Consider the following 288,358-nt stretch of genomic DNA (forward strand, 5'->3'; position numbering starts at 1 on the left):
CCAATCCAATCATCTTGTTGTATCTGGGCATGGTTTAGCACAGGGCTAAATAGCTGGCTTTTAAACCAGACCAAGGCAGGCCAGCAGCACCATTCATTTCCCGTACCAGCGTCCCCGAACAGGCGCAGGAATGTGGCGACTAGGGGCGTTTCGCAGTAACTTCATTTGAAGCCTACTTGTGACAATACGCGATTTTCATTTCATTTGATCCCTGTGCAGAGGTTCCTGATTCCAGTAACGATTTCCCACTGCACGACTGATAATAAGCTCACATTGACTCAATACTCGTACAATCATTCCCAACTCTTTAGTCTATGCTACTGAACGACTTTGACAGGTCGAAGTTTCACGTTTGCTGTTCCCATAAATGTAAGCTTGCATTCATCCACCTTAAAGTCCACCCTTAATTCGCCCACCTACTGTTAACACACCTTGGATGCTATCGACCTGCCTTCTCAGGTACTGTCGGGAAATATGACTCGGCGCAAATTAGGCCTGGGATTTGGCCAAGGCTTTAGTTTGTGGAGGCAGATGTGGGAAAATGAGGTTGCAATTATCCTGCAGCTGTAACATCTCTTGTGAAATTGTTTCCACAATTGACAGTGAAGTTACAGGACATGAACTGAGTGCGATTCCAACCCAACCCGTCTCTGGAGCCCTGTGACCCAATTTGCCTGCATTACAGTGACTGCCTTTCAAATCTACTTTGGGCATTTCGGAGGACTTTCTCATCGCTCTTTCTCTCTCTCTAGGGTTTTTCAAGCCGGTGTGTAACTCCAGCGCAGATTGTTAAAATCAAGTTCGAGGGGCAATGTTAAATGTGCCCGGAGCTCTGGGCGTAAATGTTTGGAGGTGTTGATCGCCCTGGTTCCAGCGAGCTTTAAACATTGAACGATCTCTGCTGGGCAGGATTTCGGTGGGTTTTAGAGAATGGGCAAAGCAGCCGCCGCTTTGCAGACTCGTATCCACTGTTACTCCTTACACGTCCCCATCAAATCCTTCTTGATCGGTCTCTGTTTGATCTCGAACGGCTAAAAGCGGAAGGAACGACCAAGAAGTCGGTTTCAATCTGCACTGAACCTTTCGCAGCTCCGGGGTTTTTGTTCTAATGCCTCTGAAGTGTTTCTTGGGAGCGACCAGGTTTCCTGTCCACAGGGGAAGATGTGAAAGTGCACAGTGCCAGACGCGCCACATACCCCTTCCCCGCTTCCTACCTTATGTTGGGAAACCTTCCCATTCACAGCGCCTCACAACACACAGCAGCTCCAGCTTCTGACCGACCACACACCCCGTGCGGCTAGAACACTCATCCCCCAAAGCCTGGAGTCAGACAGACAGACAGCAACCAAACAGTAAATGCTGTACCATCCCAGCAGGTCTGAGAGAGAAGGCAGCTGACGGGTTCGAGCCTGGATGACTCTTTGTGAAAGTAAAAAATCTCAGCTCCTCCGTCCGACTTTCTCGCCAAGTCGTGGTACTTACAAAAGCAGATCCGAGTGAGAGGGAAAATGGACTCTCGCCGCGATCACTAAGAATTATAGTGCACAGGAGACCGGTAGCTTCATTATAGGTGTCTCACTCCCCCCCCCCCCCCAACCATGTGTCCCACAGGGAAGCCTTCAGCGCACAGGGGCGTCTCCACAAAGTTTGGCCACTCTTGACTAGCAACAGAAACTGTAACCAGTCGATCAGAAGGAGCTCCCTTCCACTTGAACTGCAAGTTCAGTCCAGTGTGTGTGATTTTAAGTGTGAGCAGTGCGGCTGGGAGCTGTCCTTTTCCACTCCCCCCCCCCCCCCCCCCCCCCAACCAGGGCAGAGGATAGGGACTCTGTACCTGCCCATCACCCTCTCTCCCCCTTGGCTGGGACCGCAGGAAGCAGTGGGTGGGCGATCACAGAGACTGGCCATATTCCGCAGTCGCTGCCCCTGCGGGGTGGGGGGGTCTGCGTCACATTCTGAATCGGGATGGGGAGAGGGGGTTCTCTGCCGCGAAGATTGTGAAGAAGCCAAAGGAGCGACTGAGAGGGAGGATTTCACCCTGTGGACTCTGGTTGTGGGGTGGCGTCAAGGTGCCGCCAGCTCCCGCGGAACCTGCGAGTGATCCACCCTGTAGATGTTCACCTCGACTTCACCACTTTCCAAAGTGAGGGTAAGTTTTGAGTCTTGCCAAGCAAATCCTTCCCGAGCTCCGGGCGCTTTCCCGCGGTCCCCGCATCACCCAGCCATCCACCTCTTTACTGTTTATTAATGATTGCAAAACAAATGTTGCTGGCTGCTTATCGCCAAGTGTTGACAACAATCACTGACATTGCCCCATCTCCAGACTTCCCAGGAGTTGTTCACAATGTGCGTGTGGAGGGGCGCTCTGTAAAATAGCTTCAGTAGAAATTGCTGAATTATCTTTTAATTGTGATCGGAAAGGCGTTGTTCTTTTTTTTTAACGAAAACAGAAAGCGCCCACAACCTGCAAACAAAAACCCCTCCATCCCAGCTCGGGGATGCTTCCCAATTTCCTCAGGCGGGGCTGAGCCCGGAGGTCAGGGCGGGGGTGGGTGAGCCTGAGGTGCGGTTTGGCGGGAGACCGGATTTTATTATACTAAAGGGACACTTCGTTAGAGAGAGAGAGAGGGAGGGAGGGAGGGGGGAGGCGGTGGCGAAACGACCAGGATTCCTCCTAGGTTCCAAAAACAAGTCGTGACCCCAATCTTGAGTCTAACTGGGTGAAATTCCGCCAACAACACGCTGGGAATCTGAAGTTCAGGAGAAGCAGGGTTGGAAATCGGCGGGAGGACGGCAGCCTGAGAGGGCGTGGGAGTGAGGGAGGGTGAGGGGAGTGTGAGGGGGAGGGAGGGAGGGATAGTGAGTGAGGGGGAGTGAGGGAGGGAGAGTGTGGGGGATGGAAGCAGGGAGAGTGAGGGAGGGGGAGTGAGTGGGAGGGACCTCGAGTTTAACTTTCAGGTCAATGACTTTTACATATTTCTATCAATTTGTCCCAGAGGACAGAGACTTGCCTCCCCCCCCCCCCCCCCCCCTCACACACTTCATGTCACTCAGTATCCTTCGCTGTTGGCTCTGATTATTGGATTTTAAATCTGCACTCTCGCCCCTCTGTCTAACCCTGTCCTTTAACGTTTGCAGATGGCCGCGCCCGGGACACACTGAGCTCACCGCCATGCCCATCCTTTCCCGGAGCAGCGAAGACTACAGTAACCTGAGCGACTCTTCGTGCAGCTCGCTCGACCACATCGTCCCGCGGGCGCGGGCAGAGGCGCCTCCCGCCAAAGGAGCCTTCTACCAGCGCGGCGGGCGGGATTCCCGCCCCGGTCCGGCGAGCGGCGGCTACAGGCTGCCGGAGCCGCACCTCCTGGTCAACGTGGGCGGCGCCAGGTACGCGGTGCCCTGGCGCGCCCTGGACGCCTTCCCGCTCAGCCGCCTGGGCAGGCTCCGGGGCTGCAGCAGCCGCCGGCTGATCGCCCGCATCTGCGACGACTACGACGAGTCCTCGCACGAGTTCTTCTTCGACCGCAGCCCGTGCGCTTTCCGGATGATCGTCACCTTCCTGGCGGCCGGCAAGCTGCGCCTGCTGAGGGAGACGTGCGCCGTGTCCTTCCAGGAGGAGCTCCGCTACTGGGGGCTGGAGGAGGGCCACCTGGAGTGGTGCTGCCGCCGGAGGCTGCTGCAGAAAGCGCGGGAGCTGGCCGACATCAGGAGCGGCCAGGAGCTCGAGGCGGAGAAGGAGGGAGCCAGCGTGCGGGCGCACAGCACCAGGGTGGCATACTACATGGACAAGCTGAGGGACATGGTGGAAAACCCTCAATCAGGACTGCCCGGGAAAGTGTTTGCCTGTCTCTCCATCATATTTGTCACCATAACAGTCATTAGTATTTGCATTAGCACCATGCCAGAATTAAGGGCAGAGGACGAGAGGGTAAGTGTCCTTATTTCATTCTTTAAATATGTATGTCAAAGCCCCACTGGAGTCTTGCAGTCAAGACGTACAGAAAGAGGCAATTCGACGCATTGAACACAATCTTCTCTCTTCTCTTTTTATCAGTGTCGCAGGTTGGCACTACCAACTTGCGACACATTACATTAACAACACTGCAATGAAGTTACTGTGAAAAGGACCCGCTCCGCAATCCAATACGATCATGGCTAGCAAGATTTTTTATCCTTTCCGATTAAGGGCCAATTTAGCGTGACCAAACCACCTGCCCTGCACATCGCTGGGTTGTGGGGGTGAGACCCACGCAGACATGGAGACAATTTGCAAACTCCACACGGACAGTGACCCATGGCCGATCGAACCCGGGTCCTTGGGCAGCAATGCTAACCACTGCGCCACTGTGCACCCCCCCCCCCCCCCCCCAGTACGATCATGGCTGATCTCCTCGGCCTCAACTCCAATTTCCTGCCCGTTCTCCATAACCCTTCAATCCAAAATTAATTAAAAATTTGTCGTCTTCTTAAATTTACTCAAAGGTCCCAGCATCCACTGGACTCTGGGTTCGTGAATTCCACAGATTCATTGACTCATTGGCGGCTCTTTGCAGAACAACTCAGTCACTCTTATTCTCACTTTATCCCCCTGGCCCTAGTTTAACTTCCATTACATTTGGGTGTGAAAATTCTTATATACTGATTCAATTTCAACATTTTTAAAGTCTGGCTTCATAGAGTCCCTGCAGATGGAGGCCACTCGGCCCATTGAGTCTGCACTGACCCTCTGAAAGAGCACCTCCCCAGCCTATCCCCGCAACCCACCCTAACCTGCTCGTCCTTATATTTTCCTGCACTGTTTCCTTATATTAGTATCTGCCTTTGCTTCCAAGTGGATTCCAATATATTCGATTAATTAATTTCACTTTCCCTGGTCTTATTAAGAATTATACCAACCAATATTGATGTTGATTTTGAGTAAAAGTATAATTCATCTGTTTAAATTATGTCCCAGCCAAAGATGGCAATTATTGAAAATAAGTTTGGCAGCTGTGGCCAAAACCATTGTTATGTGCCAATCTAAATATTGTGTGAAGAATTCTAAACTAATGTATTAATTACTTTGCTAAGAATCTTTCCACCCTGAATTTGAAGGCTGCGGGTGCAATTGCCACTTCAGAGACTTGAGCACACAATCCAGGTAGACATTTCAGTGCAGTGCTTTGGGAATGGGACTCTGTCAGCGACCCCGGCTTCTCATTCCTTTTCAGGTGATCTATTCAATTGTTCTTTGTAGGACCTTGTTGTGCCGTTTCAATGCTGCGCAACAGAACACCTCACTGCCTGTGAAGCCCTTTGGGATCTCTTGTGGCCATGAAAGGCGCAGGCTAGGTGAAAAATGTGTTTCTTACTTTCCTTTTCCTATTTGAAAGTTTTCAAAAGCTTTAAACAGCTGTGGGGCAATACAGAACTTGAATATTGCTGGAAAGAGAGACATGTTGTCAAGGACTTCCATCCTGCACTATCAGGGCAAAACGTGAGAGTGCCAAATTTCAGACAACCACAATAATCGATATTACAGGAGAAAACAGGCACTGATAGGTTAGCAAGTCAAACATGCTGTTTGATTTGATCAGCCAGTTGTTGGGTCTACCAAATAATTGAGCAACATTGTGTATGAACCTCAGTGCTAAGTTATGTAGGTCATGTGCTCCAATGATTGGATGATCGAATCAAACAGGCTCCAGACTGTCTGTTCGTAACAGACAGAGTTCAGACTGTACTCAACAATGCTCACAAAACCCAAAACAAAGCATCTGCTGTTAGGTATGATTCCACAATTGGGAAACACTTGCTGAACAATTCTGAGTGCTTTAATAGCTATACTAATAAGCAATTTAAGATAACCAATAAATGTTTTGTTTTTTTAAATCCGATAGTGCTATTTCAAGGAAGAGCAATAGAATTATCCCTGGTGTTCCGGCCATTCTTTATCAGTCAATCTACAATGCAAAAAAAAAGATCTGGTCATTCTCACATTGCAGTATGTAAGAGTTTGCTGTGCATAAATTCACTGCCATGTTTCCTACATCACATCAGTCAGTATACTTCAAAATTACTTCATTGTCTGTAAATTTGGGACATCCGGAGGTCATGTTATATAAGTCTTTCTTTCATTTGGCAAATTGTCACAACAACAAATCTGCCTTTTGAATCTTAGGTCCAGACAGATGGGCTTCAGAAATTTCATCCTATTATAAAATGTTCACGTCTGACTAAATTAATTTTCCTAGTTCTCATTCCACATATCCTTTGTCAAATTAGTGCCAATCACATTCCTGTTGGAGGGAGATATATCAAATTTGTACTGCGGGTTTGTCTGAGATCTGGCAAATTAATTTATATTGGAATCAAGCACAATCCCACCTTTCCATGGCAGTTCTGAACCCAGCACTCTAAGGGGAAAATGACTCACTCATTCTGAGAATTTTCATTCATGAATAATTTGAATTAAACCTGGAGGAATGAGGAAGTTGTTTGTTTCTCACTCATTTAAGCCTTCAGCTAATGGAGCATAAATCTGACAGTACTGCACGGTGCAAATTGTACAGGAAGAGTAAATGATTTCAGCAAGAGATCATAGAATTTATCATAGAATTTACAATGCCATTCGGCCCATCGAGTCTGCACCGGCTCTTTGAAAGAGCACCCAACCCAAGCCCACATCTCCACCCTATCCCCATAACCCAGTAACCCCACCCAACACTAAGGGCAATTTAGCATGGCCAATCCATCTAACCTGCACATCTTTGGACTGTGGGAGGAAACCGGAACACCCGGAGGAAACACACGCACACACAGGGAGAACGTGCAGACTCTGCGCAGACAGTGAACCAAGCCGGGAATCGAACCTGGAACCCTGGAGCTGTGAAGCAATTGTGCTAACCACCATGCTACCGTGCTGCCCTTAATCTTTGTCTGTCTCATCCAGGAAGTTGTACATCACAAATAAATATGTTAAGGTGTATTAGTTTTGACAATGACACTATTCAGCTTGATGTGCATACCTCTTCATACAAATATAAACTGATGCAAAGATCCTTCAAAAGTTTTCTCAGTTTTTTTGGCACACAAAAGGTGGATCTTGTGCCCCCCACAGCTCCCATGGCAAACTTGATTGTGGGGGTATTTAAATCAGGCAGAAGAATGGCCAATTTCTTGCCTCCACCCCAATTAAGTCCATGGCAGGGAGGCCCATGGGCAGCCTTCCTGTCCCACCATTGTTTGAGGCTCTTAAATGGGCAATTAATGCCCGCTTAAAGGCCTCATCCCAACCTCGCTAGTATCAACCCAATAACGGGCAGGGAGCTCGCCATGTGGGCCACATGGCAAGCAAACGCATACAGGGTTGTTTGCATCATGCTTACAGATGGGGTGTTGGTTGGGGGGGGGGGGGGGTGTTCCCAAAGACACTCAGTGCCTTAATGAGGAATCCACATCGGGAAAGCAGAAAGTCAATCCCTTGCCTTTGTTGCCCAACTACTCCCCTGCTCTCAGAGCGACAACCCACCCCCCTCCCCTCCCGGTGTCACCTACCTCTGACACGGGATCCAATGATGGTTGTCGGCTTCGGTCGGAATGTCATGGTGGCAGTAGCCACTGCCTCCCTGGTGTCACTGATGTTCAGCAGCGTTGCCGGCCTCCGTTTGGCCGGCTGCTCTTAGTGGACTATACATTGCTCACTCATAGATTTTGGACGCTGTTACTATTCACACAGCTTCTAGGAGTTACCAGAGGAGACCCGCACTTTGATAAAGGCAAATTAAAGTGGATGCTGGAATCTGAAACATAAACAAAAAATACTGGGCAATCTCAGCAGGTCTGACAGCATCTGTGGAGAGAGAAGGGAGCTAATGTTTCGAGTCTTTGTCAGAACTAGAGAGAACTGGAAATAGAGTCAGATTTATACTGTTGTGGGTGGGGGGTGTGGAGCAATGGGCCTGGATAGGGGGCCAGTGATATGTAGAGATTGACAAAGGTGTAGTGGACAGAAAGCCAAAAAAAATGTAAATGAGGATGATTAACGCTAAGAAGGGTGCTGATAGTGGCACATAAAGAGATTAGAATGTGTGAATGGAAGAACAAAGGTGAGCAGTGTGTCAAAGGGCAACTAGGAACAAGGGCCAAGTGGGTGAGGGCAGGTGGACAATGGTGAGGGGAAAACAACTCAATGGAAGAAATGAAAAATGGATGGAAATAAAAATGGGGTGAAGGTGGAAGAGAGAATTTACAGTCTGAAGTTGCTCTGTTAAGTCCGGAAGGTTCTAACATGCCTAATCGGAAGATGGGGTGCTGGTCCTCCTGTTTGCTTCGGGCTTCACTGGGACATTGCAGCAGGCCAAGGACGGACATGTGGACCTGAGAGCAGGACGGTGAGTTGAAATGGCAGCGACAGGAAGGTCTGGGTCCTGCTTGCGGACGGACCAAAGATGTTCAGCAAACGGTCACCCAGTCTGCATTTAGTCTCTCCAATGTAGAGTAGACCGCACTGAGAGCAGCAAATGCAATTTGTATGTTCCTTCTGTTTCTGTAATGAAGTACTTACCTTGTTTTCGTAAACCGCTGAATAACTTTGCAAATTACAAAGCAAATAATGTCAGGATTTTTGAGTACTTTAATAGGTCAATTCTCATACTTGCACCAGAATTCTTTATTTAACGTCTTTGTGGAATGTTTGAAGTTTTATACAAATAAGCAGACTTTCGAGCTGTCCGGGTAACGGTAGAGCAAAAGACATTGAAAAGCACAGAGCCATTGTTACTTCACAGAGATGGGTTACATGACTACTGTTGTGATAAAAGGAAAAACAGAGAAGACAAAGCAATTTCATTGCTGAAATATTCCCGAGGACACCAGGACATCGGTGTATTTACAGGCATTATTGCACATTATTTTTCTCTTAAGAATTTTTAGGAACATGTAAAGATTATTAGGCACAGACATCAATATATTTATACTGAGCAATGTCTCTTGGCTCCAGATCCTTCAGCTCCCTCTCATTCCAAGAAATGTTTTTGATTGGTTTGCCGACCTACATTTCAACAAATCTCACCCTCATTTTCAAATCCCTCCATGGCTTTGTCTCTCCATGTCTGTGTAATGTACTCCTGCCCTAAAATCCTCTGAGTTATCCGCACTGCTCAAATTGCACACGCCTGAATTTATTGTTCTCCCATTTGCAGGCACGCTTGCAGCTTCCCAGATTGTAAGCTCTGTAATTCCCTCGCTAAACCTTTTTGTCTTCCTTCCTCTCCACCTTCATGATGCTTCTTAACACCCAAACCTTTCAATAATCTTTGGTGACTTGTCCTTATTTCTCTTGATGTGGCTCAAGTACGGCTCAAGTCCACAACAAACAGGGCAAATCCAACCTGGTCAAATTACTGCGGCTGCTGGAAACTGAAACAAAAACAGAAAACTGGACAAACTCAGCAGGTCTGACAGCAAGTGTGGACAGAGAACCGAGCTACCGTCTCGAGTATGGATGACTTTAGAGAGAGAACGGAGCTGCCGTTTCGAGCCTGGATGACTCTTTGTCAGCTTTGACAAGGAGGCCTGAATTCTCCCGTCATTGCAATTCACTTTTACCGCGCATTTTCGCCAGCGGGTTTTGTGGCAGCGTGGATAGTTACAATTGGATGATAGAATCCCACCGCCAGCGAATGGCACGCCTCCGAGAAACGCGTGGCTGGGTGACCGAAGAATGTCGCCCAGAGTCATCCGGATACAAAGCATTAGCTCTATTCTTTCTCCACAGATACTATCGGACCTGCTGTGATGGTCCAGTATTTTCTGTTTTTGTACCATCCTATCAGCCTGCTCTCGATTATCACCAAAGTAATGGAAGATGGTGCCGCCAGTGCTATCAAGTGATAATTAACTGGCTCACTCATGCTCAGCTTGGATTTTGCCACGGTTCATCAGTTCCTGACGCCGGTACCGACTTGGTCAAAATAGGGACAAAAGAGCTGAACTTTAGAATGGATGTGAGAGTGACAGCCCTTGACAGCAAAGCAGCATTTGATCACCAGCATCACTGCCTGAAAGTTCCCCATCAAGCCTTACACCATCCATTATAACGCCATTCCTTCACCGTCACTGCGTCAAAATCCTGGAACACCCTTTCCTACGACTGTGGATATTCCTATACCACATGGACTGCCGCAATTCATGGAAGTGGCTCAGCTCCACCTTCTCGAGGACAATTAGGGATGGGTAATAAGTGCTGGCCTAGCCAGTGACGTCTGTATCCCATGAAAGAATAAAAAGTGTCATATTCTTTTTGATAATCTCTCCTGCGAAGCTGTTTGAGACATTGTGCTACACCAAAGGCAAGATATAAATGCAAGATGTGATGGTTGTTAAACCCTTGTATCCTCTTCAGTATGTTAATCCATAACTTTGTCACGATTCAGGGGAACACTATCCAACTGACCGCCCCCTGTTAAAGGTACAGTACCTCAAATCCCACTCCAAAAACCGGACATTTGTGAAGTGACATGCTGGTCTAGTTCCAGGGCCTGTTTTAGGTTCAGGACCTTCCACGTTTTCTTGTTGTGGAACAGAAACATTCTCCCAGTCTTCCGAGGGAACCTTTCCCTTGGGGCTTCCTTGATCTTGGTTCTCCTGTACAAGGCAGCGATCAAGTGTGGATGAGTTGATGGCAGCAGGCATGAGGGAAATGCATGACTGCTGGAAAACGCGGTGTGGCTTGGCCAGCCTCAGGGTCACCACTGGCACCTGCAGCACTGCCCATGGAGGGCGCTCGTGCTCTTGAACCTGCTCCTTCTTTTGCAGTTTGACACCTCTGGCGGGGTAGGGTCCAGGGCTCATGGGAACAGCGAATGGAAGCATCTTCATTTGGGTTAACCTGGATCCCAGTCGCTCTAGTATTTGCTTCAGGACCTTTATTCTATTCATGATCTTTATTATAATTCAGGGACTTTATTAGTTTCAGGTACTGTACAGGTTGGATGTTCAAAAGCCTGGATAATCCAAAATCCGGCAGGTCTCAGTCCCAAAGGTGTCAGATTTGGGACGCTGTAGCTGTACTTGTAGATTCCTAAATATTAACTCATACGTCCTGGGTATTTGCAGTGATCTGTTTTGTCAGTCTCCTTCATACTGCTGAACAGTTCTGTTGGGCTGCCTCTCTTCCAAAGTAAACAAGTCCAAACTCCTTCACCTTTCCTGATACCATATATTCCTGATACCCAGAATCATCTATATTGATTTGATGCAATAAAATGTCAGTGAGCAAAGCTGAATTGAAATGTCTCCACAGCTAAAAGTTGCTCGATATGAGTCATGGCATCGGTGATCCTTTGCATATAAATTTTACAGAGCTTCAAAGTAACTGTTCAACATGTAGAAACATCAAAGCTGGAATGTTGCTGAGGAAAAGTATCATGCTCTGATTTTTATCTTAGTGAAGACAACTTTGTGCTTAACTGTTACATTTCACTTTTTCTGCTTAAAAGAGTCATACATGCTTTAGTTAATAATGCATTGTTCTGAGTAATGATTTGTTTTATTTATTACATGGAAAAGCCAACATTTTGCCTGTACAGAATTACATTTGGAACAAGGTATTATCGTAGACTCACTACAGTGCAGAAGGATGCCATTCAGCCCATCGAGTCTGCACTGGCCCCTGTTCCGATAGAGCACCCTAACTAGACCCAATTCCCCCGCCCTATCCCTAACCCCTTTGGGCAATATTAGCATGGCCAATCAACCTAATCTGCACATCTTTGGATTGTGGGAGGAAATCGGAGCACACGGGGTGAACATGCAAACTTCACACAGTCGCCGAAGACTCCCTAACATTCCTGCAACACGTGGAATACGGCAGCTCAAGGAAGCAACTCACCACAATCTTCTTGAGGTAGATTTAGGGACAAGGAATGCGATGCCCACATCCCGTGAAAGAACTAAAAACCTTCAGGACCAGTATCTGGGTGAAAATATCTGCAAAGCTAAACCAAGACAAAATTGTTTAATATTTTGACAGTCCACACTTGAAAATTCAATTTCTTTTGAGTTGACTGTGGAGCAAATCAACTTGTGGAACATCAGTGCATGATGTCGCATTTGGCATGCTAAACGTGAATGCTAAGACAGGAACACAGAATAAACAGAGCACAGAAGCTACTTTCACTTGTGTGCTGCAGCAAGACTGGGTTTTCTCATTCTATAGTTCCAACTGCACAGAGTAATAAAATAGATCCATTTCGCCTTCTCTGATATTATTAGCCATGATGGCTCTTTATTTTTTGAGATCCAAATTCCACATCTGGGGCGTCATTCTCCGACCCCCTGCCGGGTCGGAGCAAGGCCGCCGTGAATCCCGCCACCGCCCCCCGCCGAAGTCTCTGGTACCGGAGATTGGGCGGGGGCGGGAATCGGGCCGCGCCGGTTGGCGGGAACCCCCGCTCAATTCTCCGGCCCAGATGGGCCGAAGTCCCGCCCAGAAATTGCCTGTCCCGCCGGCGTAAATCAAAGCTGGTATTTACCGGCGGGACCAGGCGGCGTGGCCGGGGTCCTGGGGGGGGCGTGGGACGATCTGGCCCCGGGGGGTGCCCCCACGGTGGCCTGGCCCGCGATCGGGGCCCACCGATCCGCGGGCGGGCCTGTGCCGTGGGGGCACTCTTTCCTTTCCGCCTCCGCCACGGCCTCCACCATGGCGGAGGCAGAAGAGACTCTCCCCACTGCGCATGCGCGGGAAACTGTCGGTGGCCGCTGACGCTCCCGCGCATGCGCCGCATTTCCGCGCCAGCTGGCGGGGCAACAAATGACATTTACGCCAGCTGGCAGGGCGGAAATCCCTCCAGCGCCGGCCTAGCCCCTCAATGTGTGGGCTCAGCCCCCAAAGGTGCGGAGCATTCCGCACCTTTGGGACGGCGCGATGCCCGCCTGGCGCCAGTCGGCGGACATCGCGCCGTTGGGGGAGAATTTCCCCCCATGGGGTGATTCTCCAGAGCGGCGGGAACGGGCCAGTCGAGTTTCGCAGGCCGGAGAATCGCCGGAGATACCCAAAATGGCGATTCTCCGGCACCCCCGCGATTCTGAGGCCCGGATGGGCCGAGCAGCCAGGCCAAAACGGCGGGTTCCCCCCAGCGCCGTCCACACCTGGTCGCTACAGTCGTGGGTGGTGCGTGAATGCTGGGGGGGGGGGCGAGGGGGGATCCTGCACCGGGGGGTACCTTAAATGTGGGGTGGCCCGCGATCGGTGCCCATCGATCGTCGGGCCGTCCTCTCTGAAGGAGGACCTCCTTCCTTCAGCCGCCCCACAAGATCCGTCCCCCATCTTGCGGGCGGATGTGGACAGGACGGCAACCACGCATGCGCGGATGTCCGTTATGCGGCACCGGCCGCGTCATCCAATCGGCGCCGCTTTTACGCGGGCGACAAGGCCTCGCGCGGGTAGATGACGCGGCCCCAATACTGGCCCATTGTCAGAGCCTGAATCGGTCGCGACTGGGGCCGTTCCGCGCCGCCGTGAACCTCGACGGCGCGGCCACTTCGGCGTGGGGGTGGAGAATCGCGCCCACCAGCTTTGATTTACGCCGGCGGGACAGGCAATTTCTGGGCGGGACTTTGGCCCATCCAGGCCGGAGAATTGAGCGGGAGGTCCCACCAACCGGCGCGGCCCGATTCCCGCCCCCGCCCAATCTCCGGTACCGGAGACTTCGGCGGGGGCGGTGGTGGGATTCACGGCGGCCAACGGCCATTCTCCGACCCGGCGGGGGGTCGGAGAATGACGGCCCCTGTCTCCTCATCTTTTAAAAACATCGCTTCACAAATAATTATCCATCTCATATTTAAGCACATCAGTTGACTGCATCTGTCTCCTTCTGAGGCAGCATATATGCAGAATGCCTCTGTTTGAAGAATTCTTTATGGATTCAGTTCAAGCCTACTTCATTCAGATTCCATAATACATTCATACCCAAGGCTTTCTCGTGCAATACATTTGAGAATCTTTGTTGCTTTGCAGTAAACAAATTTGAATGAGATGTCCTGATGGGTTGGATGGCTTCGCTACTTTGAACTGTCAAAGCATCAATCTTTGAATTCCAAGTGAGAAGGTTCCTCACCTTTATTTCTGAATAAAAATGAATTCAGTGAACAGTGTGAGACAAATCTTTTGAGTCTACAGAACAAAAACATACCTGAGATACAGATACCATAGAATCCCTCATAGTTACCTCTTTCAAAATGCTCCAAATTCCTAGACGTAAGGTATGTATGGTTCTGTCAGTATATTCCACTATTCTGGAAAATGAGATCAATCTCTTGAGGTTTCTCATTCACATTAATACTCTTGTTTTTCAATAAGCAGCTAGTATGTCATGTTGACAGTGTGCTAGCGCATACCCCTGACAGATCCATCGCATAATATGGCTAACAAGTTTAATTATTAAATAGCCTGCACTGCCTGCATAGTCTAAGTAAAATAACATTTTCATTCCGGAATTATTTGAACTGGGGAAATAAAGCCATTTAGGTTCCACGTGGATCTTTTGAGGCTTCGCAGTACAAAGGACCACTGAAAATGCTTTTCATGTCAGCCAGGTTATCGTTAGGGTCGCTATTGAGTGCTCCCTTTTCGAAGTAAGATCTAAGCACAGTAATTAACTCTGCACAATGGGAATATGGCACACAACTTGCCAGCACATATCTATTACGTGGCAGCCTAACTGCCAGTACTTAAGCAGCACAAAATCCGCATTGATCTCCAGATGATGAAAGAAGAGCTGATTTCAATTGATTTTCATTCTTTGAAAGTCTGTCATTAATGTGAAATCATTGATCATTCTGATCCCCAAAAGACTTAAACCCTATTTCAGGATACATATTCATGTAGAATTGCTCTATCTATTTTAGTGGAGGTGTATATCCAATTTGTTGTTCTTATTAAGTTGTTTAAAGTCTCCATTACGATATCACACAGAGAAATGTGATCTGAAAATATTAAGAGCTTGTCCTCTAATCACTCTAATATGCGATACTAGAGTGTAATCTTTGAATTCTCCGCATAGTCTGATGTTTCATATGCATTTTGTGAAAACTGGAATATTTAAAATACATTTGCATTTATAGAATGTTTTTCAGAGCCTTTGGATTCCCAAAGTAATTCTCTGGCAATGGATTACTTTTAAATGTCTTCACTTTTGTAATGTTGGAAAACACAGCAGCTGATTCACACATAGCAAGGTCCATATTCAGTAATGACATAAATGACTGGATAATCTCTTTTGGTGCTGTTGCTTGAGGCTCAGATTTTCACCAGTATACCAGGTTACCTTCCTTTTCTTCAGATTCTCCTTTGGGATCTTCTATATTTGTCTGTAAGAACAGATGGGCTCCTTATATATCCCTATCGTCAATGATGGGAGAACCCTACACATCAGTGCAAAAGACAGAACTGAAGCATGTGAGACCATCTTCAGTCAGACGTGCTGAGTGGTCCGCAGGTCCCCAGCACCACAGTGGCCAATTTAATTCACAACATGTGAAATGAAGAAACATCTGAAAGCGCTGGTTACTGCAAAGGCCATGGGCCCTGACAATATTCTGCCACAGTACTGAAGACTTCTGCTCCAGAAATAGCTGCACACCCTAGTCAGGATGTTGGAATGCAGCTACGATAGCACATCATTACAGCTATGATACCAGAAACTTAGGGGGAGATGGTGGGATAGTGGTAGCGTCACTGGATTAGTAATCCGGAAACTCAGGCTAATGCTCTGAGGACATGGGTTTAAATCCGACCGCGGCAGCTGGTGGAATTCAAATTCAGGGTGGCACAGTAGCACAGAGGTTAGCACTGCTGCCTCACAGCTCCAGGATCCCGGGTTCAATTCCGGTCTCGGGTGACTGTCTGTGTGGAGTTGCACGTTGTCCCCGTGTCTGCATGGGTTTCCTCCGGGTGTTCTGGTTTCCTCCCACAGTCCAAAGATGTGCAGGTTAGGTGGATTGGCCATGATCAGTTGCCCCGTAGTGTCCAAAAGATTAGGTGAGGTTACTGGGTTACGAGGATAGGATGGAGGCATGGGCTTAAGTAGCGTGCTCTTTACAAGGGCCAGTGCAGACTGGATGGGCTGAAAGGCCTCCTTCTGCACTGTAAAGTCTATGATTCTGAAACTACCTGGCAGTGTGGCAATGTGGGAAATTGCCCAGGTATGCCCTGTACACTAAAAGCAGGATAAATCCAACCTGGCAATTACCACCCCATCAGTCTACCTCTGATCATCAGCAAAGTGATGGAAGGGGCTGTCAACGGTGTTATCAAGTGGCACTTACTCGGAATAACCTGCTTACTGACGCTCAATTTGGGTTCCATCAGGGCTACTCAGCTCCTGACCTCATTACATCCTTGTCCAAACATGGACAAAGGGGCTGAACTCAACAGGTGAGTTGAGAGTGACTGCCCTTGACACCAAGGCAACATTTGACTGAATGTGGCATCATGGAGTCCTACCAAAACTGGAGTCAGTACGAATCAGAGGAAGACTTACCACTGGTTGGAGTCATACTTGGCATAAAGGAAGATGGCTGTGGTTGTTGGAGGTCAATCATCCCAGTCCTTGAGTATCACTTCAGGAGCTCCTTAGGGTAGTGTCCTATGCCACTCTATCTCCATCTGCTTCATCAATGACATTTGTTATGGGCCAGGGTTTAGAAACTCCAAAGTATATTATGGAGTTTACTTGACTTATAATGTTTGTTGAATTTGGCTAGGATGAGCACAATAGCCTTCACTTGAGGTGTGATTCAACAGTCTGCCTATACACTTTAATCAAAATAAGCTTTTTTCTCAGACGTTAGTTAACATTTTTATATAAACAAACAGCAAGAATTTTCATCAATTACAAACAGAAAGACCCCACACAGCTACAGTAATCTATTTATAACACTTAATGAATTCCCCCTTAACTGTTCCAATTCAAAAACTAAATCCCATAAACCAAAAACAACTTTTCAAGGGCGTGGCCCAGCACTTTGCATTCTCACTTGGATAAGACTGGCTTTCCCTGAGATTCTGACCCCGTCTCACCAGTAGGTATAAACCATTCCGGGAAGCAAACTATCTCTTTTAAGTTACCAAAACAGCAGGTAGCTATAATCAATGTTTTTTTTACTGGAACGGATATTTAAAATGAAAATAGAGAGAGACAGGCCAAAACACTCTGTTCTCTGTCTGAGTCCACAGCAGCTAAATGTGAAAGCGAAACCAAAAACAGCTCACAGACCCACCGCTCAACTCCGCCCACACAATGACATCACTGAAGCCATGTGATTAGACAAAAACCTTTCTTAAAGGGATACTTCCATGACACCTTCATAATGTCAGAAGTAGGCTTGTTCACTAATGATTGCACATTTATGACTCCTTAGATACAGTCCCAATCCATGTCCATATTCAGTAAGGCCGGGACAACATTCAGGCTTGGTCTGATAACTGGAAAATAACATCTGTGCCACACAAAGACAATGTTCATCTCCAACAAGAAAGAATATAATCATCTCCCCTTGACATTCAATGGGATTACTATTGCTGAATCCCCTATTAGCAACATCCTGGCAGTTACCAATGACTACAAGCTGAACAGGACCAGCCAAATAAATACTGTGGCTACAAGAGCAAGTCAGAGACTGGGAATCCTACAATGAGTAATTCACACCTGATTTTCCAAAACCTGTTCACCATCTACAAGGCACAAGCCAGGTGCAATCAAATAGCCTCCACTTTCCTGGATCAGTGCAGCTCCACCAACACTCAAAGAAACTCAACACCAGTCAGTTCAAGAAGACAGCTCCCCACAACGTTGCCAAGGGCAATTAGGAATGGGCAATAAATGCCGTACAATATTAAATAAAAGTAAAAGCAAAATACTGCAATTGCTGGAAACCTGAAAAGAAATTTTTTAAAATCCTACTTTAACATTTCATCCAAAATAAAGCCCCTCTAACAGGGAGAAGGTCGGATGGGGGGGTTATTTTGTAGTGCACTTAAGTTTCAACCTAGACTATGTGCTCAAGCTTTTGAATGGGGCTTGAATCCATAGATTTCTGCATCATCAGAAATTGCGCTATCACTGAATTAATGTATTGAGTTTAATATTGTGCTTTTGATTACAGTTTGTAATGAAACAAATATCTGCCACATATCCTTAAACACTAGCAATCAGTAATGTTCAAGATGAATAAATGATTGTTAGATTTAGCATTTTTTAAGTGAAAAAGGAGGAAACATTTGAATTTCTGAACCTCATTTTATGGTTAGCGGAGAAACGACACTGACAGCGAAGAAAACTGTTTTCACTGGTTTAGCAATCTATGTGGCCAATATGTACCTGGATCCAAATCAATGGGATCTTCAGCAACCCAACAACAACTGTGTTATTCAGCAGGGTACCCAACAATCACATTGAAGAACTCTGACAGACATCAAGCCAGAAAGTAAAGCCCATTGATTATCCTTCACTTTTAATTTAAATCTTACAGTGAGCAAAATATAGATTGGGATATACACATTTGGAGCCAAGTTACAACAAAATGATTTTAAGGAGTATTATTATTAAAATACCTGTAAATTTTTACGATAAAAGATTGGCAGTACATAAATATGAAATTAGCTTTCCAGTGCCAGAGAAGTTGTTCAAAGGTAGTCATGCTTTGTGCACTATTAAAAGCACCCAGTTGCACCTCATTAACAAAGTGTAACTATTTCTGAAGGATTTAATAGTGATAGTACAGCACAAGAGGGGAAGTTCTCAGTTCGATTAATTATAAGGGTTGTTGTTTGTGGGAACCTCAACAGTACAGCGACTGGAGGAACAAGAAATCACTAGCGGTAATTCAGGATTTCCGCATTCAGCTGCTGGTCCATGCATGCCAGAAGTTGCTGCCAGTTTCACAGGGCAATGGCAGCACATATTAAGACCATAAGACAATTGACATTAAGAATATTGACAATTTCCCTGTCATTCCAGTTGCAAAATCTGGGCTAATGCCTGCATGGAATTCATAGTTTATTACTGTTGACTTAAATAAGGCATTTATCTGTTATTAATGCTATATAATTCTTGTTTTTTTACATTTTTGTCTGCAGGATAAATGCTCCCAGAGGTGTTATAACATGTTTATAATAGAAACGATCTGTGTGGCCTGGTTCTCCTTGGAATTTGTCCTGCGGTTCATTCAGGCACGAAGCAAATGGCAGTTTCTGAGAGGCCCTTTGAACATTATTGACATGTTGGCAATTCTACCATATTATGTTGCACTTGTGGTTGACAAAGGCCCTGCAGACAGCAACAAACCTTCAGCAAGTAACATCTATTTGGAAAAGTTAGGCCTGGTCCTCCGAATATTGCGTGCCTTGAGAATTCTATATGTCATGCGCCTTGCTAGGCACTCCCTAGGACTTCAGACATTGGGTCTTACTGTCCACCGCAGTATTCGTGAGTTTGGACTCCTGCTCCTTTTCCTCTGTGTGTCTGTCACACTGTTTGCACCACTGGTATTCCTTGCAGAGAATGAGATTGGCAAAGGGCAAGACTTTAGTAGCATTCCTGCATCATACTGGTGGGCTATCATCTCCATGACAACAGTTGGATATGGTGACATGGTACCTCGAACTATTCCTGGTCAGGTGGTAGCTCTAAGCAGCATCCTTAGCGGGATTCTAATAATGGCATTCCCCGCAACATCCATTTTCCATGCATTTTCCCGTGCATATTTAGAGCTAAAACAAGAGCAAGAGAGAGCACAGGCCCGTCTGAAGTGCATCCAAAAGACAGCAATGCAGAGAGAGAACCAAGGTTTAAATGACACAAAGAATATTGGCTTTGAAGACCCAGATTGCTAATGAAGCTAATGATGCAGAGAAAAAAGTATTTTAATTACTTGTAAGTTTATCGATTAATTCAGTGATGTTTCTTATTGTATAGACTGTAACAGCACAGAAACAGGCCATTTAGCCCATCTAGAATGTGCTGATGCCTGTACCTACATGATGCTCCTCCCATTCCATCTACCTCAACTCAACGCTTCAGTACAGTGCATCTTTCTATTCAATTCTCTCCCAAGTACACAATTCCTTTTGATAAAGGCTAAGCTACTTGCCTCAACAACTTCCTGTTGTACTGAGTGAACATTCTAACTACGGTCGAAGTAAAGACATTTTTCATTACCCTCTTGGATACATTAGTAACTATCTTATATCTTTGACCTACAGCTTTGGATTCTCCCACAAGTGGGAATGTGTGGATTTGTATGGTGTAGGAAGTTGAAATGTTAAAAATCCGAAAGAGGAGAGGAATCCGACCTACCTCGAAACTTCTACTTCTGCTTTCACCAGAGATGGGATAAGTGGAAGGCGACCAATCCTCTTTTCGGAGATGAGGCAGTCAGTAAAACCGTCTAAGGTTTGCCTCCACCTTAACAGCTTGAACTCATGTAGGCTAGGTTTCCCAGGGCTCAGGAAATCCAGCAATAAAAGGAAGTGGGAAGGACTGGATCCCTCAGGTAAATGCCTCTAAGCCCTGCGTGAGGGTCGGGAGGGTCAGTTCAACAAGCTTATCCAGTGAACTCGTAAACTGCCTGCCCTCTCTGCGATCAGGCCCCACCCGTTGACCAGCATTTCCACCTTTCCACAATTGCAACACTTGAGCACCTTCTCCAAACTCAGCCATGAATCGCCTCACCCCCCACTGCAAACTCCTACACCCAACCACCAACTCCACTCCCTGGCTGGGATTTTCTGTCCCTTTCTGCTGGCAGGATCTTCCAGTCCCAAAGTGGGTGCCCTGATGGGGTGACCCGCGAGCAACATAAATGGCCATTGGCTTCAGCGGGGCATGAAGATCCCGCTAGAGACAAATGGCAAGTTGCCTCTGCCGGCGGAAAACACAATGTGTAGGGGCGGGAGCCGCTGACAATCTCCCCCACCCACCACCACCACATCCCCCAATCATGATTCCTCCCCTGACCATTAACTCCAAGATTTCTCCCACTGGTACTGGAACTCAGACATTGATCTCTCCCTACCTGGTCCTCTGCTGTGTGCTGCAGGAAACCACACGGGCTGCTGGGTGGGAATCCTGGAAAAAAAATTAAAAGACAGCCTCCATCATGATCTTCAGGAAACCAGTACTTTCAACCGTCCCATCCTAACTCCTCCCCACACTCCGGAAATCCAACTCTATAAATCATAGAATCCCTACAGTGCAGAAGGAGGCCATTCAGCCCATCGAGTTTGCACCAATCCTCCAAAAGAACACTTTACCTAGATCCACTCCCCCACCCACCCCGACCTATTCACCATAATCCTGTAGCCTAATCTACGCCTCCATGGACACTAAGGGTCAATTTAGCATGGCCAGTCCACCTAACCTGCACATTTTTGGACTGAGGGAGGAAACTGGAGCACCTGGAGGAAACCCACGCAGACACAGGGAGAGCATGCAAACTCCATACAGTCAGCCAATGTCAGAATCGAACCCAGGACCCTAGCGCTGTGAGGCAGCAGTGCTAACCACTGTGCTGCCATTCGCAGATTCTCACCATCCCTAACCTGTCCAACCCATTCATAATTTTAAAAAACCTCTGCGATGGGTCCTTTAAGATATCGCTGTTCTAAAGAAAAAGCTCCAACGTCTTCAAACTTTCCCATAATGTCTGATCTTGTACCAGCCTTTTAAATATTTGTTGCACTTTCTGGAGGGCTTCTATGTATTTGTATAGTATGTAGAGCAGATCTGTGCAGTATTTGAAAGATAAGCTGACTTGGATCCTGTACAAATGTAATGTAACTTTACTACGTTTGAATTCTACTCCCCTAGATTTAAATCCAAGAGTTTTATTACCATACTTACTTGTCTTCCTAACTGGCAAAGCGGCTTTTAATGATTTTCTTCACTTACGTCCCATTGCCATTTTACCCCATTCAGTTTGTTACTTTCTAAAGGTGTTGGTGATCTTCCTGTTTTTCCTACCAAAGTATATCACCTCACATCCATGTTAAACAGTTCATTTACCACTTGACAACCCGTTCTACAAAATTGCTAATGTCGGGGAAAGCAGAACTAGGGGGCATAGCCTCAAAATAAGGGGAGGTAGATTTAGGAAGGAGTGTAGGAAGAACTTCTTCACCCAAAGGGTTGTGAATCTCTGGAATTCCTTGCCCAGTGAAGCAGTTGAGGCTCCTTCTTTAAACGTTTTAAAGAAAAAGATAGATGCCTTTCTAAAGAATAAAGGGATTCGGGGATATGGGGCGAATTTCTCCGGAAACGGCGCGATGTCCGCCGACTGGCGCCCAAAACGACGCAAATCAGACGGGCTCCGCATCTTTGGGGGCCGAGCCCCAACCTTAAGGGGCTAGGTCGGCGCCGGACGAATTTCCGCCCCACCAGCTGGCGGAATAGGCCTTTGGTGCCCTGCCAGCTGGCGCGGAAATGACATCTCCGGGCGGCGCATGCGCGGGAGCGTCAGCGGCCGCTGGCGGCATTCCCGCGCATGCGCAGTGGAGGGAGTCTCTTCTGCCTCCGCCATGGTGGAGACCTTGGCGGAGGCGGAAGGGAAAGAGTGCCCCCACGGCACAGGCCAGCCCGCGGATCGATGGGCCCCGATCGCGGGCCAGGCCACCGTGGGGGCACCCCCCGGGGCCAGATCGGCCCGCGCCCCCCCCCCCCAGGACCCTGGAGCCCGCCCGCGCCACCTTGTCCCGCCGGTAAGGTAGGTGGTTTAATTTACGCCGGCGGGACAGGCATTTTAACGGCGGGACTTCAGCCCATCCGGGCCGGAGAATCGCACGGGGGGGCCCGCCAACCGGCGTGGCGCGATTCCCGCCCCCGCCGAATCTCCGGTGCCGGAGACTTCGGCAACCGGCGGGGGCGGGATTCACGCCAGCCCCCGGCGATTCTCCGACCCGACGGGGGGTCGGAGAATTTTGCCCATGGTGTACGGGCCGGAGAGTGGAGCTGAGTCCACAAAGATCAGCCATGATCTCGTTAAATGGCAGAGCAGGCTCGAGGGGCCAGATGGCCTACTCCTGTTCCTAGTTCTTATGTTCTTATGTCACAGACTTCCTGGTTCCAGCGGTGCACTTGGCGGGGGCGGAGGGGAGCCCCAACGATGCGCGCGCACCATCCAACCAAAGCGGTCACACACACACGCAGTCCCAGCTACCCCACACCGATGCGCCGGGAGTGCTCTGTGCTGCTCCCGTCTCACCAGCCTGGGAGCGGAAGGCGGGAAAGGGGTTTTGGAATTTCGACGAGGGCAAGTCCATCCAGAGTAGCCGGAGATTGCTCCTCTGAGGACGTTATGGGCCAATGTCTTCTTGTGTTATGTTGTGTTATTCCTCAGTGTTTCATCAGTTTGATAATCATCTGCAGGTTGATACTGAGTTACTTGTTCTGAATTTCAAATTGTCTATGTAAATTATAAATAATGGTGGTTCCAGTAATGATCCTTACGGGATGCCACTTTTTATCACCTCTAATGTACTCCTTTTGCTTATCCAATCTGTTCTTGTTTATTATCCATTGCAAGATTTAACAATGATATTTTCCCTTGTTGGGTTTTTTAATGTAAAAGTTCTATTCCCTTGTCTCCTTTTGCTACACCTTCTTGCCATTTTATTTACGGTGATTGAAATTTCCCAAGATTATTATTCTATGCTTGCAGCTCAGCTCATAGATTTGCCAACACATTTCTTCCTTCAATTCCCTTCCACTATTTGGAATACACCTGTTAGGATCGTGGATTTTTTAACTTAACAATATGGATTCTCTATCTAACTTATTACATTCTAATACTCTATTTGTTACTATCATTATGTTATCTTTAACTGGGAAGCCACTCCACCTCCCTTCCCTTTCCTTGCAAAATACGTTACAACTTACAATATTTAACGCCAATCTCGTTATCTATGTAGCCATATTTCAGTTATTCCTCACTTTTTACACATCACTCGCACAAATTGTTGTCTTCAGTTCAACTCTGTGGCTGAAGCCTCATTTTAAAAAAGGTTTGCATTCTTCATTTTTCTACATTCAGCTGTGAGTGCATCAAAGTCAAGAAGGGACGTGTTTTCATTTGGTTTTAGTTATTCAAACATTCTATTCAAAATAGATATAATCTAAAACGGGCTTCGCTGTGAACTATTTAGTGAACCATCAGGCGGAAAAGGCATGGTTGTGCTCCAACATTATTGATGCTTAAGGTGAGAGCATAAAAAGGGGTTCAAAATGGGCGATGGGAAATTCCATTAACCATGCAGCGCTCTGCTGTTATTATGCGTATAGATGGAACTGAGAATCAACTTCAGAAACATAACTAAAAGTTACCTTGGAGTTTCAGCATAAACAATTCCTTGTGCAATAGAACTGCACCCTGAAGCACACCATCTAAGTTACGTCACTTGAAATATGTAATCCACCCAAAATTACAGAAAATAACAAGATTATAGCCTTGTTAGGAATCCAATTCTTTGATTGGGCCCACTTCAGTATGTTTCCAGTTCACAGTGCCATCATTCCAATAAATCTTTTGTTTCTTTGTGAGTTCGGTCCTCTTCTTGGAAACAAATGAGAAAACATTGATTAAATACTCTGAACAAAACAGAACTGCAGCAGCATCGAAGTAATTGCTCCAAATGTAAAACTCAGTTCTATTCTCTTTCTATTTTCATTAGCGTCAATCGCCTCCAGGCCAATTATCATGCAGCACTGTGATTGTCTATAAATTTACATTATACCCTTCATCAAGCGAGGTGATCATTTGCAATTTACACAATATTGCAACAGTTTGTTTATTAAGTAAAAGAGTTGATTTGTGTCACTAATTCCCAGCTGTTGAGTAATCGGCAGTTGTGATGGACTGAGGCTCAACATTTCAATGCTGAACAAGATAAACATCTACACCCGTATCCTTTTCTTATGAGAAATAAGAAGCAATCACACATTTTTGATATGAGGGGGAAAAAATACACCTTAGCAGAAAACAACATGGTATTGTCTAAACATGTAACAATTTACCATTTTTGTGGAATGTACTGACATTTGTCAAAATAGACATTTTCAGTGTTTTTACTTCCTTAAAAATAAAGTAGTAGCTGACACAATAAACACTTTATTATAGTACCTAGCCAAGCTCCTTTGTTAAGTTGTAGCACGTAATGAGCACACAGTGGAGTAATTCAATGCTATCTCACCAAAGCTTAACAACATCGGCAAAGTAAACCGTTAGGGCGATGTCAAAAGTTGCCGTAGGTGTAAAGTGTCAAAAAATACTGCAGTTGTTATTCATTTTGAATAACAAAAGCTTGTTTCTTAGATTTACACGTTTAGATCCATGCTTTGTGCGTGTTGTCACTCTGAACACGATGAAACTCTTTCAAGGGTGGGAGGAAATCTGGAACATCACATCCTTCCCAACCCCTTGGGCGCTTCAGTCAGCTTGCCTGTTCTCGCTGCTGCAGGTGAGCTGCCAAAGCTCCTCCCGGGCCCTCCCCTTGAGTCAACAGCCTTTGTCAGGGTCAGTGACGGAGTTCACCAGCAGGTACGATTAAACAGAGCTGCTGAGATTTTGATCTTTCAGACACCGGGCTGGGTGTATAATTACCTCGATGTTAATCCTGTGGTTGAACCTATCATACACAGCATTTTTGACCAAAGCAATTTTACCATGAGTCATATTTTCTACTGTAGATTATTTTTAACAAAAAAGTAGATGTGGAAAAGTAAGGGAATATGCCCAGTAGACACCGATGATGGATCTTTCATCCATTTTTCAACATCATGACAAATTCAGGCAGAATTTCACATGGGAAATATGAATGGAACTGATTCCTAAACTTAAGCTCATAAATGTTGGAAGTCAGTTGTACACAAAGGGAATGAATTTCTCGCATCGCCACATTGTTGGGTCGAATAACACAGGTGTTTTCAGCCCCAGAGCAAGAGTACGGATGCCATTAGCTATTCCTTACTGCAGAAGGAGTCCTAGGAGAGGTATAGAATCATAGAATTTACAGTGCAGAAGGAGGCCATTCGGCCCATCGAGTCTGCACCGGCTCTTGGAAAGAGCACCCTACCCAAGGTCCACACCGCCACCCTATCCCCATAACCCAGTAACCCCACCCAACACTAAGGGCAATTTTGGACACTACGGGCAATTTAGCATGGCCACTCCACCTAACCCGCACATCGTTGGATTGTGGGAGGAAACCGGAACACCCGGAGGAAACCCACACACACACAGGGGCGAATGTGCAGACTCCACATAGACAGTGACCCAAGCCGGGAATCGAACCTGGAACCCTGGAGCTGTGAAGCAATTGTGCTATCCACAATGCTACCGTGCTTGGGATCATAAAAGGGATGTTGGAGAAACAGGTTCAAAGAAACTACCCCCAGCAGGAAATCTATCACAAGCAAACGGCTATTGTGGCTATAAACTGTGAGTGGGTTATCCAATAATGGCAGTGCACTGCATATGATTTTCTGTCCAATGACAGAAAGGCATAATCATAGAGTTTTACAGCACATCCTCAAATCCCCTCTAAATCATCTGCCCACTACCTTAAATCTCTGCCTCCTAGTTATTGACTCCTCTACTAAGGAGAAAGATTTCTTCCTAACTACCCTATCCATGTCCTGCAATTTCATCCATGGTGCACTTATGTTTTTTTTGATAAAGTACCTGCTGCATATGAGACTCGGTCAGTGATGGAGGGGCTGGGGTAGGGCTTGGATAATGTGTCCTATATAAAGAAAATGCATGAAAATCATTGTGTCAGCTTGAAATTCAGGCTCAACAGAGGGGTCGGAACAGGGGTGTGTGTCCGCAAAGATCTGCAAGAATGAGTTACTCAATTTGGTTGTCCCGCAGCCTCGCTTTCTACCCATAACCCAGCACGTTAGTCCTCTTCAAGTTTATCTCCAATTTACCTTTTTAAAGTGACCTGAATTTGATTCCACCACCTGTTCAGATGGTGTGTTCCAGATCTTAATGACATTCTGGATGAAAAATGGCTCCTCATTTTGCCCTAGCTCTCCTGCCAATTATTTTAAATCCCTGTCCTCTGGTTATCAACCCCGCTTCCAGAGAAAACAGCTTATTCTTACTTATTCTATCAAACTCCTCATAATTTTGAATAAAGATCTCTGCTTAACCCTTTCTATTCATGAAGGTCAATCCCAGCTACTCCAGTCTAGTCACATTACTGAAGGTCTTCATCACTAATCTCATTCTGCTGAACCTCCTTTGCACCCTCTGCATGGCTTTGGCACTTTTCCAACATGTGAGGCACAGAATTGTACCAGATACATTAGCGAGGCCTACTTAGAGATTTACAAAGGTCTAATATGACTTTTTTTTGTATTCAATGCCCCTGTTTACAAATTCAAGTATCCAATACATTTTCTTAAATGCCTTATCGACTTGCTTTGCTACCATTCCTAGATTTGAGAATAATAACCCTAGATCCCTCTATCCTTCCATCACCCTATCCGCTGCAAAACACTGACACTTAGATTGTCCTGTCCCACCATTTGATTTTTCCCAAATGGGTCACTTCAAAAATTATTCAGATTAAATTGCAGCTACCATGCGTCTGTATGTTTCACCAATCTATGTGTGGAACTATCCATGCCGAACAAGCCCCCCACCCCTCTCCGGGCAGGATTTCCTGCGGTGGCAGTGGCTCCCCCATCCCACCACCAGGAAACCTGTGCTGGGGGTCAACATTGGTGGGATTGGAAGCTCTGGAAAGGACCAGAAAATACCCCCCTACATCTCCCTGAGGTCTACTACTATCCTGCTCATAACCTATTATTTTGCCAAGTTTCTCGGTCAAAAGAATGTACTAAAGATAATTTGCAAGAATGAATTTCACTTGGACAATGATCGGTTAATCATAATCAGGTCTTAAGGGCAAATAATCTCTGACCAACTTACTAAGTTCTTTGATGAAGTAATCGGGAGGGTTGTTGAAGATAGTGTACAGATGGACTTTCAACAAGCACTTTTTAAAAGTATAACACAACAGATTTATTTAAAAAATGGAAGCACATGGTATAGAATTTTATGGTTCCCCTCCAGAAGGTTTACAGGCAGTGAGGAGTTGTAAAGTTCTCCGGTGTCCTTCCCGCCACCTATCCTCTGCCCTGAACCTGGTAGCCATTTTACAGAGGATGCCGGGGCGGGGCCTACTCCCCCCCAACACCCCCCCTGCCCTTGCTTCAATTGAGGCCTTACGATATTGCCTCCATTCTGATCAGCCTTCAATGTTTAGTGCCAATTAATATTGAATGATAGACTATGTTGTGCAACCTTTTGGATAAGATTGAAATTATCCAAATGTTTTTCAATTAGGGCCATTATAGAAGGTGGAAATTAGGAACTTTCATCCCATCAGTTTGGATTGGCTTCAAATCCTGGTCCCCGAGATTAAAGTGGTAAATGACAGCAGTGCACAGTTTCTTTTCTTTCCTTTTTTTTGGGTGGGGGGAAGACATTTGTTCATGAGCTGCTCTAGATCAGAATTTGCTATTGTCCTTTGGGCTTTTTTGAATGCAATTGGTAATGCTGATTAGATATGCTGATTTTAAAAAAAGACAAACAAGTTTGAATGCAGCGAAATAAACTGCTGTGCAAAAAATATACATTATGATTTATGATGATACCCAAACATTGAAATCAACCATCTTTCTGGTGTAGCAATTCTTGAAAGCACTCCATCCAAAAAATACCCATTGCTAGAAACATGCACCATTTGATAAGCTGCAAGGACTTAAAGTCAGCTGTACTATATTTATCATGCCTTGTGCATGGCTTTTTAATAGAACAAATGCATCAATAATCTATAACTAAATACAGGAGATAATTTTTCTAGCTGATTAACTTGGGACTCAAAGTCATCCAATGACATCTTCAACTGATCTCCTCAAATGGATTGTTGTTCAGATAGTTGCTGAAATAATGCACAATTTATTGAAAGCCCTCGGGGTCCAAAGATCATGTTGATATCGAGACCTTGATATTTGTTGCTAAAAAATGCATTCATAATTCCAATATTTGTACGACACGTTAAGCACTATTCAATCCTCGCAAGAGTGGATTGACAGTTGAGTTCACTGTTAGATTATGAATATATGGAGTTTTGTTTATTTTAAATAAAACTTTTGAATTTGCTTCTGTTGTTATCTGCTCATCTCTTGATTTCATATCATCACTTGGATGTGCAAAAAAATGGAAGCTTCAAAGGCTGAATTGAATTGTGTTTTTCCATCCTTCATATTCTTCCTCTGTGATGCACGAATATCGTTCATTTATTTTATTTTTCTTCAAACAAAAGTGATTTTAAAAATACCAACATTATTTATTGTGTAAATATTGCATCATTTGTTGCAGTACCACATTTAAACAATGGCTAACCTCATTGTAATCATCTTCAGCCCTCCCTATAATTCTCAAGAACTTTGTGTACTGCAATTCTAGTCTCTTGGACATCCCTACTTTCTCACCATTCCACCGGTGACTGTGCCTTCAGTTGTCTGAACTTGAAGCCCGGAGGATTCTTTCCCAAACCTCTTTGTCTCTTTCCTCTTTTAACATGCCCCTTAGAACTTGAGCAAGCTGGACCACATTGAGGCATTGAGTGTAATGAGAGCTGGAGATGAGCTTGAACAAAGCTAGGAAGCACTTTATTTGAGATTAGTGATAGGGGTGGCCCGAGGAGGCTCGCAGAGGATGTGGGGTTGTGGCGCAGAAGGAAGTTGCATCAATTTTATACTAGAAAAACAATTTTTTGTATAAGGCATTGGTTATACTGCATCTAGAATACTGTATCCTGTTTTGGTCCTTTTTGGTCCCCTAACATGGTGGGGGATAGATAGGGGAATAAATGTTCAGAGGAGGATTACTGAATTTATACCTAGTGTAACCTCAGTTACCCAAATAGGCTAGCACAAGTGGGACTTTTTAACTTTGGCAAGACTTAGAAATCAAGGCGATTTGATTGAGTTCTTTAAATTAATGAAGGGGCTAGACCCAGTCCAGATGGATAGGCTATTCAAGCTGGTTGAGGAGGATCAAAAAATACGTTATGAAAGCAAAGGACTTGGATCCATAGAATCTCTACAGATGAAATGCAGAAGGAAGTACCTCTGAAAGAGCACCCTCCCTAGGCCCAATCCCCCACTCTCTCCCCGTAACCCCACCTAGCCTGCACGTCGTTGGACTGTGGGAGGAAACTGGAGCACCCGGACGAAACCCTTGTAGACACGGGGAGAACGTGCAGACTACGCACAGTCACCCAAAGCTGAAATTGAACTCGGGTCACTGGTGCTGTGAGGCAGCCGTGCTAACCACTGTGCCTCCGTGTCACCCCTTAGATGCTGGTGGCCACTCTTGCTGAAGAATCATCAACCTCTGGTAAAGTGTTGGTAGGTGTTTCTGTAAGCAGAAGGAGTTTCTGAAAGAAGCTAATACATCTGCAAATGAAACAAGTTATTGGGAGTTGAGTCACAAAGTGATTATGCTGCCCTGTTTTGAAAGTTAGGGAGAAATTAGCCATAACTGTGTGCCTGCAGAGCTGAAGCTGCACCACGCCAGGATGGACTAGGCATGACGGACAAGCTAATCTTATCCTTTTCCTATGTTCACAGGCCATCGGAGAAAAGGATCTGTTATAATGCTAACAGCAGACAGTGATTAAAAACCACCCAAGGATAATCCACCATGAATTAATACACATTCAAGGAAAAATAATGGGAGAAATTGGAAAAATATTTCACTATGAGTACCAAGGGCTTCCCTTAGTTCACCATTGAAATTAATATAGCACAATGTAGAGAAATAACCAATTAGTATTTCACAGCATCACATTATTTATGGATCTTCAGGCCTTTTCTTGCTCAAACTTGTATTTATTTTGTTTTATTATCAGTCCCAGAACGGCAGCTGTATTTCTGCTAATTCCCTTGTCTTTTTATCTGGATGCAGTTGCTTTTTTTTTTAAACAAAGGATAGCCAAACACTTTGGGCGGGATTCTCCATCAGCTGACACTGAAATCAGGTAAGGCGATTGGGCAGAGAATCGGTCTTTATGGCTAAATCGTGGCGGGCGCTGAGTTCACAACCCTGCTATGGCAATCTCTGCAAGACGTGCCAGATCATCGACATGGGTACCACCATTACACGTGAGAACACCACCCACCAGGTACCTGGTACATACTCGTGCAACTCGGCCAACGTTGTCCACCCCATACGCTGCAGAAAATGATGCCCCGAAGCGTGGTACATTGGCGAGACCATGCAGACGCTGCGACAATGGATGAACGGACATCGCGCGACAATCGCCAGGCAGGAATGTTCCATTCCAGTCGGGGAACACTTCAGCAGTCAAGGGCATTCAGCCTCTGATCTTCGGGTAAGCGTGCTCCAAGGCGGCCTTCAGGACAACGCAGAATCGCCGAGCAGAAACTTATAGCCAAGTTCCGCACACATTAGTATGGCCTCAACCCGGACTTTAGATTCATGTTGCATTACATTCACCCCCCACCTGGCCTGGGCTTGTGAAATCCTACCAACTGTCCAGGCTTGAGACAATTCACACCTCTTTAAACTGTGATTACCCCTCTTTCCAGTTGCTCCGTCTGGACCTGTAGACTTAATTTCCTGGCCTCTATTAGGCGACCCCGCTGGGAGGAGGGGTTTGCTCCTGGGCAATGGGTTTTCCGCTGCAGTCATGACTGATGATGCCTATCCAGAGGCCACAGACTGACGCAGAGACCCGCTACAACGATGCCCATGCAGCGACCATGAGAGTGATCGAGCGGTGCTTCAGCGTCCTGAAGATGCGGTTCAAGTGCCGGGACCGCTCTGGATCGGCCCTCAAGTATAGCGCGAAGAGGGTCTACCACAGTCATCGCGCGGCAGAGGGGTGACGTGCTGCAGGAGGAGGATAAATGTCAGTTCTCGTCCTACGAGGAGGATGCAGGAGAGGGTGAGGATGGGCAGGACGTAGAGACCGGACAGGCATGGGAGCCTGTACAACGCGTGCGCCAGGGTCAACGTGCATGGGACGCTCTGATTGTCTTCAGGTTCACCGACTCGGGGGACTGGCCAGGGACATGGACATCGCATCCTTGCACCACCCCCCCCCCCCCACCACTTGCATCTCCCTCTGTGATTCCTGCCTGCCTCACTACATGCTGTGCGCCCTGGGCTGCAGTAACAGCGGTCTGGTCCATGGGATTGAGGATGATGACAACCTGCTCTGGGATGAGCTCTGGTGCTCTGCATCATTTGACAACGTCTGACTACTGCCAATGGTAACAATTACCTCTGTCCACTTGGGTGATCCCTGCATGCGAGCTGACCATTCCATCACACAGTCCCATTGAGTCCCTGGGGTGGCGGAGGTGGGGATGGTGGGGGAAGAGGGGGATGGGCGTTGAAAATCGGAGGTGAACTGCAGTCCCTGGGCCAGGTCCACCCACAACATCCGCCCCTTCCTGCCCCCTCCACCCCTTCCCTGCCCCCCCCCCCCCCCCCATACACTGTGGCCAGTAAAGACCAGCCCATCCCTCACACTCTTCTGACAGAGCACCGAGACAGGTTTTAACATTGTGCACAGGTGTTTAATGTGAACAGGTATATCTAGCTTTGTGCCCTGCACCCATGTCCATTGAACTGGTGTCTACTTTCCTGGCCTTATGGGCCCTATGCTACATCTCGGTGGAATCCCAGGTAGTAGGTCAGGAGTGGAGGCAGCCTGCTGCGATTCCCGCCCTGTGACCTGGGTGCAGCCGTCTTCTGGGGCAACCGGGCCTGGATGGGCCCGGCTGCTGCTCGGGTGTTCCAGGTGGCATGGCGTTGCCCTGTATTGCCCATTGCCCACCAGATGCACCAGGGACAAGGCGGGGGGAATTCCGAGGCACTGCAGTGTTCCGGCACCTCCCTGCAGGAGTCACTGGTACAGGCCCAATTGCCTCCTTCTCCCTCAGAGTTCCCGATGGCTCCCGGGCTGCCCCATGGGACAGGGGTGCGAGCGGAGCTAAGCCCCGAGGATCCCCTGCCACCTGGCGCTGCCAGTCCTGGGGGCTCGCTCTCATCTCGAGGAAGGTCTGCATGCTTGCGGCAATGGAGCACCTCCATCTGGGACTGCGCCACATCACCCAGTGACTCTGCCACCACCTTCTAGCTGTTGCCACATGATCCACTGACTAAGCCACCTCCCTCTGGATCTGTACCATGTCGGCCAGTCCCTGGCCAATGCCGCTGATGCTGTCAGTCATGGCCCACTGTGACTAGGCCACACTCTGAAGCGCCTCTGTAATGTGCAAGAGGCTCTGGTACATAGCTGCCTGTGGTAAGGCAGCCCTGTCCTGGGCCTTGGAGATGTTGACAGGTGCTGGATGTTCACTGACAACCCCTCATGTAGTCCCTGGCTCTGTGACTGTATGTCCACAATCGATGAGACCGTCTATTCCAGAAGCCCGAAACCTGTCTGGATGCCGATAATCCCTACTATCAGCCCACACTCCGATCATCAGCCCCATCTGGAGTTCCTACCTCCACCATTGATGTACTTGAGCATCTGTGTGGTGCGCACCAGATAGTGCCCCAGGAGCTCTTCACTAAATTGCCAAATCAAGGTGATTGTTTCTGGAATGATGGAGGGTGTTGGAGACAACTGTGATGGGAAGTCAGTGTCTTCCCTGGACCCGCGCTCCAGGGTGTCACAGGATGCTGTTTGAGGTGGCTGGTCGCCACCTGGGATTGTGGCTCTGGTTCGGGGTGGGGGAGGGGTACTCCAGAAGGGCAGCAGCTCCTGCAAGGCACAAGACAAGACACATGATTGCATCGCGGCCCAGGGGAAATGGGGGTGTGTGGGGGAAGAGGGGGCGGTGAGGAGGGGGTGGGGTGGTGGAGATGGGGTGTAGGGGCAGCGGTGGGTGGAGGTGTGGTGACACACATGCCATGGTGAACCGCAACTCGGTGCGGTCTCACTTCCTCGCCCGATGCCAACCTACGCTCCAGCGAGTGCCCTTTTCTCGGGCCCTCTGAACCCGGTGAATCCGGCACCATTTTCCATTGGAATCGATCGTGTTCCAAGTGGCGTCGGTGCTAGCCCCTTAATGGTCGTTGAATTGGTCCAGCTGCTGCGCCAGTTTTTCTGTCGTTTCCGGCCCATTAACTTTCCTTTCATTTTCTAGGAACCTTATTTCCTCTGTAGCGCACAAAGACTCCGTGAGACGAATAGAGTGAAGTCGATAAGGCTTTATTAAGCGTGTCTATTCCCCCGCAGCTCGATAGTAGAATGGCCTGCGGGGGAGGACTCCGGCTTCTTATACTCCGCCTTCAGGGCGGAGCTAGAGGTCAACGGCCAACCAGGACCCGGGATCTGTCAGCCAATGACATTAGGGCTTCCAGTCCCACATGACCCCCAATACATACTACCACATTCACCCCTTGTCAAAAATGAACCCGGCGGGGTGATGCTTCGTATGGTGGTAAGGGTTTACAGGGCTGGTCCTGGGAGGAAAACATTCACATGGCAATACAGTATTGTACAATTTTGTCCTGTTTCAACTATTTACAGAAGGTATCGGGAGAAAAGCAAGATGTTCTTGTGAAAAGTCCATATATTGATTTAGATCGACGCCACGAGTCGGTCAGGCGGTCTGGTCGTCCGTGTCGATCGCCTCGGCCCCGGTGGTGGTGGTGGTGCTTGTACCGGTGTTGTCGTCTCCGGGAGCCTTACGGTTTCAGCTTGGGCTTTATTCTTGGTCGGGCCTGAGGGGAGGGGTACCGATCCTCCTGGGAAGGGGGCGGTTGCGGGGTGCGGCGGTGGCAGGAAGGTGGGGGGTTGGGTGAATGGTGTCGGGGGGTGTGTGTGTTGCCGGCGGGCGCCAGATCCCGCAGGGAGACCGTGTCCTGTCGGCCGTCGGGGTACTCCACGTAAGCGTACTGCGGGTTCGCGTGGAGGAGGTGAACCCTTTCGACCAACGGGTCCGCCTTATGTGCCCGCACATGCTTTCGGAGCAGGATGGGTCCTGGGGCCGCCAGCCAGGTCGGCAGCGACGTTCCAGAGGAGGACCTCCTAGGGAAGACAAGGAGACGCTCATGAGGCGTTTGATTAGTGCTCGTACATAATAGCGACCGGATGGAGTGGAGAGCGTCCGGGAGGACCTCCTGCCACCGTGAAACTGGGAGGGCCCTGGACCGTAGTGCCAGTAGGACGGTCTTCCAGACCGTGCCGTTCTCCCTCTCTACTTGCCCGTTCCCCCGGGGGTTGTAGCTGGTCGTCCTGCTTGAGGCTATGCCCTTGCTGAGCAGGAACTGGCGCAGCTCGTCACTCATGAAAGAGGACCCCCTGTCGCTGTGGACGTATGCGGGGCAACCGAACAGTGTGAAGATGGTGTTCAGGGCTTTAATGACTGTGGCCGCGGTCATGTCAGAGCAGGGAATGGCGAATGGGAAGCGGGAGTATTCGTCCACCACATTAAGGAAGTATGTGTTGCGGTCGGTGGAGGGGAGGGGCCCTTTGAAATCAAGACTAAGGCGTTCAAAGGGGCGGGAAGCCTTAATCAGGTGCGCACCATCCGGCCTGAAAAAGTGCGGTTTGCATTCCGCGCAGATGTGGCAGTCCCTTGTGACTGTACGGACCTCCTCTAAAGAGTATGGGAGATTGCGGGACTTGATAAAGTGGAAAAACCGAGTGACCCCCGGGTGGCAGAGGTCCTCGTGGAGGGTTTGGAGGCGGTTAATTTGTGCGTTGGCACATGTGCCGCGGGATAGGGCATCGGACGGCTCGTTCAGCTTTCCGGGACGATACAAAATCTCGTAGTTGAAGGTGGAGAGCTCGATCCTCCACCTTAAGATCTTGTCGTTTTTGATTTTGCCCCGCAGTGCATTATCGAACATGAAGGCTACCGACCGTTGGTCAGTGAGGAGAGTGAATCTCCTGCCGGCCAGGTAATGCCTCCAATGTCGCACAGCTTCCACTGTGGCTTGGGCTTCCTTTTCCACTGAGGAGTGGCGGATTTCTGAGGCGTGGAGGGTCCGGGAGAAAAAGGCCACGGGTCTGCCCGCTTGGTTAAGGGTGGCCGCTAGAGCTACGTCGGAGGCGTCGCTCTCGACCTGGAAGGGGAGGGACTCGTCGATGGCGCACATCGTGGCCTTTGCGATATCCGCTTTGATGCGGTTGAAGGCCTGGCAAGCCTCTGTCGACAGAGGGAAGGTCGTGGTCTGTATTAGGGGATGGGCCTTGTCTGCGTACTGGGGGACCCACTGGGCGTAGTATGAAAAAAAACCCAGGCAGCGTTTCAGGGCTTTTGGGCAGTGCGGGAGGGGGAATTCCATGAGGGCGCGCATAGGTTCGGGGTCGGGGCCTATTATCCCATTGCGCACTACGTAGCCCTGAATGACTAGCCGATTTGTGCTAAAAACGCACTTGTCCTCGTTGTACGTGAGGTTCAAGGCTTTGGCGGTCTGGAGGAATTTTTGGAGGTTGGCGTCGTGGTCCTGCTGGTCGTGGCCGCAGATGGTTACATTGTCGAGATATGGGAACGTGGCCCGCAACCCATGTTGATCAACCATTCGGTCCATCTCCCGTTGGAAGACCGAGACCCCGTTTGTGACGCCAAATGGGACCCTTAGGAAATGGTATAATCGCCCGTCTGCCTCGAAGGCTGTGTACTTGCGGTCACTTGGGCGGATGGGGAGCTGATGGTAGGCGGACTTGAGGTCCACGGTGGAGAAGACTTTATATTGGGCAATCCGATTGACCATGTCGGATATGCGGGGGAGAGGGTACGCGTCTGGTTGTGCGTACCTGTTGATGGTCTGGCTATAGTCAATGACCATCCTTTGTTTCTCCTCTGTCTTCACTACTACCACCTGTGCTCTCCAGGGACTATTGCTGGCCTAGATTATGCCTTCCTTTAGTAGCCGCTGGACTTCGGACCGGATGAAGGTCCGGTCCTGGGCGCTGTACCGTCTGCTCCTAGTGGTGACGGGTTTGCAATCCGGGGTGAGGTTCGCAAACAAGGACGGGGGTTGCACCTTGAGGGTTGCGAGGCCGCAGATAGTGAGTGGGGGTATTGGGCCGCCGAATTTGAACGTAAGGCTCTGTAGATTGTATTGGAAATCTAATTCCAGTAAGGTGGGGGCGCAGAGTTGGGGAAGGACGTTTAGTTTGTAGTTTTTGAACTCCCTCCCCTGCACCGTTAGGGTAACTATGCAGAATCCTTGGATCTGTACGGAGTGGGATCCTGCAGCTAGGGAAATCTTTTGTGCGCTGGGATAGGTGGTCAAGTCGACTAGGCATGGTGTCTTGTGGGCGTTTATTAGCACCGTTGTCGTCGTCGTCTGGAGTGTCCGGGCAGAGCTTGATCGAGCGTAATTGAAGCGAGACGTGGTTGTAGTAGTGGAGTGGGGTCCGTTGTTGCCGTCCAAGATGGCGTCAGGGATGAACAAAATGGCTGCCCCATACATCGCACATGGCTGGGGGTCACAAGATGGCGGCGGGGGTGGACAAAATGGCCGCCCCCACGCGTCGTACAGGTCTGGGGTGGTCCAAGATGGCGGCGCCCTTCCTCCCCTAGTGGTGGCCGGGACCCAAAACGGCGGCATCTGCGGGTCGCACATGGGGCGCTGGGGGGGTTGGGGAGCGTTAGGACCGCGCGGGGCTCCCTCATCTCTGGGGACAGCGGTGGTCGGGACCCAAGTTGGTAGCGCCGGCGGGTCAGACGTGGGGCGCGGGGGGGGGGGGGGTTTGGGGGGGGGCGTTAGAGACGCGCAGAACTCCCTCTTCTCCGGGGAGAGTGGTGGTCGGGACCCAAAGTGGAAGCGCCGGCGGGTCATACGTGGGGCCGGGGGGGGGGGGGGGGGGCGTTGGGGAGCGTAAGCGGCGCGCGGGGCTCCCTGTTCTCCTGGGACCGCGGTAGTCGGGACCCAGAGCGGCTGCGCCTGCGGGTCGTACATGGGGCGCTGGGGGGGTTGGGGAGCGTAAACAGCTTGCAGGGCTCCCTGTTCTCCCGGGACAGCGGCGACCTCGTGGGACCGGCACACAACCGCGAAATGGCCCTTTTTCCCGCAGCTCTTGCAGATTGCTGCGCAGGCCGGGCAGCGCTGCCGGGGGTGTTTCGCCTGGCCGCAGAAATAGCAGCGGGCACCCCCGGTGCGACTTGGCGTTTGGACCGCGCATGCCTGTGGGGTGTCCGGTGGTGGGGGGTGGGTTTGTCGCGACGGGTACGTACGGAGTCCAATGGGCTGCCGCGTGGTCGGGGCCGTAGGCGCGGGTATTACGCGCGGCCACGTCTAGGGAGGCTGCTAGGGCCCGGGCCTCTGAGAGTCCTAGCGACTCTCTTTCTAGAAGTCTTTGGCGGATTTGGGAGGAATTCATACCTGCCACAAAAGCATCGCGCATTAACATGTCCGTGTGTTCATTTGCGTTCACCGAAGGGCAGCTGCAGGCTCGTCCCAAAATCAGCAGCGCGGCGTAGAATTCGTCCATCGATTCTCCGGGACCTTGCCGTCTCATCGCGAGCTGGTAGTGAGCGTAGATTTGGTTAACTGGGCGGACATAGAGACTTTTCAGTGCTGCGAACGCCGTCTGGAAATCCTCCGCGTCTTCGATGAGGGAGAAAATCTCCGTGCTCACCCTCGAGTGCAGGACCTGTAGTTTTTGGTCTTCTGTGACCCGGCCGGTGGCCGTTCTGAGGTAGGCCTCGAAACAAGTCTGCCAGTGCTTGAAGGCTGCTTCCACGTTCACTGCGTGGGGGCTGATCCTCAGGCATTCCGGAATGATCCTGAGCTCCATAGTCCTTTTTAGGCACGCTTAATAAATTGTAGCGCACAAAGACTCCGTGAGATGAATAGAGTGAAGTCGATGAGACTTTATTAAGCGTGTCTGTTCCCCCGCAGCTCGATAGTAGAATGGCCTGCGGGGGAGGACTCCGGCTTCTTATACTCCGCCTTCAGGGCGGAGCTAGAGGTCAACGGCCAACCAGGACCCGGGATCTGTCAGCCAATGACATTAGGGCTTCCAGTCCCACATGACCCCCAATACATACTACCACACTCTCCAGCAAACCGTATTTGTGCTATGGATACATACGCCAATTACCCAGATTTCCTGGTGAGTGTTGACGTGACAGTGCATGTTGCTGACCTCGAAGACAGCTGCCTATAGAAACCATGTACGTTCAGTGGCATGGAATCTACCTCATCCATATTAATATCATTCTGACACCAGCTGTGGGAATCTCCTATGATGGGAATGTCATCAAGGATTTTCACAGTAACTTCATTGCAGTGTTAATGTAAGCCTACTTATGACGCTAATAAAGATTACTAAAGCAGACTAAATAGCAAATCACACTGTAGAATTCTCACAGACAGCAAACTCAGAAATAAAAAGCACTAATTACCATTCACTTTTTAATAATTTTACAGAGTGAAATAAAGATTGGAACATTTACGTGGGATATAGGTAGAAGCGTAGAAACACAGGGCAGGAATCTCCTCTCTCTCCCACCAGTGGGATCTTGCTCGCCCGCCGAAGTCAATGGAGTTTTGAATGACTCACCGCCTCCTCCAAGGAGAAACCCGCCATGTTGGCGCCAGAATGCTCACAATGGAAAAATTTTATATTTTCAGGGACGTTATTTATCGATAATTATGACTTAGTGCACTGTTAAAAGCCCAATTGCACCTCATTTAAAAAGGTCTAACTTATTCAAATAAAAACAGAATATGCTGGAGATATTCAGCAGATCTGATATCATCTGTGCGGACAGAAATAGTTCACGGCCAGAATTCTATTTTGCCCCGGTGGATGCCCGCCCGGCCTGGGAGCACGTGAAAGCTCACAAAAAGATGTCAGGCGCATGTCACAACACCATCGCTCACTCGCAATAATTCAGTCGGCAGGCACACGCAAGAGTTGGAAGCCTGCCCGCCAACAATCAAGTAGCCAACTAAGGGGCCAATTGAATGTAATTTTCCATGGCCTGTCTGATTTTGTGGTCGGTGGGTGTGGCCAATTGGCCAGCCGGCCTTTACGTTTTAGCTTCAACCTCGATCCAGGGTGGGGTGAACTGTCAGGGCTGAAGTAAAACTTACTAAAGGTGTCTAGGGACTGAGGTTTGTATTTGAACGTGTGTCTAGGCTCTCTTTGCATAGTATTTTTTTACCGGTCTGCAGTGGTTGTCCCCCTGAGGTAGCACATGAGAAGCGCCAGATCATGACTGAACTCTACTTTCCCCAAATCTCTTCATTCCCTGAGTATCTAAAGATCTGCCAATCTCTGTCTTGAATAGAGTCAACGATGGAGCATCCACTGCTCTCTGGGGTGGGGAATTCCAAAGATTCATGACTTTTTCGATAAAGCATTTTGACTCGGCTCAGGCCTAAATGGCCAACTGCTTTTCTCAACCTGACATCCTGGTTCTACACTCTTCAGCCAGGGGAAACATCCACCTTGCATTTATCCTATCAAGACCTTTATAAATTTTATATGGGACCACCGCTTTTTCTGTGAAACACAAAGAATTATAAGCTAGTCTGCTCAATCTCTTCAACCTATGTAGCCTGCAATGTTCATATTTAAGACCCTAATTTTGAACTTAAATGAATCACTCTAAGCTGCTTGAAGCAGTGCTGCAGACACATTTCTGCCCCTTTCAGTTTTGCTGCCATGTGCAATGCTTCTACACATTCACCTCTGAAAGCCAAAAACCTTTCACCACCCACTGTCACTGAGGGAAAGGCCCAGAGAACCAAAAAGTAACAATACTTACTCAGAGCACTAAGAGGTAAAAATAAAATAGTTGTCTTTTATCTTAATCCGGTCCCAAGATTTTTTTCTGAGCAAGTGCCACTCAAGGTGGCAAGCCATGTGGTTGATGAAATGAATGGGGAAATTGTGAGGTCACTGGCAAACACAATTGATTTTAGAAGCTGAGATGAGACTGCAGTGCAGGGACATATCTCTTCTTTCAGTCCCTCTCAGTAACAAACACATTGCTTCTAGATGCCGATGATGTTCTCCACCAGACTTTGACTGGAAGCAGGAGCTTTACTGCATCTGTGCTCTTTCTCTCATGGGTTCTTCATGAGTTTCTAAAGTAATTTAATAGCAAGAATTGTACTGGGAACTTACGGTGCCCTCGCCACTATTCATCTAGTTTGTCTGTTCCTTCAAATCATTATGTTACAGTGGATGGACACAAAATTAAGATATTCAAATGCAAGATTATGTTCTAAGAGCCTGCACATTAGCAAATTGGAAATCTTTCCTATTTATATGAACCATGGGGTCTGATAACTACATGTAGGCCTTTAGTCATCTGCAGAGTCTTTTGCTGAAGCTGATAAGAATACTCTGTCCACGCAACTGCCATCCATTCATTGGCGAAAGTGTGGAAAATGTTTCCTGTGACAAAGAAGGTTTAATTGTTCGATGAACCAACAGGAGACTGCACAATCTAACAAGGGGCACCGGTGGTTGTTCAGAAAGGATTGCTTGTCAGATTTAAGCAAGGCAAACTCCCATATGCACTGTCACTAAATTGGCCTTGAGGTGTATCAGTGCCTTTTAATTGACTGAAATTTCACAGGAACTAATTAGAATGCCTTGCACCTGACAGACCTATTGAAAAAGCAACCAGATCTTCCCTATAGCAAAAATACTGCAGATGCTGGAAACCTGAACGATGCTGGAAAACACTCAGCAGGTCTGGCAGCATAAGTGGAGATAGAAACAGAGTTAGCGTTTTGATCCATATATGGAGGAGCGATGCACCAGCCCTTTTAGCCTCAGGTGCAAATTCTGCTGGGCCGGTGAATTAATCGAGAGGCCCGAAGCAGGATTTGTGCCGGGCGTTAATCAGATCATGTTGCTCCCAACCCGCTCCAGCTGGCATGATCAGGATCTCACCCAAAAAGGGCGAGAACCTGATCAGAACTCATTTGCATTCATTTTAGTCTCATTAGAGAGATGTAGGTAGAATGCAGCGGCAGCGCCCCCCCCCCCCCCCCCCCCCACTTCACTCCAGCAGGAAGTCACCCAGGCGCAAAGCACTGCAGGTCCTTACAAGTGGGGACCAGGCACCATGGACTCCGAGGGGGACCAAGGATCTGCACATTTACCTCCAGGGTGCCCATGGGCAAAGCAGTCGCTGCTAGCGTGCAGGGGTGGGGGGATTCCTCCAAGGAAGGTGGGGTTTTGGAGGCTTGGGCTGGACTGGAGGGGTTCAGCTTGGGGGTCTCCAAGAGATGTGGCCATGAGGCTAGTCTTCTGTCTGTTGCCTTGAAATGCTTTGTTCACGTGCCATTTCAGCCTCATTAACATTTACAAGTTCTGGGCTCATGCAGAGTAACATGGGTCATCTCAGCCTATCTCAGCTCTATTTAAGAAAGGGGCTTCAAAGCACACTCACAGTGATCTTTGCACACGAGCAGTGGGAGACCACATGTTGAGTGATACACAAGCCAGAGCGAGTTTGAAACTCGGGAATTTGAAACAGAGTGGAAATTTGGTGCAGAGCAGGAAGAGGTGCTTTTTACTTTTTCTCCTTCCTTTGTGACTTTTAAATCTTCAGAGAATGGTCTTGCCATGCAGCAGCTTAGGCTACAAGGGAGAGAGCTGATTGGTAAATAGTGGGTAAGGTCGGTGAGTCTTTACAACTTTTATCACTTATAGTTTCAAAATACATTTTGTGACTTATAATCTGTAAGGTCTATAACTGGTAGTAACGAGGGCAAGTAAACAAGGGCCAATAGTGAACTGGATATAATCTAATATCAAGCATCTTCCGAAGGTTTAATTTAAAGGGGGAAGTCATGGCAGGCGAGCTCAAAGCCTTGGTTTGCTCCTCTTCCTTCATGTGGGAAGCGGGAACATTTTCAGTGCTCGGGACCAGCATTTGTGCAGGACGTGTCTCCAGCTGCAGCTCCTGGAAGCCCGGGTTACGGAGCTGGAGCAGCAGCTGGGGACACTGTGGAGAATCCGTGAGGCAGAGAGTTGTCGTGGATACCACAAAAAGGGAGGTAGACACACCGCAGGCTCAGACTACACAGGCAGGAAGGGAATGGATGACCACCATGCAAAGTAAGAGAGCACAATAGGCAGTGCAGGAATCTCCTGTGGCCATTCCCCTGCAAAACAGATATACTGCTTTGGATACTGTTGAGGGGATTGACTTCTCAGGGGAAAGAAGCAACAACCAAATTTATTGCACCGTGGTTGGCACTGCTGCACAGGGAAGGAGTAAAAAGTGTGGGAATGCAATAATTATAGTGGAATTAATTGTAAGGGGAATTGAAAGATGTTTCTGTGGCCACAAACAAGACTCCAGGATGGTGTGTTGCCTCCCTGGTGCTAGGGTCAAGGATGTCTCAGAGAGGTTGCAGGATATTCTGGAGGGGAAGGGTGAACAACCAGTGGTCGTGGTGCACATGAGTATAAGCAACATAGGTTAAAAAAAAAGGGATGAAGTTCTAAAAGCAGAATATAGGCAGTTAGGAAGAAAGTTGAAAATTTGGGCCTCAAAGATAATGATCTCAGGATTACTACCAGCGTCACATGCTGGTCAGAGTAGAAATAGCAGGATATATCAGATGAATATGTGCCTGAAGAGATGGTGTGAGGTGGAGGGTTTCAGATTCCTGCGACATTGGGACCAGTTCTGGGGGAGGTGGGACCAGTCCGAACTGGATGGGTTACACCTGGGCAGCCGGTGGACTGATGTCCGAGGAGGAGTATTTGCAAGAGTGGCTGGGGAAGGTTTAAACCAAAAAAGCAGGGGGATGGGAACCTATGAAAGGAGTCAGAGGAGGAGGAAACAAGGACAAAAAGAAAAGACAGAAAGGGGAATAAGAAAAGTGAGAAAATGGTCCTTCAAATCCATATTACGATCTGTGACACAGTAATGATTGTAGAAAAAGGCTTCTGGTCAATTTGGCACTGAGCCTAGCAGAGTAGTCTCTTCAAATTGGGGGGCACGGTAGCACAGTGGGCGGCATAGTAGCACAGTGGTTAGCATTGTTGCTTCACAGCGCCAGGGTCCCAGGTTCAATTCCCGCTTCGGTCACTGTATCTGTGCAAAGTCTCACGTACTCCCCGTGTCTACGTGGGCTTCCTCCTGCTGCTCTGGTTTCCTCTCACAAGTTCCGAAAGACGTGCTTGCTAGGTGAATTGGACATTCTGAATTCTCCGTCAGTGTACCCGAACAGGCGCCGTAGTGTGGCAACTAGGGGATTTTCACAGTAACTTCATTGCAGTGTTAATGTAAGCCTTCGTGTGACAATAATAAAGATTATGATTATTAAATATTGAATGACAAGCGGGAGAGCTTGTTGCTGGAGGTAGGACTGAAGGGGTGGGTTGGATTCGTGTTGCTGAAGCGTATACAATTCAATGACACACAAAATGTCTCTGGCACATGGTGGCAGAAGGTGAGTTGAGAATTTCTCAGCTGTTGACCGACAAAACTCTTGCTATGATCCCAGCTGATACTAATACTGGACGAGCCAGATCCTCGAGTGAAACCTGGCTTGATAGATCCTAACTTTGTTTTTTTATGTAGAAACCATGGAGGTCAGTTATTGAACACATTGACAAGAGTCTGCGAGTGTGCTTTTAACAAAAGGAATAATTTTTTTATTCAACAAAAAAACAAACTATATCACACTAGACATAAAGGTTGTAAAGATTTCAATACAATCCCCAGAAAAATGATTCAGACTCACACTGTTCCTTTTATTCAAGCAATATCCTTACAGACACAAAACCCCAGGGAAGATTTACCTCTATCACAACAACAAGTTTTCTTTCTTGGGATGGCTCAGTTGCAAGTAGTTTTCTTCCAGATGACCTCTGTGCATTCACACAATGCTTTCCCAAGTGGCACCTCTCCCTGAGTCACCCAAAGAAAATACAATCTGAATTCACAATTACTTCAACTTCTGAGGAACCATCAGCTCCCTAAAGTCAGTTCCCCAGCAGTCTTTTAGGATCTCTTACCAGAGATTAGAACTTCTGAATTCATTCTCTGGCATACACACACTGGCTGATCGGCCCTTCTGTCTTTCCCTGTGTCTTTGCGTATCCCTGGATACCTGTCATTCAATATAATAGCCCTCACGAGACTTACGGAGACACAGATTGATCTCCCTGTGGGGTTCATAGAATATGAGCTCCCCCACAAGGGGAGCTGGAGCTCGTAAATTCTACCTTTAAAAACTGGCCCAGACAAGGGCCGGCACTTCTGGTAGACCCGGTTGTGACCTCTGAGCTGTAAGCCACATTGTGGCCGTTACTTTATTTAAGAATTAAATCTTGTTTAATTCACCTTCTCGGGCCTTCTGAACGTTTATATTGGCGATGAGGAAAAAAACTGAAGCTGTGATTATGGACATCCTGATAACACCAGAATACCCTCGCACAGGAGCGAGGACAGTGGGATTTTGCTGCTTTTTGGGAGGCTAGAGGCCTTTGACACAGGCATAGAAGACTAGGCCCAGTGTACCAAAAAGATGCGGTATTTCTTCCAAGAAAATGGTTGACAACCAAGAGAAAATAACGCTTCAGACCGGCTGTGGGGCCCCAATATTCAGCATAATCAAGAGCCTCACCGACCTGGCAGTCCCGGACTCGAAATCCTCCCGTGAGCTTGTCGCAAGCCGTCGGTAATGATGCTGAGGTACCAGTTCAATACGGCCGGACAAACCCTGGGGAATCGATGACAAATGTTCTGTCACACCTTCATAAGCTAACAGAACATTGTGACTTCCATCCATCCCTCTACAAGATGTTAAAAGATCATTTGGTGTGTGGAATCGCCAATGTGACAACCCTGTGGAAGCTATTGGCGGAGCCAGCCTCAGACCTGACAAGTGCCATAGAATTGTCGTTCTCCCACGGGACTGTGGAGAAGGGGGTCCAGGAGCTCCAGGCTTGTGTGGACTATGGTTTACACAATGTTGGGCGGCCCCCATTCCAAAGAGTGCCCCCCCCCCCCCCAAGGTCAGGGCTCATGTGATCCAGTCACCACCAAAACAAAATCACGGTCATGCCCGATGGCCAAGGCCACCATGGTCTGCTGAGATATCTTCTCAGAGGATGAGGAGGAGTACCCACAATAAAGTTACACTCGTGGTTGCTCGACCCGCAGCAGTTGAGACTGCCAGAATCAAAAGCGAATGTATCACCATGGCCCGTTGACACAGATGCCCCGAACCAGAGCTTTGCTTATTTTCCCACCCATGGAGGAAGACCTGATGCAGCGAAACTGCACCACGGCCGCCCAATAGCCCCAATTAGGATAAAGCTTCAAATCAACAATCACCACCTGGATATGGAAATCGACACAGGGGCTGCTGTCTCATCAGGAAACAAACTTCCCATAGGTTCCGTATGGGAATTCTGCCCCTGGGTTTGAGTGATACCAAGGCCTGGCTGGCAACATACACCGGGGAACTGTTGCCCATCATCGGTAACACCGCGACCCCAGCCACCTAACTCATCTCCTAACCCAACAAGCAGAGTTTTAGGCTGTGACTATTTATAGGGGGCTCAAAGTGAATGGTTATCATTTCCATATAATTAAACATTAATGTACAATTAACAACCATTGCCCCCCCCCCCCCCCCCCATCAAACATCTTCACCATTTAAATGGAATGACATTTTTTTTTACAATGCACTGTTGTTCAGTGACTCTGTAAATCTTCCACATGAATACTATGTTTGGAATTCACCTCACAGGCCGTTCTTTCAAACTCAGCCCCGGGCATTCCTGGGTTTCTCTGGAAACTCACTCTCTGGTTGCATCAGCTATCCACTGCCACTCGGAAAATCCCCCTTGGTTACTTCCTTCACCTGTTTCTGCCAAGACTGGTCCAGCAGAAACTAGCACACACCACCCTGGAGAAGCAGCTCATTGGCAGGACGAACCTCAGATATAAGAGTATTGACGTATTTTGAGCACCAAGCTAATAATTTGTGAGAGCCCTGCGTTTTGGCTAACAGCTGTGAAAGTTAATGGTAGCGAGGGTGATGGATAGCAGCAGGTGAGAGCATTTATTTTCTGCTTTCTTTTATTTCTTCCACATCACTCTTACCTCTCAGCACCACATCATTTTCATATTTGGTCTGTATTTAGTATTTCACTGGAAGCAAATCCTGGCTTACTCCTGGCAGTTGGCAACAGAGTGTTCTGCAGGAAAATCAAATAAGCTGTGGGGTGTATTTGTACAACTACTTCAGGATAATTTAATTGCAGGAGCTCATGCCGGAGATTTCATTCCAACCGAACTTCAAGTAGCTTCAATTATACATCTTACATTTCCTACATGAGTGATATGGTAATTTATAAAATGTAACATTATTCTGACAGTCTAATCGAATTACCAGCTACAAAAAATGAAATGTACTAAATAGATCACTCTTTAGTTTAATGCTCAATGCTTCCCACCACCCAAACTCGATTTATTTCCTGGTCTTTACCGTAATGGGATTATAGGCAGGGTACATGAAAAACACGGAGGAGAGCATCAGGATGGCTTTAGGACAAGTTGCCATTGCTTGGGAAATTATCCTAGGGATGGGAAGGTAACAGGTTTGTCTGCCTGCCCTATGGAGGTAGCAGCCAATTAGGGTTTTTAATGCCCCAATTGAGGGTCAATTCTGCAGGGTCGCCAGAACTTTCTCACTTGTGGAGTGGCACTCCACTACATGCAGAGGTTGCCAGCTCATTGGAAGAAGCCTTTCCCTATGGTAGGGCAGGGAGGCATGCTCTCAATAAGGACATATTGAATACTGTTTCAATGTAATTTTGTTTCGCTGTTAGTTTCTTTTAAATTAACTGGACAGGAAATTCATACCCATAGCACTAATGGAGATGGCCAATTCCTCATCCCGCAGAACCACTTCAGGCATGGCCCCCACATGGTGAACTCTCATGACAAGGACGCTTTAATGGTCATCTCCTGCTTGGGCATCCCCTGCGAGCGCTGGAAGCAACTGAACTATACCTATCATGATGTTATTCCGTTCCAACAGCTGGTGTGATGCTCATTGTCCAAATTTTAAACTGAGCAGGTCCATTCCACTAATTCGCACATCACTTAACAAGAGATCAAGTACTCCGCTTGTAAGAAGGATCTGGTACTAATCCTATATAAAGGGCCAGGCATTTAATTTGCAAGTATGGTAACTTTCAATAAATTCTGCTGCTGCTGTAGAGGGTCTGAAAGTGCCCTGGAGGTGTTGTGGTGAGTTGCTGAATTTCTTCGGGAATGTTGCTGGATCCTCACAGGGAGGTTTTGTGGACTTGTCCACATAAAGGCTACAAGAGCTTTGGGGCTGAAGGTGCAGTCCCTTTGGGCCCACAACACAGGAGGGAGATGCAGCAGAGGTCATAGAGTGGGCAAACACCGTACCATCCAATCTCCCAAATTGGAGTTGGACTCTTCCCCAGTGAAGGAGGTTTGCCGGCAGGCCTGCAAACCTCCTCTGAACTGCTTCTAATGCATTTACATCCTTCCTTATGTTAAGATCCCACCTGATGTTTCCTACTGGACAGGAAAGTCCCAGAATGAAACCCTAGCTCAATGGACCATAACTTGTACTTTTATTTTGGAAACGTGGATGAGCAGAGTCACAAGACTGCCAAGTAGCTTTTAAGAACTGAATAAAACAATTATTAAACATGAAAAGATTAACTCTAACACAATACTCCTTCAATCCACCTACATCTTCACAAGTGCACACAGATGTTTAAGGATAACTCAAGTTGCAGAATATGTCTACTATATTGTTCTCAGAATGTGCACAGTCCCTGTAAACCAACAGGCCAACTATGGTCAGGTGCACCCCACTCTGAAACCGAGTGACGGGCGCCACCCAATACAACTTCTGTGGATTCCTCATAAAATTCCCTCAGATGCTTATCACACTGGGATCCATCTGGTCTCTGATTTGCGCATGAGTGTTTCCAAGCTCCACGCGAAAAGACACGGCTCAGAATCTTCTCCCAAACGATGTTTTCTTTCAGGGGCCTTCACCAAGCTTCCACTGCCAGGATTTCTCCTTTCCGGATTTCTCTGCCTTGAATTCCCACTGCATTCAAGCTTACATACAATCCCTCAGGCACCCAGCCATGCCAAAAGAACACCTCTGCTTCACACACTATATGAAGGTATCACCAACCTCAGGATTATTTCAGATGTCTGTCTTTTTGCTAGCCAACTTCATCAGGTCTGCATCCCTCAGGTCTGTATTTAACTGGGAGCCTCTGTCTGCCCCTATCTTTACTTATAATTTCCAATTCCTTTTGTCCCTTTGATTTCAGTCTTCCTGCACCTTGCAATTTCATTCCCTGATTTCTAGGTTCTGGGTTTCCTGGCAGCGGAAACCCTGTTGACAACAACGGGACCAGAAGATCTCGCCAGCCAATGGCAGGCCACCTCTGTGGCACACGCCGTGAGAGGCGTGAAAAATCCCACCCTTATTTCTAATGACCAAAAAATGCAAATAAAGATTATGTAAAACTATGATTGTTACCTGACACTTAATTAAGGAGGACAATACTGTACCCAGTACTTCAGATGAGGCCTCACCAGTGCCCAGCATAACTGAAGCATAACCTACCTTCACATTGAATCATAGAAAAGTTACAGCACAGAAGGAGGCCATTCGGCCCATCTTGTCTATACCAGCCCGAGGACACTCAGGTGCCCTTTCAAATCCCACCCTCCTGCACCCGGTCCATAGCCCTGCAGCTTACAGCACTTAAGGTGCAGACCCCATTACTTTTTAAAAGAGTTTAGGCTCTCTGCCTCCACCGCCAACTCGGGCAACGAATTCCAGACACCCACTACCCTCTGTGTAAAATGTTTCCCCTCATGTCCCCGGTACACCTTCTGCCACATATCTTGAATCTATGTCCCCTGGTTCTAAAATTCTGCATCAAGTGAAAACATTTTATCCTGCCCACTCTCTCTTCCCCTCATAATTTTGTGCACCTCAATTAAATCACCCCTCAGCCTTCTTTGTTCCAAGGAAAATAACCCCAACCTATCAAATCTCTCCTGGCAGCTACACTTTTCTAGCTCTGGTAACATTCTTGTGAACCTCCTCTGCATTCTCTCCAGAGCAATGTGGTGACCAGAATTGCACACAATACTCCAGTTGTGACCTCACCATGTCTAAACCTTTCCTATCCATGTATCTGTCCAAATGCCTTTTAAATGTGGTCAATGTCCCTGCCTCAACCACTTCCTCTGGCAGCTCATTCCACATATGTGTAAATATGTACACATTCCACCCTCTGTGTGGAAAGATTGCTCCTCAGGTTCCCATTCTATCCCCTTAACTTAAATCTATGCCTTCTAGTTCTCGATTCCACAATACTAGGAAAAAGACTGACAGCGGGTTTCTCCCTTCTGGGGGACTAAGTCCCCAAGCCGGCGGGAGAACCGACGCCAACTGGCGTCAACAGCCCCCGAAAGTGAGGAATTCACAGCACTTTCAGGGGCTAGGTGGACGCCGGACGGGTTGGCGCCGCTCCAGCCAGCGCCGAATGGACTGTGCGAGTTCGCACATGTGCCTAAGGGCCGGCGTGATCTCACGCATGCGCAGAACCGCCAGCGTGGTTCTGCGCAAGCGGCCGGCGTATTTTGGCGCATGCACAGGGAATTCTCTTCTCCCCGCCCTCGCCGACTTACCTGCCAGGTCCCACCGGTACGTGAGTTGAGCGATTCATGCCGGCGGGACTGGCCAAAAACGGACGTCTGCACGGCCCATCGGGGCCCGGAGAATCGCCGGGGGGGGGGGGGGGGGGGGGGTGAAAGGCTGTCAACGGCCCCCGACCGGTGTGGCGGAAATCCCGCCCCTGCCCAAAAAACAGTGCCGGAGAATATGGCAGCTGGCAGCAGGGCGGGATTCGCACCCCCCCCCCCCCCCCGGGTGATTACTCCTAATCAAACTGTGCCTTTCCACCGTGAGTGCATTCACCCTATCCATGCCTCTCATGATGTTACACACCTCAATAAGTTCACCCCTCAGTCTCCTATGCATCAAAGAAAAAGGTCCTTGCCTGTCCACTTTCTGCCTATAACTCAGTCCCTTGAGTCCTGGCAACATCCTTATAAATCTCTGCTACACTTTCTCCAGTTTAATAACATCTTTCCTATGGCAAGGTGACCAAAACTGAACACAATACTTCAGGTACGGCCTCACCAACGTCCTGTACAATTGCAACATAACTTCCAAACTTCTATACTCAATGCTCTGACTGATGAAGACCAGCATGTCAAAAGCCTTCTTCGCTGCCCTATCTACCTGTGACTCCACTTTTAGAGAACCGTGCACCTGAACTTCAAGGTCCTTCTGTTCCATGATACACCCTAAAGTCCTACCTTGATTTGACTTTCCAAAATGCAACACCTCACACTTATCTGTATTGAACTCCATTTGCCATTTCTCAGCCCATTTCCCCAGGTGATCAAGATCCTGCTGCAATTTTTGATAACCTTCCTCACTGCCTACAATACCACCAATTTTAGTGTCATTTGCAAACTTACTGATCATGCCCTGTACATTCTCACCCAAATCATTGGGATAGATAACAAACTGCAATTGGCCCAGCACTGACCCCTGAGGCGCATCACTAGTCACAGGCTTCCAGTCCAACAAGTATCCTTTCACCATTACCTTCTGTTTACGACCATCAAGCCAGTTGTATATTCAATTTGCCAGCTCTCTCTAGATTCCATGTAATCTAACCTTTCAGAGCAGCCTACCATGTGGAACTTTATCAAAGGCCTTACTGAAGTCCATTAGACTATGTCTACCATCATGCTCTCATCAATCTTCCTAGTCACTTCAGCAAAAAACTCAAACAAATTTGTACGGCATGATCTCCCATGCACAAAGCCGTGCTGACTACTCCTAATCAAACTGTGCTTTTCCAATTGCCTGTATATATTAGCCCTCAGAATTCTCTCCAGTAACTTACCCACCACAGATGTTAGGCTTACTGGTCTATAGTTCCCAGGTTTTTCTTTGCAGCCCTTCTTAAACAAGGACACAACATTCGCCAACCTCCAGTCTTCTGGTACCTCATCCTTGGCTAACGATGATGCAAACATCTTAGCCGGGGCTCCCACAATTTTTTCTCTAGCCTCAAACAGTGTTCTTGGATATACCTGGTTAGGGCCCGAAGATTTATCTACCTTCATACATTTTAATATGTCCATCACCTCCTTTACTGTAATGAGAACTGCCCCCAATATATCACCACTAACCTTCCCTCGTTCCCATGTCTTCATGTCTTTCTCCACGGTAAACAGAGGAGAAATATTCATTGAAAACCTCGGCCATCTCCTGCGGTTCCATGCATATGTGTCCACCTTGGTCCTTGAGGGTCCTATTCTCTCTTGAGTTATTCTTTTTCCTTTAATATACTCAAAGAATCCCTTTGCCAAAGCCAACTCATGCCCGCTTTTTGCCCTCCTAATTTTCTTGAGTATACTTCTGTATCCCCTGTACACTTCCAGGGAATCCCTTGATTCCAGCTGCTTGTACCTGAGCCACGCCTCCTTTTTCCTAGCCAAAACCTCAATATGTTTTGTTATTCAGGGTTCCCTACTCCTGCCAGCCTTACCCTTCACCCTAACAGGAACATAAAGACACTGAACTCTAGCTATTTCACTTTTAAAGGCCTTCCACTTGCCAGAGGTCCCTTTGCCCTCAAACAAGCTACTCCAATCAACCCTTCCATCAGAATTCACCTTGCCCCAATTTAGAACTTGCACCTGTGGACCAGTTTTGTCCCTTTCCAAAACTATTAAAAAATTAATAGAACTATGGTCACTGGTCCCAAACTGGTCTCCCACCGTCACCTCAGTTACTTGCCCTGCCCTATTTCCTAAGAGTAAGTCAAGTTTTCTCCTCCCTGACCTCCTGCAACAGCCTCAGAAACAATCCATCTGGCCCTGGCAACCTACAATTTTCAAGGATTCCACATTTCAAGTACCTCCTCGCTATGATTATCCCATCAAATATCTCACAGTGTTCCTCCTGGATTACTATATCTGCATGGTCCATTTTCTTTGTAAACACGGAGACAAATCCTTCCCACTCTCTGCATCTATACACAAATTCCATTTTTCATCTCTGATAGGTTCCACTTTTCCCTTAACTAACCTTTTACCGTTAATATATTGGTAAAACATCTTTGGGTTTTCTTTAACTTTACTTGCTAATCTTTGTTCATGCCCTCTCTTTGATTTCCTTATTTCTTTTGTGACTTTGTCCCTGCCCTTCCTGTACTCGTCTAGGCTATCTGCCGTGCTTAGCTCATTGTGCTTTTCGTACGCTTTATTTTTATTTTTGATCTTCCCCTGTGTTGCTCAAGACAACCAATTCTAGGAGTCTAGATTTGGCAGTACCACTCATATTTTTGGAGGGAACATGTCAACTTTGTACATTTTAGGATCTCGCTTTTTAGTGCTTCCCATTGGTTTTCCACTGATTTATCCTCTAGCTCAATATGTTTGAGCCAGTCCACCTCAGCCAAGTCCCTTCTCATTCCTGCAACATTTGCCTTACCCCAGTTCAAAACTTTTACCCCTGCTTTATCTCTGTCCTTTTCCATGATAATACTGAATCTAACTGAATTGTGATCACTCTGCCCGATATGGTCGGCAACTGTTACTTCGCCCACTTACTCTTCTTCGTTCCCCAAGACTAGGTCTAGAATTGCATCTCATCTCATTGGATTTGTCACTAATTGGTTGAAAGATTTTACCTGGACCCACTGCATGAATGTTTCCCCCTCAGTTCCCCTTATATTGTTTGAGTCCCAGTTGATAATGGGATAATTGCAGTCTCCTACTATTATTGCCCCCTTTGTACTTACAGGCAGAAATCTGCCTACATATGTATATGCATTAGGATTAAATCGTTTAAATATATATATATATAAATGCCATTAATATGAAATAAACGAGAAACAAATTTTAATTTAAGTATTTTAATACACTTCGATATTTTACTTCCATATCAGCAATGAAATATTAAACAAGTCATCAAAGTGGAACATTCTTAAGCTATTTAGCAGAATAATATACATTTGTAGAATGCAAGCTTTTGTTCCTTCCAAAACGACATTTGAAAGTAAACAGGATAATTCATAGATACATTCTTAAAAGTTATATTTGCCACGGAAGGTTAAAAAGAGACACAAAGGCAGTTTCTTGCACAGATCAATATAAACTTGTCTACAATGTCTGTGGACATATCAGGGGAAATGTTGCGAAGTTTCCAGCATGGCATGGTGCGTCACCAGATAAGGAGTGCGGGTCGGAAGAGGAGATGTCACACTATCAGATCAATCAGGTGATCCATTCATCTAGCGAGGCACCAACGCGCTTTCTTCACAAAATCACACCCCTGCACTATACTTGGGCACAATTCAGTGAACTACGAGGTGGAACCCCAGTGAAAAACTCTACAGGGGCATAACCAAATCCAACTGGAGGCAACTGGAAACATTTCAGATTTGACACCAGTGATGTTGGCAGCACAAGAAAACAAAACTGGACGTCATCAAACAAGTAGCAGTTTCATCATTGCCAAGTACACATTCTAGCAACCTCTAGCAAGCTATAAGTAACTAAGTACTGGATCTGAAACTCTCCACTCAAGGCAGACCTGGAGAGGACCTCATAGACAGGAACTACATATGAAGCTTCACCACTGGTACTTTGTATCATACAAAGAGCTGCGGTTGAAGTCCAGTGGCGCAGCATTTTTCTCTTGGCAGAAAGACAGAGGTCTGGCTCAAACTCTGCTGCTGCTTCAATGCCACTCTGAGAGTAGTTTCTACTTCAAATTCACCCAGACGTCTCCAGTATAAATATATATATATAAAATCACAATTCAAAGCAGAAATCTGATCGAGTACAGGCTTGTTCAATCACTCCGGACTGTATATTGTATCAAAAATGACTTCAAAGAAGTCTTGTTCCATATTAAAGCCTCTTAATATTACCACAAGCTGCTGAAAATAAAGTTCTGTTGTGCATATATGAATGAATAGCTGAACTAAACCGGACTGCTGTTATATCACATTCTGCATGATTGGTTTTTGAAGCAACTGGCTACAATTTCAAAATGCCTAATAAAACCAATCCTGCAATGACTGTCGGCATGTATTTGTTGCAAAATTTAAAAGAATAAAACGAAAATGTTTCAGGTAATACTGATTTAAAAAAATAACCAAAAACCTATTTCTGCACAGTGGGAGAAATGTGCGTTACTTCCAAAGGTTTGAATCATAGGGATTTGAATCATAGAATTTACAGTGCAGAAGGAGGCCATTCGGCCCATCGAGTCTGCACCGGCTCTTGGAGAAGAGCGCCCTACCCAAGGTCAACACCTCCACACCCTATCCCCATAACCCAGCAACCCCACCCAACACTAAGGGCAATTTTGGACATTAAGGGCAATTTATCATGGCCAATCCACCTAACCTGCACATCTTTGGACTGTAGGAGGAAAATGGAGCACCCGGAGGAAACTCACGCACACACGGGGAGGACGTGCAGACTCCGCACAGACAGTGACCCAAGCCGGAATCGAACCTGGGACCCTGGAGCTGTGAAGCAATTGTGCTATCCACTATGCTACCGTGCTGCCCACAATATTTTGTTAATTCAGAGGATCAACATCCTTAAATTATTAATAGGCTTTGGTAAAAGAATGATGAATTCATGTCAAATGATGGACTGCATAGAGACATGCAGCATTCCTGTATTATCTCGATATCATCTTCACCGTACAGAAGCATGAATTAGGCAACAGTTCAAAAACGATCGATCAGACAATAATTGACATCGACGTCCCGGGTAAATTCACTGCCAGTGTATGACCCATGCATTAAAAAAAACATGATGAATAATGTAACATAAAGTCGCCCAGCCCGGCTGGGGCCTCAGTAAAACTGAACCTGAGAATTAAAGCGGCAGTACATTCTGTAACAGCACAGACTAAAAGGAAATAAAGCCTTTCAGAAAGGTGAGGAAAAACTTCATCACCTATAATGGCATACGCACAAACCATCTCGATATTAATTTTTTTGCATTGCACCGCTGGAGTCTGCTTTTTTCTACAATCTAAGTACATTTTTAAAGACCAAGCTGAATCTCGTGTGCAATTATTCACAGACCAAAAAATCATATGCAAAAGTTTCAAAATGCGCAAGTTGCAAACCCAGTAACTGTTGGTGCAGTAGCACTAAGTGTGCCACAGTTGTGATGGTGAGTAAGAGGGTACATCATATCTATAATGATAATAATCTTCATTGTCATAAGTAGGCTTACATTAACACTGCAATGAAGTTACTGTGGAAAGCCCCTAGTCGCTACATTCTAGCGCCTGTTTGGGTACACAGAGGGAGAATTCAGAATGTCCAATTCACCTAACAAGCAGTAAGTGAGCATCAACACCGTTGTGGCCATATCTCTGGTACTTGCCTGTCCCATGCGGTTGGAAGTTCAACTGTCTGATTTCCAAGCTCTGAACTTCATCAGCAAATGATGGCCTCATAACCTCTGGATATACTCCATAATCCTACCATTTGTACAGGCTCACAACCTAAAATGGGCGTAAGGAGCAAACTAAAGAAATAATTCTTGCCAATGAATCTGAACATCTATGTTATGAAATAGTGGGGGTGATTTTTAACTGCTCTAGTCGCCTGAAGTTCAGGCTGTGGTTAACAATTGAAAATCGCTCTACGAGGTGGGATGGATGCATGGAATCTTCACAATGGAGCTTCCAGAGGAGCGAGTATCCTGTCCAACTGAAACAGGGAGCAGAGTGCATAAGTTTGCAAATCAGTGCTTATGCTAGCTGGAGAGCTCAATTGCCGTTTTTAGGCCCAGACTGCATTGTCAAAGGTCAGGCCTGAGGGGGCTCATGACCATGAAAGGAGGGATAAGGGTGTATGAAGGATGGGTGGGGGGTGGGGGGGAGCGGATGTGAAGGAGCCTCTGAAAGATTGGGGGTCCGAAGGGTGGATGGCCTGAAAGGAGGCATGGGAAGACATGAAAAGGGAGGCCCTCGGTGACCCTCTAGGAGGGTGTCCTCACAGGGGTGTGTGGATAGTGCCCATTTGTGTGAAGGGTGGCATTGCCCGTGAGTGGGGGCTATGGGGCGGGGGTGGGGGGGGGGGACCCTCAGGCTCACTGAGAGATCGGGGCACCCTTCCAAAATGGTGGCCCGATCTCTGAGGAGCCGGCCTGGCCAGCGAGTCCAGCTCCCCAGTGTGGGCTAGCCCGGAGAGGAACTCGGAGAGGAAAAGTGACTAAGTGTCACTCGATCGCGGTGGGGAACACGCCCACAGAACCGGGGAGAAGCTCCCAGCAAAGCCCACCTGATTTGGATCTCGCCCGCGATCTAACCGGTCTGCACGGATCCTCGCCAGGCGCAACGTGGCCGTTAATTTGCACTCAGAATCTTTCAGCTACAAAGAATGTGGGACAATGAGCGCATTCACATAAGATTATTAGCTGCTTAACTAAACGAAAGGTGCACTGCGCAGCTTTTATGAACTAATTTCCTTAACTTTATCTTAAACAACAGTTTGGCAGGGGAAATCTTAATTCCCTTTTAAGATAGTCAAAAAATCCTACTAAGCTGGAAATATAATTTAAAACACTTTTGCAGTAATATGTTAATACTCCAAACTCTAGTATTTTCAACAATAAAACACATCCTTCTCACTATCATTATTCAAGATTACTTTTCCTCCAATTATCCACTCACAGGCTTCATTCAGTGCACATTACAGCAAATTGAATTTGCTGTGTACTTGATATGTTTGATTTGGACAATATAATGCTTGGGAAACAGGCCAGAGTAATGCCACATAGTTGTTGCATTTTGTTCTTTTTAAATAAACATTTGAGCCTAAGGATTCTCTGCGCCTGGTCCCACCACAGGCTTAAAAAACGGGAAGTAGAAATGTTGTAAAACAGTAGGAGCAACATCAATAATAAGCTATTTTCAGTGTTTCCAACAGACAAGAAACATCCTGTAACAAAATGCTGGAATTGATCCTTTCATAGATTCCATTGAAAAAATATGATCACACTGATTCAGGGTTCAAATCGGCAGTACTTTCCCAGAATTCCCAATCACTTTAAATGAAATTCTCCTCTATATAGTTTGGTTTTAAAGTATTGTCATTACGTGTGTGTCATGAGAATGGCGCTTTAAGAAATGGTTAGCTGCTCATGTTACTGCAGTGATGTCAGAGTGTGGGTGGAGCTGAGCTCTGGTTCTGCTTTTTAGTTTCACTTTGAGAAAAGCTTGGGTGTGTCTGTGTCTTTTTGGTTTCAGTGTGTTGCAGCTGAAGTCAGCCAAAGCAGCTGTATTGTTGAGCTCTCTGCCATGAAGGACTATCTCTTAATCATTTGGTGAATTCAGAATTATAAATGTTTTCAGTATTGAATGTAAACTCTGATGTGCTTCTGTTTAAAGGTTTGTTCAGTCCTTTGGGTGTAAAAGGACAGCATACAGGTTACTTAGTGTTGTATTCTTTGGGGCTAATCTTTGAATTAATGGTTGCTAAGATATTCACTGTTTGTTTTAAAAAGTTTAACTTGAGTTCATAGAATAAACATTGTTTTGTTTTTAAAAACACTGGTCCATTTCTGCTGTACCATGCCTGTAGAGTGAGCCGTTTGCTCCCCATACCACAATCTATTAAAAGTTGTGGGTCAGGTGAACTACATGATACACTTTGGGGTTCTCTAAACCCTGACCCATAACAGTGTGACACACGGAACGCTGTAAAGCTTATACAATCAGCATCAGTTGTATTTAGATTTTAAACATTTGTCAGAAAGTATGAAACGATTTAAAAGGGAGTCTTTTTCTGAATATGGACTGACGGTGGGGAACTGAGCCCATCACCTGTTCATAGTACAAAAGGACAGACTACGCATTCGCAGTGAGTAAAGCTCCCACCACCAACCTGTACACAGAAATTTTAGACTATAATACAAAATGAATATGATGTGAAGGCTTGAGTAGTTTTTTTAGAACCATTCCTATATTCCAGCAAGTCATCCTATCAGACCTCACTGTCTGCTTTCAACAAGGTGCCTACTTCTCTGTTTTTGTTGCTGCCGTTCTTGTTTGTCTATCCTTGCTGAGAGCTAAATCATAAAAGACATTTAAAGTTACCTCTTCCCACTGCACGTTGGAGGTGCAGTTTGGTTGTGGATTTGGAGACTTTAGACAGAATGCATCCTGTAGGAAAGAAATTATCACAAGAAATGTTTTCTTTGGTTAAGGCACTTTAGCTGCTGTAAATAATTTCACAGCACAGGATATATTCTTCGACAGAAATGGGAAGGAAAAAATATTCTAGCCACACTGTGCACAGTATTATACAGCCCAGGCAGTTATTCTGTGTCACTATGCAGTCTTGTTAGATGTATTTTTCATGCTCTCCTTGCCCATAAATGAATACCTGAAGGAAAATTGCAATGTCAATGCAAATCTGAACAGTTCCACAAACCCAGAATTGTACTGGAGCTGCATTAGTGATGAAGTACGTTGTCTTAAAGATATCACCAACAGTCCACAACAGCACCATCTTCACACTGGAAAAGGGATTTAAAGAAAGGAAAATTATTATGCCGCATTCAGGTAATGTGATTTGTGAAATGCAAATTTATATTCACAATATGAAACAGCAATTACAGCGACTTGCATTCTATATAGCATCTTTAACATAGAAAAATATTCCAAGTCACTTCATCGAGATGTAAGGAGATAAGAATGGGTAAAAATGAGCTGGAGGTTTAAAATCAAATTAACATCCCGCATCACCCAATTCATCACCTTTCTGGGGTTAATAACACAGTAAGAGGCCACAAAGCCCATCATGCCTATGCCTGTGCTTTGATGGAGCTGTGTAATTAGACCCACTCGCTTTTCCCACAGACTTGCAAATTGGGGTTGAGACATACAACCAATTATTTCCTTTCGAAAGTTACTATTGAATCTGCTCCCACCTGCCCAGCATTCCGGATCACAGCAACTCGATGCGTAAAACCAATTCTCCTCATCTCTTAACTCCCCTCTGGTTCTTTTGCCAATGATCTTCAGCTCCCACTCATGATGCATTTCACCTGTCGCCCCAGTATTGCTGCAGAGTGCTGAGCTCCACATCTTCGCCTTCACAACCTTTTCAGATTCCAGGATTTTCACTCAGCTCCTTAACCTTATTAATACGGTGTATGTCTCAGCCTCAACAGTTCCCCACCTGATCCTCTATCATTTAAAAAAAATCTGGGGGTGAAATCTAACTTCAACATGTGCACAAGAGGCAGTAGAAAAGGAAAATGGGAATTCAATGAGTGGTAGCTTATTTTCTACCACTCATTTTGCGCCCCCATTCCCCCCTCTGCTGAAGGTACCTTTCACCCCATCTTTTAACTGCAAGTATTGAAATGCAGAGTATCTGGTGTAAATCAAGAAACAGATCAGCAGCAATGGCTTAAAGAAATGAAAACTATGCTAATAACATATTGCGTACAAACTTATCATTAAATTCACACATTAAACTCTCACATTGCCTTTTTGATGTATCTTAATTTGTAGCCTACTTCAGAGTTTTACCAGATTTAAAATAAAACTTTATTTTATCGTTTATCATGACTATGATTAAGTGCAACGACTTAATAAAACAAAAAGACCTTCCATCAATGCTCACTACGTTGAGCTCGAGTCCTAGAGTTTCCATTCATAAGGAAGGCACACAGGCAGATAGTCAGGTCTGTTTATTACTCAATCACAATAATCAATCACTCTTGCTAAACAAGAAGCATTACTGTCTCGGGATCAAATCAGTTGTTTTTCAAATTACGCTAAAACTAAAATGGCTGTAGCATTTGTAATGTAATAGAATATCCCAAAGTATTTCACAGGAGCACCATCAAACAATGTTTGATACTGAGCCACATATGGAAGTATAAAGGTAGATATCGAAAGCTTGGTCAAAGGGGTAGGTTTTGTGCATCATCTTAAAGCGAGGTGGAAATAGACGATCCTGACCTATACAAGAAATCCTGGTACGACCTCCGCAAAGCCATCCGAGATGCCAAGAGAGAATATCAAACCTCGCTAGAGTCACAGACAGACTCTCGGCGGTTGTGGCAAGGACTAAACAACATAACGGGCTACAAAGCGAAGTCGAACAGTATCTCTGGCAGCAGCGCACCCCTCCACGATGAACTCAATGCATTCTATGCTCGGTTCCAGCAGGTAACCAACAATCCGCTGGCGAGTGCCCCAGCAGCCCATAATTCACCCATACCCACCATCACAGATTCCAAAGTCAGATTGGCCTTCCTGAAAGTGAACCCTCGGAAGGTGACGGGCCCGGACGGGATCCCTGGTCGTGCACTCAGAGCCTGCGTGGACCAGCTGGCAGAGATATTCGCGGACATCTTTAACCTGTCCCTACTCCACTCCGAGGTCCCCACCTGCTTCAAGAAGACCACCATCATACCGGTGCCAAAGAAGAACCAGGCAACGTGCCTCAATGACTACCGACCAGTGGCCCTGACTTCAGTCGTAATGAAGTGCTTCGAGAGGTTGATCATGAAGCGCATCACCTCCATACTCCCAGACCGCCTTGATCCACTGCAATTCGCAGAACGCTGCAACCGGTCCACATCAGACGCCATTTCCCTGGCTCTACACTCATCCCTAGAGCATCTCGAAAACAAGGACTCCTACATCAGACTCCTATTTACTGACTACAGCTCCGCCTTCAACACCATAATCCCAGCCAAGCTCATATCAAAGCTCCAAAACCTAGGACTTGGCTCCCCACTCTGCAACTGGATCCTCGATTTTCTGACCAACAGACCACAATCAGTAAAAATGAACAACAACACCTGCTCCACAAAAGTCCTCAACACCAGGGCCCCGCAAGGCTGCGTACTTAGCCCCCTACTCTACTCCCTGTACACACACGACTGCGTGGCAAAATTTGGTCCCAACTCCATCTACAAGTTTGCTGGCGATACGACCATAGTGGGCCGGATCTCGAATAACGACGGGTCAGAATACAGGCGGGAGATAGAGAACCTAGTGGAGTAGTGTAGCGACAACAATCTCTCCCTCAATGCCAGCAAAACTAAAGAGCTGTTCATTGACTTCAGGAAGCAAAGTACTGTACACACCCCTGTCAGTATCAACGGGGCCGAGGTGGAGATGGATAGCAGTTTCAAATTCCTCGGGGTGCACATCTCCAAAAATCTGTCCTGGTCCACCCACGTCGACGCTACCACCAAGAAAGCACAACAGCGCCTATTCTTCCTCAGGAAACTAAGGAAATTCGGCATGTCCACATCAACCCTTACCAACATTTACAGATGCACCATAGAAAGCATCCTATCGGGCTGCATCACAGCCTGGTATGGCAACTGCTCGGCCCAGGACCGCAAGAAACTTCAGAGAGTAGTGAACACCGCCCAGTCCATCACACGAACCTGCCTCCCATCCATTGACTCCATCTACACCTCCCACTGCCTGGGGAAAGCGGGCAGCATAATCAAAGATCCCTCCCACCCGGCTTACTCACTCTTCCAACTTCTTCCATCGGGCAGGAGATACAGAAGTCTGAGAACACGCACGAACAGACTCAAAAACAGCTTCATCCCCACTGTCACCAGACTCCTAAATGACCTTCTTATGGACTGACCTCATTAACACTACACCCTGTATGCTTCATCTGATGCCAGTGCTTATGTAGTTACATTGTACATGTTGCCCTATTATGTATTTTCTTTTATTCCCATGTATTTAATGATCTGTTGAGCTGCCCGCAGAAAAATACTTTTCACTGTACCTCGGTACATGTGACAATAAACAAATCCAATCCAATCCAATCCAGTATAGAGATTTAGGGAGGGAATTCGAGAGCAGCTGAAGGCACAGCCACCTCGGGAGCCATTAAAACCAGGAAGGCGGAAGAGACCAAAATTGGAGGAGTACAGATATCTTGGTGGGTTACAAAGATTACAAAGATTTTTTTTTAAATTTCCAGTACCCAATTTTTTTTTTTTCCAATTCAGGGGCAATTTAGTGTGGCCAATCCACCTAACCTGCACATCTTTGGGTTGTGGGGGTGAAACCCACGCAGACATGGGGAGAATGTGCAAACTCCACACAGACAATGACCCAGGGCCGGGATTCGAACCCGGGTCCTCAGTGCCACAGTCCCAGAGCTAACCATTGTGCCACAAGCCGTCCTAAGATTACAAAGATGAGGATGGGTGAGGGGCTATGGAAGGGATTTGCAAATAATGATGGGAATTTTAAAATCAAGGCATTGGGAACCAAGAGTAACAGCGACAAAGAAAGAACCCCAGTTTTAAATTGAAAATTTCACAGGTTACTCTTTACTACCTCCAGAAGCTGTTTAATAGCTCATGACCCCATATTGATTTAAATTACTCTATAAAAGAACAATGATTGCCTTGCAATGGAGATACTGCTGAATTCATTTCTCTGGCTGTAGGGGCTTACAGAATTAGAATCTGCAACTTCAGAGACGCTGAGAGTGAATTTTCACATGGGTTCTTCGATCCATGCCCTGTACCTGTGGTGGAAATCCCAGGAAAATGAAGCTATGGCAAATGAGTGAGATTTAATGCCCCTGACATTCAACAGCAGCACTCTCTGCCACATTATCGCTTCCCGAAACTGCAAAGAGCTGTGTGCCGTCTTCAAGCCTTCCACATAATCTGCTTTCTTGTACAGAGGAGCCTTTGACCTTCATAAACGTGCAATCAAGTCACTCTTTGGTAACTCTGATTGATAACATACTTAAAATCCTTGGAGTAGATTTTTTTTAAATCTGATATAAACAAAGGTCCACTTGACAAGAATCATGGTTTATTCCACAATTGGTATTAAATGTCACCAGCATTACTCCTGTGGATAAAACATTTCAAACTACAGGCAATTACTTTTACGGATACAGCAGCTATCTACTAGATTAAGTGGGTAATTATAAAGGCTATATAAAGTTTACTGAAGTATATCTCATTATATGCCTTCTGAGGTAACATACACCCTGAACAATTTTTCTCCGTAGAGTTTATTTTCTTCTCTCCGCTCCTAAAGCACTAACTCCTTGCTGTAGCAGAATAAGTTGCCGAAACAGTCAGTGGATTTCAGACAATTTTGGACAGTGGACCATGACTGTCAATGCCACCAAGACCAATGTTCATTCTCACACGCACACACTTCCTAGAAAGCCCAACATTATTTCCTTCGGTCAGCAAGGCATGCTGAAAGCTTAAGATCATCTTGCTTGAGATCAACAAAGTCAGCACCTTGCAAGGATCAATGCAGGACTTTCATGTCTTATGACTCAGCTAATCACTGAATGGAGTCACCAAAGAAGCCAAGCGAAGACTGGATTTCAAATGAACTATTGACAGGGATGGTGCCATGGCTGCAAAATGCCTGCAAATTCTATTCATTAAGTTGTCTCCCTCTTGTTCATTTATGGTATTTCAAAGATGCCCCCAGGCACTGAAAAATGCTGTGATAGGTTAGTTATCTTTCAAATGGTTAGTGTATTTTTATGTAAGACATAACTGAAAGTAGGAAGATATTGATAAATTGTGAACAGATTGTATTTCCCTTCTGCAATATTGGCGAGAGAGAAATAACTTGCAATTTATATGGTGGGCTATATTCTCCACTGGCGTGATTCTCTATTGTGCCAGCAATGCACTCACGTTCGGGGATTTCCTGACGGCGTGGGGAAACCCCATTGGCCGGCTGGCGGGATGGAGAATCCCGCTGCCGGCGGGGGCACAAATCCCGTCTAGTGTCTTTCATGACGTCGGCAAGTCCAAATGAAGTACTTTTGGAGTGTAGTCCCTGGCGTAATGCAGGCAAATCCAGCAGCCAATTTGCAAGCAACAAGATCCCACAGTCATTTGATAATGATCAGAAAATCTGTTTTGGTGGTATTAGATGGGACACACGAAGAATGCCCTGTTCTCATTCGGAGGGCACCATTGGCATCTTTTAGATTAATCTGAACAGATAAATTTGCTTTAATGTCTCATCACGTCAGCAACAAATGTAGCAGTGCACTTGTATGACATTGTTTGACTGCCACTTGTGTAAGGTGGTAACAGAGTTAAGCTTTATTTTACTGGATCTAATTTAATATATTTAAAACAAAAATTCCAATTAAGGGGCAATTTAGCATGACCAATCCACTTACCCTGCACATCTTTGGGTGGAATTTAAGTTGAAATCCCTGTGAGGTAAGAAAGGTGGAAAGGAGAACTATATACAGGCACAGAGGTCTCTGAAACAGGTCTTCACTCTATGACTCCTTGGTCCACATTGCCCGGGCCCCTGGTCCCAGGGCTCTGGGCTTTTTCTCCATTGGTCGGGGTTCGCCCGCTCAGGCACGATAGGCCCTAAGCCGGTCATATGGTCGGTGAGAGTTCGCCCCTTAAATGGCCCATGCTACCACAAAAACATTATATGTGTTCAAGAAGGAGTTTGGCCTACCTCTTGGGCTAAAGGGATCAGAGGAAATGGGGGAGAGCGGGAACAGGTTGCTGAGTTGGATGATCAGCCATGATCATAATGAATGGCCTATCCTCCTTTTATACGTTTCTATGTAACTCTGACTTCCGACTCAAGACAGTTAGAACCGCAATCGTGTTCTGATGACATCAGTTGAGTCGCTTAAAATCAGGAAGAGTCAGCTACTGTCATCTCCCATTGCAACCAGGTAATATGGGCAATTTTAACTGTCCACTAGCCAGATCGGAGGAGGAGGTAATTGCATTGCAATATGGACTAAAGGTGCTAAAGAATGCAGGAGTAGTATTTTTTAAAAGCATTTCAATGTGCACTGTATCATGCTTGGATATGAAGCACATTAACTGTTGACATGTGCTTTGATGGGTTGGCACAAAAATAGACCAATAAATTAACACACCCAATATAAGATAAAAACCGAAGACACAAAGGACTGATCACGAAGATGCAATCTGAGTTTCTGTTTTGAAAATGATGAACTCTGCACTCATACTCTGATTACCATCCTGAATGTGTGTCTGACATCCAATTCGGCCCCCTTTGCTGTTTGTCTTAGTTCTGTGTGCTGTACTCTGCACATGTGCCATGTAAATACCTTGCTACTTCTGAGATTTCAAACTTTTAAGAGCTTTCGTCCAGCGGCAATACATTTTTATTCATTCACAACTTGTGAGGAATCTCTGGCAAAGCCCATTCCTGATTGCCCTTGAGAAAGTGGTGGTGAGCCACCTTATCAATTGTTAACACACTTCTACAGGTCAGAGAAACCTTGGTTCATCCTGGCAATATATATATGAAAGCTAATGGCCACAAAAAGCTGAAATAGCAATCACTAAGTGCAACAGGGTTTTTGTAATTTAGAAATTTGTTTCTGTTCCTTGTGCCCCAAAGCACAGACTCCGAAAGCTGACTTATAGATGGAGTTGCTACTCTGGAAGAGCAAAGAAAAGGCATAGAATTTACAGTGCAGAAGGAGGCCATTTGGCCCATGGAGTCTACACCGGCCCTTGGAAAGAATACCCTACTTAAGCCCACACCTCCACCCTATTTGCGTAAGCCAGTAACCCCACCTAACCTTTTTTTTTGGACACTGAGGGCAATTTATCATGGCCAAACCACCTAACCTGCACATCTTTGAACTGTGGGAGGAAACCGGAGCACCCGGAGGAAACCCACGCACACACGGGGAGGATGTGCAGACTCCACACAGACAGTGACCCAAGCCGGAATCAAACCTGGGACCCTGGAGCTGTGAAGCAATTGTGCTATCCACAATGCTACCGTGCTGCCCACTAAACATTAAAGTCCAAAATATTTTAAAAGAATATATTTTTAAAATCTGAAGCATGATAATGCCAAAGAAATAGAAGTGGATATTTTAATAATAAAAGCCTTTTAGTTACTCATTCGAGCAGTTTCGAGTTGTTCAGAGACCAGCACCTGGACAGCAGAGAGGAGGGCAGCAGAGCACTGCAGCTCACAGGTGGCACTGCCCATAACACAGGGCGTACACAGTAAGAAGTCTTACAACTCCAGATTAAAGTCCAACAGGTTTGTTTTGAATCACTAGCTTTCGGAGCACTGCTCCTTCCTCAGGTGAATGAAGAGGTGGGCTCCAGAAACTTATATATCGACAAATTCAATGATACAAGACGATACTTTGAATGCGCGTCTTTGCAGGTAATTAAGTCTTTACAGGTCCAGACGGAGCAACTGGAGAGAGGTATCATCACAGGTTGAAGAGGTGTGAATTGTCTCAAGCAAGACTGTTGGTAGGATTTTGCAAGCCCAGGCCAGATGGTGGGGGGGGTGAATATAACGAATCCAAGGTTCCGGTTGAGGCCGTACTCATGTGTGCGGAACTTGGCTATAAGTTTCTGCTCGGCGATTTTGCGTTGTCGCGCGTCCTGAAGGCCGCCTTGGAGAACATTTACCCGAAGATCAGAGGCTGATTGCCCTTGACTGCTGAAGTGCTCCCCGACTGGAAGAATCATAGAATGTACAGGCAGAAGGAGGCCATTCGGCCCATCGAGTCTGCAATGGCTCTTGGAAAGGGCACACTACTTAAGCCCACACTTCAACCCTATCCCCTTCACCCAGTAACCCCACCTAACTTTTTGGGACACTAAGGGCAATATTTCATGGCCAATCCACCTAACCTGCACATCTTTGGACTGTGGGAGGAAACCGGAGCACCCGGAGGAAACCCACGCAGACACGGGGAGAACGTGCAGACTCTGTACAGACAGTGACCAAGCCAGGAATCGAACCTGGGACCCTGGAGCTGTGAAGCAACTGTGTTAACCACTGTGCTACCGTGGAAGGGAACATTCCTGCCTGGCGATTGTCGCGCGATGTCCGTTCATCCGTTGTCGCAGCGTCTGCATGGTCTCGCCAATGTACCACGCTTCGGGACATCCTTTCCTGCAGCGTATGCGGTAGACAACGTATGCCGAGTCGCACGAGTATGTACCATGTACCTGGGGGTACAGGGCGTACAGGCAGAGGCTGCATTTCCTTGACATGTCGGAACAGCGGTGCTTGAGGAGGTTCAGGTTGTTGCATCAGGTGGTGGTAATCTCTTTTTTAGGAGATAGGCTCCCCGCTGGATATGGTGACCATGCTGTCCACTGCCTGTAAATGTCAACATCACATTCCACCTTTTCACCTCTGGATTCGACCACGTCTCTGTTGGTGACCGATCCAGCATAAGCTACCTCCTCCTTCTACTATTCTTAAACTGTAAGTCGTACAGGAAGCTGCCTTCACTCACGCCAAGGCCGACACCTCAAGTTACCTTGTCCTCACCAAGCCATGGCTTCCTATGACTTCATTTTAAGATACAGACTTTATTTTAGAATCCCTCTGTGATCTTGTCTTCTCTGCCTCTGTTATTTCCTCCAAGGTTCTCTACCAACCCAATCTTGCCAGACAAAACTGTCCTCCGACAATCCAGATCCACGTTAAGCCTCTGGACAATGTGGGTCATTTCCCATACCACAGGAGCCTCCTCTCGGCATGAGCAGGCATTGGCGATGAAATCCAGCATTGACTCTAATGCACCAGTGCAGTCTTAATACACCTGAGGAACAAAGTTTCGAAGAGCGAGACTTCAAATCCAGCACCAGAACTGCCGCGCTCCACGGCCTCATCAGAAACATGGACAATGTACAGAAGGCACCTCAGATCCCTGGAGAGATACCATCAATGTTTCCTCCTCAAAATCCTTTAAACCCACTGGTACCAATGTGAGCGTCCTCTCACAAGCCAATATCCCCAGTATCGAGGCACTGGTCATGCTCGAACAACTGTGATGGGTGGGCCACATTGTCCTCATGCTCAACACAAGAAATCCGGTGCTCTACTCTGAGCTCGCAATGGCAAGAAATCACTAGGAGGGCAGAGGAAATGCTACAAAGACACTCTGAAAGCCTCCCTAAATAAATGCAACATCCCTATCAACATTTGGGAATCACTTGCGTTACAACATACAAACTGCAGAAGAAGTATCCGCGAAGGCGGAAATCACCTCGAGCATCGTAGGGTGGAGCATGCGGAGGCTAAGCGGAAACAGCGGAAAGAGAACGCGAAATCCAGAGTGTCCCACGCACCCTATCAAAAACCACCTGCCAAACCTGTGGCAAAGTCTCCGGATCTAGGATCGGACTGTGCAGCCACCGCAGTACCCTCCTCCGCGGATTGGAAGCAAGTCATCCTCGACCCTGAGTGACTGCCCAAGACAAGAAGTTCAACTGAGATTAAAGCTAGGCAACTTTGTTCCAGTACAGTTTGTATTCCACATCCAATCTTTCGCAGCATTTTAAACCCTGAGCCGTGAATACCTGGGGCGAAATTCTCCCCCAATGGCGGGATGCCCGCCGACTGGCGCCAAAGCCGGCGCAAATCAGACGGGCATCGCGCCGGCAAAAAGGTGCGGAAGTCTCCGCATCTTTGGCGGCCTAGCCCCAACATTGAGGGGCTAGGCCGACGCCGGAGGGATTTCCGCCCCGCCAGCTGGCGGAAATGGCGTTTGTTGCCCCGCCAGCTGGCGCGGAAATGCGGCGCATGCGCGGGAGCGTCAGCGGCCGCTGTCAGTTTCCCAGCGCATGCGCGGGAGCGTCAGCGGCCGCTGTCAGTTTCCCGCGCATGCGCAGTGGAGAGAGTCACTTCCGCCTCCGCCATGGTGGAGGCCGTGGCGGAGGCGGAAGGGAAAGAGTGCCCCCTCGGCACAGGCCCGCCCGCGGATCGGTGGGCCCCGATCGCGGGCCAGGCCACCGTGGGGGCACCCCCCGGGGTCAGATCGCCCCGCGCCCCCCCCCAGGACCCCGGAGCCCGCCCACGCCGCCTGGTCCCGCCGGTAAATACCAGGTTTGATTTACGCCGGCGGGACAGGCAATTCCTGGGCGGGACTTCGGCCCATCCGGGCCGGAGAATCCAGCGGGGGGTCCCGCCAACCGGCGCGGCCGGATTCCCGCCCCCGCCCAATCTCCGGGAGCGGAGACTTCGGCGGGGGCGGGGGCGGGATTCACGGCGGCCAACGGCCATTCTCCGACCCGGCGGGGGGTCGGAGAATGACGCCCAGAATTCCAACACTGGGAAAAAGTATATGCAAATATTCCATTTCCCAATACTAATGAACACCAAGATCCCTATCCCCAAAATCAGATTATACTGGCCTAAATTTTGCAGTTAGCAGTAATGCAAGGGCCCTCGTCACTGACCTCACAGAAAGCCATCCACAAAGATCTAGTGATCCCTGTACATGGTTTACCCCTTTGTTGATGATATCAAACCACAGAATCTCTTCCCTTGGCACCAAGCAGGTAAACAGCCAACCACATTGAAGTATTCACAGAAAGCACACCAGGAAATTAAAAAACACTTAACATCGTTCAGTTCTACTTAAAATTTCAGAGAGCAAAGTAAATGTTTATGATTGGATTAAGTTAGAATTTAAAATAAAGGTACTTTTGTTTTAAAAAAAAAGGAAAAATATGCTTTTTGAATTTAAAAATATGGATTACTTTTTTGCTTTTCGAGACATTTGACTTTCCACAAAAATATCAATTTTTCAGGGCCAGTGAGGGTGTTTAACAGGATCTGTGAAATTAGTAAACTGTTAAAAATCCAGTTACACCGCATTCAAGAAGGTGCAACATTTACAAGGATTTTTACAGCATGTCTGACAGCTCAGAAGTGGAAAGTTTTGTCAATGTTTGTTCTGGGAACAGCAGCCTGTGAGAGCCTGTATCAGACACTTGACAGAGCAGCAGATTCAGTGCATTTGCAGGCTCCCCAGACTATTGTCACTCTCAGTGGAGTAAAGACAGCGAACACTGACACTTTCACCATCATTACCACTACAAAAACTCAGCTCACTATATTTGTCATGAATAAGTAATGAAAACATGGATAGAATTAAAGTACATTATTGTAGATAATCTGTAAATGTTTTAACCTTTGACAATCTAGAACATTACAGTTACTTAGCGCGGATAAGTAGATGCATGGGATGGAGAGAAAATCTCTGTAAAAATGTTGGGCGCAAGAAACCACATTGTCTCCTTGGTTTGTGTTGCTGTATTTTTATTATCCTAAGGGGCAGCTAGAATCTGAATGAAATATTTAATTGAGGGACCTTGTCCCCACAAAGATGTCTTAGAACGTTACAATAAGGCATGAGGGAGGGTCTGAAGCAAATCACCAATCTCCTAAACTAGGAAACATTTGGTCCTGTTCTTACTCAAAGGACTGAGTTTGCATAGTTCGATATTCAACTTTACTAATTGCTGATGGAGAATAAAGTTGATTATGCAAAACTATTCATCTCTTGAGCATTTGACCACAACAATTCAAGGCGTCAGATCTGTGCCTCAATAATCTGTGATGCATTGTGCAAAATAAAATTAGAACTGTTGGGGAGGTTTTAAACTAATGTGGCAGGGGGATGGGAACCAGATTAGGAAGTTAGAGGTCAGTAAAGAGGCAGCAACTAAAGCCAGTAAGGTACTAGATAATAAACTCAATGTGACTAAGGGGGAGAGTAGACAGGGAAGAGATAATGAACGCAAAGGGACAGGTGGTCTGAGGTGCATTTGTTTCAATGTGAGAAGTGTAGCAGGTAAGGCAGATGAATTTAGGGCTTGGATTAGTACCTGGGAATATGATGTTATTGGTATTACTGAGACTTGGTTGAGGGAAGGGCAAGGCTGGCAACTAAATATCCCAGGGTATAGATGCTTCAGGAGGGATAGAGAGGGAGGTAAAAGGGGTGGAGGAGTTGCATTACTGGTCAGAGATGATATCACAGCTGTGGTTAAGGAGGGCACGATGGAGGATTTGAGCACTGAGGCAATATGGGTAGAGCTAAGAAATAGGAAGAGTGCAGTAACATTGTTGGGACTTTACTACAGGCCTCCCAAAAGCGAGTGTGAAGTAGAGGTACAAATATGTAGACAGATTATAGAAAAATGTAGGAGCAATAGGATGGTGGTGATGGGAGATTTTAACTTCCCCAACATTGAATGGGACTCATGTAGTGTTGGAGGCGTAGATGGAGCAGAATTTGTAAGGAGCATCCAGGAGAGTTTTTTAGAGCAGTATGTAAATAGTCCAACTCGGGAAGGGGACATACTGGACCTGGTATTGGGGAATGATCCCGGCCAGGTGGTTGAAGTTTCAGTCGGTGATTACTTTGGGAATAGCGATCACAATTCCGTAAGTTTTAGAATACTCATGGACAAAGACGAGAGTGGTCCTAAAGGAAGAGTGCTAAATTGGGGAAAGGCCAAGTATAACAAAATTCGGCAGGAGCTAGGGAATGTGGATTGGGAGCAGCTGTTTAAGGGTAAATCCACATTTGAAATGTGGGAGTCTTTTAAGGAAAGGTTGATTAGAGTGCAGGACAGACATGTCCCTGTGAAAATGAGGGATAGAAATGGCAAGATTAGGGAACCATGGATGACGGGTGGAATTGTGAGACTAGCTAAGATGAAAAAGGAAGCATACATAAGATCTAGGCAACTTAAAACTGATGAAGCTTTGGAGGAATATCGGGAAAGTAGGACAAATCTCAAACATGCAATAAAGAGGGCTAAAAGGGGTCATGAAATATCTTTGGCTAACAGGGTTAAGGAAAATCCCAAAGCCTTTTATTTGTATATAAGGAGCAAGAGGGTAACTAGAGAAAGGATTGGTCCACTCAAAGACAAAAGAGGGAATTTATGCGTGGAGTCAGAGGAAATGGGTGAGATGCTTAATGAGTACTTTGCATCGGTATTCACCAAGGAGAGGGACATGACGGACGTTGAGGCTAGGGGTGGATGTTTAAATACTCTAGGTCAAGTCGGCATAAGGAAGGGGGAAGTTTTGGGTATTCTAAAAGGCATTAAGGTGGACAAGTCCCCAGGTCCAGATGGGATCTATCACAGGTTACTGAGGGAAGCGAGGGACAAATTAGTTGGGGCCTTAACAGATATCTTTGCAGCATCCTTGAGCACGGATGAGGTCCCGGAGGACTGGAGAATTGCTAATGTTGTCCCTTTGTTTAAGTAGGGTAGCAGGGATAATCCAGGGAATTATAGACCTGTGAGCTTGACATCAGTGGTAGGCAAACTGTTGGATAAGATACTGAGGGATAGGATCTATTCTCATTTGGAAGAAAATAGACTTATCAGTGATAGGCAGCATGGTTTTGTGCAGGGAAGGTCATGTCTTACAAACCTAATAGAATTCTTTGAGGAAGTGCCAAAGTTAATTGATGAGGGAAGGGCTGTAGATGTCATATACATGGACTTCAGTAAGGCGTTTGATAAAGTTTTCCATGGCAGGTTGATGGAAAAAGTGAAGTTGTATGAGGTTCAGGGTGTACTTGGGGCTCGATGGATAAAGAACTGGCTGGGCAACAGGAGACAGAGAGTAGTGGTGGAAGGGAGTGTCTCAAAATGGAGAAAGGTGACTAGTGGTGTTCCACAGGGATCCGTGCTCGGACCACTGTTGTTTGTGAGAAACATAAATGATCTGGATGACGGTATAGGTGGTCTGATTAGCAAGTTTGCAGATGATACTAAGATTGGTGGAGTTGCAGATAGTGAGGAGGACTGTCAGAGAATACAGCAAAATATAGATAGATTGGAGAGTTGGGCAGAGAAATGGCAGATGGAGTTCAATCCAGGCAAATGTGAGGCGATGCATTTTGGAAGATCTAATTCAAGAGCGGACTATATGGTCAATGGAAGAGTCCTGGGGAAAATTGATGTACAGAGAGATCTGGGAGTTCAGGTCCATTGTACCCTGAAGGTGGCAATGCTGGTCGATAGAGTGGTCAAGAAGGCATATAGCATGCTTGCCTTCATTGCACGGGGTATTGAGTACAAGAGTCGGCAGGTCATGTTACAGTTGTATAAGACTTTGGTTAGGCCACATTTGGAATACTGCGTGCAGTTCTGGTCCCCACATTACCAGAAGGATGTGGGTGCTTTAGAGAGGGCGCAGAGGAGGTTCACCAGGATGTTGCCTGGTATGGAGGGTGCTAGCTATTTGGGTAGATTCAGATTGTTTTCGTTGGAAAGACGGAGGTTGAGGGGGGACCTGATTGAGGTCTACAAAATTATGAGAGGTATGGACAGGGTGGATAGCAACAAGCTTTTTCCAAGAGTGGGGGTGTCAATTACAAGGGGTCACAATTTCAAGGTGAGAGGGGGAAAGTTTAAGGGAGATGTGCGTGGAAAGTTTTTTACGCAGAGGGTGGTGGGTGCCTGGAAAGCCTTGCCAGCGGAGGTGGTAGAGGCGGTCACGATAGCATCATTCAAGATGCATCTAGACAGATATATGAACGGGCGGGGAACAGAGGGAAGTAGATCCTTTGAAAATCGAAGACAGGTTTAGATAAAGGATCTGGATCGGCGCAGGCTGGGAGGGTCGAAGTGCCTGTTCCTGTGCTGTACTTTTCTTTGTTCTTTGTTCTTAACAAGCTTTGTTTTGATCAAACGAAGTACAAAATTTTGTTGTTCAACAAATAAAGGAAATATAGCACACTATTCATAATTAAAATGTTTGTGAACCTACCAAAAATTCAAATGTAGGTTTTTCAAGAACAAATAGAACTAAATACCATATACAGAATTAGCAAAAAAGTGTATCTGCAGCGATCAAGATGACGAGTGCGATTCTCCGAGCCCCACGCCGGGCCAGAGAATCGCCGCAAATGCACCATGACACTCCAAAGCCGGTGCGGAGAATCGGCGCCATTTGCGCCGGCCGCTGGAATCGGTGGGGCCGCCGATTCTCCGGCCCAAATGGGCCGAGCGGCTGCGCGGATCCGACAGAGTCCCGCCGGCGCCGTTCACCCCTGGTCACTGCCGGCGGGAACTCTGCGTGAACGGTCGGGGGGCGGCCTGTGGGAGGGGGGGTGGGAGGGGGGCTCCTTCATCGGGGGGGGGGGCCTCCGATAGGGTCTGGCCCGCGATCGGGACACAACGATCAGCGGACCGACCTCTCCCCCACCCCCCCCGAGCCTACGTGCTGGCGCGGCCGGCCCCTGAACACGACGCCATGTTGACTCGGGGCCAGCGTGCTAAAGAAGTCCCCCGCGCATGCGCGGGTTGGCGCGGCGCCCATTTGGCGCCAGGAAAGGAGGCTGGAGCGGCGTGAACCGCTCCAGCGCCGTGCTGGCCCTCTGTGGGGGCAAGAATCGTTCGTACCCGGGCCGGTTTGCGCCGTCGTGAAACGCGACGGCGTTCACGACGGCGCAAACACTTGGGCTCCATATTGGAGAATCGCCCCCGACATCTTTAGTCTTAGAAGTAATATGCTTTATGCTCACTGATATTGGTAAATAGAATTAAATATGTTGCAACTGATTTCAAGTAATCATTTGAATCTTGGTGGAGCATTGAGGGTTTGAAGGGGAATCTATTCTAGAAATAGGTAATTTTGTAAATTGGTGAGAAAGAAATCTTAATTTTTGTTGGCCTACTCACAATGAATCTTCTACATTCTTTAGTATTGATGAGGCACTGCACGATGGTGCAATGCTGTTAATTTAGAATGAGACTAAGGTGCAGGCAGAAACAAACTAAGTAGGGAACTCACATTATTGACAAACTAATGGCTCAGAGAATATGTTACGGAAGCCAGAAGAGACACCAAAGGATATCTCATGCCTTAATGAGCACATCAATAACTTGGTTTTATCAGAAGTATGTTAACTGTGTATTTCAAATTGGTCTGCCAAGCTGTGTTGCTGCTATTCAACACAGTATGCTATAATGCAATTGGAATGGTGACTTTAAATTAGTTAAGTGGTTTATGCACCAGTAGCTATTTCAATCTGATGGATTGTTCAACTATAAATTTGTGCTTGAGTACAGAGTGAAACTTGGCACCAGTAGATAAATCCCAATGGTTTGGGTTGTACCAAGCCCTAAATAAAAAGATCTGTCTATTGATCTTTTATGCAGTCTACCCAAGAGAGGTACATATATTTCATCAATAAGCAGACACAAGCTTGTTGGAAGCCTGATGATGGCGCCAGCCCCGGTAACTGTCCAGTCTGCTTTCCCTTTGTATTGGTTTCAAAGGAAAGAAAAATTGACTAATGTGTGCAACAGGTGGCTGGTCCAAAATGCCAAGGTTATGACCCAGCAGTAAGCTTTCAACTCTGCCCAACCTGCTATTATTTATGTTTTGGTTAAATCTTCCCACTCCCTTCGAAAGGTCATTGAAAATATTGCAGACCGATGTCCACATTGGAATTGCCCGGCTTTGCAAACATCTTCCATAATTTTAATCTGGCAAAGCCTTGCACAAAATTTAAAAAAACACAAGCCCACTTGTTGTCATTTGTATTTCCAACTCTTTTTAAAAACAAATTTAGATTACCCAATTTTTTTTTTCCAATTAAGGGGCAATTTAACATGGCCAATCCCCCTAACCTACATATCTTGGGGGTTGTGGGGGCGAAACCCATGCAGACACAGGGAGAATGTGAAAACTCCACACGGACGGTGACCCAGGGCCGGGATTCAAACCCGGGTCCTCAGCGCTGTAGTCCCAGTGCTAACCACTGTGCCACCCTTGTATTTCCAATTCTTAACAAAAGACATAACGGGCAGGATTCTCCGTTTGGAAGATTCTGTTCTCCCGCCGGAGCTGGGCTGCCTCTGGTTTGCATTTGCACTGCGACTGGCACCCAGGGGAGTTTTAATGTCCCTTGCCATGCAGATTTACGCAAATCCTGCTATCGGGCCGCCATTTTGGGTGGCACGATAGCAAGGTATGAAGGCTGGCCCCCCTCTTCCCGGACAATGCCATTCTTGCCGTCCCCCCCCACACCATGGGAATTGCTGGGTCCCCCCTCCCACATAATGCACACATGAGAGTGACCCAACCCCCCCTCCACCTGAAGCCCCCAGCAGACACTCCCACCAGAGGCACCCCAATATCAGAGATCCCCCCCCCCCCATATCAGAGACCCCTCAAAATCAGAGAACTCCATATTAGATTTCCCTCCCCTTATCAGAGATACCCCCAACCCCCACATCAGAGATTCGGCCATATCAGAGATCCCCCTCCCCTCAGCAGTCACCCCTGCCTGGAAGCTGAAGAGCAGTCCAGACAGAAAAAGTAAAAAAAAAACACTGCTTTAAAACTCACCTGTCCCCTACAGCTGCTGCCTAAGATAGAGAAAGCAGCAGCTGTAACTTCATAGAAAGTAAAATCCACATTACCAGGGATTAAACCCCTTTGATCAGCAAGGTTTCTATGTACTTCAAAGAGAAAAGGTTTTTACTGGGCTGTAATTGACAGCTTCCATACAGCCAGATGTCTGGATTGTTTAGTTTCATTACCCTTGACGCTTGAATGGATCTCAAGTAACCTGCTGTGAAACTAACAACAAGGTTTCTAAACATCTAGTTGTGATTGACAACTCATGACCAGATCAAAAGCAGCTAAGAGCTTTCTGCTGAGAAAAAGAGGAAGTGACGGCACTTAACTCCTAAATGTTTATAAACATTACAGTCAGTTTCAAAGCAGGATGCTTGAGATGCATTCAAACATGAAGAAAAATGCTCTTTCGCTTCCAGGTAGGGCTGACTGATGGGGGGGGCTCTCTGTTATGGGAGGTATGTCTGTTGTGTGAGTGGTCTCTGTTAAGGTGGCGGTCTCTGCTATGGGGAGTCTCTGGTGGAGAGGGTCTCCAGTGTGGTCCTCTGGGAGGTTTCTTGTGGGATCCTGGGGGTGGGGTGGTTAGGATTTGCTTTGTGGGGGAAAGAGGGTCCTCCAATGGCCTTGGGGGATACCTACCTTAAATACTTACCCCAGTGGCCCACACGTCAGGATCGGGCTGGGAACTACTTGCACCATTCCATTCCCACATGAATCCCAACCCAGAGGGCTGGGGAATCCCGGAGGACAATCCAGTGCCAGGCCATTAATAGGAAGCAAATGGCTCAATTTGACCTATCCTCCTGCTGTGGCGTGAACCGCAATGCCACCGTCAGTGGGGTACTGGAGCATCGGGGGACCATTTCCGTTCTTTCATCGATGCTGGATTCTCCACTGCATCAGGAACTCCACCACTGGAGGTGGGTGGCGGTATAGGCTCATAGTGCTGGTATCATTCTTGTAAACCTTCCTTTCACTCTCTCCCTCTACATTCTTTTTACAATATGGCAAGTAGAAATGTACATAATACAGTGGGCGGGATTCTCCGAAATGGAGGCAGAGTGTTCGCACCGCATTAACGCCGTCGAAGTTCACAACGCCGCGAAACGGCCCCTATCCCGACCAATTCAGGGCCCGATAATGGGCTAGGACCGGCGCCGCGTCATTTACACGCGCCAGGCCTTGGTGCCGCGTAAAGGCGGCGCCGCATACATGACGCGACCGACGCCGCATAACTGGCGTCACCAGCGCATGCGCGGGTTGGCCGGCGCCAACCCGCGCATGCGTGGTTGCCGTCCTCTCCGGGTCCGCCTCGCAAGAAGATGTCAGACGGATCTTGCGGGGCTGTGGAAGAAAGGAGGTCCTCCTTCAGAGAGGTCGGCCCGACGATCGGTGGGCACCGATCGTGGGCCAGACCCAATTTGAGGCCCCCCCGGTGCAGGATCCCCCTACACCGCCCCCCCCCCGCCCCCCCCCCCCCCACAGGCGCCCCCCCAGTGTTCCCGCGCTGTTCCCGCCGGCAGCGTCCAGGTGTGGATAGCAGCGGGGGGAACCTGCCTTTTTGGGCTGGCCGCTCGGCCCATCCGGGCCTGAGAATAGCAGGGGTGCCGGAAAATCACCATTTTGGGTGTCTTGGGCGATTCTCCGTTCTCGCCGCTTGGGAGAATCACGGGAGGGCGTCGGACTGGCGTCGTGGGAAAATTTGATGACCCAGGCGATTCTCCCAACCGGCGAAGGAGCGGAGAATCGCGCCCAGTGAGTGTGGTCCAACCAAGATTTGATGCAAGTTTAGCAAAACCTCGCTACTTTTCTTTAGTTTTGTAAAATTGCAGTGGAACTGAGTAGGCAACAAGCATAGTGCACTCCTCCCCCAGCATGTCACCCATTTACACCACCATTCCCCACTCTCTCCTTCAGCCTGCTCCAGGGTGAGGAAGGTGGTTGCCTAAAATTCAAGCCATAGTATTCTATTTGCTTTTGTTATGATGTTTTGAGTTGTAACTTGTCATAACTTGTGGTGATTTGTGTATTTCTACTTCCAGAACACTTTGCTCCTCTATTCAATTTTGGTTATTCAGGGCTGGTTTAGCTCAGTGGGCTAGACAGCTGGTTTGTGATGCAGAACGAGGCCAGGAGCGCGGGTTCAATTCCCGTACCAGCTTACCCGAACAGGTGCCGGAATGTGGCGACTAGGGGTTTTTCACAGTAACTTCATACTTGTGACAATGAAATGTTATTATATTCCAAACAATATACAACCTCCTTATTTTGCTAACCAACATTTTCTACGTTGAAATTCATTTGCCAATTATATGTCCATTCTGCAAGTTTATTATTATCTTCCTGTACTTTGTGGCAGTCCTCCTCAGTGTTGATTATCCCATTCACTTTGTTGTCATTTGCTGATTCACAATTGCATTGTTGACTCCAAAGTCTTGTTAATATAAATTGTGAACAGGAAAAGATCTGTGTTGCAGTCGGCTCGTTATCCATTCTGTTACTTTTCCGCTCACTCCGCATGCTCCGACTTTATTCACTCGTCTATTATGTGGAACCTTATGAAAGTCTTTTTAGTTCTCAAGATATATTACATTTACTTCATTATACTTTCCATAAACTTTCAAAATGAATATTACTACTGTAAATAATCAAGCCTAGTATGTGTAGTAATTTTTAAGAACTTGCACAGTATTTGAGCTTTTATGAATAAGAATATCGTCTCACCTCATTCCTGCTGTTGATTTGTTCTTGAAGTTCCGGAAAAGCTGAGGTACTCCCAACATGGCTTCAATGAGGACAGCCAAGAAGCCAAGAGTTTCCACATAGAGTTGAGAGTCAATCAGGAGGTATGTAACAAAGAGGCACAGCACAGTGAAGGCTAAACAAAACTGGATGTAATCAAGGAAGCGGCTCCAGGCCCAAAAATATTTTGGATCAAAGTCTATGAAGAAAATACAAAACAATTTTCAATGGGCATGAACCTATAACATCAATATTAATTTATCACAAGACTACAATAGTCTCTAAGAGTCACTATATATATGCTTTTATTTGCTGTTTGATGTGAGGGACATAAGCCCTGTAGTTCACACTGAAAGTCTCACAATGTCTGGAGAGATTCTACACCCCTTCCTAACACCACTGGAGGTGTACAGCCAATGGACTACAGCAGTTCAAGAAGGCGGCTAACCACCACTTTCTCAAGGGTAATTCCGCAACAAGTCCTGGCTTAACCTGTGACCCTCACATACCAGCAAAAAGTTTTTTTAAATGTGCAGGTACGGTAAAATTTTAAAATTCCATCATCCCTCCCCCACTCTCCATACTCTTTGCCTCCTTAACCAAGAGTTCTAAAAGTTAAAGTATTGTAAGTGTCCCTCCTGTTTGTTTCCTGTTTATTCTCTTATTTCACCTTTTCTTTTTGCTATTGCCGCTTTGACCGATGGATAAGTAATGCGCCTGTGACTTTAATGCAGCCTGTATCTTTGCAAAAGCAAAAAGCAATGACCTGTGCTTTTAATTCAAGCAGGAAGCATCCAGAAGGCATCAGTGATGACTCGCTTTCATTGACTTGGCTGGTGGCTAATGAACTGGCCCAAAATGGTATGCTCTGCCCAGCAACAGGCAGTGATTGGATATAATTTCTCTGGAATGTCTTTCAGAGTCACAAGGCAGGAATTAGCTTCACTTTTGTTTGTGTCATAACAAAATACACATATATAAAACAGTTACACAGAAGCAGGTCCTTCGGCACAATGAATTATTTTTGTTATTTATCACCCATATAGGGCAGCACGGTGGCGCAGTGTGTTAGCCAGGTTCGATCCCGGCTCCGGGTCACTGTCCGTGTGGAGTTTGCACATTCTCCCCGTGTTTCCGTAGGTTTCGCCCCCACAACCCATAGATGTGCAGGCTAGGTGGAATGGCCACGCTAAATTGCCCCTTGGAAAAAATTAATTGGGTACTCGAAATTAAAAAACATTTTTTAATCACCCATATGAACAATTAGACTTCATCATATTTATAATATTCCGTCATGCAGTTTCCCTTCATTCACCAATCCAATTTAATCTTTAATCACTGCCCGGGTCATGCCCTTGGCTTCTCCTGCCCCAGGTGACACTTTGCCAAAATAACAGCAAAATTCCACCCATGGTCTCTGTCTCAGTCACTAACTCTGGAAATAAATTCCACAGGCCCCCAACTCTGTATGATGAAGTTAGTTCTGCTCAAAAGAATTTTAAGAATGTAACTGTGCGTAATATTATTTTACAGATCAATACAATATTAATGAACGGTTAACTCCCTAGGATAATTCATGGGCACCTATTGTTCTCCTAGTAAGAAGCTTCCCACCCTTAAAAGAAGTACTTACAAAGTATTTCTGTTTTGGGAGTGCGTTCTCATTACTTCTAACCAGACTGGGGAAGTGATGAAGCAATTATTCAATCTTATGAAGCACAGCAAGAAGCCTCAAGAATCGAGAGGCGAGACATGGCAGGACATAATAGAGTACGGAAACTGAAAGTGAATTATACTCAAACTAATGAACTCTTGTGCAATGTGAACAAAAACTTTAATCACCAGCCATAGGCAGAAACCATGATGTACACTGGATTGGCCAGCACAAGATAAGGAAACATTCTTTTTAAAGATTCAGTCATATAGGGCGGGATTCTCCGCAATCGGCGCGATGTCCGCCCAGCGGCGCCCAAAACGGCGCAAATCAGCCCGGCACCGTGCCGCCCCAAAGGTGCGGACTTCTCCGCATCTTGAGGGGCCTAGCCCTCACCTTGAGGGGCTAGGCCCGCGCCGGACTGATTTCCGCCCCGTCAGCTGGCGGGAAAGGCCTTTGGTGCCCCACCAGCTGGCGCGGAAATGACTTTGCCGTGCGGCGCATGCGCGGGAGCATCAGCTCACGGCATCCCCGTGCATGCGCAGCAGAGGGGGTCTCTTCCGCCTCCGCCATCGTGGAGACCATGGCGAAGGCGGAAGGAAAAGAGTGCCCCCACGGCACAGGCCCGTCTGTGGGCCAGGCCACCGTGGGGGCACCTCCCCCCGGGGCCAGATCGGCCCGCGCCCCCCCCAGGACCCCAGAGCCCGCCCGCGCCGCCTTGTCCCGCCGGTAAGAGAAGTGGTTTGATTCTCGCCGGCGGGTCAGGCATTCCAGCAGCGGGAGAATCGCCAGGGGGGGGGGGTCCGCCAACCGGTGCGATTCCCACCCCCGCCAAATATCCGGTGCCGGAGAATTCAGCAACCGGCGGGGGCGGGAATCACGCCAGCCACTGCCGATTTTCCGACCCGGCGGGGGGTCGGAGAATCGCGCCCCTGGTGTCAGTGTCTTTTACTGCAGAAAGTGTGATTCAACTTTGGACAGGATACATCAATCACCTTTGCAATATTAAGAAAACAAGAAAGACACATAATCGCATCCCTAAGGGTCCCTTCAAGAAAAAGAAAAAAAGCAATTAATCAAACCTTGTTAGCACAGTGCATTTTTAATACGGCCAGGGGAGCTGACAAATTATGCAAAGGTAAATTTTCTTTTGTTGCTCCCACGATGCATGGCAGTAGTACATGATCATCTGGATTTTGTGGTTGTCATGACAGCAAAACTTCCATGCTCAGCGACATTACAACTGTGAAGCTGATAGAAACTGCACTCTCGCAGCTAATGGTGAAAAGGTTGCTGACAGTGATGGACTGCTTCCCACAGGGTGTGCCACTGGAATCCTCAAAAACAGAAAACTTTAAAAATCACTGACCAGATGGCAAACCTCCCATTTTACTCTCGAATATCTCTGTTAAAATGCCTGAAAAGACTACAGGTGGGATTTTGCAGCTCTTCCCGCTGCCGGTATCTTCCAATCCTGCCAAAGGCGGGGGCAGGGCGGGGTGGGTGAACCACACAAAACGCGGTACGCACCGACAGGACTGCGCGATTCCGCCGGCGACCTGTACACACCATGGGGAAAGGGGTGGAAAATCCTGGCCTACCCTTTGTTGATCAGGTGTCAGTGAGGCTTTTTGCTCATCTTTCCTAATGTCTCCTTATATGGCTTGGTGTCAAACTTCACTCCTGTAAAGCACTTTGGGCGGAATGTTCCGGGTGGATCAAGACAGGAAAATTGGCGCAAACCCCTCACTGATTCTGGTACCGGTGAGGGGCTAGCACCAGCACCGCGTGAATCACCAACGGATCGCGTGGAAAATGGCCGGAGAATCGGCAGGTCCCGGGTCACACATGCGCAGGCCTGACGAGCAGTTCCGGTCACGGCGGAAAGCATGGCGCCGGCCATGCTGGAACCCAAATCTACTCGCCCTGACCCCACAGCCCACCCCCTGTCCCCCACCCACCACTCCCCCCAGCGCGAGCAGAAGCCCCCCCGGCCAGCGGCACGGATCCCGGACGAGTGTGGCGGCGCTGGATACTGTCCGCAGCCGGAACGCCGGGTTCCTGACCGCTGAGACCACACGTGGTCCGCACCATTGGGAACTCAGCCCATCGGGGGCAGAGCATCGCAGGTGGTCCGGCTGAAGACGCGGCAATGGCCTTGCAACTGCTCGCGCCATATGTCCCGATGACGCCGGTTTGAAGGGGGCGTTGCATCGCGAACCGACGTCAAACCGGGGCCTGCACCGGATCCGGCGTCGGAAGCCATTCTCTGCCCGATCGCCGATCCCGATTTCAGCGTTGGGCTACGGAGAATTCCGCCCCTTGTATTTCTGTGGCACTTAAGTATTGTAAATCATCATACGTCATTGACTTCGAACGTTGTGAGTTCATAGAGTACATTACCTAAAATAATACTCTGGTGCAGCACTGAGGGTATGCTGCATTGCTGGAAATGCAATCCTTCAGTTGAATCAATAAATCAAGGCCTTGTCTATTTGGTGATTTAAATATCCAAATAAGGTGTTGCGGCCGATGTAACCTTCTGTCCCCACAGAAATGTTTTTCAAATGTTTTTCAAATATTTAGCTCTTGGGCCCTCTTCTGGCGAGACTGACTGGGTGGCAAGATCACAACTATTTCCCTGCCTAGGCCCATCGTTAAAATGGTAGTCAGGCCTCAATGATATCAGTAGAAGAACGGTTTCAAATCGAAAACTGCAGGAAAATAATAGGGCATCACATGGCTTTTCCACTATTGGAAAATAGTGATGCTGCTTGCTTTTACGATTTAGTTGTTAACGACTCCTCTGTTGACAACTGAATTTTCAAAGACACATTAAAAAAAAATCACAACTACAATTGATGGGGACAGCTAACTGCTTTATTTCCCTGAGAAAAGGAACTGAAAACTGCCACATATCGTGAAGTGTAATAGTTGGTTCCATCTAAGCATTTTGTAAATAGTAATAATCTTGTCACAAGTACGCTTACATTAACACTGCAATGAAGTTACTCTGAAAAGCCCCTAATCGCAACATTCCGGCGCTTGTTCAGGTACATAGAGGGAGAATTCAGAATGTCCAATTCACCTAACAGTACGTCTTTCGGGACTTGTGGAAGGAAACCGGAGCACCCGGAGGAAATCCGCCCAGACACGGGGAGAATGTGAAACTCCCACGGACAAGATGGGCATTTCCCTCCCGATGTGTCTTTCATTTGCAGGATAGAGGGGCTGGGCAAAACAAGCTTTATAAAAAGTCTGTTCAGCAAAAAAGATGGGACAAAAATAAATGTATCTGTTCAAGTGTAAAATATACAACATTTGTCAATGTTTAAACACGGCATTGCTTACTTACTTATTGAATGCAATTTTAGAGACAATTCTTTTACATCTTAATAACAACCGTCCATTAGAAATTCTTTAATTTAATGTGCTATTGGAGTTCATACTGAGCTGTACAATGACGTGGTTCAGTGTGATCATGCTCTTCTTGTGGAATTTCAGTTCTAAAGTTTATTTCCATGGAGTTAAAGTTTGATCTCAATCACTGCTGTTGTTCCCACATGAGGTGCAGTGGACAAGCCAGGAACACTGATCTCTTTCTGGCTCCTTCTAACGGATACATGTGATGCACTATCAATTACGACGAGACGAGAGTAGAGTAATCGAGGCTTTATTACACAGAGATGTGTGGCCTCCTACAGCTGCTGCCGAAATGGCTGCAGTTCGGAGAGCACATACATTTATACTCCGCCTACTGGGTGGAGCCAGCAGGCAGGGATCTACCCCCATACCTGTAATACAGGGGCCTTACCATAATACCCTCGTATGCAGTGCAGTATATACAATATAATACAACAGTGGTGACGACCACATTCACCCCCTGTTAAAAATGAGTCCAGCGGGGGTGGTGGAAAACTATTTACATACAGGTTGTCATTAAAATTTCAGAGACGGTTACAAATTTAGACGGTTGGGCGCCTTGATCCGTCGTTGAGAGCGCCACAGTGCTGGTGGCGAGTCAGGCGTTGGCTCGGTCGTCGGTGACTCTGGGAGCGAGTCGACATCCTCTTCATCCCCGGGTGGGACCAAGGGGAGGACGGATTGTCCTGGAGCAGGGGCTGTGGGGGTGTGCTGGGGGAAGGGAGGGTGGCGCCGGGGCAGAGGGGGGGGGGGGGGACCCAGCTGGTGCCAAGTCCCTGAGGGAGACTGTTTCTTCGTGGCCGTCGGGGTACACTACATAGGCGTACTGCGGGTTTGCGTGGAGTAGCTGTACTCTCTAAACCAACGGGTCCGCCTTGTGGAGCCGCACGTGCTTGCGGAGGAGAAGGGGTCCTGGAGCTGCCAGCCACATTGGGAGCGAAACCCGGAGGTGGACTTCCTGGGGAAGGCAAAGAGACGTTCATGGGGGATTTCGTTAGTCGTCGTGCACAGGAGCGAACGAATCGAGTGAAGTGCGTCGGGGAGGACCGCCTGCCAGCGGGAGTCCGGGAGATATCTGGACCGTAGGGCCAGCTGGACGGCCTTCCAGACCGTCCCATTCTCCCGCTCCACCTGCCCATTTCCCCGGGGGTTGTAGCTGGTCGTCCTGCTCGAGGCAATGCCCCTGTTGAGCAGGTACTGGCGCAGCTCATCGCTCATAAATGAGGATCCCCGGTCGCTGTGGACTGAGGCGGGGAAACCGAACAGAGCGAAGATGGTGTTGAGGGCTTTGATGACGGTGGCAGACGTCATATCGGGGCATGGGACAGCGAAGGGGAATCTGGAGTACTCGTCGACCACACTGAGAAAATAAGTGTTGCGGTCGGTGGAGGAGAGGTGCCCTTTGAAGTCCAAGTTGAGGCGTTCAAAGGGGCGGGAGGCCTTCACCAGGCACGCACGGTGTGGCCGGTAGAAGTGCGGTTTACACTCCGCGCAGACTTGGCAGTCTCTGGTGACAGCCCTGACTTCCTCGATGGAGTAGGGCAGATTGCGGGCCTTAATGAAGTGATAAAAGCGGGTGAACCCCTGGGTGACAGAGATCGTCGTGCAGGGTCCAGAGACGGTCCACTTGTGCGCTGGCACATGTACCACGGGACAGGGCATCGGGGGGCTCGTTGAGCTTACCGGGGCGATATACAATCTCGTAATTAAAGGTGGAGAGCTCGATCCTCCACCGCAAGATCTTATCATTTTTGATCTTACCCCGCTGTGAGTTGTTAAACATGAAGGCAACCGACCGTTGGTCTGTGAGGAGAGTGAATCTCCTGCTGGCCAGGTAATGCCTCCAGTGCCGCACAGCTTCAGCGATAGCTTGGGCCTCGTTTTCGACGGAGGAGTGTCGAATCTCGGAGGCATGGTGGGTGCGGGAAAAGAATGCCACGGGCCTGCCTGCCTGGTTGAGGGTGGCGGCCAGAGCGACATCTGATGTATCGCTCTCGACTTGGAAGGGGAGCGTCTCGTCAATCGCGTGCATGACGATGCGGCCATGATACGGTTGAAGGCCTGGTGAGCCCCGGCGGTCAGTGGGAAACGGGTGGAGTGGATGAGTGGGTGGGCCTATTCCGCATAGTTAGGGCGTAGTACGAAAACAACCCCAGGCATTGTTTGAGGTCCTTGGGGCAGTGGGGAAGGGGGAGATCCACGAGGGGGCGCATACGATCGGGGTCGGGCTCTAGAACTCCGTTCTGAACCACATAGCCAAGGATGGCTAATCGGTTTGTGCTGAACACACACTTGTTGTAGGTTAGGTTGAGGAGTTTGGCGGCGTGGAGGAATTTGGAAAGGTTAGCGTCGTGGTCCTGCTGGTCGTGGCCGCAGATGGTTATCCAGGTACTGAAAAGTGGCCCGCAGTCCATACCGGTCAACCATTCGCTCCATCTGCCGTTGGAAGACCGAGACTCCATTAGTGACGCCGAAGGGAACCCTAAGGAAATGGTAAAGCCGGCCGTCCGCTTCAAACGTGGTATACGGGCGGCCCGCCTTGCGAATGGGGAGCTGGTGGTAGACAGATTTCAGGTCCACTGTCGAGAAGACCCGGTACTGTGCAATCTGATTGACCATATCATATATGCGTGGGAGGGGGTACGCGTCGAGCTGCGTGTACCGATTGATGGTCTGACTGTAGTCAACGACCATCCTGTTTTTCTCCCCCGTTTTCACCACTACCACTTGGGCTCTCCAGGGGCTGTTGCTGGCCTCGATGATACCTTCCCGCAGCAGCCGCTGGACCTCAGACTTGATAAAGGTCCTGTCCTGGGCGCTGTACCGTCTGCTCCTGGTGGCGACGGGTTTGCAATCCGGGGTGAGGTTTGCAAACAGAAAAGGTGGGTCGACCTTAATGGCCGTGAGGCCACATACAGTAAGGGGTGGTAGGGGCCCACCAAATTTGAGAGTTAGGCTCTGGAGGTTGCACTGGAAGTCCAGGCCGAGTAGCAAGACAGCGCAGAGGTTGGGGAGGACGTAGAGCCAGAAGCCGCTGAACTCTACGCCCTGGATGGTGAGGGTGGCGATGCAGTACCCCCGGATCGCCACGGAGTGGGATCCGGAGGCCAGGGAGATTAGGCCGTGTTAGGCTGATGGGGCTCCAATGTGAAAATGGTACAGGTTTGCCAATGCTGGCTTCAGCAGCTCTCTCAGATTCACAGTCGTTCTGGTTTGAAGTTAACAATTGCTCCTATATCTGTTGAGGTAAATATTGCAGAAGCCAAGTACTTTGATTCAAATATAAACTTTATGGATTCTCAACCAACTCCATCTTTATATTGATCTTGAATACTTGCTTTGTGCTGTTCAAAGGAAATGAATCCCTTTATGCTGATGTAACATCAAAACGATCGACCACCATCAAACAGAGTAGTGTTTCGAACTGATTCTCAAATTGGTGGTTTTTCAAGACTCAAACTGTGGGCAGTGCAAAAAATCCCTGATACAAACAAACAAAGAACAAAGAAAAGTGCAGCACAGGAACAGGCCCTTCGGCCCTCCAAGCCAGTGCCGACCATGCTGCCCGTCTAAACTAAAATCTTCCACACTTCCTGGGTCTGTATCCCTCTATTCTCATCCTATTCATGTATTTGTCAAGATGCCCCTTAAATGTCACTATCGTCCCTGCTTCCACCACCTCCTCCGGCAGCAAGTTCCAGGCACACACTTCCCTCTGTGTAAAAAGCTTGCCTCGTACATCTCCTCTAAACCTTGCCCCTTGCACCTTAAACCTATGCCTCCTAGTAATTGACCCCTCTACCCTGGGGAAAAGCCTCTGACTATCCACTCTGTCTATGCCCCTCATAAATTTGTAGACCTCTATCAGGTCGCCCCTCAACCTCCGTCGTTCCAGTGAGAACAAACCGAGTTTATTCAACCGCTCCTCATAGCTAATGCCCTCCATACCAGGCAACATCCTGGTAAATCTCTTCTGCACCCTCTCTAAAGCCTCCACATCCGTCTGATAGTGTGGCGACCAGAATTGAACACTATACTCCAAGTGTGGCCTAACTAAGGTTCTATACAGCTGCAACATGACTTGCCAATTCTTATACTCAAATACAGCTGCAACGTGATGTTGCTCTCTTTGGTTGTTTCGAAATATGGCGGTCAATATGGTCGCCTTCCTTAATTCTAATTATGTTTGCTTTGGAGTCGCCATGTATCTTTTGATACCGCCACAAGGTTCAAACCCGAATACTGATCAAAGAGTCGGTACACCAGTTAGTTCAAAGTCAATACTATTTATTTACACACACAGCAATATCTACTCATGCACAAAATACTACAGACTAAACTATCACTACTGCTAAAGCCTATACTTAGCTTCGGGCGCTCACTCAGTCAGAGGAACAATGGCCGTTGTTCGGTTCTGAGGCTGCTGAGGTCGAAGTGGTAGAGGGCAACAGCTAAGGTCGTCCGTCTGGTAGCGAGCGTTGACCTTGGACTTACTTGCTTCTGGTGTAGCAGGTGGACGGGTCTCTCCGCTGTGAGAGCCAAGTCCAAGCGAGCAATTCTCTCTTGGGGCCTTCTTCTTATACCCGAAGGGGGCTTCGCGCGCTTTTGGGCGGGCCTTGAACTTGGCCCCAATCAATTGGGCCGTTTCTTGATCATTCGCATTGATCCTGACCAATAAAGGGGTGGGTGCCCTGATGGCTGGGCGTGTCCTAGGTGGCCATTGGCCTGCTTTGTTTTCTGCTTTCGGTTTGGGGAACTGGTGCCGCGAGGTCTGGGACCAGATCAGTTACTTAAGTATCTTCCTTTGTTCCCGGAGATGGGCCATCCATATGCTCATGGGCCTACAGTTTCAGTCTCGTCTGTTTCTCCAATATGCAGACAGGCTCTGTGCCTGCTTTGTGCCTGCCTGCTTTCTTAGCATTGTCCATATTTCCCTGCAATCTTTGCAAATGTCCAATTTGTATTCTGGAAGTGGCCATCCCAGATGGCTACAATGACTTGCCAATACTTCGTCAAAGGACAGAAAAGTCCTGTTCTTGTTCATATTTCTTCTGTACAACAAGTGTTCCCAGATACATCTCATTAGGATTAAGATTGAGGTTTAGATTTGGGTGGGGCCTTGAAAACCACAAAATTACCTTCTTATAAATATTTCAAAAATTTTCAATAGTTGGTATTACTGTAACCTCTCTAACCTGCTGGATATTACTAACTGCACAAATAGGACGCTGTTAACTGAACACATTGGGCTCAATTTGAACTCTGTGTAAGTGGGTGGATCTTGAATGAGTTAAAATATTGCCCAATATTTCTGATGGGTTTGTCTCCTACGGCTGATGGCAAAACTAGAGGACACAGACGGATAATTCACAGACTTCAAATAAAGATTGAGTTGAAATGGATTTTTAACCTCATAAAGAATAACAAATCAGTGGAAAGCCTCCAAGGAAAGAGTCCTGCAAAATGTGAATGTCTGCAGCAGGCCAGATGTTTTAAAGCGAAATACTATGAAAACCGTGAGCCCTGAGGTGGCGAGAATTAAGTTCCTCCTCAAAATTAAATGACCCCATCAGAGAGTAATTAGGTCAGTCATAATTACAACAGCATATAGGAGGCTTGCACCTGGTGAGTTAGACTTCTCCAATGATTAATGTGAATTTTTACTGCATTGGGGAGGAGGGTCTATAAATACCAGCCTATGCTTTAGACCGGGTGCTGGAAGAGCAGATCTCATGGAGAAGGAGCAGGGGGAATGATGGAGCAGTGGCCAGGCAAAGGTGAAAGGGACAGTGCAGACAGGATAGGGAGGGAAAGTGCAGACAGGATAGGGAGGGATAGTGCAGACAGGATAGGGAGGGATAGTGCAGACAGGATAGGGAGGGATAGTGCAGACAGGATAGGGAGGGATAGTGCAGACAGGATAGGGAGGGATAGTGCAGACAGGATAGGGAGGGATAGTGCAGACAGGATAGGGAGGGATAGTGCAGACAGGATAGGGAGGGATAGTGCAGACAGGATTGGGAGGGATAGTGCAGACAGGATAGGGAGGGATAGTTCAGACAGGATTGGGAGGGATAGTGCAGACAGGATAGGGAGGGATAGTGCAGACAGGATTGGGAGGGATAGTGCAGACAGGATAGGGAGTGAAAGTGCAGACAGGATAGGGAGGGATAGTGCAGACAGGATAGGGACAGTGCAGACAGTCCAGGCAGGGATAGTGCAGACAGTCTGTGGAGGGATAGTGCGGCAGTCGGTGGAGGGCTAGTGCAGACAGTCTGGGGAGGCATAGTGCAGACTGTCTAGAGAGGGATAGTGAAGACAGTCTGTGGGGAGATAGTGCAGACAGTCTGGGGGGGGGGGGGGAATAGTGCAGACAGTCTGGGGAGGGATAGTGCAGACACTTTGGGGAGGAATAGTGCAGACAAGCTGGGGTGGGGGGATAGTGCAGACAGTCTGGGGAGGGATAGTTTCGACAGTCTGTGGAGGGATATGGGGGTAGTCTGTGGAGGATACGGCAGACAGTCTGGGGAGGGATAGTGCAGACAGTCTGGAGTGGGGGGATAGTGCAGACAGTCTGGGGAGGGACAGTGCAGACAGTCTGGGGTGGGGTCATAGTGCAGACAGTCTGGGGAGGGATAGTGCCGACAGTCTGGGGAGGGATAGTGCAGACAGTCTGGGGAGGGATTGTGCAGACAGTCTGGGCTGGGGGGATAGTGTAGACAGTCTGGGGTGGAGGAATAGTGCAGACAGTCTGGGGAGGGATAGTGCAGACAGTCTGGGGAGCGATAGTGCAGACAGTCTCGGGTGGGGGGATACTGCAGACAGTCTGGGGTGGGGGGATAGTGCAGTCGGGAGAGGGACAGTGCAGACTGTCTGGGGAGGGATACTGTAGACAGTCTGGGGTGGGGGGATAGTGCAGACAATCTGGGGAGGGATAGTGCAGACAGTCTGGGGTGGGAGGATAGTGCAGACAGTCTGGGGTTGGGGGATAGTGCCGACAGTCTGGCGAGGAATAGTGCAGACTGTCTGAGGTGGGGGGGGATAGTGCAGACAGTCAGGGGAGGGACAGTGCAGACAGGCTGGGGAGGGATAGTGCAGACTGTCTGAGGTGGGGGGGATAGTGCAGACAGTCTGGGGAGGTATAGTGCAGACAGACTGGGGAGGGATAGTGCAGACAGTCTGGGGTGGGATAGTGCAGACAGTCTGGGGAGGGAGAGTGCAGACAGTCTGGGGAGGGATAGTGCAGACAGCCTGGGGAGGGATAGTGCAGACAGTCTGTGGAGGGATGAGCAGATGGTCTGCGGAGGGATAGTGCAGACAGTCTGGGGTGGAGGGATAGTGCAGACAGTCTGGGGTGGGGGGATAGTGCAGACAGTCTGGGGAGGGAGAGTGCAGACAGTCTGGGGTGGGGGGATAGTGCAGACAGTCTGGGGAGGGAGAGTGCAGACAGTCTGGGGTGGGGGGATAGTGCAGACAGTCTGGGGAGGGATAGTGCAGACAGTCTGTGGAGGGATGAGCAGATGGTCTGCGGAGGGATAGTGCAGACAGTCTGGGGTGGAGGGATAGTGCAGACAGTCTGTGGAGGGATAGTGCAGACAGTCTGTGGAGGGATGAGCAGATGGTCTGCGGAGGGATAGTGCAGACAGTCTGGGGTGGAGGGATAGTGCAGACAGTCTGTGGAGGGATATTGCAGACAGTCTGTGGTGGGGGGAAAGTGCAGATAGTCTGGGGATGGATATTGCAGACTGTCTGGGTAGCGACAGTGCAGTCTGGGGAGGGAATGTGCAGACAGTCTGGGGTGGGGGGATAGTGCAGACAGTCTGTAGAGGGATAGCGCAGACAGTCTGGGCAGGGATAGCGCAGACAGTCTGGGGAGGGATATTGCAGACAGTCTGTTGCGGGGTAGTGCAGACAGTCTGGGGAGGGATAGTGCAGACAGTCTGGGGTGGGGGTCAGTGCAGACTGTCTGGGATGGGGGGAATAGTGCAGACAGTCCGGGGTGGGATAGTGCAGACAGTCTGGGGTGGGATAGTGCAGACAGTCCGGCAAGGGATAGTGCAGACAGTCTGGGGAGGGATAGTGCAGACAGTCTGGGGAGGGATAGTGCTGACAGTCTGGGGAGGGATAGTGCAGACAGTCTGGGGTGGGGGGATAGTGCAGACAGCCTGGGGAGGGATAGTGCAGACAGTCTGTGGAGGGATAGTGCAGACAGTCTGGGGTGGGGGGATATTGCAGACAGTCTGGCGAGGGATAGTGCAGACAGTCTGGGGAGGGAAAGTGCAGTCAGTCTGGGAGGGATAGTGCAGACAGTCTGGGGTTGGGGGATAGTGCAGACAGTCTGCGGTGGGGGAGGATAGTGCAGACAGTCTGGGGCCGGGAGATAGTGCAGACAGTCTGGGGAGGGATAGTGCAGACAGTCTAGGGTCGGGGGATAGTGCAGACAGTCTGGGGTGGGGGATAGTGCAGACAGTCTGCGGTGGGGGAGGATAGTGCAGACAGTCTGGGGCCGGGAGATAGTGCAGACAGTCTGGGGAGGGATAGTGCAGACAGTCTGGGGTGTGGGGATATTGCAGACAGTCTGGGGTGGGGGAATAGTGCAGACAGTCTGAGGTGGGGGGATATTGCAGACAGTCTGGGGTGGGGGGATAGTGCAGACAGTCTGGGGAGGGATAGTGCAGACAGTCTGGGGTGGAGGGATAGTGCAGACAGTCTGGGGAGGGATAGTGCAGACAGTCGGCGGTGGAGGGATAGTGCAGACAGTCTGGGGTGGGGGGATATTGCAGACAGTCTGGGGTGGAGGGATAGTGCAGACAGTCTGGGGTGGGGGGATAGTGCAGACAGTCTGAGGTGGGGGGATATTGCAGACAGTCTGGGGGGGGTTAGTGCAGACAGTCTGGGGTGGGGGTTAGTGCAGACAGTCTGGGGTGGGGGTTAGTGCAGACAGTCTGGGGAGGGATAGTGCAGACAGTCTGGGGAGGTATAGTGCAGAGAGTCTGGGGTGGGGGATAGTGCAGACAGTCTGGGGTGGGGGATAGTGCAGACAGTCTGGGGTGGGGGATAGTGCAGACAGTCTGGGGTGGGGGATAGTGCAGACAGTCTGGGGTGGGGGATAGTGCAGACAGTCTGGGGTGGGGGATAGTGCAGACAGGATGGGGAGGGATAGTGCAGACAGTCTGGGGTGGGGGGATAGTGCAGACAGTCTGGGGTGGGCGGATAGTGCAGACCGTCTGGGGTGGGGGGATAGTGCAGACAGTCTGAGGTGGGGGGATATTGCAGACAGTCTGGGGGGGGTTAGTGCAGACAGTCTGGGGTGGGGGTTAGTGCAGACAGTCTGGGGTGGGGGTTAGTGCAGACAGTCTGGGGAGGGATAGTGCAGACAGTCTGGGGAGGTATAGTGCAGAGAGTCTGGGGTGGGGGATAGTGCAGACAGTCTGGGGTGGGGGATAGTGCAGACAGTCTGGGGTGGGGGATAGTGCAGACAGTCTGGGGTGGGGGATAGTGCAGACAGTCTGGGGTGGGGGATAGTGCAGACAGTCTGGGGTGGGGGATAGTGCAGACAGGATGGGGAGGGATAGTGCAGACAGTCTGGGGTGGGGGGATAGTGCAGACAGTCTGGGGTGGGCGGATAGTGCAGACCGTCTGGGGTGGGGGGATAGTGCAGACAGTCTGGGGAGGGATAGTGCAGACAGTCTGGGGTGGGGGGATAGTGCAGACAGTCTGGGGTGGGGGGATAGTGCAGACAGTCTGGGGTGGGGGGATAGTGCAGACAGTCTGGGGTCGGGGGATAGTGCAGACAGTCTGGGGAGGGATAGTGCAGACAGTCTGAGGTGGGGGGATAGTGCAGACAGTCTGGGGAGGGATAGTGCAGACAGTCTGGGGTGGGGGGATAGTGCAGACAGTCTGAGGTGGGGGGATAGTGCAGTCTGGGGTGGGGGGATAGTGCAGACAGTCTGGGGAGGGATAGTGCAGTCTGGAGAGGAATAGTGCAACTCTCCAGCTGTTTATGTCTGGAACGCCGGGAATTTTATCCGGCACCTCTAGCTCCCCACCGGGCAGAGCATCGGTGTGGGGCAGCGCCGACGTTTTCATTGTAACACTAGATACTTCCTCCGGAGGTAGCCTCAAAATCGGAGAATCAAACCTTTGGTTTATTTACAAGTTAATTAAATTGGCAAGTGAATTAAAGGTTAAGGTGCCGGTGAATGATAAGAAGGCAGAGATATACAATGTATTAGTTGAGTACGTGGGTCTGTTAGAAACACATAGAGCCCACGAGCAAGTAGTCCGCGTAGTGCAGCTGCGGGTAAACCGATCTGGAGAGAGTTTGGTTGCAGTTAGAACATGAGAGGGAATTTTTAAATGTGGACATGTTCGTCTCTGCATCTCCATTCGATTTCTTATGGCTGAGCCCAGAGGCTCATCATCCGACTGGGGCTGAGCAAGAGTCTGGTCTTCGGCAGACCACCGAGTGACAACGACCTCAGCTGTCACTTCCTCCACCAGCTGTGGACCTGTGTCTCCAGATTGTGACCCAGAACGTACTCTGGAATATGCACCCACTGAGGTGAATGTCTCTGCATTGGTGGAGGGTGCAGGTGAATACCATGACCGTACATCCTCTGAGGCATCATCCTCAGAGGTGGGTTGGGGCTGGACCTGTGGCTGGTCGCCCTTATTTGCCTTCCCTTTTCTTGTTGGCAGTGGGAATGAAGAAAGAAAGATCCAGTGGATGCTTAAGCAGGCTCCTTTTTCTCACTCTGCGTGCGCATCTCACAATCGAGACTGGAAGCACCCTCACTGGTTTTCTAGGGGCTTTGCCGCAGACATCAGCCTGCTCCTCCCCTGCTACTTCTGTGGCCTCCTCCTCGAAGGTCATTTGAATTCTAATATCAGGCATGCCGCTGCTGTGATTGACCTACTCCCACCTATTTGGGGTATTCTGGTTCTGCAGTCAAACAAAAGGATTGATTGATTGTCACCCCACTGGGTGCACGAGCGGTTTAACAGCATGCATGTTTATAGCAGTTCCTGAGCCCTCCCCAGAGAGTGAATCATGCCCAGACCTTCAACCCCACACCGACTTCCTGCCTCCCCCACTGCGAGATTTGCACTGGTGTTCGCAAATGCATTTATGATGAGCTGAACAGCGCAAGATCGTATGTGGCCAGCCATCCCACCTCAAGCGGAAAACACTCTCACTTTCGCCCCCACCACCAAACTTACGACGCCAGAATAAAAACATAGAAAATAGGTGGAGTGGACCACTCGACCCTTCGGGCCTGCACCACCATTCAATTTGATCATGGCTGATCATGCAAACTCAATGTCCCACTCCCGCCTTTTCTCCATACCCCTTGATCCCTTTAGCCGCAAGGGCCATGTCCAGCTCCCTCTTGAAAATATCCAACGAACTGGCCTCACAGTTTTCCGTGGGAGAGAATTCCACAAGATCATAACTCTCTGAGAGAAGCTGTTTCTCATCTCAGTCCTGAATGGCTTACACCTTGTTCTTAGGCTGTGACCCCTAGTTCTGGATGTCCCCAACATCGGGAAAATTCTTCCTGCATCTAGCCTCTCCAGTCCCATCAGAATTTTATACGTTTCTACGAAATCCCCTCTCATTCTTCTAAACTCCAGTGAGTACAAGCCCAGTCAAGCCATTCTTTCTTCATATGCCAGTCCTGCCATCCTGGGAATTAGTCTGGTGAACCTTCGCGGGACACCTTCAATAGCAAGAATGTCCTTCCTCAAACTAGACCAGTATTGCAAATAATACTCAAGGTGTGGCCTCACCACGGCCCTGTTTCACTGCAGCAAGACATCCCTACTCCTATATTCAAATCCTCTCGCTATGAAGGCCAACATGCTATTAGCTTTCCTCACCGCCTGCTGTACCTACATGCCAATCTTCAGCGACTGTTCCACGATGACACCCAGGTCTTGTTGCGCTTCCACTTTTCCTAAACTGTCACCATTCTGATAATAATTTGCCTTCCTATTTTTGCCACCAAAGTGGATAACCTCACATTTACCCACATTATATTGCATTTGCCAAGTATTTGCCCACTCAACCAGCCTGTCCAAGTCACCCTGCAGCCTCTTTGCACCCTCCTCACAGCGCACACCGCCACCCCGCTTAGTGTCGTCTGCAAATTTGGAGATATTGCTTGCAATTCCTTCGTCCAAATCATTAATGTACATTGTGAGCAGCTGGGGTCCCAGCACTGAATCCTGCGTACCCCACTAGTCACTGCCTGCCACTCTGTAAAGGACCTGTTTATTCCCACATCGAGGTTTCCGCCCACAATTTGTATTTTCAATCGCTGTAGCCTAGTCCAGCCAGAAGAAATGTAAAAACCTGTCCAAGTAATTGGATAATTGTGCAGAGTACATGGTATCAAACTGATCTGTGCAAGGAAAGGATTCGATGTGCCAAGCAGACTTTCACACCCGTAGTATTAAATAGGGGATATTGTTGAACGGATTGCTTGATAAACGGATTACTATTGTCTGTCTATTGACTTTACCTTACCAAGCTTCATTACTTCATAATGATTACAGTCAGAAAAACATATTTATAATTATTATGGATCTCATGTTTTCCATGACATTGTGGCATCTCCAAACTGGTTCACCCCGAATTCATCAACTTTCATTTAAATAGCAGTCACTGATTCACTCATCCGACTGACAGAAGAAGTCAAAAGATCTCCTGATCTTGCACATTTTTATCAAAAGATTCCAAACAGCAGCCTGCTTTCTAGTGGATTGCTTGTTATTGATTTTACTTTAATGTAGTTACACTAGCGCACAACAGCAAGTCTTTGTGGCTTTATTCATAAATCAGTCAACCTTTGAAGTCAGCAGGGAAAACCACCAAAGTCCCAGCGCTTATTATTCTGCCAATTCTCAGAAGTTATACACGGAAGGCTTGAGGTATAAAGGAACTTGTATTTGTATGGCGCTCTCAAAACATCACAAAGTGCTTCACATCCAATTAGTGTCTGACGTAAAGTTTTGTGAGTGAATGTGTTGGCCAATTTGCAGACAACACTGTCAGACAGCAGAAAGGTGTTTCGGTGGCGTTTGCCCAGAGAGGCATGTTAGCCAGGATACCTACAGAGCTCTCTGCTCTTCTTCAATAGTACACCTAATTGTGCGACACTAGTCATTTTCTGATAAAGGACATTCAGATACCGCCATGAAAGATCTTTGATTAAAGTCCAAAGATGTGCAGGTCAGGTGGATCGACCGTGCTAAGTTGCCACTTAGTGTCCAAGGATGTGTAGATTAAGTGGGGTTATGGGCATGGTGAGGGGCGGGGGGGGGGGGGGGGGGGGCTGGATCAGGTGCTCCTTCAGAGGGTTAGTGGCAGATGAGATGGGCCGAATGGCCTCTTTCTGTGCTGTGGGGATTCTATGAAAAGAGAAAAACTTGGATTTAAGCTTTGAAATGTTAACGGCTTTGCAAGTTGTTTCTGCAAAGCTAGGTAGATGCCCTTTGTTGAATGAGACCTGAACTGACGCTACCAAGATGGTACTGGGATCCATCCCAGTGCTGATCCCAGTCTCACGAGAGGTCCGCGACTTTGGAAACTATTGCTGAGCTCTGCAGCTCCCTCCCTAAACTCCTCTACCTCTCTCTCTTCCTTCTAGATAGCCCTTAAAACCAAAGGACGGGATTCGCTGGCCCTTCCTGGCGGCGGGATCTCCCCCCCCCGCCAACCATCTACCTCCTGCCGTGGGTTCCCCAATGGCAGAGGGGGTGAACAATGGGAAACCCCGTTGGAAGATCCTGCCACCAGCCAATGGCAGGCTGCCTCCGACACTGCAACACCTCACAGGTAGGGGTGGGGGGGGGGAGGGATTTCCACCCTAACTCGTTCACCAAGTCTTTGGTCACTTGTTCTAATAACTCATTATGTGGCTCACGGTGCTGCTACAAAGCATCTTGGGATGTATGACTGTGTTAATGGTTCTACATAAATCCAAGTTGTTGTTTTTGTTGTTTTGATCATTAGCCACTGACTCTCGCTGGAACAATATGCCTGTGGGGTCATGAGTTGTGGAGGTCCAAGCTTGGCTTTGATGTCCATAACCTGGTCAGTGAGCTTGCAAATACTGACACATAATTAAAACACAATAATGACTAAATTTAAGCAAAAAAAAGACCAAATGGCAAAAAAGTTCCAAATACTCAAAGTCAATGTTGCTCCTAAAGCAGTCGAGTCTCAACTGTTCATTAATCAAAATATTAATGATGATTCGTTTTGCACTGTTTCATTTTAAATGTGCCACATGAACCCCCTTTGATTGCATATGTGCCTCCCTTAAAAAGGAGGCAATTAAACAAAATCTATGAAAATGCCAGTAAAGATTTCCCCCAAAAAATCTATTTGACTACAACACATAAAACTAAAATAACGACAAGAACCAAAGTTTTCCCCTTTCACAAAGATGTGAAGTAAACATAAATCTTAACATACTCCCAGAGACTTTTGCTGCAACAAAAATAATTAAGTTAACTTCGACTTCGCACTGACATCTATCCCAATCATCAGCAAAGGAACAGCTCAGTTTATTTATTTTCTTCAATAACCTGTTAAAAGCCTCCAGAGGTACTTGAGGCAGAATGTCAAACATGTGGAGAGAGAACGGAGCTAACGTTTCGAGTCTGTCTGCGGGTCGATTGCTCAACCTGACCTGTCCATGGCGGTCGCCATCTTGTCAAAAGTCATTCCAGACTCGGACCGTTAGCCCAGTTCTCTCTCCACAGGTGCTCCGAGACCTGCTGAGATTGTCCGGCATTTTCTGTTTTTGTTTCAGATTCCAGCATCCGCAGTAATTCGTTTTTACCAGTATTCTGGCCTCGCTTCTGACACACTCCACAGCAGCTATTCAAGCACCGCAGACAAAGATTGGAATTTAATCAGGGGTTTGGCATTCCTGACGACATAACTGCCAGTGGGTGCCACTTCTGCTTACGTGTCGGGAGGTGCCTCATCCGAAAATTGAAAGGGACAGTGGCGGGAAGATGAAGCATGTTCAAATGCGTGGCAGGGGTGGGTTTCCATTGGAGGATCCCTCTGGCAGGTGACAGTTCACCAAGTCAGGACAGGATATTAAAGAGCTGCCAGGAGAAGCAGAGAGGCTCTGCATTAAGGTGGTTCAGACCCACCTCCATTGGGTTTCCAGTTCGGTCACGGGCGGGATTCTCCGGCCCATCGCGGGGGGGGCGGCGTGAATCCCGCCCCCACCGGCTGCCGAATTCTCCAGCGCCGGAGATTTGGCGGAGGCGGGAATCGAGCCGCGCTTGTCGGTGGGCTCCCCCCGGCGATTCTCCGGCCCGCGATGGGGCGAAGTCCCGCCCGTTCTATGCAGGTCCCGCCGGCGTAAATTGGAGTAGGTCCCTTACCGGCGGGACCTGGCGGCGCGGGCGGGCTCCGGGGTCCTCGGGGCGATCTGGCCCCGGGGGGGGGGGTGCCCCCACGGTGGCCTGGCCCGCGATCGGGGCCCACCGATCCGCGGGCGGGCCTGTGCCGTGGGGGCACTCTTTTCCTACACGCCGACCATCAGCCTCCGCCATGGCCGATGCGTAGGTGAACCCCCCACCTGCGCATGCGCGGGGATGACGTCAGCAGCCGCTGACGCTCCCGCGCATGGGCGGACTCGCGCCGTCCGGCGGAGCCCTTCGGCCCCAGCTGGCATGGCGCCAAAGGCTTTCCACGCCAGCCGGCGGGGCGCCAACCGCTGCGGGGCGGGTCTAGCCCCTAAAGGTGCGGAGGATTCCGCACCTTTGGGGCGGCCCAACGCCGGAGTGGTTCACGCCACTCCGCCCCGCCGGGACCCACCGCCCCGCCGGGTAGGGGAGAATCCTGCCCCGTGTTAGCCTCCGCGATGGCCGGCGCGAAGGTGAACCCGCCCCCCCCACCCCGCCGATTCCCGGAGAATTTTACAATCCTTCATAACGCTCAGCCCCCCTCAAACTTAACCTCTCAAAGCGTCTTTCTTTTTGTTCTCCTTCACAGCTGCTCGTAATCCAAATTCCAACCACTGAGGACTGAGGACTCCACCTCTGGGTTCGATAACACTAGTGACGCAGAGTGCGCACTGTCACTGCCTCTCCCGCAGCCTCCACCAGCTCAGCTACACCTACCTTGGCGAGCACAGCATCGTCCCAGCAGCAGAGGGAGGCTGTGCAGCCGAGGTCCCATTCATAACTGGGATTGTCGGGTATCAGGCCCTCACTGAGCTGCTGATAGATCCCTTCTCAAGGCCTAAGAAGCCTGCTAGAAATGCGGCAGTGGTTACAGGAACATATTCCATTAATTCCATAGAGCAATGGCTGGGTTAGAGGGGAACCTTGACCTCCCTCCAGGTGCCCTTTCTCCTCAGGGAAACAGAGAGGTGCCACGGTCCACCAAATGGAGGAGGAGTATGTGCCAGTTGCACCAGGGGTATCCTCTCAGGGCAGCCACAGGGAAGAAGCTGCTCGTTTTCCCCAGTGCCATTGACCCCATTGCCTCCCGAGGTGTGGCCGGGGAGATTGTCCCTGCCCCCGTGTGGAACATCCCCACAAGCCTGAAACCCTCAAGGCCCCAGATCTCCAGAAAACGCAGACAACGGGGCATCACACTCAGCAGCCTGCCCCACTTCACCTGCTGATGTTGGGTTTGCACCAGGACGTAATGGTAGGAAAAGAATTAGGAGCTTTTGACATCACAAAGGTAGCACAGCTGTTTTAATCAAATTCAATTTGTCACATGGAAATATTGCACAATACAGTCTTTCCACTTTATTCATATGTGCATTATTATGCTTTTAAGGGACTTGTACAGTCAAAGAACAAAGGATACCGGCATGCCTCAAGACTGGCACTCATTGACGGCAGCAGTAAAATATTCGTCTCCTACTCAAGAAATACATATGGTGATGTTTGTTTGTGATCAGTCTTTATTTAATGTTCATGTGTATCATGGTCTCCTTCTGTGCCCCCACTGAGACTTAAGTTCACAAGGTCATCTTAGAAAGGTAGGCCACTCAACCCATCTTAATTCATTCATCCAGAACGATTGGCATTTGCCCACACACCTTACAGCAGTCTCTGATGTGGGTGAAGTTAAGAATCGGCATCGATAGATTGCTACAGTTTGAAGCTGTACACCATATATAATCGGACAATTGACTGAAGAAGAGTGCTCCTAATTCTGGAAAGCAGAAATAATCTGGACAGAAACAAGTATTTTAGGAGAGATAGGGCAAAATTCTCCAGAAAAGGCGCGATGTCCGCCGACTGGCGCACAAAACGGCGCCAATCAGACGGGCATCGCGCTGCCCCAAAGGTGCGGAATGCTCCGCATCTTTGGGGGCCGAGCCCCAACATTGAGGGGATAGGCCGACGCCGGAGGAATTTCCGCCCCGCCAGCTGGCGGAAACGGCCTTTGTTGCCCTGCCAGCTGGCGCGGAAATGACATCTCCGGACGGCGCATGCGCGGGAGCGTCAGCGGCCGCTGACAGTTTCCCACGCATGCGCAGTGGAGGGAGTCTCTTCCACCTCCGCCATGGTGGAGACCGTGGCGGAGGCGGAAGGGAAAGAGTGCCCCCACGGCACAAGCCCGCCCGCGGATCGGTGGGCCCCGATCGCGGGCCAGGCCACCTTGGGGGCACCCCCCGGGGTCAGATCGCCCCGCGCCACCCCCAGGACCCCGGAGCCCGCCCACGCCGCCTTGTCCCGCCGGTAAGGTGGGTGATTTAATTTACGCCGGCGGGACAGGCAATTTAGCGGCGGGACTTCGGCCCATCCTGGCCGGAGAATCGAGCGGGGGTGGCCCTCCAACCGGCGCGGCGCGATTCCCGCCCCCGCCGAATATCTGGTGCCGGAGACTTCGGCAACCGGCGGGGGTGGGATTCACGCCAGCACCGGCGATTCTCCGACCCGGCAGGGAGTCGGAGAATGTCGCCCATATTTACACATGGTCCAAGATAAATCAACACAATGGGCGAAATTCTCCTACCCGCCCCGCCACATTTCTGCTCTGACCGGCCGGCGGGAGTCTCCGTAACACCGGCCGGTCAATGAGGTTTCCCATTGTGGGGCAGCCCCACACCGTCGGGAAACCCCCGGGCGCCGGCAAAACGGAGACTCCCGCCGGCGGAGAATGACGCCCAATATGTTTCCCAAACTAAATTATGACATTTACATTTCACCCATGAAGTAAATAGCTCTGATAATTAATATTAAATGGTGGTGGAAGATACTCAAATTTTATTTTTGAATCACACTAATAAATAAAATGGGATGGCTTCTTCACAACTAAATTATTTAGGTGGGCGTTAATAATTTTTAAATTGCTTTCAGATTAATTAACGTCTCTGCCTTAATTCCGCCTTTGTTAAATACAACTAGTATTGCAGTGCATCGAGTAACAATGCATTTTGTGGTGGAATAGATACCCAGCTGAGTTCAATCAGTCTGCATTGTCCACAACTCAAAAACAAAACACATCAACATTTGTTTTTCCAGTTGCACAGAAAATTTATATTTTTCTTCAATCGTTTTTTTTCTCTACCAATAACGTTTCAAAATTATTTCTTGGTCACTACTTTATTCCAGTTCAATTTTGGTTTAGTTAGAACTGAGGCAGACTGACTGAAGCAATTGCAACATGGTTTATTCTCACCTGTTTTTGCATTGCACAACAAATACATCAGGTCCGGGATTCTCCGCTACCCGGCGGGGCAGGCCATACCTTCGCCGAGGAGTGGTGTGAACCTTCAGGGGCTAGGTCGGCGCCAGCGAAGGGCCTCCGCCGGCTGGTGCGAGTTGGCGCATGCCGGGGATCGCCAGCGTGTTCTGGCGTCATCCCAACGCATGCGCAGGGGGTTTCTTCTCCGCGCCGGCCATGGCGGGCCGTTACAGCGGCCGGCGCGGAGGGAAAGAGTGCCCCCATGGCACAGGCCCGCCCGCGGATCGGTGGGCCCCGATTGCGGGCCAGGCCACCATGAGGGCCACCCCCCGGGGCCAGATCCCCCCGCGCCCCCCTCAACAACTCCGCAGGCCGCCCGCAGAGCCAGGTCCTGCCGGTAAGGACCTGGTGTAATGTACGCTGGCGGGACTGCCCAACAACGGCGGCCACTCGGCCCATCGCGGGGCAGAGAATCGCCGGGGGGGGCCGCTGCCAACGGCCCGAGTGGCGCGACACGATTCCCACCCCTGCCGAAAAACCAGCGCCGGAGAATCCGGCAGCCGGGGCGGAATTCACGCCGCCCCCCCCCCCGGCGATTCTCCGGCCCAGCGGGAGGTCGGAGAATCCCGCCCCCGATCTGGAATTCTCCGTTTATGGGACTATGTTCTCCCGCCAGAGATGAAATGCGATGACTTGTTCTCACACTGGGAGCACATAACCAGAAGTGATTCACAAACCCTTGCCATGCAAATTTATGTATTGCGGGGTTTGCAAGGGATTTCCTAGAGAGTCCCGCTTTCGGGCCTCTTCCGCTTTTTTTCTGCAGAAAGCACTTCCTGTCTTTGATGTGGTCCAGGAGCTGTCAATTATAGCTAGATGTTTAGAAACGCTACAGTTAGTTTCACAGCTGGCTACTTGAAAGTCACTCAAGGGTGAAGGGAGATGAATTAAACCATCCAGACAGCTGGGTGTGCATGGAAGCTCTCAATCACAGCCTAGTTAAAGCCATTTCACATAGAATGAAATGCCTGCAAATCAAAGATCTGAGAACGTTTAAACCCAGCTGGGTGTTTTTTCTTTCCAGAAATTGATAGATGTTGCTTCCAGGCAGGGGTCTCTCTCATGGTTTGGGGGGTGGGGGTCTCTGGTGCGGGTCTCAATCATCGGAGGCAGGATGTCCCTCGTGGGGTTTTCTGGTGGGAGGGCGTCAGCAGGATTTGCATTGTAGGGGGGGGGGGGTGGAGGGTGGCCCTCCGATGGACTTTGGGGGCAATTCACATAAAATGTTACCTCCTTGGTCCACTGTGGGGTCCACCATGTCACGGCCACATTTGTAAATACCTGCACCATTTGTCACCCATGTCAATCTCGGGCCGGAGGACCGGAGAATCACGCAGGCTTGGGGAAAAAGGGCAGCATGGTAGCATGGTGGTTAGCACAATTGCTTCACAGCTCCAGGTCCCAGGTTCGATTCCCGGCTTGGTTCACTGTCTGTGCGGAGTCTGCACGTTCTCCCCATGTGTGCGTGGGCTTACTCCAGGTGCTCCGGTTTCCTCCCACATGTCCAAGGATGTGCAGGTTAGGTAAATTGGCCATGCTAAATTGCCCTTAGTGTTCAAAATTACGCTAAGTGTTGGGTGGGGTTACTGGGTCATGGGGATAGGGCGGAGATGTGGGCTTGGGTAGGGTGCTCTTTCAAAGAGCTGGTGCAGACTCGATGGGCCGAATGGCCTCCTTCTGCACTGTAAATTCTATGAAATCTATGAAATATTGTACCTGGCCGTTAATAGGATGAAAATGGGTCCTCCGGGGACTTTTAATGATGGGGTTGAGTGCGAGGTTGCGCCTTTGGGGTTGAGGGATGAGGGCGCTGGGCATAGCGATATCCGTGGGTGGGGGAGCCTCAACCTCATTTTGAAGTCTGGGCACCCTTTACAAATGGCGACCCGATCTCCGAGGAGCTGGTTTTCCCCACTGCAGAAAAAAATTCTAATTGTGGGATTTTCCAGTAAAGAAAGTCTCCAAGCTCCAAACAAATTGCGAAGTGCAGGAGAATACTGGTTTGGATCGCATGCAAGTACCCGACGGGAATCACCCTGTCAAACCCATCCAAAACGAACAGGTGCCGGAATGTGGCGACTAGGGGCTTTTCACAGTAACTTCATTGAAGCCTACTTGTGACAATAAGCGATTTTCATTTTTTCATTTCAATGGACCTTTACGTGGTCCGCGTCCTGCCCATGGCGATCTTGCGGCGGGCAGGGTGGTAGAATCCAGCCCGCAGCCATTTTTTGGGAGAATCAGGTTTATTACGCATTGCGCAGGTCAAGGACACACAGCCTGAGTGAGAGAGATACAGACCGAGTGAGAATTTGGTAATTTGGTGCAGTGAGGTAACCAGGAAAGGTAAATGGTTCATCTAATTTTGCTGTTTTTCAGTTAAAAGTGCAGTGTAGATTAGTGTCTGATTGGCTGAAGCTGCCCCCACCCTAATTGCTGAGAGGCAGTTATCTGGCAGTCACCTGAGGCCTGTTAAGGGGCACAAAGGTACACATTGTTTTCTTCTCTTTGAAGTTTTAGTGTGAGTCATCCTAAAGTCTGTATAAAGACAGACAGAAAGCGCACATTAGTAAGCATTGCGCAGGTCAAGGAGACACAGCCTGAGTGAGAGAGATACAGACCGAGGGAGAATTTGGTAATTTGGTGCAGTGAGGTAATTCGGTGAAGAGTGGGAGAAGGTGCTTTTTCCCGACTGTTCTGTTCTCTCTCTTTCTTTGGGCCTAATTTCGGGAGCCGTTCGGAGGAGGAGGAGCAGCCTCTGTGAGTATAAAAACCTAACGGAAACTTCCTGTTTTCCAGTTTTTTTCCCAAAAGTGACGTCAGAGGGAAGCTGTGATCTGAATGGTTGATAGCAAATCTGCCCCAAATTTAAAAAAAAAACACAGCTAAACTCATAAACTTAAATTAAACGAATTAATTAATTAGTGATGGCTGGTCAGGTGATGTGCTTGAGCTGCTTGATGTGGGAGCTGGCAGATCCCATTGCGAGCTGCAGCGACCACATCTGCAGTAAGTGTTGGCTGCTCGAAGAGCTCCGGCTCAGAGTTGATGAGCTGGAGTCTGAGCTTCAAACACTGAGGCACATCCGGGAGGGGGAGACTTACCTGGACACTGTGTTTCAGGAGGCAGTCACACCTGTCAGAGTAAGTAGTTTAAATCCTGCCAGTGGCCAGGGACAGCAGGGTGTGACTGCAAGTCAGGCAGGTAAAGGGAACCAGCAGTCAGGAACTCAGGAGCCTCAGCCCTTGACTCTGTCCAACAGGTATGAGGCACTTGCCCCCTGTGTGGATGGCGAACAGGGCTGCAGGAAGGATGAGTCAGCTGACCAAGGCACCATGGATCAGCAGGCCATTCAAGGGGAGGGAGTAAATAGGCAAGTTGTAGTTGTAGGGGATTCTATTATCAGGGGGATAGATAGTATCCTTTGTGAGCAGGATAAAGAGTCCCGCATGGTATGTTGCCTGCCCGGTGCTAGGGTGCGGGACATCTCTGACCGGCTTGAAAGGATACTGGAGAGGGAGGGGGAGGATCCAGTTGTTGTGGTCCATGTCGGTACCAACAACATAGGCAAGTCTAGGAAAGAGGACCTGTTTAGAGATTATAAAGAGCTAGGATTCAAATTAAAAAACAGGTCCTCAAGGGTCATAATCTCCGGATTACTGCCCGAGCCACGTGCAAATTGGCATAGGGAGGCAAGAATAAGGGAAGTTAACACGTGGCTGAAAGAGTGGTGTGGGAAGGAGGGGTTCCTTTTCATGGGACACTGGCATCAGTTTTGGGACAGGGGGGGCCTATACCGTTGGGATGGTCTCCACCTGAACGGAGCTGGGACCCGTGTTCTGGCGAAAAGAATAAATAGGGTGGTCAATAGGACTTTAAACTAAAGATTGGGGGGGAAGGGAAAGTCAGGGAACCAAGAGGTGAAGTAATCAGTGGGAAGTGTCGCTGCTTAGGAATACAAAAAAGCACGAAAAGACAAAACTCAGGAGAGGTTACGATAGTCCCCATCCCACAAAATATGACAGTGTATGGAAAGGCTCAGTAAACCAAGGTCCACCACACTAAGAAAACAAAAAGGGACGGTCAATAGAGAATTAAAGGTGCTATATTTAAATGCGCGCAGTGTACGGAACAAGGTAGATTCGCTTGTGGCCCAGATTGTGACTGGCAGGTATGATGTGGTAGGCATCACAGAGACATGGTTGCAGGGGGTTCAGGACTGGCATTTAAACATCCAGGGATTCACAACCTATCGAAAAGACAGGGAGGTGGGCAGAGGGGACGGGGTTTCCTTGTTAATTAGGAATGAAATTAAGTCAATGGCACTAAATGACATAGGGTCAGATGGTGTGGAGTCTGTGTGGGTAGAGTTGAGGAACCACAAAGGCAAAAAAACCATAATGGGAGTTATGTACAGGCCTCCTAACAGTGGTCAGGACCGGGGGCACAAAATGCACCACGAAATAGAAAGTGCATGTCAGAAAGGCAAGGTCACAGTGATCATGGGGGACTTCAATATGCAGGTGGACTTGGTAAATAATGCTGCCAGTGGACCCAAGGAAAGGGAATTCATTGAATGTTTATAGGAGGGCTTTTTGGAACAGCTTGTGATGGAGCCCACGAGGGAACAGGCCATTCTGGACTTAGTGTTATGTAATGAGCCAGACTTGATTAAAGATCTTAAAGTAAGGGAGCACTTAGGAGGCAGTGATCATAATATGGTAGAATTCAATCTCCAATTTGAAAGAAAGAAGGTAGAATCAGATGTAAAGGTGTTACAGTTAAATAAAGGTAACTACAGGGGCATGAGGGAGGAACTGACGAAAATCGACTGGGAGCAGAGCCTAGTGGGAAAGACAGTAGAACAGCAATGGCAGGAGTTTCTGGGAGTAATTGAGGACACAGTGCAGAGGTTCATCCCAAAGAAAAGAGAGGTTATCAGAGGGGGGATTAGGCAGCCATGGCTGACAAAGGAAGTTAGGGAATGCATCAAAGCAAAAGAGAAAGCCTATAATGTGGCAAAGAGTAGTGGGAAGTCAGAAGATTGGGACGGCTACAAAAACAAACAGAGGATAACAAAGAGAGAAATAAGGAAAGAGAGGATCAAATAAGAAGGTAGGCTAGCCAGTAACATTAGGAATGATAGTAAAAGTTTCTTTAAATACATTAAAAACAAACGGGAGGCAAAAGTTGACATTGGGCCGCTCCAAAATGACGCTGGTAATTTTGTGATGGGAGACAAGGAAATAGCTGAGGAACTAAATAAGTACTTTGCGTCAGTCTTCACAGTAGAAGACATGAGTAATATCCCACCAATTCCGGAGAGTCAGGGGGCAGAGTTGAATATGGTAGCCATCACGAAGGAGAAAGTGCTAGAGAAACTAAGAGGTCTAAAAATTGATAAATCTCCGGGCCCAGATGGACTACATCCTAGAGTTCTAAAGGAGATAGCTGAAGAAATAGTGGAGGCGTAGTTATGATCTTTCAAAAGTCACTGGAGTCCGGGAAAGTCCCAGAGGATTGGAAAATCGCTGTTGTAACCCCCCTGTTCAAGAAGGGAACAAGGAAAAGATGGAAAATTATCGGCCAATTAGCCTAACCTCGGTTGTTGGCAAGATTCTAGAATCCATTGTTCAGGATGAGATTTCTAAATTCTTGGAAGTGCAGGGTCAGATTAGGACAAATCAGCATGGATTTAGTAAGGGGAGGTCGTGCCTGACAAACCTGTTAGAGTTCTTTGAAGAGATAACAAATAGGTTAGACCAAGGAGAGCCAATGGATGTTATCTATCTTGACTTCCAAAAGGCCTTTGATAAGGTGCCTCACGGGAGACTGCTGAGTAAAATAAGAGCCCATGGTATTCGAGGCAAGGTACTAACATGGATTGACGATTGGCTGTCAGGCAGAAGGCAGAGAGTTGGGATAAAAGGTTCTTTTTCGGAATGGCAACCGGTGATGAGTGGTGTCCCGCAGGGTTCAGTGTTGGGGCCACAGCTGTTCTCTTTATATATTAACGATCTAGATGACGGGACTGGGGGCATTCTGACTACGTTTGCCGATGATACAAAGATAGGTGGAGGGGCAGGTAGTATGGAGGAGGTGGGGAGGCTGCAGAAGGATATAGACAGTTTAGGAGAGTGGTCCAAGAAATGGCTGATGAAATTCAACGTGGGCAAGTGCGAGGTCTTGCACTTTGGAAAAAAGAATAGAGGCATGGACTATTTTCTAAACGGTGACAAAATTCATAATGCTGAAGTGCAAAGGGACTTGGGAGTCCTAGTCCAGGATTCTCTCAAGGTAAACTTGCAGGTTGAGTCCGTAATTAAGAAAGCAAATGCAATGTTGTCATTCATCTCAAGAGGCTTGGAATATAAAAGCAGGGATGTACTTCTGAAGCTTTATAAAGCATTAGTTCGGCCCCATTTAGAATACTGTGAGCAATTTTGGGCCCCACACCTCAGGAAGGACATACTGGCACTGGAGCGGGTCCAGCGGAGATTCACACGGATGATCCCAGGAATGGTAGGCCTAACATACAATGAACATCTGAGGATCCTGGGATTATATTCATTGGAGTTTAGGAGGTTGAGGGGAGATCTAATAGAAACTTACAAGATAATGAATGGCTTAGATAGGGTGGACGTAGGGAAATTGTTTCCATTAGCAGGGGAGACTAGGACCCGGGGGCACAGCCTTAGAATAAAAGGGAGTCACTTTAGAACAGAGATGAGGAGAAATTTCTTCAGCCAGAGAGTGGTGGGTCTGTGGAATTCATTGCCACAGAGGGCGGTGGAGGCCGGGACGTTGAGTGTCTTTAAGACAGAAGTTGATAAATTCTTGATTTCTCGAGGAATTAAGGGCTATGGAGAGAGAGCGGGTAAATGGAGTTGAAATCAGCCATGATTGAATGGCGGAGTGGACTCGATGGGCCGAATGGCCTTACTTCCGCTCCTATGTCTTATGGTCTTATATTACATCAAATTGCAAATTAGAGTTGAAGGGCAATTCTTTCATGTTTCTCTTCTGGGATTTGGAATAACCCGGCATTTACCATCAACCCTGTTCTTAACACTCAGAACACATATTCTCATCCAGCTTTGCGTCATCCAAATCACTTACATATATTATGAACCTCTGCGGCCCAAGTACTGATCTTTACAGTACTCCACTAGTCACAGTCTGCAAACGTGAGAATGACCGGTGTATTGCTCCTCTGCTTTCTGCTGTTGACCAATTCTTCCTGTTAATCAATCCTGAATCCATGAGAGTACTGTTATAACCCCCGTGGATAATCAGATTGCCTCCACAAACCTCCACAGAATATGAACTTTTCTGGTAACGGAGGGCGGGGATTCCCCCAGAACAAGGTGAAACCTCATCAGTATATAAACCTCAACCTGGCTGCAGGTCAGGGCGGGAGACCCTTCGGGGAGTGGAGGTTATTGTACATCAAAATAGTTAAGAAGGCATATGGAATCCTTTCAATGATTAGCCAAGGCATAGAGTAAGCTGGGAGGTTATGCTGGAACTATATGAAAGTTAGATTACAACTTGAGTACTGTGTACAGTTCTGGTCGCCTCATTACAGAAAACATGTTAAAGCAAATAGAGAGGATACAGAGGGGATTTACAAGGATGTTGCCAGGACTGGAAAATTGAAGCTATGAGGAAAGATTGGATAGGCTGGAGATGTCCTCTTGGAACAGAGGATGCTGAAGGAAGATTTGATTGAGATGTGCAAAATTGTCTGGGAGGGATCTATTTAGTTTAGCAGAGAGATCAGTGACTAGGTGGCATAGAGTTAAACTTTAATTCATTCAAAATTTTTCTTCCTGTAACCTAACTCGTGACAACTTTCATTCACCTGTCACCTCTACACTCATTAACTTACACTGGCTTCTAGTTGCAACACGTGAAATTTAAATTTCTCATTTATGCGCTCTCGCCCCTCCATGTCCTTACCCCTCCCTAACCCTGTAACCTCCTCCAGCCTTACAACTCTCCAAGATCTCTCCACTTCTCCAATTCATCCACACTTTCTATCTGCCCACCCTTGTGGTCGAGTTGTCTAGCATCCAAGTTCTGGAATTTTCTACCAAAATGTTGCAGCTTCTAAACCTGACTGTGCTGCTCTTTAGAGACACTCCTTAAAATCTACTCGTTTGACTGAGCTTTTGACTGATTGTTCCTCTCAATGCCTTGGGGTGTTTTATTATGTTAACAGTGCTATATAAATGCAAGTTGTTGTTGTTCCATATTTCGACTAACACTGGCAAAGACACTGTTGTTTCACTTATCCAGTTATTATCACAGCTTGTAAAAAAAACATCATTCAAACTAGTTTTACAATTTCTTCTTGAATGTCCTGAAAGATTCTTACCATTTATAAATGATCATTTATAAGTCCCAGGTGCTTTAATAATAAAAAATCTTTATTGTCACAAGTAGGCTTACATTAACACTGCAATGAAGTTACTGTGAAAATCCCCTAGTCCCCACATTCCGGCGTCTGTTCGGGTACACAGAGGGAGAATTTAGAATGTCCAATTCACCTAACAGCGTATCTTTCTGGACTTATGGGAGGAAACCGGAGCACCTGGAGGAAACCCACGCGGACACGGGGAGAACGTGCAGATTCCGCACAGACAGGGACCCAAGCCGGGAATTGAACCTGGGACCCTGGCGCTGTGAAGCAACAGTGCTAACCACTGAGTACTTGCTACCATGCCGCTTTGTATATAAAAAGCTTTCATATCTTCTGATGTAGCAAGGTGTTCCTACTGGCTTCAAATCATTTTATCATAAATACGATGTGAAGAGGCCGGCGTTGGACTGGGGTGGGCACAGTAAGAAGTCTTACAACACCAGGTTAAAGTATAACAGGTTTGTTTTGAATCACTAGCTTTCGGAGCACAGCTCCTTCCTCAGGTGCCATAAATAAAAGTAGCTTTCTAACTACAATAGGCTGCATTCCTCAACAGCTAAAATGAAGTCCAACAAATGGTGTGCCTGTTCGGTCTATTGCGCCTGCCTCAAGCCTCAGAAGTACTAACTTTCCAGGTACAAGGCCACATGTCTGGGATTTTGATATTATCACGTATCATAGATTCTTGTTTAAATTCCAGTTATGCGCAGGTCTTTTCTCTCCAAACTCGACTGTGCGATTCTGAAAAGGGACAGATTCCAACTCCACTCGTGAACAAACTTCACAACAGAAGCAGATGAATACGAATGGACATTTTACTTTCTTTCATCAGCTCCAATATGATTTAAGCTTCTCTTATTTGGAATCTAAAATGACAATTATTTATTGCCACGTTGACATGATCAACACATGAAGGTACAAACCTGTAAAAAAGTGTCTGCTGGTGCTCATTCTGGAAGATTGCTGGACAGCACAGCAGAGGTTTAGCAAGGCCAGCATGGTGAATATCAAGACAATACTCTGCCATAGGAGGGTAAGTTCAAAATGTTTCCCAAACCTGTGGAAATGAGCGACCTTATTAGAAATTTCACGCATTGTAAGTTTTCTTTTTTTCAAAGTACCAATTTAACAATGACATCAACATGTATGACAAACAAACTCCCTAATGGTCAACCAGTGAGTGGCTAAGACTTCACATCCAGCGGTTCCAGCCTTAATTCCAGGTTTTGCTAAATGACCTCACCTCAACCAAGTTAGTACTATGACATGTCAACTGACCACAGGACTCCTGGGTGTAAAATGGGAAAATTAACCCGGTTATTCAATAATCCAATTGAACAAAGAACAAAAGAACAAAGAACAAAGAAAAGTGCAGCACAGGAACAGGCCCTTCGGCCCTCCAAGCCTGCGCCGAACATGCTGCCCGTCTAAACTAAAATCTTCCACACTTCCTGGGTCCGTATCCCTCTATTCCCTTCCTATTCATGTATTTGTCAAGATGCCCCTTAAATGTCACTATCGTCCCTGTTTCCACCACCTCCTCTGGCAGCGAGTTCCAGGCACCCACTACCCTGTGTAAAAAACCTGCCTCCTACATCTCCTCTAAATCTTGCCCCTCGCACCGTAAACCTATGCCGCCTAGTAATTGACCCCTCTACCCTGGGAAAAAGCCTCTGACTATCCACTCTGTCTATGCCCCTCATAATTTTGTAGACCTCTATCAGGTCACCCCTCAACCTCTGTCGTTCCAAACCGAGTTTATTCAACCGCTCCTCATAGCTAGAAATTGAAAGTGTATCAGCTAAATACTCAGCCAGGACACTCCATGAGCAGACTTCTCACACAACCTGCTGCATGTTTTGTGGCGGCGGCGGTGACGATCCGCTATTGGCCGGCGGTAAGATGTTTTGGTTCCACCATTATCTCATTGAAATTTACTCCTTGTCACCGAGAAATTCGCAACAGGAGTTATGCGGTCAGCGGGGCCTTCCAGTCCTGTTGGCACAAACAGCCGGAAGGTTCCGGCCCATATGGTTGAATAGTTAGTGTCAATTGCTGGAGAAGCTTGCATATTATATGTAATATAATCAAGGAGAGTCAGCATGGCTCCATGAAGGGGAAATCATGCCTGACAAATTTATTCAAATTCTTTGAGGTGGTAACGAGCAGGATAGATGAAGGGGAACCTGTAGATACAATACACATGGATTTCCCAAAAAACATTTGATAAGGTACTGGGGAAAAGGCTACTTAATAAGATAAGTATTGGGGCAGCACGATTGCACGGTGCTTAGCACTGCTACTTCACAGCTCCAGGGACCCGGGTTCGATTTCGGCCTCTGGTGACTGTCTGTGCGGAGTCTGCACATCCTCCCTGTGTATGCGTGGGTTTCCTCCGGGTGCTCCGGTTTCCTCCCACAGTCCAAAGATGTGCAGGTTAAGTGGATTGGCCGTGACAAATTGCCCCTTAGTGTCCAAAAGGTAAGGTGGGGTTACTGGGGTGGGGGGGAGTGGAATTAGTAGGATGCTCTTTCCAAGGGCCGTGCAGACTTGATGGGCAGAATGGTCTCTTTCTGCGCTATAAATTCTATGATTCTGATAAGAGCCCATGGTGTTGTGGGGGTAGTATGGATAGAGGATTGGCTAACTAATAGAAGACAAGGAGTTGAGATAAGAGAGGAATTTTCAGGATGACAACCTATAACTAGTGGAGTGCTACAGGGATCAGTGATGGAGTCACAATTATTTTCAATATATATTAATGACTTGGGTTAGGGAAGTGAATACAGTATTGCCAAGTTTCTGGATGACATAAAAATAGGTGGGAAGGTAAGAGGTGAGGATGACACAAGGACTCATTAGAGTGATGTAGACAGGTTAAGTAAGTTGGCAAAAACTTAGAAGATGGGATATAATGCAGGAAAATATGATGTTATGCATATGAAGAATAAAGGAGTTGAATATTATCTAAATGGAGAAAGACTACAGAAAACTGCAGCACAGAGAGATTTGGGACCCCTCGTGCATAAATCACAAAAAGCTGGCAACAAGCTCAGCAGGTAATAGGGGAGGCAAATGGAATATTTCAAAGCAAATGGGGTATAAAAATAGGGAAACCTTGCTGAAACTTTACATGGCACTAGTTAGACCACACTAGAAGACTGCAATTAGTTTTGGTCCCCTTATCAAAGGAAAGATATACTGGCATTGGAGGCAGTGCAGAGAATGTCTATCAATTAACTGTGTCTTAAATTTTCAAAAAGCCACAGCAATAAGAGTCGTACGTTTCGCCTTTCTGTGACAGGTTAAACAATAGCGGATAGATAAAGGTTGACATTCCAGTACAGTACTGAGGGAGCACTGTACTGTTAACATCTCTCTTTGAGGTGAGATGTTAAACTGAGGACCAGTCTGGCTGCTCGAATAATGGATCTTGCAACACTATTTCGAAGGTGAGCAAGGGAATAATCTCATGTGTCCTGGTAAAGGTTTATCCCTCGATCACTGTCACAAAATGAACAGGGGGCTGAATTCTTCGATTTTGCGGCTATGTCCAGAGGAAGCATCTGGTCTTATGACCAAAGAGTTGGCGCCGTCCCCGCGCTGATGTTTCGCCCTGTTGGGGGCCAACAGCCGCGCCACGTAAACCCCCCCCCGCTTTACCTGCAGATACGGACGTAGAATGGCTGGGTCTGTGGCCACGCATGGCGGTGGCCTGTGGCGGCCGCACCGTACAAAGTGGCATCGGCCACGCGCGGACCCGGACTGCTAGATAGTGCCCCCCTGTAATCCCCTCGCCACCCCCACGTGTCCCCCAATCCCCGCTGAAGCCCCCCCCCCAGCCAGTGGAACGGCTCCCGCGTGTCCCCCAATCCCCGCTGAAGCCCCCCCCCCCCCCCGACTGTGGCGCCGCTGGACACAGTCCGCAGCCGTCATGCAAGGTCCCCAAAAATTGAGAGGACACGCGAACGGCCCAGTTGGGAAGTCTGCCCATCAGGGGCAGAGCATCAGGGGAGGCCCTCAGGTGACGTCCCGAGACCGTCCCAACGGCGTGCGGCGTATTTGTCGAGTACGCTGTTTGTGAGGGGGCGGGGCATCGAAAAACGGCGCCCCCCCCCCCCCCCCCCCCTCACCGATTCCGGTGTAAAAACGGATTCTCTGGCCAATTGCCAAACACGATTTCTATGTCAGCAATCGGAGAATCCCGCCCAGGTTACCTCTTCAGTGTCACATCGATGTTTAGTGGAGTTTGCTGAATGCCTATTGGCTGCCACGTTTTCTACATTGTGTCATTGGTTGTAAAATGCTTTGAGGTGCCGGTGGCATGGAAAGCGCTTTGCATCAATGCCTTTTCTCTTCTACAGTACTGCTATTCTACAACCTACATCTGAGATGTATAATGCACTAACTGTTTTAATTTTGAAAGAAAAAGCAGTGACTCAGGAAGGGAAGAGTCATATTAAAGAACATCAATTCTTGTTTTACGAACAGTTGAAAATGAGCGGGGTCGGCCATTCGACCTCTCGAGACTACTCCGCAACTTAATAAGATCATGGCTGATCTGACCATAACCTCAAATCTGCATCTCGCCTCCCCCCCCCCCCCCGATAACCGCAGGCGGCACGGTGGCACAGTGGTTAGCACTGCTGCATCACAGCTCCAGGGACCCGGGTCCAATTCAGGCCTTGGGTGACTGTGTGCAGTTTGCACCTTCTCCCGATAATTGCGTGGGTTTCTCCGGATGCTCCGGTTTCCTCCCACAGTCGAAAGGTGTGCAGGTGAGGCATATTGGCCATGATAACTTGCCCCTTCATGTCCAAAGTTGATTTGATTTTGATTTGATTTATTGTCACATGTGCCGAAGTACAGTGAAAAGTATTTTTCTGCGGCCGAGGGAACGTACACAGTACGTACGTAGTAGATAAAGAGAATAATCAACAGAGAACATTGACAAATGGTACATCGACAAACAGTGATTGGTTACAGTGCGGAACAAGGGGCCAAACAAAGCAAATACATGAGCAAGAGTCGCATAGGACGTCATGAATAGTGTTCTTACATGGAACAGATCAGTCCGAGGGGGAGTCGTTGAGGAGTCTTGTAGCTGTGGGTTGTGCAGGTTGAGTGGCTTGTGGGGATATGGCAGGGGTGTGAGCCTAGGTGAGGTGCTCTTTCAGAGGGTCGATGCAGACTCAATGGCTTGAATGGCTTCCTTCTGCACTGTAGGGATTCTGCCACCACCTTGCTTACCAAGAAACTATCCACCTCTGCTTTAAAAATATCCAAAGACTCTGCTTCCACCACCTTTTCAGGGGGAATTCCAAAGACTCACAGCCCTCTGAGTGAAAGAATTTCCCCTCATCTCACTTTTAAATGGGAGACCCCTTGGCTGGGATTCACCAAGCTTCCGGGCCGAAATCGCGCTCGGCGCGGCGGCGGAGAATGGGGCATCAGACCCGCGATCGAGATGTAGTGATAGGGCCCGTAAGGCCAGAAAGTTAGGCGCCTCGTAAGTTGGCACAGGTGCAGAGCACAGGTTAGATATAGGGGCTAGGGCACATGTATAGAACTTTTGTTATTAAACAAACTGAAACCCCGATGAGAGCTGCCTCTGTGCTCTGTCCAATGTTTGCGGGGGTGGGGCGGGAACTGAGTGCCACAGTGTTGAGGGGTGATGGAATGTTGAGCCCCAGTGGGTGTGACGTGCGCACACCCCACACCCCCCCTCCCTGGACGTCCACGCCACCCCCACCCCCAGCGAAACGACAGAGTCATGTGATGGAGTGTCCAGCCCGCATACTACAGGGACCACCCAGGTGGAGGGTGTTACTGTGGCCATGAGTCAGACATTGTCTAATGATGTGGAGCCCAGAGCTCATGGCAGAGCGGGCTGTCATCATCTTCCATGGCATGGACCAGACCCCCTGTCACTAGCAACCGTGTGAGCCCAGCCCGATGTGCCGAAGGTGGATGTGTCATGAAGGGGTGGTGTGCATGTGGGTGTTGTGGTGGTGTGGGAGCTAAGGTTGGTCGGTAGTGGGGGAGGTGAGTCTCATGGGTGTTGTGGGTGGTGAGGGCAGTGGAATTGTGAGGGGGTGCTGTACTGTGGTGTCCGTGCCCCTGCTCAGCAACCCCCCCCCCCCCCTAGTCGGTGAAACGTGTGGCTATTAACTCGTCCCGTGTTTGCTGGCCCAGCCGGTGGCATTGGGCAGCCTCCCGTCCATGTCCAGCCCCCATGTCCTGTACATTGCCCCCCCCCCTCCTCACCATCCTCCTTATCTGAAGAGGCGTGTCCTTCGTCGTGATCCTCCCCCTCCCCCTCCAGCACATCGCCCCTCTGCTGGGCTATATTGTGGAGGACGCAGCAGACCACAATTATGTGGCCAACCCTATTCGACTGGTACTGGAGGGACCCTCCAGAGCGGTACAGGCACCTGAAGCGCATCTTCAGCAGCCCAAAGCACCTCTCGACCACACCCCTGGACCACAATGGGCATCATTGTAACAGGTCTCCGCGTCAGTCTGTGGCCTCCGTATAGGCGTCATCGGCCATGACCGCAACGGGTAACCCCTGTCACCCAGCAACCAGCCCTGCAGCTGGGGGAGGGGTGTCCCTCGAACATGCCAGGGATGAATGATTGCGCCAGGATATACGAGTCATACACACTGCACGGGTACCGGGCACAGACGTGCAGTATCTTTGTCTGGTGGTCACAGACCACCTGCACGTTCATGGAGTGGTACCCCTTCCTGTTCATGAACATCGGCCTGTTTTACGATGGTGGCCGCATGGCGACGTGCACCCCATCGATCACCCCCTATACCATGGGTACCATGGTTCTCGCTGACTCAAGGTGAATGTCCGCACTCTCTCTTTGTGCTTTATCCCCGCTGTCTCGTAGAATGAGCTCCTGCTCTCTCTGTGCATTTATCCCTGTTCTCGCCGACATCCCGCTCTCTATGCTTCTATCGCCGCTGTTTCTGCCGAGTCTCGGAGTGATCTCCCGCTCTCTCTCTCTCGCTGCGCTGTATCACCCAGTGTTCTCACCAACTCTGGGGGTGAACTCCTGCTGTCTTTCTATGCGCTTTAATGTGAAGCTCCAAGAGGTACCAGAACAGTCTGGTTGCCATGTTGCAAAATGGTTGTTTTATCATCTGTACCTATAATCTCTCCTGAGTCGTTCCACTCATTAAACCCATCTGTTTTCTAATGTGCCATGTCTCCCTGGAAATAGTTTCCATGAATTCTTGTTGAGACTTCTGCTTTAAGGAATGCATTTCTGCACACGTGGAGTCCATTCAGATTCTCAAAAAAGGTAGAGCTGACTTCCGGTGGCGGCCATGGAGTGAGAGGTCGCTGATTTGGTAGCTCCCGCTCGTGGTGGACCTTTGGACCTTTTCCCCTGACTTATGGGGGATTCGATTGGTAAAATTGGAGACTGGTGAGGTAGAGGAGAAGAATTCCTCCACCAGCTTATGGAGTCGTGGACCAGAAGTGGTCTACAAAGGAGAGATCGTTGGGCAAAGAAGGGAGTGAAGTCTGCAGCACAGGAAAACATGGCGAAGGTTCAGGGACTGGGATTGTCGGCCCAGTGGTCAACGCAGCAGCTGGTGGAATTTCTTCAGGAGAGCTTCGCCAAGCAAAGACAAGAATACCTGGACCCGATTAAGTTGGATTGACCGTGTGGAGCAAAGATTGGAAGCCCAAGGACAGGCGATCCAGAAGGTGGGAGAGGCGGTGGCTGAGCACGAGGACCAGCTAACCGCGATGGTGGCGGAGATGGGGATGATGAAGGACCACCAGAAAAGGCTGCAAGAGAAAGTGGAGGATCTGGAGAACAGGTCGCGCCACCCGGAGGGCATTGAGGGATCAGACGCAGGGGCATACGTGGCATGTATGTTCGAGAAGCTGCTGGGGGAAAGTGCGTTTACTCATCCCTTGGAAGTGGACAGGGCGCACCGAGCCCCTTGCAAGGAAGCCGCGGATGAATGAGCCACCGAGGGCGATGGTGGTACGAATGCACCGGTTCCTGGATAAGGAACAGATCTTGAGGTGGGCCAGGCAGACAAGGAGCTGTTCATGGGAAAATAACGAGCTGCGCATTTACCAGGACATGGGTGCAGAACTGGCCAAAACAAGGGCGAGCTTCAACAAAGTTAAAACAGCCCTCTTCAAGAAGTGGGTGAAGTTCGGCAAGTTGTACCCAGCTCGTTTGTGGGTCACTTACGAATGGCAAGAACTTTAATTCTGATCGCCGGGTGAGGCAATAAACTTTGTTAAGGACAGGGGACTGGCACGTGATGGAGGACATTGAACCTGGGGGCGAGTAATTCTGTGCCTGTGCTGCTAAAATTTATTTTCTTTTTTGGGCTGTGTATGTAGTGTTTTTGTACCAGTGTTTGGGCTGTTGCTCAGTTTTGTATGCGGGTTAACTTTGTTCTTATTGGGGGATGGTGGGTGGAATTTTCTTCTTTGTGTTTGTTGGGGATTGTTATGTTTTGCATAAGTATGTTTGAGCGGGGGGTGGAAGGGAGATTAATGGGGGCTAGGATGCTTGGCACCATAGGCGGTGCTTAACAGACTAGCTGAGCAGGCTAGCTCACAGAAGCACAGTGGGGTCGAGCAGGTGATTAGTTTAGTATGAGGGGGCTGGGATTATTATTTGTTAGTGGGGGGTAGGGGGGGAATTGTTCTGCTGACAGGGGAGGGACAGGCGTTGGGAGACAAATTGGAGGCCGATGACGGTGGGCGCCCGAGGGCGGGCCTGAGGAGGCGCGGGATACGAGCTGGAGGCTGGCCTAAGAAGGGTGATGTTTGTTCGGCAGGGTGGGGGGTGGGCGGGATTCCCCCCAACCAGGCTGATCACATGGAACATGAGAGGGCTGAATGGGCTGGTCAAGAGGGCTCGCGTGTTCGTGCACTTGAAGAGGTTGAAGGCGGATGTGGCAATGCTACAAGAAACACTCCTGAGGGTAGTGGATCAGACTAGGCTGAGGAAGGGGTGGGTCGGGCAGGTATTTCATTCGGGGCTAGATTCTAAAACTAGGGGGGTTGCGATCTTGATCAATAAGCGGATGTCATTTGAGGTAGGGAATATAGTGGCAGACTCAGGGGATAGGTTTATCATGGTGACGAGGAAGCTGGACGGGATGCCGGTGGTATTTGTGAATATTTACGCACCAAATTGGGCCAACGCGGAGTTTATGAGGCGGGTGTTAGAGAAGATTCCGGACCTGGACTCATAGGGGGGGGGGCTTCAATACGGTTATAGATCTGAGGTTGGATCGATCGAGTTCAAGGACAGGGCGGGTGCCAGCTGTGGTGAAGGAGCTAAAGAGGTTTATGGAACAAATGGGAGGGGGGTAAACCATGGAGGTTCGGACGACCAAGTGTGAAGGAGTTTTCTATTTTCTCCCATGTTCATAAAGTGTACTCCCAGATTGATTTTTTCATTTTGAACAGGGCTTTGCTGGCAGGGGTGATGGATGCTGAGTACTCACCGATTGTTGTGTCGGACCATGCCCCACACTGGGTGGATGTATGGGTGAGGAAGGAGGAGGTTCAGCGCCCGCAATGGAAATTGGATGTAAGACTGTTGCGGTTGAGGGGGTGTGCGGCGGGTGAGGGAGGCCATCCAGAACTATTTGGAGATAAATGATACAGGGGAAGTTTCAGCAGCAATGGTATGCGAAGCGGTGAAGGCAGTGGTTAGCGGGGAGCTAATTTTGATACGAGCTCATAGGGAGAAGGTGGAGCGCGCAGAGATGGATAGGGTGGTTAAGGAAACACTGCAGGTGGACAGAAGGTATTCTGAAGCCCCGGAGGCAGGTCTATTGAAGGAGCGGCAGAAGCTGCAGATGGAGTTTGGTCTGTTATCCACGGGAAAGGATGTGGGTTGGTTGAGGAAGACGAGGGAGGCTGTATATGAGTATGGTGAGAAGGCCAGTAGGATGCTAGCACACCAGCTAAGGAAAAAGGAGGTGGCCAGAGAGATAGGAAGAGTGAAGGACAGAGGGGGAACACGGCCTTCGACCCAGCGAGGATGAACGGGGTTTTAAGGAGTTTTACAGTTGGCTGTATGAGTCGGAGCCCCCAACTCAGGTTGAGGGGATGAGGCAGTTTTTGGATGGGCTGGAGTTTCTGAAAGTGAAGGAAGGGTTGGTGGAGGGGTTGGGAGCCCCGATCGGGATTGTAGAGGTAGTAGAGGTATTGCAGGCCATGCAGTCGGGCAAGGCCCCGGGACCGGACGGCTACCCAGTGGAATGTTATAAGATGTTTTCTGGATGCTGGGCCCACTGCTGGTGAGGGCATTTAATGAGGCAAGGGAGTGGGGTGTCCTTCCCCCAACAATGTCACAGGCTTCAATTTCACTGATCCTGTAGCGGGAGTAGGACCCAGAGCAATGTGGGTCATACAGACCAATCTCCCTACTGAATGTCGATGCCAAATTGCCGGCCAAAATTCTGGCCTCGCCTCGAGGATAGAGGACTGTGATCCGGGGGTGATAGGGGAAGACCAGACGGGGTTTGCTAAAGGTGGGCAACTAACAGCCAACGTTAGAAGGCTCCTGAAAGTGATCCTGATGCCTTCCGAAGTGGGGGGGCAGAGTGGTGGTCGCTATGGACGCGGAGAAGGCCTTCGACCGGGTGGAATGGAATTATTTGTGGGAGGTCCTGGGATGGTTTGGGTTTGGGCAGGGATTCAGTGATTGGGTTCAGTTGCTGTACCTGGCACCGGTGGTGAGTGTGCAGACGAACCGGGCGAGCTCGGACTACTTTAGACTGCACCAGGGGACAAGGCAAGGATGTCCCCTCTCCCCACTGATGTTTGCCTTGGCTATAGAGCCATTGGCTACGGAGCTGAGAGCGTCAAAGGACTGGAAGGGGCTAGTCCGGGGGGGTGGGGGGGTGGAAGACAGGGTCTCGTTGTATGCAGATGAGCTACTCCTATATACTTCTGACCCATTGGGGGGATGGGGAGATTATGCGGATCTTAGGGGAATTTAGCCGGTTCTCAGGGTACAAATTGAATATGGGTAAGACGAGGTTTTTGTGATCCAGGCGAGGGGGCAGGAGAGGAGACTGGGGGAGTTGCCATTTAAAGTGGTGGGAGGGAGTTTTCGCTACTTGGGTATTCAGGTGGCGCAGGGATGGGAACAGCTACATCAATTAAATCTGGCCCGGTTAGTTGAACAAATGAAGGAGGATTATCGGAGGTGGGACAAGCTCCCGTTGTCACTGGCGGGGAGGGTATAAACCGTAAAAATGACGGTCCTCCTGAGATTTTTGTTTGTGTTCGAGTGCCTCCCTATTTTTATACCAAAGGCCTTTTTTAAGCGGGTGAATACGATGATTTTTGGGTTTGTGTGGGCGGGTAAAACCACGCAAGTAAAGAAAGTACTGTTGGAGCAGAGCCGAGGTGGGGGAGGGCTGGCACTGCCGAACTATAGGAACGACTACTGGGCGGCAAATATAGCCATGATTAGGAAGTGGGTAGTCGGGTAGGGGTCGGGGTGGGAGCGGATGGAGGCAGTCTCATGTAAGGGCACAAATTTGGGGGCATTGGTAACGGCTCCTCTGCCGTTCACTCCGGCCCGGTACACCACAAGCCCAGTGGTAGTGGCGGCCCTGAGAGCCTGGGGGCAGTGGCGGAAGCATATGGGAGTGGAGGGAGTGTCGGTATGGACTCCAGTTTGTGGTAACCACCTGTTTGTTCCAGGGAGGATGGATGGGGGTTTCGGAGGTGGCAGAAAGCGGGGATTGAGAGGCTGGGGGATCTATTTATTGAAAATGAAATAAAAATTGCTTATTGTCACAAGTAGGCTTCAAATGAAGTTACTGTGAAAAGCCCCTAGTCGCCACATTCCGCCGCCTGTTCGGGGAGGCTGATATGGGAATTGAACCGTGCTGTTGGCCTGCCTTGGCCTGCTTTAAAAGCCAGCTATTTAGCCCTGTGCTAAACCAGCCCCGTTGGGAGCTTTCCCTGTTTGGAGGATTTGGAGGAGGAGTTTGAATTGCCAGGATGGAATGGGTTTCGGTATCTGCAGACAAGGTATTTTGCGCAAAGGCAGGTTTCGATTTTTCTACTTCTGCAGCCAGAGGGAATATAGGACAACGTAGTCTCTAGAACAGGAGTGGGGGAGGGGAAGGTCTCGGAAATCTACAAAAAAATTATGGAGTGGGAGGAAACCCAGATAGGTGAGATAAAACGTAAATGTGAAGATGAGTTAGGTGAGGAGTTAGAGACGGGTCTGTGGGAGGATGCTCTGAGCAGAAGCAACACGTCCTCATCATGTGCCAGGCTCAGCCTGATACAATTCAAGGTGGTTCACCGGGCACACATGACAGTGTTTCGGGCATGCCCGAAGCTTCGGAGATTCTGGCAGGGATTTTCAGATGTCTTGCCCACGGTACTAAAAAGAAGGGTGGTGCCGAGTCCAGAGGTGGCGATCTTTGGAGTGTCGGAAGACCCGGGAGTCCAGGGGGCGCGAGAGGCTGATGCTTTGGCCCTGGCCTCCTTGGTAGCCCGGAGACGAATATTGCTACCGTGGAGGGACTCAAAGGCCCCAAAATCAGGGCTATGGGTTAGCGACATGGCTGGGTTTCTCAGATTTGAGAAAATTACGTTCGCCCTGAGACGATAAACGTTAGGGTTCGTTCGGAGGTGGCAGCCGTTTATCGACTACTTGGGAGAAAACTAAACTGTTAGCAGATTCAACGCCCGGGGGGGGGGGGGGGGGGGGGGGGGGGCGGGGGGGGGTGTTAGGCTATTCTTTGTCTAGATTAGACGGGAACAGTATGAGATGGAGGGACGTGTTATGCACTGAACTATGTTTACATTTGTGTTTGTATTGTTTATTGTTATCAAACCATAAATGCCTTGATAAAATGTTTTATTTAAAAAAGAAAAGGTAGAGCTGATCGCAGTCCCGTCCCAAGCTAGAGGATGATCATTCATGAACATAGAACATAGAAAAATACAGCACAGAACAGACCTTTCGGCCCACGATGTTGTGCCGAAACTTTGTCCTAGATTAACCACAGATTATCATTGAATTTACAGTGCATAGAACATAGAACATAGAAAATACAGCACAGAACAGGCCCTTCGGCCCACGATGTTGTGCCGAACCTTTGTCCTAGATTAATCATAGATTATCATTGAATTTACAGTGCAGAAGGAGGCCATTCGGCCCTTTGAGTCTGCACCGGCTCTTGGAAAGAGCACCCTACCCAAACTCAACACCTTCACCCAACACCAAGGGCAATTTGGACATTAAGGGCAATTTATCATTGGCCAATTCACCTAACCCGCACATCTTACAGAAGGAGGCCATTCGGCCCATTGAGTCTGCACCGGTTCTTGGAAAGAGCACCCGACCCAAGGTCAACACCTCCACCCTATCTCCATAACCCAGTAACCCCAATCAACATTAAGGGCAATTTTGGACACAAAGGGCAATTTATCATGGCCAATCCACCTAACCTGCACATCTTTGGACTGTGGGAGGAAACCGGAGCACCCGGAGGAAACCCACGCAGACACGGGGAGGATGTGCAGACTCCGCACAGACAGTGACCCAAGCCGGAATCGAACCAGGGACCCTGGAGCTGTGAAGCAATTGTGCTATCCACAATGCTACCGTGCTGCCCTTCAGAACAAATACATCTACATTATATCATTTTACCGTAATCCATGTACCTATCCAATAGCTGCTTGAAGGTCCCTAATGTTTCCAAATCAACTACTTCCACAGGCAGTGCATTCCGTGCCCCCACTACTCTCTGGTTAAAGAACCTACCTCTGACATCCCCTCTATATCTTCCACCATTCGCCTTAAATTTATGTCCCCTTGTAATGGTTTGTTCCACCCGGGGAAAAAGTCTCTGACTGTCTACTCTACCTATTCCTCTGATCATCTTATAAACCTCTATCAAGTCGCCCCTCATCCTTCTCCGTTCTAATGAGAAAAGGCCTAGCACCCTCAACCTTTCCTCGTAAGACCTACTCTCCATTCCAGGCAACATCCTGGTAAATCTTCTTTGCACCTTTTCCAAAGCTTCCACATCCTTCCTAAAATGAGGCGACCAGAACTGTACACAGTACTCCAAATGTGGCCTTACCAAAGTTTTGTACAGCTGCATCATCACCTCACGGCTCTTAAATTCAATCCCTCTGTTAATGAACGCTAGCACACCATAGGCCTTCTTCACAGCTCTATCCACTTGAGTGGCAACTTTCAAAGATGTATGAACATAGACCCCAAGATCTCTCTGCTCCTCCACATTGCCAAGAACTCTACCGTTAACCCTGTATTCCGCATTCATATTTGTCCTTCCAAAATGGACAACCTCACACTTTTCAGGGTTAAACTCCATCTGCCACTTCTCAGCCCAGCTCTGCATCCTATCTATGTCTCTTTGCAGCCGACAACAGCCCTCCTCAATATCCACAACTCCACCAATCTTCGTATCGTCTGCAAATTTACTGACCCACCCTTCAACTCCCTCATCCAAGTCATTAATGAAAATCACAAACAGCAGAGGACCCAGAACTGATCCCTGCAGTATGCCACTGGTAACTGGGATCCAGACTGAATATTTGCCATCCACCACCACTCTCTGACTTCTATCGGTTAGCCAGTTCGTTATCCAACTGGCCAACTTTCCCACTATCCCATGCCTCCTTACTTTCTGCAGAAGCCTACCATGGGGAACCTTATCAAATGCCTTACTAAAATCCATGTACACTACGTCCACTGCTTTACCTTCATCCACATGCTTGGTCACCTCCTCAAAGAATTCAATAAGACTTGTAAGGCAAAACCGTGCTGACTATCCCTAATCAAGCAGTGTCTTTCCAGATGCTCAGAAATCCTATCCTTCAGTACCCTTTCCATGTCTTTGCCTACCACCGAAGTAAGACTAACTGGCCTGTAATTCCCAGGGTTATCCCTAGTCCCTTTTTTGAACAGGGGCACGATATTCGCCACTCTCCAATCCCCTGGTACCACCCCTGTTGACAGTGAGGACGAAAAGATCATTGCCAATGGCTCTGCAATTTCATCTCTTGCTTCCCATAGAATCCTTGGATATATCCCGTCAGGCCCGGGGGACTTGTCTATCCTCAAGTCTTTCAAAATGCCCAATACATCTTCCTTCCTAACAAGTATTTCCTCGAGCTTACCAGTCTGTTTCACACTGTCCTCTCCAACAATATGGCCCCTCTCATTTGTAAATACAGAAGAAAAGTACTCGTTCAAGACCTCTCCTATCTCTTCAGACTCAATACACAATCTCCCGCTACTGTCCTTGATCGGACCTACCCTCGCTCTAGTCATTCTCATATTTCTCACATATGTGTAAAAGGCCTTGGGGTTTTTCTTGATCTTACCCGCCAAAGATTGTTCATGCCCTCTCTTAGCTCTCCTAATCCCTTTCTTCAGTTCCCTCCTGGCTATCTTGTACCCCTCCAACACCCTGTCTGAACCTTGTTTCCTCAGCCTTACATAAGTCTCCTTTTTCCTCTTAACAAGACATTCAACCTCTCTTGTCAACCATGGTTCCTTCACTCGACCATCTCTTCCCTGCCTGACAGGGACATACATATCAAGGACACGTAGTACCTGTTTCCAAGTGAAAAGGACACATTTCACTTGTGTCCTTCCCTGACAGCCTATGTTCCCAACTTATGCACTTCAATTCTTGTCTGACAACATCGTATTTACCCTTCCCCCAATTGTAAACCTTGCCCTGTTGCACGCATCTATCCCTCTCCATTACTAAAGTGAAAGTCACAGAATTGTGGTCACTATTTCCAAAATGCTCCCCCACTAACAAATCTATCACTTGCCCTGGTTCATTACCAAGTACTAAATCCAATATTGCCCCTCCTCTGGTCGGACAATCTATATACTGTCTTAGAAAAGCTTCCTGAACACACTGCAGAAACACCACCCCATCCAAACTATTTGATCCAAAGAGTTTCCACTCAATGTTTGGGAAGTTAAAGTCACCCATGACTACTACCCTGTGACTGCTGCACCTTTCCAAAATCTGTTTCCCAATCTGTTCCTCCACATCTCTGCTACTATTGGGGGGCCTATAGAAAACTCCTAACAAGGTGACTGCTCCTTTCCTATTTCTGACTTCAACCCATTCTACCTCAGTAGGCTGATACTCCCCGAACTGCCTTTCTGCAGCTGTTATACTATCTCTAATTAACAATGCCACCCCCCCCCCCCACCTCTTTTACCACCCTCCCTAATCTTATTGAAACATCTATAACCAGGGACCTCCAACAACCATTTCTGCCCCTCTTCTATCCAAGTTTCCGTGATGGCCACCACATCGTAGTCCCAAGTACCGATCCATGCCTTAAGTTCACCCACCTTATTCCTGATGCTTCTTGCGTTGAAGTATACACACTTCAACCCATCTCCGTGCCTGCAAGTACTCTCCTTTGTCAGTGTTCCCTTCCCCACTGCCTCATTACACACTTTGGCGTCCTGAATATCGGCTACCTTAGTTGCTGGACTACAAATCCGGTTCCCATTCCCCTGCCAAATTAGTTTCAACCCTCCCGAAGAGTACTAGAAAACCTCCCTCCCAGGATATTGGTGCCCCTCTGGTTCAGATGCAACCCGTCCTGCTTGTACAGGTCCCACCTTCCCCAGAATGCGCTCCAATTATCCAAATACCTGAAGCCCTCCCTCCTACACCATTCCTGCAGCCACGTGTTCAGCTGCACTCTCTCCCTATTCCTAGCCTCGCTATCACGTGGCACCGGCAACAAACCAGAGATGACAACTTTGTCTGTCCTGGCTTTTAACTTCCAGCCTAACTCCCTAAACTCGTTTGGTACCTCCACACCCCTTTTCCTACCTACGTCGTTGGTACCAATGTGCACCACGACTTCTGGCTGCTCCCCCTCCCCCTTAAGGATCCTGAAGACACGATCCGAGACATCCCTGGCCCTGGCACCCGGGAGGCAACATACCTTCCGGGAGTCTCGCCCGTGACCACAGAATCTCCTATCTATTCCCCTAACCATTGAATCTCCTACAACTATTGACTGAAGGAATTTTGGATTTCTACCAAAAACCAACTGATGCGGGTTGTAGCCCCCAACATTCTTTGCATGCTAAAGCTGAAGTAAATTTGCAATTTGGCCTATCTGTCAAAACTTTATGAAGTATTTCATCTATCACAGCACGGTTCCTCTCACACAGCCTTTTACTAAATGGGTTTTCTGCATCTGAATTCATAACTATTATGCTCAAGTTCTCACACATATCCCGAAATTCACCATTAGAAAATATTCCCTCCCATTATCAGTGAGGGACTTTGCCGGTGGCCCAGTCCAATTCGCCATTACCCGTTCCACAATTAATTTTCTTTTCTTCACTGTGTCTTTACTCGCCTGACTAAACCTCATTGACAAGTCTACATAGTGTAAAATGAAAATGTTTTTATCTTTATCCCACACCTGAAGATAGATACATGGCCACAAAATCTCTCGCTAAGGGCACCGTCACTATGGGTTGGGATGGGGTTCTTCTATATTTCTTGCATATATCACATCTATTGCGTATCTGTTCTATATACGTTTGGTGTATTCTTCATCTCCTATACCCACATCCCCGAGCACAACATTTTTCACCATTGGAAAGACTGATGGGCAAAACTTTAACACAATCAACTTTTTGTTTTCTAGACTCCTGTTCCCTGATGCTAACAGTACTTCCTTAATGGCCAAGAAAATTTAGGATTCATTAACAGAATACAATAATGTCCCAACTGTGTAAATTGTAAGTCTGCGGTTTTCCTAAATATGACAGCCTTGTCGTTTTCCATGCCAAGTTTCATATGAATAGTAAACTCAATAGTAAAAGGTATTTTGCTGGGTATGATATCCGTGCTAATAAAATGATTTACTCTGCCGATTTTAAAAGGAATCACTATTCTTTTCAGCAATTTAAGGGAATTATCATCCCCCAAACCTGAAATTTGTGGAACTCTCAAATTCTTTACCTTTGTTCTGTCCTTTGTTAAGAATCCAGGTAACATTACAACCAGCCTATTCCACACACTGTAGATGTACATCCACTGTCTAATACAGCACAGTTGATGGACTCTGCAACCAGCACATGCATCACCGGACTGACATTTCTCGTAACTAAGTCAATGCCTTCTCTTTGGTCAATATCTCCCTCTTCAGTTCCTGAGTCTTCTGTCTCGTGTTTGATTTCAACCCCCCCCCATTATATTGCCTAGGACAGTTGACATTGCATGATGGAACTTCGAATCACATCAAAAACATTGGGCATTTTTGGGGTTAATTTTTCTGTTGACATTTCCCAATTCATTTCTTCTGCCAGAATTGTTATTTTTAGTTAAATCTTGTATACCTGCTGTGTACATCCTGACTTCCATCGTCTATCTTATTGCCAAACGACCCAATTGTGTCATAAACACCGCAGAGAAGGAATGCTTCCCCAGGAATTTCTTTAGATCCATATTCGTAATTTTAGCACAGCTTAAACGCCAGTATTGAACGTGATTATTGTTGGCGGGAATTTCTGTAATACAGTATAGTCTGTTGAATTCCATTATATATTCTTCTATGGAGGTATCCTCTGACTTTCTAAATTTGTCAAAGTCAGACCAGGCTTCACATGAACTTAATAAGTCACCCTTTAGGTAAAGCTTATCCATAAAAGTCATTCATGTCTCCAAACATTCATCTGAGTTCAAATGCTTCAGCTTCAGTTCCGAGAACACCTTGCATCGTATTTTGCTTCTGTACGGTATGAAAGTGCCAAGGCCATTCCTGTTTTTTTCCTTCGGTGACGACCATTGTCCACATATTAATTTCATTCTTCTACTGGTCATATGGTTGGCACTCATCAAACAACAGTGGGTAGTTATAACCCAATACTTTATCTACCCTTAGATTCAGTCATTTTCCTAAGTTAATTCAAGCATTTTTTCAGGTTAGAATTCAAAAGTGCAGTGTTTCCTCTGACGAAATCTTAGATTGCAATCCTTTTTGTTTTACGTATTAGTAGTATCCTCCACCACCATTGTTAAGCTTCAAAGGTAACACTATGTGGTAGTCGGTATTCGGGGTATTACGGTACCTAGGTTGAGGCTGTAAGATTATTGGTGTGGGAGGTACCTGAGATAGGAAGATCATTGGTGAAGCCTGCCTGCTGGTTCCGCCCAGTAGGGCGGAGTATAAGAGTCTGTGTCTCCCTAGCAGCTGCATTCTGTACCTGCGCTGCTGGGGGAAACATCTAGTCCAATAAAGCCTTCAATTGTCATCCAATCTCGCTTCAGGAGTCATTGATTGAGCATCAATTTATTGGACCAGATATTAAAGAATGGAGCTCCGAATCAAGCCGGAGTGTCTGCAACTCAGCCCCCACGCGGCAAACTCAGCGGCAACCTTCAAACACTGGCTGGCGTACTTCAACGGGTACCTCAGGACGGCCACGGCCTCACCCACGGAGGACCAGAAGATGCAAGTTCCCCACTAGAGGATGAGCTCAGAGATCTACACCCTCATCGAGGATGCGGACGAGTTGGAGGCCGCGATGGCCCTGTTGAAAGGACACTACATTCGCCAGTAAACCAGATTTACACCCGACATCTGCTAGCGACAAGGCGACAAATCCCGTGGGAATCGCTGGATGAATTCTACCACGCGCTCCTGGTACTAGGTAGGAACTGTGACTGCCCGCAAGTTTCAGCCAGCGATCACACAGAACTTTAAATCCGGGACGCAATTATTGCAGGTATGCTGTCCTCCCAAATCCGTCAGCGGCTGCTGGAGAAAGAGACACTAGGCCTCAAAGAGGCAAGGGCCCTTGCTACCTCCCGGGATGTGGCCTCCCAAAACACCCACGCGTACGTCCCCGACCGCACAGCAGCCCCTTGGGCAGCGTGGAACCCACCCGCGGCCGACCCCGATGCATCCCCCCTCCCCCCACAAGCTTGTGCCGTGTGGCTACCAGGCAACCCCGGGTAGCCCCGCTGTTATTTTTGCGGGCAAGCCAAGCACCCCCGGCAGCGCTGCCCGGCCCGCTCCTCCACCTGCAAAGGTTGTGGCAAAAAGGGCCATTTCGTGACGGTATGCCAGGCCTGGGCGATCGCCGCTGTCTCCGGGGGGCGAATCGGCGCCGCCACCACAACTCTCTCGATGGGCCACGTGCGGGCCACGGGCGCCGCCATCTTCAATTTCCCGAGCCACGTGCAGGCCCCGGGCGCCGCCATCTTGTTCCCCAGGGACCACGTGCGATGCGTGGGCAACGCCATCTTGCCCACCCCCAGCCATGTGCGACCCCTGGGCGCCGCCATCTTGGCTGGAGTCTCAGGACCCCGATTCGGATGACCACATACCACCCGAGGATAATCTTCAACTTTTATCACGACTCGCCTCGGTGACCCTGGACCAGTCTTGGCCCCGAACGCTCTCGACCGCGACAACGACCGTGCTCATCAACGGGCGCAAAACATCCTGCCTGATCGACTCCGGGAGCACAGAGAGCTTCATACACCCCAACACGGTAAGGCGCTGTTCTCTTCCCATACACCCAGTTAACCAAAGAATCTCCCTGCCCTCCGGGTCTCACTCTGTAGAGATCAAGGGATTCTGCATAGCAAACCTCACGGTCCAGGGAAGAGAATTTAAAAATTTCCGACTCTACGTCCTCCCTCACCTCTCCGCTGCCACGCTCCTGGGATTGGACTTCCAATGCAACCTCCAGAGCTTAACCTTTAAACTTGGCATTCCTATACCACTCCTCACTGTCTGCAGCCTCACGACCCTCAAGGTCGACCTGCCTTCCCTTTTTGTGAACCTCACCCCAGATTGCAAACCCGTCGCCACCAGGAGCAGACAGGACAGTACTCAGGACCGGACCTTCAGTAGGTCGGAAGTCCAGCGGCTACTGAAGAAAGGTATTATCGAGGCTAGCAACAGCCCCTGGAGAGCTCAAGTAGTGGTTGTAAAGACCGGGGAGAAGCACAGGGTGGTCATCGATTATAGTCAGACCATCAACAGGTATAGCCAGCTCGACGCGTACTCTCTCCCCCGCATATCTGATTTGGCCAATCAGATTGCACAATACAAGGTCTTTTCCACAGTGGACCTCAAATCCGCCTACCAACAGCTCCCCCTCTGCCCGAGCGACCTCAAGTACACTGCATTCGAAGCAGATGGGCACTTCCTAAGGGTTCCCTTCGGTGTCACAAATGGAGTCTCGGTCTTCCAACGGGAGATGGACCGAATGGTTGACTGGTACGGTTTGCGGGCCCCGTTTCCGTACCTTGACAACGTCACCATCTGCGGCCACGACCAGCAGGACCACGACACCAACCTCCGCAAATTCCTCCGTACCGCAAAAACCCTTAACTTAACCTACAACAAGGACAAATGCATGTTCAGCATCGACCGTCTAGCCATCCTCGGCTACGTAGTGCATGATGGAGTCATAGGCCCAGATCCCGAACGCATGCGCCCCCTCATGGAGTTTCCCCTCCCCCACTGTTCCAAGGCCCTGAAACGCTGCCTGGGATTTTTTTCATATTACGCCCAGTGGGTCCCCAATTACACGGACAAGGCCCGCCCACTAATCCAATCTTCGGTTTTCCCCCTGTCGGCAGAGGCCCGCCAGACCTTCAGCCGCATAAAGGCGGACATCACAAAGGCCACGATGCATGCAATCGATGAATCCCTTCCCTTCCAAGTCGAGAGCGACACGTCCGACGTAACTCTGGCGGCCACCCTCAACCAAGCGGGCATGCCTGTGGCCTTCTTCTCACGCACCCTCCATACTTCAGAAATCCATCATTCCTCTGTTGAAAAGGAGGTCCAGGCCATAGTAGAAGCTGTGCAGCACTGGAGGCATTACCTGGCCGGCAGGAGATTCACACTCCTCACTGACCAATGGTCGGTAGCTTTCACGTTCGATAATGCACAGCGGGGCAAGATAAAGAACGATAAGATCTTACGATGGAGGATCGAGCTCTCCACTTACAACGATGAGATCCTGTATCGTCCCGGGAAGCTAAATGAGCCTCCTGATGCCCTATCCCGCGGCACATGTGCCAACGCACAAGTGGACCGACTCCGGGCCCTCCATGAGGACCTCTGCCACCCGGGGGTCACTCGATTCTTCCATTTAAGACCCACAACGTGCCCTACTCCCTCGAGGAGGTCAGGACCGCCACCAGAAACTGCCAAATCTGCGTGGAGTGCAAGCCGCACTTCTACAGGCCAGAGAAAACGCACCTGCTAAAGGCTTCCCGATCCTATGAACGCCTCAGTATGGACTTCAAAGGGCCCCTCCCCTCCACCGACCGCAACACGTACTTCCTTAACGTGATTGACGAGTACTCCCAGTTCCCATTCGCCATTCCCTGCCCCGACATGACCGCAGCTGCCGTCATAAAAGCCCTCCACAGTATCTTTACCCTGTTCGGTTTCCCCGCCTACATACACAGCGATAGGGGGTCCTCCTTCATGAGCGACGAACTGCGTCAATTCCTGCTCAGCAAGGGCATCGCCTCGAGCAGGACGACCAGTTATAACCCCCGGGGAAACGGACAGATAGAGAGGGGAGAACGGAACGGTCTGGAAGACCGTCCAACTGGCCCTACAGTCCAGGAATCTCCCAGTCTCCCGCTGGCAGGAGGTCCTTCCCGATGCACTCCACTCCATCCGGTCACTGCTGTGTACCACGACAAACGATACACCTCATGAACGTCTCTTTGCCTTCCCTAGAAAGTCCTCCTCCGGGACCTCGCTCCCAACCTGGCTGTCAGCACCTGCACCCATTCTGCTCCGCAAACACGTGCGGGCGCACAAGTCGGACCCATTGGTAGAAAGGGTCCACCTCCTTCACGCTAACCCTCAGTACGCCTACGTGGCATACCCCGACAGCCGGCAGGATATAGTCTCCCTACGGGACCTGGCACCCGCTGGATCCCCACCCACACTCCCTCCCCCCCCCCCCCCCCCCCCCCACCTACCCCACCCTCCCTCCCACCGGCACACCCAACGGCTGCCCCCTTCCCAGGTGGATCGGTTCTTCCACTGGTCCCACCAGGGGGGGGATGAAGCTACTGAATAAGCCGAAGTCACGCTCCCGGAGTCACGGATGCCCGAGCCAGCGCCTGCATCACCGCCGAAACTGCAACGATCACAGAGGATGACCAGGGCCCCTGATCGTCTAATTGCTTCATTCTGATATGTACATGTAAAATGAATACTGTAAATAGTTGTGACATGTAATAAGGCAAAACACTGTACCACCGACAGGTACACCACCATAACCTCTACCACTGTATGACGCGAGGCCACCCCCCCCCCCCCCCCACCCCCCCCCCACCCCCCCCCCCCCGCCGGACTCTTTTTTTAACAGGGGGTGTATGTGGTAGTCGGTATTAGGGGTATTACGGTATCTAGGTTGAGGCTGTAAGATCATTATTGTGGGAGGCACCTGAGACAGCAAGATCATTGGTGAAGCCTGCCAGCTGGTTCCGCCCAGTAAGGCAGAGTATAAGAGTCTGTGTCTCCCTAGCAGCTGCATTCTGTACCTGCGCTGCTGGGGGAAACATCTAGTCTAATAAAGCCTTCAATTGTCATCCGATCTTGCTTCTGGAGTCATTGATCCCGCATCACACTGTCAATAAGACTATATGCAACTCTTGACTTCTTCAAATCCAGGTTTATTCTAAGCAGTAATCACTTCTCCATCAAACTCACCCAGTGCCACCTGTATCCCTTATTTCTATGGGGCAGTTTAAACATTAAGTGAAATCTATTAAACAATAAAGCAATTAAGGCAACAATTCTAACTCAAAACGTTGGTGAACTTAACTGTTTCTTAATATTTAATACCCGGTCTTCTCGCCAACTCTCAGGGATAACTCTTGTTTCCTTACTCTCCATCTCCCTCTGTGCTTTTGTCCCCCACTGTTCACGTTGCCTCTCAATAGTGAAATCTCACGACCTTGCTCTCGCCACTCTATTATCTCCTCTCTTCTCACCGACTCTTGGAGTAAACTTCCGTTTTCCTGCTCTCTCTCTCCTTTTTTTATAGCTCACTAGTTTTGCTGACTCAGAATAAACTCCCGCACTCTCTCTCTCCCTCTCTCCGTGCTTTTATCCCCGTTGTTCTCGTTGGCTCTTGCCGTGAAATCCGGCTCTCTCCCTGTGCTTTTTTCCCCTGCTGTTCTTGCTAAACCTCAGGCTTAAACCCCGTTCTCTCTCTCCTCGCTTATATCCCCACTGCTCTCACCGACTTTCAGAGTTCTCTCTCTCTCTTTCTCTCACTGCACTTGTATCCCTGCTGATATTCCTGACTCTCGTATTGATCACCCACTCTCTCTGCGCTTTTATGCCTCTCATCAACTCTCAGAATGAACTCCCAGTATCCAATTCCATTTATTTCTGTCCGCAATTTATATCCCTCTGTTCTCACAGACTCTGGATTGAACTGCTGCTCTCCGTCTCTCCAAGATTTTATTCTCTCAGAGTGAACTGCTGCTCTCCCATTCTCTCTGTCCTCTCCACAATTTTATACCCCGCTGTTCTCATTGACACTCGGACTTAACTCCCTCTCTCTCTCATGTTTTTATCACTGCTGTTCATACCAACTCTCAGAGTGAATTCCCACTCCCTCTGTCTCTCTGTCCTTTTATCCTTGCTGTTCCCGTTGACTCGGAGTGAATTCTGATCTCTCTCTCTCTCTGCAATTTTATCCCTGCTGTACTCACTGCCTCTCAAAGTGATCTCCTGCTCTCTCTTTCTCCATGGTTTTACCCCTCCTATTCTCGCAGACTCTTGGGAGTTAATTCCTGGTCTCTTTCTCTCCGCACTGCAATCCCCAGTACGCAGGTGGTAATGAAGGCAAATGGCTTTCACAGCGAAATGTTTGAGTATAGGATAGAGATGTTTTACTGCAATGGTATACGGCATTGATGAGGCCACAACTGGAGTATCGTGTGCCGTTTTGGTGTCCATATCTGAGGAAGGATGGGCGGGATTCCCCCAACCCTGGGCCAGGCCGGAGAATCCCCGCGACCGGGCCACGCCGCGCCGAGGCCGGTGGGAGGGCCTCCGATGTGGCCTGTCCCGCGATCGGGGCCCACCGATCGGCGGGCCGGCCTCTCTGACTTGGGGCATCCTTTCCTATGCACTGGCCCCTGTAGCCGTGCACCATGTTGCGTCGGGGCCGGTGCGTTCTAGGAGGCCACTGCGCATGTGCGCATTGGCGTTGGTGCCACTGCGCATGTGCGCGTTGGTGCCAGCGCCACTGCACATGCACGGATCCCGCGCCGCACAGTTCGCGCCGGGATCGGCAGCTGGAGCGGCATGAACCGCTCCAGCGCCGTGCTGGTCCCCTGTAGGGGGAATTAGTCCTGGCAGCAGCCCATTAACGCCGTCGTAAAACGCGACGGCATTTACGATGGCGTGGACACTCTGCCGCAGGATTAGAGAATCCCGCCTGATGTTCTCTCTACGGAGCGAGTGTGGTGAAGGTTTACCAGGCTGATTCCTGGGATGGAGGAACTGTCATATGAGGAGAGTCTAAATCAGTCAAGACTTTATTCATTGGAGTTTAGAAGAGTGAGAGGGGATCGCATAGAAACTTATAAAATTCTAACAGGATTAGACCGGGTAGATTCAGAAAGAATGTTCCCGATGGTGAGGGAGTCCAGAACTAGGGGTCATAGTTTGAGGATAAGGGGTAAATCTTTTAGGACTGAGCTGAGGAGAAATTTCTTCACCCAGAGTGGTGAATCTGTGGAATTCGGTACCACAAAAAGTAGTTGAGGCCAAAACATTGTGTGATTTCAAGAAGGAATTTGATATAGCTCTTGGGGCTAAAGGGATCAAGGGATATGGGGGAAGGCGGGATCAGGGTATTGAATTTGGTGATCAGCCATGATCATAATGAATGGCGAAGTGGGCTTGAAGGGCCGAATGGCCTCCTCCTGCCTCTATTTTCTATGTATGTATGATCAACAAATCATTGGGACATGGGTCTATGTACCTGGCATTGCACCAATACTGAAATTCATACTTGACATTATTCAATTGTGTGGTTGGCAGAATGTCTTTTTGGCCTGAAGGTAGTGGAAAATGCCACTCAAATCGTCACTGCATATTAGCAGCATGGAACGACTTGCTCAACTTGCTTTTCATTTTTTTAAAGAAACATTGTCTCTCCAAGGTAATTTGAGGCAGACTGGGCTTTTTCAGGTTCGAAAGTGGCCTGATCAATATTCTTCTAAATAGAGCCTCGCCATTTGCTCAGCTTGCAAGCATTTTGCAGAGTTAGAGAGTATTAAAGTTACCCCACAGAATGGCTATCCTGATCTGATCATTATTTACTGTGTATCGCACAAACTCACAAATGGGCCAAAGCCCAACATTTGCCTAACTAAAAAGTATCCATTCTACCTCAAATTACCCTGTAAAAGGAAAGTATCTCAAAAATGTGAAAAACAGTTTATGCAAGCTGCCGGATGCTGTTGCAATGCAGTGGCGATACGAGTGGTATTTTCCACTGATTGGATGCTGCCTTCAGTCCAGAACGATATTCTGCCCATCACGCAGTATAGCAATGCCATGTATAAATTTCAGTGCTGGTGGGATACCAGGTACATAGGCGGTGCATCCCAACCATTGTCTGATCGAAGCAAACGACAGGGTGGCAGGGTGGCAGAGTGGTTAGCACTGCTGCCTCACAACTCTAGGGACCCGGGTTCAATTCCGGCCTCGGGTGACTGTGTGGAGTTTGCACGTTCTCCCCGTGTCTGCGTGGGTTTCTTCTGGGTGCTCCGGTTTCTTGCCACAGTCCAAAGATGTGCAAGTTAGGTGGATTGGCCATGCTAAATTGCCCCTTAAGTGTCCAAAAGGTTAGGTGGGGTTATTGGGTTACACGGATAGGGCATAAGTAGGGTGCTCTTTCCAATAGCTGGTGCAGACTCGATGGGCCGAATGGCCTCCTTGTGCATTGTAAATTCCATGCTTCTACATATCCTCCAGCTGTCTTACCAGGCAGAGTTTAGGCCATACTCGAATAGTGTGTGGCATCCCTATCTCTGAGCCGTCCCAGGACTGGATAGCCACAAATGGGATGTTTGTGGCATGGCCAGGCAAGTTGATTGTCAACCTGTAAATCCTAAGGTGGGCAATAAGAGTGGGAGAGTTTCCTGATTGGCCAGAACCGTGTAGTGGCTGCAGCACAACAACAACCTCACATTAAAGGACTCCATGTGCAAGCTCTTGTCACGGGCTTTTGGCAAGTGTCTCCCTTTGCTTCAAGGGACTGCTTGAGAGAAAAGACAGATAGGAGTACCCCATTTATAATACCTGCCCAAAGCCATGCTGTGTGTGCCCAGAGCCCCTGACCAGTAGTTAAAGTTTAAATGTTTAGAGCTTGTAGCCGCATTATATCAAAATATTTAAATTAGCTGGAAGTAGGTGTAAAAGTATCAAAGAAGTCTGAGATCACTTTAAAATATGGTTTGACAGTTTACTAGAGTGACACTGCAGTTTAGAACTGGGCATGCCTCTCCCAGTGAGTCTCACCCTGCATCCCTGGAGCTAAGTTGGACCCTAATTCTGGATTTATAATGCAACTTTAATAAGACACTAAAGTAACAGCATGATGGTGGAAGCGTGCTGAGCACATCAAAACCATGAAGTGTGAAACCTCTCCAGGAACTCATTTCACACTAGTCTGCATTTCAAAACCCTATAGGATAAATTCTGCCTAATCCTGACATAAGTAACGTCTCAAAAAATAATTGCAGCTCAATGAGTTTAGGCCACGATTGGTCCAGAGGCAGTGCAGAAAGAAGCATGAATTGTGAGGAAAATCTGGAAAAATTTGGAAGGAAGCAACCAGGAGAGGACTTCATTGCATAACAAATATGCAAATTGCATGGAACAAATAAAACTGGGACAACAAAAATAACTTGTAGTTATCCAGCACATATGCCCCAGGGTGCTTCACTAGACCTTATCAATATACGACATAGACCATGGGGAGATTTTACGGCAAATTTAGTCAAAGAGAAAGGTTTTAAGGAGCATTTTGGAGAGGAGAAGAATGGCAAAGAGGTTTAGGAAGAGAATTGCAGAGTTTTGGCAGCTGAAGGCATAGTCAGCAATGGTGCAGCGCTTAAAATTCAGGATGCTCAAGAGATCAGAGTTGGAGGAGTGCAGATATCTCAAAGGGTTGTGGGTTTGAGCAGATTACAGAGATAGGAAGGTGCAAGGCCAGGAAGGGATCTGAAAACAAGCAAGAAAAGTTCAAAAACGAGAAGTTGCTCAGCTGAGAGCCAGTGGAGGTCAGCGGATGTACAGAGGGTGATGTGTGAACAGAACAAGATGCAAGTTGGGACATGGGCGGCAGAGTTTCGGATCATCTCAAATTTATGGAAAAATAGGTAGAACATGAGAGGCCAGCCAGAGGGCTTTGGAATAGACTAGAGAAAATATAGGGAACAGGACTCCCAAGTATTTAATGAAAGCAGAATAAGTGCAAATGGTGAGCTATAAAGTGGTACCAACGTCAGAATATTCACTCGGGGTAACTGACATTTCTGGATAATGAAAATGGAGCCAAAAAGCTGGAATATTTTAAGATCTAGTGCATAACAGTTACGGTATATTTTTCTGTTAAAAGGATAGTCTTTCTCCACTTGGCGAGGCAAGGTGTGATCAGGGATAGACAACATGACTTTGTCAGAGGTAGGTCATATCTAACAAATTTGATTGAATTTTTTGTGGTGACCAGGTGTGTAGATGAGGGTAGTGTAGTTGATGTAGTTTACATGGATTTCAGCAAAGCCTTTGACGAGGTCTCACATGGAAAACTTAAAAAGAAGGCAAGTGCACATGGGATACAAGGTAATTTCATAAAGTGGATTCAAAATTGGCTTAGTTGTAAGAGGTATTGGGGGATGACAGAAGGCTGCTTAAGTGATTCAAAGCCTATGTCCAGTGGCATACCACAGGGATCTGTACTGGATTGCCTATTATTTGTAATTTATATAAACAACATAGATGACTATGTGGGATGGGGGGGGGGGGGGGGGGGGATGCAGGGTGGGGGTGGAAGGATCAGTATGTTTGCAAATGATACAAAGATTGGCCAGCTGGTTAACAGCAAGGTTGAATGTCTTGGGTTACAGGAAGATATAGACAGGATGGTCAAATGGGCAGATGAACTTTAACCCTGGGAAGTGTGAAGTGATACACTTTGGAAGGAGTAATTTGACAAGGAAGCATTCAATGAACTGGCCTGGCCCTGGAAAGTTTTGAGGCAAAAAGGGACCTTGACGTGTTTAAGTTATGAAGAGAGGTTGAATAGGCTTGGGTTATTTTCATTGGAGCAGAAAAGACTGAGGGGTGACCTGATCGTGGTGTGCAAGATTATGAGGGGCATGGACAGAGTGGAAAGGGAGCAGCTGTTCCCCTCAGTTGAAGGGTCAGCCACGAGGGGACACAAGTTCAAGGTGAGGGACAGCAGGGTTTTTTTGCGGGGAGGGGGGAATGTTAGGAAAAACTGGTGGCGATGTCTGGAATGCATGGCCTTGGAGGGTGGTAGAGGCGGCCTGCCCCCCTCCTTTAAAAAGTACCCAGATGAGCACTTGGCACGTCTTAACATTCAAGGATAGGGGCCAAGTGCTGGTAAGTGGGATTGAGTAGGTAGGTGTTGTTCAAGTGTCAGTGCAGACTCGATGGGCTCTACAATGAGGGGGTGGGGAGGAGGGGGGAGTGCACAGGGGGACCATTACATCTAGCGGGGAACCAAAGCTTTGAAGTGATGCTATGGTGGTGGGGTTACCTGGAAGAATTATTTACCAAATGACTTCCTCTTGCCACTTACCAGAAGAAGAGGCGGAGGATGCTCGCCAGCAGCATCAACAGACACACCCGGGTGGAGAAACCCTCAGCGTTGCCACTCCTCTGGATGTGGCGGTATTGCGGGATGTAGGGCACGGCGCCCCCAAACACCATGAGGAAGGAGGAGGTCCAGGAGAGCAGAGACCAGGCGGGATGGAGGCCGAGGTCAGACTCTGCATCAGCCATTGGGGGGGGGGGGGGGACAAAATGAAGCAAAAAGAAACAAACAAAAAAGCGGGGTGGGGGAGTCACTGCCTCAAACTTCTGACCTCCCAATGGAGCACCAAGTATGTCGTTCAGTCAGAGAGATGCGGCTAACTACAAGGGCGCTCGCTGTCGGCTTCGTGGGCGACCAGGAGCTGTCATGACATGTCAAACTTCAGCAAACTCGGCAGCATCAGGAAGTTGCTCTGTTCCTCTGCGGCTTTCGCACTTCTTCCTGTTCTGTGGGTTTCAAGCAGGACAGACGGTCAAAACTGCAAGGTTATTTGTCCAATGTTTCAGCTCCCACTGTGCACAATCATGGGACTGGTTTCAGTTTAAAATGATCTCTGCTTGCCCTCCCCTCCCCAAGGCAATGTGTGTGACACGGGATAAGCCCCGCACTTCTGCAATCTGCTGTATTTCTGTTGCTGTACAGGGGGGGATTTACCAAGCTGCCTGTGTTGCTGACTGTACAGGGAATGTTTGCTGAATGCTCCCCGCCTTGCATTTAACCGCACTGGCGAAGCGAGCCTCCAGTCTTCGCCATCCAAACCCCGTTATCCGCCCATGTCCGAACGGAATGGTGAAGGCGAGGCCATAGGGGCTTCGGGCTTACCTTAGCCATGCCCCAGGACGGATTCCGGAAATCGGTTCGGCTACATTATAGCATCTCAAGACTGCACTTCCTGCAGGATAGAAATACAACACTGCTCGCTAGCCGCGACCAGCCCCTGTGTGCACTGGTATGGATACTGTTACTCTCGTCCACTGCTGTAAATCTACACTTCCCTCCCCACCCCCAGAATGTGCAGCTCGATATCCAGACACAGATTGGGGGCAGAGCCTGAATGGGACACTTTCACTTTCCCCTCACCTTCACGTTAAATACGGTTTCTAAACTGGTGTTGGTCAACGAGGTCAAGTCTGTCGAGCCCACTCCCCCTGCTGTGAATAAAGAGCCAAAGGGGTCATGTAACATTGTTACAGGCGTCCCAGATCACCACACCAAGCGTTAGTGTTCACATGCCCTTGTGTGTGTGAACAGATGTAATAAAGCTGCATCACTACATCAAAAAGCATCTGGATAAATATATGGATAGGATTATGAGAAATTAGCATTTTATGTTTTTACATGTATAACTCTGGTTCACAATTAAGATGTCAACAATAAGGCTTGATGGGAAAATAAGATGTCAAGTGGAGTTCTGTGTAAGTTACAGTGAGCAAGTTGTTGTAACTATGTACAGGACTGACCTTCGGGAAGGAACGGGATGTACAATAACAGGACGCAGGTGCATGCAAGCAGGGGGCCTCATTCTTATCTTTTAATTGACGGTCCAAGGATATACCAGGAGCTAACAGAAACCACTAAGCAGGCGGGGAAGACAAAATGAACATAACAAGTCCAAATAAGGAATCACTGATAAGGAAACTGCTCTTTTCGTATATAACAGGTGATGCTGTATGAATTCTGTGTGTCTGCTATTGCTTACCGGCGGCACCCGTTCTTGCAAGATTGATTGAAATAAATACTTCTTCAGAATTTGACTAAGTGTAAATTATTATCAAGTGAGCGGTGTTTCTCACAGGATGGGTATAGAGGGCTACGGCACTGGGAAGTGCTGAGGGTTTTCGACAAGGGTGGTATGGCTGGTACAGGCTTGGAGGGCCGAAGGGCCTGTACCTGTGCTGCATCGTTTTTTGTAAATACGTAAACGAGGAATCTTTCAACCGAGCTTGCGTGGATTAGGCAAACGCAAAGTGCAGCGGGTTGCCCCAAATCCCAAATTTAAAATTAAGGAATGGATCATGCTGGAAATCCTCAGCAGGCCAGGCAGCGCCGGTGGAGAGAGAATCAGGAGTTCACCTTTCAGGTCGATGACCATGGGCTGCTGCCCTGACCTGTTGAGCATTTTCTGAATTGTGAGCTGGATGCTCCTTTTGTCCCGATTCCCTGCGCCCCAAAGCTACAAAGTTTCACTCAGTGTTTACAGGAGGTGGGGTGGACACAGTTTGGACGCACGGTGTCCCCTGGAATGGCTCAACTGCTCAGTCAGGATAATACTGAAGATTCCTGTTGGCAAGCGGGGCGCCCAGCCGTCCATTTACACATGTGTCAGCTTGCTGTGCTACAAGGTCCGGTGAATTCATGTTCCCGTGCTGCACACATTCCCCTCTTCTGAGCCCGCGTTTTGATTGAGATGTTCAGAGGGAATTCTCTCTCAAAAAGAAAATACAGGCGAAACTAAACCTTGACGTTTGGGTCGAGACTCACTTTTTTTTGTTGCAGCGGGTTTTTTAAAAATCTGTATTTTAGATCTCTCAGCCCTCCCCCTGCCTCTACAATCTCCTCCAGTCCCACAAGCTCTCAACATAACGGTTCCCCCTTCTCATTCTGGCCTCTTGGGATGTCCTCAGAGGTTCTCGGCTCCTCTGGGTTTGACAACGCCTCCAGCTGCCCGGGTCTTAAACCCTGCCCCCCCCCCCCCCCCCACCCCTTGACCGCCTCCCTGTCTCGCTCTCCACGATATTCTTGAGTACCTACCTTGACCCTCCCATGTCTTTACACCCCTTTATGCGAAGGGTGCCAAATTGTCTTCGCTAACTCCTCTCGTGGGGCGCCTGGGAATGTTTGATGACCTAAGAGGCGCTACACAAATGCAAGTTGGCGTTGTTCAGTAGCGGCCTTCGATTGTGGAATCAGAACGCTTCAGGTTATAAAAAGCAAAACATCCAACCGCTGCGCTTAAAATAACAGGAGAAAAAGATTGGGTTCTCCAACAAATTGCACTTTGCAAAGTGGGGGATACCCGATCCCTGAACTTAACTTTCCCTCTCCTAAAATAGCAAATCAGAATCCAGAAGCTGGTAATCACTACTGTAACATTCCTGATTGAAACATTCCCACAGCGGCTTTGGAAGTGACCGTGGAAATATAAAAGGATCAATTGTGGTGCTGTTAAATTCACCAATATGTATGTGACCCCCCGCCCCCCCCCCCCCCCCCCCCGACAAAGTGGGGTCCACTGTAAGTTTTCGTAAAGCTCAAACGAACGTCGCCAACAAGACTTGACTTTGCTTCAGTTATTACTCTTCAAGCCACATGCTATGTCGAGACTATCATGTGGTCCTGGGAAAGCATGTGTAAACTCGCCAGTGTTGATTCTGCTGTTTGAACACACTGACTCATTGGAAGTTTATAACATACCTTCTGATAGCAACAATGATAGCTGGGAAACCAGCTGGACATGGAAGGAACACGCTCTACTTTGCATTCCCTTGTATTCATTTACTGCAAGAATTAATGTCCCGAGTCGTTCCATTTAAAAGCAGAAAATAAACTATGCTTTCCACTGTACCGTTTAGCAGGACTTGAACAAAAATCAATTTTCTGATTATTGTAGCGGAGTGGCATACTGGAAGCCTGGCGAGGAAATAGGTTGGACGTGGAAACCTCCATCTGTGGAGCAGATGTGGTGAAAATAATATATTACTGCTAAGCTATTCGTGAGATCTTGTCCTCCACAAAACACGATTTTGTTTTCAGGCTATTTTAAGCAGGTGCTCATTCTATACATAGAACAGAAAGATGGATATTGGTCCAGATGTTGTTTCAAAAATAGGTCTACAATTAGGTTCAGTATCCATGAGCTGCAAAGGGAAACTTGATTCTAATCTCCTGGGCTATTTTTGTTAAGTCCAGGCCATTTTACACAGGCAGAGTAGCAAAGACTAATAATATTGTCAGTTGACTTGTAATTATTTGTGACAGCACATGCTCCGCTAGTTGTACATCAAGAGAGAATACAATAAGATTCAGCACCATTCCTCAATTGTCCAGGATATTGCCTGGGGGGGAACGTTTAAGTTATGAAGAGAGGTTGGATAGGCTTGGATTGTTTTCGCTGGAGCAGAGAAGAGTGAGGGGCGACCTGATCGAGGTGTACAAGATTATGAGGGGCATGGACAGGGTGGATAGGGAGCAACCGTTACCCTGAGTTGAAAGGTCAGTTACGAGGGGACACAAGTTCAAGGTGAGGGGCAGGAGGCTTAGGGGGGATTGAGGAAAAACATTTTTATCCAGAAGTTGGTGACGGTCTGGAAGGCACTGCTTGGGAGGGTGGTAGGGGAAGGATGCCTCACATCCTTTAAAAAAGTACCTGGGTGAGCACTTGGTATGCCATAACATTCAAGGCAATGGGCCAAGTGCTGGCAAATGGGATTAGGTAGGCAGGCCAGGTGTTTTGCATATGCCGGTGCAGGCTCGATGGGCCGAAGGCATATTCTGCACTATATTGTTCTGTGACTCTGTGATTCTGCCCAGGCACAGGAAACACGCTGGAACGCTGGTGATTGACCTCTGATTCACCCGCCACGCCTTGACCTCGGCACTTCTTTACTCCTGGCACCATATTTAAACAGAATCCATGTGAAACCCAAGATTGCTGCACAATGCAGAGATGGCTCCAAAGACCAGAAAACTGCTTCCCCCAATTAAGTGACACCTCCCTGGGCTGGCGGCTATGGAGGCCGCTACGTCACCTCTGGCCACTTTGCAGGGCCATGTCATGCTTATTCTTGGCTGCGTACAATTGAGGCGCAGGTGTTTTCCTATCTCACCTGCATTCTTGAAAGGTGAAGGTGCAGTATAAAGAAGCATGTGTTCGCTCATGGAGAAGGGTCATGTATTGTGCTACTCCAGGTGCTCTCAGCCTGTCTGCAGGGCTTTTGTGCTCCGTGCCCAAACCCAGAGCTTGTGTGTGCTCCTGTCAGCCAACCCCGTTTTTGACTTTTAGAGTTTACATCTGCTAACCCAGCAATACGTGGGAGCACATTGCCACCTCAAGGTAACGAGGCTCAGGCCACATTATTATCCTGGCCCTCCAATGTCCAACTTACAGCATCTCTCACCCTGGAGTTGTGTCAATTGTGGGGACCAGGCTCTAGTCACAAAGTAGGGATGCAGCACTATGCATCCCGTCAGCTGAGCAATGGCCTAAGTCACTGATGCAAATTCAGAATGGTAATTCCTGGTGGACAATATAGCATTTGGGCATGCTCTGGAAAGACAAATAATTGTTTTAGACAATGTGGAGGGGAGCAATGCGATAGGAGCGAAATAACTGAAGCTGAGGTGTGCTCTTTGTTAGCCACAACGTGAGTTCATGGGGGATTCATGGTGTCTGAGCATTTTGGATTCTGCAAGAGCTGGGGCTGGCCATTAGGGCACACTGTCTGTGTTAGAGAGGACGCATTTCAATATCTGGCAGGCAAGTATTTGATATTGTCTAGCTTAGGCGGCCCGCATCCGTGTTAATCTGAGGATGAATGCAGCCCAGGATACCTAACTGAGAGTGCCGGATATCAATGATTTGGAAGAATATACAATAGACAACTGAATAATCAGTGGAATGCCATCGGCTGCCTTATCCCAAGTGACTTATCTGATTTGCCATCAATGTGAGACAGAGTGCATTTTGACGTTGCTTGAGATGGATCTCTTTGAGGAGTCGTGTCAGATTGACGGCATACAGCTGTGAGGCCACTGAAGATTCTGCAACAACCCCTGTAGCCTTCCATTGTGACTGGGATGCTGGAGAGACACTTGAAAAGGCAGCACCTTCTGATGCCTGATGCCGGGACCTCCCCCTCCAGTTAGTATCTCATTTCAGCAAGGAGACATGCTGCCGAGGCTTCCTCATCCTTCACAGGACAATGTGTAACTATGTGTAACTATTCATTCTCATGTTGAAGTGCATGGCTGAAACGAGAGGAATGGCAACGCTGGTGTTCATGTTGGTCCATGATGGCAGGCACTTGTCCAAGAGGGTACTCAGTACAACATGTTGCTAATTGTTTTTCTCTTTATTTGGCTCTGAATATGGCGGTCAATGTGGTCGCCTCCCTTAATTCTAATTACGTTTTGCTCTAGAGTCGTCAGGTATCTTTCGATACCGCTACAAGGTTCAAACCGAATACTGATCAAAGACTCGATACACCAATTAGTAGTTCAAAGTCAAATGCTTATTTATTTACACACACAGTTAAATATAATCATGCACAAATGCTACAGACTAAACTATCACTACTGCTAAAGCCTATACTTAGCTTCGGGCACCCACTCAGTCAGAGGAACAATGGCCGTTGTTCGGTTCTGAAGCTGCTGGGGTCAAAGAGGTGAAGTGGAACAGCTAAGGTTGTCTGTCTGGTAGCGTGCGTTGACCTTGGACTTACTTGTTCTGGTGCAGCTGTCGGGCAGGTCTCTCCTCGGTGAGAGCCGGAGCCAAGAGAGCGATTCTCTCTTGGGGGAATCCTTCTTATACTCAAAAGGGGCTTCGCGTGCTTTTGAGCGCGCCTTGAACTTGGCCCCAATTAATTGGGCAATTTCTCGATCGTTCCTATCGATTTCCTCCAATAAAGGGGTGGGTGTCCTGATGGCTGGGCATGTCCTAGGTGGCCGTTGGCCTGCTTTGTTCTGGTCTCTGGCGCCGGGGTGTCTGCCTTAGTATCGGTTACTCAAATGTTACTCTTTTGTCCCCGGTGATGGACCATTAGTATGCTAATGGGTTTGCAGTTTTGGTCTTGTCTGGGAGCTGTGGCTCCAATATGCAGACAAACCCTGAACCTGCTTGTTTTCTCAGTATTGTCCATTTTCCCTGCAATCTTTGCAAAGTGTCCATTATGTAATCGGAAAGTGGCCATCCCAGATAGCTACACACCCTCCTTGTGATCCTCAACGCGAAGAGTGTCGTTTTCGTTCTCTGACCAAGAGGGGCACCCATAAGCACTTCACGGGCTCTACACTGCCCTATCCTATGAATCGCAATTTTTACCTAAAATCATTTTACATACATACATCATTATAAAACTCTACGGGGTGCTATGACATTCAGGCATGCATTACAAAATAAAAAAACTGGAACCTCTGACTATCCTCAATAAACTATCCTCACTCAAACAATCAAAAATAATCTACAACACTTTAAACTGTACAAATAGCAGCAACACAAGTTTCTCTGGCTTGGCAGTCAAGCACAGAGGTTTACATTTCTTTATTGAATGAACAAAACACACATATAGAAAAACAGATGCACTTTAATTCACTCAAGGGGTGGGGGGGGTTTGGTGAAGTCCGAAAATAGGGGACTTAAACGTGTATAACGGGGTGCGAGAGCGGGAGGCTCTCCTTCGCCATTTTCTGAGACTAAATGTCTGCACGACACTGCAGAGTATCGCCAGTACTAAGAGTGATTCTACGATGTAAGATAGTGAATACCAGGTTATAAACTTGTCACACCAGGTTGGGGTATCGGTAACTGTCTCGGGGGTAACTATCTCGGGGTTAACTATCTCGGGGTACAGTGTATGGCAGGCGTGGGAATCATTCACGGCCTGTGTGGTAGGGGTCAGCGGGGTAGCGTCCGCGCACAACTGAAGGGATCCCGCTAAGATCCAGGTGAAAAGCATGAAGGTCGTCTTCATCTTTCCTTTTGTCAGTCTTCTTCTTTTCTTCCTCTGGGGTTCCTGAGGTTCCGGATACACAAGCATAATATCTGTCATGATCTTGCTTAAGATCTCGTATGTCTGTCTGTCTGTCCTTTGTTGCCAATTACCCGATCTAATTGGTCACCATCTGTGACTCCCTCATTTAAAAAAAAAACTAAATATTTGGACAAGACATCCAAGAAAAAAATACTGACACAGTGCGAGCCGTCTCAAAGAACAAAGAACAAAGAAATGTACAGCACAGGAACAGGCCCTTCGGCCCTCCAAGCCCGTGCCGACCATACTGCCCGACTAAACAACAATCTTGTACACTTCCTGGGTCCGTATCCTTCTATTCCCATCCTATTCATATATTTGTCAAGATGCCCCTTAAATGTCCCTATCGTCCCTGCTTCCACTACCTCCTCCGGTAGTGAGTTCCAGGCACCCACTACCCTCTGCGTAAAAAACTTGCCTCGTACATCTACTCTAAACCTTGCCCCTCTCACCTTAAACCTATGCCCCCTAGTAATTGACCCCTCTACCCTGGGGAAAAGCCTCTGACTATCCACTCTGTCTATGCCCCTCATAATTTTGTATACCTCTATCAGGTCGCCCCTCAACCTCCTTCGTTCCAGTGAGAACAAACCGAGTTTATTCAATCGCTCCTCATAGCTTATGCCCTCCATACCAGGCAACATTCTGGTAAATCTCTTCTGCACCCTCTCTAAAGCCTCCACATCCTTCTGGTAGTGTGGCGACCAGAATTGAACACTATACTCCAAGTGTGGCCTAACTAAGGTTCTAAGTATGGTCGGCAAGGTCTCGCAGCCTGTGCAATCTACCATCCTAGTGTTTGAGGATGTAAATAGCATACGGAAACAACCTAAGGGTTGCCAAAAACAAACAAAAGAATTTCAAACTGAAAGTGCCAAAATGGTGTGCGTATGGGCCGCGGCGGGTAAGAATGGGTGGAATCCCTGGGTAGGATGGGGATCAGTGCCATATGTGCTCTACCCGAGCATAGCTGACCAGAGGGGGGTCCTCAGGCAGGGCGGGGACCAGTACCGTTTCTCCACTGCCTGAACGACCGGCAAGAACGGGTAAGAATGTGGTCGTCGTGGGGGGCTGCCTCTCGTGATCGAATCAGAAGAGTAGCTATGAGTGGTGTCTGCTGACAAACTAGTTCCTCTGAACGGTTGTCTGTGGACAAACTTGTTCCATTAACAGCCATTGGGCGTCAAATGGGTGGTGGCGTGGGGCCATGAAAAACTTTCAAATTCACAAACAACAAACATGTACATTAAACGAACACACATACAACAAACACATGGTGCAGGTTCCATCAGATAGGACACCGTATCTCTCCATCGGTTCCTTTTTTCCATCATGTGGACACCTCAATGCTCAGTCGCGAACAGGGTCACAAAGGGATTTGTTTGGTGGGAGTCAGACTCGATGTCATCATCTTCTCCCGGCTGCCATACTCTTGACTGGAGTAGTTTGGCTAAAGCTGCTTGGGGTGAATTGGGGTCCATCTCATCATTCCGGATGAGCCTGAACGAATTGTCGCGGTGTCAGAATTGTGTGTCGAGGTTGGAGCTACTAGGTTGTAATACGTAATCGTCGGGCGGTGGGTCTGGGTCAGGAGCTTTGATGTATGTGATTTTGAAGGGGTCACTGGAATCATGCTCGGATTCGCTGGGTGTGGGGCCTGGTGCAGGGGTATAATCATAACGTGGTGTGCTGTGGCTGTCATCATTTCTGTCGCTATCACTGTCGCTGTCGCTGCTGGTTGAAAGAAGGGAGAGGCGGAGTCGTGCCTCTGGGGGTGGGGTTGAAGATATGTCTGAGGACGGGCAACACTGGCTGGGGGTGGGTAGGAATACGTCATCTGTGGGCAGGGCATGCTCGTCTGCTGCTGCGAGCAAGATGTGGTGTGCATGGTTGTTCTGCGAGCCATAAGCCTTAAGCTGGTTATGTGGAACCACGCAGACTTGCCGTTGGGATATGTGATCTTGTATACCGAGGGGCTGACTTTGTCCGAAATGGAGTATGGTCCGGAAAATTTGGGGGAAAGGAACGAACTGGGGTTGTATAGGGAAAGCATCACTTGCTGCCCTACTACAAACTCGGTGGCGTGTACCGTTTTGTCGAAACAAGCTTTGCTTTGCTTCCTCCTGGTCCCAAGTCTCACAGCTGCTGCGAGCTGGGCTGCCTTTATGTTCTCAATTAACTGCTGTACAGCATTTTCATGCATGAGGGCGGTGACTGCGGGGCTGGCCAAATACAGTCCTAATAAATACTCTGTCCCTTTCATGGGGCGTCCGGTCATGAGGGCGTGGGGGTGTATCCTGTGGACGTGGATACCGTATTTCTTATGAACATTAAAGCAAATGGGAGAACTGAATCCCAGGTGCTGTTGTTCTGTTGCACCATTTTCCTGAGAGTGGCTTTTAGAGTTCTGTTCATCCTCTCTGCAATGCCGCTTGACTGGGGGTGGTAGGCTATGTGAAACTTCCGCCTAATTCCAAAAATTGTGAGACATTCTTCATTACTTGTCCTGTAAAATGGGAGCCTTGATCAGACTCTATACTGCGTGGGAGGCCCCATCTTGTAAAGATGTGCTGTGTTAGTATTTTAGCTGTTGTCTTGGCCGTATTCGTTCTAGATGGAAAAGCTTCCACCCATTTTGTGAAGGTGTCGATGACCACCAACACATACTTATAACCATTTCTGCAGGGGGGTAGGGGTCCTATGTAATCTATCTGCAAATTCGTCCAGGGGCCATTAACGGGGCGGGTGTGACTAAGCTGAGCCTTGCTTGCATATCTGTCCGGATTGTTCTGGGCACAGATCAAGCAATTTTCAATGTAGTGAGTAACACCAGCTTTAAAATCAGGCCACCAGCAGAGAGGTCTGAGGTGGGTTAGGGTGGGTTAAATGCCTTGGTGTCCATGATTGTCATGGAACTAACAAATAATCTGGTTCCTGTCCTGGCTGGGAATTACATAAATGCCTTCTTTCAAAATCACACCGTCATGTGTGGTGATTGCGTTCTTAAACTTGTCATACGGAGCTGGGAAGGTGCCTTTTAAAACTGAGTTTTTCATCTTCCTTCTGGGCCTTTGCTGGATTCTGAATGTTGGTCTGTGAGACCTGAACCGCATGTACTGGGGTGCTCTCGGGGGGGGGGGTTCCAAAAGTAACCATGTCTGGAACCTGCCTTCGCCTGGGCGTCTGCTTTAACGTTACTGGGGGGGGGGGGGAGGGGGGCAAGAGCGGTGATGACTGCGAACCTTAATTATGCCATATTTCCTATTTTTAGCTGTCTCTAGGATATGTTGGAGTAATGGGGCTGAGGGTAGGGGCTTTCCATCTGAGGAAACAAATCCTCTAGTTTCCCACGGGGGTAGGAATTCTGTTAAACTATTACAGACATATAAACTGTCCGAATATATGTCTGCCGGGGTCGGAAACGAGTCAGGGTGGTCTACAATGTACGCTATGGCTGCCAGTTCTGCTGCCTGCGAGCCAAGATGTCCTGGCAACTTTAGTGAAATCGCATCTAGGGCTCGTCCCAGTGCGTCCTCTACATAAATACCGCAACTGGTAATTCTCTTTCCATTCAAAACTGTGGAGGAGCCATCCACATAAATTTTCAGGGGTGCGCACATGTCTGTGGGCTGGGGTCTCTGGGGTGTATTTCCTGCTTTCCTGCGAGCTGACTTAGGTATAATTGGGCCCGTGTTGTGCTTTGTGGTGATGATCTCACACTCATGTGGGGTACCTGCATTATGCAAATTATCGGCTAGAAAAGTGTGGGTCTTGGTTCTTTTAACTGTAATGTCCCATCCCTGTAAAAGAAGGGTCCAACGGGCTGCGCGGATTTGGCTGACTGTGCCATCTTTAAGTCGACCGTCTAATAATAGCTGTGTTGGGGTGTGTTCAGTGAGAATGGTGATGGGGTTGAGTCCTGTAATGTAGGCGAAGTACTATACTACCCAAAAAACTGCGAGCAGGTGCCTTTCACAGGCAGAAAATCCTTGCTCGACAGGATCTAACACGCGTGAGGCGTATGTCACGGGGCGTAATTGGTCATGGCGTTCCTGGAGGAGAACGGCAGAAAGGGTTCGGTCGGTGCTTGCAACTTCGATTGCATACGGGGAAAGTGGGTCTGGGACCTGTAATGCGGGGGCTGTGCTGAGGGCTCTTTTTAAAGCATCCACGGCATCCGTGTGCTGTGGAAGCCATTCCCAAGGTGCCTGTTTCTTGAGAAGGTCAGGTAGGGGCGCTGCTTTTGTGGCAAAACCGTCGATATGGTTTCTGCAGTTGCCAACCAATCCGAGAAATGACCGGAGGGCTGAGACATTATGGGGAAGGGGCAATTTGACGATCAAGTCAGTTCTCTTTTGCTCGATCTCGCGTTTACCATGAGTGATTACTGTACTCAAGTAAATCACTTTTTCCTGCAAAATCTGGACCTTCTTGGGATTGACTTTACATCCAATCTCTTTTAAGTGCCTTAGGAGTTCGGCGAGAAGCAAAATGTGCTCTCCCTTTGTGTCTGTCTGTAGTAGCAAGTCACCTACTAATCCATTTGCCAGCTGTCGGTGGAAAATGGAGGGGGTGTTGTGGAAGCCTTGTGGAAGGCACGTCCACGTATATTGTTGTCCCTGGAATATAAAGGCGAATTTGTACTGGCACGCTTTATCCAATGGAATGGACCAAAAGCCGTTACTCATGTCCAAAACCAAATTTTTTTTTGACTGGAGTCCCTGTTTGAGCATGGTCTCGGGACTCGTGGCTATGGTGGGGGCTGCTACTGGGGTTACTTTGTTCAGTTCCCGGTAATCAATGGTCGGTCGTCATGATCCATCGGGTTTCCTGAAGGGCCAAATTGGTGCGTTGTTTGTGGAGGCTACTGATCTGAGTACGCCTTGATCAAGCAGACTCTCTATTATTTTTGAGATTTCTCCCTATGACTTGGGGGAAACCATACTGCTTTTGGGGTCTGGGGTCGGGACCTGTAATGTTTACCAAGCCACAGTCGTGCTTGTGCTGTGCAAATGCTGCTTTGTGTTGCTGCAGGACTTCCCTCACCTGTTTGTCCTGATTAATGGGTCGAGGGTCGAACCAGAGTCTCCTACTGAGCTAATTCTGTTTTCATAGTCTCCAACTGTGAGCGTGGCGGGGGCTCATGCTGCCTTTGCCATTTTCCCAACACATTTAATTACCGGATCAAAAGAGAGGTTGTGGGAGCTCATAAAATTGATTCCTAGGATGTGTTCAGCTGTCTGTGGTAGATCAACACTACGGGGTGTTTAATCGTAATATTTGTATCGCTACAGGGGCTGTGATGTGTCCTTGTTGTTAATGACCTGTAAAACCGCTGAGTGTGATGGTGTCTGTTGTGGGCCACCTGTCTCGCTGAAACATCGTGGAGGAATTGAGTGTGGTGTGGGACCCTCCTGTGTCCCAAAGAAATTCTACGGGGTGTCCCGGACTTTGCCTACTACGACCGGTCGACCGGACTTGTCCCAAAGGGTGTTGCAGACCCAAGTTGGGGAGCCCGAACACCGCCAGTCGGTGCCGTTCATGTCTCTGTTCTCTGAACGGGCACTAATGTTATGGATTGGCTTTGCCCTATTCTTATTTAGGGTGCCTGTCTGTTGGTTTCTCTGCTGCTTTCGGGGTGCGTTGCACTCTCGTGCAAAGTGTTCTAATTGTCCACAGTTGTAACATTCTTGGGATTTAGGCTGCTGTGGGCTGTTCCTGCCATCATTTACCCATGCAGTGTTCTGGTGCACTTTAACTGGATTCATGTCTACGTGCTCTTCCTCGGGTTTTGCAAATGTGGTTTTGCCTTGAACTGATTACTCCCAAGCGTGGGACAATCTCTTCAAAACCCATTTCTCGTTGTGGCCTCGTCTGAGGGGTCATAATTTGCGCAAGCTCTCTGTCCTGCCTCTGTCGCATGAGAGACTAGGATTCAAGTCCATTTGGCCATATTATCCGCTTCCGAATCTTGGAGGTTTGATCAGTATCGTTCTCACACTTGTGGTTTTTCTGTTTCTAATTGGATTCCAATTCAAATCTGGGTTCTCTTGGAGTGACTGGGCCACTTCTAAATCGAGTCCCGTCAGAGGTCGCCAGTAAATGTTGCTAATTGTGTTTCTCTTTATTTGGCTCTGAATATGGCGGTCAATATGGTCGCCTCCCTTAATTCTAATTACGTTTTGCTCTAGAGTTGCCAGGTATCTTTTGATACCGCCACAAGGTTCAAACCAAATACTGATCAAAGATTCGATACACCAGTTAGTTAGTTCAAAGTCAAATGCTTATTTATTTACACACACAGTTGAATATAATCATGCACAAATACTACAGACTAAACGATCACTACTGCTAAAGACCATAAGACCATAAGACATAGGAGCGGAAGTAAGGCCATTTGGTCCATCGAGCCAACTCCACCATTCAACCATGGCTGATTTCAACTCCATTTACCCGCTCTCTCTCCATAGCCCTTAATTCCTCAAGAAATCAAGAATATATCAACTTCTGTCTTAAAGACACTCAACGTCCCGGCCTCCACCGCCCTCTGTGGACCCACATTCCACAGACCCACCACTCTCTGGCTGAAGAAATTTCTCCTCATCTCTGTTCTAAAGTGACTCCCTTTTCTTCTAAGGCTGTGCCCCCGGGTCCTAGTCTCCCCTGCTAATGGAAACAATTTCCCTACGTCCACCCTATCTAAGCCATTCATTATCTTGTAAGTTTCTATTAGATCTCCCCTCAACCTCCTAAACTCCAATGAATATAATCCCAGGATCCTCAGATGTTCATTGTATGTTAGGCCTGCCATTCCTGGGATCATCCGTGTGAATCTCCGCTGGACCCGCTCCAGTGCCAGTATGTCCTTCCTGAGGTGTGGGGCCCAAAATTGCTCACAGTATTCTAAATGGGGCCTAACTAATGCTTTATAAAGCTTCAGAAGTATATCCCTGCTTTTATATTCCAAGCCTCTCGAGATAAATGACTCTTGAGAGCATATACTTAGCTTTGGGCGCCCACTCAGTCAGAGGAACAATGGCCGTTGTTCGGTTCTGAGGCTGCTGGGGTCGAAGTGGTGAAGGGGAACAGCTAAGGTCATCTGTCTGGTAGCGTGCGTTGACCTTGGACTTACTTGTTCTGGTGCAGCTGTTGGGCAGGTCTCTCCTCGGTGAGAGCCGGAGCCAAGAGAGTTATTCTCACTTGGGGGATCCTTCTTATACCCAAAAGGGGCTTCACGCGCTTTTGGGCGGGCCTTGAACTTGGCCCCAATTAATTGGGCCGTTTCTCGATCGTTCCTATCGATTTCCTCCAATAAAGGGGTGGGTGCCCTGATGGCTTGGCGTGTCCTAGGTGGCCGTTGGCCTGCTTTGTTCTGGTCTCCTCTGGCGCCGGGGTGTCTGCCTTAGTATCGGTTACTCAAATGTTACTCTTTTGTCCCCGGAGATGGGCCACTAGTATGCAACGGGTTTGCAATTTTGGTCTTGTCTGGGAGCTGCGGCTCCAATATGCAGACAAACCCTGAACCTGCTTGTTTTCTCAGTATTGTCCATTTTCCCTGCAATCTTTGCAAAGTGTCCATTTTGTAATCGGGAAGTGCCCATCCCAGATGGCTACAAACGTATCATCGTGGAATCTGGTGGAAATGTGGGCCTCGTGTGCATACCCGCCTCATCTGGACCCTGCTATGGCCTCTTCCCCTCAACCTCAGCTTCCTCAAACTAATCATCCTCATCACCCTCATCACCTTCAATATACTAGACTAGGCAGGGTAGATGCAGGGAAGATGTTACCAATGATGGGTGTGTCCAGAACCAGGGGTCGCAGCCTGAGGATTCAGGGTAAACCATTTCGGACAGAGATAAGGAGACACTTCTCACACAAAGAGTGGTGAGCCTGTGGAATTCATTACCACAGGAAGTAGTTGATGCTAAAACTTTGAATATATTCAAGAGGTGGCTGGATAGAGCACTTGGGGAGAATGGGATCAAAGGCTATGGGGAGAAAGCAGGATTAGGCTATTGAGTTGGATGATCAGCTCGAAGGGCCAAAAGGCCTCCTCCTGCTCCTATCTTCTATGTATCTATGTATATCCTCCCCATGGAGGAGATGTGCAGCTCATCTACCTCGGCATCTGGCCACTCTCCCAACTGAAGCACCAAGTTTCTTGTGGTCGCACAACATCTACACATCTGTCCATTGAGCAAGAGGTAGCTCTTCCGATTTCTGTATTGCAGTGCCTGTTGCCATGGAGCTTTCATAGCCACACAAGTGCAGTTGATGGCTCCTACCACCTGTGGGAATGCAGAAACCTCAAGAATGCCTGTGCTCTGGAATTCTAGCTTGCTTGATCTCTGTTGACGTTGACATAATTGTGGACTTTGGGAAGAAGGGTGTCTGTGACCACTTGAATGCATTTTCAAGTGCATGAGGCCACTGAAGATTCTGCAACAACCCCTGCACCTTGTAGCCTTCCATTGTGACTGGGTTGCTGGAGAGACACTTGAAAAGGCAGCACCTTCTGACGCCTGATGCCGGCACCTCCCCCTCAGGTAAGTATCTCATTTCAGCAAGGAGACATGCTGCCGAGGCTTCCTCATCCTTCACAGGATCAGGACAATGTGTAACTATGTGTAACTATTCATTCTCATGTTGAAGTGCATGGCTGAAACGAGAGGAATGGCAATACTGGTGTTCATGGATGCCTGAGCAATCCTACCAGGAAGGAGCCAATGCCGTAGAGGTTCAGAGAGACTGTTACTTTCACAGCCACCGGCGATGGATGCTCTCGCTATCCCGGTGATGCCAATTCCTGGAGAATGTGGCAAATATAACCAAATCCCTGAACATGTGGAGCTGTCATTGACACTGATCTTCATTCATCTGCAGATAGGAGGTGTGAATTATGGAGATCCTAAGTCTTGCGAGCCACCTACGCATAACATCTCTGTGAGTCTCATCCTGTGTCTGGAGGAGACCCTGCCTATTTTGGATCTTGGGGGTATTGTTCCTCCCTTTGGCTATCAAGTTGCATCCATCACAATCTTCTCCTTCTTCTCTCCTGCCCGAAAGTGATAATGCAGGCAGCGATGAATCCAACTCCATCTACCTGATGGTCTCCTCTCTGTAATACCAATGAGAAACATACAAGCATTAGTCTCTGAAAGTCCTCTTTTGTCAATGACTCGTCAGTCAATGTGAACTCAAAGGATTTGTTACCGTGTGGGAGAGTATTCGCCCCTGAAATGGTCACCGCTCAAGGTCTCCCACAACTACCCCTGCCGCCTTCCCCCCCCCCCACACATCCCTAACATGAGCAATAGCTATGACATTGCTATGGCCAGATGCTTGGATGTGTTGCTTTCAGCCCGGGAACTGTGATCCTCACTCACTGCACTTTAATACTATACTCTTTGGAATAAACATTGGATTGGATTTGTTTATTGTCACATGAGTGTAAATGTTTAGTTAGAAAATGGAGATTATTTGAGGGGGGTCCTGAGGCGTCTCGTCTATGAACTGTCACTTTCTAATAGCTTGTCTAGTTGCCCACTTGCTCCAGAGTTTGTTATGACTGGAGAATATCCACGGTACAAACTACAGGTTTAAACAAAGAGATTGATCAGTGCCAGTTTGCGGGATTAGTCTCGTATGAATGAGCATGATTGCTTCACTTTCCTGATTCCCTTCATTGTCACTGAAAGGCTCCTAACATGTCTCAGCTCGCGCCTCATTTGGGAATGCATAGTTCAGTTGCATGACCCTTTAATCACCGACCGACCCCCCCCCCCCCACACACACACTCCCCAGTGCATGCACCTTCTCTCCAATCTGCCCTCACAGCCCTCACCAGCAGAGCTGCCGCTCATTTTAATTTTGTACTGTGCCATCGTTGTAGGTTGGAAGATGGTGGTGCAGGATTCTAACTGCCAGACCAACTTATACCCCTCCCTGTGTAAGTATGGAAACCTCAGCTATCATCACAAAGGAGCTGAATGTTCAGGTTTCCCTCCCTCACACACCTCTCAATCTTTTCCTTGTATTCCTTGATCCCATCGCATTTGTTGTAGATATCAGTTTGTTAGCCCAAGGACATTTTGAGGTGGATTGTGTGGACCTCACCCCTCTCCATTTTGAGGCTACTTGCAAAGTAAAAAATATACCAACCCCATAGCCTCGATGTGCCCACAATGCCTTTCCACATCTGTAGGCCTTAGATGCCTCCCCTGACTGAGTGTGCCAACTGCAGCCCATTCTGCTGGCAGAAACCCCCCTAGACCGAGGCACATGATGCCCTGTGCACAACATGCTGGGCATGACTGAGAATTTGTTCAAAGACCTTTCTTTAATTCCTGTGGTAGTCAACACTGTTGTATTTATCACATACGAGATGTAATACGGTAAGGCTCCTGTACTACAGGTACGGGGGTAGATCCCTGCCTGCTGGCTCCGCCCAGTAGGTGGAGTATAAATGTGTGTGCTGACCGAGCTGCAGCCATTTCGGCAGCAGCTGCAGGAGGCTACACAGCTCTGCTTAAAAAAGCCTCGATTACACTCTACTCTCGTCTCATCGTAATTGATAGTGCATCAATTTATTAAGCAGAGATTTTACAACGATGGACCTCCGCATCAAGCCAGATCGCCTGCAGCTGCACCCTCAAGCAGACAACACCAAGACAGCCTTCGCACATTGGCTAGCTTGCTTTGAAGCCTACATCGGATCTGCGACAGAACCACCCTCAGATGCACAGAAGCTCCAGATCCTGCATACGCGGCTGAGCTCCGATATCTTTCCCCTCATCCGGGACGCGCCGACCTACGCTGAGGCCATGGCGCTACTGAAGGAGAACTACACTCAGCAGACCAATGAAATCTACGCCAGGCACCTCCTGTCCACGTGGCATCACCCCCCCGGTGAGTCTGTGGAAGATTTCTGCCGTGCCCTTTACGCCCTGGCGAGGGACTGTGATTGCCAGACCGTTTCGGCCGTTGAACATTCTGAACTCCTAATTAGGGACGCTTTCGTTACGGACATAGGGTCAGCGTACATCCGCCACTGCCTCTTAGATGGGGCTACCTTCGACCTCGCGGCGACCAAGAAACTCGCAATTTCACTAACGGTCGCCTCCCGTAATGTACAAGCGTACGTCCCTGACCGCAGGGCGCCCCCCTCCTGGACATCGTGGACCCCACCAGCGTACACCCCATCGTGGACCCCACCGACCGCCCCCAGCCAACCCCAAGCCTGCACGCACGGCAGCCAGCCAACCAAGTGCTACTTCTGCGGACAGACAAAGCACCCCGGCAGCGCTGCCCGGCATGGAGCGCACTCTGCAAGGCCTGCGGGAAGAAAGGACATTTCGCTGCTGTGTGCCAGGCCCGCTCGATCGCCGCTGTAACCAGGCCCATTGTTCCTGCACTGCCCACGTGCGACCCGTGGGCGCTGCCATTTTTGACCCTGCAACCCTCGTGCGGCTCGTGGGCGCCGCCATCTTCCTCACCTCAAACCACGTGCGACCCATGGGCGCCACCATCTTGCTTGCCTCAGGACACGTGCGGCCTGTGGGCGCCGCCATCTTTAATGCTGCCTGCCACATGCGCCCCGTGGGCGCCGCCATCTTCCTCGCCTCAGACCACGTGCGACCCATGGGCGCCACCATCTTCCCCCCATCAGGCCTCGTGCGGCCTGTGGGCACCGCCATCTTTAACGCTGCCTGCCACATGCGCCCCGTGGGCGCCGCCATCTTCCCCGCCTCAGGACCCCTGCTCGTCGGGCACCTCATCGGCCGCTCATCACCTGCCGACCAGCCAGGGGCCTTCCAACACCAGCTACAGCTCACCTCCATCACGATCGACCAGTCCCCGCCGCACAACCTCGCAACCGCGTCGACGACGGTAAAGGTCAATGGGCACAAGACATCATGCCTTCTTGACTCCGGGAGCACAGAGAGCTTCATCCACCCTGATACGGCAAGGCGCTGCTCACTCACGGTAGACCCCATTAACCAGAGAATCTCCCTGGCCTCCAGATCCCACTCCGTGGAGATCCGGGGGTACTGCACCGCCACCCTCACCATCCAGGGCGTAGAGTTCAGTGACTTCCGGCTCTACGTCCTCCCCAACCTCTGCGCTGCCTTGCTACTCGGCCTGGACTTCCAGTTCAACCTCCAAAGTCTAACCCTGAAATTCGGCGGGCCCCTACCACCCCTTACTGTATGCGGTCTCACGACCCTTAAGGTCGCCCCACCTTCTCTGTTTGCAAACCTCACCCCGGATTGCAAACCCGTCGCCACCAGGAGCAGACGGTACAGCGCCCAGGACAAGACCTTCATCAGGTCCGAGGTCCAGCGGCTGCTGCAGGAAGGCATTATCGAGGCCAGCAACAGCCCCTGGAGAGCCCAAGTGGTAGTTGTGAAAACTGGGGAGAAAAACAGGATGGTCGTTGACTACAGTCAGACCATCAATAGGTACACGCAGCTCGACGCGTACCCCCTCCCACACATATCTGATATGGTCAATCAGATTGCACAGTACCGGGTCTTCTCGACAGTGGGCCTGAAATCTGCCTGCCACCAGCTCTACATTCGCAAGGCAGACCGCCCGTACAATGCGTTTGAAGCGGACGGCTGCCTTTACCACTTCCTTAGGGTTCCCTTCGGTGTCACTAATGGGGTCTCGGTCTTCCAACGGGAGATGGACCGAATGGTTGACCAGTACGGACTGCGGGCCACCTTCCCGTACCTGGATAACGTCACCATCTGCAGCCATGACCAGCAGGACCACGACGCTAACCTTTCCAAATTCCTCCACACCGCCAAACTCCTCAACCTAACGTACAACAAGGAGAAGTGCGTGTTCAGCACCAACCGCTTAGCCATTCTCGGCTATGTGGTGCAAAATGGAGTTCTAGGGCTCAATCACGATCGCATGCGCCCTCTCATGGAACTCTCCCTCCCCCACTGCCCCAAGGCCCTTAAACGATGCCTGGGGTTCTTCTCATACTATGCCCAGTGGGTCTCTAAGTATGCGGACAAGGCCCGCCCACTCATTCACTCCACTGTTTTCCTCCTGACGGCCGAGGCTCACCAGGCCTTCAACCGTATCAAGGCCGACATCGCCAAGGCTGTGATGCACGCAGTTGACGAGACATTCTGATGCACGATCAATTACACAAAGATGAGAGTAGGAGGTAATCGAGGCTTTATTACACTGAGATGTGTGGCCTCCTACAGCAGCTGACGAAAAGGTTGCTGTACTGGGAGCACACATATTTATACTCCGCCTACTGGGCGGGGCCAGCAGGCAGGGATCTACCCCCGTACCTGTAGTACAGGGGCCTTACTGTAAAGTACCTATATCAACATCCTATATATACAATATATACATCAGTGGTGACTACCATTTCACCCCCTGTTAAAAAACTGAGTCCGGCGGGGGCGGTAGAGAACTATATACAGAAATTTGTGTTTTGAAAGTACAGATAATATTACAAATTCAGGCGGTCCGGTGCCTTGATTCGTCGTTGAGAGCGCAGCAGTGCTGGTGCGCAGCTCATCGCTCATGAATGAGGATCCCCGGTCGCTGTGGACGTAGGCGGGGAAGCCGAACAGAGCGAAGATGGTGTTGAGGGCTTTGATGACGGTGCAGACATCATGTCGGGGCATGGGATGGCGAAGGGGAATCGGGAATATTTATCAACCACACTGAGAAAGTACGTGTTGCGGTCGGTGGAGGGGAGGGGCCCTTTGAAGTCCACGCTGAGGCGTTCAAAGGGGCGGGAGGCCTTCACTAGACACGCACGGTCTGGCCGGTAGAAGTGCGGTTTACACTCCGCACAGACCTGGCAGTCTCTGGTGATCATCCTGACTTCCTCGATGGAGTAGGGCAGGTTGTGGGCCTTGATGAAATGGTAAAAACGTGTGACCCCTGGGTGACAGAGGTTGTTGTGCAGGGTCTGGAGTCGGTCCACTTGTGCGCTGGCCTGTGGCATTCTTTTCCCGCACCCTCCATGCCTCCGAAATTCGGCACTCCTCCGTCGAGAAGGAGGCCCAAGCCATCGTAGAAGCTGTGCGGCATTGGAGGCATTACCTGGCCGGCAGGAGATTCACTCTCCTCACTGACCAACGGTCGGTTGCCTTCATGTTCAATAACACACAGCGGGCAAGATCAAAAGTGATAAAATCTTGAGGTGGAGGATCGAGCTCTCCACCTACAATTACAAGATTTTGTTTCGCCCTGGCAAGCTCAACGAGCCCCCTGATGTCCTATCCCGAGGTACATGTGCCAGCGCACAAGTGAACCAACTCCGGACCCTACACGACGCTCTCTGTCGCCCAGGGGTCACCCGGTTCCTTCACTTTATAAAGGCCCACAATCTGCCCTACTCCATTGAGGAGGTCAGGGCTGTCACCAGAGACTTCCAGGTCTGCGCGGAGTGCAATCCACACTTCTACCGGCCAGACCGCGTGCATCTAGTGAAGACCTCCCGCCCCTTTGAACGCCTCAGCGTGGATTTCAAAGTGCCCCTCCCCTCCACCTGCCGAAACACGTACTTCCTTAATGTGGTCGATGAATACTCCAGATTCCCCTTCGCCGTCCCATGCCTCGATATGACGTTTGTCACCGTCATCAAAGCACTCAACACCACCTTCGCCCTGTTCGGTTTCCCCGCCTACATCCACAGCAACCGGGGATTTATGAGTGATGAGCTGCGTCCTTACCTGCTCAGCAAGGGCATCACCTCGAGCAGGACGACCAGCTACAACCCCCGGGGAAACGGGCAGGTGGAGCGGGAGAATGGGACGGTCTGGAAGGCCCTACGGTCCAAACATCTCCCGGCCTCCCGCTGGCAGGAGGTCCTCCCAGACGTCCTTCACTCCATCCGATCGCTACTTTGCACGGCGAGTAATGCAACCCCCCATGAACGTCTCTTTGCCTTCCCCAGGAGGTCCACCTCCAGGGTTTCGCTCCCAACATGGTTGGCAGCTCCAGGAACCGTTCTCCTCTGCAAGCACGTGCACCTCCACAAGGCGGGCCCGTTGGTCTAGAGGGTACAGCTACTCCATGCAAACCCGCAGTATTCCAGGTGCACCCCGACAGCCGCCAAGACACAGCCTCCCTGAGGGACCTGGCACCAGCTGGGTCCCCACCCCACCCCCCCCTCTGGTGCCACCCTTACTCCCCCCAGCGCTCCTCACCACAGCCCCCGCTCCAGGGCGATCCGTCCTCCCCTTGGTCCCACCCGGGGATGAAGATGAGGTCTACATGCTCCCGGAGTCACCGGCGACCGAGCCGACGCCTGCATCGCCACCGGGACTGCGGCGCTCACAACGGAGGATCAAGGCACCCGATCGTCTGAATTTGTGAACTTTCCCCAAAATATTAACCCTAAAATGCATGTAAATAGTTTTCCACCACCCCCGCTGGACTATTTTTTAACAGGGGGTGAATGTGGTAGTCACCACTGTTGTATATATCACATACGAGATGTAATACGGTAAGGCTCCTCTAATACAGGTACGGGGGTAGATCCCTGCCTGCTGGCTCCGCCCAGTAGGCGGAGTATAAATGTGTGTGTACACTGAGCTGCAGCCATTTCGGCAGCAGCTGTAGGAGGCAACACATCTCTGCTTAATAAAGCCTCGATTACACTCTACTCTCTTCTCGTCGTAATTGATAGTGCATCAATTCCTTCTTTAAATCTCTGACTGGAAGATAAAGAGAAAGTTGAAATAATATTTCACTTAGAAAGTCAGTTGAACACGGAATGTTTTACCATAAATATTACAAACCTGTTTAAAATAAAATTGTACAGATACCTCAAAAAATACAAAACAAGGAAGTAGAACATAGAACAGTGCAGCACAGTCCAGGCCCTTCAGCCCACGAAGCTGCGCCGACCATTTATCCTAATCTAAGACCTAACCTACACCCCTTCAATTTATTGCTGTCCATATGCCTGTCTAAGAGTCGCCTTCTACTGAAGAAACTGAATAGCATGAGATCTTTAAAAAGAAGTAGATTTAGGACTGAGCTTAGGAGGACTTCTTCACCCAAAGGGTTGTGAATCTATGGAATTCCATGCCCAGTGAAGCAGTTGAGGCTCCTTCATTAAATATTTTCAAGATAAAGATAGATAGTCTTTTGAAGAATAAAGGAAAAAGGGTTGTGGTGTTTGGGTGGGAAAGTGGAGCTGAGTCCACAAAAGATCAGCCATGATCTCATTGAATGACGGAGCAGGCTTGAAGGGCCAGATGGCCTACTCCTGCTCCTAGTTCTTATGTTATCATAAGGGCAGGGAAGTGAGATTGAGAGTCACTAATTCCAGTTAAATGACTTAAACAAGTACCAATAGACTTCCATAGCTGGAGGAGGAGGTAAGAAGGAGAAAATGAAATATTATTTACTTTTTTGTTAATCTTGTTATGGGGAATGTTAATAATTTTAAAGTTAAAATAAACCACTAAGGCTGCACTGCGAGTGTACCATACCATAGGATTTTTTAAAACTTGTGATGCATGATCAATTGCACAAAGATGAGAGTTGAATACAACTGAGGCTTTTTTGCTCTAAGATGTGTGGCCTCCCACAGCAGCTGGCGAAATGGCTGCTGCACGGAGGACACACATATTTATCCTCCGCCTACTGGGCAAAGACAGCAGGCATGGACTTCCGTCGTACCTGTAGTACAGGTCCTACCATACATCACCTAATATAGGTGCAATAGTGGTTTACCACAACTTGGATCAGTTATTTTCCCTCAATTTTACCACATTCACCCCCTGTTAAAATTGAGTCCGGCGGGGGTGGTGAAGAATTCTATACAACAACTGAATTTTACATGTCCAATTTTTGTGAGAAAAAAAATGTCTTTTGAAGTCCAGTGGACCAGTTAGAGATTCAACCGGTCCGGGGCCTTGATGTGCCGCTGGGAGCGACGCAGTGGTGGCGGCGATGCCGATGTTGGTCTGGTCTTCGGGAGCGTGCCAAAATCCTCTTCATCCTCGGGCGTGGGCAGGGGGAGGATGGATGGTCCTGGGGGGGGGTTGCTGCTGGGAGCGCCGGAGGAGGGGAGGGTGTCACCAGGCCGGAGGGGTGTGTGTGGGGAACCTGCTGGTGCCAGGTCCCTGAGGGAGACAGTATCCTGGCGGCCGTCGGGGTATGCCACGTAGGCATACTGGGGGTTCGCATGGGGCAACTGCACCCTCTCCACCAACGGGTCCGCCTTGTGGATTTGGACGTGCCTACGGAGAAGGACGGGTGCTGGAGCTGCGAGCCAAGTCATGAGCGACACCCCGGATGTGGACTTCCTGGGGAAGGCAAAGAGACATTCATGGGGTGTGTTGTTAGTGGCGGTGCACAGTAGTGACCGAATGGAGTGTAGTGCATCAGGGAGGAGCTCCTGCCAGCTGGAGGCCGGGAGGTTCCCGTACAGTAGGGCCAGCTGGACGGCCCTCCATACCGTCCCATTCTCCCTTTCTACCTGCCGTTTCCCCGGGGGTTATAGCTTGTCGTCCTGCTGGAGGAGATACCCCTGCTGAGCAGGAACTGACGCAGCTCATCACTCATGAATGAGGATCCCCTGTCACTGTGGATGTAGGCGGGGAAACCGAACAGAGCGAAGATTGTGTTGAGGGCTTTGATGACGGTGGCAGACGTCATGTCGAGGGCATGGGATGGTGAAGGGGAATCTGGAGTATTCATCGACCACACTGAGGAAATACGTGTTACGGTCGGTGGAGGGGAGGGGCCCTTTGAAATCCATGCTGAGGCGCTCAAAGGGGCGGGAGGCCTTCACCAGGTGCGCACGGTCCGGCTGGTAGAAGTGTGGCTTGCACTCCGCACAGACCTGGCAGTCCCTGGTGATTGTCCATACTTCCTCGACGGAGTAGGGCAGATTGCGGGCCTTTATAAAATGGTACAACCGTGTGACTCCCGGGTGACAAAGGCTGTCGGTCTACTTGTGCGCTGGCACATGTATCTCGGGATAGGGCGACTGGGGGCTCGTTGAGCTTGCCGGGGCGATACAAAATCTCGTAATTGTAGTTAGAGAGCTCGATCCTCCACCTCAAGATCTTATCATTCTTGATCTTGCCCCGCTGTGTGTTATTGAACATGAAGGCTACCGACCGTTGGTCAGTGAGGAGAGTGAATCTCCTACCGGCCAGGTAATGCCTCCAATGCCGCACAGCTTCAACTATAGCTTGGGCCTCTTTTTTGACAGATGAGTGCCGAATTTCTGAGGCATGAAGGGTGCGGGAAAAGAATGCCACGGGTCTGCCTGCCTGATTGAGGATGGCGGCTAGGGCAATGTCTGATGCGTTGCTCTCCACTTGAAAGGACAGCGTCTCGTCTACTGCATGCATCCCGGCCTTGGCGATATCGGCTCTGATACGGGTGAAGGCCTGTTGAGCCTCGGCCGTCAGGGGAAAATGGGTGGACTGTATTAGTGTGACCGTACAGTACCCCCGGATCGCCATGGAATGGGATCCGGAGGCCAGGGAGGTTCTTTGATTGGCGGGGTGTACCGCGAGGGAGCAGTGCCTTACCGTATCCGGGTGGATGAAGCTTTCGATGCCCCCAGAGTCCAGCAGGCAAGAGGCACATGTCCATCGATTTTAACGCTGGTCGATGCGCTAGCCAGGCTGTGCGGACGAGACTGGTCGATGGTCACTGAGGCGAGTCGTGGTTGGTCGTCGCTGGTGTCGGATGATGGGGTGCCCGGGGGCACGGATCCTGGAACGCTGGTGGTGCCGTGGGGGAGACAAGATGGCGGCGCCTGAAGATCTTGGGGAGGACAAGATGGCGGCATCTATGGGCCGCATGTGGCGTGAGTTGAAAAAGATGGTGGCGCCCATGGGCCGCACGTGTTGCGCGGAGGGGAAGATGGCGGTGCCCACTGGCCGCGCTTGGTCTGAGGGGGAGAAGATTGCGGCGCACACTGGCCGCGTGTGGTCTGAGGGGGAGAAGATGGCGGCGCCCACTGGCCGCACGTGATCCGGGGAGGTGAAGATGGCGACGCCCATTGTCCGTAAACGATGGGGGTGGGGGCGATAGCGGCGACTGCGTGGGCCTGGCACACCGTGGCGAAGTGCCCCTTCTTACCGCAAGCCTTACAAAGGGCAGCGCGGGCCGGGCAGCGTTGAAAGGGGTGTTTCTGCTGGCCGCAAAACTAACATCAGGGACCCCCAGGGTTCGCTGGCTGGCACGTGGCGCAGGCGTATTGGCTGGGTAAGGCCCCCGCTGGGGTGGCCGTCTGTGGGGTCCACAATGCTTAGGAGGGGTGGGCCACGTGGCTGGGGGTGTAGACCTGGATATTGCGCGAGGCAACCGTCATAGAGAGCGCTAGTTTCTTTGTCTCTGTGAGATCGAGCGTGGCCCCCTCTAGAAGTCGTTGGCGTATGAGGTCCGACCCAATCCCCATCACAAAAGTGTCCCGCGTAAGGAGGTTTGAATGTTCCGCGGCCGTAATGGCCTGACAGTCACAGTCCCGGACTAGTGGGATTAGGGCCCACCAGAAGTCTTCAATGGACTCACCAGGGAGTTGAGAGCGAGTGGCGAGTACGTGCCTGGCGAAGAGCGTGTTCATCTTCTGGGCGTAATTTTCTTTGTGTAGCGCCATGGCTTCGGCGTAGTTTGGCGCATCCTGGATCAGCGGAAAGACGTTGGAGCTCAACCTCGAGTACAGTATCTGTATTTTCTCAGCCTCCGGAACAGGGCTTGGCGCCGAGTTGATGTACACCTCGAAACAAGCTAGCCAATGCTGAAAGTCCTTTTTGGCATCGCTTGATTGCGGATCCAGCTGCAGGCGATCCGGCTTGATACGGAAGTCCATCTTCTGAAAATCTTTGAGCAATAAATTGATGCACGATCAATTGCACAAAGACGAGAGTTGAATACAACTGAGGCTTTATTGCTCTAAGATGTGTGGCCTCCCACAGCAGCTGGCGAAATGGCTGCTGCATGGAGAACACACATATTTATCCTCCGTCTACTGGGCGGAGCCAGCAGGCAGGGACTACCGTCGTACCTGTAGTACAGGTCGTACCATACATCACGTAATATAGGTGCAATAGTGGTTTACCACAACTTGGATCAGTTATTTTCCCTCTATTTCATTTGAAAGATCTCATGCTATTCAGTTTCTTCAGTGGCGATAAAAGGCTGGGTATCTGTTCCCTGCTACTTGACAGTGTTGCTACATATTTTGCTGTTAGAATGCCTGGTGCTTAATTTTGGTGTAGCTTTATTATATGTAAGTTTCCTGCAGAAAAAATGTAGATGTTCTTCACTTGTTGTTATTGAAGTGTGATTTAAAATTCTGACAGATCTGATGTAGATCTTTCCTTCCCTGTTCCTTCTATCCCGCCTCCTCCATTGTCATCATTCTTTTCTTTCTTTGTGTCTCCCTCGCAACTGCTTCCTTGCCACCAATTATTTATCGGATGGATCTATTATTCAATGTCAGAACAAGTCCAGTAAGGAGGAGTTGCTGAATGAGCGAGGGTTGATCAATGAGAGAACGAGTTCAGCCAGGCGGAGGAGAGTCGTTCAATGTGAAAAAGAATGTCCAACTCTTTGTCTATTTTGTTCAATTAGATTTAGATTTATTTATTGCCATGTGTATCCAGGTACAGGGAAAAGTATTGTTCTGCATACAGCCCATTCAGATCGTACCACACATGAATGAAACTGGACATTATTATCCCTTTACTCTTTGCTTATTCCCGGTTTAATCTAAAAGCGGTCATCTAGGCTCGAAACGATAGTTCCGGTCTCTCGCCACAGACGCTGCCAGACCTGCTGAGATCTTCTGGTATTTTCTGCTTTTGTTTCCAGCATCCGCAGTAATTTGCTTTTATCTAAAAGCATGGCAGGCTTTGAGGTTATTGACCGAAGCACGCAACCTGGGACGTTAGCCCTGACCTTCTCCCTCCACAGGCGCTGTCAGGCCTGCCGAGTATTTCGAGAATTTTCTCTGCTTTGATGGCACTAGATATGGGCACCCAGGTATAGCCACACCTGGTGGGAGGGGAGGGGAGGGGGCCGGGAAGACTGCCTTGCTTTGAAAACAAAAATGTGATTATACTGATACAGGGGTGAGCTGGAAGGTATGACTTTAAAAAAAGAGTTGGCAATGCAACCATCAAGTAATCCCCCTCACCACCCCTAGTGGAGCACTTGTTAGTTGGGGTGGGGGGCAGACCCACTCCAATGTCTGATGAGCTGGGTACGAAGTCTTACAACACCAGGTTAAAGTCCAACAGGTTTGTTTCGATGTCACTAGCTGCTCCTTCCTCAGGTGAATGAAGAGGTATGTTCCAGAAACACATATATAGACAAATTCAAAGATGCCAAACAATGCTTGGAATGCGACCATTAGCAGGTGATTAAATTTTTACAGATCCAGAGATGGGGTAACCCCAGGTTAAAGAGGTGTGAATTGTGTCAAGCCAGGACAGTTGGTAGGATTTTGCAGGCCAGATGGTGAGGGATGAATGTAATGCGACATGAATCCCAGGTCCCGGTTGAGGCCGCACTCATGTGTGCGGAACTTGGCTATAAGTTTCTGCTCGGCGATTCTGCGTTGTCGCGCGTCCTGAAGGCCGCCTTGGAGATCAGAGGCTGAATGCCCTTGACTGCTGAAGTGTTCCCCAACTGGAAGGGAACATTCCTGCCTGGTGATTGTTGCGCAATGTCCGTTCATTCGTTGTCGCAGCGTCTGCATGGTCTCGCCAATGTACCACGCTTCGGGACATCCTTTCCTGCAGTGTATGAGGTAGACAACGTTGGCCGAGTTGCACGAGTATGTACCGCGTACCTGGTGGGTGGTGTTCTCACGTGTAATAGTGGTATCCATGTCGATGATCTGGCACGTCTTGCAGAGATTACCATGGCAGGGTTGTGTGGTGTCGTGGTCACTGTTCTGAAGACTGGGTAGTTTGCTGCAAACAATGGTTTGTTTGAGGTTGCGCGGTTGTTTGAAGGCAAGTAGTGGGGGTGTGGGGATGACCTTGGCAAGATGTTCATCGTCATCAATGATGAGCTGGGGTAGCAGAGATGGGGATGGGGAGGGGACTACAATTCCCGTGATGCAGCGGGAATGGGGCAGCAGAGAGGGGATGGGGACTACAACTTCCGTGATGCAGTGGGAATGGGGTAGCAGAGAGGGGAGGGGACTACAACTCCCGTGATGCAGCGGGAATGGGTTAGCAGAGAGGGGAGGGGACTACAACTCCCGTGATGCAGCGGGAATGGGTTAGCAGAGAGGGTGAGGGGACTACAACTCCCGTGATGCAGCGGGAGGCCGCCGGGTTGTCGCGAGATTCCGGCGCTGAGGGAGGTGTCGCTGTGACAGGGGTTGTTGTGGTAACCGGGTTTGCCGAGGACTGAGGTTGAAGGGGGGGAAAAAAAACACCCAAACATGTCGGAGACGGACCCGAAGACGGTGCAGGATCTGACCGCCGTGGTGAGCGAGCGAGCGCGGGGCACGACCTGGCGGAGCGGCGAGGGGAGCTGCAGGACTGGAGCCTCAGGCTGTGTCGGTGGGAGTAGGCCTCACTCCTCCTGACTCCTGTTTCCTTGGCTGCAGCTTCACCTCAACACCGGCTGGTCCTGTCCTGATGGACTGGGAGGAGAGAAACAGCTTTTCCCACTGGCTCTTTATCAATCTATCTCTCTCTCTCCTATCTATCTATCTCGCTCTCCCCTCTCTAACTGTCTCTCTCTATCTCCATCTAGCTCTCTATGTCTCCATCTCTATCTATCTTTCTCTCTCTCGCTCTATATATAATGTATATGGCCTCATTCTGCATTGTAAATTCTACGATTCTATGATATATATATATATCTAAAGACTGATGTATGAAAGATATTAACAAGGGACTTTTGATAGACCAGAAGACATAGGAGCAGAATTAGGCCATCAAAACTGCTCCGCCATTCGATCGTGCCTGATATGTTTCTCATCTCCATTCTCCTGCCTTCTCTGCATAACTCCTGATCCCCTCATTCATCAAGAGTCTATCGATATCTGTCTTAAAGACTCAATGACTTGGCCACCACAGCCTTAGAGGTAGAATGGTGAAGGTGTCTTCCCCCCCCCCCCCCCCTTATTTAATCTTTACATCAAATGGCATTTCAGGTCTGCCCCTTTTTCACTAACTTTTTAACATTCTGTTACAAATTGGACAATTTATTACTCATTTAGAGGTTAAGCATTTGAGAGATACTTAGCTACTAACTCTACTTGCAGGTATTCCTGGGAGTCTCTGGTCACATGAGGTGTGGGCCACACAACATCTTGACTGTATTAAAATAATCTTTATTGTCTCAAGTAGGCTTACACTAACATTGCAATGAAGTTACTGTGAAAAAGCCCCAAGTCGCCACATTCTGGTGTCTGTTGGGGTACACACAGGGAAAATTCAAAATGTCCAAATTACATAATAGCAAATCGGGTGACGTCTGCAAATATGACAATATACCTGCTGAAAGATGAGCTTCTGGAGGTTTTGTATCTATCTCTGCTGATGGTTTTGAGCCGGGAGAGGATGTCCCAGGACAACATATACAGGGCAGGCAAAGATGGGGGAGCTCATCAGCACCTTCTCAAGGGCAGCAAGTGCTGGAATGGCCAAGAAATACTGGCCTTGGGTTAGGGTTAGGAAGAATTTTTAAAAATGGCTAATGCACCAGCAACTGGTAGAAAGCCTGTGACCCGCTGATTTTTGACCATCAAAATAGAGCCAGAATCCACCCTTTTAAAAAATTCTTTCATGGGATGTGGTCACTGCTGGTGAGGAAAACAATTATTGTCATCTCTAATTGCTATTGAGAAGGTGGCGGTGAGCCCTTGCCTTGAACCTCTGTAGTTCATGTGTTGCAGGTACACCCACAATGCTGTTAAGATGGGAGTGCCAGGATTTTGACCCAGCGACAGTGAAAGAATGGTGATGTAATTTCAAGTCAGCATTGCTTGTCGTTTGCATGGGAACTTGCAGGTGGTGGTTACTCTGTATCTGCTGCCCTTGTCCTTCTAGGTGGTAAAGGTTGTGCGTTTGGAAGATGTTGTTAAAGAAGCCTTGGTTAGGGGCTGCAGTGCATCTTGGAGATGGCACACACTGCTGTTACTGTGTGTCAATGGTGGAGAGAATGAATATTGAAGATGGTAGATGGTGTGCCAATCAAGCGGGCTGCTTTGTCCTCAATGGTGTCAAGCTTCTTGATTGTTGTTGGTGCTGCACTTATCCAGGCAATGCCATCAAACCTCTGACTTGAAGATGGTGTATATCCTTTGGGGAGTCAAGAGGTGAGACACTCGCCGCATAATTCCCAGATTCTGCCCTGCTCTTGTAACCACAGTATGGATGATCTAGTTCCGTTTCCGGTTAAACAATAATCGGCAGGATATTGATAGAGGGGATGCAGCGATAGTAATGCATTGATTGAATGTCAAGGGCAGATGTTTGAATTCGCTCTTGTTGGAGATGGTCATTGCCTGGCACTTGTACCAATGTAACTTGCCATTTGTCAGCTTAAGCCTGTATATTGCCCAGGTCTTGATGCATTTGAAAATGGGCTGTTCCAGTATCTGAAGAGCCGCGAATGGTGCTGAACATGGCGAACATCAGTGAAAATCCCCATTTCTGACCTTATGTTGGAAGGAAGGTCACTGATGAAGCAGCTGAAGATGCCTGGGCCGAAGACACTACCCTGAGGAACTCCTGCATTGATGTCCTGGAACTGACTGACTTCCAACAACCATGTTCCGTTGTGCTCGATATGACTCCAACAGTTGGAGAGCATTGAATCCCGTTTGCTCGGTTTCCTTGATGCCACACTAAAAATGCTGCCTTGGTGCCAAGGGCAGTCACTCACACCTCTGCTCTTGGCTTTAGCTCTTTTCAATGTATGGACTGTGGTCAGGAGCTGAGTGACTCTTGTTGCTCTGTTTCGGCCCTAACAGCGTCGCCAATACTGTGGGTATTTCTATTTATCTTTGTGAACCACAAGCCTCCCCTTATATCGATCAAATGACCACCCAACCAGTTAGTTAGTTCAAAAGATGGTTTATTTACATACACAAGAGTTATCTCAACATGCAAACACAATATCTACTACGAGTTAAACTACACCTATCAGCTACAATAACCTATACCTAACTTCAGGGCGACCGGCACTGTGCAAATGCATAAGGCCTTTATCTGGATTTCACTTGGCTGTTTCGAAGACAGTGGCTCTGCTGGGCTCATCCGTCAGGTAGCGATCGTTGGTCTTGAACTTAGCTGGCTGTTCCTGCTGGCACAGGCCGGATCCAAAAGAGACAGAACACATGGCTGCGCTCTCTTTTATCCCTCTGGGATTTCGCGCTCTTTGGGGCGGTCCTTAACCTTGGACCCAATAGTTAGACAGGCTCTGATCTATCTTCGATTTCGGCCAATAAAGGGGCGGGTGCCTTGGTAGCTGGGGGGGTCCTTAGCGGTCATTGACTTTGGCAGTTGTGCTTTCTGACTAAGGGGAGTGGTGTTGATCAATCTGTGGCTATATCGGTTGCTTGATTGGTGTTCTATTGTCCTGGGAAAATGGACCATTAAAATGTAAGCGAGCAGGGGTTTCGGTCATGGCTGGTTACCTGTGTTTTAGATACACATAGGCTGTGTATCTGTCTTGAGTCCTGGGTTGGCCATAATTCTCATGGTCCTTTGCAGGTGGCCATCTTAGATGGCTACATTCCGTCCTTTTGATCCTGAACGCGAAGCTTGCTGGATCACACTATTGATCCCTGTTCATCCTTGGTTGACCAGTTACCCTTGGTCAAGGCAAGGTTCCACTCTATCTTATGGTTTGGGACATTTACCTAATATTCCATTAATACATTCATAAATTAATTAATCTCTAACGGTTACTATAATTTAGGTCACTATAACATTTAATTTTATCCGCACATTTGATCTCTAGCTAACGCTATCTAAGCTACTCTCATGCTGCTGGTGAATATCAAAGAACTTATATTCAGTACAAAATTTAAAACAGCAGCATCACATTTCTACTTAATCCTAATAAAGTTAAAGAGGTACATGGTTTATTTTTAGCAGCGATTGTTACATGAGTTCATTTTGTTGAATTCCAAAGAAGGGGGGATTGGACTGTATATATCGGGGAGCGGAAGGCTTTAGCTCGCCATTTAGGAGTCGGAGTGTATGAATGACACTGCAGATTATTGCAATTACTAGAAGGGCCTCTACTATGTGTGAAAGGGGTTTCCATTTGGCAATGTTTTCGCACCAGGTGGGGGTTTCGATGTCTGTCTTTATGTGTGGTGTATTGTCCGGGCTGGTGGTGGCCTGTTGTGTGGTAGTGTTCGGGGCTGGTGTAGTGTTTGTTACAAAAGTCCGTTGCGCGTGCAGTTGCAGAAGTCCAGCGATGATCCAAACGCATGTCAGCAGTCCTTGCTTCATCCTGTGTCTTCTGTTTTCCGTGTAATCCTGGGTGTGCAAGCATAGTATCTGTTATTATCTTTGGTTAATATCTCGTTTTCTTAGTCTTTCTCTCCTTACTCCAATTACCCGTTATGATTGTCACCATGTGTGTCTCCCCCATTTTTCATTTTGAAATACCATTTTGGAGAGACAAGAAATGCAAACCTTTTTTTAAAAAAAGTACAGGGACTCTTGCAGCTTGTGGTCGATGCGGGGAGTGGTCGGCCAATTTCTTCGACGAGTCTTTTCTTTATTCTCAACCAGTGGTGGTTGAGGCTTATCTTAACCAGCCGAATTTCAGGGCGGCCAGTTTTATAGATTTGCGTCCCAGGGCTCCGAGGTAGTTCGTGTGTCGCAGCATGTGTAGCAGCAGTGATCAGCAACCAATTGTGTCACCCGTGTAAATAGCATGTGGGGAACGACCAGGGGGTCGCGGGAGGTATAGGAAAGAAGGGGTGAGCATACGGAACGTGGCAAAATGCATTCTTTATACCACAACCAAAGGGAAAGTAGAGAAGGTGAAACTAAGGCCTGCCAAAGGCGATGCAGAGTGTAGAGAACCATTCCAGAGCTTATGAAGTGAAGGGAACATGAGGTGCGTGTGGGCCGCTGTGGGAGAAGAATGGGTGGAATCCCTGGGTAGAGCGGGGGTTAGTGCTGTTACTCCACTACCCGAGCTTAACTGACCGGATGAATTTAGGATCCTCAGGTAGGGCGGGGATCAGTGCCGTTACTCCCTACCTGGGTGACCTAGGTGGATGGTAAGAGTTTGTAGTCATGTGGAAATTTGTCATAAAGACTGGGAGAACAGTGATCTGTTTCTCAACAAATGTGTGCCTTTAACTGACATTGGGTATTGTACCCTCGAATCAGAAGAGTAATTTTGTGTCGGGCGACATGAATTAAAACCATGTGGTAGAAGAAGAAGAAAGAAAAAGGTGGGCAGGCTCCATCAGAACTTTGGACACCTTAATACTTAGGCGGTGTCTCTTTCCCATCATCTGGACACCTCAGGGTTCTGTACCAAACAGTATTGTAAAAGCATTACCGAAACGAGAGTCAGTATCTGAATCAACAGCATCTCCCGGTTGCCAGACTCGTGTCTGCTGTTTTTGTGCCTCGGCCACGTGGGCCGTCGGATGGTCTGAATTGTCGTGCCTTACTAGTCTGCAAGAGTTGTCGCGGTGCCAAAGAGGGGCTTGTTTGTTGTGAGGTGTAGGGGCGGTGGGAGTGGAGGGCAAGTTACTGTGGTCGTGCGGTGGATGTGGCGGTGGCTGGGGGAGGGCATATAGGAGGTCAAAGCTATCTTAAGTCGTGGTTCCGGGGGCTGGGGTGACTGGAGGCAGAGAGATCGCGCCAGTGTTCAGGGATAGTAATCAAATCCAGGAGGCTCTCGCTGTCATCGGAGTCAAGTTCAAGATGAAAGTCCGTACCTGTGGGCGTAGACAAGTTCGGGTCTGTGGGCGTAGACAAGGGATAAATGCCAGCATGGCTGAGGGAGGGTTGGCGTAGGTTATCGATGGGCGGGGCGTAATCGTCTCCTATTGCCAGAAAGATGTGGTGGGAGTGGCTACATTATGATCCGTAGACTTTGAGTTGGTTGATGTGGAACCAACCAGTTTTACCGTTGAGGTACGTTATCTTGTACACGGAGGGGCTCACTTCGTCGGAAATGGCGCAGGGTCCTACAAATTTGGGGGAGAGGGAAGAACTCGGGTTGTAAAGTGAAACCATTACCTGCTGACCGACTGTGTACTCTTCGGGGTGGACGGTTTTGTCAAAGCAGGTTTTACTCTGCTTTCTAGCGCCTAATCGGACAGCTGCAGCGAGTTGTGCCGCTTTAATGTTATCTGTAACGTGCTGGACTGCTTTTTCGTGGGTGAGGGCGGTTACGGTAGGGCTTGCCAGATCGAGGGCTAATAAATATTCAATACCCTTCATGGGCTTTCCGGTCATGAGAGTGTGGGGGGCGAAACCTGTGGAACTGGAAACGGTGTTCCGAATAAACATGAGAGCAAATGGGAGGACTGTGTCCCACATGGTATTGTTCTGTTGCATCATCTTCCTAACGGTCGCTTTTAAAGTTCGATTCATTCTCTCGACAGTGCCACTGGATTGGGGGTGATATGCTATATGGAATTTCTGCCTGATCCCAAAAATTGTTAAAACATTTTGCATGACTCTGCCGGTGAAGTGGGAACCTTGGTCTGACTCAATGCTGCAGGGGAAACCCCAGCGTGTGAATATCTGTTGGGTCAAAATCTTAGAGGTGGCCTTTGCTGTGCAACCAGCACATACTTGAAACCGTTTCTGCAAGGGGGAAGGGGGCCAATGTAATCGATTTGTAAATTTGTCCAAGGGCCATTCACAGGTCGGGTGTGACGTAATTGTCCTTTCTTTGAGTAACGTTCAGGATTGTTCTGTAAGGCAATTCTCGACAGAATGGGTTACATCGCTTTTTAAATCGGGCCACCAACACAAAGGTCTTAAATGGGCAAAGGTATTGTCTATCCCCTGATGTCCATGTCCGTCATGAAATTGGTAAATGAGCTGGTTTCTGTCCTGTGTGGGGCCACATGAATTCCGTTTTTTAAAACTATGCCGTCCTGTGCAGTCAGTGTGTCCTTCCATTTATCAGAGGGGCTGGGAAGGTGCCGTCTAAAACCTGTTTGAGGATGTTGTCTGCTTTTTGGGCTTGAGATAGATCCTCAATATTGGTCTGGGAAACCTGGACTGAGTGTATCCGTTCGATTTGGGTGGCTGCCAGAAGTGACCATGGTGTGATCCTGCTTTGGCTAAGACGTCTGCCTTTATATTACCGGGTGGAGAGGAGCGATGATGGCTTCTTACTTTAATGATACCATATGTGCGATCTGAGGCTGTCTTGAGAATGTGCTTTAACAACTGGGCAGAGGGTAGGGGTTTTCCATCGGCTGAAACAAAACCTTGAGATTCCCACAAGGGCAGGAATTCTGTTAAACTGTTGCGCACATGCAGGCTGTCGGAGTTTATGTCTGCGGGAGTTGGAAAAGAGTCGGGGTGCTGAATTACATCGGCTATGGCTGCGAGTTCTGCTGCTTGTGAACCTAGGTGGCCGGGCAATTTTAAAGAGATCTCTTCTAGCGGGCGTCCCTGCGTGTCTTCAACGTAAATTCCACAACCAGTAATTCTAACTCCATTTTCGATTGTGGAAGAACCATCTGCATAAATTTTTAAAGTATCCCCTGTGGTTTGGGAATCCTGTGTCTTACTGCCTGCTCGTGGGTGTCATGACTTTGGGATAAAGGTCCTGTGTGGTGTTGGGCTGCTATGATCTGGCACTCATGAGGGGTCCCTGCATATTGGAGATTATCGGCCAGAAATGTGTGGGTTTTGGTGCGTTTTAGCGTAATATCCCTGCCTTGTAATAGTAGTGTCCAGCGAGCTGCTCTGATTTGGCTGGCTGAACCATCCTTTAATCAACGTCTAGTAATAGTTGCGTGGGGGTGTGCTCAGTCAAGATCGTGACTGGGTTCAGGCCTGTGATGTACGCAAAGTGCTGTACTGCCCAAAAGACTACAAGCAAGTTGCGTTCGCAGGCTGAGAATCCTTGCTCTACGGGGTCTAATACTCTTGAGGCATAGGCTACGGGTCCTAAGTGGTCGTGTCGTTCTTGCAAGAGCACTGCTGACAGGGTTAAGTCTGGGTCTGGAACTTGTAAAGCGGGGGCTGTGCCTAGGGTGCGTTTTAAATCGTCAATGGCGTCTGTGTGCTGTGGAAGCCATTCCCATGGTGCGTTCTTTTTAAGGAGCTCTGAGAGTGGGGCTGCCTTGGTGGCAAAACCATCCATATAATTTCTGCTATATCCTACCAAACCTAGGAATGACCGGAGTGCGGTGACATTTTGGGGTAGGGGCAATTTAACGATGGACTCGATCGTTTTTGCTCAATTTCTCTCTTCCCATGGGTGGTGATGGTGCCTAAATAAAGAACCTTTTCCTTTAAAATGTGGGCCTTTTTGGGGTTTACCTTACATCCGATTGATTGCAGTAGGCCTAGTAATTCAGATAAGAGCTCTACGTGTTCCTCTTTTGTGTCCGTTTGCAAGAGCAGATAGTCTACATATTGTATTCGGCATTCGGGTTGGTAAAATTTAGAAAGTCCGTTGGCCAGTTGTCGGTGGAAAACGGAGGGGAGTTATGGAATTCTTGTGGGAGGCATGTCCACGTGTACTGCTGCCCTTGAAACGTAAATGCAAATTTATACTGGCAGGCCCTGTCTAACTGGATGGATCAAAAGCCATTGCTGATGTCCAGCACTGTGAAATACTTTGCCTGTACTCCCTGTTTGAGCATGGTCGCGGGACTCGTAGCAACAGTGGAGGCTACTAAGGGGGTTACCTTAATAAGTTCTCGGAAGTCGATCATTAGTCGCCATGAACCATCGGGCTTTTTTACGGGCCAAATTGGGGCATTATTTGTTGAAGCTACGGGTCGAATAACTCCTTGGTCTAACAAACTGTTAATAACCTTCAAAATCTCACCTTCGGCTTGCTGTGGGAAATCATATTGCTTTTGCGGCTTTGGATCGGGACCAGAAATCGTCACTGTACCTGGGATCTTCCCACAATCGTGTTTGTGTTGTATGAACGAAGCTTTGTGATTTATGAGGACCTCTCTAATCGTCTGGTCTGCACTAATTGTTTGCGGATTAAACCAATAATCCCCTACTGAGCAAATCCTGTTTTCATAATCCCCTACTGTGATCGTAGCGGGAGCCCTAGCTGTTTTAGCCATTCGCCAGACACATTTGTTAACGAAATGTGGGTCAAACGAAAGGTTATGGGAGCTCATAAAATCAATGCCTAAAATGTGCTCTGCGGTTTGGGGTATGTCAACTGAAACAACGGGGTGTTTGCTGCTAATGTTCCCTATCTGAATGGGTACGGGAGCTGTGGCCTTTGAATCCACTCAGGGTGATGGTGTCTGTGGTGGGCCATTTGTCCTGTTGAAACATGGTGGAGGAGTTTAAAGTGGTGCGGGATCCTCCTGTGTCCCAAAGAAAATCGACTGTATGTCCCCGGACTGTGCCTGTAACTACTGGTCTGCCTGATTTGTCTCCACGTGTGTCACCGACCCAAGTTGGGGAGTCCGAACACCGTCAATCTAGGGAGTAAAATGCTAAGTTGTCTGAACGGGCACTTCATAACGTTCCTGGGTGGGGGGGTTTGGTTGTTGATATCGTTGATATTCGGGGGGTATTGTCGGCAATCGCAGGCATAATGCCCTACGTGGCCACAATTGTAACAACCTTGTGGTGCCTGTACTCTGGGGTGCTGTTCCTCATGTCACCCTCGTTTATCCATGCTGGGTCCTGGCTAGTCCTAACTGGGTGCATGTTTGCTTCTATATCGTCCTGATCTGTCCGTCGGTGTCGGGTTTGTTCCCATGCTCTCGAAAGTCATTTAAGTACCCAAACCTCATTGTGTGTGTGGTCTGCAGGGTCGTAGTTCACACAAGCCTTTTGACCTGTGTCTGTGGCATGCAAGACTAAGGTGCGGGACCATTTAGTGGTGTCCACCTCATTTAGGTGTGCACGGTTCAATTGTCCGTAGACTGCCATGAAATGAATCCATAGGCAAACCCATAGGCGACCAGCAAATGCGGTCAGGTGTTCTCCCTCCTTTTGCCTGAAGCGATTTAAATCCTTGACTGGATCTCCTTTGTTATAGCCGATGGCATCTAATATGGCTGTTTTCATTTCCTGTAGGGTTCCTCCTGCTACATTTTGGGGTCTGGCAAAGCTGACCTTACGGACTGGCTAAGGCTCATAACTATTAGTTTGACTTCCTCCCTCCCATCTAGGCCGTACACAACTATTTGCTGGCGCACCTTCTCAAAGAAGCTGTGCGGGTCTGCGGTGGTCTGGAATGGAATAATTTTCGTATAAGCATCTCTTAATTAGGTTATGGATAGTGGGGTGGTGTAAACAATATCAGGCTCCTCCTGATCTGATGTCCTGCGTTGTGTGGTAACCGGATTTATGGGGGTCGAATTGTGAGTGGGGGTGTGTGCTGCAGATGCCTTTCATTTTGGGGCGTGGGGGGCTCGATTTTGATTTCCCGTGTCCTCTACGTATCTTTGGGTGCTTTCGTTTAAGTCTTGCCAATCGGGAGCATCTTCCTCATCTAAATCCTGCCCGAAAGTGTACCTGAAGTCATTCTGTACTGAGAGTAGCGACTGTATCTTTTCTATCTTCTGTCGGCATTTAGCATGGTCAACGCTACTCTGCCTCTGTTCCTTCATCGAGTTGTGGAGCGCTCTCAAAGCTGCTTTTAAATCTGCGCATTTGCTAGTTAGCTGGGCAACCTGTTGTTCTGTTTCCTCTCTTACCAGATCTGCACGCTGTGTATCTTGGTAGGCTTTATCGTACTGGGTCTGGAAGCTACTAAGGTGAATTAGACAAGATTGATGTGCGTGTTTTACATCGGCCATTTCCTTGTCCTTATTGCTAACTGTTCCCGGAGTTGCTCAATTATCTTCTCGCTTTCATTACTGTTTCCCTCGTTCTTTTCTTCCTTCTCAATTAACTGCCTGCGGAGCGTCTTCACGACCTCCTCTGTGCCTTGCAACTGTGCCAAGCAGAATGCTATTGCCATCGGCATTCTGACTTTCCCTACATTTTTCTTGTGGACCTCGCTAAGGTTCTCCCACCAAGTCTCTTTCCTGGACCTGGCTCATCATTAGTGCAAAAATTCGACCAAAGGGGCCATCCTTTCCCCTTTCAGTATTTCCTTAACTCTTCCTCCCATATGGGGCATTGCTCTGCTCTGTTGGTCGCTGCGACCTCGGGTTCCTGTGGATTCATCAATCTTTCCATTGCTTTAGTGACCATTACTTCTCTTATCTCTTTCTCTACTTTTAATTTGGGACAGGGGAATAAGGCGGCGATTTGAACAGCGGGTATGGCTTCAGCTATTTTCCGGCTCTCAATCCCTCAATAGTTGTACATAATTCAAACGAGTTTACCTTATTCTTTCTGTTAGGTACGCATGCGGGTTAGTACACACTTCCGAAATTCGGTTATTTGGTCGATTTGGGACTTGCACTTGTGGCTCTTTTTCTCACAATTGGATTCAAAGTTTGTGGGTTCTCTCAGAGTGACAAAGTCACTTCTAATCGAGTCCCGTCAGAGGTCGCCAATAATGTTGCTCTGTTTCGGTCCCAACAGTGTCGCCAATACTGTGGGTATTTCTATTTATCTGAGTGAATCACAAGCCTTCCCTTATATCGATCAAATGACCACACAACCAGTTAGTTAGTTCAAAAGATGGTTTATTTACATATACAAGAGTTATCTCAACATGCAAACACAATATCTACTACGAGTTAAACTATACCTATCAGCTACAATAACCTATACTTAACTTCAGGGCGACCGGCACTGTGCAAATGGATAAGGCCATTATCTGGATTTCACTTGGCTGGTTCGAAGAAAGTGGCTCTGTCTCTGCTGGGCTCATCCGCCTGGTAGCAATCGTTGGTCTTGAACTTAGCTGTCTGTTCCTGTTGCAATTGGGCTGGCACAGGCCGGATCCAAAAGAGACAGAACACATGGCTGCGCTCTCTTTTATCCCTCTGGGATTTCACGCTCTTTGGGGCATTGCTACCTTGGACCCAATGGTTCGACAGGGCTCTGATCACTCTCTTCGATTTCATCCAATAAAGGGGCGGGTGCCTTGGTAGCTGGGCGGATTCTTAGCGGTCATTGACCTTGGCAGTTGTGCTTTGAGTAGGGGGAGTGGCGGCGATCAGTCTGTGGCTGCACCAGTTGCTTGATTGGAGTTCTATTGTCCTGGGAAAATGGGCCATTAAAATGTAAGTGCGCGGGGGTTTCGGTCATGTCCGGCTACCTGTGTTTTAGATACACATAGGCTGTGTATCTGTCTTGAGTCCTGGGTTTGCCATAATTCCCATGGATTGGAATTGGATTGGAATTGTTTATTGTCACGTGTACCGAGGTACAGTGAAAAGTATTTTTCTGCGAACAGCTCAACAGATCATTAAGTACATGAGAAGAAAAGGGAATAAAAGAAAATACATAATGGGGCAACAAGGTATACAATGTAACTACATAAGCACTGGCATCGGATGAAGCATACGGGGGGGTGTAGTGTTAATGAGGTCAGTCCATAAGTGGGTCATTTAGGAGTCTGGTGACAGTGGGGAAAAAGCTGTTTTTGAGTCTGTTTGTGCGTGTTCTCGGACTTCTGTATCTCCTGCCTGATGGAAGAAGTTGGAAGAGTGAGTAAGCCGGGTGGGAGGGATCTTTGATTATGCTGCCCGCTTTCCCCAGGCAGCGGGAGGTGTAGATGGAGTCAATGGATGGGAGGCAGGTTTGTGTGATGGACTGGGCGGTGTTCACGACTCTCTGAAGTTTCTTGCGGTCCTGGGCCGAGCAGTTGCCATACCAGGCTGTGATGCAGCCTGATAGGATGCTTTCTATGGTGCATCTGTAAAAGTTGGTAAGCGTCAATGTGGACATGCCGAATTTCCTTAGTTTCCTGAGGAAGTATAGGCGCTGTTGTGCTTTCTTGGTGGTAGCGTCGACGTGGGTGGAGCAGGACAGATTTTTGGAGATGTGCACCCTTAGGAATTTGAAACTGCTAACCATTTCCACCTCGGCCCCGTTGATGCTGACAGGGATGTGTACAGTACTTTGCTTCCTGAAGTCAATTACCAGCTCTTTAGTTTTGCTGGCATTGAGGGAGAGATTTTGGTCCTTTGCAGGTGGCCATCTTAGATGGTTACACTCACATTGAGCATCAATGAGCAGGTTATTTCTGGGAGAGTGCCACTTGATAGAACTGTTGATGCCCAGTCAAGGGTACACGGATGGGGAATGTTACGATCCCCCTTGATATTATAATTGTATGGGAAGATTCCCGAAAGGAACCCTGCTCAAAAGACTAACTTTTACTTTTTCTTTGCAAAACATGGAGGAACAGAGTCACGGACTGCTAAATAATTTTATCAAGGAAAAAACATTTATTAAACATGAAGAGTTGGATTATTATAAAATACCCCTTCACTCCCTCTTTAACGTAAATAGCAAAGAACAAAGAAATGTACAGCACAGGAACAGGCCCTTTGGCCCTCCAAGCCCGTGTCGACCATGCTGCCCGACTAAACTACAATCTTCTACACTTCCTGGGTCCGTATCCCTCTATTCCCATCCTATTCATGTATTTGCCAAGATGCCCCTTAAATGTCACTATCGTCCCTGCTTCCACCATCTCCTCCGTTAGCGAGTTCCAGGCACCCACTCCCCTCTGTGTAAAAAAAACTTGCCTCGTACATCTACTCTAAACCTTGCCCCACTCACCTTAAACCTATGCCCCCTAGTAATTGACCCCTCTACCCTGGGGAAAAGCCTCTGACTATCCACTCTGTCTATGCCCCTCATAATTTTGTAGACCTCTAGCAGGTCGGCCCTCAACCTCCGTCGTTCCAGTGAGAACAAACCAAGTTTGTTCAACCGGTCCTCATAGCTAATGCGCTCCATACCAGGCAACATTCTGGTAAATCTCTTCTGCACCATCTCTAAAGCCTCCACATCCTTCTGGTAGTGTGGCGACCAGAATTGAACACTATACTCCAAGTGTGGCCTAACTAAGGTTCTATACAGCTGCAACATGACTTGCCAATTCTCATACTCAATGCCCCGGCCAATGAAGGCAAGCATGCCGTATGCCTTCTTGACTACCTTCCCCACCTGTGTTGCCCCTTTCAGTGACCTGTGGACCTGTACTCTTAGATCTCTCTGACTTTCAATGCTCTTGAGGGTTCTACCATTCACTGTATATTCCCTACCTGCATTAGACCTTCCAAAATGCATTACCTCACTCACATTTGTCCGGATTAACCTCCATCTGCCATCTCTCCGCCCAAGTCTCCAAACAATCTAAATCCTGCTGTATCCTCTGACTGTCCTCATCGCTATCCGCAATTCCACCAACCTTTGTTGTCTGCGAACTTACTAATCAGACCAGTTACATGTTCCTCCAAATCATTTATATATACTACAAACAGCAAAGGTCCCAGCACTGATCCCCGCGGAACACCACTGGCCACAGCCCTCCAATTAGAAAAGCATCCTTCCATTGCTACTCTCTGCCTTCTATGACCTAGCCAGTTCTGTATCCACCTTGCCAGCTCCCCCCTGATCCCGTGTGACGTCACCTTTTGCACTAGCCTACCATGAGGGACCTTGTCAAAGGCCTTGCTGAAGTCCATATAGACAACATCCACTGCCCTACCTGCATCAATCATCTTTGTGACCTCCTCGAAAAACTCTATCAAGTTAGTGAGACACGACCTCCCCTTCACAAAACCATGCTGCCTCTCACTAATACGTCCATTTGCTTCCAAATGGGAGTAGATCCTGTCTCGAAGAATTCTCTCCAGTAATTTCCCTACCACTGAAGGCTCACCGGCCTGTAGTTCCCTGGATTATCCTTGCTACCCTTCTTAAACAGAGGAACAACATTGGCTATTCTCCAGTCCTCCTGGACATCACCTGAAGACAGTGAGGATCCAAAAAGACTTATGTCAAGGCCTCAGCAATTTCCTCTCCAGCCCCCTTCAGTATTCTGGGCTAGATCCCATCAGACCCTGGGGACTTATCTACCTTAATATTTTTTAAGATGCCCAACACCTCGTCTTTTTGGAACTCAATGTGACCCAGGCCATCTACACACCCTTCTCCAGACTGAACATCTACCAATTCCTTCTCTTTGGTGAATACTGATGCAAAGTATTCATTTAGTACCTCGCCCATTTCCTCTGGCTCCACACATAGATTCCCTTGCCTATCCTTCAGTGGGCCAACCCTTTCCCTGGCTACCCTCTTGCTTTTTATGTACGTGTAAAAAGCCTTGGGATTTTCCTTAACCCTATTTGCCAATGACTTTTTGTGACCCCTTCTAGCCCTCCTGACTCCTTGCTTAAGTTCCTTCCTACTTTCCTTATATTCCGCACAGGCTTCGTCTGTTCCCATCCTTTTAGCCCTGACAAATGCCTCCTTTTTCTTTTTGACGAGGCCTACAGTATCTCTCGTTATCCAAGGTTCCAGAAAATTGCCGTATTTGTCCTTCTCCCAGTGAGCCAGAGAAGACAGAGCCAGACGTGAGACACAGCTAAGAGTGAGTTTGGGAATTTGAATCTAGGTGGGAATTCGAAGCTGGGTGGGGAGGAAGTGCTTTTTATCCCTGGTAAGTGACTGGTAAGTAGTGTTTCTGTTTTTCTGTTTCTTTTCATTGATATATTTATTTATTTTTTCTTTGTTTTTTTTGTTGAAATTGTAGCTGTTGAAGTTAACCGAAGGTTTAAGACATGGCAGGAGATCTCAGACCCGTGTCATGCTCCTCGTGTGTGATGTGGGAGCTGAGGGACACGTCCACTGTCCCTGGCTCCTTCATGTGCAAGAAGCGTGTCCAGTTGCAGCTCCTGTTGGACCGCTTGACGGCTCTGGAGCTGCGGATGGACTCACTTTGGAGCATCCGCGATGCTGAGGACGTCGTGGATAGCACGTTTAGCGAGTTGGTCACACCGCAGGTGAAAGGTACTGAGGGAGATAGAAAATGGGTGACCAAAAGACAGAGCAACAGTAGGAAGGCAGTGCAGGTGTCCTCTGCGGTCATCTCCCTGCAAAACCGATATACCACTTTGGATACTGTTGAGGGAGATGGCTCACCAGGGGAAGGCAGCAGCAGCCAGGTTCATGGCACCGTGGCTGGCTCTGCTGCGCAGCTGGGCAGGAAGAAGAATGGCAGGGCTATAGTGATAGGGGACTCAGTTGTAAGGGGAATAGACAGGCGGTTCTGTGAACGCAATCGAGACTCCAGGATGGTATGTTGCCTCCCTGGTGCAAGGGTCAAGGATGTCTCGGAGCGGCTGCAGGACATTCTGGGGGGGGGGGGGGGGGGGGGGGGGGGGGGGAGGGGGAGAGGGTGAACAGCCAGCTGTCGTGGTGCACATAGGCACCAACGATATAGGTAAAAAACGGGACGAGGTCCTACAAGCTGAATTTAGGGAGCTAGGAGGTAAACTAAAAAGTAGGACCTCAAAGGTAGTAATCTCAAGATTGCTACCAGTGCCACGAGCTAGTCAGAGTAGGAATGGCAGGATAGAGAGGATGAATGCGTGGCTCGAGAGATGGTGCAAGAGGGAGGGATTCAAATTCCTGGGACATTGGAAACGGTTCGGGGGAGGTGGGACCAGTACAAACCGGACGATCTGCACCTGGGCAGGACTGGAACCGATGTCCTGGGGGGGTGTTTGCTGGAGCTGTTGGGGAGAGTTTAAACTGATGTGGCAGGGGGATGGGAACCGATGCAGGAAGTTGGAAGGTAGTAAAACAGGGACAGAAATAAAAGGCAGTAAGGGGGAAAGTGTAAGGCAGAGAAGCCATAGTCAAAAATCAAAAGGGCGACAGTACAAGGTACAGTGACTGAGGGGAGCTCAGTGAATAGGACCAGGAATACTAAAATAAATAAAACGGGAAGTGAAAACATTAATGGTAAGCGACGCGGCAGGTTGTTACATGAAGATATGGGTTTAACGACAATAAAAATTAGGAGAAAGGTTAAGAGGAAATATAACTTAGGAGAGGTTACTGATCGAGGTGTTAAGATTCAGAACAGAGGTAAAAAAGCCAACATAAGTGTACTTTACCTGAATGCTCGTAGTATTCGGAATAAGGTAAATGAGTTGATGGCGCAAATCATCGTGAATGACTATGATTTAGTGGCCATTACTGAAACATGGTTAAAGGATGGTCACGACTGGGAGTTAAATATCCGAGGGTATCAAAACTATTCGGAAGGACGGAGTGGATGGTAAGGGAGGTGGTGCAGCTCTGTTATTTAAGGATGACATCCGGGCAACAGTAAGGGATGACATCGGTGCTATGGAGGATAAGGTTGAATCCATTTGGGTGGAAATCAGGAATAGTAAGGCGAAAAAGTCACTGATAGGAGTAATCTATAGGCCACCAAATAGTAACATTATGGTGGGGCAGGCAATAAATAAAGAAATAACAGATGCATGTAGAAATGGTACAGCAGTTATCATGGGGGACTTTAATCTACATGTTGATTGGTTTAACCAGGTCGGTCAAGGCAGCCTTGAGGAGGAGTTTACAGAATGTATCCACGATAGTTTCCTAGAACAGTATGTAGTGGAACCTACAAGGGAACAAGCGGTCCTAGATCTGGTCCTGTGTAATGAGACAGGATTGATTCAGGATCTCATAGTTAGGGATCCTCTCGGAAGGAGCGATCACAATATGGTGGAATTTAAAATACAGATGGAGGGTGAGAAGGTAAAATCAAGCACTCGTGTTTTGTACTTAAACAAAGGAGATTACAATGGGATGAGAGAAGAACTAGCTAAGGTAGACTGGGAGCAAAGACTTTATAGTGAAACAGTTGAGGAACAGTGGAGAACCTTCCAAGTGATTTTTCACAGTGCTCAGCAAAGGTTTATACCAACAAAAAGGAAGGACGGTAAAAAGAGGGAAAATCGACCGTGGCTATCTAAGGAAATAAGGGAGAGTATCAAATTGAAGGAAAAAACATACACAGTAGCAAAGATCAGTGGGAGACTAGAGGACTGGGAAATCTTTAGGGGGCAACAGAAAGCTACTAAAAAAGCTAAAAAGAAGAGTAAGATAGATTATGAGAGTAAACGTGCTCAGAATATAAAAACAGATAGTAAAAGTTTCTAAAAATACATAAAACAAAAAAGAGTGGCTAAGGTCAATATTGGTCCTTTAGAGGATGAGAAGGGAGATTTAATAATGGGAGATGAGGAAATGGCTGAGGAACTGAACAGGTTTTTTGGGTCGGTCTTCACAGTGGAAGACACAAATAACATGCCAGTGACTGATGGAAATGAGGCTATGACAGGTGAGGACCTTGAGAGGATTGTTATCACCAAGTAGGTAGTGATGGGCAAGCTAATGGGGCTAAAGGTAGACAAGTCTCCTGGACCTGATGGAATGCATCCCAGAGTGCTAAAAGAGATGACTAGGGAAATTGCAAATGCACTAGTGATAATTTACCAAAATTCACTAGACTCTGGGGTGGTCCCGGCGGATTGGAAATGAGCAAACGTGACACCACTGTTTAAAAAAGGAGGTAGGCAAAAAGCGGGTAATTATAGGCCAGTGAGCTTAACTTTGATAGTAGGGAAGATGCTGGAATCTATCATCAAGGAAGAAATAGCGAGGCATCTGGATGGAAATTGTCCCATTAGGCAGACACAGCATGGGTTCATAAAGGGCAGGTCGTGCCTAACTAATTTAGTGGAATTTTTTGAGGACATTAACAGTGCGGTAGATAACGAGGAGCCAATGGATGTGGTATATCTGGATTTCCAGAAAGCCTTTGACAAGTTGCCACACAAAAGGTTGTTGCATAAGATAAAGATGCATGGCATTAAGGGGAAAGTAGTAGCATGGATAGAGGATTGGTTAATTAATACAAAGCAAAGAGTGGGATTAATGGGTGTTTCTCTGGTTGGCAATCAGTAGCTAGTGGTGTCCCTCAGGGATCAGTGTTTGGCCCACAACTGTTCACAATTTACATAGATGATTTGGAGTTGGGGACCAAGGGCAATGTGTCCAAGTTTGCAGACGACACTAAGATGCCCTGTTAGAATTTTATAGGTTTCTATGAGACCCCCCCCCTCAATCTTAACTCCAGCAAATATAATCCTAACTGCCTCAGTCTCTACTTGTATGTCAGTCTCGGCATCCCAGGAGTCAGTCAGGTAAACCTCTCTGCACCCCCTCAAGGGCAACATTCTTCCTTGGATAAGGAGACCAAAACTGCACACAATATTCCAGGTGTGGCCTCACCAAGGCCCTGTATAATTTCAGCAAGCCATCCCTGCTCCTGTACTCAAATCTTTTTGCTATGAAGGTCAATATCCCGTTTTCCTTCTTTACCACCTGTTGCTCCTGTATGCTTACCTTCAGTGTACGAGGACACCCAGATCTCATGGCACATTCCCCTCTCTTAATTTATAGTCATTCAGATAATCTGCCCTCCCGTATTTGCTACCAAAGTGGATAACCTCGCGTTTATCCACATTATAGTGCATCTGCCATGCATTTGCCCACTCACTCAGCTTGTCCTAATCACACCAAAGCATCTCTCTGTATCTTCCTGTCAGATCGCCCACCAGCCCAGCTTTGTGTCATCTGCAAATTTGGAGACGTTACATTCATCTCCAGCATTTTCTGTTTTTATTTCAGATTTTCAGTATCCGCAATATTTTTCTTTTTTCTCCACTTTATATAGATGTAGAATGATCGAATGTTCCAGCATAGAAATAGGCCATTCATCCCATCAAGTCTCTGCCTTTGCATTAGATACTTAGTCTCATGGTAGCCTCATCTCAACACTCTTTAATGTCCTTCCTTTTAAAGTTATCTGACGCCCTTTTCAATTAATTTATGGCCACCTCTTCAACAATGATTGGTATTATCTGTATTTGACCCACACTTGAAATTTTTTTTTTTAACCTTTGATTTCAGTGAACTTAAATTTGTGCACATTGATAGAAACAGAGTTAGGCCATTCAGTCCTTCCAACATGATTCAATTAGATCATGACTGATCTTTATCTTAACTCCCCTGTATCCTGCCATGATGCCACATTCCTCAATACCTTAACCTAACATAAATCTCTTAGTTTCAGTTTTGGAATTTTCAGTCGATCCCTTGTCTCAAAAGCTTTTTGTGAGAGAGAGTTCCACATTTCTAGTCGTCTTTGTGTGAAGACGTGCTTTCTGACATCACCCCTTAAAGGTCTGGCTCTAATATTGTTCTGCACTGCCCCACCAAAGGAAACTTTCTCTCTATTGTTACGGAGGCCTGGTCAGATCGCAACAGTGGCTAAGGTGCTGGACCAGAACCGCAACATTTTTTATTTTTAAGACTGCTGAAAGACTGATTTGCTCCAGGAGTTATTGCGTAAGAAATAGGACTTGGTTGGTTTTTACAAACAAAATTTATTAAAACTAAAGAACAACATTTAAACTTCAAACCTAACGAGAACAACTTGCATGTGTCTCTTAGCCCTAACACACAATTTTGCATTAAACAGCATGTAAAATGAACATACAACTCTTAACTCCACTTATGCAGGCAAGTAAAAATGATACTTGCATTTACAGAATATATCCTTGTTGGTAGTGCAGCTCCTTCAGATCCTTTTTCGGAAGCCTGTCTCTGTGGCAGCTTGTCATGACCTCTCCCGGCCGCTTTCCAAATCCTTCTCGCCCCACCTGTTCAAACAGAATTTGTTTTCTCTCTCTCAGCTCCGCCCAGCCTCTCAAACAATGGTTCTGTCCTGGGGTATCCAGACTTGAACTCATCATCGCTATCTGGGCTTTTGATTGCCCACTCCCGTTTATACAAAAGAACAGGGCCATGACATGAATATGGAACTAACCTACAATTTACAGTGAAAAGAGGCCATCAGACTTTGTAATAGGCTAATGGCTGGTCAGATCAGTGTCCAGGAGGACAATGGATCTGGAGTGAATCACCCCGTCGAAACATTGGTATCCTGTTTATTCTCATTAACGTGTTTAAGTCTGAATGGGACAATATAACTTAGGCCAGGTGTGGGCGTATACTGTAGAAGTCAATAATTTCCTGCTTCTGGACTGTAGTAGAAAGATTCAACAACGCTCGTTAAGGCAAAATAACAAGGCTTTATTTATGAAAAGACTGCATGCAGTAATGGCTGAAACTTGAGGTCAGAGAGCAGTTAGTACCACTGCTGATTCCTTCCCAAGTCTGCGCTTTCACAGAGAATCAGCTCAGTATTTATACATTATCATTATCAAGATTGCATGACTACAGCTTAGTCAGGAATTCGATCGGAAGTAGAAACGGAAGCAATGTCATGAAACAGGCATAACCTTGCTGATCTTCTAGGACTCTTTGTCTCATCACTCATACCATTATCTTGACCTTTGATGGAACATTAAAAGGTCGGAGGAGACTCATCCATTCCTTATCTTGTCTTATTCATACCACCCTGGGTTATGACGAGTTCGCCTTATCAGAAATTACAAAGGTCAGACATTTTGGAATAGCTTGACCTCTGATCTTATTCATGCTTTAGGTTATGCGGAGTCAGCCTTTCTTACATTGTACCAGGTAGTTTGACCAGTCTTCCCATTGACCAGTTTTCCCATCATGCCATTACTTTATTCATACAACATCACAATACCTCTGACTCAGTTTTAGCAGTTTTACCCTCAGACTGTTTACACTACTTTCCTAACATCTCCCTATCGTAACACTTATCTACTCATTCAAAGCTTTTAATCATAAATACCTCAATTAGATCATGACGTAATCGTTCATACAAAAAGGTATACATGCCTAAACTCTGCAACCTTTCCTCACAATTTCATCTTTTTAGCCCCAATGCCATTATAGTGATTCTACATTGAACCCCAAGCAAGGCCGATATATGTTTGAATTTATTAGGCCCAGGACTGAATATAATAGTCTAAATGGGATCTCTTCAAAGTTAATATGACAAACATAATTTTCATCCCATTGTATTCTAGCCCCGTTGAGATTATGGCAAATATTACATTACTCTTTAAAAGATTTCTTTATCTTTCCACCAGTGTATTACTTTTCCTAATTCCACTGAAAATGTAGTGCTTCAGTTTTTCTGCATTGAACTGCACCTGCCACCTATTTGCCCATTCTGCTAGTCAATCTATGTCTCCTGGCTGGCTTTCACAATCCTTTTACCCTTACCATTTGCTCTACCCATATGGAAGTAAAGGAAATATTGCCACATGTTGCATCTTTGGCATATACTTCTGTGTTTTTGAAAATTGACTGAAAATAAATTCTCCACACTTTAGATCTATTCACACTTTAGATTTATTATCTGTTATTTGTTCAAAAGATTTATATACATCTGTTCAGCATGACTTACTTTTAAAAATTAATGCTGGCAGGCCTTGTTTAATTCCTACACCAATCGTGGTTCAGTGACTGTTGCCTCTCAGCCTGGCATTTGTGGATTTTGGGTGCAGTACAAGACTTTGCTCATACTCAAAGCTAATATTTCAATGCAGTATTGAGGGATATTGCAGTGTCTTGAGGTCTGCAGATCAGAATTATTCTCTAAATATGTTTGTTTATGCTTGAGATATTTAATGATGAGTTAATACTTTGAATTAATGTGTAAAATGCAATATTACATATATCTCTAGCATTGACTGATGCACAAGGTCTTATTAAAGAATTAAAAATTTTTAAAGCTTAAAACTGGTAAAGCATAGTTAATTTATATTTTTCAGGTTACCACACTGCTCCAACAGATGCAGGACAAATTCCAGACAATGTCCGACCAGATCATCGGTAGAAATATCCTTGCTTTCAAAAGAAGTTTCAAGTGTACACACTTGAGTTGAAGTCGGGTGGGAAGAGACTTGAGCCTAAACCAATTGGACTGAATGGGCTGTTTGTGAGCTGTAAATTCAATCTAATTTTGTAATGCACGTAGATTTTGAGTGAGTTTCAATAGACCTGTACTAGAATTTTATGTAAATTCCGTGAAAAAGCTAATGCCCAGCATAGGTGATAATTTTAGTCCTAGAAAATCTTATAAATCAGTTAGGTTAAGGATTGCCTCTGAAGCTAAGACCTTAGTGAACGGTAACCATGCAGCTCAATGCTCTTGCATTACTTGCCTATGTTGACTTTTTTTTCTAACATTAGAGGAGGTCTGCAGTTCCCTGATTTGGAAGGGACATTGCAGCTAAAACAGTCACATGATTGTACTGATAATGAAAATCCCACTTTTAATTGGACTAACTGTGGCTATGTGGCATTGATAGTAACTTGTTTGTTTAACAATGTTTTCCATCAAATGCAAAATTAGAAGATAAGTCACTTTGAAACAGTACAGTAGGATTTAACTTCACTGACTGCTGCATGTGATTATTGAGTTGTAAAGATTGACCAACCATTGCTAAAATCACAACCTGGTTGTATTAAATATGCATGGTTGAATATGATTTTTGTGATTAGTTGAATCGGCTGTGATAATCTTTCCCATCTACAGCAGCATACCGTGAATAGGAATGGGGTACTGCTGATCTATTTGTATTTTTAATTGAAGCTCACAGAGCCCCATCTGTCCACCAGACGTGAAGAAAGTTTGGATAAAGGTACTTTGCTATCCACTGAGTAAAGATCCTATTGTTGAAGGATCAAACGGTGGCGCAGTGGTTAGCATTGCTGTCTCACGGCGCCGAGGTCCCAGGTTCGATCCTGGCTCTGGGTCACTGTCCGTATGGAGTTTACACATTCTCCCTGTGTTTGTGTGGGTTTCACCCCCACAACCCAAAGGATCTGCAGGGTGGGTGGATTGACCACGCTAAATTGACCCTTTATTGGAAAAAATGAATTAGGTAGTCTAAATTTATTTTTAAAAAGTGCCAAATTCTTTTTCTCCGATTTAGGGGCAATTTAGCGTGGCCAATTCACCACGCAGACACGGGACGAATGTGTAAATTGCACACGGACAGTGACCCGGGGCCGGGATCGAACCCGGGTCCTCGGCGCATAACATATTGTTGAATGTTGCCATACGTCTGATAATGGGCTGGACTCACTGGCAGCTTAGACATCTAGAATCAGCCTTTTAAATAGGAGCATCATGTTGATGAATGTACAGAAATCAGCTTGTATAATTCGATTCTGTGGTGGTATCAAAATTATTTTTGTGACACCAGAAGTTTTTTTCAGTTGAACAATATCTGACAGTCTTAGATACAGTGATCAGTTCGGAATTATCAATTAATGAAAACAGTCATTATACTTAAAGTTTTTGTTTTTATTTCTAATGAGGTGAGTTACTTGCCACAGGATTCCTAGCTCCCGACCTGTTCTTGTACTCACAGTATTTATATGGCTAGCCCAGTTTAGTTTCTGGTGACCCCCAGGATTTAGATGGTGATTACTTTTAGTGATTACTTTTAATGAACACATTTTACCAAAGAAAGTTAAAGAAAGATGTTTCTTTGACATCTTTCACTTGATGAGATGAGTGCTCGCATTGATGACCTAGAGAAAAACATCGCTGACCTCATGACACAAGCAGGAGTTGAAGAAATAGAAGGAGGAGAAAACAAGGTAAATGTTAAACATTTATAAAACACCCTTTCCTCCCTCGTCTCCTCCACTTCTCTTATCTGATAAACTAGCCTTCGTTCAAGTTTGAAATCCTTTGATTTAATGAGCGAATATCAATTTTATAATTATTTGATTTTCAATAGTTAATATAAATACAGAGGAGAGACATAAGGGGACTGTAGATGGGTGCATTCTTAAATCAAAATAATCAGATTTGGTCAACATATTTAGTATCCTGGGTGCCAGGGCCCTAATGTCAGATGCCCTCTGCTACACCAAAGAAATTATAAAAGGTTTTTTTTAATGGCTTTTATGTTTTTTTAATAAAAGTCTATAAAGGAAGTACAAAACCAGAAATTCAACACCATTATAACCTGAATTTATCAAGATGAAATAGCTGGAAATGTCTGCTTCTCCCAGTGGCTGAGTAAATTTGATCAGTGTGTAGCTGAGCTGTATGGGTTAGAAAATCTCAGGTTGAACAACTTGTCTGAGGAGGGTGCCTTATCACAGTTGAGGTGGGGAAAATATAAAATTACCTCTGATTACTATTTCATGACTTTTGCTGAAAGTGGCCTAAGGGGCAGCAGTGATGCTGTTGAAATTGAATAACCAGGTAACACTCACTGTTTAAGTTCTCTCGCAAAGTCCAAGGTGACAGGAAATGTTAATTGACCAGTGTAATATAGTATTCCAACAAGATATTGAATTTCTGAGAAAGGGAGGTATGGGACAACGTTGATTCAGAGTTAAATATGCCTACATTTAAAATAAGTAATACTGGTTTACGTTCATTATTGACCCATTTTCATTTTTGTAGAGCAGATCTAGTTGATTTACATGCCCAATGGCAGGCACATTTAAACTGATGACTAGAAGGCAGGGCCTAATATAATGCAAGGATGAGATTTTTTCTTGGCTAATTGGCATATGTTCGTGACATACTATTTCCGTCTAAATTCATTGTTTAGAAATTGTTCTGTCCCAAATTTCATGGAAATGGAGTAAGTAGAGCATTATAGTCGTACAATTTCCCTATCATCTGCAATATTTGAATTTTCTTCAGCTTTTGTATCTCACGGGTGGTATTTGAGAACAAATATGGAGTGGAATCCCGCCTGTGGAGTTTGTATATGTTTGGAATGGTCGTATGATGAATCGTGTTCGCAATCAAATAAATACCTTACGTATGCGTTTCTCAAAAATATTTCCAATATCCAAAATGGGTTCAAGTCCATATTAATGGGCAGGATTTGCACTAATAGACTGAGGACAATTATTGGAGGATTAAAAATATTACTTCAGTGTGGTAGAGTAGTTGAGGGTGAAGACTTTTTAAGTACATTATGATATTGCACCATTTGTACACCATACAGAAGATTTGTCACTCCATCTTTAAAATGGGTCACTTGGAACAAGCATTTTTCCCCCACTGCTTCGTTTAAAGTGTGCTCCTTCAATGCTCCTCATTTTGTTGTTGCGCATCGTTATTGGCAGCTAAAAGCTGGAAACAGATATAGTATAATCAGACTAAACAAAAGGAAGCAGCATTTGAAAATATTTCATTTCTATTAATATCTTCAGGAAGAAAAACCTGTTTGATGGGAGACTGTGATATAATCTGCATTTTTTCTGTAAAATTCAATTCGATTTCACTTCATTGTCTGTCTGGAAATTCATTTTGAATATGTTGTTCATTTGTTAAAAACATGTAAATTAATAATAACAAAACATAGAACATAGAACATAGAAAATACAGCACAGAACAGGCCCTTCGGCCCACGATGTTGTGCCGAACCTTTGTCCTAGATTAATCATAGATTATCATTGAATCTACAGTGCAGAAGGAGGCCATTCGGCCCCCTGAGTCTGCACCAGCTCTTGGAAAGGGCACCCTACCCAAACTCAACACCTCCACCCAACACCAAGGGCAATTTGGACATTAAGGGCAATTTATCATTGGCCAATTCACCTAACCCGCACATCTTTGGACTGTGGGAGGAAACCGGAGCACCCGGAGGAAACCCACGCAGACACGGGGAGGACGTGCAGACTCCGCACAGACAATGACCCAAGCCGAAATCGAACCTGGGACCATGGATCTGTGAAGCAATTGTGCTATCCACAATGCTACCGTGCTGCCCTTAAGAACAAATAAATCTACACTATATCATTTTCCCGTAATCCATGTACCTATCCAACAGCTGCTTGAAGGTCACTAATGTTTCCGACTCAACTACTTCCACAGGCAGTGCATTCCATGCCCCCACTACTCTCTGGGTAAAGAACCTACCTCTGATATCCCTCCTATATCTTCCACCTTTCACCTTAAATTTATGTCCCCTTGTAATGGTGTGTTCCACCTGGGGAAAAAGTCTCTGACTGTCTACTCTATCTATTCCCCTGATCATCTTATAAACCTCTATCAAGTCGCCCCTCATCCTTCTCCGCTCTAATGAGAAAAGGCCTAGCACCCTCAACCTTTCCTCGTAAGACCTACTCTCCATTCCAGGCAACATCCTGGTAAATCTTCTTTGCACCTTTTCCAGAGCTTCCACATCCTTCCTAAAATGAGGCGATCAGAACTGTACACAGTACTCCAAATGTGGCCTTACCAAAGTTTTGTACAGCTGCATCATCACCTCACGGCTCTTAAATTCAATCCCTCTGTTAATGAACGTGAGCACACCATAGGCCTTCTTCACAGCTCTATCCACTTGAGTGGCAACTTTCAAAGATGTATGAACATAGACCCCAAGGTCTCTCTGCTCCTCCACAATGCCAAGAACTCTACCGTTAACCCTGTATTCCGCATTCATATTTGTCCTTCCAAAATGGACAACCTCACACTTTTCAGGGTTAAACTCCATCTGCCACTTCTCAGCCCAGCTCTGCATCCTATCTATGTCTCTTTGCAGCCGACAACAGCCCTCCTTACTATCCACAACTCCACCAATCTTCGTATCGTCTGCAAATTTACTGACCCACCCTTCAACTCCCTCATCCAAGTCATTAATGAAAATCACAAGCAGCAGAGGACCCAGAACTGATCCCTGCGGTACACCACTGGTAACTGGGATCCAGGCTGAATATTTGCCATCCACCGCCACTCTCTGACTTCTATCGGTTAGCCAGTTCGTTATCCAACTGGCCAAATTTCCCACTATCCCATGCCTCCTTACTTTGTGCAGAAGCCTACCATGGGGAACTTTATCAAATGCCTTACTAAAATCCATGTACACTACATCCACTGCTTTACCTTCATCCACATGCTTGGTCACCTCCTCAAAGAATTCAATAAGATTTGTAAGGCAAGACCTACCCCTCACAAATCCGTGCTGACTATCCCTAATCAAGCAGTGTCTTTCCAGATGCTCAGAAATCCTATCCTTCAGTACCCTTTCCATTACTTTGCCTACCACCGAAGTAAGACTAACTGGCCTGTAATTCCCAGGGTTATCCCTAGTTCCTTTTTTGAACAGGGGCACGACATTCGCCACTCTCCAATCCCCTGGTACCACCCCTGTTGACAGTGAGGACGAAAAGATCATTGCCAACGGCTCTGCAATTTCATCTCTTGCTTCCCATAGAATCCTTGGATATATCCCGTCAGGCCCGGGGGACTTGTCTATCCTCAAGTTTTTCAAAATGCCCAACACATCTTCCTTCCTAACAAGTATTTCCTCGAGCTTACCAATCTGTTTCACACTGTCCTCTCCAACAATATCGCCCCTCTCATTTGTAAATACAGAAGAAAAGTACTCATTCAAGACCTCGCCTATCTCTTCAGACTCAATACACAATCTCCCGCTACTGTCCTTGATCGGACCTACCCTCGCTCTAGTCATTCTCATGTTTCTCACATATGTGTAAAAGGCCTTGGGGTTTTCCTTGATCCTACCCGCCAAAGATTGTTCATGCCCTCTCTTAGCTCTCCTAATCCCTTTCTTCAGTTCCCTCCTGGCTATCTTGTATCCCTCCAATGCCCTGTCTGAACCTTGTTTCCTCAGCCTTGTATAAGTCACCTTTTTCCTCTTAACAAGACATTCAACCTCTCTTGTCAACCATGGTTCCCTCACTCGACCATCTCTTCCCTGCCTGACAGGGACATACATACCAAGGACACGTAGCACCTGTTCCTTGAACAAGTTCCACATTTCACTTGTGTCCTTCCCTGCCAGCCTATGTTCCCAACTTATGCACTTCAATTCTTGTCTGACAACATCGTATTTACCCTTCCCCCAATTGTAAACCTTGCCCTGTTGCACGTACCTATCCCTCTCCATTACTAAAGTGAAAGTCACAGAATTGTGGTCACTATCTCCAAAATGCTCCCCCACTAACAAATCTATCACTTGCCCTGGTTCATTACCCAGTACTAAATCCAATATTGCCCCTCCTCTGGTTGGACAATCTACATACTGTGTTAGAAAAGCTTCCTGGACACACTGCACAAACACCACCCCATCCAAACTATTTGATCTAAAGAGTTTCCACTCAATATTTGGGAAGTTAAAGTCGCCCATGACTACTACCCTATGACTTCTGCACCTTTCCAAAATCTGTTTCCCAATCTGTTCCTCCACATCTCTGCTACTATTGGGGGGCCTATAGAAAACTCCTATTTCTGACTTCAACCCATACTACCTCAATAGGGTGATACTCCTCGAACTGCCTTTCTGCAGCTGTTATACTATCTCTAATTAATACTACCACCCCCCCACCTCTTTTACCACCCTCCCTAATCTTATTGAAACATCTATAACCAGGGACCTCCAACAACCATTTCTGCCCCTCTTCTATCCAAGTTTCCGTGATGGCCACCACATCGTAGTCCCAAGTACCGATCCATGCCTTAAGTTCACCCACCTTATTCCTGATGCTTCTTGCGTTGAATTATACACACTTCAACCCATCTCCGTGCCTGCAAATACTCTCCTTTGTCAGTGTTCCCTTCCCCACTGCCTCATTACATGCTTTGGCGTCCTGAATATCGGCTACCTTAGTTGCTGGACTACAAATCCGGTTCCCATTCCCCTGCCAAATTAGTTTAAACCCTCCCGAAGAGTACTAGCAAACCTCCCTCCCAGGATATTGGTGCCCCTCTGGTTCAGATGCAACCCGTCCTGCTTGTACAGGTCCCACCTTCCCCAGAATGCGCTCCAATTATCCAAATACCTGAAGCCCTCCCTCCTACACCATTCCTGCAGCCACGTGTTCAACTGCACTCTCTCCCTATTCCTAGCCTCGCTATCACGTGGCACCGGCAACAAACCAGAGATGACAACTCTGTCTGTCCTGGCTTTCAACTTCCAGCCTAACTCCCTAAACTTGTTTATTACCTCCACACCCCTTTTCCTACCTATGTCGTTGGTACCAATGTGCACCACGACTTCTGGCTGCTCACCCTCCCCCTTAAGGATCCTGAAGACACGATCCGAGACATCCCTGGCCCTGGCACCCGGGAGGCAACATACCTTCCGGGAGTCTCGCTCGCGACCACAGAATCTCCTATCTATTCCCCTAACCATTGAATCTCCTACAACTATTGCTTTTCTATTCTCCCCCCTTCCCTTCTGAGCCCCAGAGCCAGACTCAGTGCCAGAGACCTGGCCGCTAGGGCCTTCCCCCGGTAGGTCATCCCCCCCCAACAGCATCCAAAACGGTATACTTGTTTTGAAGGGGAACGGCCACGAGGGATCCCTGCACTGTCTGCCTGTTTGTTTTTTTCCCCCTGACTGTAACCCAGCTATTCTTGTCCTGTACCTTGGGTGTGGTTACCTCCCTGTAACTCTTCTCAATCACCCCCTCTGCCTCCCGGATGATCCGAAGTTCATCCAGCTTCAGCTCCAGTTCCCTAACACGGTCTTTGAGGAGCTGAAGTTGGGTGCACTTCCCGCAGGTATAGTCAGTGGGGATACCGGTGGTATCCCTCACCACCCACATCCTACAGGAGGAGCATGTAACTGGCCTAGCCTCCATCCCCTCTTACCTTACAGAATATATCTGCTGTGTGGACTAACTAGATCTCCGCCCTCCGACTCTGCTCCCAGTCAGCTACACTTCCTGTAAACTCCTGGCTCTCTTCGCACTCTTTGCGGAAATGTCGGAAACAAAATGAAAGGAGCACCTTACTCCCTCCTCACCTAACTCCCTCGGTCACCAAACTCTCACTATCGCACTCAAAAAGCACCAAATTCAGCACTCCCTCGGTCACCAAACTCTCACTATCGCACTCAAAAAGCACCAAATTCAGCACTCCCTCGGTCACCAAACTCTCACTATCGCACTCAAAAAGCACCAAATTCAGCACTCAGTGCAAAACTGAATGCAAAATGACCCAACACAAAGGTCTAACTTTAATTGCAATATATTAAAATTATTACAATGCATTGAAATAATCAGAAATGAGTCCCACCCTAGAGTACGTATCCTCATCTATTTATCAAACTTCTGTTAAAAGTTCTTCAGAGAGTACATTTTGTCAAGATAGATCTCCTCACTCCCCTTACTGCCTAGCTCAATGATCGAGTCTGCTTTCCTGTGCTAACAGGCCAGGAAAAAGTTGAAGAAAGGATAGCACTTTCAGTTACAGCCACGTAAAATATTTTTATGATTGTGGGACCTACTGGAAAGGATTTTAATTATTCAGGCAGTTTAATTGTTTATGTCCCTTGGCTACACATCTGTCCATTGTTTCTACAATTCAACGTAATACAAAGATACTTGTAGTTAATAACAATTTTAATGCCCACATCATAAAACTTCACAACCCCCAAAGCAGCAGGAGAAATTCTGGAATCCTATTAATAAGTGAAAAGTGACATTTGATTAAATGTAGAATAGAGACCCTTACTTACTATGCTAGCAAGCAGTTTGAACTTGGGTGACTGCGCCATTGTCCCTGTGTTCTTTTCCAGTTGTAATATTTGTTTTTCCTTCCACAGGCTCCCAAGTAACTTGAAGAGGATGGTGGGAGACTTTTCCTTTACACCTATTCAGCTAATTTACTTAATTCAAGAGTTTGTGCTGTGCTAAAATGCATTTTTTTATATTGAAAATAATGGGTGTATTAACAGCTGTATTTTAATTGTCTTTTGTAAGAAAATGTATTGCTTAAAATTTAATACACATTAGGGAATTGTAAAATTGTTAAAAAACTGGGTACCAGGTGTTAACATTTTTTCTAAGTAGAAGACAATTTTGATGTAGCTAATTAAACTCCATTCTCTGACAACTGAGATTTTTAAAAATATTTTTCATTAAATTATTCACACAACACTGTTTTGAATTAAGTTGATTTAAGATCCAATTTAAACTATATTTGTGCCATTGTTGCTATGTTTTTGTCACTTGATATTTTCAGTAAAAGACCACGGAGGCCCAATTTTCTTACTTTTGATACTGTGCAGAAGCCAGCCCAGTGTTGTCTTACAGAAAATACCATAATTGTAGGGCAACTCCTGTTGCTAAGCACTCAACGTAGCTGTTATTAACCTGGTGATGCCGAGGCGGATTGCTCAGAATGGTAACGTAATTTGCCAGTGGTAATTGTAAGTTTACTATCAATGTTGGCTTTATTGTCTAATGAATATTTCTCAAGCGAGATTGCTCTAAAATGTGAGTGCCTGTGCTTAAATTATCAATGGACAGCATATATGCTTCAATGTAATTAAAATACTAAGAGTTAGCAATTATAACCAATTTATAGGTAGTGACATTTTATTAGTAACAGGATATCCTAAATGGTGAAGGGGTAAAACTTTCACCATTTGTCAAATGCTACTTGTGCAATTGGTACACATGTATGAATCATTTAAAAAAAAAAAAGGATTTCATAGCATACAATTGTTTTTTTTGTAATGCATTAAAAAAACTATCTGCAATAGAAGTTCTGGCATAATTTACCTAGTGGCACCGATCACGATTAATCTGGATTTTTAAAAAATGGTCTAAACTGTTTAATTGGAGCAGATGCGTTGATCCGATGAGTGTGCGTAGTCCTGCCTGCTTGTGCCTGGCACTGTACAATGTGTTTGACTTTCTCTTGACATTCTCTATCATAGCCCCAGCCAGTGTTTAAACAGAATGCTTGGAGATTGTAATAAAATGTATAAATTTAGTCCAAGGGTCAGCCAAATCTAAAGGTGATAGACATTCTGGTGTTGATTTATATGTTATTTTGGGGTACTCTGCTGCAGGTAGTAATCTTGAAGTTATTTGTTGTTTGCATTGTTCTTGACAGCAATCCCCAATAGCCATAAGCAATAAATCTCCCAGTACTGAAGTTTAGAAACACTTGTGCAGCATTTCCAGGCTTTTATTTAAAACTCAAAACTTTTTTTTCCTTTCTAACTTTTATGTATTCTTCATGCAGTTTCTAACAAGCAAGTGTCTAGGTCTGTTTTACTTCAAACTGAACACATATTCTGTACTTTGGGTTACCTTGACATTTAAAAAAATGTTTCGAGAGTTAAGGTGGTCATTGTTGATTTCTGTTCTTGAGTAATGAAAATGGGGCAGCTTGGTTGCACAGTGATTAGCACTGCTGCCTCACAGCGCCAAAGAACCGGGTTTGATTCTGGCCTTTGGTGACGGTCTGTGTGAGTTTGCACATTCTCCCTGCGTCTGCGTGGGTTTTCTCCAGTTGCACCCATTTCCGCCCCGATTATGATCCCAGATCAGATCCCAACAGTGGCTAGGATACTGGACCAAAACTCATTTTGTAAGACTGCAGAAAGAATGATTCACTCCAGGAGTGATTGCGTGAAGAAATAGGGCTTGGTTATTTTTAAAACAAATGTTTATTATGAAAACAATTGTAAACTTTTTAACTTCACACCCAAAAAGAACAGCTTACAATTACCCCTTAAACACTACTACTCAATTTCTCATTAAACAACAAAAAACAAAACATACAGCTCTCAATCTGTCTTACTTTGGGGAAAATTGTGGACTCCGCATCAGACAAATCAGAATTCATCTCCTCTATCCAAAACTTTCTCCAAAAACTGCCTCTCTAAAACTTTTCAAAATTTCTCTCTCAAGCTTCTTTCAAAATGTCTCTTTGCATTCCTTGGCTCCATCCAGCAATGGCCTAATCTCACCAAGCTGAAAAACAAATTATGTCCGCAGGCTGAAAACCACATTAACTCCCAGGAACTTTTCCAGTCGAACCACAGTCTGTCAGTCCAGATTCAAAAACACATTCCTTTGTCACTTTCACCTTCCGGCTGCTAAAAGCACCCAGGCCCTGTAAAACATAATTTCTTTTTTAAACATGACCACTGCAGTCAAACACACTCTGATCCCAGGCTTTTATCCCTTAAATTGTTCAATATTTAGAATCCAATATTCCTAAAGTCTTCCAGTTGCCACACACACTGTCCAAAGATGTGTGGGTTAGATGCATTGGCCATGCTAAATTGCCCCTTAGGATTCAAAAATATGGAGGTTAGGTGAGGTTACAGGGTTAGAGTGATAGGGCGGAGGGAGTGGCCCTGGGTAGAATGTTCTTTCAGATGGTCAGTGCAGATGCGTTGGGCTGAATGGTCGCCTACTGCACTGTAGAAATTCTATGATTCTATGTTAACATTAAAAACTTCACAAACCTCATGAAATGTGAGGGCAGTTTGCATTATCATCAACCTTGTATGCAGCATGATCATAAAAAGGTTTCCTCAGTAAAAGATATATTTGTTAGTCGAAATATTGTCAGATAAATAATAACTAAATTCAAAACCAAGCCATACAGACAAGACACTATATAGGTTAACATTCTGCACCCTTAGTAGATTGCACACAGTTAGCAGGCTTTTGCTTATGTAGCAGAAATACCTCCAACACTTCAAAGACAATGAATGAATTTGAAGTCAGTGGTTCTTGAATAAACTTAAACTCATCAGCTATTTTGCTCATAACAAGATCCCCTAAAACAGCAACAAATTTCACAACCAGTTAATAATTTTGGTGCTGTTGGCTGAAGAAAGACACCAAGAGAAGTTCCTGCTCTTTGAACACTTGTGTACCTGAATTAGCAGAATAGACAGACTGGTTCAATGTCTCATACAAAGTGTGGAAACTTTAAAAATGCAATGCTCTCTCACTATTACACTGGATAACATTCTGCATTATGAGCTTGAGTCCGCAATTTTGAATCTGCATCTTTCTGACCAATGTGAGACTGCTATCAGTTAAGCTAGACTTGACACTAATTGAATGTAGTCGATAGCACAGGTGTGCTGTCCAGGTTGAAGTTCTAATGCAATTAAAATGCAATGTCTTGGGATGTTAATTATATTGTTTTAGAGAGCTGGGAGAATGGTGTGGTAACTGACTGCGAATGTATTTATTTATGTGTAAATATTGACCTGGAATTTCTTCCATAGTCACAACACACTAATATGTGCCCAGTCTATTGATGTCAAGTTATGGAATAGCCTGCAGATTTCATTGCAATGTGCCTAAACGTAAAATGGGTCAAATCAGTGTAAACAATCTGGGTTCAAGGAAAGATCCAAATTCCTAGCATATATTGGCTTCTTTAAATATAAAAAATAAAGTTTCAACTCATTGAATCATCATTGATGTAGATTAACCTCAGTAGGTTTGATAGTTTGCAAATGAAGGTGCTTATCAATTTTTGATGTAACTTGATGACATAACCATGCATTCAGTTGATGACGTAACCATGCATTCAGAGAAACATAAAATATAGTTCAGATCTCTTAAGAATAAATGTGATAAATGTTCAAGAGCTGCATTGATATGTATAAATGACTTGGACATTGGAACACAGGGTAAACTTTCAAAACTTGACGATGATACCAAACTTGGAGGTGTGACAGACAGTGAGGACTGCCTGCAACAGGGCATAGCCTAGCAGAGTGGGGCAGACAAGTGGCAGATGGAATTTAATGCAGAAAACTGTGAGGTGATGTATTTTGGCAGAGGGGTGGGGAGTGACTATAGACTTAATGGCATATTTCTAAACAGTGCATGACCAGAGGGACCTGGAGGTTTATGCACATTGAGACAGCAGTTAGCAAAGCAAATTGGACCGTGGCTTCATAAATACGCTGAACATTTATAAAGCTCTGGTTAGGCCACAACTCGAGGACTGCATTCAGCTTGCAGTACACTAGGAAGGATGATCCAGCAGAGGGTAATAGAGCGGAGCTGCTGATTGACTGTTGCAGGGGAAATTTGCATACATCCGTTGTGCTCACCCTAACTTGAAGGTGGTTTGTAGAGGAGCTGTTGTCAAGTGACACTTAAACCCGAAACACTTCTTCAGTGTTTCCCTCCCTACCCCCTCTAACCAAAAAAAACCAACCACTGTAACGATCAAGAGGAAGGCTCGAGGACAGGTAGAAGTAGAAAGAAGTCGAACCGTGACATCACAGCCTGCAGGTAAGGGATTGGCTGGTGACTGGTAAGTCGTTTTTCTTTTATTTTCCCTCAGGTGTTATCGTGCGGGGCGCAGAGGTTGCTGAGTGAGTGCTTGCTGAGAAGGGGAGTGAATAACAGGTAAGCTCTTTCTTTCCTTTTCTTTATCTAGAGGGGATGGCAGGGAAGGTAGTGCAATGTTCCTCCTGCAGAATGTTTGAAGTGAGGGACGCCATCAGTGTTCCTGCTGATTTTGTCTGTGGGAAGTGCACCCATCTCCAGCTCCTCAGAAACCGCATTAGGGAACTGGAGCTGGATGAACTTTGGATCATTCGGGAGGTAGAGGTGGTCATAGATAGAATGTAGTTATCAGGGATGTAGTTACTCCGAAGAATAAAGATAGATGGGTGACGGTGAGAGGGGCTTGGAGGAAGCAGTCAGTACAGGGATCCCCTGTGGTCGTTCCCCTTAGTAACAAGTATACCGCTTTGGATACTGTTGGGGGGGTGGGGGGACTTACCAGGGGTAAGCCATGTGGTGCAGGTCTCTGGCACAGAGTCTGTCCGTGCTGCTCAGAAGGGAAGGGGGAGAGGAGTCGAGCATTAGTCATTGGAGACTCCATAGTTAGGGGGATAGATAGGAGATTCTGTGGGAACGAGAGAGACTCGCGGTTGGTGTGTTGCCTCCCAGGTGCCAGGGTGCGTGATGTCTCGGATCATGTTTGCGGGATCCTTAAGGGGGAGGGGGAGCAGCCCCAAGTCGTGGTCCACATAGGTACCAACGACATAGGTAGGAAAAGGGATAGGGATGTAAGGCAGGAATTCGGGGAGCTAGGGTGGAAACTTAGATCTAGGACAAACAGAGTTATTATCTCTGGGTTGTTACCCATGCCACGTGATAGCGAGACGAGGAATAGGGAGAGAGAGGAGTTGAACACCTGGCTACAGGGATGGTGCAGGAGGGAGGGTTTCAGATTTTTGGATAATTGGGGCTCATTCTGGGGTCGGTGGGACCTCTACAAATGGGATGGTCTACACCTGGACCAGAGGGGTACCAATATCCTGGGGGGGAAATTTGCTAATGCTCTTTGGGAGGGTTTAAACTAGTTCAGCAGGGGCTTGGGAACCTGAATTTGTAGCTCCAGTATACAGGAGGTTGAGAGTTGTGAGGTCATGAGTAAGGTTTCAAAGTTGCAGGAGTGTACCGGCAGGCAGGAAGGTGGTTTAAAGTGTGTCTTCAATGCCAGGAGCATCCCGAATAAGGTGGGTGAACTTGGTACCTGGGACTTTGATGTGGCCATTTCGGAGACATGGATAGAGCAGGGACAGGAATGGTTGTTGCAGGTGCCAGGGTTTAGATATTTCAGTAAGCTCAGGGAAGGTGGTAAAAGAGGGGGAGGGGTGGCATTGTTAGTCAAGGACAGTATTACGGTGGCAGAAGGGACGTTTAATGAGGACTCGTCTACTGAGGTAGTATGGGCTGAGGTTAGAAACAGGAAAGGAGAGGTCACCCTGTTAGGGGTTTTCTATAGGCCTTCAAAAAGTTCCAGAGATGTCGAGGAAAGGATTGCAAAGATGATTCTGGATAGGAGCGAAAGTAACAGGGTAGTTGTTATGGGGGACTTTCACTTTCCAAATATTGACTGGAAACGCTGTAGTTCGAGTACTTTAGGTGGGTCTGTTTTTGTCCAATGTGTGCAGGAGGGTTTCCTGGCACAGTATGTAGATAGGCCAACGAGAGGCGAGGCCATATTGGATTTGGTACTGGGTAATGAACCAGGCTAGGTGTTAGATTTGGAGATAGGTGAGCACTTTGGTGATAGTGACCACAATTTGATTACGTTTACTTTAGTGATGGAAAGGGATAGGTACATACCTCAGGGCAAGTGTTATATCTGGGGGAAAGGCAATTATGATGCGATGAGGCAAGACTTGGGATGCATCGGATGGAGAGGAAAACTGCAGGGGATGGGCACAATGGAAATGTGGAGCTTGTTCAAGGAACAGCTACTGCGTGTCCTTGATAAGTATGTACCTGTCAGGCAGGGAGGAAGTGGTCGAGCAAGGGAACCATGGTTTACTAAAGCAGTCGAAACACTTGTCAAGAGGAAGAAGGAGCCTTATGTAAAGATGAGACATGAAGGTTCAGTTAGGGCGCTCGAGAGTTACAAGTTAGCTAGGAAGGACCTAAAGAGAGAGCTAAGAAGAGCCAGGAGGGGACATGAGAAGTCTTTGGCAGGTAGGATCAAGGATAACCCTAAAGCTTTCTATAGATATGTCAGGAATAAACGAATGATTAGGGTAAGAGTAGGGCCAATCAAGGACAGTAGTGGGAAGTTGTGGTTGGAGTCCGAGGAGATAGGAGAGGTGCTAAATGAATATTTTTCGTCAGTTTTCACACAGGAAAAGGACAATGTTGTCGAGGAGAATACTGAGATTCAGGTACTATAGAAGGGCTTGAGGTTCATAAGGAGGAGGTGTTAGCAATTCTGGAACGTGTGAAAATAGATACGTCCCCTGGGCCGGATGGGATTTATCCTAGGATTCTCTGGGAAGCTAGGGAGGAGATTGCTGAGCCTTTGGCTTTGATCTTTCAGTCACCTTTGTCTACAGGAATAGTGCCAGAAGACTGGAGGATAGCAAATGTTGCCCCCTTGTTCAAGAAGGGGAGTAGAAACAACCCCGGTAACTATAGACCAGTCAGCCTTACTTCTGTTGTGGGCAAAATCTTGGAAAGGTTTATAAGAGATAGGATGTATAATCATCTGGAAAGGAATAATTTGATTAGAGACAGTCAACACGGTTTTGTGAAGGGTAGGTCGTGCCTCACAAACCTTATTGAGTTCTTTGAGAAGGTGACCAAACAGGTGGTTAGGCAGATGAACTTAGAGCTTGGATTAGTACTTGGAACTATGATGTTATTGCCATTACAGAGACCTGGTTGAGGGAAGGGCAGGATTGGCAGCTAAACGTTCCAGGATTTAGGGTGAATGTGCTAAATTGGGGAAGGATAATTATAACAATATTAGGCGGGAACTGAAGAACCTAGATTGGGGGCGGATGTTTGAGGGCTAATCAACATCTGACATGTGGGAGGCTTTCAAGTGTCAGTTGAAAGGAATTCAGGACCGGCATGTTCCTGCGAGGAAGAAGTATAAATACGGCAATTTTCGTGAACCTTGGATAACGAGTGATATTGTAGGCCTCATCAAAAAAAAAAGGCATTTGTCAGGGCTAAAAGGCTGGGAACAGACTAAGCCTGTGTGGAATATAAGGAAAGTAGGAAGGAACTTAAGCAAGGAGTCAGGAGGGCTAGAAGGGGTCACGAAAAGTCATTGGCAAATAGGGTTAAGGAAAATCCCAAGGCTTTTTACACATACATAAAAAGCAAGAGGGTAGCCAGGGAAAGGGTTGGCCCACTGAAGGATAGGCAAGGGAATCTATGTGTGGAGCCAGAGGAAATGGGCGAGGTACTAAATGAATACTTTGCATCAGTATTCACCAAAGAGAAGGAATTGGTAGATGTTCAGTCTGGAGAAGGGTGTGTAGATGGCCTGGGTCACATTGAGTTCTAAAAAGACGAGGTGTTGGGTGTCTTAAAAAATATTAAGGTAGATAAGTCCCCAGGGCCTGATGGGATCTACCCTAGAATACTGAAGGAGGCTGGAGAGGAAATTGCTGAGGCCTTGACAGAAATCTTTGGATCCTCACTGTCTTCAGGTGATGTCCCGGAGGACTGGAGAATAGCCAATGTTGTTCCTCTGTTTAAGAAGCGTAGCAAGGATAATCCAGGGAACTACAGGCCCGTGAGCCTTACTTCAGTGGTAGGGAAATTACTGGAGAGAATTCTTCGAGACAGGATCTACTCCCATTTGGAAGCAAATGGACGTATTAGTGAGAGGCAGCATGGTTTTGTGAAGGGGAGGTCGTGTCTCACTAACTTGATAGAGTTTTTCGAGGAGGTCACAAAGATGATTGATGCAGGTAGGGCAGTGGATGTTGTCTATATGGACTTCAGTAAGGCCTTTGACAAGGTCACTCATGGTAGACTAGTATAAAAGGTGAAGTCACACGGGATCAGGGGTGAGCTGGCAAGGTGGATACAGAACTGGCTAGGTCATAGAAGGCAGAGAGTAGCAATGGAAGGATGCTTTTCTAATTGGAGGGCTGTGACCAGTGGTGTTCCGCAGGGATCAGTGTTGGGACCTTTGCTGTTTGTAGTATATATAAATGATTTGGAGGAAAATGTAACTGATCTGATTAGTAAGTTTTCAGACGACACAAAGGTTAGTGGAATTGCGGATAGCGATGAGGACTGTCAGAGGATACAGCAGGATTTAGATTGTTTGGAGACTTGGGCGGAGAGATGACAGATGGAGTTTAATCCGGACAAATGTGAGGTAATGCATTTTGGAAGGTCTAATGCAGGTAGGGAATATACAGTGAATGGTAGAACCCTCAAGAGTGTTGAAAGTCAGAGAGATCTAGGCGTACAGGTCCACAGGTCACTGAAAGGGGCAACACAGGTGGAGAAGGTAGTCAAGAAGGCATACGGCATGCTTGCCATCATTGGCTGGGGCATTGAGTATCAGGATTGGCAAGTCATGTTGCAGCTGTATAGAACCTTAGTTAGGCCACACTTGGAGTATAGTGTTCAATTCTGGTCGCCACACTACCAGAAGGATGTGGAGGCTTTAGAGATGGTGCAGAAGAGATTTACCAGAATGTTGCCTGGTATGGAGGGCATCAGCTATGAGGAGCGGTTGAATAAGCTCGGTTTGTTCTCACTGGAACGACGAAGGTTGAGGGGCGACCTGATAGAGGTCTACAAAATTATGAGGGGCATAGACAGAGTGGATAGTCAGAGGCTTTTCCCCAGGGTAGAGGGGTCAAATTACTAGGGGGCATAGGTTTAAGGTGAGAGGGGCAAGGTTTAGAGTAGATGTACGAGGCAAGTTTTTTTTACACAGAGGTGTTGCTCTTATTAGCCTTAGTTTTATTAGCTCTAATTATGTCACCTTTGCTCACGAGTCGCCAGGTATCTTTCTGATACCACCACGTGGTTCAAGCTCTAGTTATGATTAATAAGACAGCACACCGCTTAGTAAGATTGAAATCAACGGTCATTTATTATGTACAGCAATAAATACTTACACAATAATCCTACTTTCTATATCACAACCTACCACTACTGGCCAATACTTAACTTTTGGGAATGGCTCACCAGGTCAGGGAAACGAATGACTTATCGAATTGAGTCTGGCCTGCGGGATTCAAAAGGCTGATACGGGTCGATGGCTGGAGTCTCTATCGGGTAGCGATCGCTGGAGTCAAACTTAGTTTCTGGTCGATGTTCTTGCGTAGGTTGCGAGCAGGAGAAGAAGGGAGAGAGAGAGAGAGCGATCTGAACTTGGCCCCTTAATTTATAGGGCCCAGGGGCTTCCCGCGTCTCGGGGCGGCCCTTGACCCTGAGTCCCAAGTGATGGGCCTTGTTCCCAATCACTGGGTTCGATATGCTCCAATAATGGGGCGATTCCTCGATCGGGGGGTGGTCTTTCACCTGTCTTTGTTTTGGCCACTGCAGGCGCCGAGAGGTCTGGCCCGGCATTCAATTGCTAATATGTTGCAATTGTTCCCGGGGATAGCCGATTAAACTGCAGATGTCTGGGTTGATGTGCTGCTAATAGTCTTGAGTATCGATCTGGGCCGACTTCCCCAGAGCCGAATACGCTATTCTGTCTGCAGCTGTCCGTTTGTGTCCTGTTGGCTGCTTTTCCCATCAGCCTTTTCGGTTAGCCATTTTATATCGGGTTTTGGCCAAATTAATAGGGAATCAGCCATTTTAGGTGGCTACAGAGGGTAGTGGGTGCCTGGAACTCGCTACCGGAGGAGGTGGTGGAAGCAGGGACGATAGTGACATTTAAGGGGCATCTTGACAAATACATGAATAGGATGGGAATAGAGGGATACGGACCCAGGAAGTGTAGAAGATTGTAGTTTAGTCGGGCAGCATGGTCGGCACGGGCTTGGAGGGCTGAAGGGTCCGTTCCTGTGCTGTACATTTCTTTGTTCTTTGTTTGTGGATGAGGGTAAAGCAGTTGATGTGTATATGGATTTCAGTAAAGCGTTTGATAAGGTTCCCCACGGTAGGCTACTGCAGAAAATACAGAGGCATGGGATTCAGGGTGATTTAGCAGTTTGGATCAGAAATTGGCTAGCTGGAAGAAGACAAAGGGTGGTGGTTGATGGGAAATGTTCAGACTGGAGTCCAGTTACTAGTCCAAAACTACCACAAGGATACGTTTTGGGGCTACTGCTGTTTGTCATTTTTATAAATGACATAGATCCCTGAAAGTTGCCACCCAGGTTGAGAGGGTTGTTAAGAAGGCGTACGGTGTGTTAGCTTTTATTGGTAGAGGGATTGAGTTTTGGAGCCATGAGGTCATGATGCAGCTGTACAAAACTCTGGTGCGGCCGCATTTGGAGTATTGCGTGCAATTCTGGTCGCCCAATTATTGGAAGGATGTGGAAGCATTAGAAAGGGTGCAGAGGAGATTTACCAGAATGTTGCCTGGTATGGAGGGAAGATCTTATGAGGAAAGGCTGAGGGACTTGAGGCTGTTTTCGTTAGAGAGAAGAAGGTTAAGAGGTGACTTAATTGAGGCATACAAGATGATCAGAGGATTGGATAGTGAGAGCCTTTTTCCTCGGATGGTGATGTCTAGCATGAGGGGACATGACTTTAAATTGAGGGGAGATAGATATAAGACAGATGTCAGAGGTAGGTTCTTTACTCAGAGAGTAGTAAGGGTGTGGAATGCCCTGCCTGCAACAGTAGTGGACTCGCCAAAACTAAGGGCATTCAAATGGTCATTGGATAGATATATGGACGATAAGGGAATAGTGTAGATGGGCTTTAGAGTGGTTTCACAGGTTGGCACAACATCGAGGGCCGAAGGGCCTGTACTGTGCTGTAATGTTCTATATTCTATATGAGGGTCCTTGAGAGGGTGCAGTGGAAATTTACCGGAATGGTCCCAGCAATGAGGGATTTTAGATTACGTTGGAGAAGCTAGGGTTGTTCTCCTTGGAACAAAAGAGCTTGAGGGAGATTTATTGGAGGTGCCGGGTTTCAGTTGATGAGGTAAAGTCGCCATAGTCCCAGATGACCATAGGCAGCTTTCCCCTTTTGAGGGGGTGCGCTGACTGGTGGTGATTTAAACTGAGGATCACCATATCTCAGGCAAGGGACAAGGTTGAGGAGGCAGGGGTTTCATGAACCTCAGCCAGTATGGGAATTGAACCTGCACTGCTGACCTTGCTCTGTATTATAAACCAGTTTCAACTCACTTGGCTAGACAACTGGGGCGGGATTCTCCCAGCCCCGGGCCGGAGAATCCCCGCGCCACGTCGCCCTGACGCCGGTGCGTTTGGCGCGACACCGGTCGCGGGCCGCCGATTCTCCGGCCCGGATGGGCTGACTAGCCGCTCTAAAATGGCAGAGTCCCGCCGGCGCCATCCACACCTGGTCGCAGCCGGCGGGAACTCTGCGCGCATGGCCGGGGGCCTGCCTGTGGGGGGAGGGACTCCGACCCCGGGGGGGGCATCCGATGGGGCCTGGCCCACGATCGGGGCCAACTGATCGGCAGGCCGGCCTCTCGCTCCCAGGGCCTATTTTCTTACACGCCGGCCCCTGAACTCCCACGCCATGTTGTGTCGGGGCTAGCTCGTTGAGGGAGGCCACCGCGCATGCGTGGGTTGGTGCCGGCGCCACTGCGCATGTCCTCATTGACGCCGGCGCCACTGTGAACTGCTCCAGTGCTGTGCTGCCCCCCTGTGGGGGCCAGAATCGGTACTCCCAGTATCCTGTTCACGACGGCGTTTCCGACGGCGTGGACACTCTGCCGCCGAATGGGAGAATCCCGCCCCTGGTTGATGATACAAGAATTAGTGAACACAGATCTACGGTTTGGGGCAAAAGACGAGGAGATATGAGAAAAAATGTTTTTGCGTGGTGGATGGTAATGACCTGGAACTCTCAGCCGAGAATGGTAGTAGAAGTGGAGGCTATCAACGATTTCAAAAGGAATTTGAATGTGCACTTGAAGGAAATTAGCTTGCGGGGCTACAGGCATAGAGTGGAGAATGGGATTTGACAGGATTGCTCTACAGATAGCTGACATGAACTCCATGGTCTGAATGATGACCTTCTGTGCCACTGGGACTATGACATGGCATGGTAACACCACAGGGTAAACTGATTTAGAACTACCATAAGCTATTATTGCACAGTAGAGCAGTTTTACCTTTTAAGTGATATAAATCAGTTTGCACCAGGAAGAATTTTAAATCTGCCAAGGATTTTTCTTCGGAACTACAAATTGAAGAGCAGATTCTTCCTTCCCTTTCACCCCATCACCCGCCACAGTGAAGTATAGAAGCTGCGATGCTGGGGAAAGAGAAGAATCAATTATACTAATTTGTTTGTATATTTTCTTATGTCTGGCTATCGAGTGGCAGAATTTGCCTAGTAAACATGAATTCATGGACATGGCAAATTAATAAGTGCTTAAATGAATATGTGCATATAACTTTAATTTTTAAAAATCTCTTTTAATGGATGTCTATCTCTCATTTGCGCTTTAAAAAAATATTCTTTCATGGGATGTGGTTGTCACTGGCTAGGTCAGCTTTCATTGCTATTCCTAATTGCCCTTGAGAAGGTGATGATGAGCTGCCTTCTTGAACCACTGCAGCCCATGTGGTGTAGGTATACCCTCAGCACTGTTCCAGCGACAGCGAAGGAATAAAGTTCCAAGTCAATATGGTGTGTTACTTGGAGGGATACATGCAGGTGGTGATGTTCCTATGCATCTACTGCCCTTGCCCTTCTCGGTGATAGAGGTCACAGGTTTGGAAGGGGCTGTCAAAAGTGCCTTAGTGAGTTGATGCAGTGCATCTTGTTGATAGCACACACTGTTGCCACTCTGCTGGTGGAGTGAATGAAATGAAATGAAATGAATGGATATTGAGGTGATGGACAAGGAGCCAAACAAGGAGACTGTTTTGTCCTTGATGATGTTGGCCTTTAGTATTGTTGGAGCTGCACTCATCCAGGCCAGCGGAGAACATTCCATGACACTCCTGACTTGACCGTGGCAATTCAGGAGGTGACTTACTCGCCACACAATTCCCAGGTTTTGTTCTGCTCTTGTATCTGTCATGATATCCATATTAACATCTCATGGTGCAATCACACACACACACTGATGGACAGGTAGATGGACCAACCAACACACACACAACATCACAGCCAATCACCAGTGAGAGCACACGCACTATAAAACAGGGAACACCACAGTTCCCACTCATGCTAACAGGAGATAGCTCAGAGCTCACAGCGTGCCACTCAGACATACACCATGTGCTGAGTCCCTCACTAAGATAGTGCTAGGGCTGGGTCCACAGGTTAGCTGGTGAAGTACGAACCACGGCCAGAAGTTGATAGTCATTATTGTAAAGAATAATAAAACCGAGTTGTACCATGTACAACCGTGTTGGTTCGTTTGTGTATCGGAACACCCAGCACGACAGTATCCACAGTATCACAGTCCAGCTCAGTGAATGGCAATGGGAGATGGTTAGAGTCTCTCTTGGTGGAGATAGTCATTAGCTGGTACTTGCTGATGATTGAGAGTAGACTGATGGGGGAGTAATTAACCGGTTTGGATTTGTCCTTTTTGTAGACAGGACATACCTGAGAGGTTTTCCACATCGCCAGGTAGATGCCAGCGTTGTATAGCTGTACTGGAACAGCTTGGCTAGGAGGACAGTAGTTCTTGAGCACATGCCTTCAGTACTATTACCAGAACATTGTCAGGCCCTTTACCTTTGCAGTATCCAGTGCCTTCAGCCATTTCTTGATATCACGCGATATGAAGCAAATTGGCTGAAGACTGGCATCTGTGATGCTGGGGACCTCAGCAGGAGGCCGAAATGGATAATCCACTTGGCACTTCTGGTTGAAAATTATTAATACAATCTTATGTTGGTATTTATGAATCATTGATGTAGAGCCATGCATATCATTGTTCAGCAAGCTAATGAAAAATTCAGGATGGTGGCTGATTTGGATTTTGCAGCTCATTAAAATGACAATTATAGAATTTAGTTGAAAATAAAACACTTTTAAAAACTTTTTAGTTACCATGTGGGTCAGTAATTTGCAAATGCATAAGATTGGGAACTACGCAAGCATAAATACTTGTTGATGGTACAATAAAGCATCCGTTTTCATGCAAGATCCACGAGGTAATGTTGTCATTCACCTTTCTATGGTGGCCTTACATGCAGGTCAAAGCAAATACTGAATTTTGAATGCCAGTCTCCGGGCTCCCAGGCAGTTACAAAGGTAAGGTCTGCCTAGATTGCCTAGATTGAGTGTTGCAAGTAGAAACTTTCTTCGCAGTGTATTCATACTCCATTAACATTTTAGAACCATTAGGGAGTTTTCACTGTATTAAATATAAGGGTTTACAGTTTCTGCTTGGCCACAATCCGTCCACAATTGATCAAACTAGCATAAAAGAGTGAGATGGCAGAAGGAGACCATTTGGCCCAACAGGTCTGCACCAAACCTCTGAAAGATCACCCTACCTCGGCCCGCTCCCACGCCCTATCCCCGTAACCCCACCTAACCTGCACATCTCCAATCCACCTAAACCAGACATTGTGAAACTCGGCGGCGCGACTCGCGGGCGGGTGTCGGAAGGGTCGCAGAGCCGTCTGTCGCGGCACTCCCGATTGCGCAAATCTGCACGCAACAGCCGCAGCAGCCAGCTGTTAATAACACCGGCTGCAAGCAGCATTCAAAATGGCCACGAACATGTAACAAAAATGCGCAAAACTATGCGCATGCGCACCGATGATCGGGCACGCATGCGCAGTGTGGCCGCTTTTTTTTTTTTAAACGGTCGCAGCTTTTTGTTTTACAAGTTCGGGGAAGGGGGGGTTTATTCATTTTATTATTTATTTTATTCATTTAATTTTTATTTTTTTCATTTATTTTATTCATTTTTTTTTTTACAAGTTCCGGGGATTTTATTTGATGAACTTTTATAGGAAAAAAATGCAGAACTTTGGACAGATGGAGACTCCATACTTTCTGACACCGGAAAGCTTCACCTTCATCCAACAGGTTCCATTGGAGGAGCGTGTACGAGGGCCAAAGGGACCCAAAACCATTTCCTCCATTTTTGTCAGCAGCAAACAAGGCAAGAGAAAATTGTGGGTCGCGCAGGTCGGCCGGGTTGGGTCCCGAAGGTTGGCCGGTTGGTAAAAATGGGTCCCCGGAAAAAAAGTTTGAAGAACGCTGACCTAAACCAATCTTTTGCACTTTTTAAAAGAAGACTATGCTGGAAGCAGGTCCTGCCCACAAAACTGACTGCACTACCAGATTGACTGACATACCATGGTGTATTTCCAACAATTTTGTGTAACTTTGTGATTTTCAAACTAACCTGCTTTTTATCACAAATGCACTAATTGTTGTATATTGTACCTGCAGTATTAATGAAAGGAATGCTGAAGCACATAGTTTTGATGTAATAATCAAAGCAGTTTTATTAGATGGTTCCTAACTGTACAAATCCTTGGTCTAGACTGACTCCGCCCATGAAGTAGCCGATGCTGTCACAGACTATCACGTGACTCAACTAATAAAGGGATCCTGCAACAGCACGACCATATCAACCCACATGTATAACACAAGTACTCATCAAGAATTTAAAATGCTATTACGCGAGGGAGATATTAGAACCAGAGTCCAGAAATGAGATCCCAGGTGTAGCAGGCAATTTAGGGGCTAAACAGATGGAGGGAGAAACCTGCTAGCACAAAGTCGGATATGCCCACACCTGGCCAAGTTACATTGTCCCAGCCAGCCTTAAATCCGTTAATGGGAACACAGGATGTCCTAGATTTATTGTCCTTTGGGACACTCATGACTGACCAGCTAATTAGCCGATTACAGAGTCTGATGGCTTCTCTGTCCATCAATAGCATAGCCGTAATTCTGCTCCCCGGATCTAGAATACCTGACGCTAAAATGCCGCCCCTACTACCTCCTGCGGGGGTTCAGCTCCGTTATCCTGACGGCAGTTTACATCCCACCCCATGCAAATGTGAAAATCGCACTGGATGAAATATTCACCCCCACAAATAGCCTTGAAACGAAACATCCTGAGGCATTGTTCATTGTAGCTGGGAACTTCAATCAGGCCAAGCTCAAGAGCGTACTACCAAGTTACCACGAACACATCACCTGTTCCACCAGAGGTCCAAACATCCTGGACCACTGCTACACAAATATAAAACATGCTTACTGCTTTATCGCCTGCCCACACTTTGGCAAATCTGACCACAAGGCTGTGCTCCTGCCCCCGGCCTATAAGCAAAAATTGAAGCGGGAGAATCTGTGAAAGAAAGTTATGCAATGTTGGTCTGAGGAATCAGATGATCTCCTATGGGACTGCTTAGAGTCAGTGGACTGGTCAGTATTTAAAAACTCTGCGACCAGCCTGAACGAGTACACCACTACAGTAACTGACTTCATTAGTAAGTGTGTAGAAGATTGTGTGCCAAAGAAGCAAATCCGCGTGTTCCCCAACCGGAAGCCCTGGATGAACAGGGATATCCACTGCTTGCTGAAGTCTAGGTCTGAGGCGTTCAAGTCAGGCGGCCCTGACCTCCACAAGAAAGCCAGATGTGGTCTAAAGAAATCCATCAAAGGTGCCAAAAGACAGTACCGGACCAAGCTCGAGTCCCAGGCTAGCCACATGGACTCCCGCCGTCTATGGCAAGGCTACAAGATGAAGGCATGTAAAATCGCAGGCTCAAATGCACCCCTCCCTGATGAGTTCAATGCATTCTATGCCCGCTTTGAGCAAGAGGTCAGCGAGAGCGAGTCTTCCATCCCAGAAGCCTCGGATGAACTTGTATCTGAGATCACCATTGCAAACGTCAGAGCAGCCTTCTCGGTCCACCCACGGAAAGCCACTGGCCCGGTTGGGATACCCGGACGAGCACTCAGATCTTGCGCGGATCAGCTGGCGGGGTTATTCGCAGACATCTTCAACCTCTCTTTACAACAATCAGGTCCCTATCTGCTTCAAGAAGACGACCATCATCCCTGTACCAAAAAAAAGCCAAGCAGCGTGCCTTAATGACTATCGTCCAGTGGCTCTGACATCCATCATCATGAAGTCCTTCGAAAGGTTAGTCATGGCACGAATCAACTCCAGCCTCCCGGATTGCCTTGATCCACTATAGTTTGCCTACCGCTGCAACAGGTCCACAGCAGACGCCATCTCCATGGCGCTGCACTCTACCCTGGAACACCTAGATAACAAAGACACCTATGTCAGATTCCTATTTATCGACTACAGCTCAGCCTTCAACACCATCATTCCTACGAAACTCATCTCCGTGGCCTTGGCCTCGGCTCCTCCCTCTGCGACTGGATCCTGAACTTTCTAACCCACAGGCCACAATCAGTAAAGATAGGCAACAACACCTCCTCCACGATCATCCTCAACACCGGTGTCCCACAAGGCTGCATCCTCAGCCCCCTACTATACTCCTTATACACCCATGACTGTGGCCAAATTCCCCTCCAACTCGATTTTCAAATTTGCTGATGACACCACCATAGTGGGACGGATTTCAAACAGTGACGAGACAGAGTACAGGAATGAGATAGAGAATCTGGTGAACTGGTGCAACGACAATAATCTCTCCCTCAACGTCAACAAAACGAAGGAGATTGTCATCGACTTCAGGAAGTGTAGTGGAGAACATGCCCCTCTCTACATCAATGGGAACGAAGTAGGGTCGAGAGCTTCAAGTTTTTAGGTGTACAGATCACCAACAACCTGTCCCGGTCCCCACATGCCGACACTATAGTTAAGAAAGCCCACCAATAACTCTACTTTCTCAGAAGACTAAGGAAATTTGGCATGTCAGCTACGACTCTCACCAACTTCTACAGATGCACCATAGAAAGCATTCTTTCTGGTATCACAGCTTGATATGAAGCCTGCTCTGCCCAAGACCGTAGAAAACCACAAAAGGTCGTGAATGTAGCCCAATCCATTACGCAAACCAGCCTCCCATCCATTGACTCTGTCTATAATTCCCGCTGCCTCAGAAAGGCAGCCAACATAATTAAGAACCCCATGCACCCCGGACATACACTTTTCCACCTTCTTCCGTCAGGAAAAAGATACCAAAGTTTGAGGTCATGTACCAACCGACTCAAGAACAGCTCCTTCTCTGCTGCCATCAGACTTTTGAATGAACCTACCTCGTATTAAGTTGATCTTTTCTCTTTACCTTAGCTATGACTGTAACCTTACATTCTGCAGTCTCTCCTTCCTTCCCTATGTACGGTATGCATTGTTTGTACAGCATGCAAGAAACAATACTTTTCACTATACTAATACATATGATATTAATAAATCAAATCCAACCTATTCTTTTGTATAAATGGTCCTGGACCATCAAACAGGCCAGTAAACGATGATAGGTTCAAGTCTGTAAGTCCCAGAGAACCTTTGTATGAGGGACTGGGTGGAACTTAGAGAGAGGTGGAAGAATGCTGTTTTGAACAGGTACAGGGGAAGGCTTTGGAAATTGACCGAGAAAGGTCATGAAAGTTCTAGATGAGAAGGTTTTGAAAACCGACTGAGAGCACTCATGAAAGTTGCCGCTGAGTTGGGCTTTGAAAAAGGTTCAGAACGAATGTCCTTAACAGAAGAAAAATTGCTTCATAAATGCAAGTATTGCATCCCCCAGATGAGAGTTTCCAAACTCCACTCCCAAAAATATACTTCAAAATCTTTTCTCCTAATAATGCTTTTCCTTAGCGGTTTGAATTCAGAAATCCAGTCCAGGTTTTACAAATGACACTTTGAAGCAACGTTACCGCTCCAGTTTTAATAGTGAATCCAGTCCAGGATTTTACACCAACTCTTTTATAATTTATTTGTCTTGACAGCTGTGCAACCTGCTCACAATTGCTTTTCCCAAACTGTATTGAAATGGCAACAAACATTTTATCTACCTCTGAAGTCTGCAGTTATACTTTAAATCTAGTTACTGCAATTATCTGTTTAACTCAGAACACTTTGTTTACTCTTCCTTGAAATTTTCTGAACAATACCTTGTTCTCTGTTCTCTTAACTTCAGGTGTCTTAAACAGTCTCTCTCTACCAGTTCCCTGGTTATCTGGAGTGTATATTGTTCCGTAGAAAACCTACATCTTTGTAACTCCTTTGAACTGTCCAGCTTTTTCTGGTAGAGTTAACAGCTGTCCACTCCCCAGTGTCCTGTCTCCAAAGTTTCTCTACATTACAAGGCCCCAGTTGTTAAGCAGCACTCACATGCTTATGCCTTTTATTTATTCTTCATGCCATAGCCCTCTAAGCACAATAAAAATACAGTTTGAACTTAACCACATACAAACATCTTTGTCCAATATGAATCTGACTAGGTTTTATCCTTCTAGGCACAGAAACCTTAAATTAAAACCACTTAAAATCATTCCTTATTTCTACAATGCTTGCCAATGCAAATATAAATCCCTTGAAACTTCCTTTATTTTCCTAACATCCCACAAATTAATTTTTGAATCTTGCATACCTCTGGAAGATCATCTCTTGGATGCCTTGCTTTTAGACTGAAATACACTAGGAATTGATCTCATACCTGCAGTGCTTAGTATTATGTCCTTTACAGATACCGATCTCAAGGTTTTCTCTGACCAGAGCACTGTTACGACTACCTGATATGATCCCCACATAGATAGATAGATTTTAAAAAGACAGGAACGCCAACAGAAATAAATCTGCTGGACAGGATTTCACTTCTTAAAACTTTTACTGTAACAACCTACTTAAATTAACATAACTCAAACATTAACATAACTCTGACGTTAACAGACGAAGGATATTTCAATAAAAAGGTAAATTTAATTTTAAATAGTCGAGACAGCAGAGATGTGTATCTTATGTGTATTACTTCCTACATAACTATGGGACCACAATCTCTCAGTCTTTCCAACTTGGTCTATGTTTTGTAGAATTTCACTCTTCCAGTCTAACTGTTTAAGCTTGAGTTACATTCACTGTGGTGATACACCACTGTACTTCCCTAGCATTGTACATAGTTATATAATAGTTGTGTGTAACGTGGCCCTGTAATCCTGTGTATTGTACTGTGTATTGTACTGTAGCTCTGTAGAGGTTCGGTCACCTGTATGTAACCTGACCTGGCCACGGAGAGCTCCGCCTTGGCCACTCCTCCGGGAGTTAGGGATAAGACCCAGCTTCTGAGACCGGACCCATTTTGTTTGGGGTCGTCTGTGTCGGGGAAGCTTCCTATGTAGTGTATTAAAGCCTTGGTTAAAGTCTCACATGTCTTTGTGGTTCTTGGCGCTTAGTGCATCAATTTAATACACTACAGTTATAATGGAGGCTGCTCTGAAACCCGACAAGCTCTCGCGCGACCCCCACGCTCCACGCGCGGATCACCTTTTCAACTGCTGGCTCCGGTGTTTCGAGGCCTACCTGGAAGCATCCTCCGCCTTCGCCAAAACGGACGCTGACCGACTCAACCTCTTGTGCTCACGGCTCGACTACGGGCTTTTCGACCTCATCACGGGAACAACGACCTACGCCGATGCCATCGTGAAGCTCAAAAGCCGGTATGCACGAACTGTTAATTCTATTTACGCCCGCCACCGCCTCGCCTCCCGGCACCAGCAGCCTGGCGCTCGATGCCTTTGTAGCCGGCATCGCTTCCATCCCAATTCTCCAACTCCTACTGGTACAAACTACCCTGACTCTGGACACGGCAGTCACTATGGCAGAGGCCCAACAGGCAGCCTATGACAATAATGCGTTCTACACGCCTGCCCAAACTTTGTATGCGCCTGCCCACGTTCCCTACGTGGCCGCTACCTCCCTGACGCCCGCCCAGCAACAACCCCTGCAAGTCACGGCCCACCCAGCCACACCAGCAGTAAAAATAATGCTTGGGCCTCAGTGTTACTTTTGTGGCCAGGCAAAACACCCCAGGAAACGCTGCCCTGCTAGAGATGCTACCTGTTCAGCCTGTGGCAAGAAAGGCCATTTTGCAAACGTCTGCCGCTCCACCGCTGCCTGCTATTCCTGGATGCTGCCATCCTCCGTTCCCGGCTCGCTATTCGACACGTGCGACACATGGGTGCCGCACTCTTTGATTATCCCCGGCCCAGCTTCCTTCACTTCCGGTCCGCCGCACGTCACTTCCGGTCCGCCGCCGATCGTCGCTTCCGGGTCCGCCCCGCCGCCGAGCGTCACTTTCGGACCTGCGCACTCGACCAAAATGCTGCAAACAACTGAGATGCAGCCAACGACAGCAACCTGGCCTCCGACAGCAACCTGGCCTCCAACAGCAGCCTACGACGCCTGGGCGCCGCCACCTTCTTCCGCAGGCTGCTCCCCGGATCCGGCACCCTTCTCCAACAGCTCCACCATTGCATCCATCGTCCTCGACCAGGACCGACCGCATCAGCTCGCCAGATCCATCATGGGAGGTTCAGGTAAATTGTTTCACTGTTACCTGCCTCTTCGACTGCGGCAGCACGGAGAGCTTCCTCCACCCGGGCACCGTGTGCCGCTGCTCCCTCAAGATACTACCCACGCGCAGGCATATTTCCATGGCCTCCAAACCCCTGTCGGCTGAGGTTTCGAGCTACTGCGTCGTCACCCTCTCAGTGAACGGCGCGGATTTCAAATTCATGGTCCTCCCTCACCTCTGTGCCGCCGCGCTCCTCAGCCTGGACTTCCAATGCCACCTGCGCAGCCTCACCTTGCATTTTAACGGCCCCCTCCCCCCCCCTCATGGTCTCCAACCCCCAGTTCTTCCCTGATCCCCCCCCTCCCCCCCCCCCCCCCCAGGTCCCACCTGTAGTCTCTCCACGCTCTCGATCCCCCCCCCCCCCTCCTTCACTGTTTGCTAATCTCACCCCCGACTGCAAGCCTGTGGCTACTAAAAGTCGGCGTTACAGTTTCGGGGACCGCCAATTCATTCGAGCGGAGATTAAGCGCCTTCTCTTGGAAAAGATCATTGCTCGCAGCACCAGCCCCTGGCGAGCCCAAGTGGTGGTAGTCAAGTCTAGCGAGAAACACCGCATGGTCATTGACTACAGTCAGACCATCAACCGGTACACGCTGCTTGATGCGTATCCCCTCCCCCGCATATCTGACATGGTCAACCGGATTGCACAGTACCGGGTGTTCTCCACCATAGTCTTGAAATCCGCCTACCACCAGCTCCCTATCCGCCCGGAGGACCGTAACCTCACGGCCTTCGAGGCGGACGGCCGCCTCTACCACTTTCTTAGGGTACCCTTTGGCATCACCAATGGAGTCTCGGTCTTCCAACGGGAGATGGACCGAATGGTGGACCAGAACAGACTGCGGGCTACCTTCCCGTATCTGGACAACGTCACCATCTGCGGCCACAACCAGCAGGACCATGACATCAACCTCACTAAATTCCTCCAAACTGCCAAACGCCTCAATCTCACGTACAACGAGGCAAAATGTGTTTTCGGCACCACCCGCCTCGCCATACTCGGCTACGTGGTGGAGAACGGTGTCCTCGGCCCCGATCCCGACCGTCTGCGCCCCCTTCTCGAACTCCCCATTCCCATCTGCCCAAAGAACTGAGGCGATGCCTCGGGTTCTTTGCCTACTATGCCCAGTGGGTGCCCGAGTACGCTGACAAGGCCCGACCCCTCCTCCGTTCCCCCTCATTCCCCATCCCGCCCGAGGCCTGCCAGGCCTTCCACCTCCTAAAAACCGCTATCGCCAAAGCCGCCATGCATGCGGTAGACGAGTCTGCACCATTCCAAGTCGAGAGCGATGCCTCCGACTTTGCCCTGGGTGCCACCCTCAACCAGGCGGGCAGGCCCATCGCCTTCTTTTCCCGCACACTCCAAGGCCCCGAGATCCGCCACTCCTCTGTTGAGAAGAGGCACAGGCCATTGTGGAAGCTGTCCGGCACTGGAGGCACTACCTGGCCGGAAAACCATTTACCCTCGTTACTGACCAACGATCAGTTGCGTTCATGTTCGACAACAAACAACGAGGTAAAATCAAAAATGATAAGATATTACGGTGGAGGATCGAACTCTCCACCTACAATTATAGTATCTTATACCGGCCAGGTAAGCTCAATGATCCTCCTGATGCCCTGGCCCGTAGTACTTGTGCCAACGCACAGGATAACCGACTGCGGGCACTACATAATGACCTCTGTCACCCCGGCGTCAGGCGGTTCTACCACTACACCAAGGGCCACAACCTGCCCTTCTCAGTCGAGGAGGTCAAGGCCATGACTAGGGACTGCCAAGTCTGTGCGGAGTGCAAGCCGCAATTCTACAAGCCAGACAAGGCGCACTTAATCAAGGCTACCCGCCCCTTTGATCGTCTCAGCATTGACTTCAAAGGGCCCCTCCCCACCCACAACCGCACACGTACTTCCTCAATGTCATCGACGAGTACTCGCGGTTCCCCTTCGCCATTCCCTGCCCCGACACGACCTCCGCACGACCTCTTCATGCTGTTCGGTTATCCCAATTACATTCACAGTGACCGGGGCTCCTCCTTCATGAGTGAGGAGCTGCGTCGGTACCTGCTCGCCAGGGACGTTGCCTCGAGCAGGACGACCAGTTACAACCACCGGGGGAATGGACAGGTGGAGAGGTAGAACGCGACAGTTTGGAAGGCCGTGCTGCTAGCCCTCAAGTCCAAAGGCCTACCAGTCTCCCGTTGGCAGGAGGCCCTCTCTGCCGCACTCCACTCCATCCGGTCCCTTTTGTGTACTGCAACGAATGCTACCCCTCATGAGCGGATGTTTCTCTTCTCCAGGAGATCGACATCCGTGACATCGCTTCCGTCCTGGCTCCTGTCCTCGGGAGACGTCCTGCTCCGCAAGCACGTGCGGACCTCTAAGGCGGAGCCCCTGGTGGAGAGAGTCCGTCTCCTCCACGCCAACCCACAGTACGCGTACATAGCGTAGCCCGGCGGGCGTGAGGAGACCGTCTCCATCAAGGACCAGGCCCCCTCTGGGGCTCCTGCCGCCCCCGCCCCGCAACCTCCACCCCGCTCCCTCTCTGCTCCCGTCGATCCCTCGGCCTGTTACTACTCCGTGCCAGCCGCTGTCATCCCGCAGTTTCGCCTCGAGCCAGCCGAAGCGGTGGGGCACGTCATGCCGCCTTGCGACCCAGCACCACCAACCGTACGGATACCGCCGGACACTACCTCAGCGCCGCAGCTCCGACGTTCAAAGAGATCGACCAAATCCATCGTTCGTCTCGACCTCTGACGACACGGAACCTCCTGATGGACTCTGTTCGTTACTCCCTGTTTGTTCACTGTGTTTGCTACTCCATATTTTCACCCCGGACTTCCTTCTAAACAAGGGGTGAATGTGGTGATACACCACTGTACTTCCCTAGCATTGTACATAGTTATATAATAGTTGTGTGTAACGTGGCCCTGTAATCCTGTGTATTGTACTGTGTATTGTACTGTAGCTCTGTAGAGGTTCGGTCACCTGTATGTAACCTGACCTGGCCACGGAGAGCTCTGCCTTGGCCACTCCCCTGGGAGTTAGGTATAAGGCCCAGCTTCTGAGACTGGACCCATTTTGTCTGGGGTCGTCTGTGTCGGGTAAGCTTCCTATGTAGTGTATTAAAGCCTTGGTTAAAGTCTCACATGTCTTTGTGGTTCTTGACGCTTAGTGCATCATTCACCAGCAGCTATTTTCAATCCAAAGTCCCCAGACATGGTTACCACTGACGTGTCAGTGTCGTATATCTACAAGCCTTCACTGACTCCGATCACGAGAGTCTTAATGGCACAGAATCATCAGAGACTCCCTTTTCTGACCCTTTAAATGGACCGTTGGCCTTTGGCATCACTTCAACACCAACAATGGGGTTGTCCAATCCATAATCTCTCACTTTTCCTGTCTTCAGCGTTATGTCCCTTCCAACTATATTAAGCTCACAATCATGCAGCCTCCAATTTATTCATACAGACCTGCTTCAACACCAGGATATGTTCAAAGACGGCCAAATAGAAAACTGTTCCATTCAGAGAGAACCTTGCTTGTTTACTCTTTGCACAAATTCCCAGTCTTCTGGACTGCCAAACAGAAAAACATGCTGGTATCTCCCTTCCACAGCAACAAGCTTTTTATTTTCCCTTTTCTTCCCAGCTGTTCACCCCCATGGCAACTCCAGTCCAACCCCTTAAGATATCATAACCAGGAAGCCAATAACCCTCTTTCAATATTCCCCAGTACATTTTGTTCTTAAAGGGACATCTCGCTGAAGAAAGTACAGGTTTTACCCAGCACGTGGAAAACATTTCTCCTGCCAGTGGTTGAAAGATGTAAAGTGTCATGATTCCAGCATTTGGGAGAATGTCAGACTGGGAAACAGATATGTTGGATGCAGAGAACAAAATGTGCTGGCAGTATTGTAAGAGGTTCAATTAGCTTCCTGTTTATGACATCTCTTGTTATGACAACACAAGTCGGACGCTGTGGGTGGTAAACCAATATTAGAGTAACACTTTCAAATGCTGCTGCAATTTTCCTGTTGCAACATTTTCTGGAGCTCTTTCAAAGTTGAAAAAAAAAATGTTATGAGTGTTAGGTTAGGAACTAAGTGCATTAATCGAAGAATGAAGAAGTACTTTTTTTGTCAATTTAGCATAACATACCAGTGTGTGCATCGAGCCAGTAACAATTATTTTGAGTTTGAGCCAAGCTATATGTCTGCTGCTATATTGAATGCTCATTCATTATATACAAGGGATTTGTATATATTTTTGGGTTGTGCTTAAATATATGACCCTCAGCTACTCAGGAACCTTTTCACTGCTGTATCTTCAAATGTTCTGTCACTTGTCCTCTATCCATTCAAAAGTTATCCCAGCTACATTAAGGCTGGGCGCGTTGACACTGACACTCTGCCAACCTTCGAGTAAATAAAATACCTTTACGCAAACTTACAGAAAGTCATGAGGTATTTACAATTATTTCACTTCTTTTGGCCGTTTAAAACTAGTTTTGTGTGTCTGACGATTCTAATGCTAGCCCAACACTGCTGCTGCCATCTTTTGGTACAAATTGGTATATCACCATGTGCGCCAAGATTCAATAGGATTTTCACCCATAATCAACCACTATCCATCATCTGCTTTGCACATGATCAATCCCCTTGTTCATTTCATACAATTAAGAAACAGTTAATGCTGCTGGTTTTTAAACATATCTATGTCAGAGCAGCTCCTCCAAATATTAATATACAACAACTACCAGAATAATGACATATACCCAAGGGTATATTCACAAATGTAATTCTATTGGGAGCATTTATTCACTGAATTTACTTTCATTTCCTAACTTCTGAAAAGTCTTGCTGTGATAGGTTTTAAACAAGTGGACAAAGATTAAATGGAAGGTTGGCATTAGGGTGGAAGTGTAACCGGAGTGCTTGGGGCTGAAGTTAGAGTTTTGTGACTGAGAGAACATAAAGGTTAATTTTCATCTAATTTAGTAATGAATCGCCTTTTGGTCGAGATGAAGATGAGTTTTAGGCTTCAAAGCAGGGTTTAATGAGGCTCTGTTTTCGGCTACAACTCGTTAATTAGTTGCTAGATTCAGAGAGTATAAAAACAAGTGATCTTACAGTGCTGACTTTGCATTGGTGTGCTACATTAGGCTGCAGTAGAGTGCTTCAGCTGGAATTTTAGTGATTGAGGGGGTTCGCCGAAGAGGGAACTAGGTGATCCGTTGAATATGTTTGTTAAACCTTTGAGTACCATGAGTATGGCTGGGCAAGGATTTACTACTTTTTTGCTTATGGTTTTTAAGGTCTTATTTTGTGTTTCATTGTTTGTAAGTTAAACATTCTGTAACTATGAGGAGCGGGGAAGAAGGGCCCTCGAGCAATTGATATTTTGTGCTATTAAGTGTTTTCCAAAATGTTAAATTTAATTTAAAGAGGTAAGTCATGACAAGAGAGCTCAAGCCCGGTTGTGCTCTTCCTGCACTATGTGGGAAGTCGGGAACATTTCCAATACTGAGAACCAGCATGTGTGATGTAAGTGTCTCCAGCTGCAGCTCATGAAAGCCTGGGTTTCTGAGCTGGAGTGGAGGCTGGGGACAATGTGAAGCATCCGCGAGGTGGAGAGTATCATGAATAGCAGGTATAGAGTGGTAGTCACACCCCGGGTTCGCATCCAGAGGCAGGAAGGGAATGGGTGACCACCAGGCAGAGCAAGAGGACTAGGCCAGCAATGCAGAAATCTCCTGTGGCTATTTCTACCGCTTTGGATACTTTTGAGGGGAATGGCCTCTTGGGAAAGCAGCACCACCCAAATTCTTTGTAACACAGTTGGTTCTGCTGCACAGGAGAGGAGTAAAAAGTGTGGGAGTGCAATAGTTATAGGGAATTTAATTATTAGGGGAATACGTAGGCGTTTCTGTGGCCACAAACAAGACTTCAGGGTGGTATTTGTCTCCATGGTGCTAGGGTCAAGGATGTCTTGGAGCAGCTACAGGACATTCTGAAAGGAGAGGATGGACAGCCAGTGGTCATGGTACACCTTGGTACAAACAAAATAGGTTAAAAAAAGAAGGGATGGGGCCCTAAAAGCAGAATATAGGCCATGAATTTTCAAAGTATGGGTCCCAACCAGTGGGAGTGGGGAGGGGGGGGGGGGTAGATGTCAGAGGGGATGGTGGAGTGATTGGTCACGGCATTCCCACTGTGGTCCGGATCATCGGAGAAATGCCCAATGGCCACCACCGGCATTTTTATTGAGAATGGCGGCTGCTGCCGCCCATTAAATAAGAAGGAAATGAGACTGTTTGCAGTCTCCCAGCCAGAAGGGGCAACAGTGAGCAGGCCACAGACCCTGCATATATACTTCATGCCAAGTGCCCTGTTTGCCCGTGCTTTTGGTGCCAAATCACAGAGGAGGGCTTCTTCCATTTTTTAGCTGCTGCCAAGCATGGCAAGAGGACTATGAAGATTAATCATTTTCTTACAAGTTTGAGATGGCCAGAGACACAAATAGGCAGATAACCTACAGACCAGGGTATCCCATCTGAATCCGCTGGAGAGAGCTGCTTGGGAGAGCCCAGGGCAGGACAGATCAGTGCTAGTGTTAGCACTCCAGGGCCTCTGGTTAACAGTCTTCAAAGAAGAAACTTAACTTGGGAACAAAACAGTATAAAGTTGATTTCTTGATGTATGGTTTTGTCAATTGTGCCAATGCAAAGATGGATGCAAAGCCCATGTGTGTTATATGCAGGGAAATATTGGTAAATGAGAAAAGTTTCAGATTTTGAAAGAGGAGTGGTGGGTGAAAAATTCCTTTCGAGATTGAGGTCCCAGAGTCAGTTATTAACTTACAGCTGACTCCAAATAAAAAGACTACACTGCTGTTCCTGACCTGTGATACCACATTAAAAACATGTCAAAAGTCCATGAGGCTGTCAAATTCTGGAGTAGCATCTCCCAGGAGTAGGGCTGAGCAAAACAAGCATTTTGTTGTTATTGCCCTTCATGATGAGCGACATGTGCGTGGTTGAATTTTCTATTCTCACAAAGGTGAAGATGGCATAAAGAAACTAACTGAAGTCTGGCATCTGATATGCGTATTGCCCTCTCCTCCTGTGAACCTGATTGGAGTGAGATTGTGAGGACCAAGCATGCTCCCCTTTCGCATTAAAATGGGTTGCAAAGGTTGGCTGGCGTGGGTCGTTAAGGTCGACTGGTACGGGTCGCGAAGGTTGGCTGCTTGGACAAGAACAAAAGTCAGTTAGGGGAATAAGAAAAGTGACAGGCAGAGAAATCAAAGGCCAGAATCAAACCGGTGAAAACTAATGGGAACGGGACAAGTAATGTTAAAGAGAAAAGCTTTAAGACTTTGTGCCTTAACCCACGGAGCATTCACAATAAAGTGGATGAATTAATTGCACAAGTAGTTGTAAACGGGTAAGATATGTTTGGGATTATGGAAACATGGCTGCAGGGTGACCAGGGATGGGAACTGAACATCCAGGAGTATTCAGTATTTAGGAAGGACAGACAAAAAGGAAAAGGCAATGGAGTTGCATTGCTGATGACAGAGGAAATTAACTCAATTGTGTGGCAAGATATTAGCTCTGATGATGTTGAGTTTGTCAGGAGTACAGCTGAGAAACACTGAGGGGCAAAAAAGTTAGTGGGAGTTGTATATAGAGAACCAAACTGCAGTAGTGATGTTGGGAATGGCATTAAACAAGAAATTAGAGATGCAAGCGATAAAGGAACATCTGTAGTTATGGTTGATTTTAATCTTTTTTTTAAATAAGGGGCAATATAGCATAGCCAATCCACCTGCCCTGCACATCTTTGGGTTGTGGGAGTTAAACCCACGCAGACATGGGGAGAATGTGCAAACTTGGACACTGACCCGGTTTCGAGATCAAACCTGGGTCCTCAGTGCCGTGAGGCTAACCACTGTGCCACCCTTGGGTGATTTTAATCTATATATCGATTGGGAAAATCACATTAGTAACAATACCGTAGAGGAGGAATTTGGCGTATATGGGATAATATTCTGGACCAATACATAGAGGAACCAATGAGACCATAGCCATCCTAGGCTGGGTATTGTGTAATGGGAAAGGAATCATTAGCAATCTAGTTGTGTGACACCCCTTGGGGGTGAGCGATGATAACATGATAGAATTATTCATCAAGATGGAGAGTGACATCGTTGATTCTGAGACTAGGGTCCTGAATCTAAATAAGGAAAACTACAATGTTGTGAGGCGTGAGTTGGTCATAATGGTTGGGAAACGTAACTTAAAAGGATGACGGTGGCTCGGTAATGGAAAATCTTCAAAGAGCGCACGGATGAACTGCAACAATTGTTCATTCCTATCTGGCACAAAATAAAGCTGGAAATTTGGCCAAACCATGGCTTACAAGGGAAATTAGAGATAGTATTAGATCCAAGAAAGAGACATACAAATTGATCATAAAAAACAACAGACCTGAGGATTGGGAGCAGTTTCAAATTCAGCAAAGGAGGACAAAGCAATTGATTAAGAAGGGGAAAATAGAGTCCGAGAGTAAGCTTGCAGAGAACATAACAACTGATGATAGAAGTTTCTATAGGCATGTGAAGAGAAAAAGATTGGTAAAGGCAAATGTAGGTCCCTTACAGTCATAAAGAAGAGAATTTCTAATGGGGAACAGAGAAATGGCTGACCAACTAAATACATACTTTAGTTCTGTCTTCACAAAGGAAGACACAAATAACATACCGGAAATGTTGGGGAACATGGGGTTCAGTGAGAGGGAGGAACGGAAAGAAATCAGTATAAGTAGGGAAATGGTGTTGGGGAAATTGATGGGATTGAAGGCTGATAAATCCCCAGGGCCTGATAATCTACATCCCAGGGTACTTAAGGAAGTGACCTGAGAATTAGTGGGTGTATTGATGGTCATCTTCCAAGATTCTATTGACTCTGGGGCAGTTCCTACAGATTTGGAGTGTAGCTATTGTAACCCCACTATTTAAAAAGGAAGGTAGAGAGAAAACAGAAAATTATAGACCAGTCAGTCTGACGTCAGTGATGGGGAAAATTCTAGAATCCATTATAAAAGATTTTATAGCAATGCATTGGAAAACAGTGGCATCATCAGAATGGGTTTACAAAAGGAAAATCATGCTTGACAAATCTACTGGAATTCTTTGAGGATGTAACTAGTAGAGAGGATGAGGGGGAACCAGTCTATATGGCTTATTTGGACTTTCAGAAAGCTTTCTACAATGTCCCACAGAAGATATTAATGTGTAAAATTAAAACCTATGGGATTGGGGGTAATGCATTGAGATGGATAAAAAACTGGTTGGCAGACAGGAAGTAAAGAGTAGGAATAAACATGTATTTTTCCAAGTGGGAGGCAGCGACTAACGGTGTACCGCAGGGATCAGTGCTTGGACCCCAGCTATTCACAATGTATATTCAGGATTTAGATGAGGGAACTAAATATAAAATCTCCAAATTTGAAGGTGACACAAAGTTGGGTGGGAGGGTGAACTGTGAGGAAGATGCAGAGATGCTTCAGTGTGATTTGGAAAAGATCAGTGAGTGGACAAATGCATCGCAGCTGCAGTATAATGTGGACAAATGTGAGTTTGTCCACTTTGCTAGCAAAAACAGGAAGGCAGGGTATTATCTGAATGATGAAAAATTGAGAGAGGAGAATGTGCATCGAGACCTGGGTGTCCTCGTACACCAGTTGCTAAAGGTAAACATGCAGGTGCAGCGATAAAGAAGGCAAATTATGTGTTGCCCTTCATAGCGAGAGGATTTGAGTACAGGAGCAGGGATGTCTTGCTGCAATCACATAGGGCCTTGGGAGACCGCACCTGGAATATTCTGTGCAGTTATGGTCTCCTTAGAACCATAGAATTCCTCCAGTGCAGCCCCATTGAGTCTGCACTAACCCTCTGATAGAGCGCCCCACTCCCCCACAGCCCCATTCAATCTGAACGCTGAAGGGGTATTTTATCACGGCCAATCCACCTAACCTGCACATCTTTGGACTACCGGAGCACCTGGAGGAAACCCACACTGACACAGGGAGAAAGTGCAAACTCCACACAGACAGTTTCCCAAGGCTGGACCTGAACCGGGATCCCTGGCGCTGTTTGGCAGCAGTGCTAACCACTTTGCCACCGTGCCTTATCTGTGCAAGGATGTTCTTGCCATAGAGGGAGACCAGACTGCTTCCTGGGATGGCGGGACTGACGTATGAGGAGAGATTGAACCAGTTAGAGTTATATTCACTGGAGTTCAGAAGAATGAGGGGGGGGGGGGGGGTGGGGGGGGGAGAGGATCTCATAGAAACCTATAAAATACTAACAAGGCAGGAAGGATGTTCCCGCTGGTGGGGCAGAATCAGAGATCACATTCTGAGGCTATGGAACTGAGATGTGAAGAAATTTATTCACTTAGTGGTGAGCCTGTGGAATTCGTTATCACAGGAAGCAGTTGAGGCCTATTCATTGTATGTTTTCAAGGAGGAGTTAAATATTGCTCTTGGGGTAAAGGGGTCAAAGGATATGGGGGGTGGGGGGGAACAGGTTATTGAGTTGGATGATCAGCCATGATCATAATGAATGGTGGGTAAGGCTCGAAGGGCTGAATGGCCCTCTGCTCCTATTTTCTGTGTTTGCCCGTAACCCCACCTAACTTGCATATCTTCTGGACACTCGGGTCAGTTGTTGAACTCAATGTTGAGTAAAGGAGGCTGTCAAGTGTTTAATCGAAAGATGAGGTACTGTACCTCGAGCTTAATTTGAGCTTCACCAGCACAAGAGGCCAAGGCCGGAAGAGGTTAACAAGAGAGCAAGATGGAGAATTAAAATGACAAGTGACTTGAAGCTTGCGGTCAGGTTTACAGACCGAATGGAGGTGTTTAGCAATGCGGTCACCCAAACTGCCTGTGGTCTCTGATGTGTTGGGTGTTCTGGATCACAAACAGGTCACCAACACTTGAAGTGGTGCAACTCTATTTTATTATAAGGTTAACTATATTAACATGAACTGTGCGTAAATGCAACACCAGTTTTAACTGTTGACCCTTGCCTAGCCCTAACCAGGTGATGCACTCAGCACATGGTGAATGTCTGTGTTGCAGGCTGTGAGCTCTGTGCTCCGAGCTGGCTGCTACTAGAATGAGCGGGAACTCTCCTGTCCCCTGTCTTTATAGTCCATGTGCTCTCACTGGTGATTGGCTGCGGTGTTGTGTATGCTGATTGGTCCCACTGATGGTCCATCAGTGTGTGTGTGTGTGTCTGCACCATAATATACTGGTGTATATTACGACAGTCTCCCTAGTGCAGAGCAGACCCATGCCGTGAGCAGCATTGTACTTAATTGAAAGGAGCAGACATTGATTGCTGTTTCATGTAGAAGGAATGTTTGGAACCTTGGAGGGTGGGGAGAGGAGATTAAAGGGCAGTGGTTGCATCCCCTGTACTTGCATGGAAAGATGCCATGGGAATGGGAGGCTGGATATTGGGGAGATTGAGGGGTGTAAGCGGAAACAGTCCTTTCTGAATGCTGAAGGGGTGAAAACCACAGGAATGGAAGTATATATTTAATCAAATGACACAGAAGGTGTTCAAATGCTTCGTTCCTTGAATTCACCATAATAAAGGTCAATGGAATAATATGATTTATAAGAATTATGTGTATCTTATTTAGGGACAACCCAATTAAAGTAAATTAACAAATGAAGGGACAAAATAACAATGATATGTATGGTGCATTAGAACAGTGAAGCAAATTATTGGCTCAGTTTTTTGCATGCTCATCGTAGAAATAACATTAAATCGAAAGGACATTCAAGTTTAAATTCACCAGAATGATGGCAGAAATGAAAAACTAGTTCTAAAGAGAGACATGAAGCAATGGGAATATTTCTGGTGGAACAAGTAGGGTTAAAGGAGAGAATTTATCAATGTTTTTGTCTAAAATTTAAGATTTAAAAAAAAATTGTTCATTGGATGTTGATATGTTCTGAAGATAAAGGAGGAGAATTAGGCCATTTGGCCCATCAAGTCTGCTCCGCATTCAATCATGGCTGATCTCATCCTGGCTTTAGCTCCACCGTCCTGCCCATTCAACCATAACCCTTCAACCTATTACCAATTAAAAATCTGTCCAATTCCTCCTTAAATATACTAACTCTCCCAACACCCACCGCACTCTGGGGTAGCGAATTTCACAGATTCACAACCCTTTGGGAGAAGTCGTTTTTACTCAATTCTGTTTTACATTTGCTACCTATTATCCTATGACCTCTTGCTCCAGCATGCCTCACAAGAGGAAGCATTCGCTCTACTTTATCCACACCTTTTATCACTTTTGTGGTCACTGGCTGGGCCAACATTTATTGTCCATCCCTAATTGTCCTGGAGGAGGCAGTTAAGAGTCAACCACTTTACTGTGGATCTGGAGTCACATGTAGGCCAGATCAGATAAGGATGGCAGATTTCCTTCCCTCAAGGACATTATTGAACCAGATGGGTTTCTACGACAATTGGCAATGGTTTCATGGTCATCATTATTCATTCCAGATTTTTTTTGATTGAATTCAAGTTTAAGCATCTGCCCTGATGGGATTTGAACCTGGGTCCCCAGAGCATTACTCTGAGTCTCTGGTTGACTAGTCCAGTCACAATACCAATAGCACTATGCCACCGCCTCCCACTGGTCAGAGTTTTACTCTTTGTGGGATATTGCTGTGTACACAAAGACATTTCTCTACATACCAACAATGATCTATTCCAAGCAATTGAAATGAAATGAAAATTGTTTATTGTCACAAGTAGGCTTCAAATGAAGTTACTGTGAAAAGCCCCTAGTCGCCACATTCCAGCGCCTGTTCGGGGAGGCTGGTACGGGAATTCAAAGACTGAAACATTTTTCGGGCATTTCAATGACTTGAGGTGCCATTTATATGCAAGTATTTATGTCCTGCATTACAACGGCGGCCACATTTCAAAGGTTTGAGACATCCAGTGGTTATGAAAGGTGCTATATAAATGCAAGTCTTTCTTTTCATATTAAGGTTTGAAATTCTGGTTAAGGTTTGTTCAGTGAAGCACAACATGATTTCTTATGTCCTAACTTGCATTTAAGATAGAGAAAGGAATTTGACAGATTAATATACTTGACAAACTTAATTACTGGGCTTAAGTCATCATACCACCAGGAAATAGAATGTTGTTAAGCTCATGAACTGTAACATGAAGTTTACTTGTTCTGTGCCCCAGGCAGATAATTTGTCAGGATGCGACAGTTATCTGATTTCCCATTGAACCAAGTAATGCAGTTCATACATCTCTCAGATGGTAACGCAGTGAGGGAAATCTCCTATTTTAATCACTTGTACTTGTTACATTATAGGTTCCCAGATAATAACATTCTTCTGCAGAACTGAGCGGTGCCTTTTATTTTCGCCGAATGCGGCTCCTCTCCGAAGAAAGCATTCCATTTGAACACTTTTTAAATGTTACTAAGTAGACAATTTCATGGAAATAATCTGTTTTTGTATTATCTTGCGTCGACTTCTATTTCGCAAGGTTATTGATCTGTCGAGAATTGAGAGTATTTTTAACAGAGGAAAGGTCTGGTGGATACTTGAAAAGAATCTAATGACCCCAAATAAGTCACATTGATGGCAAGGATACAGAGGGGGCAAGCTTCACTTGGCTGATATCATCCCAGTCCTTCTGCTGTGTCAAAGGTGCACAAGGAGACTGAATGGAGTATTCCACCAAGGCCCCTTGTAAGTACAAATACTCTCAAGTTAAAACATTAAAAATCCCATAAATCTAGTCTCTGGTTAAGTATTTATTGTTAACATTTATGGCCAAATAATGAACACAATAATTAGGAGAGGGAATAGGCCAGTCGACCCCTCGAGTTTGTTTCCCCTGTTCGATGGGATAATGGCTAACCTGATTGTAGCCTCAACTCTAATTTCCTGTCAAGCCCTGTGGTATTATAGGTATTACGGTACCTGATAGGCTGAAGCACCATTGGTGGAAACTGTATGCTTTCTATTTGTTAGAATGCATGATAGGTCCGCCCTGATAGGCGGGGTATAAGAACCCGTGCCGCCCCAGCAGCCCTCATTCTGTACCTGAGCTGCTGGGGGAAACATCTAGCTTATTAAAGCCTTCAGTTGGACTACAACCTCGCTTTAGTGGTCATTGATCGTGCATCAATCTCCATAACCCTTGACCCCGTGACTGTTCAAAAATCTTTCTCAGCCTTGGCTGTTCAGTGCCTCCGGTGTTCAGTTTAAATCTCTCCACCAGCCCAGATCTATGACTCAGCTGAACACTTGACCCAGCATGGTTGGGCGGCACGGTGGCAAGCACTGCTGCCTCACAGCACCCGGGACAGGGTTCAATTCCAGCTTTGTGTGCCTCTCTGTGTGGAGTTTGCACATTCCCTCCATGTCTGCGTGGATTTCCTCCGTCTGCACCAGTTTCATCCCACAGTCCAAATATGTGCAGATTAGGTGGATTGGCCATGCTAAATTTCCCCTTAGTGTCCAAAAGGTTGGGTTGGGTTGCTGGATTTTGGGGGTAGGTCGTGTGCTCTTTAGAGAGTTGGTGCAGAACGCGATGGGACAAATGGCCACCTCCTACACTGTAATGATTCTATGATTCATGAGAAGACTGTCCCAGTGGTACAGCTCCTATTCTCTCCAGTGCTGGCCCCAGTGCCTGAAGAATTGAAATCCATTTATCCCACACCAATCTTTGAGCCACGCATTCGACTCCCTTATTTTATTTATACTATGCCAAAATACTCTTGGCTCCAATAATAATTCAGAGATTATTATCTTTGATGTTCTGCTTTTTAATTTAGCACCTAGCTACTCATACCTCCTAAGCAGAACCTCTTTGCCAGTCCTCCTGTGTCATTGTTACCCAGGTGGACCATGGCAACTGAATCCTCCCCCTCTCATTGTGAGTTCCTCTCTAGCCCTGAGGAGATGCCCCGAACCTTGGCAACGGGCAGGCAACACAGCCATTTGGATTCAAACTCTCAGCTTCAGAGAATTGTGTCTATTCCCCTGACTAGACTGTCCCCTACTATGACTACATTGGACAGATTATAGGACTGAGGCCCCTCAACCTCTACTTCTTGATCCCCATACCATCCTCACTCACAGCCCCATCCTCCTGTCCCTGACTATGGACCCATAAGACCCTATCCTAAGGACATTGGCTGCCTTTGGGAACAAAGTGCCTGGCTATCTTTCTGCCTCCCTGATACATCGCTGCAGCTCAGCCTCCAGCTCATGAATTCTGAGCCTGGGCTTCCTCAAGCTGCAGCCACTTCCAGACATTGGGGGTTTGTGGATCACACTGGCATCCTCCAGCCCACGTACTACAGCTGCAGCACATCACCTGCCCTGCCATCTGTATTATGTTTTGACTAACTAATTAATTATTTGCTTCATTAAATGTTCATCAATGCTTGTGCTTACATTCTTATTATTTCAATTAATGTCATACTTATCCCAATTTAAATTCCTGAGTTGAGATAAGTTAGAAAACGAGACAATGCCCACCAACCAATCTATCACTCAGCTTCTTTGCTGTTAGGTCACACTTCAAGACACTGAACCCACAGGCATCAACATATCCCTGTATATCTTTCATCCCATGTGCTCATCTCTGCTACATTTCTCAACTACCCCTTCTAATCTCTTTCTGGATAAAGACATTTCCTCTGAAATCCCTATTGTATTTATCAGAGATTAATTTATATTTGTGGACCCCAGGTTTGTCCACAAGCGTACACAACACATTCACTAAACCCCAAATTTGGCGTCACTCAAAAATTCTGAATTTGTACTTCCGATTCCTGCGCCTGAATTGCTTATGTTAAATGATGAAGAATTTTTGCAGGGGGAATAGATACGTTGCTAGTGAATAACCTGGGGAATGCAGGTTGCATGCCTGCCTTATGATAAGGGGTCACCTGCACCGAGTTCAGCTGTGTCCTGCGACCATGTGAACAGGCACATGAAGTGGACGGCCTATCTTTCATATGACCAATATCGAGTGCAATCCACTTGCTTGTCCACTTGCTTCAGGAGGCAACAATGGGGGTAGATTCCCGCCTCATAAAAGACAATTAGCATTAATGAAATGCTGGGTGCACAATTGTGGGATAAATTTCCCACACACTTTAACAAAGAGATCTGTGGTCATGATTAGAGAAATGCTTGGATATCGTCCCAGCTCTAAATCAGGATGAATGTGTCATTCCTAATGGCGGAGGATTCCCAGGTTTAATTGCCATTGTAGGAGGAGAGTTCATGTGATACACTCTCTGAGATGTTTAATTGAACTTTTATAAATAAAAACAAAAAACTCGACGGAAGAGTCATAGAGACTCCAAACGCCAACTCTGTTTTCCTCTTCATAGACGTTGCCAGACCTGCTGCGTTTTACAGGCATTTTCTGCTTTTAATTTAACTTTTATAAAGTCTGGAATATGGCACTTTCCTCTGAAGAAACTCTATGTGGGTGACACGGTAGCACAGTGGGTAGCAGTGTTCCTTCACAGCTTCGGGGTCCCAGGTCATTGTCTGTGCGGAGTCTGCGCGTTCTCCCTGTGTCTGTGTGGGTTTCCTCCGGGTGCCCCAGTTTCCTCCCACAGTCCAAAGATGTGCAGGTTAGGTGGATTGGTCATGATCAATTTGGGAGGTTATGGGGATAGGGCTGGGCAGGTAGAGTGCTCTTTCAGAGGGTTATTGCAGACTCAATGGGCTTAGTGACTTCCTTCTGCACTGTAGGAATTCTATGGACTCAAGGTCCTGATTGTAAAGGGGAATGGGGGGTGTGGGGTGCATAAGGATGGACACTAAGCCACAAAAGCAGGTGGCTTCCCAAGAAGTCTGGGGAAACAAGATCAGCCAAGCCTACTTTAAATAGAAATTGCCAGAGTTCTCCAGGTCCTGACCAGATCCACTGCTTGGTGGGTGGACAGGAGTGGGTTTGAATCGGTGGGTTTGAAGCTGGAAACCTGTGACAGTTAGAATTGAGGGCTATATCCCAACTTTGTTCACCTCTCAACTCTGAGTCAGGATGTTGTGAGCACAAACCTCACTTCAGAAACATGTGCACAAAATGACATTCCACTGCAGTACTGAGGGAGTGCTGCACTTTTGGAGGTGCTGCCTTTTGGATGAGGTGTTAAACCAAAGCCCAATTTGTTCTCTCAGGCAAAGGTGAAAAGTCCATTGCCACTTTTTCAAAGAAGAACAAAGGAGTTCTGACTTGGGCAATATTTATTTCTAACTAATGTCACTGAAATCAGATTATCTGGTCCTTATCACGTTGCTCTTTGTTGGACTTGCTGTGTTTACATTGGCGGGCACACGCCCGACATTATGCCAGTTACTTCATTGTAAAGCACTTTGGGACGTTTTAGGTGAAAGATGTTGCATAAATTCAATAATTTATTTTCTGACCTCTTCTTTGCCCATATCCTCCCTAAATATCTTCCTCCACATAAACTTCCCAACTCATATTCAAGTCCCCCTTGGACTTGCCATCTCACATTGTCTTGCTAGTCTCATCATATCAATTACCGATATGGCCATCTCTAGTCACTTCCTTTTGCATTCAATACTGTCACGATGCTGTGACCCTTTTATTTTTGAAACTGTGATTTTTCAACTTTCAACTACATTTTGCAGTTTGCACTGAGACCGAAGAAACTGCTTTAAAATGCAAGGCCATATTTCAAGGTGAAAAACAAACAATCCACCCTCAGGGGCATGTGAAGAGAGAGACATTTCCTATAACTCAGAGACTGATCGAAACCCGTGAATGGCTAAGGAAGTGATACTCAATTGCAATTGCTGAATATTGAAACAATGGCTGCCTCAAACTGATCCACCCAAAACATCTTGGATATGTATAAAGTATGACAGGCCAGGCAGCAGTCACACCAAAAAGATTGAAAGGAAGTTTTCAGCAAGGGAAACAAGCTGACAGCTGGGCTCTCTCCCTCCCTCTCTTCTGGAACAAGTGTATTATCCAGTTTGGAAGTCAACTTCACTGGAAGTCTACCAGCAAACCAAGATCTTGTAATAATTATCAAGAAAATTTGTCAGAAAAACACAATGGGCGGGATTCTCCGATCCCCCGCCGGGTTGGAGAATCGCCGGGGGCTGGCGTGAATCCCGCCCCCGCCAGTTGCCGAATTCTCCGGCACCGGATATTCGGCGGGGGTGGGAATCGCGCCGCGCCGGTTGGCGGCACCCCCCCCCCGGCGATTCTCCGGCCCGCGATGGGCCGAAGTCCCGCTGCTGGAATGCCTGTCCCGCCGGCGAGAATCAAACCACCTCCCTTACCGGCGGGACAAGGCGGCGCGGGCGGGCTCCGTGGTCCTGGGGGGGGCGCGGGGCGATCTGGCCCCGGGGGGGTGCCCCCATAGTGGCCTGGTCCACGATCGGGGCCCACCGATCCGCGGGCGGGCCTGTGCCTTGGGGGCACTCTTTTCCTTCCGCCTTCGCCATGGTCTCCACTATGGCGGAGGCGGAAGAGACCCCCTCCACTGCGCATGCGCGAGGATGCCGTGAGCAGCCGCTGACGCTCCCGTGCATGCGCCGCACGACAAAGTCAGTTTCGCGCCAGCTGGCGGGGCACCAAAGGCCTTTCCCGCCAGCTGGCGGGGCGGAAATCAGTCCGGTGCGGGCCTAGCCTCTCAAGGTTAGGGCTCTGCCCCTCAAGATGCATAGGATTCTGCACCTTTGGGGCGGCGCGATGCCGGACTGATTCGCGCCGTTTTTGGCGCCGGTTGGTGGACATCGCGCCGATTGCGGAGAATCCCACCCTATATTTTCTGTTGGTAATATTCTGGTCATATTTTTGAACTGTTGCCATATGTGAATGGTAATTTAAGTAAGGGACAGAGCAACTATGTGAATTTGAACTGTGGGTTTGATATGGGAATGAGCAATACTTCAAACAGATGTTTATTTAAGGTAACTTAGTAAGGATAGTTACAAAACAGGAATCGATTTGAAAGGGTTGTTATGATTCAAAGGAGAAGGTATGCAATGTGTAACAAAAAGGTGTTGCAGGTAAAGTATAGATAAAGTGAGTTTACTGTTCTAAATTCTAACAGTTAAAGTGAAGAAATGATGTTAATCAATCCTGGGAGAAAGCAGTTCTGAAGAGGTTGAGACAAGGGAGAGAACCAAAGCGAAAGAACGCATTTAAGGAAATACTGAAACATATGAAGGGAGCTGTTTTACATCTCAGCAGACAGCAGGAATCACTTGCCAAACTCCCAGCAAGCATTGTGAATGAAGCCAGATCTAACAAGGTAACTGCTGGTAACCTGGGAGGGCACCACAGAAGAGAATTAAAGACACTGGGCGAAATTCTCCGTTATCGGCGGAAAGTCCGCCGATCGGCGCAAAAAACAGCGCAAATCCGACTTGCGTCACGTTGGAAAAATGGGTCGAAAGTCTCCGGCCCGAAATGGGCTAGCAGCGACGTAACGGGATCCGCGCTTGCGCAGTGGTTCACGCCGTGCAGCGTCATACCCGCCGCACGGCGTGACGGCTCATAAGGCCACGCTGCTCCCCCCCACCCGACCGGAACACCCGACCGCAACACCCGACTGGATGGCTGGCTGCCGCTCAGCCCCGAGGTTCGAGTCACGGGATGTGGAGGCGCTCCTGGACGCGGTGGAGCAGAGGAGGGACGCCCTGTATCCCGGGCACGGCCGCAGAGTTGCCCCACGCCACAGCCGGCGTCTGTGGAGGGAAGTGGCAGAGGCCGTCACCGCTGCGGCCCTGACACCACGGACAAGCACTCAGTGCCACAAGAAGGTGAACGACCGCGTCAGAGCAGGCAGGGTGAGCCTCCCATATCCCCCATAATCCCCCCCTCCCCATATCCCCCATATCCCCCCTCCCCCATATCCCCCCTCTCCCATATCCCCCCTCCACAATATCCCCCATATCCCCCCTCCCCCATATCCCCCCTCCCCCATATCCCCCCTCCCCCATATACCCCCTCCCCCGTATCCCCCCTCCCCCATATCCCCCCTCCCCCATATCCCCCCTCCCCCATATCCCCACTCCCCCATATCCCCCGTCCCCCATATCCCCATATCCACCATATCCCCAAGTGAATCCAGCCCGAACCTTAACCTCTGCAATGCACGCGCAACCGATGGCGTGCATTCATATACCTGCCTAACAGTGTTGCCTTTTACCCCTGCCACCACACCCCCCCCCCCCCACAGGATAAGCGCGCACACAACAATAGGGAGCATGTGAGGACTGGAGGAGGCCCCGCTGGTGAGAGGCCACTGACCGAACACGAGGAAAGGGCCCTGGAACTGGCTGGCGGACCTGACGACTGGGAGGTTGCTGATGCAGAGGTCGGGGGCGTAGTAGCAAGTGAGCCACCGACAGCCCGTCCCCATATCCCCCCTCCCCTATATCCCCCTCCCCCATATCACCTGATCACTGCCTGATGTCTAACCATGCATGCTTCATTGTGTATCGCAGGACCAAACGTCCAGGCACCCATCCCCGCAGATGCAGACCGCCCGCAGCATGCCCCTCGGAGGCCACGGGAGACGGAGAGACCCGGACCCTCCAGCATGCGACGCCCGCAGGATGCCCCTCGGAGGCCACGGGAGACGGAGAGACCTGCACCCTCCAGCATGCGACGCCCGCAGGATGCCCCTCGCACACCACGGGAGACGGAGAGACCCGCACCCTCCAGCATGCGACGCCCGCAGGATGCCCCTCGGAGGCCACGGGAGACGGAGAGACCTGGAGCAACAGGGAGACGACACCCCGTCACGTGCGGGAGCGACCACCCAGCGATGAGGGGGGCAGCCACAGGCCCCCGTCACATCCGAGCCAGGACACCACTACCCAGGACACCACTACCCAGGACACCACTACCCGGGACACCACTACCCGGGACACCACTACCCGGGACACCACTACCCGGGACAGCACTGCCCAGGACACCCCTACCCGGGACAGCACTACCCAGGAAGGCGAAATACCGGACAGTGACTCAGAGTGGATGGGTGGAGACGAACCCCCACCCCAAAGTGCCATGGACTCAGAGTGGGACGAAGAGCACGACACAACGCCACTGCTGTCACCAACACCCTCCACCATCGCAGAAACACTCACCTCGGTTGGGCACTTTAGTGATGAGGTGTCTGGTACACTCACTGTTGCGCACAACACAGCCGTCCCGGTACAGCAGGTGGAGGTCGGAGCAGCAGAGGGGCTGGGCGGTCGGAGGGCAGCCCAGCCCAAGCGAACATCTGCCGCCCAGATGGATCCCGGGTTCCTGGAGTTACCACACCCACACATAGATCCGATGCAACCACCGACCCGGAGACGAGCGAAGAGGGTGACGGGCGGCTTGCGGCGGCTGCAGTCGCAGGTGGATGAGTCCACCCGCGTCCAGGAGCTGGGAGTGGTGCCGGTCATGCGTGCCACCCAAGCTGACACCGCACGGGTGGCGTCCGCGGTGGAGGCAATGGGTGCGACGGTGTCAGACATGGGGAACGGTTTGCGAGGCCTGGGGCTTTCCGTGCAGGCGGCGTCTGTGGCCCAGGAAATGGCTGCCCTCTCACAGGAGGCCATGAGCCAGTGCCAGCGCCAGGTGGCAGAGGCGCACAACGCCATAGCCCAGTCTCTGCAGGCCATGGCCCAGTCTCAGCAGGCCATGGCCCAGTCTCTGCAGGCCATCGCTGAGGGCATCGGCGCCAGTGGCCATGTGCAAGCCGGCGTCGCGCTGTCACAGACAGGGTTTGCCAACCCCCTGGGCTCCATGGCTGCAAACCTGCAGACCCCTGTCGATACCAGCACGGGCCTCCAGGACTGGCAGCGCCAGATGTCGGGGGGGCGTCGGATGGCCAGTCCGTTCGCATCCCCCACCCATATAGAGGCCTGGGGGCCATCGGGCACCCCGAGGGAGGAGGAGGTGGTGTGGTCCGTCCTGGCTCCCCCTGTAGGGGAGGTCTCGGTACACCGCGACACCTCGGACTCCCCCCCGCCTTCCGTCCCAGGTGCATCGGGTGGGCAACGGGCAGGACAGGCTGGCAGCTCGCCATCCCAGTCGCCCGGGCCGCAGCCTGGCCCATCCAGGCCAGGACGCCCCAGGAAACGGCCGCCAAAGGGATCCAGTGTCAGAGGGCAGGAATCACAGGAGTCCACCTCCAGTTCTGCTGTACCGTCTGGGGAACCACGTAGACGTAATCAAAGGGCCCGTAAGGCCAAACAATTAGACACTGAGTAAGTTGGCACGGGTGCAGGGCACAGATGAGTTTTAGGCGCTAGGGCACGTGCATGAACTCCTTTGGTTATTAAAGTCAATGTTACACCTACAGAAGCTGCCTTTGTGCTCTGTCCAAAGCGTGCGGGGGTGTCATGTACGTTGAGCGCAAGTGTGTGTGTGAGGGGTGGTCTTACCTCAGCCCCAGGTGAGTCTGCCCCCTTCCCCCTGGGCCGCCATCAACATCCCACGGGCAGAGGACGGGACCGTGCGCTGCAGTGTCACAGCCGCATGCAGGGATGGTCCGGGTGGATGGTGGTACTGTGGCCATGGGTCAGACATAGTCCAACGATGTAGAGCCAGGAGCTCACCGCAGGGCGGGTTGTCATCATCCTCCATGGCCTGTAATAGACACGCGTCCACCCGCAACTGTGTGAGCCCGGCCCGTTCTGCCGCAGGTGGATCGGCAATGGGGGGGGGTGGTGTGCATGCGGGTGGGGTGGGTGGGGTTGGGGAGGGGGGTGAGGGTGCTGGGTGGGTGGATGGGTGGGGGGTGTGGGTGGTCGGCTGTTGCCATGGTGTGCGGTCTGTGGCCATACTACCCGATTCCCACGCCCATCTAGTCAGTGAAGCGGGCGTCTATCAGTCTGTCCCGTGCCCGCTGGGCCAGCCGGTAATGTGGACAGCCACCTGCCTGTGTCTACCCCGTCTGCCCTGACCATTACCCCCATCCCCCTCATCTGGGAGGACTGCGCGTCTTCCTGCTGCTCCTCCAGTCCGCCCTCCTCTGCCTGCGGCACATCGCCCCTCTGCTGGGCTATGTTGTGCAGGACGCAGCACACCACAATGATACGGGCGACCCTATCTGACCGATACTGGAGGGCGCCCCCAGAGAGGTCCAGGCACCTGAAAAGCATCTTCAGCACGCCAAAGCACCTCTCTATCACTCCCCTTGTCGCTACATGGGCATCATTGTAGCGGTTCTCCGCCTCAGTGCGTGGCCTCTGTATAGGCGTCATCAGCCACGATCGCAATGGGTAGCCCCTGTCGCCCAGCAACCAGCCCCTCAGCCGGGGATGGCGTCCCTCGTACATGCCGGGGATGGATGACCGCGACAACACGTATGAGTCGTGTACACTGCCTGGGTAACGGGCGCAGACGTGCAGTATCATCATGCGGTAGTCGCAGACCACCTGTATGTTCATCGAATAGGTCCCCTTCCTATTGGTGAACACGGCCCTATTATCTGCAGGTGGCCGCACGGCGACGTGCATCCCATCGATCGCGCCCTGGACCATGGGGAACCCGGCCACGGCAGAGAAGCCCACGGCCCGGGCATCTTGGCTGGCCCGGTCCACGGGGAAGCGGACGTAGCGGTGCGCCATGGCATATAGGGCATCTGTCACTGCCCGGATGCACCGATGCACCGATGTCTGCGATATGCCGGACAGGTCCCCACTCGGTGCTTGGAATGACCCCGTTGCATAAAAGTTCAGGGCCACCGCAACCTTGACGGACACGGGGAGAGGGTGTCCCCCGCCAGTGCCACGCGGTGACAGGTGTGCCAGCAGGTGGCAGATGTGTGCCACGGTTTCCCGCCTCATCTGGAGTCTCCCCCTGCATTCCCGGTCCGTGAGGTCCCGCTATGACTGCCGGGGCCGGTACACACGGGGCGCCCTCGGGTGCCTCCGTTGCCGTGGGGCCGGGACGTCCTCCTCCCCCTCCTCGTCCTGTCGGTCAGGTGTCCCTCCAGCCTGGGCGGCTGCCGCCTGTCTCTCTGCGGCAGCCTGCTCCGCCTCTCTGGCACGCTCCTCCTCCTCCTCATCCAGGGCAACATAGACATGAGCGGCTGCCGCCACGGCGGCCAACATCGCTGGATGATCGCAAAAATTGACGGCCTGGTGGGGGGGAGGGGAACGACGACATGTCATCATTGCCCATTTCCCCTCCTCCCCCCAGCCAGGTGGCATGGACCGCATGGGTCCAACTGTTGGAGGCTGGCACCTGGCCCTCGCATCCCCCTCCCCGGCACGGACCCCCCATCCCCCTCCCCGGCACGGACCCCCCCCCAACCTCCAGCCCGGCACGGACCCCCCCCCCAACCTCCACCCCGGCACGGACCCCCCCCAACCTCCACCCCGACACGGACCCCCCATCCCCCTCCCCGGCACGGATCCCCCCCCAACCTCCACCCCGGCACGGACCCCCCATCCCCCTCCCTGGCACGGACCCCCCCCCGCCCACCTCCACCCCGGCATGGACTCCCCCCCAACCTCCATCCCAGCATGGACCCCCCATGCCCCTCCCCGGCACGGACCCCCCCCCCAACCTCCACCCCGGCACGGACACCCCATCCCCATTTCCGGCACGGACCCCCCCCCCCATCCCCCTCCCCGGCACGGAACCCCAACCTCCACCCCGGCACGGACCACCCATCCCCCTCCCCGGCACGGACCCCCCCCAACCTCCACCCCGGCACGGACCCCCCATCCCCCTCCCCGGCACGGACCCCCCCCCAACGTCCACCCCGGCACGGACCCCCCCAACCTCCACCCCGGCACGGACCCCACCCCAACCTCCACCCCGGCACGGACACCCCATCCGCCTCCCCAGCACGGACCCCCCCCAACCTCCACCCCGGCACGGACCCCCCATCCCCCTCCCCGGCACGGACCCCTCCCCAACCTCCACCCCGGCACGGACCCCCCATCCCCCTCCCCGGCACGGACCCCCCCCCAACCTCTACCCCGGCACGGACCCCCCATCCCCCTCCCCGGCACGGACCCCCCCCCCAACCTCCACCCCGGCACGGACCCCCCATCCCCCTCCCCGGCACGGACCCCCCCCCATCTCCCTCCCCGGCACGGACCCCCCAACCTTCACCCCGGCACGGACCCCCCATCCCCCTCCCCGGCACGGACCCCCCCCAACCTCCACCCCGGCACGGACCCCCCCCAACCTCCACCGCGCACGGACCCCCCATCCCCCTCCCCGGCACGGACCCCCCTCCCAACCTCCACCCCGGCACGGACCCCCCATCCCCCTCCCCGGCACGGACCCCCCCCAACGTCCACCTCGGCACGGACCCCCCCCCCCCCCAACCTCCACCCCGACACGGACCCCCCATCCCCCTCCCCGGCACGGACCCCCCCCCATCCCCCTCCCCGGCATCGACCCCCCCCATCCCCCTCCCCGGCACGGACCCCCTCCCGGCACTCCTCCGGAGCGCAGCCTACTCTAACCACCCCCCACCCCCCCCGCCGCACACACACACACACAACCCGAGGCACACCTCTCCTCACGCATTCAGACTGCGGCCACGCCATTGCCTGCCCAAAGCCAACCCCCCAGGCCGTCACTCACCTCCACGCTGGCCGGCGTGAACCTGGAGCACAGGGTCACGCCGATGAAAAGGAGGTTTAATTTACGTCGGCGTGAACGGTCATCACGTCGACGGGACTTCGGCCCATCCGGAAGGGAGAATATCGGCAGGCCGAAAATCGGCTGCCTTGCGCAGACCCGTGACATTCTCCGACAGCAGCGGCGACATTAACGCCCCGCCGACTTTTCTCCCTTCGGAGACTTCGGCAACCAGCAGGGGTGGGATTCACGGCGGCCAACGGCCATTCTCCGACCCTCTGGGGGGTCGGAGAATGGCGCCCACTATGTGGTAAAGGTTACTTTTAGCGATAATAAAATCTAGAAGGTATTACTGATGGGGAAGGTTAGCCCTGAAGGTAATGAAAGGAAGATTGTTTGGAACTGTTTCAAAGTATTGGTACTGTGTGAAGCCATTATTTTGTTTAAGTGTAGTTCTATTTTATCTCATTGTTTTTTCCCTATTTATTAATAAATCTAGGGCGCGATTCTCTGCTCCCGCGCCGTTTCAGAGAATCGTCTGGGGCGCCATTTTTACCTGCGACGCCGGTCCGACACCCTCCCGCGATTCACCCGGGCGGCGAGAACGGCCCCGTCGAGGTCTGCGCGGCGCAGGCCAGAGAATCGCCCGGGACCCCCAAAATGGCGATCCTTCGCTCTCCCGATATTCTCAGGCTCGGATGGGCCGAGCAGCCTGCCCAAAACGACAGCTTCACGCCGGCGCCATCCACACCTGGTCGCTGCCGGCGTGAATACCGTGGGAACGCTGGGGGGGGGGGCAGCCTGTGAGGGGGTGAGGGGGGTTCCTGCACTGGAGGGGTACTCAAAAGAGGTCTGGCCCGCGATCGGTGCCCACCAATCTGCGTGCCGGCCTCTCTGAAGGAGGACCTCCTTTCCTCCGCTGCCCCGCAAGATCGGTCTGCCATCATCTTGCGGGGCGGCCGCGGGGAGGACGTCAACCGCGCATGCGCGGGTTGGCGCCGGTTATCCCACGCATGCGCGGTTGACGTCATTTACGTGGCGCCGGCCCTGTCATTTACGTGGCGCCACTTTTAAGCAGCGCCAAGGCTTGGTGCGCGTAAATGACGCGGCACTGCTCCTAGCCCCCCGGGGGAGTGTGAATCGGGGTCTGGGAACGGCCTCCAACGCCGGAGTAAAACACTCCGGTTTTCACTCCGGCGTCGTCACTTAGTCTCCAGATCGGAGAATCGCGCCCATCAACTTTGCTAGGAAATCATCACAAGTAGTCGGGGACATTATTTCTTGTTTTCAAAATCTCTCCTCGATATATAAATTGGAAACACAAACATGAGGATAGTTGTTTCAGGTTTCCTCATGGCATTTGAACAGCTCAGTATTTACCATCAGCTGTGTCCTTAACAATTAGAATACCTTTTACATCTGACCACATCCATGAAACCAGGTGATCTAAACTGGCTATGATCTTTAAAAAAACTGCACCTCAAACACAATTAAAGCACACGTAACCACATATTCATTTAACTTTTTTCATTGAACACTAACTTCTCTTATATCTGATATCTGTGTGTATGTGCACACACGTGTGTGTGTGTGTGTGTGCACAAGTGTGTGTGTCTGTGTGGACCTGAGTGACTACATGAGGCTTGATTGTTTGACGTCTCATTTTTATTATTTTTTCTTGGGTTTAGTGGTCTTTCTTTGACTCAAGAAAACCATGTTTGATTGGCTTCACATTGCTCACAGCTTAAATAGTTCAATACATTTGGGTTTGTAAAAGGCCTATCCTCACGAAAAAGAAACTTAAACCTTTGTTGTGAGCAAGCAAGGGCGGTGAATAGAGCAGAGCCAGTTCACCCCTTCTCACCTTCTGCCATTCTCCACATTTCTGCAGCTACTGATATACTCAACCTCACCTCCACCTTTGATGTCCTAGTCCTCAGTGAAACCATTTCGCTCTCTCACCCTGGCCATTCTACTAGTAGAGTTCTCATCTCCCCTCTTTTAAGTCCAATTGATGGAGAGTTGAAAGAATATGGCAGACAGCTGGTTTTACCCATCCACTGCTAGTTCTGGCTCAATCAATTAAAACGCTATCTGCTCACTGATGCTCTGCTTGAAGTCTAGCTGGGATTTTTAGCTTCTGACCTCATTACTACCTTGGTCCAATATGGACAAAAGACCTGAACGCAAGGTGACAGAGACTGTCAGTGATATCAAGGCAGCATTTGACTATATATGGCTCTAAGGAGCCCAAGCAAAATTTTAAATCAGTGAGCATCTGGGCAAAAAACTCTCCACTGATTGGAGTCATACATAGCACAAAGGAGGCCAACCATCTCAGACTTAGGACATCAGAGTTCCCCAGGGTGGTGCCCTAGGCTCAATCATCTTCAGGTGCTTCATTAATGACCTTCCTACCACCATAAGGTCAAAAGTGAGGATGCTCACTGATGATTGCATAATATTCAGTTCCTCAGATGCTCAAGCAGTCCATGCCCAAATGCAGCACTAACACACAATGACTGCCATGCACACTCTATGGATAAGATGCACTGAAGCAACTCACCAAGGCAAGGCTCATTTGAAAGCACTTTTCAAACCTGCGACCTCTGCCACTTAGGACAAGGGAAAAAGACACATGCCAACATGGCCACCTGCAAGTTCCCATTGAAGCCACACACCATCCTGACTTAGAGCTATATCACTGATCTTTATCACTGGATGAAAATCCTGAATCATCCTTCCCAGCACTATACCTGCACTAGATTGATGGCAGTGGTTTCAGGAAGTGGTTCACCAACCTGTTCAAGGTCAATTAGGGATGGGCAATGAATGCTCTGCCAGTAATGCCCACAAGACGTGAAAGTATAAAGCAAAAAACGACTCCTGTTCTCACTTGCTAAAACTGCTCACTATTCCAGGATCATCCTGGACTGCAAAGGTAATCCCAACTTCATGCCTCAGTTATACAACCATCTTTTTAAACTTTTCCCCTTGTTTCCTATGAACTCAGGGACTCCTTTGCCAACTAAGTCGTGGCCAGCAACGCAATCTGGAAGTGGTCCAAACCAGCAGCTGGGTAAAACTTTAACTCAGGCAAACAATAAAATGAAAACCAAGAAGGGCATGGGTTGTGAAACACCTTCACAGCCCTAGAAATGATGATAAATGGTAACTGCTGGGACAGCTGGAGAGAATGGAAGATGACAACATCCACTCTCAACAGGAAAACATGTTTTAGTAACTGTGCTGCATCTGAACATGTGGATGAAGTGCTAACTTTCCAAGTTCAAGTACCTGAGTCAGTGAGTTTAACAACTGCTGCCTTTGTATTTGGCGGGAGGTGGCATGGTGTCAAGCCCAGACATTGGTATTATCAAGAAAGTCTCCAAGGTAAATGATTTCTCCACACTACTGTATCATACATGGTTCACGCAATAGATTTGTGAAACACGTGTTGTAACAGGCACAGCTGACAAATGATTTGGGGTAAAAATTGTGATGCATTTTCCCATGTTCCAGATGTAAAATGGATGTGAACTAATGTGAATTTAGTTGCGAGATGACCTGAGCCTGATCTGCAATGGCTTTGGTCCTGCTACCAAATTTGCTGGGTCTTTTTTATAGATATCCTGGGCAAATGGGCAGTGTTCCCATTGCACTACTCAATTTTACCCTGCCCTCCCCTGGCCGCCAGCTTGCTCTTGGGAAGTGAGGGTGGAGGTGAGCGGCAGGGTATAAAATTCTAGCCCCAGAGTTCACACAGAATAATATGGAAATGCAGTGGTTCAATGAAGAGTGCAGGAGGACATGCCGGGAGCAACACCAGGCACATCTAAAAATGAGGTGCCAATGTGGTAAAGCTATAACACAGGACTGCTTGCGTGCCAAACAGCATTAGCAGCATGTGATAGAGTTAAGCATCACACAAGTGCCAGGCAATGACCTTCCCCAATAAGAGAGAATCTAACCATTGCCTCTTGACATTCAATGGCATTACCAATGCTGAATCCACCACCATCAACATCCTGGGGGTTACCATTGACAAGAAACTGAACTGGCTATGTGAATACTGTGGCTACAAGAACAGGTCAAAGGCTAAGAATCCGACGGCGAGTAACTCACCTCCTGACTCCCCAAAATCTGTCCATTTCAAGCGCACACGTCAGGAGTGTAGCTCCAACAACACTAAAGAAGATTGATACCATCAAGGACAAAGCAGCCCACTTGATTGCTGCCCCTTCCACAAACATTCAATCCCCCCAACACCGGCGAACATTGGAGCCGTGTGTACCATCTACAAGATGCCCTGTAGGAACTCCCCAAGGTTCCTCAGGCAGCACCTTCCAAACCCACGACCACTACCATCTAGTCACCCACCATCCTGGCTTGGAAATATATCGCCACTCCAGCCCGAACAACACTATGACTGTACCGATACCTTAGGGACTGCAGCAGTTCAAGAAGGCAGATCACCACCACCTTCTCAAGAACAACCAGGGATATGCAATAAACGCTGGTTAAGCCAACGTAGCCCACGTCCGGTAAATGAATTTTTAAAAAATTCTCAGTGATTCTCGACTCCTCCAGAGGGTGCGCTGTTGAGCTATCTCTACTTCACGCCGAGAATCCAATCCTGAAGCATTAGTGAATTCATGAAAACATGCACTTTTTCACTGTTAATCTCGCTGTAAGAACCTTTGAAAAAGTTACATCCTATTGAATCAGGCATAATTAGGTTTTTATTTAGTGCTCTAAGTTCATATTTATTGCTAATCACACTCACAGGAGCAGAAAAGCTAATTTTACATTTATGGGAAAGTTAAATTTTTCCATTAAGGTGAAAATCCCACATGATTTTAAACATTTCATTTGCTAATTGAAAGCTATCTGAAAATTTTAATTACAAGTGGAAGATACCAAGTGCTTTCTGGTTTGTGTGAATACGTCAATGTGATTGGCCACTGCTTTTCTTCTTGCTGGCATCACTGCCGTTGCACATCGTGGGATCCTCTTGATTTTGTGCCAGATTTAAGCTGCCATCGCAAAGGGGAAAACCGCACCACGGAGAATACCATGGGCGGGATTCATCGTTCCCCGACGCCGAATTTGTAACCGCCGATTGGGCGGAGAATCCCTTTTGACGCCGAAATCAGGGGCAGAGCATGTTTGACGCAGGTTTTGTAGGCTTCGCCCCTTCTGAAATGGCATCATCGCCTCGCGTACCGCATGCCATTGGAACGGCTTCAGTGCGTCACCTGGAGGCCTTCCCCCGATGCTACGCCTCCGCTGGGCCGAGTTCCCGACCGCTCGGTTGACGTGTGGTCTCAGCAGTCGGTAACCCGGTGTGGCGGCTGCGGACTGTGTCCAGTGCTGCCAACATCCGGATGGGAGCCTTGCTGCTGGCCGGGGGGCTTCTGCCAGGGCTGAGGGGATTGGTAGGTGGTAGCCAGGGAATGACCAGGGGCTGACCAGGGGGGCACTATCTGGCAGGTCGGGTCCGTGCACGGCTGGCGCCATGTTTTACGACCGCTGCAGGTCGTGGCCGTGCGCATACGTGCCCATGGGCCCGGCTATTCTCCAGCCATTTACAATGTGGGAGCCGGGAGTTTTACGCGGCACGGCTGCTAGCCCCTTCCGGTCGCAGGATCGGCTCAGGTCAATTGCTCTTTCAGAGGGCCAGCACAGATATGGTGAGAAGAATGGCCTTGTTCTGTGTTGTAACTGTCTTGAAAGCATATCAGGGAAATTCAAGAAATTGGAATAATTTTGCTGGTAATATTCTGGTTTTATATTTTAAACTGTGGAAATATGTGAGTAAGATAATTACGGTAGGGACAGAGTGACTGTGTGAATCTAACTCGTGCATTTGATATTTTAGTGAGCTTAACAATATCGCAAAAATATGTTTACCTAAGGCAATTTAGTACGAATAGGTACAAAACATGAATAGGTTTGACCAGGTTGTTAAAGATTCAAAGGAATACCTGCACCAGGTGAAGAAAAGGTGTCATTGGCAAGGTGGATAAAGGGGAGTTTACTTTTCTTTTAAACTCTAAAAGCTGGACTGACGAGATGAGTTAATTAAATCTGGGAGAGTGCAGTTCTGAAGAAATTAAGTAAGATAAGGGATGATCAAAGGGAAAATGTATTTAAGGGGATACTGAAACTTATGCAGGGACTGCTGTAGATCTCAGAAACCAGCAGGATAATTGTGTTTCTCCCAGCAAGCAGTAAAGGAAGTCAGACTTGGAAAGCAAACTGCTGGTTTCACCTCATAAGCAAGACCAACACACATGAAGGCACTGTGTGAGACAGAAGTTACTGGGTTTTATTTTTATAGATCTTAAAATCTATAAAGTTTTGTGTTACAGATTGGGGAGAGTTAGCTCTGAAGGTTGTTAAGTTCAGATTGTCTGGAACTGCTGAAAGTAGCGAGACTGTTGTCAAAGCTAAAGGGCCATTTCAGAAACTAAGTGTTGACGCTGGGACTGAATCAATGGACTTCTATGACAAAATTGGCGCCGCTGCAGGACCAATTCATCAAGCGTTAATGTGGTAGCACCGGTGCAATGTGGAACATGATTGATTCCAATGAAAAATGGTGTCGGATTCGCTGGGGTTGGGATTGACACACGAGAGGCTGACAAGGTGTAGCACTCCATTCCCCACACACACTCATCTCAGCCAACAAGATGACAGTATGAAAAGCCGCACCCCCGTTCACAGATGCAGAACGCGAGACCCTGCTAGATGCTGTGGAGAAGAGGTGGGCTACCCGGTACCCCGGGGTGGGAAGGAGGTTGGCACCGGTCGCCATACAGCGGGCCTGGGCGCAGGTGGCAGAGGTCGTGAACGCGGTGGGCCACACCGCCAGGACTGGTCAGCAGTGCCAGGAAAAGCGTTCAGCATTGCACAATAAACACCTGTTCCCAACGTTTCGACCTGCCTCGGTGCTCTGTCAGACGGGTGTGAGGGACGGGCTGGCTGCAGAGTGGGAGCTGGGGGGAGGAGGGGAGATGGGCAGACGTTGGGAGTGGGCTTGGGCTGCTCCAGTGCCCCACCCCAATCCTTCTTCTCCCCCATCCCCAGCCCCTGCCTCCACTGTCCCACCCCTGTCCAACCCCAACGCCCCCACCTCCGGCAACCCAAGGGTTCAGTGGGACTGTGTGAAGGAATGGCCAGCTTTCATGCAGGGATCACCCAGCAGGACAATGGAATGTGCTACCCTGGGCAGGAGTCAGACTTTGCTCATCACAGAGCGGGTTGTCATCACCCTCCACATCACATGGACCATGCCCGCTGTTACTGCCAACCCAGGACCCACACCCCGCAGTGAGGAAGGTAGGAATCACAGAGGAGGGGGGGGGGGGGGGGGGGCGGTTGTAAGGAAAAAGGGGGGTGTTCATGTGAGGGAATGATCAACTGGGAGTGGGGTGGGGGTGGATGTCCGTGTTGCTGGCCAGGGCCCCCTAGTCGATACCCCGGTCCCGTGGGAGGGACACCACAACCACACAGTCCATCCCCTGGTCACTCCACAGCACCCCCGCTGCCACCTTGTGGCCTGGCAGACGTCGTCCCCCACCTCCACCCCCCACCCCCCTCTCCCAACCCCCCCACCCCCCCCCAGCCCACGGTCATGTCTCTGCATGACCTACATCCTCTTTCTCTCTCATTGGCCTGTTTCCTCATTTTTGAAACCACAAGTGAAACTCGCCGTCCGTAACTGACCCCGGGAGCATCACGGAGGCACCAAAGAATACCGGGTCAGGCCTGCTAATGATACGCCGATGGCATTTACTGGACGTGCAGAGTGGAGCGCTCTGACACCACTGTCGAGGCACCGGAGAATTCGCGACTTGGCGTGAACCTGGCTCCCGCCACAATTTCAGCCGAATCGCCTTTCCCAATTTCGCCGTCGGCAGATGGAGAACCCCGCCCACCATTCCAGAACGTGCCTGGACCAGTGTGGTGTGCAAATGTTGGGACTTCCCTGGGGGCACTTTCTTTGGAGTTTGGGGCTGAGGCCGCAGTGACCCTGGGTCCTGGAATAACACAACTGTGGGGGGGGGGGGGGGGGGGGGGGGGGGGGGGGCGGCGGGGGGGGAGAAACGCCTGTGAGGCGGGTCTTCCAGCTTCAGTGATTCCGAGGAGGCCGACCTTCTTTCTTCAGGAGGTCCATCTTCTCTCTTCAATGGTGGGTCAGTGGTGTCGGGCTTCTTTTCAATATGCCACCTGGGTATGAGGGTGGGACATGCACCATCAAGCCAGTCCTGCCACCCGGATATGATGCGTAATCCCCAGATGCACAATTAATTATGCTGGGAATGGAAGATAAGGCATCGTTTCCCGTTGGCCTCTGCCACAGGAACCACTCCCCATCCCACCCCTGCCATGGTGCTTAGTCCGGGGTGGGGGAATTCCACCCACTAACTCTGTGGGTCTGGAAAGTGTCCAACAAACCCTGTTGGCCGGAGGGCTTCTGCCAGAACTGGGGGGAGTAGTGGGGGTGGCCAGGAGGTGGGCTGTGGGGTTGGGGTGGACGGGCTCTGAACACCATTGCCGCAGCCGGCATGGCAGCCATGCAGCTGTGCATGCCGCCGAGTGCCCACCGTAAACATACCGCCACGGACGTACGGGTATTCCCCCCCGGCCACCCCTCTAGGTTCCTTCTGGTCCCAGCTGACCAATCAACGGGATGGGCATGCTCCGGCTCTACCAGTGCCACCTGATTGGCTGGGCTGAGTGTATGTGGGGATTGCATGCGGTTGCAGCTTGTCAGCCTCCCGAGTGTCAAGCTCGCACTGATTTTCATTGGAATCTGTCGTGTTCCACGTGGCGCTGGTGCTAGCTCCTCAATGGTCGCCGAATCAGTCCAGGTGCGGCGCCAGTTTTGCTGTCGGGGAAGTAAAGTCCGCGAATCCGGCGCCGGAGTTAACACTTAGTCTCAGGAATGGAGAATCCCGCCCGGTGTTTATCCCCACTGACAAAACAGAAAATAGGGCGTGGGTGGGGGGGGGAGATTCCAGTCAGAAATTTATTTGCGTCGCGATAACGGGATGCAAACCGGTTTCACGCCAGCATCCGAAGATCCCCGTTGTAAATTCACGCTGACATGAAAACCATTTGGATTGGATTGGATTTGTTTATTGTCACGTGTACCGAGGTACAGTGGAAAGTATTTTTCTGCGTGCAGCTCAACAGATCATTCAGTACATGGGAAGAAAAGGGAAGAAAAGAAAATACATAATCGGGCAACACAATATATGCAATGTAACTACACAAGCACTGGCATCGGATGAAGCATACAGGGTGTAGTGTTAATGAGGTCAGTCCATAAGAGGGTCATTTAGGAGTCTGGTGACAGTGGGGAAGAAGCTGTTTTTGAGTCTGTTCGTGCGTGTTCTCAGACTTCTGTATCTCCTGCCCGATGGAAGAAGTTGGAAGAGTGAGTAAGCCGGGTGGGAGGGATCTTTGATTATGCTGCCCGCTTTCCCCAGGCAGCGGGAGGTGTAGATGGCCTCCCGCTGAATTCCCCTGCCTGCCACTGAATCTGACGGTGGGGGCATTTGAGAATCCCACGCCATGTTTCAGGTAGATGTCATCTCATTTGCTCTTTGACATTGTGAATCCTTTCGATCGGTTCTGACTGCAGCGCCTAATGACCACCACAGGATGGTGCTATAGCAGTGCGTTTCCCACAAAACTGCAGCGACTTTGCAGATCACAGGTAACTGAAGACATCCTGATGCCGGTTCCAACACCGTTTCTTGGACACCTTCTCTGGGATATATTGTAAAGCGTCCCCATGTGTGTTCTGAGCAATTAAATCATTGCTTTCAGACTCTAAAATCCTGTTAGTTAATGATAAACAGAATCTCGCAAAACCTATCCATCACACACGCTATCGTTCTGGAGCAGACTGTGAGTGCAGGAAACCTGTGGGATATAAGAGCCATTGCAACTCCCAGGATGTCTGGCACTAACATGGGAATGCTCAGGTAAACATTGCCACCACCTGCACATTGAGTGAATAATAACCTTCCCTTTTTCTGTACGGTACATTCAGATAGTGTAATCTGTGATGTCCTGGGCCCATGGAACACCCTCTATATCAAAGGAGCTTCTCGAATTAGACTCAACTGCTTTGTCTTGGAGACACAGTGGAGGGGTGTCTCAGCACAACCTCAGTGACGTGTTAGGTTAAGATTCTGTGCTCCCTATCCACTCTCTACTTCCAGTGCTTATTCACTGAAAGGACAATTTCCTGACTTTGGGCACTTGAATTTCAATTTATGTTTTCAGTGAGTGAGTGTTAAATTGTAAAGCTACTCTTTAATACAGAAACTGGCAATGGCCATTGAACCATAGAATCTCTACAGTATAGAAAGAGGCCTTTCAGCCCATCAAGTCTGCATCGACCCTCTGAAAGACCACCTCACCCACGCCCACTCCTCTCCCGGTAACCCCACTTAACCTGCACATCCCTGGATACTAAGGGGCAATTTAGCGTGGCCAATCCACCTAACCTGGACATCTTTCGACTGTGGGAGGAAATCAGAAAACCCAGAGGAAAACCGCACAGACACGGGAGAACGTGCAGACTCCACACAGTGACCCAAGGCTGGAATTGAACCAGGGTCCCTGTTGCTGTGCTAACCACTGTGCCGCCCCGGCGCTCTCATCTCTCCCACATACTCATTCTCGTACACACATTCACTCTCAGCTCTCTCGCATGCTCTCTCACTCACTCTCACCCCTCACACGTGGTTTTATGCTGGGTGACCAACTAGTGCCCAGCCAGCGTGAAATTTGTTCCTGGATGGGTCTCTGTGCGGGTGGGAACAAGGATGTATTGGGTGCCAGTTCCAATGGGAACACAGTGGGTGGGGTTAGGAAGTGCTGGGGCAGCTCCATGAATGCTGCTAAGAAAATGGAATGAAATGGAAATCGCTTATTGTCACAAGTCGGCTTCAATGAAGTTACTGTGAAAAGCCCCTAGTCGCGACATTCCGGCGCCTGTTCCGGGAGGCTGGTACGGGAATTGAACCGTGCTGCTGGCCTGCCTTGGTCTGCTTTAAAAGCCAGCTCTTTAGCCCTGTGCTAAACCAGCCTCTGAGGTGTCTGGGTGGCTGAGGGAGCTGCAAACAGACATTTGTGCAGCGATGGCCTCAGCCACAGGGATGTCCGGTTGAACCACAGCCCCCCCTCCCGCTTCATGGATCAACGCCTGTATGTCCAGGGGGTAACAGCTAAGCGGGACGTCCAGGTGCCCAGAGGCAGCAGGAGAAGGCCAATCCTCCTGACCAAGAAAGCTTGGAGTGAGATTGCCTCCCCAGTCAGCAGGCGCGAGGTGATGTGTGGTAGCTGGGTGCAGAGCCGCAAGAAGTTCAATGATCTGCTGGGGTCAGCAAAGAAAAGTGCAGAGATGGCATGGAAGTGTGTGGAACTAGTGCATCACTGAGATGCAGCCCCCACAGGCCTAATTTCAAGGCACCTTAAGCACAACAGGGTCATGCCACAGGTAACATGATTTGCATTAATTGCTTTGAGTTTTCTGTTGGCTTTGACACATTTTCATGTTGTTCTTACATTAAGTTGCATAAATTTGTTCCCTCAATTCAATGGGCTGGGTTGGCTGCAGGCTTTGTACATTGGCTGATGTTGCGCAGGCTTGTACGCTGAGGGCGATGTGGTCGAGCATTTCTGGGTTGGGCTTTTAAGAAAGGTTTTGTTATCAGTGAGACATTGTCATTGAACCGGAGCACTGAAAAGAACCAGAGTTATAGATTTGAGGGTAACTGTCCTTCAACACCACGCAGCTGGAGGTGATTTAAGGATCTATCGTGTCACAAATTGATGCCACTGTGTCCTTGGAGAGGCCGAGCCTCCTGCGGCATTGGACCTCGGACATCTGGAGATACCTGGAGTGCTGACTGGACATTCTAGTCACTGAGTAGTGGCATCTTCAGCATCTCCTCCCGCTTTGGCCTCCCTGCTGGCCCTGTACAAACTGAGCCCGTGTCACTCCCCTTTAAGACCTCTGCCTGGGTGATGGCCGCACTACCCTGGCCTACTCTCCCTCCTGCCCCTCTCTTCCTCTTCAGAGCAGGTGCCACCAGCGGAGTAGCCTATTCCCATTGGATCGGATGAAGAGGATCAGTGCCTTGCAAATGATGGAACGCTGTCCTCCACAATCCTCAGGAAAACCTTCCGGGGAAGTCTGGACATGCTGAAAGTCATGTCTCAAATGCTAAACAATAACTAGGAACCTAAATTCTCCACTCACCCAGCTATGAACCCTATCACAGAGAAACCTACTGCTCCCAGGGTCCTTTTACCACACCCTTGGATGAGGAAATGCAAACAGGGGTCCTGTTTGTACCATAGAATATAAACATTTTTGACACCTCATCCTCGCATGGCTAGGCTGTGATCCTGGTCTTGATTCCCCCCCTCTAGGTTGAGCCTACATCTGTCCCCCTAAGGAGGTTTGGCGTGGTCACACCAAGCGTACTGCATCGGCACTGGACTGCCACTCAGATCTGTGGCATGGGAATTTCCAAGTGAGGGAGTCAATCCCTTCCCCCATATATCAACAGGGACCTGGACTATCTGGATCCCAGTTGAGTTTGTTTCAGCTGCAATACACTCCTGCTTAAATTGCACACCTGCCAGAATCTTGGGGACTCTGCAGTTTGTAACTGAAGTAGAAATTGAATTTCAAGCTGCAGTGGCAATTACTGCCATTTCGATTTTTGAAGCTTTCCAGCAAATGTAATACCTAAACCAGTGGACACAAAGCTGGTGGAGAAATGTAGTTATTTCTGATTAACACTTAAACTCTCATGGACAATGAATGAAGCGACTGTAATTGACCAGTATAGAAGGGGTTAATAAGGGCAACGGCAGCAATCCTGTGACTTGATTAATGTGCAAATTTTCTTGTTCAGCATTCCTGGAGTTTTTGCGATATAAGAGTAAATTGTGATCCCGAAGCCGCAATGTTTAAAGATAACTAATCAATCACCTAAAACTGTTTTGCCATTGTCGATAAGCAAATAGTTTAAACAGATACTTTTTGAATGATTGAATGATTAAGGACGTGGAATCTGTGATTAGAGTTAAAAATAATGAGGATAGGGAAACTAGTTTGATCATGGATCATAGAATTTACAGTGCAGAAGGGGGCCATTCAGCCCATCGAGTCTACACCGACCCGTGAAAGAGCAGCATACTTAAGTCCAAGCCTTCACCCTATCCCTGTAACCCAGTAACGCCACCAAACCTTTTTGGACACTAAGGGGCAATTTAGCCTGGCCAATCCATCTAACCGGCACATCTTTGGACTGTGGGAGGAAACTGGAGCATCCGGAGGAAACCCACACAGACATGGGGAGAACGTGCAGACTCCACACAGCCACTCACCTGAGGCCGGCATTGAACCCGGGCCCCTCGAGCTGTGAGGCAGTAGTGCTAACCACTGTGCACTGTGTCACCCTGTTGAGGATGGCCGGATTCTCTAGTTGTTGCGATGCGCTTTTCCTGTTTCCTGCTGGCAGCGTACCCCCCCCCCCCCCCCCCCCCCCCCCCCCCGGGGCTGCGGTGGCTTCAATGGGAAATCCCGTTGACAAGTGGCGGGAGCGAAGGGTGTGCAGCCGAGAAACATGTGGCTGGGGGAACTGGATAATTCAGCCCCGTGTCTTGGCAATGAAATGTTACACCACAGGATTCGACAGGCAGGTGTGGAATTAATACTGACCAGGTCTATGGTTAGAAGATCCAAATAGTTGAACAACTATTGACTGCAGGAAGAAGGAGTTGCATGAGAGGGTAACTGATTAAACATTGTGAGGACTGGAGAGCAAAATGTGAATTCAACTATTTCCTTAAATATGCCTTCCGTGTCCTTTCTTTGTGTTTGAAAATTGACAGAAAGCCTGTGAGACAACGGGTATCTGCTGCCTTGGCCAGGCACTGGACGTTACGGACTGTGAGAAGGTTTGAATCTCGACTGGGAATTGTGGTGAATGCTTCACAATGTCAGAGGTCAAAAGGTAACTCTAACATCCTACAAGTTTAAATTTCCCCAGAGCATAATGTGATGTAATGTCCCCCTTATTGCTATTATCAATATTGCATACATAATTGATATAAATGAAGTATACCCTATATAAAGGTTACATTGATTTTTAAAATAAGTTTCTGTGCCATTATTTCCATTATGTGTTTGATTCAACAGGCTTGAACCCAAATAATACTGAAAGACAACAGTGCATGATTATCTTTGATGGTGTCAACTTACCTTTTTAGAATACCTCAGTATTTATACAAACAACAGATGAACATTCAAGACTAGGAATAGATGTTACAGTATATAAGAGGGCCACTCAGCCAAACTAGTCCATATTGGCATTTCTCTTATTAGCTCCCCCGTCTGTCCCCCCCCCCCCCCCCACCCACCAACCCCCACTCCCCCACCCCCCCCCCCCCCCCCCCCCCCCCACCGAAAGGTAGTCTGCCTTTGGAACCCATCCATTGTTCTTAATTGGATGGTGAATGTGGACGCTGCCTCTTGTAAGCTTGCACTGGAGGGCACTCTGCATAAGTGAGGGGGTGGAGCAGGTTTCAGCTCCTGGAGTTGGTAAGAATACACCCAAGATTTTCATAGGATCACACAAGAAGGATAATAGTCTACCTACCTCATACACGAGTTAACACAAGAACAACATGTGCTTTTCAACGTTTTGCTCACCTTGTATGTTGGTCACAGCAGCCTGAGAGCACAGGGGTTGAGTATGTTGAATTCTACCTTGAGTAAACTATTGCTCCCGATTGCGGGTTCAAGTCCCATTCCAAGACTTGAGCCCATATTGTAGGCTGCCACCTGACTGAAAGAATGCTGTGCCCGGGGGGAGGGAGGAGATTGAGGGTGCGTTATTCAGTTGCCACATCATTTGAGGCCTTGTCTACCCGCTCAGGTTGGTGTTTAAGATCCCATGGAACTATTCAAAGAAGAACAGTAGATTTCTCCCATCCCTTTGTCACACATTTCAGTGTTGTTTCTGGGAGCTTGTTGAGGGTAATTTAATCACAGTATTTCCAACATTATGACAGTGCCTACAATTTATAAGTACTTTATTGACTGCAAAGCATTTTAGGGACGTCCTGTGGTCATTAACATCTTCCTTTCTTTCTCAATTGAGTTTCAAATTAGTTACGTTTTTGGCGACATTACGCATTACGAAAACTTAGTGAAGTCACATGGTACAACCAACACGGCTCTGTCTGTCTGCCACACGGGTTCAGCGAAATATTTGTAAATGGTTCACAGGATTCTGAAACTACATGCAGATATATTCAGGAAGACAAGGCTAGTGCTTTATCATACTTTATGATAGTCTTACAGTTTTGCTCTGATTTATTGCCATTATTCACGATGTTAATAACTAAGACGGTGATAGTCGAAAGTTGTAAAATTATTTCCAACACTAGAGTAGAGTCGTTTGTGTTAATAATTAATAGTACTGGAATGATAAATCAAACACATTTTCTTCTATTACCGGCCATTTGTGTTCCTTCTGTTGATGAAATGCACTCAGGGGAAAATATCTTACATCAGGAACCATTTTTTATAAAATGCCTCATGTTGCAACTTTGTGAAAAATTGAGACTACTATAGATTAGATCTTAAGATCACTTTTAAATCTAATTTTGTCATATATAACTAAGGCAGGCGAGGAAGCTGTTGAAAGAACTTGTGTTTAGAAAGTGCTTCCAAGGCCTCTGAATGTTCCTAATACTTTTGTAGTCGCTGTAATGTCCCACAAAGATTACTGTGATGAATGATCAGATAATCTGCATCGGATGGTCTTGGTTGAGGGATACACAGTTGGCCAGGATACACTGGGCTGGATTCTCTGCCACCCGCCGCTGGGAGCGGGCCCCTGATGCGGTGGAGAATCGGGAGTCTGGGATGAATTGGGATTGGGCGCCCTGCTGGGCTGGGATCGGGGTTCAGGCCCGCACCCCAGCGGGTGAATGTAAATGGATGCAAATGGGTCCTAATGACCACCCACTTAGCGGGCCCGGCACCAGATTCTCCGGTCCTCCGGGCCGGGTATCATGTGGGTACGGATTAACACAAGTATCACCAAATGTGAACCTGATGTGGTGGTCCTTGCTGTGGGCCAAGGGGGTCACTTCTTAAGGGAGCTGCACCCAAAGTCCATCTGAGGCCCATTTTCCTCCCACAATGCACGCCCTTCCCACCCCGCCCCAGAGATCCCCTAAAATGGGAGTCCCTCCCCCCAGGAACCCCATAACTAAAGGGACCCACCACAGGGACTCCCTAACTAAAGGAAACCCTACAGAAATCCCCTAACTAGGCACTAAGTGCATTTAAATCATGTCCCTTCACTTCATGCTTGAGTGATTTTGAACTGCTGAGCTGGAAATTGACAGCACTTACCTCTCTTTGATGTGGTTGATGTTTGTAAACAATGTGGTTTCAGCACTTAGACTTACTCATCCATGAAGAAGATAAATTAAGCAAGGCTAACAGCTTGTTTGTGGGAGCTATGAATTACAGCCCACTACCAGAACTGAATGAATTGCTTGCAGCTAATGGGTATGAGGGCTTTAAACACCGGTTGCAGCTGTTCTCTTTCCAGGAATGGACAGGTGGTGCATCTAGGTAAGTGTTAGAACTGTAATTGTTTTCACTGCTCCTGTTTGGACTTCTCCCTAGCTTCCAGGCAGGGGTCTAATTTCTGGGGTCTCTGGGGGGAGGGTCCATCTAGTTAGGGGGTTTCTGTGTGGGGTCCTCTAGTTACGGGTCCTTGTGAGGGATTCCTCTAGGAGGTCCTGTGGGGCTTCCTTTATTTAGGGGGTACCTGTGGGGGGTCTCCCTATTTAGGTTGGGTTTCAGGTGGGTCAGGTCATACCCGTACCTGGGGGATTGGGGCACCCACAGAATCTGGGGGTGGGGGGCTATTTTATGATGTGGTGAGGGGTGGATTTGCGGTGAGGTGGGGTAATGGCCGGCTGTGGGACTTCGCTATCGGGCCGCCTGCTCAATTCAGCTTCATTAGGAGAACGTTGGCCAGGATTCACCATTGACCGACGCCGAATCGCGAAATATGATTGGGCGGAGAATAGCCTCCGACGCCTCAATCACGGTAGACGCTGGTTTGGCACTAAATTGGGATCCTCCGGCAGCCCGAAAATGGCATAAATGCGTCGCTCGCCGTGGGGCACTTAAGCGCCGTTGGCATATCATTAGCGGGCCCGACCCTCTATTCTCCAGAGCCTCTGTGAGTCACCGGTGCTGATGGGCCGAGTTCCCGATGGCGCGGTTCACTTGTAGTCTCAGCGATCGGGAACCCGGCATGGCGGCTGCGGACTGTGTCCAGCACCGCCACAGGCGACCGGGAGCCATGCTGTTGGCTGGGGGGCTTCCGTGAGGACTGGGGGCACTGGTGGGTGGTGACCAGCGGGTGGACAGGGGGGCAGTATTTGGCAGGTTGGGTCCGCGCACGGCCGGCGCCATGTTTCACGGTGTAACCGCTGCAGGTCGCTGCCGTGCACATGGGTGGCCACGGACCCGGCCATTCTCCAGCCATTTTTGTCGTGGGAGCCGGGAGTTTTACTCGGCGTGGCTGCTAGCCCCTCACCGGTCGCAGGATCGTAAAACTCCAAAAATCCTGCGCTGGCTCAGAAATGGTGAATCCAGCCCAAAATCTTCCAATTCGGAAAATGTCGCTCACTGTTCCTGTACAAATAGTCATGGGATTTGTACACCCACCAGAGAGGGCAGTACAGGCTGTGACTTAGCATCTCACCTGAAAGTTAGCACCTCTGACAAGATAGCATTATTGCGCCAAAATGTTGCAATCGAGTCTTTGGATTAGGGCTTGAACCCATAACATTCTGATTCAGAGATAAGAGTGCTGAGCAAAATTTAAACAGCTATACCTTTTGTGGGGGACAATATTTGATCTTTGCTGCTTAATTCTGACCTACACTAGAGTAAAACTTTCAAACTTGGACAGCAGCAAAGCAGAAAAGAGGTTCAGCGTGGAAGGGAAATTGGTATGCTAAAAATGCCCACACACAGAAGAGAGCTGCACTGTTTGAAGGAAGCTGTATCAAAGAAATGGAACAAAGAATGACACTTCCTTCAGCAAGAAGAGCTCATTTTGCCATTTGATATTGGTTTCACTGCTGTGGAGTAATTAAATGTCGTCAGCTTTCAACTAACAAATAGTTTACATGAAGGAGTTGACAGCAATACCTTATATTGTCCCGTGCATACGAATTATTAGGCTGTTACTATGTGTATCCGTCCATCGTTTCACTTCACACATATATTAGTTCTATTTGTAATAGTGATTCAATTTGATGACAACTTGTTGAACAAAAATGAAGTGAATCAAAGTGAGGTGAAGGAAGGAAACAAGAAGCGATCGAGCAAATACGAATAAAAGATGAACATGAAGTACAAGATTAAAGAGGGGAAACAAATATGGGGGGTTGGATTCTCCACTTGGGAGACTGTGGGTGGGTTTCGCCGTCCCCGACACCGATTTCGTAATCGGTGATTGGGCGGAGAATCTGTTCTGACTCCGAAATCGGGGGCGGCGCCTGGTTGACGCAGGTTTTGTATCCTCCGGAATGCCGTCATCGTTGGGACAGCGTTAGCGCGTCTCTTGAAAGCCCTCACTGATACTCCGCCCCCGATGGGCTGGGTTCCCGGCCGCGCTTTTGACATGTAGTCTCAGCCGTGCGGGAACCGGGCATGGTGGCTGCGGACTGTGTCCAGTGCCGCCACAGACGGGCGGGAGGGGACGTGCTGCTGGCCGGGGGGGAGGGGGGGCTACCGCGAATGCTGGGAGGAGTGTTGGGGGGTGGCTCGGTGGACACTATCTGGCAGATCGGGCCGCGCACGGCTGGTGCCATGTTTTATGGCGTGACCGCTGTAGGTCATCGCCGCGCGCTTGCGTGGTCACGGACCCGGCCATTCTCCAGCCATTTTTCTCGTGGGAGCCAGGAGTTTTAGGCGGCGCGGCTGCTAGCCCTCCACTGGTCGCAGGATCGGTGAGGTGTCGCCGCCAACCTTTGTGACGTAAAACGCCACAGATCCCCTGCACTTAAGCTCAAAGCGGTGAATCCCTCCCTGTGTTCTCCGGCCAGAGCTGGTTTGCACCAGTTTTACGATCCTCTTGCAGTTGTAAAGTGGGATGCAATTCAGAGCTCCATGCCATGCAAATTTCCGACCCCACCCCCACACTGCAAATTGGCCCCTCCCCCCGGACGGCAAACCGGTCCCGGCCACGAACCCCTCCCCCCCGCACCACAAATTGGCCCAAAACCCCCTTTTCGCACCACAAGGCAGCCCCCCCCCCACCTCCAGATTATCTGGGTGTGTCCTTGTACAGGGGTGACCCGACCCGGCGCCCTTACATAATAGGGAGACCCCCCAATGGGACCCCTGTGGTAGGGTGACCCCTCCCGCAGGGAACCCTTTAATAAAGAGGTCCCCAAGGGATCACTGGACTAAAGGGACCCCCTACAGGGAGTGTTGTGACAGGGAGATCTCGACTGGGAGATCAGTAATAGGGAGACACCCCACAGGGACCCCTGTGATAGTGAGACCCCGGCAAGGGACCCTGTGACTTCAGGCACCCTCCAGAAAACGCGTAACTATGGGAACCCGCCACCCCCATAGACCCCCCACCACCCCCAGAAAAGAGACCCCTGTCTGGAAGCTAGAAAAAGTCCAGATAGGGGCTGTGGGGGGCATTATAGCTGTAATACTTACTTTGCAGCTCCACGTGTCCATTCCTCGATGTAGAGATGTTGCGCCAGTGTCTGGTTCCCATGGATCCGCTATCTGCAGTCCATTCATAGCATTCAAGTAGTGGTTTGTAATTGACAGTTCAGAAAAACATCTGCAGCGTCGATGCATTCGTATGGGCAGCATGGGAGCACAATGGTTAGCACAGTTGCTTAACAGCTCCAGGGTCCCAGGTTCAATTCCCGGCTTGGATCACTGTCTATGCTGAGTCTGCACGTCCTCCGCATGTGTGCGTGGGTTTCCTCCGGGTGCTCCGGTTTTCTCCCACAGTCCAAAGATGTGCAGGTTAGGTGGATTGGCCATGATAAATTCTCCTTAGTGTCCAAAAAAAGGTTAGGTGGGGTTACGGGGATAGGGTGGAGCCGTGGGCTTAAGTAGGGAGCCCTTTACAAGAGCAGGTGCAGACCCAATGGGCCGAATAGCCTCCTTCTGCACTGTAAATTATATGATTCTATGATTCTATATTCATTTTAGTGGCCTATGTGGTGAAACCCCAATGCTTATAAACATTGCCCATATCAAAAAGAGGTAAGTGCAGTGAAATCACACACTTGAGTGATTGGAATGCACTTAGTGCTTGGAATTCACTTACCTTTCTTTGGCGTGGTGGAACGTGCGGTGAGCGTTGAGGGCAATGTTTGCTCCCTTGGCCCACTGTGAGATCCACCACGTCAAATTCATGTAGAGACCACAAATTAACCTTGCCCAGGTGATTCCCGGCCACGGGTACCAGGGAATCACAGGAGGGTGGAGGATAGGGTGGCGGTCCCACTAAATAGATCTAAATGGGTTATTACGTTGCTTTACATTTATTTCCATGCGACTGCTACCGTGGAACTCATTCACGTCGCCAGCGAGGGCTCGGACCATGGTGTGAGGGTTGGCGTCCGGGCCCATCCCGATTTTGACCCGATGCTCAATACTCCATCCCATCGGGGAAGGCATTCTGGGCGTCCCGTTGATGGAGAATGTTCACTGGGATAATGAATACGATTACAAGTGAGGAATGACTTGAAGGAAAGAATGAAAAATTAGAACATTTATATTGGAACTGCTGCCTACTTCATGCACTGATTATCCATTATACATTACAAAATAAAACAATGACTAAACATGCCTCCCAGAGATGTATTAATGATTGGCTACATGACGCTTTATATTCAAAAGCCCTGGCTGGGTAAAGATTGAGGAAATGGACATCATATATGCTTATATATGATGCATATATATCCCACAGGACAAACAGAAGTTTATATTTTGTGTATCAGTAGTCTACAGGAAATAAATAAATGTTCAACATTGTTTCATTGACATGATAACGCTATCAACAAAACTCACAATGATTTCAGGGAAACACATTTGGAATATAAGCGGTAAAAGATTTATTGTAGTCATATGTGCGAGTCTGAATTGGACATTCAATCTATGTTCTCTTGACTAACAGGTAACATATATTGTGCACCGTCTGCTGCCAAAGCTAGTGAATGCACATTGGGTTTGTATGAAATATTTTGGTGCATGGTCCCACCATATCAACCAGAGTGCTAGAATAAGAAGGAAGAATTACATTAATCCAAATTGGTGGGAAAATTGTTTCAGTTAAATTCTGCCTAAAGTTGAAAAAGTTCTCCTGTAGCAAGTGGAAACGGTTAGTTCTTCTGTTTTATACATAGTTCTTCAATGAATTCAACTGTGTTCTTTTTTACTAATCAATAAGGTTATTTACAATTCATTAGAAGTGCCATTGCATTTGATAGTATAAAACTATTCAGCTTCCTCTTATTGAATGTTCTCCCAAAGTGTGCCAGGTTTTCTTTTAGATCCCTTGTCAAAATGTGTGAAGAAGGGGCCAATTTTCTGTTTATGGTATGCTCCTGATTAATGTTCAAGGTTCAGAGTGGATACAACTCCATCTACCACCTACAAATTCGTAAATATACTGTCATGCCAAATTCAGCAGCACACCCAGGACTGGAATGACCTTTTTCTAGTTCCTACAGCAACCGTGCTGAATGAAATCTAAACGCTCTTAAAATTCTGCTTGCTCATTTCACATAGACTCTGCTCCAGCCACGAGTTATCAGGGCGAAGAGGACTTCATTCTATAACAAGCTACATTGCAGAGGTAAAAGGACAACCTCTTGAAAAATGATTAAAAACCTAGACTGATATCAGTTTAACTAAAGAACAGCACTCTTGGGATACTTGAACAGATTTCAATTTCACATAAACCCACCTCACAAAGCATTCTCTCAAAACAACATATTATTGCAGTATATCTTGACTTACTTCAATGCTCCTCCGACATACGTTTCGAATTCTCTGCTGCATATTTTAGAAAGTATTTACAGAATCTCGTCTTATGCACATCATGGGTGCGATTTAATGGAAATGTTTTGAAGTGTGGTAGGGAGCGGGAACTGCCGCGAGATTCCCGAAGCTTGGCCTGGCGAGGCCGTCACCGCTATGAAATGTTAATTGGTCCACTTAACCGGGCCCCACGGGCTTCATGCTGCAAATGATGGTCCCCCCGGCTGATTCGACGGGACCGCGCTCATCAGTCCCCCACTAACAAGGGAGGGCAGCATTTAAACCGCTCCTGCACAGCCAAACCCACTCAGCCCCTTGCTGCCATGTTTCTGAGAAGACCAGCCCCGCGATTCGGGGATGCCAACCTGGGTAGATTATTGGACGTGATCGAGGTGGTCACACACGAGCTGGATGTCCAAGGAGTGGAACACCTTCCTGTTGATGTAGGCACTTCCTGTGTGTGCAAAGCAACATGTGTGCCGTCTATTAGCCCCTGGACCTGGGGCATCCCGTCGATGGTGGAGAATCCTGCACCCGTGATTTCATAGATACACTTGTGAACTTTAGCTTGTAAGATGCAGATCAAGTCCCTGCTCGAGCCCTGAGATGATCCTGAGGCGCAGAAATTCAGGGCTGGGTGACCTTGACGATCACCAGGAATGGGTATCCTCAACTTCCACATGTTGCCACGACCGCAAGAACATGGCACAGGCGCCGCACTGCCCTTGTTGTGGCGGAGCCTCCTGCGGCACACACTGTCCCTCATTTGTTCGAAAGACCAGCGACGCCTGTACATCGTGGGCCATAGCCAGCCTCCCCCTCTGGGCTCCTCTCTGGCCTGTTGGGCGGCCGGATCTGCAGGGTGTGGGGCAGGACCCTGCACATGGGCCGCTGCCTCGAGCCTCTGTCGCCTGGCCGCTTGGCCGCCTGGCTTGTCAGCAGCACCGCCAGGGCAGCTTCTGAGGGGTCCAAGATATCGTCCATACTGTTGAATATCCGTAAGGAATTGGGAGAGGGTGTGAGACTGACATCCAGCGATGTCTTTCATCCCCAGGACCCTCCAGTCCTCCCATTGCTCACTGCCTCCCCACCTGGCACGCAGTGCCCATCCACCCCCGGCCACAGCAAGGGCCCCTGTTCACTGGACCACAGATCCTGTACCCAGACACTTGCATGTAATGTTACCTGGTTATCTGGACCTGGCGCTAGTTCCATTCCCGATGCACACGCCCACCTTCTGGTCACAGAAATGTACCCGGTGCCCCTGAGTGTTCAGATGTTGGCCGCTGTGGTGTTGCCTCCCGCAGTGTTCAGGAGCAGTGTCCAGGCACCACGGTCTGAATGTGATGCTAGGCAATGATTCCCACATGCTACATGGCACGCCTACCCACAGGGATCCACTTGGGATTTGTGAAATGAATGAAAATCGCTTATTGTCACAAGTAGGCTTCAATGAAGTTACTGTGAAAAGCCCCTAGTCGCCACATTCCGGTGCCTGTTCGGGGAGGCTGTTACGGGAATTGAACCGTGCTGCTGGCCTGCCTTGGTCTGCTTTCAAAGCCAGCGATTTAGCCCTGTGCTAAACAGCCCCTTTTGTGAAGTGCTCACGGTTGACAATTCCGTATTGGTAATAGCATTTAGCCACACGGCCAAAAGCCTCCGTGGTCAGTGGGAGTTATGGGTGGTCAGTGGTGCAGGTGGCCTGTGGCTGGGGTTGCCCCTGGAGTGGGACCACATGTCCCAGTGGTTCGTATGGCGGACCCGCGACCGTGGAGGCACCGGTCTCCCCTTCCCCCCCCAACCCAGCCCAAGCCATGGACCACCCCCCACCCCCCCCACTCCATACCCCCTCCCCCTCTGATGGCGGCCTACCCCGACCGAGGCTGGAATCCTGGTGGCTGCCGCACCCATCTCTGAGCATGGGCAACAGCCTCAGAGCGCCCGTGCCCATTGCCTGGGGCGAAGATGGCTATTCACTTCCTTGGGTCCCCACTGCAGCCCTTCCGCCTGCTTCACGTTTTCAAAAAGGAGTGCTAATCGACGCCACGTGAACACTTTCTGGGGAGGCTGCTAAATCATGGGGGGCCGTTAGATAGGGGGTTGCTCCCATTAATTTTATGGAGATTGGACGGAAGTGGTGATTATTGGTTTCTCGCTAAGCCACAGCGGGACCCTGATTTCACAAATGGGAGCGGGCTGGTTAGATCGCAAACAGGTTCCTTTTCTAGTTTGTTTTTGCTCTCCCATTTCTCTTTTTGTTCCTTGACATTGTGTCCAGAAAGCAACAATTTGTTGGAATATACCTTAGGGTGATTGCAGCATAGCATCACTCGGAGGGAAGTATGTCTAGCTGCTTACAGTGATGTCATGCTCCAATCCCTTAAATGAATATTCCAGCACTATTCAGGATCCTGCCATTCATTCCTACTCTAGACACAACTTTTATTTCTTGATATGGCCTATTCTCACTTTCTTTGGTCTTGCACCATGAAACCTTTAAGCCATTTAATCTCTACTGCCCCCCACCCCATCACAGACGTCCATTTGTTCTTCTTCCCAGTCTTCCTCTTTCATTTACTCAAAACCTGTGAAAGTTCCAACTTTTCCCAGTTCTGACAAAAGATCACAGACTGAAAGCTTCGGGCATTATTTCGATTTTGGGGTCGGGAACCGAAGTCAGGTCCGGTGTGGGTCGTGATCTTGCACGTGTTCCTGTCATACCCACCTCAATCTTGAAGTGTCAACCAACCATTGGTCAGGGAGCAGGTCTGTTAGCCATTTAAGGACAGTGGACTGGAGGTAGGCTCCTGAGGATCCAGATGGTATGGATCAATAACTTAGGAAACAACATTACAATCCTTTATTCATTATGTTAAGGAAGGAAGAAGGGACAAAAGTGAAATCAATTGAATGATGTCAGGTGTCAATGGTTTACCAAACAATGCAATTATTTTCTGTCAGCACTTCTTACATTGCAGATAGCCAGCAGGCAAATAGTCTGTAAGATATAATTCAGAAGTCACCTGGCATCTGTGGGGTTGTCACAATGAGTAAATTTGATTTTGTCTGAAAACAATAGTGTTTGGAATGTGATGCAGCTGAAGAATGCATAACCAGTTAGACATATTTGTCATCTACTTCATATAACATATACTTCTACTGAAAATTAATATCGTAACAGGAGATTTAAATTTTTCTTTGTGCAAAGAAGGGTGGCAGGTCAGGCGATTGGACAGAATATAAAAACACCAAAGAATGACCAGAAGATTGACAAGGAATGAAAAATTAGCATACGAGCGAAAGCTAGCCATAAATATAAAGACATATTTTAAGAGTTTCATTAGACATATAAAAATATATTTCAAAAAATGTCCTCTAGAAAGCGAGTCTGGGGAATTAATAATGGAAAATGAGAAGTTGCCCTATGAATTGAACTGGTATTTTGCATGGGTTTCACTTTCGAGAACACAGGTAACATCCCAGAAATAGCTGTAAATCAGGAAGTGGAAGGGAGGGAGGAACTCAGGAAAATTACAATCAGCAGAGAAGTGGTACTGGGTAAATTGTTGGCGTTGAAAGCTGACAAGTCCCCAGTTCCTAATGGACTTCATTCTAGGGTCTTAAAGAAGGAGATGGGGAGATAGTTAATGCATTGGTTTTAATTTCCCCAAATTCCCGAGATTTGGGGAAGGTTCCATTAGACTGAAAAATTGAGAGTGTAATTCCTTTATTCAAAAAGGGAGGGAGACAGAAAGCAGGAAACTACAGGCCAGTTAGCTTAACATCAGTCATAGGGAAAGTGTTAGAAGCTATTCCACATGCTCGCGGGGGCAGAAATAAGGGGAGAGATAAGATGAATGTGTGGCTGGAAAGATGGTGCAGCCAGCGAGGTATTCAGATTCTTGAGGCACTTGGGCCGGTTCTGGTTGCACCCAGGCAGAGCTGTGATCAATGTCCTTGCAGGAGCTTTCATTAGTTCTATTGGGAATATTTAAACTAGTGTGGCAAGGGGATGTGATCCCAGGAGTAGGATCAGATAGGTCAGATTCAGATCAGGAAAATGGAGGGATGTGGAAGATGCAGTAATAGACTTGGAATTACAAGAGAGGCAAAGTTTAAAAGGTGTCCAGCAAGGGAAAATTACGGGGTTAAAATTTTTATACTTCAATGCAAGGTGTATTACAAACAAGGTAGATGAGTTAAGGGCACAGGTAGACACATGACAGCAGGATGTCATTGCTATAATGAAAACATGGCTAAAGGAGGGGAAGAATTGACAGTTCAACATCCCTGGTTATAGTCTTTAGACACAATAGAGTGGGAGATAAAAAAGGAGGGGGAGTAGCACTAATGGTTAAAGAATCCATTCCAGTTGTGAGAAGGGATGATATACTAAATAGGTCAATAAATGAAGCTTTATGGATTGAGGTTAACAATAAAAAAGGAGCAGTCACACTACTGGGAGTATATTACAGACCCCCAAATTGTGACAAAATATGGAGGCAAACTTCTGCCTGTGAGAACAAGAGGGCAATAACAGAGGAGACTTTAACTATCCCAATATCAACTGGGATTCAAACAATATAAGGGGACCTAGGGATAAAAATTCATGCACTGTGTACAGGAAAATATTTTTAATCGATTAGTGACAAAGCCAACTAGAGGAGATGCAATTCTAGACCTAGTCTTGGGGAATGAAGAAGGGCAAGTGGGTAAAATGACAGTTGGCGACTATAACGGGGATTGTGATCACAATTCAGTTAGATTCAGTGTTATCATGGAAAAGGACAGAGATAAAGCAGGAGTAAAGGTTTTGAACTGGGGGAAAGCAAATGTTGCAGGAAGGAGATGAGGTGGACTGGCCAGCACTGTTAGAGGATAAATCAGTGGAAAACCAGTAAGAAGTACTAAAAGCGAGATGCTAAGTGTACAAAGTAGACATGTCCCCTCCAAAAATGAGAGTGGTACTACCAACCCTAGACCCCGCAGTTGTCTAGAGGAATACAGGGGAAGATCAAATAGAAAAATAAAGCGTGCAATAGACACAAAGAACTAAGCACTGCACATAGCCAAGACAAGTATAGGAAGTGCAGCAAGAAGTAAATATGGAAAGCAAAGAGAGGGCATGAAAAAATGTTTGCAACAAAGTTAGAGAAGTTTAAAGATGTAACCCAAAGATGTTTTACCAATGTATTAATGGTAAAAAGTTAGTTTTGGAAAAAGTGGGACCTATCAGAGATGAAGAAGGGAACTTGTGTGTAGATGCAGAGGCTGTGGGAAGGGTTTTAAATTAATATTTTGTCTCCATGTTTACAAATGAAAAAGATGATGCAGATATAGTAGTCCAGGAAGAATACTGTGAGAAATTGAATGGGATGATCATAAAGAAAGAGGAAGAACTCGAAGGGTTGGAATCCTTGAAAGTTGATAAGTCACCAGGGCCAGATAGATTGTTTCTGTGGCTGCTGAAGGAGGTCAGGGAGGAGAAAGCAGATGCCTTGAGGATGATTTTCCAATCCTCACTAGATATAGGAGAGTGACCGGAGGACTGGAGAAATGCAAATGTGGTTTCATTATTTAACAAGAGATCAAAAGAAATATCAAACAATTATAGGCCAGTTAGCTTTACGTCAGTGGTGGAAAATTAGCAGAATCAATCCTGAGAGATAGATTAACAATCACATAGAAAGGCATGGACTAGTCAGGGATAGTCAGCATGGATTTGTTAAAGGAAGGTCTTGCCTCACAAATGTGTTTGAATTCTTTAAAGAAGTGACAAGAAGGGTTGATGAAGGTAGCGTGTGGATGTTGTGTACATGGATTTCAGCAAGGTGCATGAGAAGGTACCACATGGCAGATTGGTCAATGAAGTAAAAAGCCCATGGGATACAGGGCAATGTGGAAAATTGGATAAAAAAATAAGCTTAGTAACAGGAACCAAAGAGTATTGGTCAATGGCTGCCCTTGCAAATGGAAGGTTGTTCCAAGTGGTGTTCCAAAGGGCTTGGTGTTGGGACCCTTACTGTTTGTGTTATATATTATTGATTTGGACGTGAATGTGGGGGGCACGATTGGGAAATTTATAGATGCCATAACGATTGGCTGAGTGTTGGATAGTATAGAGGATAGCAGTAATCTCCAAAATGATATACATCAGATAGTAGAGTGGGTGATTAAGTGGCAGATGGATTTTAACACAGAGAAGTGTGAGGTCAAACAGTTGTAGGGAGTACACAATAAATGGGAATATACTAAGAGGGGGAAATGAAATGAGAGATCTTGGCGTACAGGTACACAGGTCCCTCAAGGCAGCAGTTCAAGTAGACAAAGTTGGAATGAAAATATATAGAATGCTCTCCTTGATTGGCAGAGGTATAGAATATAAAAGTAAGGGTATAATGTTGGAATTGTATAAAACACTGGTGAGGCCACAACTGGAGTATTGTATGCAGTTCTGGTCACCACATTACAGAAAGGATGTTATTGCTCTGAAGAGATTGCAGAGGAGGTTTACAAGAATGTTGCCAGGGCTAGAAAGTGTAGCTACCAGGAGAGATTAGATAGGCTGGTGTTAATTTCCTTGGAACAAAGAAGGCTGAGGGGTGATTTAATTGAGGTGTGCAAAATAATGAGGGGAAGTGATAGAGTGGACAGGATAAAATTGTTTCACTTGACGGAGAATTCTATAACCAGGGGACATAGATTCAAGATAAGTGGCAGAAGGTGTAGAGGGGACATGAGGAAGAACCTTTTTACACAGAGGGTAGTAAGTGTCTGGAATTTGCTGCCTGAGTTGGTGGTGGAGGCAGAGACCCTAAACTCTTTTAAAAAGTACCTGGATCTGCACCGTAAGTGCTATAAGATACAGGGCTATGGCCCGGGTGCTGGGAGATGGGATTAGAAAGGGCACCTGGGTGTTATCGGGCTAGCATGGACAAGATAGACCGAATGGCCTCCAACTGTGCTGTAACTTTTCTATGGTCCTATAATTAAAGATGTTATAGCAGGGGACTTGCAGAAATTCAATGCAATCAGACAGAGTCAACATGGTTTTAAGAAAGGATGTCTTTATTGGAGCTCTTTGAAGAAATAACATATGTTGTGGATGAAGGCGGATGTACTGTACTAAGATTTCCAGAAGGCATTTGATAAGGTGCCACATCAAGCTTATTTCAAAAATTGTGTAGGGGGTAACATGGAAGATTGGCTAGCTAGCAGTGAACAAAGGTAGGCAAAAAAGGGGTTTTCTCTGGTTGCCAAGACGAAACAAGTGGTGTGCCGCAGGGATCAGTGCTAGGGCCTTAAATATTTGCAATTTATGTAAATGACTTAGTTGAAGAGACTCAAGGTGCGGCTAGTAAATTTGCTGATGACACAAATACAGGTAGGAAAGTAAGATATGAAGAGGACACAAGAAGGCTAAGGAGGGATATAGATAGTTTAAATAAGTGGGCAAAGATTTGGCAAATGGAATATAATGTGGGAAAATATGAAATGTTACATTTTGGCAGGAAACAAAAAATAACCATATTAGCTAAATGGTGAGAGATTGTGAAGCTCTGATGTACAGAGGGATCTATGTTTCCTAGTGCATGAATCACAAAAGGCTGGTCTAAAATTACAGCAAGTAATTAGGAACACTGATAGAATGTTAGTGTTTATAGTGAGTATGGGGGTTGTGCTTCAGTTATGAAGGGCTTTGGTGAAACCACATTGACAGTATTGGTCACCTTATTTAAGGAAGGATGAAAATGCGTTGGAAGCAGTTCAGAGAAGGTTTACTCGACTAATACCTGGAACGGGTGGGTAATATTATGAGGAAAGGTTGGGCAGGCGAGACCTGTATCTGCTGGAATTCAGAAGAGTCAGAGGCAACTTGATTGAAACAAAGATCCTGACGGGTCTTAACAAGATGGATAGGAAAAGGATATTTTGTTTTGTGGGATAATCTAGAATTAGGGGGTCACTGTTTAAAATAAGCAGTCACTCACTTAAGACAAGAGTGAGATTATTTTTCTGCCAGAGGGTTGTTTCTGCCAATCTGTTGTTTGAAAAGGGGAACCAGAGTATCAATAACAAGTCTTATACCAGTGAGAATGCCGTGTGCTGGGCCACGCCTAAGAAAAGGGGTTTCTGGTTTTACTTGGATTTTGTTATTGAATTGGAACAGTTAAGGGTTATACATAGATTACTGTAGCTGTGTGGGGTCTTTATGTTTGTAATTGATAAAAATTCTTGCTGTGTGTGTTTATACAAATGTGAACTAAATTCTTAGAATAAAGCTTGTTTTTTTTAAATTAAAGTACGAAGTCTTACAACACCAGGTTAAAGTCCAACAGGTTTGTTTCGATGTCACTAGCTTTCGGAGCGCTGCTCCTTCCTCAGGTGAATGAAGAGGTCTGTTCCAGAAACACATATATAGACAAATTCAAAGATGCCAAACAATGCTCGGAATGCGACCATTAGCAGGTGATTAAATCCTTACAGATCCAGAGATGGGGTAACCCCAGGTTAAAGAGGTGTGAATTGTATCAAGCCAGGACAGTTGGTAGGATTTCGCAGGCCAGATGGTGGGGGATGAATGTAATGCGACATGAATCCCAGGTCCCGGTTGAGGCCGCACTCATGTGTGCGGAACTTGGCTATAAGTTTCTGCTCGGCGATTCTGCGTTGTCGCGGGTCCTGAAGGCCGCCTTGGAGAACGCTTACCCGGAGATCAGAGGCTGAATGCCCTTGACTGCTGAAGTGTTCCCCGACTGGAAGGGAACATTCCTGCCTGGTGATTGTTGCGCAATGTCCGTTCATTCGTTGTCGCAGCGTCTGCATGGTCTCGCCAATGTACCACGCTTCGGGACATCCTTTCCTGCAGCGTATGAGGTAGACAACGTTGGCCGAGTCGCACGAGTATGTACCGCGTACCTGGTGGGTGGTGTTCTCACGTGTAATAGTGGTATCCATGTCGATGATCTGGCACGTCTTGCAGAGATTGCCATAACAGGGTTGTGTGGTGTCGTGGTCACTGTTCTGAAGACTGGGTAGTTTGCTGCAAACAATGGTTTGTTTGAGGTTGCGCGGTTGTTTGAAGGCAAGTAGTGGGGGTGTGGGGATGACCTTGGCAAGATGTTCATCGTCATCAATGACGTGTTGAAGGCTGTGAAGAAGATGACATAGTTTCTCCGCTCCGGGGAAGTACTGGACGACGAAGGGTATTCTGTCGGTTGTGTCCCATGTTTCTCTTCTGAGGAGGTCGGTGCGGTTTTTCGCTGTGGCGCATTGGAACTGTCGCTCGATGAGTCGAGTGCCATATCCTGTTCGTACGAGGGCATCTTTCAACGTCTGTAGATGTCTGTTACGCTCCTCCTCGTCTGAGCAGATCCTGTGTATACGGAGCGCTTGTCCATAGGGGATGGCTTCTTTAATGTGTTTAGGGTGGAAGCTGGAGAAGTGGAGCATCATGAGGTTATCTGTGGGTTTGCGGTAAAGCGAAGTGCTGAGGTGACCGTCCTTGATGGAGACGAGTGTGTCCAAGAATGCGACCGATTTGGGAGAGTAGTCCATGGTGAGTCTGATAGTTGGATGGAACTTATTAATGTCATCGTGTAGTTGTTTCAGTGATTCTTCGCCGTGGGTCCAAAGGAAAAAAATGTCATCGATGTATCTGGTGTATAACGTCGGTTGAAGGTCCTGTGCGGTGAGTAGGTCCTGTTCAAACTTGTGCATGAAGATGTTGGCGTATTGGGGTGCGAATTTGGTCCCCATGGCTGTTCCGTGCGTCTGGATGAAGAACTAGTTGTCGAAGGTGAAGACGTTGTGATCCAGAATGAAGCGGATGAGTTGCAGAATTGCGTCTGGAGATTGGCAGTTGTCGGTGTTGAGTACTGAGGCTGTTGCAGCAATGCCGTCGTCATGGGGGATGCTGGTGTAGAGTGCCGAGACGTCCATTGTGACGAGGAATGTTCCTGGTTCAACTTGTCCATGGGTGCTGAGTTTCTGTAGGAAGTCCGTCGTGTCGCGACAGAAGCTGGGTGTACCTTGTACGATGGGTTTCAAGATGCCCTCGATGTAGCCAGAGAGGTTCTCACACAGGGTCCCATTGCCTGAAACGATAGGGCGGCCTGGTGTGTTGGCCTTATGTATTTTCGGGAGGCAGTAGAGATCTCCAATGCAGGGAGTACGTGGGATGAGAGCACGTAGGGTGCTCTGAAGATCTGGACCCAAGGTCTTGATCAGTCTGTTAAGTTGGCGGATGTGTTCCTTGGTCGGATCTGCGGGTAACTGTCTGTAGTGTTCTTGGTTGTTCAGTTGTCGGTATACTTCTTTGCAGTAGTCCGTTCTGTTCAGTACGACAGTGGCCCCCCCTTTGTCTGCTGGTTTGATGACGATGCTGCGGTTGGTCTTGAGAGCGCAGATGGCATTGCGTTGTGCTTGGGTGACGTTCGGGGCTGTCTTGTGAATGCGACTGATGAATCTGGCATTGACGCGACTCCTGACGGCTTGAGCATACATGTCGAGTCTAGGGCAGCGGCCTTCCGGAGAGGTCCAATTCGACTCTTTCCTCTTCGGTTGCCGCACCGCAGATCTCTCGGTCTGTTGTTCCGGTTCATTGGTAGTCTGCTTGGGTTCGCTGTTGGCCTCTTGGGGTCTGTGGAAGAATTCTTCAAGCTTTTGTGTCTCAGTGCAAATACTATGAATTTGACATCATTCAGCATCAAACTGCAAAATCAAAATAGGTAGCTTTACTGTACAAAACGAAATACAAGATGGATGGAAAAGATTCCAATCATTAAACTAACCCTGGGATCTAGTTGTTGAAATTCTGTTCTCCTGATTTCTGATGTAATTTGAGCCCCTCGCCTACCAGAACTCCCTTGATAACGTCATTCCTTTGTAGTCTAATATTTACTATCTATACTTCAATTCAGTAGGGTTGCCAGGACTATTGGACAAAATAATTAGCAGATATAAAGCACAAGGATATGCATTGGGAAGTGATGGGTAATAGGAAATTCCTGCTAAATTAGTGAGCAGTTACCAAATCCACACAGGCAATACATGCCTGAGTGAATAAGGTGTCAAGTTTGCCTTTTGTAATTTGACATTATTGCCACGAGTCGTTTCTTACATTTCATACATTGTTGCAAATACAAAGTTCATGAGATTGTTGTGATTTGGGACTGTCTCTTTAATGTAGGGTAAAATGGAGGAATTAAGGGGCCATGTGACTTATTCTGAGTCCTGCCCAATGACAAGCTTGTCTGACTTGGTTGTTAAAAGGGGACGCAGGTTGTTCAGTCACGTCATCGGTCACTATGGGGGTGGTAGCAACATTGGAACTGGAGTGGGCCGCCAACCCACCGAGATTGCTCTGCCATTCAATCTGATCAGAGCTGACTATCATAGAATCATAGAATTTACTGTGGAATAAATGTGGAGGCCATTCGGCCCATCGAGTCTGCACCGGCTCCTGGAAAGAGCACCCTACCCAAGATCAACACCTCCACCCTATCCCCATAACCCAGCAACCCCACCCAACACTAAGGGCAATTTTGGACACTAAGGGCAATTTAGCATGGCCAATCCACCTAACCCGCACATCTTTGGACTGTGGGAGGAAACCGGAGCACCCGGAGGAAACCCACGCACACACGGGGAGGACTCCGCACAGACAGTGACCCAAGCCGAAATCGAACCTGGGACCCTGGAGCTGTAAAGCAATTGTGCTATCCACATTGCTACCGTGCTGCCCAAAGATTTAGAGTACCCAATTATTTTTTCCAATTAACGGGCAATTTAGCGTGGCCAATCCACCTACCCTGCACATCTTTGGGTCGTGGGGGTGAAACCCACGCAGACACGGGGAGAATGTGCAAACTCCACATGGACAGTGACCCAGGGCCGGGATTCGAACCCGGGTCCTCAGCGCCGTAGGCAGCAATGCTAACCACTGTGCCACCGTGCTGCCCATCCACTTGAATGCCTTTTGCCCACACTATCCCCAAATCCCTTTATGCCATTGGTATTTAGAAATCTGTCAATCTCTGCTTTAAACATACTCAATGACTGACCTTCCACAGCCCTCTCAAGTAGAGAATTTCAAAGATTCACAACTCTCTAAGTAGAACAGAGGGCGCAATCTAACAGAAAGGTTTCTGAGTGTCATGTCAGGCGGGTTGGACTGGGGGGTTTCTCCCCGGTTCTGTAGGCAGGTTCCCCACCGCTATCTGACCACGCTAAGTCACTTTTGTGGGGGAGTTTTTCTCCAGGTTAGCCCTGGATTTAACTAAATGGGAACAGTCTTATAGCGAGTGTGTTTAGCCACGTGTTTCACAGCGCCGAGAAACGCAACGTTATTGAATGGCACTCGGATTAGATAGGCGGCCTCAGCGGGGAACAAACGGCTCAAAACAAATTGCCCCATTTTCTGCACTGAGGAACTCCACTCGTCAGAATTTCTCAATGTAGCGAGAGAATCCAGACGCCATTTTTAAATGGTGTCCCAATCTCTGGAGCCTCCAATGTGCCCCCCAACACCCCCAAGCCTATGAGGGGGTGGACCCCCCACACAGCCCTCTACACATGCATAGGGCATCCCAATCCAATTGCCACCTTGCACAAAATGCCAGCTTCACATCTTGGCAGTGCCACCTTGATACACTGGCAGTGCCCCCTGCCAGCTGCCAGCACCACCTGGGCATCTAGGAAGGGCAAGGCTGGCACCAAGATGGCACTGTCAGGGTACCAGGCTGGCATCAGCAGTGCCAGGGTACCACCCTGACCAAAGGACATGCACCTGGGGGCCTCTAATTGCCTGGGAGACCCGGACAAGTGCCAATCCGCCTGGTCCATATTTGCGGGGACTAGGTTTTGTTTCAAAAAATATACTTTATTCATAAAATCTATCATAAACATTACAGAACATTTCGAATTGTCTTGACTGTACATTTCCATCAGAGTTACACATTCCCTTGACTTTCTTCCATTCAATTTTGATAACATTACACACATATCGCTCTTTACGTTACAATTCCTTCTTAAATATTTACATTGTCATGTTTCTTTTATACATTGGAGTGTTGGTGGCCCAGACCGAGGGGGGTTTACACTGTTACCCGCCCCTCGGTGTACATTTGCTGGTAAGACCTTAAACAGTGGTCTTTCCCCATTGCGCCTTGGTGGCAGCTGCCCCAAGCTTGATTGCATCCCTCAGCACGATGTCCTGGACCTTGGAATGTGCCAGTCTGCAACACTCGGTCGAGGATAGCTCTTTGCACTGGAAGATCAGCAAGGTTTGGGCAGACCAAAGAGCATCTTTCACCGAGTTGATGACCTTCCAGCAGCAGTTGATGTTTGTCTTGGTGTGTCCCCCTGGAAACAGTCCATAGAGCACAGAGTCCTGTGTCACAGAGCTGCTCGGGATGAACCTTGACAAATGCCACTGCATCTCTCTCCAGACCTTCTTTGCAAAGGCACATTCCACAAGGAGGTGGGTGACTGTCTCATTTCCCCCACAGTCACTCCGAGGGCAGCGTGCAACGGCGCTGAGCCTTCGGGTGTATATGAAGAATCTGACAGGGAGGGCCCTTCTCACCACCAGCCAAGCTAGGTCTTGGTGCTTGTTTGTAAGTTCTGGTGATGAGGCGTTCTGCCAGATGACTCTGACAGTCTGCTCAGGGAACCGTCCAACGCCTTCCACAGTCTCCTTTTCCCTGAGGGCCTCGAGGACATTACGTGCTGACCACTGCTTCATTGCCTTGTGGTTAAAGGTGTTTTTCTTCAAAAACTTTTCCACGAGGGACAGGTGGTACGGCACGGTCCAACTACTTGGAGCGTTCCGCGGCAATGAGGCCAGGCCCATCCTTCGTAACACCGGGGACAGGTAGAACCTCAGTATGTAGTGACACTTGGTGTTTGCATACCGGGGGTCCACGCACAGCTTGATGCAGCTGCACACAAAGGTGGCCAACAGGATGAAGGAGGCGTTGGGTACGTTCCTCCCTCTCTTCTCCAGGGGTTTGTACATAGTGTCCCTTCGGACACGGTCCATCTTGGATCTCCAGATAAATTTGAAGATGGCCCGGGTGACTGCTGTGGCGTAGGGTCGGGTAATGGGCCAGACCTGCACTACGTACAGTAACACCGAGAGTACCTCACACCTGATGACCAGGGTTTTGCCCGCAATGGAGAGGGAGCGTTGCTCCCACCAGCCCAGTTTCTGTCTTACCTTGGCTATGCGCTTCTCCCAGTTTTTGGTGCACGCCCCAGCCGCTCCGAACCATATCCCCAGCACCTTCAGGTAATCTGACCTGACAGTGAAGGGGACAAAGGACCGGTCGGCCCAGTTCCCAAAGAACATGGCCTCGCTCTTGCCGCTGTTTACCTTGGCTCCCGAGGCCAGTTCAAACTGGTCGCAGGCATTCAAGAGCCTGCGTACAGATGCAGGATTCGAGCAGAAGACGGCAACGTCGTCCATGTACAGGGAGGCCTTGACTTGCATGCCTCCACTGCCTGGGATCGTCACTCCTCCTATACCTGGATCCTTCCTGATGGACTCGGCAAAAGGTTCTGTGCAGCACACAAACAGGGCAGAGGAGAGAGGGCAGCCCTGCCTGACTCCAGATTTGATCTGGAACTTTTCTGATTCCCACCCATTGATTGAGACTGCGCTATAGATGTTGGTGTAGAGCAGTTTGATC

General features: G+C 48.2%; 3 protein-coding genes across 4 annotated transcripts; 2 read left to right on the plus strand and 1 right to left on the minus strand.

Moving 5' to 3' along the window:
• Positions 1-1,820: 1,820 nt before the first annotated feature.
• kcng4a (potassium voltage-gated channel, subfamily G, member 4a) lies at positions 1,821-22,474 on the plus strand. Its single transcript, XM_072517909.1, has 3 exons — positions 1,821-2,149; positions 3,139-3,928; positions 19,121-22,474. The coding sequence occupies exons 2-3, from the start codon at positions 3,173-3,175 to the stop codon at positions 19,874-19,876; spliced, it is 1,512 nt and encodes a 503-aa protein (XP_072374010.1). The 5' UTR covers positions 1,821-2,149; positions 3,139-3,172; the 3' UTR covers positions 19,877-22,474.
• A 31,580-nt stretch (positions 22,475-54,054) lies between these two features.
• Positions 54,055-143,432, minus strand: LOC140430435 (solute carrier family 66 member 2). 2 transcript variants are annotated; one of them, XM_072517911.1, is made up of 5 exons: positions 143,118-143,432; positions 142,281-142,741; positions 113,286-113,419; positions 80,098-80,314; positions 54,055-59,714 (listed from the first exon to the last, which is right to left on the minus strand). In XM_072517911.1, exons 2-5 carry the CDS (start codon positions 142,481-142,483, stop codon positions 59,540-59,542), a joined length of 729 nt encoding a protein of 242 aa, XP_072374012.1. In that variant the 5' UTR covers positions 142,484-142,741; positions 143,118-143,432; the 3' UTR covers positions 54,055-59,539. The 2 variants fall into 2 exon arrangements, with proteins under 2 accessions (XP_072374012.1, XP_072374011.1); XM_072517910.1 differs by having other exon boundaries at positions 142,281-143,432.
• Positions 143,433-172,331: 28,899 nt separating this feature from the next.
• On the plus strand, positions 172,332-204,637 carry hsbp1b (heat shock factor binding protein 1b). The gene is made up of 4 exons (XM_072517912.1): positions 172,332-172,508; positions 194,907-194,973; positions 196,649-196,746; positions 203,694-204,637. Exons 1-4 carry the CDS (start codon positions 172,464-172,466, stop codon positions 203,703-203,705), a joined length of 222 nt encoding a protein of 73 aa, XP_072374013.1. The 5' UTR covers positions 172,332-172,463; the 3' UTR covers positions 203,706-204,637.
• The last annotated feature ends 83,721 nt before the right edge of the window (positions 204,638-288,358 follow it).

Source organism: Scyliorhinus torazame, chromosome 10 (assembly GCF_047496885.1).
Source record: "Scyliorhinus torazame isolate Kashiwa2021f chromosome 10, sScyTor2.1, whole genome shotgun sequence".
In the NCBI taxonomy this organism is placed as follows: domain Eukaryota; kingdom Metazoa; phylum Chordata; class Chondrichthyes; order Carcharhiniformes; family Scyliorhinidae; genus Scyliorhinus; species Scyliorhinus torazame.

What these genes read in the sequence shown, in the direction of transcription:
- kcng4a (XM_072517909.1), top strand. Translation starts at nt 3,173, where the DNA reads ATGCCCATCCTTTCCCGGAGCAGCGAAGACTACAGTAACCTGAGCGAC. An exon ending in TAAGGGCAGAGGACGAGAGG is followed by an intron (nt 3,929 to 19,120) that starts GTAAGTGTCCTT and finishes TTTTGTCTGCAG; the next exon opens with GATAAATGCTCCCAGAGGTG.
- LOC140430435 (XM_072517911.1), bottom strand. Translation starts at nt 142,483, where the DNA reads ATGGCTGATGCAGAGTCTGACCTCGGCCTCCATCCCGCCTGGTCTCTG. An exon ending in ATCCTCCGCCTCTTCTTCTG is followed by an intron (nt 113,420 to 142,280) that starts GTAAGTGGCAAG and finishes TCATTTCCACAG; the next exon opens with GTTTGGGAAACATTTTGAAC. An exon ending in AAATCAACAGCAGGAATGAG is followed by an intron (nt 59,715 to 80,097) that starts GTGAGACGATAT and finishes TCCCTTTTCCAG; the next exon opens with TGTGAAGATGGTGCTGTTGT.
- hsbp1b (XM_072517912.1), top strand. Translation starts at nt 172,464, where the DNA reads ATGTCGGAGACGGACCCGAAGACGGTGCAGGATCTGACCGCCGTG. An exon ending in TGCAGGATCTGACCGCCGTG is followed by an intron (nt 172,509 to 194,906) that starts GTGAGCGAGCGA and finishes TATATTTTTCAG; the next exon opens with GTTACCACACTGCTCCAACA. An exon ending in CGACCAGATCATCGGTAGAA is followed by an intron (nt 194,974 to 196,648) that starts ATATCCTTGCTT and finishes GACATCTTTCAC; the next exon opens with TTGATGAGATGAGTGCTCGC.